Source organism: Perognathus longimembris, chromosome 28 (assembly GCF_023159225.1).
Source record: "Perognathus longimembris pacificus isolate PPM17 chromosome 28, ASM2315922v1, whole genome shotgun sequence".
Lineage (NCBI taxonomy): Eukaryota > Metazoa > Chordata > Mammalia > Rodentia > Heteromyidae > Perognathus > Perognathus longimembris.
Genome location: NC_063188.1, coordinates 102,462,975 through 102,751,332, shown reverse-complemented (window position 1 = coordinate 102,751,332; position 288,358 = coordinate 102,462,975). Strand labels below are relative to the sequence as shown.

At 38.9% G+C, this 288,358-nt stretch overlaps 3 protein-coding genes, 1 long non-coding RNA gene and 3 other non-coding genes across 8 annotated transcripts; 4 read left to right on the top strand and 3 right to left on the bottom strand.

Annotated features, from left to right (window-relative positions):
* Positions 1-50,055: 50,055 nt before the first annotated feature.
* Positions 50,056-50,162, top strand: LOC125344345. The gene has a single exon (XR_007209483.1). It is a non-coding gene; the product is annotated as a U6 spliceosomal RNA (small nuclear RNA).
* Positions 50,163-80,932: 30,770 nt separating this feature from the next.
* On the top strand, positions 80,933-184,061 carry Cdkl5 (cyclin dependent kinase like 5). 2 transcript variants are annotated; one of them, XM_048336330.1, is made up of 17 exons: positions 80,933-81,139; positions 84,967-85,001; positions 120,341-120,386; positions 129,093-129,229; positions 133,309-133,429; positions 134,609-134,668; positions 137,836-137,926; positions 141,818-142,007; positions 149,737-149,817; positions 155,196-155,347; positions 160,377-161,343; positions 163,987-164,088; positions 164,362-164,467; positions 168,148-168,271; positions 174,809-174,908; positions 180,440-180,559; positions 183,665-184,061. In XM_048336330.1, exons 1-17 carry the CDS (start codon positions 81,076-81,078, stop codon positions 184,049-184,051), a joined length of 2,883 nt encoding a protein of 960 aa, XP_048192287.1. In that variant the 5' UTR covers positions 80,933-81,075; the 3' UTR covers positions 184,052-184,061. The 2 variants fall into 2 exon arrangements, with proteins under 2 accessions (XP_048192287.1, XP_048192288.1); XM_048336331.1 differs by lacking the exons at positions 80,933-81,139; positions 84,967-85,001 and adding an exon at positions 99,859-100,186.
* Positions 114,542-114,648, top strand: LOC125344339. Its single transcript, XR_007209478.1, has one exon. It is a non-coding gene; the product is annotated as a U6 spliceosomal RNA (small nuclear RNA).
* LOC125343785 lies at positions 142,834-145,592 on the bottom strand. Its single transcript, XR_007209374.1, has 3 exons — positions 145,569-145,592; positions 144,023-144,029; positions 142,834-142,964 (listed from the first exon to the last, which is right to left on the bottom strand). It is a non-coding gene; the product is annotated as an uncharacterized LOC125343785 (long non-coding RNA).
* Positions 184,062-196,284: 12,223 nt separating the features above from the next.
* On the bottom strand, positions 196,285-211,665 carry Rs1 (retinoschisin 1). Its single transcript, XM_048336191.1, has 6 exons — positions 211,603-211,665; positions 206,683-206,708; positions 205,507-205,612; positions 200,605-200,746; positions 198,893-199,088; positions 196,285-196,437 (listed from the first exon to the last, which is right to left on the bottom strand). The coding sequence occupies exons 1-6, from the start codon at positions 211,652-211,654 to the stop codon at positions 196,285-196,287; spliced, it is 675 nt and encodes a 224-aa protein (XP_048192148.1). The 5' UTR covers positions 211,655-211,665.
* A 1,812-nt stretch (positions 211,666-213,477) lies between these two features.
* On the bottom strand, positions 213,478-213,550 carry Trnav-uac. Its single transcript has one exon. It is a non-coding gene; the product is annotated as a tRNA-Val (tRNA).
* A 24,894-nt stretch (positions 213,551-238,444) lies between these two features.
* On the top strand, positions 238,445-281,028 carry Ppef1 (protein phosphatase with EF-hand domain 1). The gene is made up of 16 exons (XM_048335493.1): positions 238,445-238,490; positions 242,609-242,736; positions 245,203-245,263; positions 252,162-252,325; positions 253,819-253,933; positions 256,714-256,760; positions 257,845-258,011; positions 260,920-260,956; positions 262,436-262,585; positions 264,527-264,655; positions 267,679-267,864; positions 269,310-269,452; positions 273,881-273,987; positions 277,102-277,265; positions 279,380-279,464; positions 280,808-281,028. Exons 1-16 carry the CDS (start codon positions 238,445-238,447, stop codon positions 281,026-281,028), a joined length of 1,950 nt encoding a protein of 649 aa, XP_048191450.1.
* Positions 281,029-288,358: the final 7,330 nt, after the last annotated feature.

Here is a 288,358-nt window from a genome sequence, read left to right as displayed (position 1 = left end):
AAGCCAGGGACAGTGCTCAGGCCCTGAGTTCAAGCCCCAGGACTGGCAAAAAAAAAAAAGAAATAGCATCAGTGAATCAGTGTCGGTGTTAATATGAAAATGAAACCCCACAATGCACAATAACTGTACTAATAAATATACTTCATACACAGATATATACACACATAAAGACATGACACACCAAGTTCTGTCACTAGTACAAGACAAACGGGAAAAGGGAAATATGAGTAACAGAAAAGGTGAATATTATTTTTAAAATAACAAATGTGTATGAAAAATCCCACAATAAACTCTCCATGCTACACAAATAATATACACTAATGGATAAATTATATATTTATATATGTAAAAGCTCAAGGCTCCAAGTTCAATCCCCACAACCACCAAAAATTGCTAGGCAGATAATAAAAGGGAGTGATATCAGAAAGAATTATAGAGAGGTTAAGTATAATAAAATATTGTATATGCATACATAGCAATAACAACATGAATCATCCACATTATACAATATACACTATATACTACAATATACAATATACACTAGATATGAATTAATTTAAACACATAAGTATGTTTAAACATGTTTAATGTACATACATGTGTACTATATATACAACCTCAGCACTCTCACAAAAAAAATAAAACAACACACAAAACAACTGCAAGATAGATTTTAAAAAGGAGAGGGAGAAGAGTTGAGAATTTAGCTTAGTGTGCAAGCACTTGTCTGGCAAGTGCAAGGCCCTGAATTCAGTCCTCAGCTCTAGGGGGGGGAAAAGGAGGGAAAAATAAGAAAGAACACAGGGAGTCAATAAGATAAAACAAAAATTACTTGTGCAGTCTGGGAATGTGGCTCATTTGTAGAGCACTTGCCTAGCAAGCACTAAGCCCTGGGTTCGGTTCCTCAGCACCCCATAAACAGAAAAGGCCAGAAGTGGGCTGGGGATATAGCCTAGTGGCAAGAGTGCCTGCCTCGGATACACAAGGCCCTAGGTTCGATTCCCCAGCACCACATATACAGAAAACGGCCAGAAGCGGCGCTGTGGCTCAAGTGGCGGAGTGCTAGCCTTGAGCGGGAAGAAGCCAGGGACAGTGCTCAGGCCCGGAGTCCAAGGCCCAGGACTGGCCAAAAAAAAAAAAAAAAAAAAAAGAAGAAAAGGCCAGAAGTGACATTGTGGCTCAAGAGGTAGAGTGCTAGCCTTGAGCAAAAAGAAGCCAACAACAGTGCTCAGGCCCCAGGACTGGCAAAAAAAAATTAAATGTGCAAAACAAATACCATAATAAAAACACCACTCTATAGCTGGGCACTAGTAATCCTGGCTACTCAGAAGGCTGAGATCTGATGATCAAGCCAGACAGGGAAGGAAAGTATGAGATTCTTAACTCCATTAAACTACCAAAAAGAGCCAGAAGTGGTGCTGTGCTAGTCTTGAGCAAAAGAACATTTCCCAAGCTGAGTTTAAGCAGCAAGAAAGATACCTACCCCCCACCCCCCCAAAAAAGAAAACCTCACTGTACAATTAATAAGCTTTAGTAAATAACTTTTTTTTTTGCCAGTCCTGGGGCTTAGACTCAGGGCCCGAGCACTGCCCCTGGCTTCTTTTTGCTCAAAATTAGCACTCTACCACTTGAGCCACAGCACCACTTCCAGCTTTTTCTGTTTATGTGGTGCTAAGGAGTCGAACCCAGGGCTTCCTGCATGCTAGGCAAGCACTTACCGCTAAGCCACAGTCCCAACCCAAATAATGTATTTTTTTGAGAGGCCCTGATCTCAAATTCCATTGTTTCCAAAAATAAATAGATAAGCTACCACAATAAAAACACCACACTAGGCCTGGCACTAGTGGCTTGCACCTGTAATCTTAACTACCCAAGAGGCTGAGATCAGAGGATCATAGCTCAAATCTAGTAAGCCAGTACAGGAAAGTAAAGTCTCTGTGAGACTCTTATCCCCAATTAACCACTCAAAAACCAGAAGTAGAGCTGTACCTTAAAGTGGCACAGCACTGGCCTTGAGCAAAAGAGCTCAGAGATAGTGCCCAGGCCTTGGGGGACAGTTCCCAGGTCCTGAGATCAATCCTCACAACCAACAACAACAACAGCTGGAAATGGAGCTGTGGCTCAAGTGGTAGAGTGGTATCCTTGGGCACAAAAGCTCAAGAAAAGCACTCACCCAAGCTCTGACTTCAAACCCCAGGAATGGCACCAAAAACAAAAACAATAAAACAATGTACAATGAGTGAACATTAATAAATAATATATACTTTTGAGAGGCCCTGTTTTCAAACCCAGTAACACCAAACATACATAAATACAATAAAAATGCCATACTGTACAATTAGTAAGCTTTTATATTTTTGAGAGGCCCTGATTTCAGATGCACGTATCACCAAAAATATACTTAGCATAATAAAAAGGTCACACTGCACAACTTGTAGGATTTAATAAATAAAATATTTTTGAGAAGCCCTGAGTTCAACTCGAGTCACCAAAAATAGATAAATATCACAATAATAACACCACATTGTACAATTAATAAGCTTTAATAAATCATACATGTATTTTTGAGAAGCCCTGATTTCAAATTCTAATGTCACATAAAGTAAACAAATCTATAAACAAATAAATATGACCAGGTGCAAATGGCTCACACCTAGAATCCTAGATCCAGGACTGAAAAACAAAACAAACAACAACACATCATATTGCACAATAAATGAGCTTTAATAAAAGAGAGATAGGTCCCGATTTCAAATCCCGATGTCACATAAAAATAAAGACAAATAAATATCCCAATGTCACCTACAATGAATAAAGACAAATAAATAAATAAGGTCCGGTGCAGGTTAGAGGCTCATGCCTCTAACCCTAACTACTCAGAAGTCAGAGATCCGAGGGTCACGGTTTGAAGTCAGTCCGGACAGTCCGTGACAGTCTTATCTCCAACTAATATAAGGAAAAAACCATATCGGAGGTGTGGCTGGGTGCTAGGCCTTATGCAGAAACAGCCAAGAGAGCCTCAAAGTCCTCCACAGCCCCCCATCCCCCACCCCTGCCCGCGCCACAGTTCATGCCAGCAATATGTACATTAATTAACTAAATGCAAATAACCAACTAAACGTAAACAAACGAATGCTTAAAGAATTATTTAGTAGCTAAAGGATAACTGAAACGCTTTGAGGACACTCAAATTCCTGCGTCAGACTGGCCGCCATTTTGACAGCTAAGACAATTGACGGCAAAGGTTCTCAAAGTTTCAAAAAGGCACCCTCCCTTATCTACAACTGTCAGATTCAGATTCCTGAGGAGAACTTTAGGAAACTTCATCTACCTCCATAGTGAGAAGAAAACCGCTCGAATCTATTCAACAGGACGGCACAACGGAAATTTGAGCATCGGAGCTCTCTAAGGAACGCCACTGCTATCCAGTCCCGGGTGGGAAATCAGAAGCGGAAATAGCAAACCGGAAGCCGCAGCCTTTGTATCAGCGCCTCCTATTGGCTGAGTGAGTAACCCAGATCCCCATTGGCTCAACATTACGTAGCGCCCACTGCTAACGGAGGAAATGTGATTTGCAGAATCCAGCTTTAGTACTATCCTACAGGATGATTTAAGTGTGAGTTTAAGCTGGCAGCCCAAGGCTGCCACAGTTCCAGGCCAACCCGGGTAGAAAAATCTCCATGAGACTCTTATTTACAATTAGCCACTCAAAAACTGGAAGTGGAGCTATGGCTCAAAGTGGTAGAATGGTAGCCTTGAGCAAAAGAGCTCAAAGACAGTGCCCAGACCTGACTTCAAGCCCCACGACTGACCCCTCCTCCCCCCCCCCCACAAAAAAAGTGTGAGTTTGGAGTCTAAACAGAAAATGTTGAGAACCACTGTACTAGAATAAACATTGGAATAATTACCTAATAATATATATGTTTTTGCCAGTCCTGGGGCATGGACTCAGGGCCTGAGCACTGTCCCTGGCTTCTTTTTGCTCAAGGCTAGCACTCTGCCACTTGAGCCACAGCGCCACTTCTGGTCGTTTTCTATATATGTGGTGCTGAGGAATCAAACCCAGGGCTTCATGTATACGAGGCAAGCACTCTACCACTAGGCCATATTCCCAGCCCCCCAATAATAATTTTACCTGATAACTTTAGCTAATAAGCACAGCAGGAATTATAGAACTAGAAAAACCAACATTTTGACAACCCTAATGAAACAGATGATGCAGCTAATAATAATTATCAAGGGATGCTGAAACCATTACAGGGAAGTTTACCATATAACTGGCCATCATTAGGGTACCAAAGTATCACCCCACTGATTACTCACTCTGTAAAGAGCAGACATCTTTACAATGAATGGATCAAACTGTCATCTTGTGAACCCACTGGATAATGTAAAAGATAACAGATATGTGCCTTTTGAAGTGAAACAATAAGTGAACAGGGCTGCCTATTAAATATTGTATTCTCCAAACTACTGAGTCTAACTTGGTGGGATCTAACTTATAGTCCAGAAGAAGTACATGATAGAAAAGAATGAATCAAACATCATGAAGATGATGCAGATGGCAGAATATTACAGATACAACTCACATAGTTTCTTTTATGTATCAATGGCATGAAACATAGGGAGAGAAGAAAGACTATTCAACTGAATACAAACCAAAAAAGCAGAGTAAGTCACAGAAAACAAATCGCATTTGGCCTGACATTCATTTGACCACAGATTAAGTCACACTAAAGCATCCATTCGATGAGTACATCAAGATTCAGGAACTCCAAAAGCTGAAAAAAATCATGTTGCACACTTAGATATCTTCAAAGCTCCCAACCAAATGTAGGTGGCTCCCACCTATCGTCCTAGCTATTTCAGAGGCAGAAATTGAGAGGGGAAATTTTCATGAGATGTTCTGAGAGACCTCATCTTAATTGATAGTGGTGTGCCTATGTGGAAAGTTTAAATAGAAGGATCACAGTCCAGGCCAGCCCCAACATAAACCAAAAAGTAAAGCCTAAAATGGCTGGGGGTGTGATTCAGGTGGTAGAGCACCTGCCTATAAGTGCAACACCCTGAGTTCAAACCTCAGTACTATCAAATGAAGAAGAAGAAAGAGAAGAAACAGAAGGAGGAGGAGGAGAAAGAGGAGGAGGAAAAGATCACACATCTTGATCTCAAGTGCACGTGGACCTTGGCTTATGTGTGTGCATATGACTCTGTTCTTTTCTTTTGTATACCATAGCTACTGCTAGGCTTAAGCTTCCTCCAGACACTTCCTTGTCATTTTGTCACATGGCCCTGCCAATTTTAAAGGAACTCAATTGCTGTGAAATCAGAACTTTAAAGCTCTAATTTTAGTATTTTTTCTCATTACTGTATCACTAGTAGAAAGTCACAACAGGAAAGGTATTTTTTTTGTATCAACGCACAACAACTAAGTATCATTGTGCAGCAGGAGTGGTTGTGTAAATGGTTTATCTGGATTGTTGTCTGTGACACTCCCAGGAGACTATACCTGCACTTCCATCAGCTTTTGCTGATGGGGTGCCACAATAGGGTGACTTGATGAGAACCAAGACATCAGAGCCGCAGATTCCTTGCAATGGGGCCAACATTGCAGGAAAGAGTCCTCCAGACTTTCTACACCAAAAGTATACAATGTACGTACTTTATAATTGCTGTCAAATCCACCTTCAACTATCAAGGTATGGAGAGTAGGAGACAGACGGAAGAATAGCAGTCATAATTAGATGGAACTGGTAATTAATATAAATTCAAATGAAATCCACTAAAGAGTTTAGCCTACAGAGATTATATCCAGTGAGACTTCAAGCTGCTGTGGCTGATTTTAATTACATTTCTGAAATAGAAACTTGCAAGTGGGATTTAAATAGATAGCTTAGATGAATTGTTCCACTGATAAATTTTACTAGCAATACTCTCAATCTATCAAAATTTGAAGGTGATAAATAAAGTTAGTAAAGGAGCATTGTGGAGAGGACTATCTGAAAAGGGAAAACATAGTGTGCTAATACAATTTAAATTTGTTATTAGGAGACTAGATGCCACAAAAGTGTATGTCATTGGTATTAAAGAAGCATGTTAAAGAAGCACCCCTTCCCTGCCCCCACCTATGGCATTCAACATCTTTCTTTTAAGATGTATTCATTAGGGGCTGGGAATATGGCCTAGTGTCAAGAGTGCTTGCCTCATATACATGAGGCCTTGGGTTCGATTCCTCAGCGCCGGAAGTGGCGCTGTGGCTCAGGTGGCAGAGTGCTAGCCTTGAGCAAAAAGAAGCCAGGGACAGTGCTCAGGCCCTGAGTTCACGGCCTAGGACTGGCAAAAAAAAAAAAAAAAAAAAAGATGTATTCATTATAGTGGGTATTTCATTGATACATTTCCACAAATGCTTAGAATGTATTCCCATCAGGCTCACATCCATGAATAACATTTTCAAATTTTACTTTTCCCTCTTTAGAATTGTCAGAAAATAACTTCTGACAAGTTCTCTTATTTTTTTTAGTTTGCAAAGTAAAATGAATATATGCATTCGTGTAATAGAAGATATTTCTATATATTTGGTAGGAAATGTCAGAACGAAGGAAAACATTTGATTTTTATATTGTTTCCTTTTTTTCTTTTCTTTTTGCCAGCCCTGGGGCTTGAACTCAGGGCCTGAGCACTGTTCCTGGCTGCTTTTTGCTCAAGACTGGTACACTGCCACTTGAGCTACAAGGCCACTTCTGGCCATTTTCTGTATATGTGGTGTTGGGGAATCAAACCCAGGGCTTCATGTATGCGAGGCAAGCACTCTACTACTAGGTCATATTTCCAGCCCTATTGTTCCTTTTAAAAAATGTCTTTTACGTGCTGGGAATATGGCCTAGTGGCAAGAGTGCTTGCCACGTATACATGAAGCCGGGGCTGGGAATATGGCCCCTCACCCAGCTCAAACCCTTCCAATGGCCTTTGTTCCTTTCAAGAGAAAGAACCAGGGGCTGGGGATATGGCCTAGTGGCAAGAGAGCTTGCCTCGTATACATGAGGCCCTGGGTTCGATTCCCCAGCACCACATATACAGAAAACGGCCAGAAGTGGCGCTGTGGCTCAAGTGGCAGAGTGCTAGCCTTGAGCAAAAGGAAGCCAGGGACAGTGCTCAGGCCCTGAGCCCAAGGCCCAGGACTGGCCGAAAAAAAAAAAAAAGAGAGAGAAAGAACCACTCAACCAGACCCAAAGAAACATGGACTCTATGGTCTCCCTTATTGGGAATAATTAGCACAGGATTAAGCAAGCCACAGCAGAGGATCACAAGAGCCCAATAGCTATACTATTGATGATCACATAAGATGATGCTAAGTGAAATGAACTCCATTTTATGGAAATGATTGTTATATCACAGTTGTAACTACTTTCAACATCCCATATGTATCTGTAGTTTATACTGTTGATGATGTTCTTGTATCACCTTCTTGGATTGTATCTACACTATCTCTGTAATCTTATCTGAGTATATTGGAAACCCTGTATACTGGTATTAGAAGTAGGAAATTGAGAGGGAATACCAAAATTGAGAGACAAAGGGTAAATTAAGAGAAACAACAACAAAAGCAATACTTGCAAAACTGTATGGTGTAAGCGAACTGAACACTTCAGGGGGAGAAAGGGGGAGGTGGGAGGGGGGTATGAGAGACAAGGTAACAAACAGTACAAGAAATGTATCCAATGCCTAAAGTATGAAACTGTAACCTCTCTGTACAGCAGTTTTATAATAAAAAATTAAAAAAATAAAATTAAAATATAAAAAAAAAGAACCACTCAAAAAAAATACTGCAGAGTAAAGCCATTTGTGGATTTCTACATCTACGACACTAGATGGCACTGTGGGACAACTGAAAAGAGGGTTGGGGGTTGTTTTTGTTTTTGCTTCTTTTGTTATTGTAGTTTGTTTTTAGTATGTGTGAGGGTGAGTTTTGATAGGGTCCTACATATTCCAGGCTGACCTTGAACTGGCAATCTTCCTGTCTCAGCCTATAAAGCACTGGGATTACAGGCATGTACCAACATACTACAAGAGAGATTGAAGATACCTTGAAGAAAGACGAGAGAAAACAAACTCAAACACAACACTTTTCTGCTTGATCTGGATCTACTTAAAATTCACATCTCTAAAAATCAGAAGACTAAAAAAATTTCTGAATAAGGAAATACAAAGTTACCTTGTTTGTAAAGGAAGAAAAAGAAGTTGTTTTTTGACATGTGCTAAATAAAAGGACCCTCATAGGATGAAGGAGGGACTGTGTCCAAGTACCTTAAACACATTCCTCAGACTTAGTCCACAGCCTATGAGAATTTTTTTGAAAGCATCCAGAAGGGTTATGCTATAAAGTTACACCTCCACTCTATCTATCCCCACCCTTGGATCAGCAGAATTTAAATCACCTGAGAGTTTGTTTAAAAAAAAAACCCATAGTCTCACCTCACTAGACAATGTGTCTTAGCTGACTTAAAGCTTTTAATAAGTTGTCAGTTGTATCCAATTTGGAACATTCTGTCAGTGTTTTGCAGCTAAGCAAAACAAACCTGATCTGTACTTAGCCAAACCAAGACAAAAAATGCTCTTTTAAAATTCTGTGTGCCACAGGCAGGAACTTCATGAACAGAGTCCCAGGGGCACAACAGATTGGAGAGACTAGACAAATGGGACCATATTAAAATAAAAAGTTTCTGCACAGATAAAGATATTGCTACTAAACTAGAAAGACAGCCAACCAAGTGGGAAAAGATATTTACCAGCAAGGCAACAGACAAAGGCCTAATATCTGTCATCTACAGAGAGCTCAAGAAATTAACCCCTCCCAAGCCTAACAAACCAATCACTAAATGGGCAAAGGAACTAAATAGACACTTCTCAGAAGAAGAAATAAAAATGGCAAAGAAACCCATGAAGAAATTCTCAACATCCCTGGCCGTAAGGAAATGCAAATAAAAACAACACTGAGATACTACCTTACCCCAGAAAGGATGGCCTATATTCTGAACTCAGGCAACAACAAATGGGGGATATGGAGAAAGAGGAATCCTATTACACTGCTGGTGGGAATGCAAACTAGTACAACCACTTTGGAAAGCAGTCTGGAGGTTGCTCAAAAACCTAAACATAGGGGGCTGGGGATATGGCCTAGTGGCGAGAGAGCTTGCCTCGTATACATGAGGCCCTGGGTTCAATTCCCCAGCACCACATATACAGAAAACGGCCAGAAGTGGCGCTGTGGCTCAAGTGGCAGAGTGCTAGCCTTGAGCGGGAAGAAGCCAGGGACAGTGCTCAGGCCCTGAGTCCAAGGCCCAGGACTGGCCAAAAAAAAAAAACAAAAAAAAACTAAACATTCCACTCCTAGGCATCTATCCTGAACAACAGGAGCCAGGATATTACAAAGACACCTCCACTCTATGTTCATTGCCGCACTACTCACACTAGCCAAGATATGGAAACAACCCAGAAGCCCCACTACAGATGAATGGAGTAAAAAACTGTGGTTACCTATATACAATGGAATTTTACACTGCCTTTAGAAAGGAAAAAATAATGGCATTCTCTGGAAAATGGATGGAACTAGAACAAATCATGCTGAGTGAGACAAGCCAAGAACAGAGAGACAAATGGCATATGCTCTCCCTGATATGCGGGTGTTAGAATTAAAATGCAAAGAGATAGAGCAAAGTAAACAGGTCTCAAGATACCAAAACACAGTAAAAAGCAAAGAGGACACAGAATGAGTGGAAAGTATGTGAGAATAGTAACAATAACAACAACAACAATAAAATATCAGAGGGAACCATCCCAACATCGGACACTGAGGAAAGGGAAGCAAGCATCTCATGGGTGGGACTGGGAAGGAAGGAATGAGTAGAGGAGGAACGGGTGTTGATAAACAAAAGAAATGGGGCTGGGGATGTGGCCTAGTGGTAGTGTGCTTGTCTAGCATGCATGAAGCCCTGGGTTCCATTCCTCAGTACCATATAAACAGGAAAGGCCCGGAAGTGACGCTGTGGCTCAAGAGGTAGAGTGCTAGCCTTGAGCAAAGAAGTTCAGGGACAGTGCTCAGGCCCTGAGACCAAGCCCCATGACCAGCCAAAAAGAACCCAAAAGAAACGTAAAGTATCTATCATGCCAAATGGAGAAAGTGTCTGTATGGTTAAAGATCATGGACTTCATAAGCTAAGTAGAGTAGAACAATTTTCATCATTGTGAAGGTCAAAATATATACTGTGAAATACATGTAATAACTTATCCTCCCCCAAAAAGAAATGTAAAAAAAAAGAAAGAAATGTACCTGCCTTACATATGAAACTATAACCCCTCTGTACTTCACTTTGACAATAAAGAAGAAAAAAAATTCTGTGTGCCAGGGGCCAGTGGCTCATGCCTGTAATCCTAGCTACTCAGGAGGCTGAGATCCAAGGATTGTATTTCAAAGCCAGCCCAGGCAGGAAAGTCCATGAGACTCTTATCTCCAATTAACCACCAAAAAAATGGAAGTGGTGCTGTGGCTCTAGTGGTAGAGGGCTAGCATTGACATTGACCTGAAGAGCTCAGGAACAGTGCCCAGGCCCAGAGTTCAAGCCCTCCCGTCCCCCCTCCGACCCATCCAAAAAACCCCCAAAAACACAATGTGAAGAAACTCCCTAGTGTCTGCTACTCTCAGCCAGAAGATGGCACTGTGGGACAAATAAAGGCAACTTCAGTGTTAAAATGCAGCTTGGAGGAGACAGGAAACAGCAATCATTTGCTTGATCTTTTTAAAACCCACATCTCCAAGAAATTCTTCAAGATAAAGAAAAATAATATAAACTTGTAGACAAAATGGTAGGGGAAAAAAGACAAGGACTTTCCTCTGGAAAGAGAGGAGGTTACTTTTACATTATTAAGTACTAGAAAGTCTTCTTGAAATAGTACTAAAAAATGGCCATATGGATTACTAAAATACAAATGCTCCTAGGAGGCAATCCATTTCACCACCACTAACACATTTCTGGGCATTAATCTTTGTAATCTTGCTTTGCAATCCCTTGGTAGGAAAGAAACTCCCACAGACAGGACTTGCCAAGGGAGACCAAATCTGATATTCATGGATATCTGCCTAAGATGCATCAGAATGAGGTCTCTCTGGGTGATGGGTCTCAGGGTGAGGGTAGTGAAGTAATGGAAAGACTAGGTCTAAGTAATTAATCTTGTTTTCACAGCCATTCTGGGTCCTAACCAGGTGATGGGGACTCTCCACCTAGCTTCCAAGGCCTAGAGATGAGACAAGTCATCTAAGGCCTAGAGGTGAGACAAGTCATCCTTTGAATTGCAGGTTCCTAGCTCAGTTGATAGAGCAGGAGGGGCTCTGTTCTAAAGGATTTGCAGATCAGAAGCTCCCACCATTTACCCCAGAACGAATATGCAAATTTATTGTGTTGTTTAGTCCCAGGAAGCCCTGCTGATGCCTTTGTTTATGTTGGGGCTTGGTCATCACCCCCAAACATGTAGTTTGGTGTATGCTCTGTTTGGGGCTGCTGATCTTTGAGACAAAGTCCACCAAGGAGTCACTGGCCAGATTCGATCTTTCACAATGTGGCTTCTCTATTTTCTCATGACTGGATTTGTATCTGATTTCCCCTACAACAGTAAGAGCCTAGTTCCAAAGGCAAATTTCTACTGTTTGACTAAAGAAGGGAGACTGAGTCCAGAGAGGCAGAATTTGAGGCAGGAGCAAGATCTCAGCCACCTTTAAGGATTCTTCACAGAAATTCTTAGTTTCCACCTTGTCAACTCACAACCATGATCCTCCCCCTTCCCCCACCCCCTTGTGGAGAGTTGTCCATATCTTCACCCAATACATGTCACAGATGACTGAAAACTAGACTGAGAGACATCTTAAGAACATGATGGAAACCAAACTATGCTGGAGATTTTATTTTAGGAAAAACAATGCCCACACAGATCCCTTTTCTAGGAGTCTCTCTAGGTTTAGCCAAGTAAAGCAAAACAAAACAAAACAAAAAAAGATACCCAATGCAATTTTATTTTCAGATAAACAATAAATAATGGTTTAGTATAAATGTGTCCCCAAGTAATATTTAGAACAAACCAAAGTTTTCTTAACAGATCTATGAGTTTGGGGGGGGGGTAGAAACTCTATGGTCCTTTAGTGATAGGATTATATCATCTGAAAAAGGAATAATTGTATTTCTTTCTCTATCTGGATCCCGTTTATCGCTTTCTCTTGCAAATCGAAACAACATTGAGATTTCATCTTACTCTAGTCAGATTTGCCATCATCAAGAACACAAACAACAAAAAATGCTGTGGAGGACACAGGGGAAAAGGAACCCTTCCTTATATACTTTATTGGCCGGACTGGGGAATGTAAACTACTTCAACCACATGAAAATCAGGATGGATATTCCTCAAAACTACTAAAACTAGAACTATTTATCCAATCTAAAGAGCACTGCTGAGCATATATCTGAAGGAATGTAAGTCAGGATACAATAGAAGCACTTTCACTTTGCAGTACTAGTCACCATAACCAAGCTATGAAAACAGCCACAATGCTCACAACTGGTGAATGGATCAAGATGTGATATGTGTGCTCATGCACACACGCACAGACAGACAGACAGACAGATGAGTATTGTTCAGCCATGAAAAAGTATGTCCTTTTCAGGGAAATAGATGTATCTAGAGTGAAGTATAGCACGTTCTGAAAGATGATGTGTTTCTGTCATATGGGGACATATGTTTATGCTAGACATAAAAGATAATCACATAAAGGATACATTAGCATATATACACAAACACATAAAGGATTGTATGTATACATCTACATATAAGATCAATCTGACTAGAGTACATTATGTACAGGTGTGAACTACCATGGTGAAGCCCTTTTGAACAATTAGCATGCACTTTAACAAAAATAAGTATTACGAAGGTGAAACTTGTCCTGACTACGGTTAACTAGTGAGAGGGGGAGAAAAATCAAAGAGAGAAAAGGAGTAAGAATATGGTCAAAATACCTCATGTATGAAGGAATTTATCCCAGCCATCCCAGGGGACCATGCGGAGATAGTCATCGACAGGAGAAGAAGGTTTATAAGGAGGTTTATTAGTGGGGCCATATCTCACGGGAGAGGGAGCAATATGGCATCAGCACCTTAATCCCGGTGGTCGCTTATATAACTCTGGGGCAAAAGGGGAAGTAGGTAGATCTGAGTGGTGAGTGGGAGTGGCCTATTATAGCTCATGGGCAGGAGTCGAGGTATGGGTGGAGCTAGGGGCTAGTAGGCTGGGCTGAGAACCTGAGGTGGGGGAAATACTAACAATGTATATGTGTGAAAATGGAAAAATGGAGCTTGTGATGATTGGTTTGGGAAGAAGGAAGTGGAAGAGGTCTGATCAAGTTATAGTAGTACATTGTATGCATGTCGGCACATGTCAAATGAAACCCCCTCTACAACTAATTGATATTAACAAACAAAATTCAATGACTATCTGAATTTCAGACTTAGTCAGGCAGCCTGTACTTCATCTGGCAACCCTACAGTGTGCAGGCACAGGGCAAAGTAGGGCTCTCTCATCTCCTGCTGGGTCTCCTAGAGGCACGACCCTTCTGAAAGCTAGCAGACAAAGAAGCCTGAAGGTTGCAGTCTTTAGCAGTAAGCCTTCTGTTTATGGTGTCCTAGGGGCCATATACCTGGGTGGGAACTCGGGGTGAGATTTAGTTGTTTTCTGTGATATTTTCATGTTCTTTATTTATAAGATCTTCCTTTTTGAAAAAAAAAATTTGTTAAATCTGGGAATGAATGTCACGGCTCTGTTCTATTGATGTCTTTTCTATATGCTTGAAATATGTGAAATATTTTAAAATGTGATAATGTTACATGCACCTACGTGTCAAATATAACTTTTTAATATTGTTGTGTGGTAAAAATACACTTTAAATCAAACATAAAATCAGTCATGAGAAAATAGAGAAGCCACATCTTCAAAGTCCAAATTTCTGGGGCTGGGAATATGGCCTAGTGGTAAAGTGCTCACCTTGTATACATGAAGCCCTGGGTTCGATTCCTCAGCACCACATATATGGAAAAAGCCAGAAGTATCGCTGTGGTTCAAGGGGTAGAGTGCTAACCTCCAGCAAAAAGAAGCCAAAGGTCACAGTTTGGGTGGAGACCAAGCCTCAGCAAAGCATTATTTGGAAACTCAAAGCCAGGAGCAGAGCTCCCCTGGGGCTAAACAACACAAAGTATCTACATATACCCCAAAACAGGGCCCTTCTGGCTCTATCCATTGAGGCAGGCATCTGCAATTCAAAGGATGGCTCCTCGCACCTCTGGGCCTAGGACCCAGGATGTCTGTGAAAACAACCCTCAGCATCAGGCCACGCAAGGGATGGCTGTGACTCAGATTGCTTGACACTAAAGATACAAAGCTGATGATTTGACATGGCTGTGTGCAATCTTATGGTGGCCCTACAGGATTGCTCCTTAAATAAATAAAAAGTACTATGGAGACATTCAGATCCTGGGAGCTTTGAAGAAAAGTTGGAATGGAATGAGGTCTTGGGAGGCTTGAGGTCTTGGGAGGCTTGCTAGAATTTGCATAGTGAATGTAGAAGAGGATTAAGCCCTATACATTGAAAAGAATTTTGTGAAATACAGTGGACCCAGAGTATATCAAGGACCCTAAATGGCAGCACAGTGTCTGGGAATCCACTGAAATGGCTCCAGATTGAGAATTGGTTTGAGCATGGATTCTGTTAAGCCCAGAGCTTCTACCTGTCAGGCTTATGCTACTCAGGTCTTGCTTTACAAGTCAAAGAATTGCCTTCAAAGGCCCCAAAGTCCCAGGAGGGGCTTGCATCTGTCTTTGAGAGTGGGCAGTCATAAGCTTTTCTTAGCTAAGCAGTGACACGATCCAAGCTGTGATTTAGGCAAATTCTCTTGGCAACTCCAGGCATGAGCCACTGTACCTAGCCCTGGGAACCCTCTTTAATTTCTCTTAGTCTTCTCTTAGTTAGATTAGCCTGGACAAAAGGTTACCAAAATCCCATTTTAACAAACAAGCTGAGCACAGTGATACATATCTGTAATCCCAGCTATGCAAAAGGAATTGGTAGGAAGACCACAATCTAGGGCAAAAATTAATTTAAAAAAAAGAGAGATAAAAAATGGAATAACAATGGCACCCCAAAGGATAGTTAGCGGTCTCCAAAGGGGTGGGCTTTGCTGGGAATGTGACTTAGTGGTAGAGTGCTTGCCTAGCATGCATAAAGCCCTGGGTTCTATTCCTAAGTTGTTGGGCATCAGCTTGACATTGAGGGGGCGGTCCCGAGAGGCCGCCCCTTCTCCTGCCCTGGGACTGTGTGGCTGTTATCCACTCCTACCACTTCCCCGGGTCCCGAACCGCAAAGGCGGCTCTAACTAGCCCCGCCTCCCATCTCGGAGCACAAGTATGTCAAAATGGCACCGGGTGGAACCCAGGGGGCGGTCCTGTGGGCTGTGATCTCCGCCTCTGGGGGAAGTTCCGTGATGTCACTGTGATGGACAGCTCATAATCAGCCTATCGCCATGCCTAGTTAGCCACTCCAAATTCCTACCCTTCCTGCCGCCATTACTGTCATATAATCCCCTCCCCTGATTAAATCGGCGGAATTCCAAGAAGCTTTCCCTAGAATGCCTACGTGTCCTGTAAGCGTAAGAGGGGGGAGGGGCGTCTTCGCGGCTATACACGGTCCAAGGCTTGCACGTGGGGGCTGGACAGGGTGGAACATGCTCGAGGGTGAAAATGTCTCACACTCAGTACCACATACACAGAAAAAACTGGAAGTGGCATTGTGGCTCAAGTGGTAGAGTGTAGCCATGAGCAGAAGAGGTTCAGGGACAGTGCCTAGGCCCTGAGTTCAAGCCCAGGACTGGCAGTAAAAAAAAACAGTGGAGGTATGCTCAAGGCTGGTGATCTACCACTTGAGACACAGCTCCACTTCCAGATTCTTGGTGGTTAATTGGAGATAGAAGCTCATGGACTCTCCTGCCCAGGCTGTCTTGGAACCACAATCCTCCGGTCTCCACCTTCTGAGTAGCTAGGATTACAGGGGAGATACACTCACATCTGGCTTGCACCAGGATGTTTTTAGGAGAACATTAGGTATATATTTATCACATGTTCAAGAAGTGGAGCAGTAAAGAACAGAGATTGAGGGAATAGGAGGGGTTGGGATAGATGGGGGAGGCGAAAATGATGGAAAAGACAACATTGATCAAGATTCATTGTATTCATAAATTGACATGTTGAATTAAAACCTTTGTACAGGGGCTGGGAACATGGCCTAGTGGCAAGAGTGCTTGACTCATATACATGAAGCCCTGGGTTCGATTACCCAGCACCACATATATAGAAAATGGCCAAAAGTGTTGCTGTGGCTCAAATGAGAGAGTGCTAGTAATGAGCAAAAAGAAGTCAGGTACAGTGCTCAGGTCCTGAGTTCAAGCCCCAGGTCTGACAAAAAAAAAGAGTTGATGTAGCTCCTAAAACTGGAAAGGTGCCAGGCACCAGTAGTATACACCTGTAATCCTAGCTATTTGGGAGGCTGAGACTTGGAGGATGTAGGTTCAAACCCAACCTGGGCAGAAAAGCCTGTGAGATTCCATCTCTAGTGAATCAGCAAAAGGCTGGAGATCCTGAAGAGGTAGTGCACCAGTGGTGACCAATCAAGCTAAGGGAGTATGATGCCATGTGTTAGAAAGAAAATGCTGGGAAGGAAAAGAACCTTGTAGGGCTGCTAGGGGATGAAGTGGCAGGAAGGACTTAAATCATGAGTACCAAGGCAAGAATTTGCCTTTCTTTTATTAAGATGTATTTTACTTCTTTTAAAGCAATAAAAAAAACTTCTTAAACAGCAATTAGCAGCAATTAGCTGAGAAAGCCATCATACCAAATATATCATTACTGCTCCTTCACTGAGCTCTTGCACTTTTTATGCATGAACTGAAAAATGTATATACATTAGTATGGTATATGTGCTTTAAAATATTTAATAATTTAAAAATCAATATGACATATTATTGGGTGAAAATGTAAACAATTTGTTATGGTGCTCAAAACAAAGGAATTCAAATCCTCATACTACATGATAGAAACTGAAAATTGAGCTAGGGCTAGGGATTAGTTCAGTGGGAGAACACTTTCATAGCATGTATGAAGCCCTGCATTTCATCTCCACTACTGATTTTTTTTGTCAGTCCTGGGGCTTGAACTCAGGGCCTGAGCACTGACCTTGGCTTCTTTTTGCTCAAGGCTAGCAGCACTCTGCACCTTGAGCCACAGCGCCACTTCTGGCCATTTTCTATATATGTGGTGCTGGGGAATCGAATCCAGGGCTTCATGTATAGGAGGCAAGCACTCTTGCCACTAAGCCATATCCCCAGCCCCACTACTGAATTTTTAAAAGTAAAATAAACTAGATTTGTCCCTCGGGCTCATTATAAGTTATATCATAGTCACTTAAAAAGCTGTTGGGGCCCCTCTACAGATGAATGGATCCAAAAAATGTGGTACCTATACACAATGAAATACTACATAGCAATTAGAAATGATGAAATATTGGTATTCGCAGGGAAATGGTCAGAATTTGAACAAATAATGTTGGAGACAAGCCTAGAACACAGAAAACAAAGGGGCATGATCTCTTTGATATATGACTGTTAAGGTGGGGGGGGGGGGGGGCGGGGAACGACACTAGAGACCAGGTCTGCGAAACCAAAAACTTCTTCTCAAATGGTATTTCCCACAGGTTTGGGTCAGTGACCTTGCATTATATAACTAAAACCAAACAACTACTAAACATAAAAAGGTCTAAGACCTCTCAGTGGTTCACAATAGCTCAAAAGCTATATATGTATGATCATACAAGACAAGGATAAGCAAACTCTATTGTTGACATTATATTTAAAGTTCTAGCTGAATTTCCTTTGGCGTATGCCACGTGGCTACTGTATGTTTTTGGTACACTGGGTATTATATATATGCCTACCTGATCTAGGGAAGGGAAAGAAAAACGAGTGTGTAAGATATCACAAGAAATGTACACACTGCCCTATTATGTAACAGTACCCCTTTTGCACAACACCTTGTCAACAAAATTTAATTAATAAATAATTTTTAAAGCTGTTTGGATCAGGTACTTATGCCTTATACCTATTATCCTAGGTGGTGAAGATAGGGGGATCACAGTTCAAGGCCAATCCAGGCAAAAAAATTCACAAGATCCAAATCTCAACCAAGAGTTGGGTATGGCCACATGCACTTGTCATCTCAGCATTCAAAACCAGCCCAGGAAAAATAAGGCTCATGAGATTCCATATGAACAGAAGAAACCGGGCATGATGGTGCAGGCCTCTCATCCCAGCTAGCCTTGAAAGTGTAAATAGGAGAATAGTGATCCAGACTTGTGGGGGGAGGGGGAATGCAAGACTATCTCAGAAATAACCAGAGCAAAAAGGACTGGAGGTATGGCTGAAGTGGTAGAATGCCTGTCTAGCAAGCATAAAGCCCCAACTGGAACTCCAAATACTACCAAGAAACCCCAAAACAAACAAAACAAAAACCTGCTTTGCTTCCCAATTTCCATGGTCCCCACACTGACCTTTCACTTCAGTCTTGCCAAATTTTCTAATAACCTATTCTCATATATGATTAGGGGGTGATTTGGAGACCTGGAGACTTGGTGTCCTGGCAGATGCAGGCTTTGTCTAAAATCAGGAAATGGAGATAGAAGAGAGCAAAGAATTAGATCTAGAATGCAGAACTGGCCCACAAGGAAGTAGAGACAGATCAGGCCCTAAAGGATAGCATGAAGGACAAAGGCTGAGTAGAAGTGGTGACAGCAAGAGGAGAAAGCCATGTCTGGAGTCTCAGGCCTCAGTCCACTATAGCATTACTCAGTAGCAAGAAGGACCTGGAGTTCACTGTTTGACCTCTTCTCCTGGACATAATATGCCTTTTAGTCCCCTTCCCCTCTTCACGAGTATTTTTTTTTGCATAAAGTAGACATTATGGATTGAATTATGCTGCTTGAAATACATATGTTGAAATCTTAACCCTCAGCCCGTCGGTATGTGACTTTATTTGGATAGATGGTCTTTGCAGATGTAATTAGTTAGGATGAAGTCCATTATGAAGTCATAATGGAGTAGGAAAGATCCCCTTCTCCCATATGATTAATGTCTTTTCAAAAAGGAGAAATTTGGACACAGATAGAACTCAGGGAGAACAGCATGTCAAGATGAAGGCAGAGACTGTATTGATGCATCTACATGCCAAGAAATACCAGATTGCCAAGAAAACACCAGAAGCCAGGAAACAGGCATGGAACAGATTTTCCCTCACTGCCCTTAGAAGGAACCCATTCTGCCCTCACCTTGATGCCAGATTTCTGGCCTTCAGAACCTCAAGACAATACATTTTGTTGCTTAGGGTATTCAGTGGGTGGTACCCTGTTGCAGCATCCTTGGCAGATATACACAGCAGGAGAACATCTTTCTCTCTCACTTGAGCACATCAACTACTAGTGTCTTACAGGGAAATGACGTTCATCATGAGTGTTTCTTTGATAGAGAGGAGACAAGAGGCAGTGACCTTAAAGTATATTTTGGACAGTCTTTAAGACAGCTGGCTGTAGCAAAGGGGGTTAGGAGGCAGGTTTGCTCAGTTTTATGTTGGAGAAGGCTTCAGAGTTGAAAAACAATGACAAATGAGGTCACAAAGTAGAATAGATACATAGCTCAAAGTAAAAGAGAGGGGGTTTAGATGGAATTTAATCATGGAAAAAAGAAACTGAGGGGGCTAGGAATATGGCCTACTGGTAAAGTGCTCACCTCGTATACATGAAGTCCTGGGTTCAATTCCTTGGCACCACATATATAGAAAAAGCCGGAAGTGGGGCTGTGGCTCAAGTGGTAGAGTGCTAGCCTTGAGCAAAAAGAAGCCAGGGACAGTGCTCTGGCCCTGAGTCCAAGCCCCAGGACTGGCAAAGAAAAAGAAGAAACTGAGGATGGGGGGGGAGTAAACCAAGAATAACCTCTTCAGCCCTCAACTTTGTGCAAACTACTACATGTGTGTAAATATATATATATGCATCTTAAGATATATATATAGATGTATGTATGTATATATATGCATATATATAAGATATATATATATATATCTTAAATAAAACCACTGTGTTGATATCAACATTCAGTCTTTAGGATAGGGTTTCTACACCAACTTGTTACCCTAAGTCCTTAAATATTGTTCTGTTAAGGCTGCTATCAAAAAAGTGTGATAGACTAAATGGTTTGAACAAGAAAAATTAGTTTTCTCCCAGTTCTGGAAGCCAACAGTTCACAAATCAAGGTGACAGAAAGTTTAATTTCTCTTGAAAGAAGATGGGAGGAGAGAAAGAAGGGGAGAAGAAGGAGAAGGAGGTGGACAAAGAGGAGGAAGAAAAGGACAAAGAGGTGGAGGAGCAGGAGGAAGAGAAGTTGGTGGAGGAAGAGGAGGTATTGTTCCAGAAGCTAGCTGTTAGTTTGCTTACTTATGTGCTTGTTTTGAATATACTGGAATTTGAACTCTGAAGTCAGGGCCTCAGATTTGTTAGGCAGATGCTATACCACTTGATCTGCTTCCTCTGCTCTCAGAAGTTTATATTTCAAATGACACTTTTGGCAAAGAGAATGTGACTAAATTTCTAGGTCACATAGAGCCCAGGAAGTTTATGACAGTAGTGCTCCTGTGGGAAAATGCATTGAAAGTTCTGACTTGGATTGTCCAAGATCTCTCTCTTCATGAACCTTCTATGCTTTAGGCCTAAGGGAAGTGAATAGTTTCCCTTGTCTAATAGTAGCAGAGGTGTGTAATATAGTAAACAGTCAGGGATGGGCCAGGAGCTTATGGGACCTGGGATTCTCCCCAGTTCCTTCTTGGCTCTTCAGCCACACACAGTTATGGCCCACCCGCTTCTTTCCCTCGTAATAGCCACAGATGTCTGATCTTTCATAGTATAAATGCATTTCTAGATAAAGTTTTCAAAGAAGTCTAAGATATGGAAGCCATTTGATTGTATTCCTCGTTAGATAGTCTTTGTTTGGAAATAAGTTTTTTTAAAAGAAAGAAATATTGAAATCTCCTGTCTACGAAGTCTTTAAATTATATAGTTTACAGCAGTGAAGTTCATTAATAAGAAAATAAATGTTTAGCCTGATGTGGTGGTTTAAGCTGGTAATTCCAACTATTTGGGGAAGTGGAGATAGGCTGATGGAGGTTCTAGACTAGCCTGAGCAGAAAGAAATGTGAGAGACTACACTACACATTTCAGCCCATTTCCATACACCTATTATGCAAGCCATTGGGAAACACAATAGTTGGGTTCAGGGGTGTGAATCTGTTGTCCCCAGAGATATAGGGAACACAAATGGAAGGATTGCAGCCCAGGCCCACCCAAGGGAAAAAATTGAGACCCTACCTCAAAAGTAACCAATGAAAAAAAGGAATTAGAGAGGTGGCTCAGGTGCTAGAGCATGTGCCTAGCTTACCTGATAATGAGAGGTCCTGAGTTCAATTCCCCAGTACTGTCAACAAGTAAAAAAGAAAAATAAACTTTGGTTTTTATTTGGTTAGTCTATGCAAAATGTTTTCACAAGCTGATTGCCCTGTTTATGAATCAGTAAAGCAATAGACTTTTCTTCCCTCAATTTTTCGTGATTACATTTTGATTATGTCTATGTTTATGAGCAATTTGGAAGAGAAATAATCAGGAAAATATAGCTTATGATGATTGACTGTTCCTTTTCTATGTCCCCACTGTTAGAAGTACAGTGTTTTCCATATAATAGGTGCTAATTATTCTTCATTGAATGGATGAACCCAAGTCAACCTGGCCATTTGTTAGCAGTTCTTGTGCGGAAAACTACCATATGTTTTATATGTGACAAACTAACAGATTTAGTTTGAGTGAAATAGTTGGATTATTGATATATGCCAATTGTTTTTCAAATCTCACTTACTAGGCCAGTGATATATATGGTTGCTCACTGACTTCTGGAAGCCAGTATGTGCAAATTCACATGGTTTTTGTCTTAGTCATTGCATCAGGTATCTGTCATGGTATCATAAACTGCCCCTAGAATTCAGTAGATTCCAGTTCCTTTGATTGCAAACCTACAGTTCATCCAGGGCTAGGTGCCACATAGCTTACACGTCTTGAAATGTAGGACTGGCTGTTATTTCCACTCTGTAAGGTTTTCCTTGCAACAACGTGAGGGTAAAAGCAATGAGAAAAAAGTGGAAGCTATGTTTTTTATTTTTGTTTTTGTTTTTTGTAATCTAGCCTTAGGCCTCACACAATGTCACTTTCACCACAGGCACAATCTTACCCAGAAGATTCAAGGGGAGGGAACATAGACACTATATCTTGATGGAAGTGAAGTCTGATTGGTGATGTTAAAATTTATTCTAAAAAGAATATGTGGGCCCTGTGTCGAATTAGCACAGCCTCTGAACAGATGTGAAAAGTAAAGAGAAAGGAATCACATATTGAAAACAAAATAAAAAGGACAAGTGGGTCGGGCAAGGTGGCTCACATCTGTAATCCCAGCTACATCACAGGGAGTGATCAGAACTGCAGTTCAAGGTCAGCACAGGCAAAAACTTACCAAGACTCCATCTCTGTCAATAACCTGATTGCCCAAATGGGGGTCCCAATGACATGAGAGGTGGTAGGTAGGAGGACTGTAATCTGAGCCTAGACAAGGAAAAAAATTATGAAATGGAGGCAAGTTTTAGAGTACCTGCCTACTAGCAAGTGGGAGACAATGAGTTCAAACCCCAGCCCAGTAGAGGGGGGCTAAGTGGAGGGAAAAAAAGTAAAAAACAATATGAGAGATGAGAGGTATTATTCTGGCCATTGTTTTTCTTTTTTGGAGAGAAGGAAAATACAATTTTCCATTGAGATCATTGATAATCTTTCCTCTAACTTCTATTTGTCTTGACATTTTTTTCAGCAGCTTCCTCTAAATTCAAAAATTACAATATTTAGAGCCTAACTTTTATTTATTTAATTATTTATTTTTTCAGTGCTGGAGATTGAATCTAGGGCATTACACATGTTAGACAGTTACTCTGCCACTGAGCTATACTCACAACTCTGAAGTTAATATTCTTTGAAATAATTTGTGGTAGATTGTCCTTATATGTACTAAAGTTATCAGCTAAGCATCTTTCTGGAAAGGAATCATGTCCTGCTAGTTTTATTTTTCCTGTAATCCCAAATCTGATCTGAGTATAATAAATAGAATAAATGAGAAAGCAAATTATATGTACGTATATTGTCTGTTGGCATCTTTAAGTCCATTTTCTGAAAGGTTCTAAAGAACAGGTGGTAGATACGTAGATATAGATAGATTCCAAGTAAGATCTAACAGATGTGTGAAATAGAGAGTGATCTCTACTTTGGGATTATCATGGCAAATTATCAAAAATTTCAAAATGCTAAAAGTAGAAAGAATTATGTAGTAGACACTCATGTACCTACCACCCAGATTCTACAAGTGAAATTCTATTCAATTTACTGCATCATGCATCTATTCATTTATCTAATTCTGTATCAATCAATCAATCAGTCTCTTAAACTACATTTCAAAGTAAGTTGTAGTCATTGGTAAAAGATGAATTTTTAGTCCTGTTTAAAAATATGAACAGTTTTTCTTTCTATTTCAATCTAGCTTGTAAAAGTTATATTTAACAAATATATAAAACCAGGTAGACTTATATTTTTTCATTATATTGAAATGAAATGTTTGAGAACTTAGTGGAGAAGTTGCTGGAGGAACACACTGTAAAGCTTATGCTCTGTGTTGCATGTTCTGATTTAATGTACTTCACATCATGTCTATTCCTTGGGAATATAATAAAAACTTGTATTTCGAACTAAAAAAGCAATCACGTTGTCCTATAATAGTAAAAAGCTGGCTAATGAATAAAAAACATTGTAGTTTTTCATTTTTTTAAAACATTTTGGAAGTCACATTAGCATTTTATCTGTAAAGTTGGTCAAGAATTTCTTATTAGACTAAGTGAAATCAAGACCCAAGTATATTAGTCAGGGCTCTCCAGAAACACAGAATATATATAGATATATGAGGAAATTTATTATAGGAATTGGCTCAGACAATTCTGCAGGCTGAGAATTCCTGTGATATACCATCTGCAAGCTGGAGAACCAGTAAATGTGGTAGTATAATTTAGTCAGAAACCACTGGTGAATGTCCCAACTCAGGAAAAGAGAGACAGTGCGTTCAACTTTCCTCTGCCTTTTTGCTCTGTTTGGGTCCTCAACAGATTGGTTGGTACACGTCCATATCAGTGAGGGTGGATCTTCTTCACTCAGTCTACTGATCTACTGATCTACTGATTCAAATGCTAATCTCTTCTGAAAACACTCCCACAGACATATGTCTAACTGTTTTATTAGCTATCTGGGCCTCCCTTAGTCCAACCAAGCTGACAAAATTAATCACCACCTTTTTGGTTTCTGGGGGTGGTACTGGTGTTTGAACACAGGACCTCATGCTTATTAGGCAGTGTGCTACCATTTGAGCCACATACTCAGGCCTTTTGGCCTTCTGTATTTTTCAGGTAGGGTCTCCTGTGTTGCCTGGGGGTGGCCTTCTAAACAGCCATCCTCCCACACAGCTGGGAAGCTGGGAGCTGGGAAGACAGATGTGCACCACTACACACTGCTGCTGCTTAGTAACTGAGATAGGACCTTGCTAATTTTTTGTTCAGGCTAGTTAGTCCCAAATTACTATTCTCCTGATCTCCACCACTTCAGTAGCTGGGATTACAGGTGTGAGTCTAGGTTCTCATCTAGTCATCACTTTAGATGACTTTAGGCAGCAGGTTTATCCCAAAACTCCTGTGCTTTTTTTTAAATGTAATTTTATTTATTTATTTATTTATCTATCTATTTATTTATTTATTTATTTTGGCCAGTCCTGGGCCTTGGACTCAGGGCCTGAGCACTGTCCATGGCTTCTTCCCGCTCAAGGCCAGCACTCTGCCACCTGAGCCACAGCGCCCCTTCTGGCCGTTTTCCATATATGTGGTGCTGGGGAATCGAGAGTTTCATGTGTTGGAGGCAAGCACTCTTGCCACTAGGCCATATTCCCAGCCCTAAATGTAATTTTATTGTTATTAGTAAGGTGTGCTTTTCCACCCAACATTTTCCCTCCAAATTGGTCATTTTTGTTTTCTTTTTTAAGATTATTGTCGGGCTGGGAATGCGGCCTGGGGGCTGGGATTGCGACTTAGTGTTAGAGTGCTTGTCTAGCATGCATGAAGCCCTGGGTTCAATTCCTCAGCACCACATACACAGAAAAAGCCAGAAGTGGCACTGTGGTTCAAGTGGTAGAGTGCTAGCCTTGAGCAGAAAGAAGCCAGGGGCAGTGCTCAGTCCCTGAGTTGAAGCCCCAGGACTGGCAAAAAAAAAAAAATATCATTGTCTGGATCCCTAATATTCCTCTACTGTGTCACCACAACAAGAAATGATGTGGGAACTCATTGATGAATTCATTCATTCATTCAACAAATACTTAGTGACTGTCATGCCCCAAGCTAGGCATTGAGAATAAAACATTTTAAAATGAGAGCAGCACAATTTTTATTTTTAATGCAAAGTTGATAATATTGTATATCCATCAACAGAGGGGGGAAAACTAAATCATTGAGATCTGTTAGTATGAAATGTCATGGAGAAACTCTCTTGAACAATTAACATACATTAAAAAATGAACAACAGGAATGTAAAACAGGTCTTGTATGGGGGGTATAGATACTAATTTTAGGACAAATGGAGAAGGTAAAGTAGGACGAATTTGGTTAAATTACTTTATGTACACATGTGAAAGTAGAACAATGAAGCTTGTTGAGATTGGTTTGGGAAAGGGGAAGAGGGATGAGGGAGAATGATAGAGGAGGTGAGTCTGGCCAAAGTACATTGTATTCATGTATAGCCATATAAAAATGAAACTTATTTGTGCAAGTAGTTTAAGTCAGTAAGAAAAGTAAAAGAATTCCCACTTTTCTAATGACAGTAACTTTTTTGTGGGGCTGGGGTTTGATCCCAGATTTGAACCCAGGGCCTCACATATGGTAAGCATGTGCTCTATTACTGAGCTACAATACCAATACCTACAGTCCCAAGAAAATAGCTTTTGATATTTATCAAAGCTTCCTTTTCATATTGTGTAGATATCTAAATAGTATCTATATATTATCCTTTATATACTAGCAGTGCACACAGAAGACCAATGTTACGCTAATGATTAATTACTACATGCAAAACTTTACAAAAGCAAGAATTGTTTCATAGATTTAAGAAGCAGCAAGATCAATGTTTTCCATTATATGTGTTTTCATATAACTTTCTAAGATGCTTTATTAAAAGCCTGTGAAATTGCATTGAATCAGGTCTGATATTAAAACCTGAAAATAAAAGGCACAGCCATTTTATTACTTTTTAGTACTTATACTAGGAATTCATTTGTTTCCTATGCAAATTAAATGCTGGTTTAAAATGGGTTTCTATTTTTAATTAAAATATTGGTAGAAGGTAAATATTGTATATTTCCTCTTAATCTATCTGTATATAGTGAAGGGAGAGGCATCACTAAGGATTATTTCAAATGATCAAAACCTATTAAGGGAGGGATATTATTAAGTGGTTTATTAATTGCTTCAAGTTTAATGGAATGGAATCAAGCTTATTAAATAATAATAATAATCCTTACAAATTCCCTATGATGATGGGCCAGGTACTTTTCTCTGTATTTCACAAGGTTTTTCACCTAAATGATGAGGTAAGCACTATTATTATCTTCATCTTCCACATTTTATAGAGGAAGAAACTGAGGCACAAAGAAATTAAGCAATGTATCCAAGGATGTAACTAGAGTTAGCACTTAAGCCATACATGCAGGCCTGCTTTTTTGCTAGTTGTTTTGTAGATAGAGTCTTACAGAATTTTCTGCCCAAGGTTGGCTTTCAACCATAGTCCTCCAAATCTTAGCCTCCTTACTAGCTAGGATGTAAGCCAAAGACACAAGGCACTTTGATTTTTGACCTTTTCTCCTTTACCCTGTGTGCATTAAGAGGTTTAGGTCCAGATGGGCATTTCATCAATACTTTTTTGACAATCAATGAATAAAAGGCTCATTTAGTCTTCTAGACTTGTTCCAAATGACCTAGATAAAAATGTCTTCCATCTTGATTACCACTTGCTTAGTTATTATTAAGAGCTATAATGAAAGCACTCAAGGGTTCTGACATCTGTAGCAAGACACTTCTTTTGCATCTACTAGACATTCTGACGCAAGCTGTCTTAAACATAAGGAAAAGGCAGATGTTTAATTAGGCAGCTCAATGGTGTCATCAAGAACCCACTTTTAGTTCAACTCTGCCTCACTTAGTATGTGGGCTTTGACCTAAAGCTGGTTTCTTATTAGTGACAAAATGGCTGCCATTGGCAACCAGGATACTTGCTTTCTTTTGCATCTAGCAGGACAAGCGGGGAAGAAAATCTTTCAAACCATGAGATTTTTTTTCCTTTAGTTTAAACAAACCACACATTGATTAACTGAGATGAATTGGGACTCAGCTCCTGGATATGTGGATATCTGAACACAGTAGGGGTTTATTAGGAGAGGAAACAGCTAGATACTGAGGAGGCTCTAAAGTTGGTTCTTCATCTGGAAAATGGTGAGAATCTTGCATAGAATTGTGAGGATTAAAGATAATGTGTGTAACATTAGCAAGCTGTCAGATTTTGCAAATAAAAATAGAGGCTGCACAGTTAAATTTGAATTTCAGATAAACAGCAAATCAGGGTTGGTTTTTTTTTAGCATAAGTATGCTTCTCTCTTTCTCCAAACACTACAAATTTATTCTTTTGTTTGGTCCTAAAGCTTCTCGCTTACAATCCTGATTGCATTGGGAGGTCCAAGCCCAAGAGGGAATTTCACAACTGCCTTTATTTTGACAATGATTAAAAAGTTTACTTAGTCTTCTAGCTTTGTCTTTCATGTATTTGGAATAAAATACATAGCTGTATTAAAATTACTCTTTGTTTATTTGAAATAGAAATTTATTGATTTGCTCTGTATTTCATCTGGCAGCCTAAAGTGTAAGTAGAGGTCTTAGCACATAGAAGACTAGTGTCACAGCATGATTTTTAAGAAATTGTTACTAACCTAAAATGGCTCAGAAGAGGAATTAATTAAACTGGATGTGGCTTCAGGAATCTCTTCACCAAAATTAAATAAAAGAAAATGTCCCTAAGAGGAAGGTCATATTTGTACATATGGGGTGGCATATTAGAAGACCATTTGATATTCCTTCTTGAAACTACAATACATTTACATATCAATAGATAGCCAGTTATTGGTTTTTCTTTATCTTGTTCTGAATCTGCACCGATGAAGCATCTTTCATTTGCTGCAAAGGCAATGCTGCTGAAATTTCTAATACAAAGATAGCGGCGGGTGAAAATGAAATGATTTTTCCCAGGGATTCTGTCTCCACATGAGTGAAGCTTGAGGTCACAGCACTGTTACTTTGCTTCTGGAGGGAGCAGGAGCCCCTATAAAGCCACCTGCTGTTAATACTGACTCCATTGTCCCTCACTGCTAATTCATTGCTCCTACCTGCAAAATTTTCTAATGTGCTTCCAGAAAAAAAAAAAGCTGAAGAGAAAGCAGGTTCCTGTCATTTCCTCATCACATATTCACCACGTTATGAATAGAAAACCTTATTGGCTTGGCATGGAGTGGCCAAACCTAGCATATAGCACTGCATTACCAGATTCAAGATAAGAATAGATTACATGGATTTTTATCCAAGATATCTATAAATTTATCTATAAATATTGCATATTTATTTCTAATTTGGTGGCGGCTAGGATCTCATACCTATCTTTTGTGATTTTCCTGAAAACCAGAAAACACAGCCTGGTTTTTGTTTCTGCTTTTTAAAAATGAAAATCATTACACGGTTTTATGTAGATTTATTTGCACTGTCTTTCAAAAATCATTGTTTCTTAATTTTCAAGAAGTGGCATTGGAAATTTATCTCCTATTTCATCACCTCTTCCTGCTCATTGGAAACCTGATTCAAAGTGGCTGTTAAAACCTTTACATTTCTACTGGCCAGGCGATGACTTCATTGCTTCCTCACCACTTAGGGAGCATCAGACAGAAGTAGAATTATGGGGGCTGCTGCATAGCAGCCCTTCGCACGCGCTCAGCTTCTGTGGAAGGAATCCTCAGGCTGCTAATTCTTTGCTCCTAAGTCACCTGGGGAATTGCAGGCTTCTGGGTGAGTGTTGTGTGTGTGTGTGTGTGTGCCCGCGCGCACGCGCATCTGTGTTTTTGTGCACGCGCGGCTACAACAGTTAAGACAGCAGCAACAATGGACTTCGATGATCATTTTTACCAACGGCAGAGATAAGCCATCCTCCATCCTTTATTTCCAAGCAGCTCTTGAGCTCCCGCCCGGAGTGTGCTCCCCCTCCCGTTGTATGGGTCCCCATGGAGGGAGGTCCGGATAGCTGCGCTGTAGGCAGGATTCCCCTTTTTTTTTCCGCAGTGACAAGCGGATTCCCGGGCCTCCTCGGCTCCCCAACCCCCGCAACCACCCCTTTCTCAGTCACGATCTCCTCTCTTCACCGCCCCTCTTCCCCCGCTACAGCTTGCAGCTCGGGCCCCGCCCCTCCCAGCTTCGCAGCCCAGGTTGCTAGGGCCTGGAGAGGCAACCAAACCTGGTGCGCTAGGAGGCGCGGCGCGCGCGTGCGCGAGTAGGCGAGCTTGTACCAGAAACCAACGTAGCAATACTTCGGCGACTCGGGAATGAGCAGCGCGGGCTGGGCGCGCGAGCCCGAGGCCCAGGCCGAGCGCTCTGTTTTCATTGGCTGCTACTCAAAGTGGGCGGGCTTGAGGCGGTCCCTGAAGGGTCCTGAGAAGCTTCTCTACTGGTCCGAATGGGCAGGCCGGGGCGGGGAAGTTAGCACATTAGGCTGCGCGTTCGTTTCTGCGAGAGGGCGGGGCTGGAGGAGTCGATTAGTTGTCGCTGCCGCTGGGGAAGGTAAAGCGGTGACGGCGGCCTCCGGAGCTGTGGGGTCCCGGGCTGGAGGTGGGGGACTCGCGGGGTGAGTAGTCGCGCCCGCTTCCCCCGCCCGCACATCGGGATGTATATCCTCTAGTTTCTTCTGAACGACAGGACGACCCCACTCGGTCCCCTTGGGTGGGCGAGAGAAGCAGCAGCACCTCCGGTCCCTCTAGAAGCGGGCGACGCGGCGAGGGCGTCCCAACCTGGAGTGGCCCCTTCCTTGGCGAGCCATTGCATCTTTGCAAGGGCTTCCCGAGGGTGTGAGGTTGTATTTTTGTGGTGCGGGGTGGTGAGAGGGTGTGAAAGAGCAGCAGTGGGTCGAGGCCGCCCCGCGGGGCTCCCCTCCGCGACGGGTCTGCGGCGTCCCCGCCCCGCCGCCCCCGCGGCGCGAGCTCCCGGGGACTTGCGGCGAGGAAAGCCCTGTTCCGGCGGCGCCGAGGGGCGGGGGGTTTGCTGAGCGTCAGAGCCCCCAGTCTAAGATCCAACATCTTGGGGCTCATTGGGGGCTGCGAGTTACGACCCCGACCCTGGGCCCTTCTGACCTTGGGTGCCCGCGAGGGTGGGCGAGAGACCTGCCTTCCAGCCCAGCGACTTAAGCAACCTCCCTCCCTCCCCAACAAGTTTCTGGCATTGCTGTGAAGTTCACGGCTGGCTTGGTGGGGGGAAAGCAAAAACTGGCCCTTTCTTGGACCTTTCAATCCCTTTGGACTCTCATCGAAATTGAATTCTGGGTTTGGAAAACCGTCTTCCAGAACGAACAGGTCCTTCTAGCATTGACACGTTTTGTGCCCACGTTGGGGTAAAAAATAACCTGAACATATTTCAGTGTAAAGGCAGATCTTCTTTGAGGGTTTTGTTTTTCGCTTCACTTTAGTGTTTCAGCACAGATGCTTGAATAAGAAAAGCCTGACCTTAGTATCTCTACTGAGATTAGACGGATGCTGTGATATTTAAGTAGTTGCAGCTCAGTCTTCTCTTAACACAATTTATTTTAATTGGCTGAGATTTAAGCTGATTTTAGAAAGTATTCTTGGCACAGAATAATTTCTGTGCATCTGAAATAGGTTTGTTTGAGCGTAATGATTATGTAGCTAATGTAAAAGATTGCACAAATTAATTTGAGAGCATTTGACTGAAACAGGAGACATAAATATGAACAGAATATAGGATTATGGTTTTAGGTAACATCTGCTAGAATATTTCCAGCCTGTTCCATTCTTGCTGTAGGATTACAAAAAGGACATCTTTACCAACACTGTCTGTAATTATGCATGAATAAATATTTAGGTGTAAATTTGCTTTTAATTCCTTTTAAGTGTTTTGGGATTTTTAAAAAATTGAGAAGAGGCTATTATTGCTTGTCTCTGTATGTTTCATGTTGAAGTGGGCAGTATAATCTTACATTCAGCAATCCAATTAAGGTCTATTAATAATAGAAAATTTAAGAAGAGTGCTTCTTTTTTTGAGAATGTGATATTTAAGTAGATAGCAAGCATTTTAATTTTGTTATTAAAAGTACTATTTTAAGGTTTGAGCATTTTTGGCGTTGACACTGGAACCAGAGTAAGGAAGCCTGCACCAGTATTCCCAGCTTGACACACTGTGGGTGTTTCTGTTGACAAATGCAGAGAAGAGAACATTTGGGAAGGAAATCTTATTTTTTTGGAGGAAGGGTATGACGGGTGGAAGGAGCCAGGAGAGGCTTTAGAATTGAAGCTGCCAGCACTGTGGATGCTGAGATTTCACAAGTACAAGGATCCCTAATTAGGAAAAAAATTCCGTTTGAGTGTATTAAATAATAGAACATCAAAAGAGGCATACTAAACAAAGTTAACCATTTAAAAATGTTAAATAATCTGCCATTTCAAATTAGAGGGTATCAAATCCTTTTCAATTGTCTTGCCTTTCTCACAATCATTGCAAAGGCTAATTTGACATACATATGTATATGTATGTATAAATATAAAGATATTAGTGCCCTATTTTTTTTAGTTAGCAAATTTCCTAAGCCTGTTTTTTTCGAAACTAAAACTTAATACATTGAAAGAAACCCTAGACATAGCATTCTTTCTCCAGAGAGCATTACTTTTTTCCTGCATAGTCTTAAAATCTATTCACACTTTAAGGAACATTTTAGTGTCTTAGCTTAGGTTCTTGATTGTTACTTGTGCTAGTTCCTTAATGGAATCTGCTATTGTTTTCATTGTATTGTTCTTGAAGTTGTTGAAATCAGAGTTACATCTACTGTGTTCCCTTGGGTTTTAAAAGGAGAGGTTCCCATTGAAAGAATATATAGGGCCATCTCACCATAGATAAGTAATGGAAGGTTGGCTGATTGCAAGTCAGTTGGATTCTGTTCCAAATTTGTTGCATGGGGATAAAGACAGATTCATTTAACAAGAACCAGATTTTACATTTTGAAGGTGCAGTATTATTACACTACAAATTGAAATACAAAGATGGAGGAGATTCCTCTAAGTATGCTTTTCTCGAACAGCCTTGTTTTGTGACTGTGGCCAAGAATCTATGAGAGACTGTCAACAATAGTTGCATTGTTGGGAATGACAGTGGCTTCTCTTGGAGAAAGTTAGCCTTTCATTATGATTTATGTTTTAGTTTACTTAGTAATAGAAAATTCAGTTATACCTGAGAAATTAATTTCACCTTTTCCCCCCTTTGACAGTTTTGGTGGTTATCTTTATTTCTTATAGATATTAGGAACTATGCTAATTTAGTACTTTTATTTTGTGAGTTACATGAGGATATGACTTTTTTTTTGCCAGTAGTAACAAAGCGTTTAAGAACAAATGAATCTGTCCACATGCATACAGCCAAAACGGGAGGGAAATCCTTTATATTAACATCAGTACAAAAATAGCAAAATTTGAAGTATCAAATTCTTTACTCAGAATGATAATTTTTTTAGGCTTTCAAGTTTTAATTTTTGCCACATCAAATTCCTTGATAAAGGAGAAGATCGAATCTCAAAAGTTCCTTATTATCTGATGATGGTATCAGTTGGATCATATATTTCAACTTAAAAGTACAATTAAAGTACTAAATCTAGGTTTGAGGATGTAGCTTCAGTGGTGAAGGGCAGGGCCCTGTAATTGATCTCTAGCACAGGAGTGGCAGGTCAGGGAAGGGACCAGGGTCTAGCGATTACCTTTAAGCTTTCTGCTTGAAGGCTTTTCAACTTGGCTTTCAGTCTTAAACTCAACATTATAAATATTTTGATGACTCACAATTTTCATATTTGTGTTTAAGTTTTTGATAGTTTTTATAATGTGTCCTTTATACAGAACAGGGAATAACTGACTGAATTACAGATCTGTCCTAATTTTTAAATTCCAGTTTGGATATTCATACTGAGATATAAGCTTAGGGCCAATTCTTCTCTTAGTGGGTGTTAAAAACAGAGCGAAGACCTTCTGTCTAGAGAGATAACATTTAAACATTTTAGATTTGGGAGTTATCAGAAAATTATTTATGGAGCTCCAGTGGCGCAATCGGTTAGCGCGCGGTACTTATACAGAAAATTATTTATTAAGTTAAAAAGACCTAGCTCATTCAGGTCTTCGGAATTGATTGTGAGCACTTTGAATTCAACTTTTACTTAGAAATATTTGTGTTTGAGACAGGTCTAATCAGAGTCAAGTTTTGGGTGTGGTCTCTTGAAGAGTCTTCTCTATAATCTTAGAAGGTTACATTTATTTAACCTTATTGAGTAAGTTATTGTGGAAAATTATTTATTTAGATGAATACATGTATTTCTTTGTTCTTCCAGCATCAGTGTGAAGGAGATGTTTTTCTTATTTCAAATATACATGTCAAATGGGCCCAGAGAAATTAGTCAGCTAGTCAGCAGAAGAGGAAAATTGCTATCTAAACCGGTCTGACTTGAAGTTGTACTCTCCAAAACTCTGCTTTCTGCTTCTCTTTAGGACCCTGATTCCCCAGGCATGTTTTCAGTTCTTGCTGTACATCTTTACTGAGGAGGTACTACAGGTGTAAATACGCTTCCTGGATCTGAAGGTCTACATTGGCAAGGTTGCCTGACCTTTTGTGACATTGGGGATGGGCTGGACTTTGGAAGTGCAGACTTCTAACCCAGGGTCATTAGTTCCATTTCTTCATAATTGAAGGTTGGGATATAATCATTTATGTCCAAAATGAGGTAACTCTTTCTAATTAGCCACTTAGTATTTCGTGTTTCTGCATGTTCCATTATACCTTTTGAATGTGACTAAATTTGCTACATTAATAAAGGCTATGAAGATACTCCTTAAATTGAACTTTGTAGTTTAGATGTACTCTTAAGTAAAATGGCAGCTATTGCAATTTGTAAATAGGCATCGACTTTTGTAATTATGATTTCAGTAAAATAAAATGTGAAGGTAAGTCTACAGAGATGTGGTATTCTCATTTCTTAGTACATGGAGGTTGGACACTAATGAAATTTTTTCTACTTGAAAGTACAATTTTCTATTTAAAGTCTCTTGCAAGAATATTTTAGAGTCTTAGGGCCAGAAATGTTCTTAGGCAAAGCCACATGGAGATTCTATGAAGATGTGGACCTATCCATAGGGTTTAAAAATTCTTACAAAGCATACATTTTCCAATGTGCATTTTAACAGCTTTATTGAGGTGTAACTTACATATAATAAAATTCACCCTTTTAATGTATACTTCTATAAATTTATGGCTTTATTTTTTAATTAAAATGGTCCTAGAGGATTTATTTATTTTTTTAGTATGATTTTTTTCTTTCTTTCTTTTTTTTTTTTTTTTTGCCAGTCCTGGGGCTTGGACTCAGGGCCTGAGCACTGTCCCTGGCTTCTTTTTGCTCAAGGCTAGCACTCTACCACTTGAGCCACAGCGCCACTTCTGGCCTTTTCTATATATGTGGTGCTGAGGAATCGAATCTAGGGATTCATGTATACCAGGCAAGCACTCTACCACTAGGCCATATTCCCAGCCCTGTTTTTTTTTTCTAAGTCTTTCCATTTTCTTTCTTTTTAATTTCTTTTTATTGTCAAAGTGAAGTACAGAGGGGTTGCAGTTTCATATGTAAGGCAGTGAGTACATTTCTTGTTCAACTTGTTACTTTATCCGCCCCCTTCCTGCTCCCCCCCCCATGAGTTGTACAGTTGGTTTACACCAAAGGGTTTTGTAAGTATTGCTTTTGGAATCATTTTTCTTTTTGTCCTTTGTCTCTTGATTTTGTTATTTGTGGTTTTATAATCACTATTACAATCCAGTTTTAAATTAATGTCACCTCTCCCCAAACCTTGTTCCTGATGACATTATTTTTTGGTAATTTTATTTACTTGTTTGCTTAGATCCTTTAATAATCTGACACTGTTAAACAAAATGTAAAATTTAAAAGATATCTTTAAAATGTGTTCTCATGTTTACCTTTTCAGGTTTGGCCAAAGTGTAACACATAGCAGACTATGAAGGACCACACTACAAATGATATAAATTACCTTGTATTTCTATTTTTATTTTTTCTTATAAGCAGTGGGGCTTGAATTCAGGGCCTTATACATAGCACTAGACAGGTACTTTGCCACTTGATTCATGCCCCGGCTCTTTTTTACTTTAATTATTTTCAAATAGTATCTCAATTTTTACTTTGGGCCAGCCTTGAATTGCAGCTCTTCCAGCCAATGTAGCTAGGATTACAGGTATGTGCTATCACAACCATCTTATTTGTTTAGAGTCTCACTAAGTTTTTGCACAGGCTGGCCTTGAACCTTCCTTCTGTTGATCTCTGCTTTACCAGTACCTGGCATTATAGGTGTGCACCACCATGCCTGGCTCAGTTTTCTTTTTTTGTTGGTCGTGGGGCTTGAACTCAGGGCCTAGGCGCTTTCCCTGAGCTTTTCTGCTCAAGGCTAGTGCTCTACCACTTAAGCTACAGCATCACTTCTGGTGTTTTGGTGGTTAATTGTAGACAAGAGTCTCATGGACTTTCCTGCCTGGGCTGGCTTTGAACTGTGATTCTTAGATCTCAGCCTCCTGAGTAGGTAGGATTACAGGCATGAGCCACTGGCACCTAGCTTATTTTGTTTTTCAAGAAAATAAAATAGTGAGGTTTCTGCTTATGTAGTGGAAATTCAGAGGAAAGACAGAATCCAGGTAAAACTACTGTAATTATTATGCAACAAAAATTTACTTTCAAATTTAATAATATGGGCAGGATCATTGGTTTTCTTGATTTTAAGGCAATGGCATTGTGCATTTTATTATTTGAGGTCTAATCTTCCTTGATAAATCATGTGTGCTGTGCATGCCCAGATCATTCCTGTATTTCATTTGCTTCCTCCACTTTCTGCATTGTTTCAGATTAGATTGTTATGAGATTTAGAAATAGTTTAGGAATGTCTTTCCTGCTTGCATCATTTTCTTATTATCTTTTAGGGCGTGCAGAGAACGTAGGATATGATAAAAATTGTTTTGTACAAACAAACTAATCTCTGCCATGTTTGAAGTTGTTTGTCTTTGCTCAGTGTATTGTTTATCTGGATGGGCATTGTTGTATACACACAGGCTAGCTAGCTCTTCTCTGCTATATTATGACATGTTTGTCTTTCTCACTGTATTGGCTTATATAGATAGCCACTATTTCCTAGGATAGTTTAGGGATCTTATTTTTGGAGAGGTCTGTAAAATAGAGGAATGGAATAGTTTGGTTAGAAGTAAAGTGCTTTGAAATTCTATCTAATTTTCATTACACCATGAAAGTTGCTCTTACAAGTGCCAGGAAGTTGGTAGGTTGTGTGTGGTAGCAAACAAATTAGACTGGACTAGTCTGACATGAATAGTTTACTGTGAATTCAGTCCAAACGGTTTTGAAATAGGCTTGCTTTTTATTTATTTGGCAGTTATAGCTGTGTGATTCTTTGTGGCCTAATGTGGAATAGTAAGATGTGAAGTACATTTGACAGTATAACTTTCTGGCAGTACTGGGGTTTGAACTCAAGACCTTGAGTTTGCTAGGCAAGAGCTTTACCACTTTAGCCATGCCTCTCATCCCTACAATGTAGTGTGTGTGTGTGTGTGTTTGTGTGTGTTTGTGTTTGTGTGTTCTAATATTAGAGCTTTAACTTAGGGACTGGTCGTAGTCTCTCAGCTTTTTCTACTCGAGGCTAGTGTTCTACCACTTGAACCATACCTCCATTTCAGCTTCTTTTTGCTGGTTTATTGGAGATAAAAAGTCTTGGCTTTGTCTCCCCGGGCTGGCTTAAACCCCGATCCTTAGATCTCAGCCTCCTGAGTAACTGCAGTTATAGGTAGAAGCCACTTGTGCCCTGCTCAATATAACTGATTTAGGGGAAGATAGTGATTTTGATATTAAGAACAACTTCGGTTTCTGGAAGTTAACCAAACATATGAAGGAACACTTTATGATTAAAAAAAAGATTGCCTTACATTAATTTAGTTAAGTTGGAATTTTAGAACTTAGTTTTAGATTTTGTATTATTCCTAAAGCTTAATTTCTTTCTTTCTTTTTTTTTTTTTTTGGCCAGTCCTGGGGCTTGGACTCAGGGCCTGAGCACTGTCCCTGGCTTCTTTTTGCTCAAGGCTAGCACTCTGCCACTTGAGCCACAGCGCCACCTCTGGCCATTTTCTGTATATGTGGTGCTGGGGAATTGAACCCAGGGCCTCATGTATACGAGGCAAGCATTCTTGCCACTAGGCCATATCCCCAGCCCAAAGCTTAATTTCTTGATAGTATGAGATCATATTATAATGATCAGATTAAATGTACACACTTAGATGAAGAAGATATGTCAGATACAAAATAACAATAGTTGAAAAACAAGCTACTGACTTGGATTTGACCAGTTTTCTCTGACATTGGCCAATTGGAAATTTTGTTTCCCAGTGAATAAAACCTTTCAGAGAATATCAGAGCAGGTGCAGATTTGATATATTCTATAATTTATCCACACACCCGGATAAATCATCCTGGTTTGTTAGCTGCTTGTGGAACATGTTAACTTCAATTGCAGGTAACTAATTATTGTTATTATTATTACCAATAAGTTCAATGCACACAAAAAGAAAAAGGTTGAACTTAATTGCAATTATTGAAAATGGTTGGAGGTAGACAAAAGCTAAGCTTATGCAAATTTATATTTCATGCTTTATCAGTTATTTCTTCCTAAAATAACTTGTGAGGATTTGCCTGTGTTCATTTAGCAAATATTTAATAGGTACTTACTATGTGCCAGACTTTACTGGAGTCTGCATTGAGTTGCTAGTGAAATGGAAGTAGGCCTGGCCTTCAAAGAATGTTTAGTTCCGAGATGAAGGCAGAGAGGACATACAAAGCCTTATGAGAGGAAATAACAACGTTAGACTGGAGATTCTGTCCTGGTGAAGGTGACAGGAAGGGCCACCCTGAGGAAGTAATGGTTAAAAAGTAGGACTTGAAGCCAGGCATCAGTGGCCTAGCTATTTAGGAAGTTAAAATCGTAGGATCCCAGTTAGAAGCCAGCCAAAGCAGGAAAGTCCATCAGACTCTTATTCCAATTAACCACCAAAAATCACACTCAAATCACACTCAAAATCACACTGTGGCTCAAATGGTAGAGTGCTAGCCTTGAGTAAAGAAGCTCAGGGACAGTGCCCAGACCTTAAGTTCAAGCCCCAGGACTGGCCAAAAACACACACACACACACACGCACGCACGCACGCACGCACACACACACACACGATCAACCAAACAAAAAAGTAAGACTTGAAGGATAGGAAGGATTTGATTGAATTGGGGAAATAAGTTTTTGATTGAAGGTACAAATACTCTGAAGCAAGAATAGAGACCTAGAGACTGGAAAAAACAGAACCTTTCAGAGAACTGGAAGAAATTCAAAATGGCTGGAAAGTAGGGAAGCAGATGATGAAGCAGAAGTAGGTAGAGACAGATCTTTAAAAAGGCTGAGTAGCATTGGGAATATGGCTAAGTAGTAGAGTGTTTGCCAGGGCATGAAGCTCTGGGTTCAGTTCCTCAGCACCACATAAACAGAAACGACTGGAAGTGGTGCTGTGGCTCAAGTGGCCGAGTGCTAGCCTTGAACAAAAAGAAGACAGGGACAGTGCTCAGGCCCTAAGTCCAAGCCCCAGGCCTGGCAAAAAAAGAAAAAAGAAAAGAAAAGAAGAAAAAAGGCTTAGTACATCCAGTGCTGGCTCTTTTTTTTGCTTGTCTCTTGAGAAACTATGTGAGGTTTTAAGCAGAGGCATAACATGAAATGAAATGTGACAGAAAGTCAAAGAGTTTTAGTTAAATAGAATTCTAATAATTTACCTGAAGGCCATAATCTCTGCAAGTTACAATATTCTCCCCTCAACTCATTAAAATTTTTGCAACTCTTTCCTTGATTGATTGTCATCTATGGTACTCTTTTCATTGTTTTTATAGAAATTAATTTTCTAAAGACTTCTTTTATCTTCTCTATTTTGTTAACCTTATATAGGAATGTCATTTCAATTTATAACTGAATTAAAATATTTCTAAGAATTTTAGGTTTCCTTGGTATTTAAACCCAAAACTCTTCCTTGATTCCCCCTTCCATTCCCTGACACCTTTAATCCACTAGATATTTAATATTTTAATGAAATGTTGCATTAAATATCAACATTAATTTGCTTTATTCTGTTGTTTAACAAATATAATATTAGATATATTTTCATAGTTTTACACATGCATGTATGCTATTTCAAGTTTTGTGAAATAACATCTGAATATGTACAATTTTTATGGTATTTTGATCATGTTTAGGAGCACCAAGATTCAGGGCAGATTTTTAACCTGCTTTATACTTTGTGATCTTGTCTTTTATATTAAATGGTTCTCCAGGGGGCTGGGAAAATGGCCTAGTGGTAAAGTGTTCACCTCGTATACATGAAGCCCTGGGTTCGATTACTCAGCACCATATACATACATAGAAAAAGCCAGAAGTGACACTGTGGCTCAAGTGGCAGAGTGCTAGCCTTGAGCAAAAAGAAGCCAGGGACAGTGCTCAGGCTCTGAGTTCAAGCCCCAAGACTGGCAAAAACAAAACAAAACAAAACAAAAAATGGTTGTCCATCATTTTGTTTGTGTTCAAACTAGCTTATAGGAATGAAAACTCTATAAAGGAATTGTTTCATATATCCTGATTTCTTTCTTCTGTAATAAGTCTCCTAATGTGTTCTATTTTGTTAATTTTTAAGGGAAAATTTCAGCAATGCTAAATTTGTATGTGCTTTGATTATTGAGCAGTTTTCGCCACCAAGGTCTTCCTTAATAAAAGTTGTTAATTCCTGGTGGTGTAGAGTACTTCTTCCCACTTTCCCGCTCTACATATGCAAAGAATAACCACAGCATCATGTCCTTCAACTGTTTTCATTGAAACTTACATTTTGGTGCACCTTTAACTTAACTCATATTCACAGAGTTCTTAGGCTTTTTCCAACTATTCCATACCTGCTCAGGTTTATTTTCTTTTCATTTGAATTTTCTCTGGTGTTAGTAACTTGGAGAGTTTAGAAATGGTTTGTGTTATTACTTTTGTTCACATTTATTTGAAAGTGTTCCTCAGATCAGATTTTAGAGTGTGGCACCACTTTTTTCTTCAGTCTTGGCCTTAAGGTTGTATTTCAAGTCTGTCCCTATGTCTAGGGTTGGTAAATGAGGTCTAGACTATTTTTTTTTGTCTAGCCTTATGTTTGAATAATGTTTTGAGTGTATAGTTCTGTTCCTAGTAGAAATGCATGATGCTGGTATCCTAGGTCAGAAGAAACAAACTTAACACAAGACATAGGGGACATGCAGTGATTTCTGAGTGTGTGTAGAGTCTCAAGGGAGGCCCAGAATGTCAAGAGAACTGAAAGGGTTTTCAAGCAGAAGGGATGTTAAATACATGGATCTAAAAATGAGCATAATGGTTGGGAGAATTGCAAAATATGATGTGAATATGTGTTATATGCTTTGCTTTAATGCTTGTTATTTCAGCTATATCCCAGGATCTTCATTCTATCTATTTAATTTATTTTTGCTAATCCTGGGGCTTGAACGAAGCTTGGGCTCTGTCCCTAAGCTTTTGTGCTCAAGGCTAGTGTCTTCCACTTGAGCCTCAGCTCCATTTCTGGCTTTTTGATGGTTAATTGGAGATAAGAGTCTCATGGACTTTCCTGCCTGGGCTAGTTTCAAACTGTGAGACTTAGAGGAGGCTTGTATACAGAAGTGACCTCTTTGTGAAGTGACCGTCATGGAGTTGAATTAATGACCTGGTAATTGTGTCACAAAGGAGTTTGGTTTTGAAGGAGTGGCAATGGAAAGGCTTATAAATTTAGTTCTTTTTTCCCCAGTCCTGGGGCTTGAACTTTGGGCCTGAATGTTGTCCCTGAGCTCTTTTGCTCAAGATTAGCCTGTCACTTTGAGCCACAGTGCCATTTCCAGTTTTCTGGTGGTTAATTGGAGGTAAGAATCTCACAGACTTTTCTGCCCAGGTTGGCTTAGAACTGTGATCCTCAGATCTCAGCCTCCTGAGTAGTTAGGATTACAGGTGCGAGCCACCTGTACTGTGCTAAATTTTGTTCTGAGTGTTGGTAAATGATGCTGGCAATGAATTATGTGTATAAATTTTGAATTTTTTTCCTTTTATCTGGTTATGACTCATAGTTAGATGTCGTGTAATTTAGGGATAATTTTAGCCATATCTCTTAAAGTATTTCTTCTGTTCCATTTTCTTTTCCTATGATTCTAATTATAGTACTTTTTGGACCTTGGTATTATCTTACAGATCTTGACAGTTCTGTCTCCCATTCTTGATTTTTTTTTTCCCCGCATTTTGGTTGGTATTATCTACTTTGAACCATGTTCAATCTCACTGATTCCTTCTTCAGCAGAGTTGTCTACTGATGAGCCCATTGAAGGCATTCTTGATCTCTTTAATGATTTCCATTTTGAGCAGTTTTATGTTATTCCTTCATACATTTTCCATTTCTCTGCTGAACTTAACCATCAATTTTTGTGTGTGTGTTTTAGTGTGTTAGAGCCCCCAACATATGGCTTAACAGTATGGTAAATTTCACATTAGATGTTTCCAATATCTATTTCTGTCTATTTCTGATATGTTCTTTATCTTTTCAGAGTGCTTTTTCTTTACCTCCTCTTATACTTTATGTTTTTTGAAAATTGTTATTGCAAGATTAACTTATGAGTTTGGATTTTTTTCTGTTGTGGTTACTGCCAGAGTACTTCAGTCTTCAAATTCGTGTTTTAAAAAAATTATCTTCAAGTAGTTGTACAAAGGGAGTTACCATTCAACATGTCAGTTTATAAGTACAGTGCTTTTTGATCAGTATTAGCTCTTTTATCATTCTCCCCTTTCCCTCCCAACCCCATTAGATTTTCTTATAGATACTTTGTGATTAGGGTGTAGCTTTCAGGTTTATCAAACATACCAAACCAACAGAAGGATGCACACTTCACCTGTATCATATAAAAGGAACATTGCCTAACATTAGAGTATGGCAGCACCCACTGACCTTTCATGACACCACCCAATGCATGGATCATGAATTGATAGGTAATGAACTCTCAATTCTGTCCCTAGGCCTTCATTTTAGCACAATCACTTTTCTTGAAATGATCCACTTGAACTGCCAAATTTCTCTGTGCCTTGAACCAGCATTAAGCCTTGTGCCAGCTCTGCATTTTGACATTGCTGCATCTCAACAGCTCTTTGAATGAGTTGTTATATTGATATAACTATCTGCATGATACTGCAACTATAGTAGCTTCTGCTCTTGTCTTCAGCAAGACTCCTCCTTTTAAATGCTATAGCCACTTGAACCTTTTCTTAGCCATTCTGTAATGAATGAATTGTACCAATGTGTTCTCAAAGAGTTAATATTAATTTAGATCAGAATAAAAGAACCTGTTTGCTAATGGCTCATGGCTTATGCTAATGGTCTTGTTTCACATTGTCTCTTCAGCAGTACCACTTATACATTTTGAGTTTCAGGCTTCCCTCTTTATTAGTGTCTTAATGGCTATCTTTTGACATGCCCTTGTTTTTTCTCTTGTTCCTTTTTCTATTTTGCTGTTATTTTTTCTTGAAAGTTTCTTAGCTTGAAGGTCAGTGATAAGTTGTGGCAGTTGTTATTCTGATTACACTTTGGTTTTAGGCCTTAGTTCCAGAGTCTTGCCACTCTCCTGTTGTAGTAAGCTGTTTGGATTTCTGCCTCTTTCCAGAAGCAGTCTTTGATTTTTGATGGAGATAGGGGGAATGAACTAGGTAAAGTGTCTTCTGCTTAACAGCAGCCAAGTCTGTATGACACTTAATCATACACTTGATCAGAATGGGTGCCCTCTGTGCACTCTCCTCTACCTGAGTGCTTGTGAGTTGGGAATAGGTGACCTGGTCAATGAAACTCTTACAGAAGCTTGCAAGCTCTTTAGTTTCTGCAACTTCTGGTGGTTTCATACTGTCCCTTTACCAAGTCACATTAGGTTTGTACTGCTTTGCCAACTATCTTTTTTTTTTGCTTGGTTTGGGTTTTTTTTTGCTTTTTTTTTTTTTTTTGAACTCCGGGCCTGAGCACTGTCCCTGGCTTCCTTTTGCCCAAGGCTAGCACTCTACCACTTGAGCCACAGCTCCACTTCCAGCTTTTTCTATATATGTGGTGCTGAGGAATCGAACCCAGGGCTTCATGTATATGAGGCAAGCACTTTGCCACTAGGCCATATTCCCAGCCCGCCAACTATCTTATCTTATACCTTTATGATGTTCAGTTGCAGTCTACCCCAAGTAAACACAGGTATAGCTAACTTGTTGCTCTCTGTTGAATTTAAGGAAAGTCCTGAGTTGGGTGCTGATGGCTCATGCCAGTAATCCTAGCCATTCAGGAGGCTAAGACTTAGAAGACCAAGGTTTGAAACAAGCCCAGGCAGAAAAGTCTGTAAGACTCCATCTCAAATTCACAGGCAAAATACTGGACAGAAAGTGTGACTCAATTGGTAGAGCTCCAGTCATGAGCAAGAAAGCCAAGAGAGAGTGTGAGGTCCTGAGTTTAAAGCCCTGGTACTGGCATATATACACACGTGTGTGCATATGCGCACACTTACACACACACACACTCATTCTTGAATTTGCAGTTAGCCAAGCTCTTTTTCATTTAAGGGGACAGCTTACTTCTTCCAGTCCTTTTATTTTATTATTGAAGCCAGAAATTTGGTTACCCTTAACATTTTAATATATACATTTGTTAAAGTGTAAGCTTACCTACCAAGATTTTTAGAATGGTTTCCTCCTAACCCTTTTTTCTCTTTCCTTGTTAGTGTTATTTATGTGTTAGTTTTGCTTTGTTTAAGTCACCTTAAGCCAATAAAAGGAATATTCACTAATGTGTTTTTTCAGTGTTTTTTTTTTGTCTCAACTTTCATCATTTACCCCACTTCTTTCTGGTCCAGTTTCCTTCTGTTGATATAAAATTCCAACTCGGCTTTAAAAGAAAATAGTTTATTATGAGCCAAATATGAGTGCCCATAGTCTCAAAATACAGCGATTTAAGTTATCCTAATGACATGTTCCACCACAGAAAGGGTAACATGAACTTTTATAATCAAAGAAAACAGTTATAAATCAGCGTACTTACAAAGTACATAAGTAGGGTGATCTGGTGGGCTACATAGCAAGGCTGGGAAATCTGTAGGCTTTGGATGTTGTCTTTAGTTTTAGCTTTAAAGTAGATGGAGGCTAGATGTCAAACTTACAGATACATTCCAAGAATTTTACCTAAAAGTAGGTTTTAGGTTATGTACAAACCTTGATAGTAAGTGGTTATTGAAAAGGGCTGTAAGTCTACTCAGGAGGCAGAATTGGGATGATTGTGGTTTGAGACCAGCACAGGCAAAAAATCGTGAGAATTCCATCTTAATAAAAGGTGAGCATGGTGGTATATGCTTGTCATCTCAGCTGTACAGGAAATAAACTGGAGATTCATGGTCCAGACTGGTGGGGGCATAAATGCACCCCCAAAATAACTAGAAGAAAAAGACCTGGGGGGCATAGCTCAAGTGGTACAGTGCCTGCCTAGTAAGCACAAAACAACTTAACCTCCCCCCCAGTAATAACAATAAGGATTAAAAAAGTAATTTTGGCTCTTGTTCTACAACATTCCATTTGTCCACAGTCACAATGTTCTACTTAGGTAAGGTCAAGCAGTCTGCAGGATGCTTAATACACATACAACTTCTTTAGAGAACGTCACTTTACATTCTTAATAAAGAATGTTCTTAAGTAGTTCTTTTCATAAGGTTCTGTTAATAGTAAACTTACTCCCTATGTTTTTGAACATGTCTTTGCTTCAGTTGTTCTCTTGAATGTTGGACAAGGTAGATCATGTTGGATTGGCAATAATTTTCACATTTTGCTAAGGTGATTCTCTTGTGTTTTGAAAAGTCTTATTTGTTAATGAGAAGTCTGTTGTTCTTCCCTTGTAAATTCTTTGTAGGAAGGTTGTGATCTTTTCTTTTGGGCTACCTTTTAATATATATATATATTTTCTTTTTTGTGGTATTAGGATTTGAACTCGAGTCTTTTGTACTTGCTACTGAGGAACACTACCACCTGAACTTCAGCTTCCACCTTCTATTGCTTTTGTTTTTGCCATGGCCAGCTTCAGACAACAGTCCTCTCAGCTCTCAGAGGCATGCACTACCATACCCAGCTTATTTGTTGAGATAGGGGTTTTACCTGAGCTGTCGTCCAGTTTTCCCAATCTCCACCTCCTGAGTAGCTGGCCTTATCTGCATGAACCACTCTGTCCAGCATTTCCTTTTCCTTTTGAAGTTTACTTGCAATATCTCTAGGAATGAATTTGCTTTCATAGCCTCTGCTTATTTGGTATATCCAATCAGTCTGAGGTCTTCTATTGTCTTCAGTTGTGAAAAGAAAATCTGTGTGTGTGTGTGTGTGTGTGTGCGTGTGCGTGCATGTGCAGACACAGGGGCTTGAACTCAGTTCCTCAGTGCTGTCTGTTTTTTCGCTCAAGGCTAGCACTCTGTCACTTAAGCCACAGCTCCACTTCCAGTTTTTTGGTGATTAGTCAGAGATAAGAGTCTGGAAGACTACTTGGGCTGACTTTGAATTGTGTTCTTCACAACTTAGCCTCCTGAGTAGCTGGGATTACAGGTGTGAGCCCTTGGCACTCTTCTTTAAAAAAATCTTTACAAATATTGTTTCTCTTCTGTTTTTCATTTCTGGAACCATTATTTTTAGATGTTATAATGTTGAAATGTCATGGTATGCTCCATGTTGCTTAAATGTCCTTTAATATTTACATTTTTACCTTTTGGATGATTTCTTGGCATCTAACTTATAATTCACTGATTTCCTCTTTAGCTATATCAAACTCTATTTGTTAATCCACTTATTAAGGTTTTCACTAAAAACATCAACTATACTTTTAAATTTAAAATGTTAGTAGTACAGATGTTTTGTAACCTTGTAGCATTCTTTCAATTCATTTTTGTCTTTTTTTCCTTTTTCTGGTTATTTCCTTCTTTCCTTCTTTCTTCCTTCCGTCTTTGCTTTTTTACCTGTTAGCATATATTAGTTGCACAAATGGGTGTTCATTGTAATGATTTCATACATTCATATGATATACCCTATCAGTCATTTCCCCTCTTCAGTTTCCTCTCCCTTCCTCTTTGTCCTCCCTTGTTTGTTTTCGACAGGCCTCCTCGTTCTGATTTCATATGGTCTGCCCATTTTCTTTCTTTATTTTTGTGCCTGATATGGCTTGGAGCTCTCCTCAGCTATCTTGATCACAGTTGATGCTCTACCACTTGAGCTATACCTCTAGTCCTACATTTTGCTATTTAATTGGAGATAGACTCTTGCAGACTTTTCTGTCTGGACTGGTGTAGAATTTTGATCCTCAGCTTAGCCTCCTGAGTAACTAGGATTATAATAAGTGTGAGAAACCAGCCCCAGGCTCTTTCTGTCCATTTTCTTTTTCTTAGGATTGTCATTCTATGGTGTTTAAACACCATAGTGTATAGATTACTGAATTTGACATTAATGAATAAAGGAATAAATGATTTTTTAAAAAAACATTGTCATTCTAGAAAACCTTCCCTCTCTTCTGAACTGCTTAAAAAGTGGTCTATATATAGTCTGTCCATTTCTCATTCACTTCTGAAACTTCAGCTGTTGCTTTCTGGCTTCCATTCCCATCACCCCTTAGATTGTTTTTGCTGAGTGATTTTGCTTGTGATGTGTAAGCTACATCTAATGTACTCATTTAGTCCTAATTTTACTTGGCATTTCTGTTGCACCTGACACGTTTAATCACTGTCTCCTGAAACAATATATATCCTTTTTGATCTCCATGTCCTCTTACGTTTCTTTTTCTGCCACCCCTATATACCCTTACTGATCCTCTTACTCCTAAAATATCATTTACTCAAATTTATTCCTGTTTATTTTAAGTAAATGTCTCTGTTAATGGTTCTGCATTCATCCCAGGCTTTCAAGGTAGATAGTTGAGTCTTGTCCAACTTGGATATATTATCTACACTTGCCAGTATGATACAAAAAGTGATTTTGGTCGTGTCACTGACCTGCTTGAAAGTGTACCAACACTGTCTTGCTAACAGGAGAAAAGAGAAAGGACAAAGAGTGAATTTCCTTATATGTCCCATCAGATTCGATGCATTTTCTGCCTTCTTGCCTTACATTTTTTCTCTGTCTACCTCAAACACTATGCTCCTGCAGATACAGTTCCATATAAAACTGTTTTAAACTTGATGCCTTTGCTTCATACTGTCTCCTTTGTTGGGAATACCATGTATTTTTAAAAATTGGCTTATATCAGTTATATGGGGGGGATGTTCATTATTACCTCTCCACACATGTTTATACTGTATTCCAATCAATTTCACCTCTATCACATTCCCTACACCCCTTCCCCCTAAAAATAGCATCCCCAGCAGGTTTCTTTGTTCTGTTTTCATAGTTACAAATAATCTATTTAGACTATATTCACCCTCCTGTATCATCTCCAACAGCACACTCTTTTTCTGTTTGTCTCCACCTATCTAGAGGGTCTGATTTTCTTCCTACCATCCCCCCTACTGATCATCAGCTTTTGTTCAGTTTTTCTATGCTGTACTCATATATACTAGCAGTGTGTTACACATTTATTCACCCTCTTTCTTTTTCCATTGTCCCCTTTTCCTTACGAATCTCATAGATCGATTCATCTTCTATGTTTAACTATCCAAGTGTTTATGTGTATGGATATTTATGCTTATGTGCATGTCCACGAATATGAATGTCTTTTAGGTCTATCATTCACATATAAGCGAAAACATAGTATATTTTGGTTTTGAAGCTTGGTTGGTCTCACTCCATATAATTGTCCTCTTAATTGCCTCCATTTTCCTGCAGCTGACATGATTTCATTTTCTTATGTCTATGTAATAGTTCATACTATGTGTGTGAATACATATTGTATGTGTATATATCATATCTTCTTTGTTCATTCACCTGTTACACCTTGGTTGATTCAATCATTTGGCTGTTGTCAACAGGATAAAAATGGATATAGACGTGTGTTTCTGGTGAATTCATTTACTCTCCTTGGGATATATGCCTAATAGTGGTCAGATAAGATCATAGGAACATCTATTTTTAGACTTTGAGGAATCTTCATACCGATTTTCACAGAGTTGTACTAGGTCCACCAGAGGTGGGACTTCTCTAGCATTTGCTATTTTCTTGATGGCTGCTACTCTGACTAGAGTAAGATGGAATCTTAGCGTGATTTTCATTTGGATTTCCTTTATAGCTTAGGATATTGAGTACTTCCTCATGTATATCTATCAGCAGTTTATATTTCTTCTTGTGAGAACTGTCTGTTCAGTTAGCTTGCCCACTTTTTGTGGGATGCCATATGTTTCTGTAGAGTATGTGGGTTGCTTTTGAGTGGGTGAACTCCCCATTCCTCATGGAAGCTATAGCTAATTGATACTTTGCTCTACTTCTATGGCCTTGCCATTATTAAGGAATATTGATTATCATTTTAGAGATCAGACACTGGGTAAATGCTGGCATTCTGCTGAAAGGGTAGGAAAGGTTACTGGAAATGGTGTTTTCTAGCTCTGCAATCATATAACTTATTACTCCTTTCTGTTTACTTAGTCCTCACTACTTCTTATTTTATTATCTTTCAAGGATTCTTCTGGAAAAACATAGTATATTGAAGCAAAGCCTCTCTGGCTACACAAAGTTTTGGATTCTTTAGCTCTGTTGAGTTTTACTGTCCATTTCATCTTAACTTGCTTTATGGCTCCTTGGGAATTAGTTCTTCCTCACTGGTCTGCTATGAGCACCTCTTAGGTTCTCAGGACTACTCTGAATTTCTTTCTTTCTTTTTTTTTGCTTATTTCATTGGGTTTCAGTGTGGGATGAAAGGTAACTTTGTGTGTTCTAGAATAGAACTTGAGAGTCCCATACTTAATGTGATTTCTCTTTTCTTTTTTTCTACCATAGACGTCATGGCACAGAATGTGTACGCCTTTGATCATTTTCTTAAAAAACTGACCTTATATCCCTTTTGAAAGTCACTGAAGGTTATGATTGGGATGATTGGGTAGATCATTGGTAGATGATTGGGATGAACACGTGCCACACTTGTAAAAGCTGGAGAGAAAATACTGCTGAGTCACTTGAAGGAAAAAAAATGGTATTGTGTTGGCCATTCTGATGAAGTGGTTTCTTATTACTATTCTTTGTTTTAAAATTACTTGTAGTGCTCGCTTTGGCAGCACATATACTAAAGTTGGAATGATACAGAGAAGATTAGCATGGCCCCTATGCAAGGATAACATGCAAATTCGTGAAGCATTCCATATTAAAAAAAATTACTTGTAAAGCAGGGCACTGGTGGCTCATGCCTGTAATCCTAGCTACTCAGGAGAGAGCTAAGGATCTCTCTTCAAAGCCAGCTCGAGCAGGAAAGTCTGTGAGACTCTTATCTCCTTCAATAAATTCCCCAAAAAGCTGGAAGTACAGCTGTGGCTCAAGTGGTAGAGCAAAAAGAAGCTTAGGGACAGCACCTAGGCCCCAAATTCAAGCCCCAGGACCATCAAAAAAAAGAAAGAAAAAAAAAGGAAAATGACTTTAAGACTGAACAATGATTCATGTGTTAGTCATTTGTATTTCTCTTTTGTCATTTTCTTTGCATGATAATAAAATTTTGTTTTTTTCCCCTTTAATAGCCTTATGTAAGGTTCTGTTATATGAAATAGTGCTACCAAATATAAGTTGTGCTGCTCAATTCTTTTAGTTTAGATTTATTATAATCTGATCTTTGGAAAATGAAAGTTCACTTATGTATTTTAGTTAGTATATAATACCTAAGAATGTGGCTACAAAATTAAATGGAATAACATAGGTGAAGTGCCCAGTACATACTTTTGTACATAATAGATAACAGTAAATATTAGTTCCTTTTGTTCATTCTTCTTTGCCAGATTATTAAAATAAATATAGACCTCATACCTGAGAGAGAAGAGAGAAAAAAAGAGGGAGAGGAGAGAGAGAGGGGGAGGGAGCAAGACAGAGAGAGAGAGAGAGAAAGAGAGAGATATTGGCTTTTTAAATTTCTACGTTCTTCACCCTTTGTATTGTGTTGTTACAAAAATATTTCACTCATTCAACTGTGTTATTTGAGCACAGAACACTTTACAGGTTGGTTTGCCACATCTAATCCATTTCATCTCTACAAGAGTATTTATTAGTTTCATTTTATACATGGGGTCCCCAAAGGCCCAGCTTCTTTTTTTTTTTTTTTCAAAAGCAAAGGTGCCGTTTATTAGCTAATGCACATTCGGGCCAACATGCTCACCAGATGCAGCTGAGAGACGAGGGCCTTGAGAAAGGGGATTGCATACTTTTTATACAAGTGAACAAACAACTTCAGGGGCTTCCCATGTTGGCAGCTATCCCATTAGTTGACCTGATATTACCTGATATGTCCAAACTTGACTGGGGCCATCTGCACATTTCAAAACAGCAACAGTTTATCCTTAGCTAGGCCAGCTTGCCCCCTGTTTCTTTTACTGAGAAGGCCCAGCTTCTTGACAAAGGTAAAATATAATACATAGGGATACAGAAGTATGTTAAACATTGTATTTCTGACCTCAGTAGGTGCTAAAGATATATTTGCTGAATGAATAAATAATCTATCATTAAGTATGTCCACTTCTAAATTATATCTTTGCAAATTGTATCTTGCTTTACAAAACCTCTTATATATTTTGTCTGGTTAACATGACATAGTAATTTGCTAGTTCATCCATCTAAAATGATTTGTCTTTACCTCCAAGCTTAATTATAAGTGGTATTTTTCCTTACTTCACCAGAGATTAAAATGAAAGCTCTACTAAGAGCACAGTTATCATTGAAGTGCAGCAAATTGAGATATTTACCCCGGCCCCAAACTTGGGAACCCACTGCAGCTGTTACAGAAAGCAGAAAAGATGTTTTGCAAAGAGTCAGTACCAGGGTAAAAAGTTAAACTGGCAAATACTGTTAGTATTAGCACACTTTTCATCAAAACATCTTATCATTATACTAAGACAATGTAAATGTTGCTCTCCCAACTTCCAATATTATCCTTGTTAACCACTATTTTTTTTGAGACAGAGTGTCACTGTGGAGCTCAGGCTGGCTTCTAACTTGAGATCCTCCAGATTCAACCTCTAGAAGACTGGAATTAAAGTATGTACAATCCCAACGGGCTCCAACCATTCAATTTTATTTTATTTTTATTTTTATTTTTTTTGGTTTTTGTTTTTTTGGCCAGTCCTGGACCTTGGACTCAGGGCCTGAGCACTGTCCCTGGCTTCCTTTTGCTCAAGGCTAGCACTCTGCCACTTGAGCCACAGCGCCACTTCTGGCCGTTTTCTGTATATGTGGTGCTGGGGAATCGAACCCAGGGCCTCATGTATACGAGGCAAGCTCTCTTGCCACTAGGCCATATCCCCAGCCCCAACCATTCAATTTTAATGTTTACTCTGTATTTAGCTTTTTGTAATTGATTATTTTCATAGTAAATAATGGCTCTTAGTAAAAATGGTCAGAATTATTGCAGGATTAGAGGTGGAACATTCATAAGTTTATTGCAGAGTTGCATATCTCACCTCTCCATATCTAGTCTGGAGTTTTATACATTTACCTTTTTTGATAGATTTTATCAATCAGTAGTACCCAGTTCACTTCATAGGATACATTTGGTGAGGCTTTTACCAAGCCCTTGGATAACAACTTTGTAATGTTGCAAAAATAATTTTAGGGCACATCTAGGTAAAGACCATGACAGTTTATTAGTAATGCACACCAAAGATAGAAAGATAGTCCCCACTCAAAAATCGGTGTGGGCACATGGGACCAACAGGTGCAGTGATTATTTTAACTTGAGAAGAATATGCAAAAAGGTAGGGGGTTTGGCTTAAAATAACTGAAGGATAAATGCTTCCCTTTGTTTTGGGAATTGGTACATTTAATCATATTTGCTATTACCTTGTTTTATCAGTTGGGCCCTGAAATACCAAGGATGGTCTGCTATTAAATTTGGGTCATTATGAGGTACATGTCTGAGCATCCCTTTAGACAGGATTAAGTGTCTGCCAGATGCTCCCTTCAAGACAGATGTCTATCGAGATAAATATTTTCCTTCACAAACACTTTTGTGATTAAAAAAGGAGTCAGTCTCCTTGTGGGTAACATGAATTTTTCTAGCCACAAATAATCTTAAAGTGTACCTGGGAGCATTAAATAAATTAATGTAAATAAGAACAATATTTATCACAGAATGCCATTGTGCTACTAAATTTTAAAAATTTTGAAATATTTTGCTCCACTGGAGTACTTTTGCATCATATATGATGGATTGTGTATGCTCCATGGGGGCAAGGTCTGACCTGTTTTCTGTTTACTATGTTATCTCTCACATCTGGTATAGTGACTAGCATAGAGTAATACTTATTCAATAAATATTTGTGGAATAAAGGAATGAATGATGAATATTTTGTTTTCCTTAAATTGTGTGCACAACATTTTAGTCCAAATGTTTTTTTGATTATGTCACTGAAAAAATTGTAACAAAACTTATACCAGCTTTCCAAGGTTTACAGTTGGAAATCCAAGTGTTTTAGTTTTGCATTCAACAACCTATAAAATTTTCAGGTTAGGAGAGTGGCTTGAGTGCTTTGCCTATCATGTGCAAGGCCTTGAGTTTAATCCTTATTACTACCCCCCCCCCCCTGCAATTGAACCTGGCATGTTGGTCCACACTTGTTAATCCGATTGCTAAACAAGCTAAGGCAGGAGGATCCCAAGTTCAAGACCAGTCTGGGCTACATAGTGAAAATCTGTTTGTTTGTTTTTTAAAAATCCATACAAAAGCCCTGTAGAATGTTCTTGTACTTAGGTTTTGGGAATCTCACGTTCAAGACCAGTTTGGGGTACACAGTGAGAACCTCTCTCTCTCTCTCTCTCTCTCTCTCTCTATATATATATATATATATATATATATATATAACACAAAAAGTTCTATGGTGCTGTCCTGTATTTACTTTCTTTTTTGTATATAAGGTTTGGTCCAGATATCCTTTTTCTGCCTTTTATCTCAAATGTATGGTTCTCTGGGTCATGAGTTCACTGGGTTGACATGATGTCCACTGTGTTGCTATGAAAGCACTTTGGAAATTAAAGTCATTCTCACCACTTTATAAATTCTCAATTTTTTGGTGTGTGTGTGCTGGTCTTGGGGCTTGAACACAAGTCCTGGATGCCTGAGTATCTTTTGCTCAAGGCTAGCACTCTACCACTTGAGCCACAGCACCACTTCTGGCTTTCCCTGAATAGTTTATTGGAGATAAGAATCTCATAAACTTTTCTGCCCGGGCTGGCTTTCAACCACAATCCTCAGATATCAGCCTCCTGAGTCACTAGGATTGTAAGTGGGAGCCACCAGTGCCTGTTTTATTCTCAATAATTTTTAATCAAAATTTTGGTCACACAATTTAACTCTACTCCTCCATCTATTCTCAGATGAATTCACATCCTATTTCTGGTATAAAACATGACTGTCACAGTATGAAATGAGTACTTTTTTCTTTTAACATTTGATAAAATTTGTATTTGTATAGCTCAGTTGTTAATTATGAGTCTGTAAATGGTCTCATTTTTCCTTGTTGTTTTATACTAATTAGATAAGATGTTGGGATGGTTAGTGCATAATGAAACCAGCAAAAATTTGTTGAGCACCTATATTATCCTTAATGAAAATCTGCTTTGTTCTCATAACTCAATATTGTTATCATGGCTTGGTCCACTGATTACCCTCCAGCCCAGTCTCCAGCGTAGAATCTTAATTTAAACATGAAAGCCCACTCTCCCACCCTCTGATAGGTGCCTGAGAGAGGGCGGGAGACTTGCTCAAACAATAGGTTCCCTATAAACTCTTTGAAACCTTGATCTACCTGTTAACCCTGCCCTCTAACCTTAACCCTGCTTTGTCTTCTGACTCTCCTGAGGTCACCGTGGAGTCTCTTTTCAACTTTCCATTAACTTTGATCTGGTCTGTTGAGGTGTTCTGTTCTTTCTTTATTCTAATATCCTTATGACTCAGTTTCCTAGTAGTCCTAATCTCTGAGTTAAGTTTTCATTTAATCCAGTTTTTTTTTTTTTTGCCAGTCCTGGGGCTTGGACTCAGGGCCTGAGCACTGTCCCTGGCTTCTTTTTGCTCAAGGCTAGCACTCTGCCACTTGAGCCACAGCGCCACTTCTGGCCATTTTCTGTATATGTGGTGCTGGGGAATCGAACCCAGGGCCTCATGTATATGAGGCAGGCACTCTTGCCACTAGGCCATATCCCCAGCCCCATTTCATCCAGTTTTTACAACTGGGTTACACACAAAAGACTGTATTTCTGGGTTTCATGAATAATTTTTTGTACACATTGTTGGGGAAATGGAGAACAGAAAAGGAATAGACTGGACAGTATCCTTAACAGGAGAGGACTGTTTATTGAGGAACAGCAAGGGGCACAGACCTTCCTGTGGGATTGGAGGTTGTGCCTGGAACTGGATTTTAGAGTGGGCTTATATAGGGCTTAACAAGGAAGCAGAAAACAGAAAATGAGTTATGGTCTTTTGGGGGCCCAGGGCGATGTCCTTGGCCATGCCCACAGTGGAATGCTCCACCTGGGGTGAGGGGCTATTGACCCCTGGGGGCCAAGGGTGGTGTCCTTGGCCCTGCCTAGATTGGAATAAATAACCTGCCTGCAGACAGGCATGTGGTCCAGCCTGTCCGCGTGCACCTGTTGTCTTGCTTGGCCTTGGGGAATAAGTCAAGAATCAATCCTTCACACATTAATATGTAACTGATTAGTTGATGTATCAACTAATGAAAATATTTCATTATGAAGACATTTCAAAATGAAAATAATTTCCTTGTGATAATCGGATATATTATTATTACTAGTTGTATAAAGAGATTACAATTCCCTTCCCTAAATTAGGTTATGAATGCAATGCTGCTTGGTCAATGTTAGGAAAATGGAGGAGGAAGGAAAAGGCCAGACTCAGTCTCAACAGGCTAGGAATGTTTATTGAGGCACAACAGCAAGGGGCAGCAATCTTCGCACAGGATCAAAGGTTTTGTGGGGAGGTGAGGCCTGAGCTAGTGTTACATTGGGTCAAGCCAGGATTAGTATGTGACTTAAGGGAACAGGTCATGACACAAGTGGGGCAGGTGGCTTATGGATGCTAGAACATGGTTTTTTTCTTAAAACCAGGGCATGTGGGGAACCTGTGGTTAGGCCGGGGATACTGAACCTCCAGAACAGAAAGCTTTTCCCAGAAGCAGATATTTCCTGATATACCTGGAATTATGAGGAGAGGATGAGTCCTTTAGTCAGTGTCACCCCTTACTTTGTCTCAAGTTACGTAGCTAATGTTTTACATAATATATTGAATATAATGAGTACATTTACTCCCCTTTCTTCCTGAATGCCCCCCCCCCATTTTACCCACCCCAAACATGTTTCCACTTCCTGGTATTCATTTTGATAAACAGTACATTAGCTGTTTAGAGGGTTATGCCTTTGAATTCCTCCCTTAAGTATACTCTCCTTTAGTTAGTTCGTATGTAAATGCATTGTACTTTGTATATATTATTAGGTATAGTTCTATTTTAGATCTAGCTTCCACATATGAGAGAAAACATGAATTTTTAAATCTTGGTCCGTATTTATTTTCTTTCTTTAGTTTGTTTTCTGGATTTCCTACTTACTTGCCCTCCATCTAGGTAGAAATGCTGTCTTTCTTAAATTGCTTTGTGTTTTCACAGATCCTTTAGGGGAAAAAGTATGTCATTATTGTAAGATCTGTCTTTGCACTGATTTATTGAGATGTTTTATGGAGATCCCTGTGCTAGGGCTCAAACCTAAGAACTTCTGTATACTAGGTAAGTGCTACACCAAGGTTTTTACTTTTTTGAGAGTTGAGATTATAGGAAGAAATTAATAGCATTTTCAGTGTCCTTAATGAATTTGGTTTTTAAAAATGGCTCAGAGTAAAAACTAGTAGCAGGGCCTGGGAATGTGGCTTAGTGGTAGAGTGCTTGCCTTAGCATGCATGAAGCCCTGGGTTCAGTTCTTCAGTACCACATAAACAGAAAAAGCCAGAAGTGGTGCTGTGGCTCAAAAGGTAGAGAGCTATCCTTGAGCAAAAAGAAGCCAGGGACACTGGTCAGGCCCCGAGTCCCAAGCTCTAGCCAGACTGGCAACCACCCCCTCCCCCCCCCAAAAAAAAACCAGTAGTAATCTAGCACCAGTGGAGGGTTCTTTGTTAGAAGGTAGATAGCTTTTGTGCTGAGACTTGAAGGAATGAGTGGAAAGGGAAGAATGTGAATGCTTCTCTTTTTATTTGAGGTTTGGAGTCAATAACTGAAATTTTAATTTTTTTGAGATGATCATCATATTGTTTTTGAGATAATCATATAGTTTGAAGCATAGACTTGTCACAGAATGCAGGTGAAGGTTTGTGAAGTTTCCCTTTAAAAGTAGGGACTCTTGGGACTGTGAATATGGCCTAGTGGTAGAGTGCTTGCCTTGTATACATGAAGCCCTGGGTTCGATTCCCCAGCACCACATATACAGAACAAGCCAGAAGTGGCGCTGTGGCTCAAGTGGCAGAGTGCTAGCCTTGAGCAAAAAGAAGCCAGGGACAACGCTCAGACCTGGAGTTCAAGCCTCAGGACTGGCAAAAAAAAGCTAGGGACTCTTCACTTAGGGTCCTTGACTTTGATCACACAGAGTAAGGATTTCTGGACAAGTCACGATGATAAGAATACTTGATGGAGCTTCACAGAATAAGAATTTCTGGACAAGTCACAGTGGTAGGAAAACTTTGTGGCCCTTTATTGAGTGAGTAAACAAGCAGGCAAGGAGACAAACAGACAAGCAGAATGGCAGGGGCACACTCTCAACAGAGTGGGTGCTCTCAGAGGGCCAAAGACTGGGTGAAACACAGCTCCTTATGGTAAAGGCAGGGGGGTCTGACTTTAAAGTTCTGCAAAGATTGTTTTGTCTTTGATGTAATCACTCCAAGTATAACACTTTCTGAATTCCTGGGTGTTTTTGGCATTTCTTCCAGGTAAGAATACATCCTGCCATAAAACAGATGCTTTCCCTTGAGACAAGGAAGGCTTTCTATTGTCTGCATTTTGGATAGGAGGAGATTGCTTATGTTTTGGGGGGAGTATTTCTCTCCGGAAGGAAGGCATCCTATTATCTCTCTTTGAAGAAGCAAAGACAGTGCTTTTGTGTTTCTAAATTCCATGTTTCTGAGTTGCTATGCCTCATTTCCTTCAATTTATCCTGCCTCATTTTCCCTAAATGACTTTGGTCCCTTAATCTTAAGGGAAGTAGATGAACGAATATCTCCCATTTTTCTGTAAGCTTACCGTACCTCAGTTTCCCCAGTCTATCTTGCCTCAGACTTGCTTGAAACTCTTTAATTCTCCTGCCTCAGCCTCCTGAGTTCTGGGATTTGAGGCTTATGCCACTATGCCTAGCTAAATAAATCTTAAAATTGTTAAAGTTCTAGATAATTAAATAAAAATACATGCCTAACTATTTTTTTTGTAAAACATAAGTTTCTTCACTAGTATTTGATGTAGATTCAAGGCTGTTTTAGCTGAACTAGGCTCCATGTTATCTTCATTGTATGAACCATATTCATTATGTCCTAATGCTGTAGTAAGTCCAGTTTTGATTTCCTGAAAGTGAAACAATAATTTAGACAACCCATGAAACTGTTAAGTACAGAACGATAGATTCTTTCTACAGCTCTCTGTTGTCTTTTAATTTAATTTGACAGCCACATTTTAAAAGTGACTCATCACCTTTGTTGAATCTTGCCAAAGAATCCAATGTAATTTGTACGGAAAGGACAACTCTCTTCTAGTTGGTTTGCATACTCTTTAATTGAAAAACATGTAATGATTATTAAAAGAGGAATTGACAGACAGTTTTAGGAAGCAATTAATAGACTTTTGCATGCTAAGCATACTGCTAAATTTTAGGGAGTAGCTTTGTGAAGTTGAACTAAGCAGTTATCTACTAGCATTCTGCATTGGTTCTTTTGGCGTTAGTGAGTCTGTAGTGAAGAGATGATTTAGTGGGCAGTGGTTGGTAGCAATTATGTCAGGTCTGTTAGTCCTGCTGGAGGCCAATATGGCTTGAGTGGCATTGCAAATGGACTTTTGTAATGCATTTTATACTTTTCAAAAAGTCTGTTTTCCCTGAATAACAGGCTTTTTGTCCCGTCTAATAGAAGATAACTATTGTTCATAATGCCTGGAGAAAATCACTTTGTTTACCTAAGAGCTCTGTGAATCCTTTTTCCCAAGAAGAGGTTTCCTCACTTACCAGTAGTGGTTTCTATCTCTTTTGGGTATGTGACACATTCTGCATATATCTTTATCTTAGCCCGTCTCATAGAGAGTTAATGAATTCCTTTCGCTTTTTCTTTTTCATTATTTTTAATATCTTTTTAAAATGCTACTAGTGTTTGAACTCTGGGCCTTGTGCTTGCTTGTTGTTATAGCAGTAAGTTACCTGAAATTAATATTTATGCATCATGTGATTTGGAGGTCATTTAATCTTTTTTTCCCTTACAGACATCCAGTTGACAGTATCATTTATTGAAAAGTATCTGCAGACCAAACTTGTGTACAGAAGCATCCATTTCATGCATGATGTATTTTTGGCCTTTTTGGTTTTTTCTTTAATTTGCTTGCCCAATGGACTGTTTTCATGAATGAGATTTCTAATACACCCTATAATCTAGAGAGGAAAGTTAGGATTGACTGAGATTGTATTGGTTTTCTGGAGCAACTTGAATATAGCTGACATCTTTACAGTGTTAAATGTTTACATGGAATATCTCTTCACATTTTAGATTTCCTATTGTTAATTTAGCAATCATTTTTGCATTCTTAGGATTGAACACAGGTGCTTGCTAGGCAAGTGTGCCACCATGGAGGTATACTCCCTCTCAGCCCCAGGTCTCATTTATTTTTAAATTTATTATTATTTTAATTTTAAGTAATTGTATAAAGGAGTTTCAATTCAAAAAGCCAGATCATGAGTACAGTGCATTTGGTCCATGTCTCCCTTTCCTTTAGCTTTAAAATGTGGTATTGTTGTAAGGTAAATCCAGAGAAGCCACATTTCTTTTCTTTTTTTATTAATTTATTTATTGTCAAAGTGATATACGTAAGGCATTAAGTACATCTCCTATCCAACTTGTTACCTCCTCCTTCATTTTTCTCCCACCTTCCTCCCTCTCCATTTCTCTCTCCCTTCCCCATGAGTTGTACAGTTAGTTTACAGCATATAGTTTTGTAAGTATTGCTGTTGCATTGGTTTGTCTTTTATCCATTATCTCTCTATTTTAATGTCCTCCTTCCTTTCCCTAGTTCCAATAAAATGTATATACAATACCCAGGGTACCAAGATCAGTAACAGTGACATCAGGGGTAAAACTCTGGGGAAGAAAGACAAAAGAAAATGGCATAATTTCACATGGTATGTTGAAGATAACAATGGCAATGATAAATCACTCATTTCCATAACTTGGAGTTCATTTCACTTAGCATCATCTTATGTGTTCATATGTACATAGCTATTGAGCTATTGTGATGAGAAACAAGCCACATTTTGAGAGGTGGAATTGTGAGTCTATTAGAGGGAGCATCTGCAAGGTGAACTATTGTCTCAAAGACCAGCAGTTTCCACCCCCACCCTCCAGCTTGCACTAAGCTTTTAAAGACCAAAAATGTACTTGGGTAGACACTAAGCCCCAATATAAATAAAAGCACTAGGAGCAGCTTCCCTGTAGCTAACATGATATCTGCATATCCTCTACAGGAGAGAGCTCTCTCTACTTACTGAGCTAGGTATCTGCATTTCAAAGGATGGCTTGTCTGACCTCTAGGCCTTTGGAGCTGGGTGGACCACCCCTATTACCTGGGTAGATGCCAGGATGGCTGTGAGAACAAGGTGACTTAGATGTAGTCTTTCCCTTACTTCACTATTTCTTTTTAAAGTAACTTTCTATGTCTAGATTTTCTATTTTTCTTTTTAATTAAAAGAATATGAGCTGATGGCTCACCCTGTAATCCTAGCTATTCAGGAGGCTGAGATCTGAGGATTTGGGTGGTCTCCAATTAACCACCAGAAAACCAGAATTGACGCTGTGGCTCAAAGTGGTAGAGTGCTAGCCTTAAGCAAAAAAACAAAAAAAAAACAAAAAAAAAACAAAAAAAACAACTCAGGTCTTACACCCAGGCCCTGAGCTCAAGACCCTCATGACTGGCTGGAAAAAAAATATTGCTGGCATATATTAGGTTTTATTTAGGTAACTGAGAAGAGAACACCATGTGATAGGAAGGGGAGAGAACTTTATTTCCTGAACTGCCTGCCCTACCATGTATGCATAGAAACACATGGCCTAAAGGGGAGGGCAGCTGTCTGGCTGAGGTTTAAATAGGGCAGAGAGGAGAGAAGGTGTGGCCAGGTGAGGGGAAGGTGTGGCCACACAGATGTGGATGTGACCTCAGAACGGGGAGGTCACTGCCTCCAGGTATGCGAGTTACCTAGGTACTGGCTGGAAACTTAGACAGGAGAAGGGAGGCACCTGCAAGGCCTTCCTGGGCAGACCTTACAGCATACAGAAATACTATTGAATTTTAAATATTAACCTTTGTGTTCCAGTTTGATAATGATTATTTTTTAATAGTTTATAGGTAGTTTTATTATTTGTATGTGTACAATTTGCAAGTAGTAGTTTTTTTTTGAGACAAGGTCATCATGTATGTAGTCTAATATGGCCTACCTGGAATTTGCTTTTAACCCAGGATGGCCTCTAATTTATCACTCTTCTGCCTCAGATTTCCAGGTGCTGGGATTTATATGACTGTACTGTCACACCTGGCTATGTTAGTTGTTTTTTTTTTTTTTTTCAGTTCTCAGCCCTCATGTTTTTGTCCACCTTTCTACTTGTTAAGAGTGGAAAGATTTGTCTGAATTAGTCAGCATTATTAGAAGATGAACTTGTTTCTGAAAGAAAAATGAAACATGCATCCCTATTTATTTCTGAATTATCTTAGAATTTAAACCCAGCAGTGATGAGGCCCAGTGAACATAGCTAATAGAGCTTTTGAGATAATCTCATAAATGTTCCTAAAGGCTATATCAACAAATCCTGTTAAATCTTTATTTTAGTATTTAAAACTTAATTTTGATTACACTTTGAAGATGTATCTCAAGAACTTGCATGTGAAAGCTAATCAGTTAAAAAAATTCTTCCAAGTAATGGCATAACTAGTGAAAGCACAAGGTATCTCTTTATGACATTGATTTTTCTTTTTTCCTTTTTTTGCTAGTCCTGAGCCTTGAACTCTGGGCCTGGGCGCTGTCTATAAGCTCATTTTGCTCAAGGTTAGCCCTCTACCACTGGAGCTTCAGCACCACTTCAGGCCTTTTCTATGATTAATTATAGATAACATCAAAATGGAGAGACAAAGAATAAAAGGTGAACCAATGCAATAGCAACACTTACAAAACATATTCCATAATCCAACTGTACAACTCTTGGGGGGGTATTGGGGAGGGGGGACGGAAGAAGGAAAATGAGAGTGGAGGTAACAAGTTTGATAAGAAATGTACTCTCTGCCTAACGTATGAAACTGCAACCCCTCTGTATATCACTTTGACAATAAATAAATTAAGGTAATATTTTAGAGAGGACAATTCCAGGTTGACTTCTAATTTGGTGAATTGTAGCTGAGGGGTCAGAGTATTATCATAGTTTGTCCTCTGGCAATGACATACATGCTGCTTTAGCTCGAGGAGTCTGTAGGACACTATAGCCTGCTGCAGTCAACAAGTCAATAGATGCTGGGCAGCTTCAGGAAAGAGGTTGGAATTTCAAACAGCGCATTTCAATGGGGTTCTGGCATCTTGGTGGTGGCCCTCCAACAAAAACATAATGGAACTATAGAAATGGACCAGTGAAAGGCGCTTTTAATGAGCAAGGGTTCCATTGACTATTTTGGGAGTTCATGAGTGGGCAAGCAAAAATAATTCTAATTAGTGTTGATAAAATAATCACTGTAACTGATTTTAGTACTCTGGATATTGTATATACATGTATTGGAACTAGGAAAGGGAAAGGGAATACCAAAATGGAGAGACAAAGGATAAAAAGACAAACCAATGCAACAGCTGGCAATAAAAGGAATACTTACAAAACTATATGGTGTAAACCAACTGTACAACTCATGGGGGGAGAGGAAAAGGGAGAGGGGGAAGGCAGGGGGGCGGAAATGGAGGAGGTAACAGGTTGGATAAGAAATGTATTCACTGCCTTACATATGAAACTGTAACCCCTCTGTACTTCACTTTTTAGAGCTTTTTACAGTTTTTTAGAGCATTTTATACATGATAGGTATTTGACTGATGTCAGTTGTATTCATGAATCATCATTGAGACCAATGTCTCAAACTAAAACTTTGAGAAACTATTAAGTAATAGCTCAAAAGAGGACAGATTAAAACAAAACTTACCTTTGACCAAGCTGGCTGGTGAAATAATTTTCTCCCTCCAGAAAAGAAAAATAAGATAAAATTTATGAGAAAATTTTATACTTTTTTTAGAGCATGACATATTTGAATTCCATTTGCAGTTTTCCAGCTTGAAAAAAATTGTTATAAACTGTAATTATAATCAGCAGATGAATGAGATGTGAGACTGATTTAAGTTAAAATGTGACCCTAATTTAATTAATTCAGAATGCTTTGGAATCTTTTCAGAATACACTGATATTGTAAGCAAAAATTTCTTTCATAATCAGTGTAAACTAAATGTATACTCTGTAGTTAACTAAAGGATTTTATAGGAAGTCTTATGGCTTTTGTTTTTCTAGTGATGTTTTGCTGAATCATGTTATTAGTTGTATGTACCCTTATGAGTTGGAAATTTAGACAGGAAGTTGAACAAAATCTTTCTATCCAAATGCAACTTTTTATACTGTATTGTGGGTAGGAATCTAGTAGTGTGACTTTAATAGCCCCAAATGTTGGCTTTTGTCTTTATACATGTTTTGGGGGTTTTTGGGTTTTTTTTGCCAGTCCTGGGGCTTGAACTCAGAGCCTGGGCACTGTCCCTGGCTTCTTTTTGCTCAAGGCTAGCACTCTACCACTTGAGCCACAGCGCCACTTCTGGCCTTTTCTATATATGTGGTGCTGGGGAATCAAACCCAGGGCTTCATGTATACGAGGCTAACACTCTTGCCACTAGGCCATATTCCCAGCCCCCAGCAAAATCTTTTAAAATGACTTTTTCCCAGAGTTTATCTAGATGAAATGGTTTCAGTATGTCCTATTTTGTAAAGAGCTCATTTATTAGCATGAACATCTCCCGATCTTCCCCTCCCCAACCACCAATACATATTCTAGTCCTTATAGAGTGGAATTTTCATATATAGTGAATGTTCTTAATCACAAGTAGTGCTTTAGAAATTCGTACTTGGATTTGACATTTTATTATGCTTCTTAAGGAAAGAATGTCTTTTTAAATTTTGAGTTGTTTTTTTGTCCTTGAATGTATCAGGCTAACTATAAGGTAACCGATGGCATTGTTATGAAGGATATAGTTGATAATTGATAAGAGCTGTATGAAAATATATTATTCTGTTACTGCTGTTAAGGCCCAAATAGAACCTGAGGAATATTTTTTTTGGTACTTAGGCAAAGCTGACCTTGATTTTTATTTTAAAATTTTTATTGTTATTATAAAGGTGATGTACAGTTAATGTAAGTCAGGTAAATGAGTATATTTCTGTTTTGGACAATGTCCCTTACTCTTTGCCAATTTTCTCCTTCAGTTCATACCCACAAGTTCATTCCAACATGGTGTCTAGTGATTACCACTGCTGCACTGAGGAATCTTTAGCAAAGATGACTTAAAAAGAGAAAAATCAGTGAATCAGACCTACTAATATATAGTTCAGGGTTTGAGTCAGTTACATTAATCTTACTGAGGATCTCTTCTATGATGCAAGATGTTTTTCCTCTTGCTGCTTTTCAAGATGATGATGATGATGATGATTGGCTGGTAGCTCATGCCTATAAGCCTAGCTACTCAGGAAGCTGAGATTTGAAGGGTCATGGTTTGAAACCATCTAGGACAGAAAAGACTCCATCTCCAAAATAAGCAGCAAAAAAGCTGGGCTTGAGGTCAGGTTGAGCTCAAGTACTGATAGCAGCAAAAAGAGAAATATTTATTCATTTTTATGTACATGCATACACAATATAAATACAAATGGCAAAAATTTCAAGTCCAGTGTTTTTTTTACAAAGGAGTTTCAATTCAACATGTCAGTTTATGAGTACAATATATCTTCAACCTTATCATCTCTCACATCATTCTCCCTCATCTATCTCAAACTTACCCATACCATCAGGTTGCCTAGTTCAAGTTTTGAATATATACATTGAGTATTATGACAATTTTTGCCCATTCTTGCTCTTTCCATTCATCTGTCCCCTGTCCTGGATCTCCTCCCCACACACACACACACAAGAAGAGGGCAGGAGACTGAGTTTAGTCACTAATGGTCAATGATTTTGTCAATCATAACTATTTCACCTACATTCCTAAGCAAGTGTTTGGGTGAGCTTTTTTTTTTTTTGCCAGTCCTAGGGCTTGGACTCAGGGCCTGAGCACTGTCCCTGGCTTCTTTTTGCTCAAGGCTAGCACTCTACCACTTGAGCCACAGCGCCACTTCTGGCTTTTTCTATCTATGTGGTGCTGAGGAATCAAACCCAGGGCTTCATGTATATGAGGCAAGCACTTTTTGCCACTAGGCCATATTCCCAGTCCCTTGGGTGAGCTTTGGGATTGATAATCCACACAGAGGTCCTGGGACAGTGTTGGGTCCTGAGACAGCACTGAAGCTCTGCAGTCACCTGACCAACATTCCTGTGAATCTTTCCTTTTTAATCTTTTCCCTCCCTCCTTTCCTCCCTCCATCCCTTTCTTTTCTTTTTTTCTTTCTTTCTTGGTTAGTTGCAGAGCTTGAACTCAGGGCCTGGGCACTATCCCTGAGCTTTTTTGCTCAAGGCTAGCTAGCTTTCTACCACTTGGAGCCACAGAGCCACTTCCAGTTTTCTGGTAGTTAACTGGAGGTAAGAGTCTCGAGGCCTTTCCTGCTTGGGCTGGCTTTTAACTGTGGTCCTCAGCTCTTAGCCTCTTGAGTACTAGGATTACAGGCATGAACATCAGCTCTTAAATTATATTTTATTTAAGTAGTTGTACAAAGGAGTTACCATTCAAGAGATCAGTTTATAAGTATAATGAATCGTGGTATTTGGCTATTCCTTTATAAGAAACTGATAAATGTAAGTAATATCTCCTTGAGTTCTTGAGTCATTCTAGGAAAGTTTTAAATCATGGGAGAAGTTGTTCCTCTTGAATTCAAGTAGGATAATAGTCCCTACCTGGAGATCAAGGTTTCCTGACTAGTGTAAATGGGCAGTCTTATTGAACTGAACACTTAAGCCTATGGATTAGATTGTAGAATCCTCACTTGATGTCATAATTAGACAGTCGATAACGGAAAAGGAGCCATATTTGCTATCAGGATGAAAATTAACCCTTTAGGTTGGCATAGATTTCTCCAGTTTACAAATGGAAACAAACCAAAGCTTCTAGATGGTTTAGGTCTGGGTAGTGCATGGGAGAGCTATAACTCAGTAGTCTCTAAGCCACATCTTTTTAAAGTTGTAATCTCTCTGAAGGAAAGAACTTGTTTAACTATTCTTTTTTTTTTTTTTTCTTGGCCAGTCCTGGGGCTTGGACTCAGGGCCTGAGCACTGTCCCTGGCTTCTTTTTGCTCAAGGCTAGCACTCTGCCACTTGAGCCACAGCGCCACTTCTGGCCATTTTCTGTATATGTGGTGCTGGGGAATCGAACCCAGGGCCTCATGTATATGAGGCAGGCACTCTTGCCACTAGGCCATATCCCCAGCCCTTAACTATTCTTTTAACATATTAAATCTTTATTATTTATTGCTCAGGTGCTTAGATCTCTTGAATTTAACTGAATGCTTTCATTAGTTAATAGTTTTCATAAAATTGCTTGCATTTTGACTATTTGTTCAAAGTCATTTTACCAAATCCTCCAAAGTTAGCAGCACGGACAGTTGAGGAAGTATAAGAGTTTCACTTAATTTTCTTCAGTATTTTAAATAGGACACAAATATCCTCATAAAAAAACTTCTAATCCATTTGGAAAACATTTCAGGCTTCTTGTCTATGCCCTGCAAAGTTGCTGCTGTTTAGTCATTATTAGTATTTGTTTTTTCTCTTTAACATAAGTGACCCTCACAGGAATAGCTTCAATCACCAGCTATTTAGCCAGAAGTACTCCATTTATTCTGGCTTTGATATTTTTCTTAATGTTAATAACTTCATGTCTTTCCTTGTTCTAAAATGATTATACTCAATTACTCTTGTAAATGATTTAGGACTACAATGAACAGAGAGGTGTGTGTGTGTGTGTGTGTGTGTGTGTGTGTGTGTGTGTGTGTGTAGCCTTACCTCTCTCTGTGCTGTTTGTGTGAATATGTCAAGTTATTTATTGACATGTATTACTTGGGAATTTTGGCATTCCCCCCCCCTTTTTTTGCCAGTCCTGGGGCTTGAACTCAGGGCCTGAGCACTGTCTCTGACTTCTTTTTGCTCAAGGCTAGCACTCTACCACTTGAGCCACAGTGCCACTTCTGGCCATTTTTTATATATGTGGTGCTGGGGAATCGAACCGAGGGCTTCATACATAGGAGGCAAGCACTCTTGCCACTAGGCCATATTCCCAGCCCTTTTTTCCCTAATTTTTATTATTTCTTTTTCTCTGCTAATTTGTGTTTGACTTGTGGCACATCATTAGCTATAAACTTTTTTTCTTAGTACTGTTTTAACTGTATACCAGAGGGTCTGGTAAGTTGTGTTTTCATTTTCGCTAGATTATAGGAATATTTTTATTCCCACTCCCCTTATTTATTCTGTGACCATCTGATCTCATTCAACAATGTATTACTCAAGTTTATGTGTTTGAATGTTTTCTAGTTCTTTTGTTGGTGACTCCTAATATAATTTTCTCTCTCTCTCGCTCTCACTCTCTCACGCTTAAACTCAGAACCTTAGCATTTTTTGCTCAAAGCTGCTGTTATTTCACTTGAGCCATACTTCCATATGTGGCTTTTTGGTGGTTAATAGGAGATAACAGTCTCAAAGACTTTTCTGCTTGGGCTAGCTTCTAACCTTGATCATCAGATTTCAGCCTCCTGAGTAGCTTGGATTACAAGTGTGGGCCACTGGCACCTGGGCAGAATTTTATTCTGTGTGGCCTGAGAGAATGCTAGGAGTTATTTCAATTTCAATTTTCTGATACTTGTTAAGACCTGCTTTGTGCCCTAAAATATGATCTATTTGGGGGAAAATTCAATGGGCTGCTGAGAAGAATGTATTGTACAGCTTTTGGGTGAAATATTCTGTAGAGGTCTGTTAAGTCCATTTGATCTATAGTATTAATTATTTCTGAAGTTTTGGGTGATTTTATTTTTAATTTTTGTCTAAATGGCCTATCGGTGAGAATGGAGTATTGAAGTTTCCTGCTATTATTATGTTGAATTCTATTTGTGCTTTTTTTTTTTTTTGGCCAGTCCTGGGCCTTGGACTCAGGGCCTGAGCACTGTCCCTGGCTTCTTCCCGCTCAAGGGCCACTTGAGCCACAGCGCCGCTTCTGGCCGTTTTCTGTATATGTGGTGCTGGGGAATCGAACCTAGGGCCTCGTGTATCCGAGGCAGGCACTCTTGCCACTAAGCTATATCCCCAGCCCCTCTATTTGTGCTTTTAAGTCCATTAGTGTTTGTTTAGTGAAATTGGGTGCACTTGTATTTGGTGTGTATAAGTTAACAATTGTTATCTCTCCTTGATGGATTGTTTTCTTCATCTTGTCATTTTTCTTTTAGCCTCATCTTATACTAGGTAATTCACCACCATATTTGTTCATTTCCTGCCACCTTTTGAGACTCTGTCTCTCATACTCCATTCCAACTTAAGCCTTAGCATAAATCATTTCTCCTGGAGCGTCATTTCTCCATTATTTTCTATCTAATTATGCTACAGATGTCAACTCACTCACTGCTTTCTCTGGCAATAGGCACTAATTAAATTGAAAACTCCAGTCACAAACTTTCCTATTATCTCTTATCTCTTTCATAGCATTTGTATTTGCTACTTTCCTGTGTGGTTCTTTGATTAAACGCTGAATCTTGTTTATTTCCTTACTGTTGCCTCTTGAGTCTGTCATAGTGCCTGGCATATTATTAGCTCTCAAGACATATTTATTGAATAATCTGATAGCCTTAAGTATAAGTTCTCTGGAGTAGGATTTATAGTATAGACTGTTCTTTCTTTTCTGAAAAGTATGAGTGCAAATATTTTCTTTTGACCAATCTTTATTTTAATTGTTCTTTTCCCTGTGACTTTTCCTGATAGATCATTTCGGCAATTTCATCTTTAAAGTCTTAAGTATTTCGGGCATAAAATATATCGGTGCCAGTGGTCTTGAATCCACTTAATGCCTGTAAGCTTTCTGCATCAAGATTTGATCTAAGTTCCTTCCATCCTTTATTATCTGAAGGTTTTTCTTGGAATAGAAGACAGTAATTTAGCCATGTTAAAGTTAATTCTTATATTTTCATGCAGGTGTCTTCAAAAGCTTAAATAGTATAATGTTAGCATGATTTCCAAATATCTCTTTTCGCACTTTGGCCCTCTTTTTAAAAACCTAAACTCAGGCTGGGAATATGGCCTAGTGGCAAGAGTGCTTGCCTCCTACACATGAAGCTCTTGGTTTGATTCCCCAGCACCACATATATGGAAAACGGCCAGAAGGGGCGCTGTGGCTCAGGTGGCAGAGCAGGAAGAAGCCAGGGACAGTGCTCAGGACCTGAGTCCAAGGCCCAGGACTGGCCAAAACAAAACAAAACAAAAAAAAAACCCCAAACAAATCTAAACTCAAAGGTCTTCAAAGTCTTACAAAGAGCTTGGAGTTTAGTAGGATTGGCAGTGCTGGGAAAGGACTATCAAACTGATATTGGTCCTTCTTTGCAGAAGGATTGTAAAGGTCGGGTACATGTTTGGTGGTTTGAAATAATGTATTCTAAGTATCTCTGGGTACATAGCTATCATGAGTAAATTGTCTATAATTCATGATTGCTAAGTACCTGTTTGATTTAATAACAAGCTGAATTACAGTGGATGGATTGATAAATCAAATTATTCTGTACTATTGAGTGAATAAAGCAAAAGGAAGATCCTATTAGTTATGGGTCAGGTGGTCCCATCTAGGAAGAAAACTAAGTAGAAGTTCATTAGAAGTCACCATAAGAGGATAACTAGGATGCTTTACAGAAGGCTGTGCTTTCTAAAAGAAATGATTTCCTTCCATACATGGATCCTGAGTTTTAAAATGCTTGCAAGCCATTTGAGCTCTTTATAAAAGAAATTAGTCACGTACTTAATTTATTCTTGTGCAGTTTTTGGTGACAAAATGGTTCTCTCATTTGTATGTGTAAAACAATGCAAGGAACAGAAACAAAACTCATGATTCAACTGATTTTATATTCTCTTTGAGGAGAAGAAAAGGCCTGTTGAGATGAAGATTATAATTTCAGCAACAAAGGAAATATTCAAGGAACAGGCAGCTCTTAAATTCAATGCTAATTTATGAAATAAATTATAAGCTTTATCTTAATGTCAGTTCTTCTATTTACCTGCTTCTTCACCAATGCAGAGACAGGGTTGTTTAATTCTAGGTGTATTTCTTAGTGTGCGACAAATCCACTTTAAGATGTATTCACTTACTTGTTTACAAGGTTAATGATTAGTAATCCAAAATCTTCACTTAGAAAGTTACCATAGAGGACATGTAGTTCAGTACAAGTCTCCTTTCTTTCAGAGACACACTGTTTACAGCCACCCCTTCCTGCCACCTGCTGGTCTCCTTCCCATCTGCTCTGCTTTAGATATACAAGCTTTCTTTCTTCAACTTGCAGATCTCTTTAAGACTCTCTGTACTGCCTTGAATGGTCTTCTTATGACCATGTTCTGCTTCTTTACATGAAACAGATTTCTGTGAAATACTGCCTCCTCACATAGGCCATTCCCAGATCACTTATCTAAAGAATCCTACCCTGGCATCTGCCATTACTTTCTGACTTCCCCTCCCTTCTCCTCCCCTTCCCTGTCTTCCCCTCCACATCTTTCCATTTCCTCCCCTCCCCAAACTTCCTCTTAACACTCAATGCCTCACAACTGCTAGATAGGTACTCTACCACTTTAGCCCCTCCACCAGCCCATTGGGCTAGTTATTTTTTAGATAGGCTGTTGTGCCTGGGTTGGCTTATTATTACTCCTGTTTGTGCTTCCCTGTGTCACTGGGATGACAGGTGCATGCTGTTGTGCCTAGCCATTGTGCTTCTTCCCCTATAGCTGGAGATGACCCAACCATTGATTGAAATGGAGTTTTACAACCCCCTCACCTTCTGGCTTTGTACTGCAGTCCTCTGATTTTTCCCTCCAAGTAGCTAGGATTACAGGTTTGAAGCACTTCAGGCCCTGCTTCTTTCTTCCTCTCCCCTCCCCTCCTCTCCCTTACTCTCACCTCCTCTCTTCTCTCTCTCTCTTTCTACAGCACTGGGTTTTAAACTCAGGGCTTTTTTGACAGGCACCTTACCACTTTAACCACGCCTCCAGCCCTTGCTTTTCTTAACATTACTTGTCACTGTGTGAAATGATTGTGTTTATTGTCTACCCTCTGCTTATCTGCTTGGGAACAAGAGCTAGTCCTGTGTTATTTACCATAGTATCCTGATGCATCTGACATAGTGACTGATCTGTCAGAGGCATGTGACAAATAGGAGAAGTAATAAGCATGAGTGAATGAATAACCATGGTTGATCATCCAGTCACCACTGAGTTAAAATCAATCTCCTTTTCACTTCTACCACTAATCTTAGTTCCTTCTCCTGAGATAAATTATGCCAGCCATCTCTCACTGAAGCCAAACACAGTTTTCTCATGAGCTTTCCCATCCCTGGGTTTTTAGGAGAGTGGTTATTGTTCAGGTTATCTGTCCCTGGGACATAGTACATTATTTGGAATCTGAGCCTCTGTGAGAAACAATGTGCTTTCATTTCTGTCATTTTAATGCTTATCTTTGATAAAACAATTGTCTTTTCCTCTGTATAAGTGACCAAGACTCTGTATATGATGTGATTTTCAGAATCATTATGAGTTCTTAAAATCTTGTTTTGGCCGAGAGCTGATGGCTCATGCCATCATGCCTCCTAGCTACTCAGGAGGCTGAGATCTGAGGATCATAGTTCAAAGCCAGACCTGGCAGGAAAGCCTGTGAGACTCTTATCATCAATTAGTGACCAGAAAACCAGAAGTGGCACTGTGGCTTAAAGTGATAGAGCGCTTTGAGCAAAAAGAGCTCAGGGACAGCACCCAGGCCCTGAGTTCAAGCCCCACGACCAAAACCAACCAATCAACAAAACAAGCTTGTTTTATTGTGATATATAACATAGGAATATATGAAATACATATATACATGCTAATAATCAGCTATCTTGTTTTTGATAATAATGTTGACTTCTAAGCTACAACTCTTTCTTATCTCTTTATATGAATTTCTATTCTATGTTGTCATGAATTTCTACTCTATTTCTATTTCTGAATTTTTCTTATATTTTATTATATGTATAATATATATTATTGTATTTTTCATTGATTTTTGTTTGTTTGTTTTAAACTGCTGAGATTGGAACTGGGAATGTGGCTTAGTGGTAGAGTGCTTGCCTAGCATGTATGAAGCCCTGGGTTTGATTCCTCAGCACCACTTAAACAGAAAAAGCTGAAAGTAGTGGTAGGGCTCAAGAGGTAGTGTGCTAACCTTGAGCAAAATGAAGCCAGGGACAGTGCTCAGGCCCTGAGCACAAGCCCCAGGACTGGCAAAAAATAAAAGCTCAGGGTCAGTGCCCAGGCCCTGAGTTCAAGCCCCAAGACTGGCAATAGCAAAACAAAAACTGTTGATTTTCATTTTTTTATATTTTCTGATACATACATAAAGGATTCTCAATTTATTCTCTATTGTTTGGTTCTTCCCATAAATTTGAATTTTTCTTTTTTTTGTTTTTTATTTATTTGTTTATTAATTGAACACAAATTTTTTGACAAGGTGTTGTGCAAAAAGGGTACAGTTACATAGTAGGGCAGTGTGTACATTTCTTGTGATATCTTACGCCCTGTTTTTCTATCCCTTCTCTAGGTCAGGTGGACATATATACAATATACAATGTATTAAGAACATATACAGTAGCCACGTGGCCACGCCCAAGAAAGTTCGCCTAGGGCTTTAAATGTAATGTCGATATTAGACCATATGTCGACAGTAGTCTTATGAACGTACATACCTAGCTTTTGAGCTATTGTATTCCCCTGAGAGGTCAATTTTTGACCTTTATATGTTGAGTAATTGTTTGGTTTTAGTTACATACTGTTGGGTCACTGCCCCAATCCTGTGGGGAATACTATTTGACAAGCAGTTTTTGGTTTCACAGACTTGGTCTCTACCATCTCTCCGTCTCCCTTTGTTAACAGTCATATATCAGGGAGATCATGCCCCTTTGTTTTCTGTGTTCTAGGCTTGTCTCGCTTAACATTATTTGTTCGAGTTCTGACCATTTCCCTGCGAATAACAATATTTCACCATTCCTAATCACTATGTAGTATTCCATTGTGTATAAGTACCATATTTTTTGGATCCATTCGTCTGTGGAGGGGCATCTGGGTTGTTTCCATATTTTGGCTATTGTGAATTGTGCCGCGATAAACATGGAAGTACAAATGTCTTTTTGATATCTTGGGGTTTGCTGTATTTAAGTGTCATAATTTCTTCTTTGACTCAGTAATAGATTATTTAGGGAATGTGTTTATTATTTCCAAACATGAGCATAACCTAATAGTTTCTTTTGTGAGTGATTGCCTATGTCTTTTCATGTGGAGAAAGACTATGCCCTGACTTCAATCCTTGTGATATTTTTGAATTTTATTACAGCCCTAGCATGTGATCATTCTTTTAGATCTGTTAGTACTTGGAGATAGAAAAAGATATTCTTACAGCTCTTTGCTTTAGCTTATATGTTCAATTGGCCATGTCCTAAAAATATGTTCAAAATCTTGTGAATGTTGATACTTTTCTCTTCTGTTGAATTGTCTTGTGTTACTCTGTCTTTCTAACATTCTAACTAGTTTATTTTTCACATTTTGTCTCTAACTCTTTGGACTGCTAACTTCTGTAAAATGCTTAGCCTTTTTATTTTATTATTTTAATTTTGTAATTGTTTTATTAAATATTTCTGACCTTTCTACACTACAAGTCTTTCTGCATAAATTTATGTTTCCATTATTTCTATTGTCTCCTGTTCATGGGATCACACTTTGTATATCTGGCCATCTTTGTATATGTTTACTGTACCCCATAAGTGAAAAATCTGTAACAGAATCATGAGATCTAAATTGATACTATCTTTGCATAAAAAAATTGCTTCTTTTTTTCCTTTGGTTCACTCAGGCAACTGGTCTGAATGTGGTACCACCTTAATTGAAGATACATTTAGAGTTTTTATCTGGGTCACTTAGTTGACATAAAGCCCCAATTCAAGTCTACCCAAAGGCTGATTTATTGCTGGCTTCCCTTATCCTGGGAGTATAGCTCTTTGAGGTTTCAGTTTCAATGAGTGGTGGCTTAAACTTTCTCCTTATGAAACACCTAGGCTTTGATTTTTGTACTCCTGGATCTGTAAAGGGTTTCAAGAGCAACCTGTTTTTCTTTTATTTATTTTTTTTCTGAATCTTCAGATACCTAAAGGGATAAAATAGTTTAGAGGTGGTTTGGATTACCTTTCTGGGTTCTGTTCTTTCCTCTTGATTTTAGCCAGGGTAATTCTTCACAGTCTTGTTAAATGTCTAGAGCTTTTATGCTATTTTAAAAAAAAGTATTTCCTTCAGCCATTTGTACTTATCCTCAAAGGGACATGTCATCCAAGTTATGTAATTTGTCATTACCAGAAGCTAAAGTATTTCAGTTTTCATAACATTTTTTTCTTTTAAAGATTAATCAGTGTTATTCATATAAAATTGCAGCTAAATCCAATTTGACATCATTTTTTTCTCTGTATGAATACTGGTAGTTAAAAGACTGTTTTTGACACTGATGTTATGAATTCACTTACATATTTTAATTCTGATTGTCCATTTACATTGCTCTGTTTTGATTGCCACAGAGACTAGGTGGGACCAAATGTTCTTTATATATACTTACATAAAGAATTTTTGGGGTTCTGGGTCTTAGTGGGAATGGATTTACTTTTTTATCTCATTTCCTTTGAAAAAAGCTATACAAATTGGCAAAGAATAGAATATTTAAGCCTTTTCTGGGTATTCTTCCAAGCCATCTTAGGAAATGAAAGGACGATTCATTCTCAGAAGCACTCTGAGCATCATGTACCTAGAATATGACACTTGGATCTTTATATGGCTAACTTGTCATTACAAGTAATCACCTTTTTAGAAAGGTGATTATTCCACATCTAAGTAATCAATCTCTTTCTTATTTATAAAGTAGATCAGTATCTGATAAAATTCATATTTTTTTCCTCTCCCACTAAGTATAAATTTTCGTGAGGGCAAGGGCTTTGTATATCTTGTTCACCACTTGTCTTACTTGTCTTATTTACCCATTACATGAAACACCAGAGGCAATCAAGGATTTATTTGTTTAATGACCAAATAGAATAGACATTTGTTTCTTCTCATTATAACATTTTTTCTCTAATTGGCTCAGTAATTCATAAAAATTATGGTTATATTAGACTAAAGTTAAGCTTTCTGAAATAAGTATATCAAAAGGAAATCTGGGGGCTGGGAATATGGCCTAGTGGTAAGAGTGCTTGCCTCATATACATGAAGCCCTAGGTTCCATTCCTCAGCACCACATATGTAGAAAAAGCCAGAAGTAGCGCTGTGGCTCAAGTGGTAGAGTGCTAGCCTTGAGCAAAAAGAAGCCAGGGACAGTGCTCAGGCTCTGAGTTCAAGGCCCAGGACTGGCCAAAAAAAATCAAAGAAAAGAAAAAGGAAAACTGTGTGGTTATAGTCAAGGCAGCTTAGGAAGAGACTAGTAGAAGTGAGAGGGTTTGGATGAGAAGTAACTTACTGTAAAATTATCCTGATTCCAATCAGCACTAAGAAACTGTAAGCATATTACAGTATGGCATCTTCTAGGCTCCCACATCAGCCAGTTCCACTGGCTGATTTATAAACCCTGGTGCCTAAATTACCATGTCTTAATTTCTAGTTTTATTGTAACTCTACATATACTCAAGGAGTATCCTGCCAGATCTTACTCTAAACACCATTCTTTTCCTACTCTTCTTACAGAAAGAGAATGTGGCTTGTACTTTCTGCTCTTCTGTATATATTTTAAAAATGACTTGTCATAATTTCTCAGAAAACCATGCTGGGGATTTTTATTAGAATTACACAGATTGTATGGATCAACATGAAAATAAATGATATATTTATAGTACTGAATTATTTTATTTTTTATTGTAAAGGTTATAGACAGTAGGTTACAGTTACATAAATAAGGAAGTTAGTACAATTCTTGCCGAACATTGTTACACGTTCCCTCATTTTCTTTCGCTATCCTTCCCCGCAACTTCCCTCCCCTCCCCAAGTTGTAATGTTCATTTCCAACATAGTGTCCTGTGAGTATTACTGTTGCATTGGTTCACCTTTTGTCCTTTGTCTCACCATTTCTGTGATTCAGTACTGAATTATTTTAGACTTAAAATTTGGATAATTTGCTGGCTGCCGGTAGCTCACACCTGTAATCCTAGTTACTCAGGAGGCTGAGAACTGAGGATCATGGTTCAAAGCTAGTCTGGGCAGGAAAGTCCACAAAACTCCTATCTACAGTTAACTCTCAGAAAACAGGAAGTGGGGCTGTGGCTCAAGTGGTAAAGTGCTAGCCTTGAGCTGAAGAGTTTGGGAATAGTGCCCATGACCAACCAAAAAAATAAATTGGTTAATTTGGTTTATGGGGAGTTTTATTTCCCCCCCTGCCACTTCTAGGGCTTGAACTCAGGCCCTGAGCACTGTCCCTGAGCTTCTTCTGCTCAAGACTAGCACTCTGTCACTTGAGCCACAACGCCACTTCTGGCTTTTTCTGTTTATGTGATACTGAGGAATTGAACCCAGGGCTTCATGCATGCTCGCAAGCACTCTGCCACTAAGCCACATTCCCAGCCCAGCCCAATAATTTGCTTTACTTAAATGTTTTTAATGGCCTTTGAATAAACTTTCACATATTAACTAGAGATTTTAAATATTTTGTCATCTTAAATCCTAAATGGGCTGGGGCCTAGTGGCAAGAGTGGTTGACTCGGTTAAATCCTAAATGACTTTGTTTTTATTGGAAATGTAATTTACAATAGAACAGAAATTATAATATATTTCTTAATAATATTTACAAATGTAATTGATATTCATGCATTAAGCCTGTATTCAACTACCCTGTTAAATATAGTTATAATGCATAAATTCCTTTGAATTTCTATGTACATAGTCACATCTGCAAATTTTGCTTTATATCCATGTTTTCAATTCTCTACATTATTTTCTTTACTGGGATGGTTTAGAACTTACCAGGATGCTTAGTAATAATGATAATAAATATTCATAGTAGAACTCCTTATTATGTTTTTAGTTTTTGGAGGGACTATGTGATATGTCACTTTTTTTGTGCTGGTACTGATGCTTGAACTTAGGGCTTGAGAACTCTCCCTGAGTTGTTTTGCTCAAGGCTAGTTTTCTACCACTTGAGCCACAGCTTCTCTTTAAGCCTTTTGGTGGCTAATTGGAAATAGCCATCAAGTTTTCCTCTTGAGGCTGGCTTCAAACTTTGATCCTCACACATTAAGCCTCCTGAATAGCTCGGGTTACAAGTGTGAGTCATCAGTGGCCAGCGGATATTTCGCTTTCAAGAATGTTTTTTTTTTTTTTTTTAAAAATTAATTAATTTATTGTCAAAGTGATGTACAGAGGGGTTACAGTTCCATATGTAAGGTCGTGAGTACATTTCTTTCTTTCTTTTTTGCCAGTCCGGGGCCTTGGGCTCAGGGCCTGAGCACTGTCCCTGGCTTCTTTTTGCTCAAGGCTAGCACTCTGCCACTTGAGCCACAGCGCCACTTCTGGCCATTTTCTATATATGTGGTGCTGGGGAATCGAACCCAGGGCTTCGTGTATATGAGTCAAGCACTCTTGCCACTAGGCCATATTCCCAGCCCTCAAGAATGTTTGTTGTAGGTTTTTATATCATATCTTTATCAGAACATGTAAAATCTAGTTGTGGACAAATTATTGTTTAGAAAGTGCATCCCAGTTTACATTCTCACTTGTATCCTTATATGAAAAGGCACTTCTTGTCAATCTATCTGTACTTCATGGGGTATCCTTTTTTTTAAGTTTTAAATTTCATAATTAGGAAATTTTTCTTTGTTTAAACTCATTACTTCGTTTAAATTTAGTATTTTGTTATTCTGCTCTTTGTAAACATAAAATAGATTTTTTTTCTGAAATAAAAACTTATTTTGAAAGCATTTCAGATCGCAAGAAAAATTGTGAAAGTAGTACAAAGAACTTATTATTATTTATTGTCTTGACCCAGGTTCTCTAAATGTTGACATGTTACTGTATTTGTTTTATTATCTCTATTTTCTCTTCCTTTTGCATATACATAATTATATTCTGAATGGTTTATGTTGTAAATGTGATGAACATTATCTCTTAAAAACTTTGATGCTATTTTTCAAAACAAGAACATTGTTTTCTATAATCACAGTATTATTATCAAAATAAGTATTATAACCTATAGATATTTCTATTTAATTTATTATCTGTTGTCGTTTAAAAATATCCCCTATTTTAATCCACCAAATGCTTTTTGAAAAATGGGGGCAAGTGGTAAGATAGGAAAGGGAATATAGTTGGGGTGAATTTGTTCAATGTATACTGTGTGCATATGTGGAAATATCAAAATGATACCCTCTGCTATTACAAATGTATGTTAACTCAAAAATAAAATGAAAAAGACACCAGAAAAATAAATTCTTTCCTTATGTAGAATCTGATCTAGGATCATCCCTATATGAGTACAGGGCAGCTATTTAGTAAAATGTTCCTCAATGTGGGCATGTCTGCTGCTTGTGCTTAGATTTAGATTTTACATTTCTGGTACAAATGCATAGAAGTAGTGCTATGTAATGCATCCAATCAGGAGGCATATAATACTGGTTTGTACCATTATTGATGCTGTTAATAACTTTGATGACTCAATTAAAGTTGTATTTGGCAGAATTCTTCATGAGAAAGTTACTACTTCTCTTTGGAATTAATAGGTATCTTATAGGGAGATACTTTGAGACTAGGTATCTTGTTTTTTCATCAAACTTTCAACTATTAGTTTTAGCATACATAGATAGTCCTTGCCTAAAATAATTATTACCAGAATGATTGTCAAGTGGTACTTTTTTTAATCCATTACTACATTTATTAGAGTTAGACTATGAAAGAGTTTCCCTGCCCCCATTTATTTATTTGTGTCAGTATTTTTTTCATTTTAAACATTATTCTACAGATTAATAATCTTATTATTTTGCTGCTGAAATATTACCCACTTGGCTAATGGGAATCACCTACAGTTGACTCCTGCAACCATTTCACATGACACATTCTTTGAAGGTTTCTTTATTTCTGGTATCACCAAAATAGATCCCAGGGTGATGCTGTATTAGAACCCTTGAACCAGGTATTTTTCTAGGGAATTCTAGGTTCTTTTGTTGGGCTTATGCTGATTACTATTGGGGTATCATTGCTCTGAGGTCCTCTTGGGTGACAGAGCTAGGTAATGTCTATGACGTGTGTGTATATATATATATATATATATATACACATATATATACACATATATATATCCATTCACTTCTGCAGATACTAAAAACTGAGTGTATTTTATTTACTTCACACTTTGTCCATTTTCACATTTGTAACTTGCTTGTAAGAATAAGAAACTATCCCAGGCACTTGTGGCTGAGGCTAAGATCTGAGGATTGTGGTTCTAAGCCAGGGCAGGAAAGTACATGAGACACTTAACCTCCAGTTAACCACCACAACAGCAGAAGTAGTGCTGTGGCTCAAAGTGGTAGAGTATTAGCCTTGAGCAAAAAAGCTCAGGAACAGCACCCAGGCCCCTGGACTGACAAGACAAAAAAGCCCCACAATTTATTTACTTACTTGTTCAATTCTAGAACACAGATAATCTACTTGAGAGTAGAGATAGGAAGATTGTGATTTTAGGCCAGCCCAGACAAAAAAGTGATTGACACTCTGTTTTAGAGTAAGCCAGGCATAGGCATGTTCATACCTTTAATTCCAGCTACTTGAGAGGAATAGTTGAGTCCAAGGTCAGCATGAGTAAAAGCAAGAGACCCTAATGTGCAAAAATAAATAAAGCAAAAAAAGACAAGGAACGGATGTAGTTCACAGTGATGTGGAAATATCTAAGTGGTTGAGTACAATATTTGATTTTATGTTTTCAATTTGAGGAAAATAGACAAAGTACAGTTTCCAAAAATTACCAGAGACTAATTCTTTGTCCTTGGTCTACTTCAGTGTGGTTATTTTATTCATTCTAAATATCATGAGGTTCATTGTATTTTAGATTCTTCCCTCTTATTCTTTCTTTTCTCTTTAGCACATGAAACATGGATTTAAAAAGTGTGAAAAGTAAGATAGATTATTAGAATATTCTAGTAAAAAAATAATGGACTTTTATTGTGTTTGTTTATTTCAGGGACTCACTAATAGAAGAATAATGTAAAAGTGCCATTCAACTACTGAGAATTTCTTTCTTCAGACATTTTTGGTTCTACTTACTGAGCTGTTGGAAGTTCTTTCTTTGAGGCCATGTTCTGTGGCTTACATCAAAAGAGGAGTTTGTCTTCATGAAGATTCCTAACATTGGTAATGTGATGAATAAATTTGAGATCCTTGGGGTTGTAGGTGAAGGTAAGTTAGGATTTTAATATTCTTTGAATTTTTGTGTAATGTACAGTTATACCTATCACCAAAAATTTTACTTATTCAGATTCTGTTAATTCAACTTATATTAATTTAGATGTGTACCTGAGTACAGTATTAAAAATAAAATTAAAACTATTTGGGTCATAACACTCTATTTGAAAGTTAATAGCATTTTAGAATTCTTTAAAGCTTCACAAATCAAGAATTTCTTAAGACCATCTTCATTTATTTCTTTTCATTAGTCATCATAGTTTCCTTAGTCCATATTTTTTGTTAAATTTTATATCTACTAAACTTATTTTGAATAACTTAAAATTTGTTTTAAATATTTTCATTTAACTTAATATATGAAAATAAATGGGTAAATAACTTCTGTTATCTTTGAGAATGATGAAACAGTTTGTACAGTTTCAGGAGCTCAGTTTGGTTATATTTTAATATTGACAGTGAGTTTTCTCTTAGTAGTACATACAATCTTATAACCGATGCTATTATTGATTTGATATGGTATGGAAATTTATTTTTCCTAAATTGACTCTTAGAAAAATTACCATTTGTTTCTGATTCTTCTTGCTTTGTAATTTACTCTTGATTTAAAGATAACTGTGGAAAATGTTGTAAATGATTTTGGTAACAGGAAATGAGTGATTATAATTATACTTCTTAACATTTATATCTTTAAAGCAAATGTTACAAAGACTTTATATACTTCAAATTTTGAACTTAAAAATTTGTAAAAATTTACATGACCATTAAAAGCACTTCGGGATTATAATATTAACTTAGCAAATCTTTTTCAAATAGAAATAATTGAATTAGATTCTAATCATTAGACACTTATTTTAAGGTCTGAAGTTGGAACCATATAGAAAATATAAAACAGTATGAAAAGAATTGGTCCTTCTTCCTTCACAAATCAACCTTTGCCATTTCATTGGTGCTAAATATATAAATAAAATTCATTTTATATCTTTCATCTACTGTCTGTTTTAGAACATTTGCATATATATATACACACATATAGATTCACATATATGTGTTTATTTTCTTGGTACTGGGATTTGAACACTGGACTGTGTACTTGCAAAGCAGGGGCTATACCTCATTAGTCATACCTCTAGTTCTCCCTTTTATTTTTATTTATTTTTTATTTTTTTATTTTTTATTTTTTTGGCCAGTCCTGGGCCTTGGACTCAGGGCCTGAGCACTGTCCCTGGCTTCTTCCCGCTCAAGGCTAGCAGTCTGCCACTTGAGCCACAGCGCCGCTTCTGGCCGTTTTCTGTATATGTGGTGCTGGGGAATCGAACCTAGGGCCTCGTGTATCCGAGGCAGGCACTCTTGCCACTAGGCTATATCCCCAGCCCCTAGTTCTCCCTTTTAAAATTTAAGTTTTCATAGGTATTGCAAAGATAGACTTAGGTAATAAGGCTTCTAGGACTGGAGAAGGATAGCATATAAAGCATAACAAGATTAGATTGTTCTAAATTCTGAGTCTAAATTTTTCAAGATAAGCTTATTTTTCTTTGTACACCCAATAGAGATGTTCTTCTCAGATCAACCAAAATTGCCAGACTTATATAAATTAGAATGTTAGTTTAAGCAATAACTACAACTATCTTTGCTATATTTTTCCTTTGCAAGCCACTTAAGGTTTGGGGGGGGGGGGGCGTTGTGGGGATTGAACTCAGGGCCTGGGCGCTGTTCCTGAGTTGTTTTGCTCAAGGCTAGCACTCTACCACATTGAGCCACAGCCCTTCCAGTTTTCTGGTGGTTAACTGGAGATAAGAGTCTCATGGACTTTACTGCCTGGGCTGTCTTTGATCTGTGATCCTGAGATCTCAGCCTCCTGAGCAGCTAGGATTACAGGTATGGGCCACCAGCACCCAGCCAAGATTATTTTGTTTTGTTTTGTTTTTTTTGCCAGTCCTGGGGCTTGAACTCGGGGCCTGAGCACTGTCCCTGGCTTCTTTTTGCTTAAGGCTCGTGCTCTACCACTTGAGCCACAGCGCCACTTCCGACTTTTTCTATATATGTGGTGCTGAAGAATTGAACCCAGGGCTTCATGTATGCAAGGCAAGCACTCTACCACTAGGCCATATTCCCAGCCCCCAGCCAAGATTATTTTTGGGGTAAGAAATAGATTTCTATAAAGTATATAAAAAACTGTTAGCTGGGCACTGATGGCTCACACTATAGTCCTAGTTACTCAGGAGGCTGAGATCTGAAGATTGAGGTTCGAACCCAGCCTGGACAGAATAGTCCCAGTGGGACTCTAATCTTCAATTAACCACACAAAAACTAAGTGGTGATGTGGCTCAAAGTGATGTAGTGTTAGCCTTGAGCAAGAGCTCAGAAAGAGCACCCAGGCTATTGGTTCAAGCCTCACTACTGACAGAAAAAAGAATCTGTCAACAAACTCTATACTCCTGTAGCATAGACAGTGAGTTTTCACCTTACAGAAAAAGAAAAAACCAACCCCAAACACGGGCAATTGTGTAGCAATTAGATGATGATTGCCTAGTGATTGTGGAATTAATTTGGATGGTTCTTTTTTTTTTTTTTTTTTTTTTGGCCAGTCCTGGGCCTTGGACTCAGGGCCTGAGCACTGTCCCTGGCTTCTTTTTGCTCAAGGCTAGCACTCTGCCACTTGAGCCACAGCGCCACTTCTGGCCATTTTCTGTATATGTGGTGCTGGGGAATCGAACCCAGGGCCTCATGTGTATGAGGCAGGCACTCTTGCCACTAGGCCATATCCCCAGCCCCTTGGATGGTTCTTATTGCTGGCTTCATCTTAACTATGATAATAGGATTTATCCATTTTTATCAAAGTAAGGGAGATTTTAGGTTCCTTAGACTCTGTTGAAGACACATTTCCCAATCTTGTCCCTCTAAAATCACCTTCTCATAGTTGGATGCAGGTGTTACCTGTCTAGTAAATGAAAATCTTGTTGTTTCTTCAAGGCTTTGTTATCAGATATTATGTTTTGATTCCTTAAATTCAATTTTTCCTATCATATCTTTAACTGCAATTTTGTTGTCAAGGGACTGTCTCTGTGTTCTGCCTCTAAGAAAGTCAGTTTGTTGCCAACACAGTAGAAAAAGTAACTCAAAAGATAGGAAAGGATCTTTTCAAGGTACAGAAAACCAAAAACCAAAACAAAACAAAAAAACAGTTGTGTTCTTGGCCTGTGCCTATAAATTCAGTCTTCATGACAAAAAGAAATAGCTCATCCTATTCACTAATTGGATTATTTTAGACCAGTGTGTGTGTGTTTGTGTGTTTGTATAAAAGCTCTACCCACTGATCTATGCTTCTAAACCCAACTTGTACTATTTTTCTAGTTAGGAAAGATATTCCAGTATACTAGATGAGAGTTAAATTAACTCCTAGGACAAATGGTATATTTGGGTTGTTTCTGTGCTTAAGCTTACTCTTGGGAAGTTATTGCCTTTTAAGTTTGAAGTTCCCTACAACCCTTTTGAGTTATTTTTTATTTACTCACAAAGTCTTGTGAGCCTTTGGTTGATAAAACATCTTAAGCATAAATTTTTAAATACCTTGTGAAATTTCCTTTAAAGAGAGAGACATTTAGAGCAACATTGGGAGAAATGAATTGCCTATATTTCTAATTTTAAAAAAATATGATCCATGCTATATTTGTGTGTGACTCATTATTGCATTATCATCTAAGAATATTTCCATTTTAGTATCATTCTAACACTCATAAGCAGTGTAAATATAACAGAACTTTGGCTTCTTCAAGAACTGTGGTTTGTATATACATCTCTGATTATTTCTATTTTATTTATAGGAGCCTATGGAGTTGTACTTAAATGCAGACACAAGGCAAGTACATGATTTTTACAAGGAAAATATCTGTATATATTTAAATTATTTTGAAACAAATTACGGTTTATATTGATAACTCTTAATGAAATAGAATTGATAGGCAAACCTATGTTAGTCAATAGCTGTTTTTTCAGCCAACCTATGTATAGGTCAAAAGCTACCTAATTGAAAGAGAGAAAAGGTAATAGAATGGGAAGAAGGAAGTAAGATAATGACATTCATTTTATGCCCTAGTACTTAGGAACTAGGAGAAGTTTTGTTCAGTATTTTACATATAGACTCTTAATTTAAATGGGTTTTAATCTGTGTTTTGAAAGGATAGTTAGATGTTTGATTATGAACTGGTACTTAGGATAATTGAGTATCGTTATGATTATCGGCTATAGCTGATGACTCTTGAACAGCCTAAAACAAATCTTTTTTTTTTTTTTTTTTTTTTTGCTAGTCTGGGCTTTGAGCTCAGAGCCTGAGCACTGTCCCTGGCTTCTTTTTGCCCAAGGCTAGCACTCTACCACTTGAGCCACAGAGCCACTTCCGGCTTTTTCTATATATGTGGTGCTGAGGAATCAAACCCAGGGCTTAATGTATGCGAGGCAAGCACTCTACCACTAGGCCACATTCCCAGCCCCACCCAAATGAATCTTATTATAGATTATCTGACTACAATTATAATCATAAGTTATTCAGGAAAGTTATTTGAAGTTTCCATAGCTGTTGCTCAGTTGTGAGTGTATTTTACTCATAGACTGACTTTGAAGATGGTGTGTGTTTAAACAGTATTAGTTTCAAACAGGTTAACTATTTTTGTATTATGACTACTATTTGACCTCATTTTATTTTTGTGTATAATTTTTTAAGATCACAGTTTTAAGATTTTTTGATTGTTATACTGACAGTTCATGTCTAAGAGGAAGTTAATAATATAACAAAACATTTAAACTCTTAAATTTATCATCTGCCAATAGTAATATATATGTATGTATATATGAATGACATAATTTTCATGTTTGCTTTTCCTTATAAATGCGACTTACTTTTGGATTTAAGAATTCATGACAGTTAATGTGTTTTCCTATCTTAGATAATAAATATACTTCAATGTAGTGACTTTGCTTTCTTCTTGGTAGTACTGAGCTTTGAACTCAGGGCCTTGTGTTTGTTGGGCAGGCACTCTGTGCACTGGTTATTTTTTGCACTATTTCTTTTGAGATAGAGTCTTGTTTTTTACCTGTGTGTACATCTGGACCATAGTCTTCCTATTTTATTCTTCTTGCCATAGGTAGGAATAGCAGGTATGTGCCACTGTGGTCAGCTTCTAGCATCAATAGGAAATCCTGTTCACATTTTGACCAAACTGGCTTAGAACCAAAATTCTCCCGTGTAGCTTGGGTGACAGGCGTCTACCACTGAGCTCAACTATTGGTTTAGAGACCTGGGTGGTCTCAAACTGCGATTCCCCTAATCTTAGGTTCTCTAGTAGCTATTCAGTGACGTTTCTTGAAATTAAATGTTTGAATTATTTTTACATTAATAAATTATCTTTATATCTCTTTGCCAGTAAACCCTCAAAAGTTGTTTGAATACTATTTGTTCTTGATTAAAGATGATTAAGAATTGAAAATAATGAATTTAATCAAAATGGTTTTAATACCACCTTGCATATCTCATTGAAAATTATTACTACATTTGAAGTTTAACAAATGAAAAGCTTTCTGATGAAATGTTGCTCTTTTAATGAGTTTATGTGAGTAACAGTAAATTTCTGAAGCTTAAAAAATAGAATTAATTTATCAGTATTAAGGGAAAATAGTTTCTAAGCTAAATTTGAATCTTCATTAACATAATTCCTCCTTTTTTTACTTTATCTCTTTTTGTACAACATTGCAGATGGAAACATTCTTAATGTTGACTTTTCTAAACATACGGATTTTTGCTATATATACATACCTTAATACATACACATATATGTAATGTATGTTATATATAATGCAAATACTCTGTTTTCTCCCACTCGCTTATTTCTTGACCTGTGAAACTTTTCTCTCTACTTTCTTTTGACCTCATCTAAGCTCTCCCACTTTTGTTGTAAAAATAAAACTTATTAGTTGAATGTGTTGTTTTTAATCTTTCCATTTACTTCTTTGTGAAGATATAGTTGTTTTATTATTCTCTGTGGTGCACCCTGTTAGTGCCTATAAGATGGACCTGAAGGAAAGTTGAAAACAGCCATTTGTATTCTTGAGAAACCAACTGACTTCTATTATCTGTATGTAGGGTGCTGTGAGTTACATGGATGAAAAATCCATGGCTTTCTTGCCCTTATTTGGCTTAAAGTCTATCTGAAGAGATAGAAGAATAGGTATTTAAAAAAAAAACCTATGAACTTGCATCTAAAAAACTTCCTTTTTTTCTTTTTACTGCCTTTCAGTAAATAAGTGGCTTATAGATCAACGTTCTAAGTTTTGTTGCTTTTTCCTTTCATGCATCTTAAGAGATACCACATGATAGAAAATTTAAAGCACAAACAAGTGCCTAACTCAAAATAATATAAAACTCTTTTTAGAATCTGCAGCTGTTTAGTCATTAGACTGGTTAGAGTATATCCTTTTCCCAGCTAAAATGAGGCTTTCAAATCTATATGCTGTTGGACGAAAACAGAAAATTTTATGTTCTGGTAAGATTTACATTTTAGGATGAAATGATCAGACCAGTAATGGAATTCATATATATTTAAAAATAAATGTAATACCCAGTTATATCGATTATATTTAAGATAACCATGCCAATATATTTTGAGTACAAAAATGTATAAACTAGGTCTGTATGATTACTTAGACAGAGTTCTGTTTAGTTACTTAAACATAGATTGGATATCTTTTTGAAAGGCAAATGTGCGTGTATATGTTATTGAATAATTCCTTGCTTATTGAGTATATAAATAAGTATGAAGGGAAGTCATTGTCTTAATCTGTGTACTGTTGTTAAGAGTTTAGGACTCAGATTTAGAAATGAGTATGCTGTGTCCTTTTCTGAACAAAATATGATGGGTTATTCTGACTAAAACCTGAAATACAGCTTATACTCTTTTTTTTGTTTGTTTGTTTTAGAGCTTGAATCCATAACTGACTTATTTTTTTTTTCTTTCTCAAATTTTTATTATCAAACTGACGTACAGAGTGGTTACAGTATCATACGTTGGGCACAGCTTATACTCTTAAAAACTTCTGCTTATTGTTAAATGTACATATTGACATGTATTTGAAAACTCTTGGTAATGATTATTAAGCTTCTATTTTTGACTCTATGACTACTAGAATTTGGAGAATATTCTACTTTGGACTATTACCTTACAGATGTACATGGTTGTTTTTCTTTTTATTTGCATGTGTATTTTGAAGTGCACATGAAAGGGATGGAATGTTTTATAGGACACTTTTTCTGAGCAGAAGCCCAAAAAGGTAATGCTTACACTGTAGGGAGAATTAAATGAGGCCAAAATGACGAGATTCAGGGCTACAAATGCAACTCAGTGGCCTAGTAAGCACCACTTAAAAAAAGTAAGATGGGAATCAGTTAGAACTTAAGGAAAGAGAGGTTTATACAGAGAGGTTGTAGGGCTCAACTCACAGAGTCTAGGATAGGGAAGTGCTGATTCACAAGGTTGCTTTCCTGTGGCTTGTCGTTGACCCTGTGAGAATTTTTGTTTTGAAGTAGTTGATAACATACTGTTAAGACAGCTAATTGTACAAATCCATAAAGAGCCCAGTTTGGCTGTGGATACATTCTATAATGTTCAAAAATAGTATCACTAACTTAGATTAGAGAACTGACAAACATAGGACATAATAGAGTAACAGGAACTTAATCCAAGGATTTGAATATGATAAAGTGGAAAAACATTGGCATTGTTTATCTTACTAGAAAACTTATAAAGGGTATTTAAGACTTGTGGGAGAAATAATGAGATTAACTTTTATAATAAAGAATAAAATGTCAAGAAAACAAAGATATGATACTAATAACACATATTGTTCACTAACCAAATAGTAGACACTCTTGCAGTTGGTTTAATTGTCTAATCAACCTTGCTCTTACCCTTATTTTGAGATGATTAGTGGAGGAGCTATATAACAAGGCCAATCCCATGTGGCTTCTAAGTGGTAGAACCAGGCATTGTTCTGCCTCCAGAAATAGCTAACTTGAGTGTGACATGGAGCTGTGAAGTGTTATGAACCTTGAAAGAAAGAGTACAGAGCAAAGTGAAAGATGTGTTTAAATTGATGAGACTAAGAGAGCTAGGCAGCCCTTTTGAGAGTAAGGAAGAAAGATTTTCAAAGATGGTATTCATCAGTAGTATAAAAAATCCATAGAAAGCTTCATGATGATGATGATGATTGAGAGGTGAGCAAGTCCATTTTCTATAATGGGGCCACTTATTAATGATCTCTTCAAGTGGAACAGTCTATTGAGTACCTGATCACATGAGGTTAAGAGAATACAAAGAGAACATCTGGAATTTGCCATCTTTTTCTTTTTCCTTTTCTTTTTTTTTTTTTTTTGATTTGTCAAACATTTATTGAGCACTATTTTCGGGCCAGGCACGGAGCCAGGTGCTGATATAACAATGATTGCAAACAAGTCTCTCAAGGAGCTCACAGTCTGATGGTAAACTACTGAATAAACTGAGGCACAGAGTGGTAAATGACTGACCCACTGAGGTAGAAAGAGCTAGGTGCTTGGAAAATTGGGTCTAGAACTAGACAGAGTTGCCATCTTTTTCTTTTGAATGTTGAGAAATTGAGATTGAGAACACTAGGCCATTAAAATATTTATCGTATTTCCTCTTAGATGAAGACTTTCTTGGTATCCATTACCCAGTTGTTTCAGTTTTATCTTTCACTATAAGTTTTAGTTTTAGCAAGCATTGTACAAGTACTGATACTGGTACTTGAACTCCGGGCCTAGTACTCTTGCTTGGTGTTTTCACTTATGGCTAGAATTCCAGGATTTTTCTGGTTCATTGGAGATAAAGAGTCTCACAGACTTTTCAGTCTGAGCTGGCTTCAAACAGTGATCCTCAGATCTCGGTCTCCTGAGTAACTAGAATTATAGCTGTGAGCCATCAGAGCCAGCTAAATGTGTATTTAATGTTGTGTTAGTACCTGTAGCAGAGTCCAGAGTGATAAAGCCTTCCTAGAGGATTTGTTGTCCTGGGCTGGCTCTGAACTAGGATCCTCAATAGTTTAGGATTATAGGTGTGAGACATTGGCACCCGGAATCCTTGTTGTAGTACTGATGGGCTATAAAACCTTTCCAAATGGCCAGAGTCTGTGGATCACAGAGCCTTGAAATGTGTCCATTTCCTTTAAGCCCATCATATTAGAATGGGCAAGAAAACCTTGTCTGAAAATATAGATCTGTAGTTTGGAAATGAGCTTCTGTCAGCCAACTGTGACCTGCAACGTATTCTATAAATACACTTCTATTGGAATACATCTATATTCATTAATGTACATATTTTCTGTAGATCTTTTTTTTATAGATTTGATACAATGAAAGAGGTGAATATTTACAACTGAGATTACATGACCCACAAAGTCTAAAATATTTATCTTTCCTTTTACAGAAAAAAAATTTGCTGATTGTTGATGTTGAGCAGATTTGTAAATAGGGGGATATGATGGAAAGAGCATAGAGGCCTTATTGAACTAATTTCTCCTGGAGTCTAAGGACTTGAAGTTAATAAGGTGGGGGGTTACACTGAAAATTACTATTTTTTTGTCTTGCCTAATTGCTCTAGCTAGAACTTAGGGTACAATGTTGAATAGAAGTGGAAAAAGTAGGTGTTCTTGTTTTGCTGCCAGTGTTTAGAAGAAGGCTTTCAGTTACCATGCATAATGTTAGATGTGGGTGTTCAAAAATGCCCTTAACTATGCATGGTGCATGTCTTTTAGTCATGCCTAACTCAAGAGACTGAGATGGAAGGATCACTTGAACCCAGGAGTGTGAAACCAGCCTGGTGAACATAGTGAGACTCTGATTTAAACAAACAAAAAAAACCCTCTTTCATCAGGTTGAGGAAATTGCCTTCTATTTCTTGTTTCTTCATCTGCCATGGATATAGTATGTAGGGGAAGGTAGGTGGGCAGTTTAAAATGCACCGTGCTTTCCTTATCATAAGCAGCTGCCTCCTTCGCCATACCTTTTCTAGGTTGTAAGCTTTTTAGTAGCAGAGTTCTGGAAAAGTTGATTTTTAGACTTTTGGGAAACTCACTTATTGTTTCTGTGAAGGGATGGAGTCCTAGATCTTCTTATTTTTACCATTTTCATGATAATTTTCTCCATAAATGTGTTTTGCACGTTTCATTCTTATAACAGTCTTCATTTTAATGATTTTTTTTCCTCTCATGGTAAATCATTTTGGTATTATATTTGAAAACTGATCACTAAATTCAAGGTTACCTAGATATCTTAGGTTATGTTCTGGAATTTTTGTAATTTTGCATTTTACTTTTAGGTCTGTAATACACTTTTTGTGTTAGTTTTCATGGACGTTGTAAGGTCTATATCTAGATTTGTTTTTACATATGCATAGTTAATACTGTCTGTAGAAAGACTGACATCTCTATTGGATTGTCTCTGGTCAGTTGACTGTGTGTGTTGTCTATTTTTGGTCTATTTTGTTCCATTGGTCTGTATAACTGTTTTTTTTCTCAAATACTATACTGCCTTAACTACTGTACCTTTATATTAAGTTTTGAAGTTGGGTAGTATCAGTCTTCTGACTTTGTTGTTTTTCAGTAATTGGTGGTTCTAGGTCTTTGGCTTTGCATATATATCTTTTAAATCAGTTGCTAGTACCTAGGATTTCTACTTATCTGGATCTTTATTTTATTTCAACAACATTATATAGTTGTCACCATAGAAGTCCTAAAAATACTATTTATACCTAAGAATTTTCAAATATTTCTTTGTCTCCTGTTTCTCCAGTCATGCATATGTTGAACTTCAGTAACATTTTAAAATAATTTCTTCCATAATTCTTGGATATTCTGGTTTTTGAAATTATATTCACATTTTAGTATTTTATTTTTTTCTTCACATTTTAGTTTGGGAGTTTTCTGTTGATATGTCTTTAAGCTTACTTATTCCTTCCTTCGCCATGTCCAATCCACTGATGAATCCATTAAGGAAATTCTTTATTTTTTCTATGGTGACACTGATTTCTAGCATTTTCTATTAATTCTGTCTTACAGTTGTGTATGATTATATTACCCATCTGTTGTTGAATGTTTTCTCCTTTCACAGCAGTCTTTTTTGTAGCTCTTAACATATTAATCATAGTTTTTGTTTGTAATCGGATCTAGTTGTATAGTCCAGGCGGGCCTCAAACTCATGACCTTCCCACCTCAGTCTTCTCACTGCTGGCATTATAACAATGTACCATCACGACTGACTTATTCATAGATATTCTGCATTCCCTATGTGATAATTCCCAAAACGGTACCATATTTGAGCACAGATAATTTCTTTGTATTTTCAGACTACATTTTTCTTTGCTTTTTCATAGGCCTTTTTTTTTTTTTTTTGGCCAGTCCTGGGCCTTGGACTCAGGGCCTGAGCACTGTCCCTGGCTTCTTCCCGCTCAAGGCCAGCACTCTGCCACCTGAGCCACAGCACCCCTTCTGGCCGTTTTCCATATATGAGGTGCTGGGGAATCGAACTGAGAGCTTCATGTGTAGGAGGCAAGCACTCTTGCCACTAGGCCTTATTCCCAGCCCCCATAGGCCTTTTTTTTGATGGGGAGAGCAGGGTTTGCTTGACTTGCTTGGTGGGTGCTCAACTACTTGAGTCAAATTTTCAAGTCTTTCTGCTTGTTAGTTTGGAGATGGAGATTTCTTCTTGGTCTGACTTCCAACAAAGATGCCCTGGATCTCAGCTCCCGAGAAGCTGCAATTACAAGCATGAGCCACTGGTGTCAGACTTGCATACCTTACATTTTTTCAAGCAGGGTATGATGTATTGGGCAATAGGAATTAAATTGGAATAAATAGCATGTTAGTATAAAATTAAGTCGAGTGAAAAGTTAAGATAGCCATGAGTTGAGTCATTTTTAATGTTTGGTATAGGTATAGTTTTAACAGGCATCTGAAACTGAAGTACCTTTGTTTTTTGTTTTGTTTCCTTTTTCTTACCTGTGTTGTTCTTGGGTTTTCCTTAGAACTTCTTTTCATCTTTTGTTTTGTTTTTGTGCTGGTCTGGGGTCTTGAACTCTCAGGGCCTGGGTTTTTTTCCCCTCAAAGATAGCACTCTACCACTTGAACCATAGCTCTCCTTCCAGCCTTTTGGTGGTTAATTGGAGATAAGAGTCTCACAGGGGGCTGGGGATATAGCCTAGTGGCAAGAGTGCTTGCCTCCTACACATGAAGCTCTCAGTTCGATTCCCCAGCACCTCATATATGGAAAACGGCCAGAAGGGGTGCTGTGGCTCAGGTGGCAGAATGCTAGCCTTGAGCGGGAAGAAGCCCGGGACAGTGCTCAGGCCCTGAGTCCAAGGCCCAGGACTGGCCAAAAAAAAAAAAAAAAAAAGTCTCACAGGCTTTCCTGACTGGCCTGACTTTGAACCATGATCCTCAGATCTCAGGTTCCTGAGTAGCTAAGATTATAGGTGTGAACCACTAGTATGTAGCTCCTAAGAGCTCCGAATCTATGTCTTACACTTCTTTCAGTTGTGAACTATTTTTACTGAACTAGAACCCTATTGTGATAGTGGCAGAGTATGAGGACAGGAAAGTGTTCTGCAGTCTCAGTCTTTCGTTGGCCCTGAGTCCTTAGCTTCATCCTTCAGAAGTATTTCTGAGGGCTTCTCTTTTCTTTCCTGCTTTTAGGTGAAACCAGGCTGAAGGGCATGTAGCTGATTAATTGGAACATACAAGGCTCTGATAAATCGTTTCTTAATGTGTTGGCCTTTGTTACAAAGAACATTCTAAACTTATTTCAAAATGTCAAGCTTCCTTTCGGTGCATTTCAAAAATGGTTAGTGTTTTTCTCCTATGCAGAAGGAGAAATTATTATTGTATCTTACCCCAGGCATATTTCAAAATGATTACTTTTCTTCTCTTCTTACCTAAAAGGGGAGAATGCTTTTTTTTTTTTTTTTTTTAGAATTTCACAATTAGAACCTAATGAAATTCCTGAATGGAAAGTTGCAAGAATGGGGAGGGCGGACATGGCGCTGTGGCTCAATCAGTGATAGAGTGCTAGCCTTGAGATGAAGAGTTCAGGGACAACACCCAGGCCCAGAGAGCAAGCCCCACAACCACAAAACAACAAGGACAAAAAAGAATGGGGAGGGCCACTTAAGGTTTAATTCCCAGACATTTTTATACCCCAAAGATTTCTTACTCTTGTATCATTCCAGTGCCTTCTCCTCCTGGTAAGCTGATCATAGATAAATGTTCTTTTCTGTATTTGTCCATCTTATAGATTTCTGGAGATATTTTACCCTGTGTCCTCAGTTCTTTAAGAACTGAGCTGATAAAAATGTAAGAAAAGTTGCTGATTTTTCAATTTGTTAGAGTTTTTCATGTTGTAAGGACAGAATGATAATATCTAAGCATCGCATGTGTTGAAGCTGAAACTGGAAGTCCTACGTTCATATTTTAAAATTAGAAATAACTTGTCCAGTTTAAAAATAATATTCTGCAAGAGGTTTTAAACTTTCCTGTGAACCATTTGCTTAGCTGAGATGACTCATCCTGTTATTTTCATCCCTTTGAATCTCTGTATTTTCATGTGCTTAGTAAGAACTTTTCAGGACAAAATATTTGAAAAGTTAAGAACTTCATTCAGTTCTTGCAAATTGCCAATAACTTTGACCTAAATAAACTGTCTACAAAACATATTGATAAACTACAACCTTGTGCTTGTGGTAACCCTGAGAAGACTATTCATCACTAGTTCTCTAATGTCTTTAGATGAAAACAGAAACAAAGATGTATTTTCACGAACTAGGAAGACGTTAGTTAACCAGAGAGACAATAGGAGGGAGTTAACACTAATGAATAATACTAGGCATTTGGTTATATAAAAAAGAAAGGATGGGGACTGGGAATGTGGTAGAGTGGTAGAGTGGTAAGAGTGCTTGCCCAGCATGCGTGAAGCCCTGGATTCCTTAGCACCACATAAACAGAAAAAGCCAGAAGTGATGCTGTGGTAGAGTGCTAGGCTTGAGCAAAAGAAGCCCAGAGACAGTTCCCAGGCCCTGAGTTCAAGCCCCAGGACTGGCAAGCAAAAGGAGAGATGCTGGAGGATCGCACTTAAAGCTAGTCAGGGCAGGAAAAGTCCTTGAGACCCTTATATCCAATTAACCACCAGAAAACTAGAAGTGGCGCTGTGGCTCAAGTGGTAGAGCGCTAACCTTGAGCTAAAGAGCTCAGGGACAGCACCCAGGCCCAGAGTTGGAGCCCTAAGAACAACAACAAATGGATGGGAACTAAATTTAATAGGAAAAGTTAATGAAAAGGTAGAAGTAAATAGAAAAGCTTTACTTAACCTTATGCTGGGGTAGGAAGAGGAAAAGGACAAATGAAGAGAATTGGATAACACACATACAGAAACAAAAAGCAAAGCAACAATAACAAAATTCAAAACACAAAACAAGTCAACAAAACAAGTGATGTTCAGGCAATTTAGGTATTAGGTAAAAGTGTAGGCAAGGAGGAAGGATCAGGGATGGAGTAACGTGGTAGAAGAAAATATGAGCAAGTAAACAGTTCTACTTGTGTATAGATGGAAAATATAAATGGGGAAAGGCAATAACTGATGGCTCATGCCTGTAATCCTAGCTACTGAGGAGACTGAGATCTGAGGATTACAGTTTAAAGCCAGCCAGAGCAGAAAAGTTCCCATGTGACTCTTATGTCACATAAACCCCCCAAAATCAGAAGTGGCGCTGTAGCTCCAGTGGTAGAGTGTTAGCCTTGAGCACAAAGATGCCCAGGGACAGTGCCCAGGCCCTGAGTTCAAGTCCCACAACTGACAAAAAAGTGAATAAGAGGAAGAAAAAAGCTTATATTAAAAGGTAAAACTAAAATTTAAATGGTCTATAGCAGATATACACAAAGAAAAGGTAGGCTGGGTACCAGTGACTCAAAACTTGTATTTCTAGCTACTGAGGAGACTAAGATTTGAGGCTGCCCCAGTAGAAAAGTCTGTGAGAGTCCATCTTCAATTAACCAGGAAAAGGTTGAAACTGGAAGCTTGGCTCAAGAGGTAGACTGCCAGCCATGAGCAAAATAGCAAAAATGCTATGTCCTGAGTTGAAGCCCCAGTACTGGCCGGCAGATAGACACACATGTGCGTGCATGCACACACACATCAGTATAGCCAAAAGAATAAAAAAAGACAAAATAGCAACAAAGACAGACTTTTTTTTTTGGCCAGTCCTGGGCCTTGAACTCAGGGCCTGAGCACTCTCCCTGACTTCTTTTTGCTCCAGGCTAGCACTCTGCCACTTGAGCCACAATGCCACTTCTGGCCGTTTTCTGTATATGTGGTGCTGAGGAATCGAACCCAGGGCTTCATGTACACGAGGCAAGCACTCTACCGCTAGGCCACATTCCCAACTCCAAAGACAGAAAATATGCATTTTTTGTTGTTACAGAACATATACACATATCTGTATAACTCATGTGGTTCAGATCTGGGTGGGAAGGCTCTGTTCCACTCAGCAATCAGTGCATGGACCTAGAGGGCAGGGCCTAGACTGTGAGAACTTGTCAACTGCACTTATCATTGTTTCATTGCTGCCCTGGCTTCAGGTGATGGGATTCACTCCTGGCAGGATTGGATGGAGCTATGTACAACTGCTAAGACTACTGCTTCAGTGTCCCAGATGCCTTTTATGGTATCTCTGCTACACCCTTGCCTCTGCTATGTTTAACTGTGCTCCAAAGCTCCTTCACTGCCAGGCATCTGGAGCAGTGCTGCCTCTAGTGGTACTTGTGCCCCAGCATAGCTGTACTCCTTTGTAGGTAAATGCAATGGTCACTGTGCCAGAGCCTCTGCTGTGTGATTTAGCAGGGAGTTCAAGCCTCTGACACCATCATTGTCAGGCATCTCAAGCTTCCACCTTTGTGTTCAAGCTCACAGTGTAGTTTCCTGTATTTTTTTTTTTTTTTTTTGCCAGTCCTGGGCCTTGGACTCAGGGCCCGAGCACCGTCCCTGGCTTCTTCCTGCTCAAGTCTAGCACTCTGCCACTTGAGCCACAGCGCCACTTCTGGCCATTTTCTGTATATGTGGTGCTGGGGAATTGAACCCAGGGCCTCATGTATACGAGGCAAACACTCTTGCCACTAGGCCATATCCCCAGCCCTGTCTTTTTTTTTTTTTTTTTGCCAGTCCTGGGCCTTGAACTCAGGGCCTGAGCACTGTCCCTGGCTTCTTTTTGCTCAAGGCTAGCACTCTACCTCTTGAGCCTCAGCACCACTTCTGGCCGTTTTCTGTATATGTGGTGCTGGGGAATTGAACCCAGGGCTTCATGTATACGAGGCAAGCATTTTTGCCACTAGGCCATATTCCCAGCAGTTTCCTGTATTTTGAACTTATCTATGGTGCCTTGTTGCACGGTCTTCCCTCTTCTCAACCACCTCCTAACCACCCCTGCTGAGTTTATTTCTGTAGTTCTCTGTCTCCTAGCTACTTCCTTTAGTGGTTTCTCATTCTCTTCCTTTTTTTTCCAAAATCTAGTCTCTTCTGTGTCATCTGATTCTTCTCATTCATGGAGTGAAAATGGAAGATGCTTCTAATCTACCATCTTATCCCTGTCCTCTCAATTTCTAAGGCACTTTGAAATCTCTAGAGACTAAGCACTATTTAAATGTGGAAAACTAGTGAAAATAAATGTGGAAGTCTTATGCTACCAAAATAGCTTATTTTCAATTAACCTTAAATGTATTAACTAGAAACAAAGATCTTGATTAGTATAGCTTAATGGGATTGCTTTAAGATTCTGTGAGATATAAGCCAGTTTAGCTGAAATGTGTTATTTAAGCAACTAAAAAGGTACAATATGTACTTTAAAACTTATTTTGATTTCTTGGTGCAATTTGCATTGGGGGAGGGGAGAGTCAGTTGTTATCTGTGGATAACAGTTGTAACCAGCTGCAGGAGATTGAGACATAAATTGTGTTAAACTTGCCTTTTCCCTAGGGTTCATTTTAAGCATTATTTTTCCTTACTGAATCTCCTGTGAGCAATAACCATTAAGCCAAAAAGCCAAAAATTAGACATATGATATTTAAGATTGCTTTTAGTTGGCAAAGTCTTACCATGTTTGTGCTAGATATTTTTTCTCTTAATATTTTCAGTTGTTTAAAATGTATACCTGTATTTGGAAATTAAATATTTTTGAAGGATAATTAAAATGTTAACTATTATGAATGGCTTGTTGTAGTGAAAGGATTTAGCTGAAAATGAGTATTTTGGGCCATGTAATAATAAGGTATCTGTGGCCCTTTTTACAGTGACATCTGAATTAAGAGAAAAAACTTTGCACTCTTCTTTTCCTTTGAGATCTTTTTAAACAAAAATCTAACTCTGTCTGTTGGGAGGAAAAGAATGAAGACTGGCAAATCCCCAGTGGTGACGTGATTATGAGTTGATGTATTATACTAGAATCTAGTCACTCTCAGCAGATTAGAGGATGGTATCAGTGTGCTTCTTCTGAAAATGTTTTTTAAGCCTTTTATATATCACAGAAGAAACCCACAGAAGTGAGCTGTGTCTCAGTAATTTAGTTTTAACAAAAAGGCTTCCATGTAGTAATGATTACACTGAGTGCTAATGGTCTATATTCAGTAAATATTTGATTTGGAACCTCTGTTGTGAGAGATCTGACCCCCTTGTCCCAGAAAATGAGGGGGCAGAAATTCCTCTTTTGTCCTGATCTTGCTACTTCATGGCTGGTAGGTACCCCTGAAAAATACCCCTCCATCCATCAAAGCATTTAGGACCATGCTGCCAGTATTTGATTGTCTGTTTCCCTCTCTAAAGACACTCAGGATCAACCCCATCTGTTTTGGGGGATGCCAGTACTGGGGCTTGAACTCAGGGCTTCACTCTTTCACTCAAGACTGGCACTCTACCATTTGAACCATACCTCCTTCGCTGGTTTTTTGTTGGTTAATGGGAATGCCTGAGGTAGATGCCATACAGCACTAATTTCAGAATGTGCTACTAATTTCTCTGTCTACTACTTCATAACTCTATTGCCTACCTTTGACTGCAGTTCTTTGACTACAGTAGTTCTTCACCCTTAAGTTCTTTGCATATGCTGCTTCCAATAACAAGACGTTTTGCCTGACTGACTAACCAGTCTGAACTTCCTCATTGTTTTCTTTTTGCAATTATGTAATTCCTATGCTCACTGAGCCTTTTCCTTTGGTTCTGAGATGTGCCTCCTCCCCATTTCTGAAATTGGGGTCTATATAACACTGGATGTCTTGATTCTTTTCCAAATGGTAATTAAAATTTTGATATTCTTTAGATCTAACAAAATGCAGAACTTTTATTTACTTAGTTGATTATGAGTTCTGCCAGTATAGGAATTGTGTCTGTTGTATTCACCAGAGGAACCAATACCTATTATAGTACCTGGCACCTAACAGGCACTGAATGAATGATTGTTGAATAAACATCATATTCTCTTTGGGATATGTTGGTCTAATTCTTTTGAAGATGAATCATCAGTGAGTGAATATGAATTAACATACATTGTTTTATTCTGGAATTGAAGGTGACCTTTAAATTTGTCTGTGTTGTTGCCTCCTATTTATGTAACTTTTTCCAGCTTTGTGTAGATATGAATCCATGTAAGCTTCTACTGGTGTAATTTTTTTAGTTAGTTTTATTGTCAAGGTGATGTACAGAGGGGTTGCAGTTACACAGGAGTGATTTTTTTCATTAGAAGAAGGACTGAGGAAAGTATCAAGAAGCAGTCACCTCTTAAACTTTAGACAGTGTGTCAAGATTCAAGTTAATCTTAAACTTACTCTTTCATTCTACTTCATCTTCTAAGGCATGCATGTTGGTGTGCCCATTTCTTTTTTCTAAGTGAACATACAGCAAACAGACAATAGCTCCTGGATAAGGCTCAAGCCTATTCCACAGCTGGAAAATAGGTAAAATAGGTAAAGCTTTTCGTTTTCGGAATTGTGCTCCTAGGGACTGTGGTTGAATCAGCCTGGAATCATGAGCACTTTGCCTTCGGTTCTAACACTGTATGGCCAAGTTGTAAAACTATCTACTGAATGCAGTCTTTTCCAGTTTTACCTGTGTGCTTCTTGGTCCTGCAGAGCATTTGGGTGTGTACCCACAATTTTGTATGTACCTGGCACATGTGTTATATGTGATACAAAAAGGAACAATTTGAATAAGCAAGACGAGGACCAACCCTTATTTAAACTAATGGTATCATTATGGAGCTATGCTCGCAAGAAATGGAAATAAGAAAAAAATTCGATTATGTTATTGAAGAACATGCTAAGGTTCAAATTTGAGTCATTCTCTTGGATTTTGTAATATGAAATAATTGTATGCTTATATCGTGTGATTCCAGCTCTAAAAAGTATCTTTCCCCTCTTAAAATATTCCTTGCTTATTATGTTGTGTATACTAGTTCTGTTAATTATCATTAGCTTTCTTTCTTCTCTTGTAGCCACGATCCTGTTACTGACAAATGATTACCTTTTATGAAATGTAATCATGCTTGAATTGGTAGAATTTTAGTACTGTCAACAGCACTTATTAGTATAAGAAACTTAAAAGAAATATTTAGAAATAGGCTATTAAATATGCTCACATGAATTAGGCAATTAAGTGCTATTTCTTGGCTATGTTCTACTTAATGCTCATTAGTTCAGATCTTGTATTCTGTATGAGTTTGGCAGTCTTTCTTTTAGGATGATTGTCATTTATTTCTTGGTGTTATGGAGACTTGGAATGCAGAACTTGGTACCTGCTAGGCATAAGGCCTTAGGCACTTGAGCTACATTCCTCACCATTTTTGCTTTTGTTGTTTTCCAGACAGGGTTTTGCCTTAAGCTTGGCTAGTAGGTGGGGTGATATACATGTACCACTACACTACAGCTTTTTCGTCGAGATGGGGTCTTGGTAACATTTTTCTGGAGCTCTCACTAGGCTTTTTTTACTCACAGCTGGCATTCTACCATGTGAGCCACACCCTTACTTACTGCTTTTTGCTGGTTAAGTGGAGGTAAGAGTCTCTAAGATTGGTCTACCCAATGTCACTTCAAATCTCAATCTTCATATCTTAGCCTCTTGACTAAGAGTATAGGTCTTAGCTGCCAGCACCCAGCTCTAGATTTAACTTCTTTATTGGATGTGTTTGGAGATATTTTCCTTCAGTTTATAGCTTGCCTTTTTATTTATATATTAGCATACATTAGTTGTACAGAACAGATGTCATTATGACATTGTGTTCCAATCAGTCTTACCCCCACTTTCACTCTCCTTTCTCCCTTAAGCTAATCTTTTTATCCTGTTTAACAAGGCTTTTCAAAGAACAAAACATTTGATAAACTCTTACCCAATTTTTTTTTTCTGTTCTGTGGATTGTGCTTTGGTGTCAAGTATAAAAACTACTTAGACTAGATCCTGAATATTTGCTCCTCTGAATATTCCTAAAAGTATTTTTAGGTTTGTATTTTTCAGTTAAGTATAGAATTGATTTGTATTTCATTTTTGTGAAAGGTAGGAGATACAAGCCAAAGATGCTTCACTACCATTTACTGAATTCCTTCTATTGATTCCTTTTGCAATAAAAAATCAGTTGGGTATACATATATTTGGTTCTTCTTATGAGTTCTCTTTTCCTCTTCTCATATCTGAAAGAGACCTTGAAAGATTACTGTTAATCCTTTGTTCAATAGAATACTCTAGTACCTGACCATGAAGATTTCTTTTGTTGGATATATAACTATAAATTTAATTTCTCCTACAATTATATGACTATTTCAGTTGTTTATTTTATCTTGGCTGAGTCTTACTGCTTTAGGTTTTGATAAATTGATCCATTTCTTCCAAGTTGACAAATTCATGAGTGAATGAAGTTTGTATGCTTCCTTTATTCCTTTTGGTGACTGAGGACCTGTAGAGATCTTCTGTTTCATTCCTGATTTTTGTCTTCTCTATTAGTCTTGCTGAAAGTTTCTTAGTTGAACTTGCTTCATCAATTTTCTGGTTTTTAATTTAATTGACTCCATAATTTACCTTTTAAATTTTCTTCTCCTTGCTTAGATTTATTTTTCTCTAGTCTTGACATAAAAATTAGTTTTTAAATTTCAGATCTTTTCTAATATCTTGTCATTTTAAACATTATAAACATAACCTCTCAGTACTGCTTTAGTTGTACCCCATATATTTTTGTGTATGTTTTCATTTAAAATTTCCTTTGAGACTACTTTGACTTGTAGATTGTTTAGTTGGAGATTTTATTCATCCTTTCTTATATTTATGTTTGATTTGATTCTGTTGTATCCATAGAAAATACACTGTGAAATCTGTCCTTAAAAATTTGTTAACATTTGCTTTGTGACCCAGGGTATTTTCTAGCTTGGTAAAAAATCTGTAATATGTTTTCAATGAGACTGTGTTAACATTTTTCCTAGTCTCCAGGGTTCCATCTTGTTTTTGAGTTTATCAGTTTGTATTTTGTCCTTTGGTAATTGATCAAGGTATACACATATATAACTTACTGAGTTTGATCACTCAAGTGAAATATAGAAAACTTGCTTTCATTTAGATCCCCCTTTACTCTAAATATATGTGTCAAATATTTCCTAAACATACTTTGAGCATATAACATTAGATACTATTGTATAACTTTAGCTTTGATCATCAAACGTGGTTTAAGAAATTCCTAAAGTAAACCAGTCTTTGTAATCCATTTGGTAACCCATTCTGCTAGTTGTTTTTTTGTAAGGTCCAAGTCTCTTTCACCTCGCAAAGCTTTTGTTATCAAAATAGATTTTGTACCACGCTTAGTTTTTCTTCTTCTGATAATGTGTTTATTTCTGCCTTTATTCCTGAAGAATCTATTTTTCTAATACAGATTTGTTTGTGGTCAATCATGGCGACTAAACCTGGGCCTGGGCACTGTCCCTGAGCTCTTCAGCTCAAGATTAGTGCTCTACCACTTGAGCCACAGCTCCACTTCTGGTTTTCTGGTGGTTAATTGGAGATAAGGGTCTCAAGGACTTTCCTGCTCCAGCTGGCTTTGAATTGTGATCCCTAGATCTCAGCCTCCTGAGTAGCTAGGATTACAGGTGTGAGGTACTGGCACCTAGCCATCCTTTTTGGTATAACCAAATATTATTCACTAGTATTATCTCTCTCTTATTGCCTCTCCGGTTAACTAAGGTCTTCTTCCTAGTTCGTGAAAATACATCTTTCAGTTTTCAGAAATTTAATTATTTGTGTGTACGTGTGTGTGTGTGTGTGTGTGTGTGTGTGTGTGCACGCATGTGTATGCATGCACTGCTACTGGGGCTTAAACTCAGAGCCGTGCCCGAGTGCTGTCCCTTAGCTTTTTGACTCAAGGCTGGCACTCAGCTGCTTCCAGTTTTTTGGTGGTTAATTGGAGTTAAGAGTCATACCCTCTTCTGCCTGGACTGCTTTCAAACCATGATCCTCAGGTCTCAGCCTCATGAGGAGCTAGGATTGCAGCCAGGAGCCATTGGCACCTGGCTGTGTTATGTTTTGAAAGGTTTTCCTTAGGTTCATTCTGTTTGGAGTTTGCCTAGTTTTTTGATCTGTTGGTTTGTCTCCTACTAGATTTGGAAATTTTTTCCGTCATAATTTCTTTGATTTTTTTTCCAGTGTTCTCTGTTTGTCCTTTCATTCTAAGAATCCAGTGACATGAATATTAGTTCCTTTGTTACATGTACCACATGTCCCTGAGGCTCTGTTCATTTCTTTCTTCTGTCTAATTTCCTTTTTTGTTAAGGTAGTTTCCATTCTCTCATTAAATTCACTAATTCTTTTCTCTGTCTTTTCCTCTTGGATTCATTCATGAAGGTTTTTTTGCTGTTCAGGATTGAACTCTGCATTGTCAAACACTCTGCTGTTCTCCCTTTGTTTTTATTTTGTTATTGAGAAAAAGTCATTCTCTACCTCTGTCTGGGCTGGTATCCAACTTGTGATTTTCCCGCCTCCACCTCCTGAATCCTGAATTTATAGATGTGCACCATGCTCGTTAAATTTTTTGTCATTATACTGTGCTTTTCATAAAGTTCTTTTTTGTGTCATCCGTGTCTTTGCTGAAAGTTCCTGTTTCTTTTTATTTGTTCCAAGTATGTTTGATAATTCCTCATTGAATTATTTGTATGCTGTCTAATTTGAGATCCTTGTTAGATAATTGAACATCTCTGAAAATGTCTGTTGACAATTCTCTTTTGTCTTATTTTATTTTTGCAGTATTGATGACCCAACTCAGGGTATCACCCATGCTATGCAAACACTACCTCTGAGCTACATCCCAGCAGTGTCCAACATCTCTTGATAGCCTTTTCTGAATGCTGAGGTTTTCTCAATATGATGAGTGATTTTCTATTATAACCTGGACATTTTGGAAATTACATAATTAGATTGTGGCTCTCATTCTGTCTGGATCTTATTTCTAACACTGTTCTGGCAAGAAGGAAGGTATGCTAGGTGAAGGTAGAATTTCAGCTTCTTTATTCTGCCTCCATTAACACCCAGTAGGGTGGGCTTGTTATTGCTTTTATGGGTGATAATTCTAGCTCCCTAATAGGCCTCTGTTGACTGTCTTGGCTGAGAGTAGCAGTACTGTCTTATTCCTGCTCCCCATGTGAATTGCACTAGTTCACTTTGGCAGGGGTGGGATGGACAGACTCTCAACAGTTGTTGGTACGGATGGGTCCAGTTTTTGCTGTTTCATTTGATTGGAGTAGAATGATTATTATCTTAAGGTTTTGATCTTTCTAGGCCAGTCATTTCCTAGTCCTTCAGCTAGACAGAGGAGGCTTTGATTGGGGGCTATTTCTGTATGTGTAGCCTGTTTTTGGTTACTTAGTCGTGTAGTCTCATTAGGGTTGTTTTAAAATCTTTGTCAGGCAATTCTAATATGTACTACATCTTGATCTTGGTGTTTATCATCTTTTCCCAGCCAAGTTCTTATTTTCATGATTGCTGATAATGATGGATGACTATTCTTGAGTATATCTGGGTGGTTTTGGATGAGACTCTGGATCCCATTCAAGTAGCTACAGTGTTAAGATACTGCATTAGAGGTGTGTGTGTGTGTGTGTGTGTGTGTGTGTGCATGTGTGTGTGTGTGTGTGTGTGTGTGTGTGTGTGTTCCTAATAGTCTTCACTGTTCCCAGTGTTTGTTTAGGAAGGTTAGGTAACGCCAAAGAGTTTGCATTGTTGGCCTATCAATTTTGGTCCTTTGGCTAGGTGTGTAGAGGCTTTCCTTGGAGGTTGTTTTGTTTGTATTTGCCTGTTGGTCACTCCAGGTTACAGGCTTCTGTAGCACTCCATTGGAGACAGTATGGAAACCTAGGAAACTCACTGTACTGTTGTTCTTCAAGCCCCCAAGTCCCCAGGCAGTCTGCACTTTCCTTCTTGTGTAGGATTCTTAGACATGTTTGTGTGTTGCAACCAAGGATTTTTAGTTTTAAGGAGGAGGACCAGAACCCAAACTACCACTGCAGTGCTATGTCCTCCTGCCCAGTCCTGGCACAGCTCTGACTCTGCATGATCTTTTGGAAGGGAAGTTTAGCTCTGCTGTCTTTTGTCAGGTTATATTCACAAATAACAGTAAGGACTAGCCATGTCCTCTAGGGAGGGAGAAGGTAGACTTGGAGACTTAACCGCATGTCCTTTGAGTTCTTTTGGCACTTGCTTTGTATGGTTTGGAAATAGCTAAAAGTAGAGCATAATGATAATAACATTTATTCAATTCAGGTTTGTTCTGAACATTTTATTTGTATCATCGCACTTAATCTGTAGGAATATGTAACATTAGACCCAACTTTCCCAATGAGAAACTTGAGAGGTCAAGTAACATTCCTGAGTTCACTCACTCAGGTAGTAGGTGATAGAGCCGGGATTTAAACCCAAGCAGTTTGACTCTGGAGCTGAAGCTCTTGCCCTACTTTTGGAAATGTAACAACTTCTGAGCTTTATTTTGTTTGATTACCATTTTCTTGAAATCAAGAGTGGTATATCTAAAAAAAGTGGTTCTGAGCTTCTAAAAGGTATCATACAATTAAATGTTACTAAAGAATGTTTCTAATTAGAAGCAGCTTTTTGCTTAGATCTTCTTTGAAATCAGAGTATGAAAAACAAGTGCATAGCTTAAACTTCTCAAATGTTTGGAGCATAGCCCTCTAATAATCAGATCTCTTTTGGTTTGTTCCTGTAAGTAGAAAACAATGATCTTGTTAGAAATCTATGTTTAGTTATTTGGAGCTCAATAGAAAACAGCATTTCTGATTATGTACATTACATAATCATATTTTTAAACACTTGAGATCATCTCTTTTGCTTTAGCTTTCCTTTTTGTTCAAATATAGCTAGTAGAAGAACTAGAAGATATGATTCACAAGCCATTATGTCATTATTATCCATGCCGGTAGATTTATATTTTACTTTAGGGATGTGATTGTAAAGCAGACTGTGGATGAATTCCTCTGGTAGAAAAGATTCATACTGCTTTTCACTTGCCTTTTTCAATGAAAATATTAAACTTTTTCATTCATTAGGAATGTGGGATCAAGGTCTATGTACAGGCACATCCTATATACTTGTTATTATAATTTGTTTTATTATATGTAAGTAATACTGAATAGAAACTTTTTGCTCTGTATTATTAGGAAATAATACATAATTTCTCCTAAAGTTACCCACTAATTTGCATTTTAATATCATTGGCTAGTTTCTTCAAGCACTTAGACACTGATTTATCTGAAGCAGTTTTTTTTTCAAAATCTGCTTGCTTTATTATCCATTCCTTTTAAATAAAATTTTGTTGATATAAAAAGATTTGCTAGGTCTAGCTCAAGAGAAAGCACAGGAGTGAACTTTAAAACTGCAAATTAATTTGCTAAACTAACATTTGTAAAAGCACCTGATATAGGAAGTCTTGCTGGATATTTTCAGCAAAGGAAAGGAGGCCTGGTCAATTCTAGGGAGCTTACTTTCTAGAAAGAAAAAGCCTATGACAGTGCTTTCTAACCCCGAGACTGTCACAGACAATCAGAGAATGACAATGTGAAAAAACCAAACAAAAACATTTCATTCATTTAAAATTGTAAATAGTCCTTTAACAAAATATTGTAGTCTTTATAGTAGTCTGTTGTTGTTGGTGGTTGTGGGCTTTAACTTGGGGCCTGGGCACTGTTTCTGAGCTCTTTTTTTTTTTTTTTTTTGCGAGTCCTGGGGCTTGAACTCAGGGCCTGAGCACTGTCCCTGGCTTTTTGCTCAAGGCTAGCACTCTACCACATGAGCCACAGCGCCACTTCCAGCTGTTTCTATATATGTGGTGCTGAGGACTCAAACCCAAGGCTTTGTGTATACAAGGCAAGCACTCTACCACTAGGCCATATTCCCAGCCCCTGAGCTCTTTTTTTTTACTCAGAGGTAATGCTCCACCACTTTGAGCCACAGCAGCACTTCCGGGTTTTGGTTGGTTAATTGGAAATACGAATCTTAGAGGTTTTCCTGCCTGGTCTAGCTTTGAACCACAATCCTCAGATCTCAGCCTCCTGAGTAGCTAGGATTACAGGTGTGAGCCACTGGTGTTCAGCTGCAATACTTTTTTTCTTACTTATTGTCAAAGTGATGTACAGAGAGGTTACAGTTTCATAGGTTAGGACTTGGGTACATTTCTTGTACTGTTTGTTACCTCCTCCCTCATTCCCCCCTCCCTCAGCTGCAATACTTTTAATTACAAAAATTTTCACATCTCATTTCTTTGCCCAATATTTTGTATGTTTTATTCCTTATTGGTCATTCTAGTATTCATCAGAGATACTTGGATACTTGAATGATCCAGCTCATTTATCCCATCCTTTTGGAGGATCTTTTTGTTAGATGTTAGAGGCACACATTTAAATGAGGCTCCTCTCACAGGAACTTACATATTGTACAGAAGTGTTCTACCACTGTGCCACACTCCTAGTCCCTGTATCTTCTTGTTCTGTTATTTATGACATGTCTTTTTCCTTCCATAATGTAACCTTCATGAGAAAAGAATCCCTTTGTTCTTTTCTGTATGTATTCACAGTGCTTAGCATAGTGCTGATCATCCAGTAGGAGCTTGAAAAAACTACTTGCTAATTTTTTTAAAGTACATAATGAATGAATAAATGATTAAGGCAAAGCATGATCAGATAGGAACAAGTATATGTAAAGGCTCAGTTGAGAAACTACAAATACTTAGATGTGACAGGATGAAGCGGGCTTTACTTTAGATGATAGGTGGTAAAGCATAGAATTAGAACTTCATCCTGAAAGTTTTGGGCTGCCAGCCTGTATGGTATGTAATACATCTTCCTTTCCCTGAATTCTTTTTTTTTTTTTTTTTTTTTTTTTGGCCAGTCCTGGGCCTTGGACTCAGGGTCTGAGCACTGTCCCTGGCTTCTTCCCGCTCAAGGCTAGCACTCTGCCACTTGAGCCACAGCGCCGCTTCTGGCCGTTTTCTGCATATGTGGTGCTGGGGAATCGAACCTAGGGCCTCGTGTATCCGAGGCAGGCACTCTTGCCACTAGGCTATATCCCCAGCCCCTTTCCCTGAATTCTTGACAGTGGAATGTATTTTAAATACCCATAATATACAAAACTGGTGACTTCACGGAAGTCTTCAGATATTATTTGAGAGGGTTTGAATATACTTAAGTGGAATTCTTATTGTTTCCTATGGGATCAACGTGTTTAGATTCTACAAATAACTGAAATTATGCACTATTGTCTTCTTGAACTTTGCTTATTTAACTTAACATTGTGACCTTCAGTTGTTTACAGGTTGTCTCAAATGGCAAGACTTCTTCTTTTTATGGCTGAATACTTACCCATTGTCTGTATGTGCCATACTTTTTTTTTGTCATTTTAGAAAGTCTTTATTGACCAAGTTCTGTTTAAAACTATTTCAGAAGAGGTTTGAGGGAGACAAACCAACATAGGAAGATGATGATGTTTCTGTAATTGATACCTCATTTTGATGAAACTCCTTGGTTTGTGGAAGACAATTTGGATCAGGTAGTAGGTAGTGGGATGTCATAAAGGCAGGTAACTATTGTTTTTTGTCCCCTCCATGAGTTAGAATTTCTGTATTCTTTCAGATAAGCAGATCATGATGAACTGGGATTTGGGAGTCTTTTTAAAATTATTGTTCGTTAATTATTGGGAGTCTTTTTCAATTACTATTCATTTAATTACTGTTCAATTAATGGGTGCTGAGTCCCTATAATATTCTAGTTACTGTGCTAGGATGAATGAGACACCATACTTGTTTTTAAGGGTGTGATCTGCAGACATCTGGTGCATCTTGGCCCTCTGCACAGTGACGGGAGATGCCAGAGCATCTGAGACTCTAAATTTCTGAGGTACTAGAACAGTTGCTACTGGTAGGAAGGATGAAGAAAAGTGAAAAGCCATCATCCTGCCCCCAGGGAGCTGCATCATTTAGCTGAGAGTAAAGACCCACCTAGAAAAACAAAGTGTATACTACAGGTTTTTTTTTTAACCCTTTCTGCTACTGATGGACACTTAGATTGTTTCCATATTTCTGCTGTTGTGAATAGGGCTGCAGTAAACCTCAAAAGGATTGAGATGTGATATATGTACAAAAATATACCCACTAGGTTTGGAGGTGTGGCTCAGGTGGTAAGAAGAGTTCTATGTTTAACCCTAGCACCACACAAAAAGCTAAACAAACACAAAAACTTTGTTCCAAGATTAGTCTGTTTTTTGGCTAGCTTTCTTGAAACATTGAACTGCTTGACATATACATACCATTGTTGTTTCAAGGACACTTGAAACTGCCACTTTGGGGAGTTTTTTTTTCCTCTTCCTCTTCCGCTTCCTTTTCCTCTTCCTCTTCCTCCTCTCATTTTGCTTTAGTGCTCAGAGTGGTATGTATAGATTGTCAAGCTTCCTATGTGGTGGATGTAAATAATTCCTTTTTCAGGCCTCTATGATATATGATCTAGTTCAACTCAGAAGACAATTTATTGTATACCTATCATAGGTAAGATAAAATGCTGGTACTTTACCATAAAGACAAACTACACTCGGGCTGTCTCTAAAATATTATGGTCTACTGATTTATATTTTATACTCTTTTTTTCCCTGTGGCAAGAGAAAGCAAGTTTGGCATATTCTAGTTTACTCCACAATGTATAATAAGATATAAAAGGTTTCCAACTCAATTAACTTTGAAAGTGAGTTTTTATGAAAAGCAAAATTATTACTACCTCTATTGAATGTATTTTTCAGTTTTCAATTTGGATGCAGCTATAGCAAAAAGAAGTAATGTGGACCTCTTTGCAGGTTCCAGTTGTCCCATTATGTTTCTTTCTCTGTATGTAAGCAGCTCATTTGTCAGAGGTGTAATCACACCGTTCCTGGAAGTAATTTCTTATGGTGGAGTTTCTGTTTCTCTTGCTGTACCAGTCTTTCTTGTCAGGTAGTTGTATACCTGAGGACCTTCTATCCAGGTAGCCTGAAGATATACAGAACATAATTTCTTTATTTTATTTTTTTTTTTTTGGCCAGTCCTGGGCCTTGGACTCAGGGCCTGCGCACTGTCCCTGGCTTCTTCCCGCTCAAGGCTAGCACTCTGCCACTTGAGCCACAGCGCCGCTTCTGGCCGTTTTCTGTATATGTGGTGCTGGGGAATCGAACCTAGGGCCTCGTGTATCCGAGGCAGGCACTCTTGCCACTAGGCTATATCCCCAGCCTCTTTATTTTGAACTTCAGAGTTTTATTAAACACATCTCATATAAAATCCAGTCATATTTCTAACAAATTGGAGAAAAAGCCTTGATGTGTTAGATTTCACTATTCATATCACATTTTTAAACAGAAAAACATAAAACGAGGGTGGGTAATATGGTATTTGCCAAAATATAAACGTAATAGATATTTTTTACGTGCATGCATAATTTATTAGCATCATGATGAGGACAGAATCAGACATTTTTTTGTGTGAAGCATTAATTTATAACCATTTAAACTCTACTCTTTCCAACTTCAGCAAAAAATAAACGTTTTTTCATGCTCATCAGCCTGGTTTTTTTGTTAGGGCTCTCCAGGAAATGGGGATCGATTGTTCTGTAGTAGCTATCTATGCTATTATTTGCTATCTGTACATTGCTTACCCTCAACTAACTGAAAAAATTAAGTATGCTGACTTCCATGACATCTGTACACTGGAAACATTGATCACAAGAAAGCAAAGAACACTATAATTCTTCCCTCACTTAATTATGGAATCTACATGAGGCTACCTATTATTAGTTCAACAAAACAATTTGTTCTCTTCATTTGGACAATGTTACTTTCATTTTTGTGTGCTGGTTCTGGGGCTTGAACTCTTGCCCTGAGCACTGTCCCTGAACTATTTTTTTGTTCTAGGCTAGTGGTCTTTCACTTCAGGCACATCTTCACTTTTGGTGGTTAATTGGAGATATGGCATTCATGGTGGTTCCACTGATTGTCCAGCCGGGGCTGGCTATGAACTGTGATCCTTGGCTCGCAGCCTCCTGAGTAGCTAGGAATATAGGCATGAGGCACTGGGCTGGACCATGGTGGGTTTTGTTTTGTCTTTTCTTTTTTTGGTACTGGGGATCAAACTCAGGATATGCACTTGCTAGGCAAGTCCTTTGACACTGAGCTACATCCCAGCCCATGGACCATGTATTTTTAAAATTATTATCAGTCCATAGTTTTAAGCCTATATTTGGTAGTACTTTTGTCACTGTACCTAAATGTGTATATATTTAATACAGATAGTAATTTTGGAATTGCTGGCAATATATCTTTGATGAATAAATTGATTTTTCTCTTCTGGTGTTTCTTCCATGCCCCTAGGAGAAAGAATAGCATGAATGCCACTTTGGTTGTTTTTTTTTTGTTGTTTTTTTTTTCCCACCAGAGCTGAGGTCTGAACTCGAACTCGGGCCTTGCACTTGCCAGGGAGGTGCTCTTCCGCTGAGCTAAATCCGCAGCCCCATGAATGCCATTTTGGAGGAGGATTTCCTTTGGAAATTAAAGGAAAAATGAAAGACAGACCTTTCAGGTTACAAAGCAGTATGGGAAAAAGGCAGTATTAGAACAAACAAGTTGTCAGTTATATGTTGAAATTTACTAACATTTCTACCTCATAAATATGATGGTTGGGGGATGGAGATTGGGAGAGTATGTTGATGTAAAACCAAAAGTAATGGAAGCTTATGCCACATTCTCCTCCTGGAAGTTGTGGAAGAAACTGCTTGCAAATTTGCTTTATTACAACTGGATTAGCATCAGTGGAAGGAAAAAAAATAGTGTGGGTTATGTAGAAAGTCCTCTTGGGCCTCCTTTAGCTTGTGAGTTGCTTCTAAGAATTCCAAAGGCACTACCCGCCCCAGGGAGAGCAAGGGAAGCTGTGTTGAGGAGCAAGCTGATACCAGCACTATAGATGGCTGCAAGGGATAGGTATAATGCCCTTACAGAGTGTAGATGTCTTTAACACCAGTAAAGCTCAAAAGGAGCTTATCCAAGTGGATAAGGCTTCTGAGCTTTGAGCCACTAGAGTATACCAGAATCCATAACCCCCAAAGGATCCAACCACTGCATCAGGCTACTGTACAGAGTCCAGGCCTAGACGTATATAACATTCTTGGAGACCTAATAGCCCTTGCTTTGCTACAGTGAAACTCTTACTGCTTTACTTACATCAGCTTCCATCTTGTTGAAGCAGGGAAAGGTCTGAAAAATCTGAGCATTTATTTACCTGAAAGAGAATATAAAGTAGGAAGGACTGAACTACAATAGAGTTCAGATTAAAATCAAGGTGAGTGATTTAAAAGCAAGGCTAAATCAGTTACAGAAAATTGAAAAGCTATAATTTCTTGGTATAGTTTATGTTTAGTGTGTTATAAATTACGGTCCTGATACAGCACAGTAATCTTTGAGGACATATTTTATGCATTTAAATAACAATTTTGTATTCTTCATTCACAATTGAATATAGCTTAAGTCCGATGATTGTTTGATTGAGGTTGTTGATTGCTGGTATTTGGCATACCAAATTATTGCTATCATGTTCTCAATTACTTGATCACTACAAGTAGAGCTTTCATTGTCTCATTATCTCCTTATTGTTATAAAATAAGGGCAAAATGAAATAGTACCACAATTGTACAGTAACTTCAGTACAGATGTGATAGTTAATATTACTGAAATGAAATGCATTCTGACAGGCATAATATGATACAGTCTTTGAAATTTTCACTGCATACCAAAGATTGAATCTCATGTATCCAAGATTTAAGGGCATCTTTATATAAAATGTGTGAACATATGAGTTATATTAAAATCAAGTATATCTCAAATTGTATGTGATCCATTTATATGGAGCTTGATTGTTTTAAAAAATTACCTGTGGGCTGGGAATATGGCCTAGTGGCAAGAGAGCTTGCCTCGTATACATGAAGCCCTGGGTTCGATTCCCAAGCACCACATATATAGAAAACAGCCAGAAGTGGCACTGTGGCTCAAGTGGCAGAGTGCTAGCCTTGAGCAAAAAGAAGCCAGGGACAGTGCTCAGGCCCTGAGTCCAAGCTCCAGGACTGGCAAAAAAATAAAAATTAAAAGATTACCTGTCGGGCTGGGGATATAGCCTAGTGGCAAGAGTGCCTGCCTCGGATACACGAGGCCCTAGGTTCGATTCCCCAGCACCACATATACAGAAAACGGCCAGAAGCGGCGCTGTGGCTCAAGTGGCAGAGTGCTAGCCTTGAGCGGGAAGAAGCCAGGGACACACAGTGCTCAGGCCCTGAGTCCAAGGCCCAGGACTGGCCAAAAAAAAAAAAAAAAAAAAAAAAAAAAAGATTACCTGTCATTCTCCCACATTTTCCATTTTTGTTTTGTTTTCCTTAGATAAGAGTCTTACTGTATTGTCCAGGCTGTCTTCAAATTCACAATCCTCCTGCCTCAGCCTCCTGAGGAGGTGGGATTACAGACCTGCAACACCATACCCAACTCCCACTTTCTATGAAAAAAGAGTTGCTTTTTTTCCCTCTGTCCAAAGAAGTTAGCAGAAATTGTCTGCATATCTCACTTTTCATGTTGGTAACTAGATTTTAGTTTTTGAATATTTCATGAATTACCTAATCTGTAATACCAACACAGGGTAGTAAATCTGTATTTGTTTGTAACCATGAAGTGAGTACTTTTAAGTGATTAATATTAAATCATTCTTATTACGGCATATAAAAATGTATCTAGTGCTCACTTTGGCAGCACATATACTAAAATTGGAATGATACTGAGAAGATTAGTATGGCCCCTGTGTAAGAATGACACACAAATTCGTGAAGCATTCCATATTTTGCTTCTTTTCCTAACTTCAAGATTCAGAAAAAAAATGTATCTAGGCTGGAGGTGTAGTGGTGGAACACATAGTTAGCATGAGCAAGGCCCTGGATTTAATTCTTTTGTGTGTGTGTGTGACAGAGCCTTTTATTATTTATTTATTTATTGCCAGTCCTGAGGCTTGAAATCAGGGCCTGAGCACTGTCCCTGGCTTCTTTTTGCTCAAGGCCTGCACTCTGCCACTTGAGCCACAGTGCCACCTCTGGCCTTTTTGTATATATGTGGTGCTGAGGAATTGAACCCAGGGTTTCATGCATACGAGGCGAGCACTTTACCACTAGTCCATATTCCCAGCCCCTGAATTTAATTCTAAGCCCTCAAAAACAAACCATAAAAGATGTACCTCCTTATGTGCAATAAGAAGTGTCATTTTCAACATATAGTTCAATGTGAGCTAGTTCCCTTACTCATCCTTTGACATTATCAGCCAGTGTCCTTTTTGTGTTGAAACTAATCCATTGTAACAGTTACTCTGAGCCATATTAGAAGTACTTTTTAAAAACGCTTACTTGGTGTGTGTGTGGGAGGGGCCTGTTTACTCAGCTATGGAGTCTGAAACTTGTATATATATATATTTTTTTAAACTCATCTTTTTTTTTTATGGTACTGGGGAACCTAGGATGCTGCACTTGCTAGGCAAGCGCTTTGCCACTGAGCTACATCCCAGCCCACTTGTATGTGTTTTTATTCTTAACATTTTTTGGCACACAAGTGCTGGGTTCAGAGCATTATGGAATACCTTAACTTTTAATATGGAATTAAAAGTAGTTTAAATCTTACTACTAAGTACTGTGTAAAGTCTTAAGGAGATGGAGATCAAGTTACTACACAGCATTGTAAGCATTTATTAGCCAATCTCCTGACTGTTTAGTCACTAGGAATGTCTCAGGTGGTGTAAATGTGAGATATTAGTGTTTTGTAAATCTTCTTCATTTTTATCAGTTTAGGGGAAATCTTACTAGTTTTGTCACAAAATTGAATAAAGGTGATAGTGAAGGAGAATTAGTCTTATTGTTTCAGGTAGAAAAATGCATTAGAGAATTATAATTTTTAAATTTAGTAAAGCTTTTGATATAACATGTATGTATTAGCAACATAATGAATTCACCTGTTTACTGGGTACTTGCAAAAAAGAAATTTTTGACATAAAGCAATGACAGTTTCATTTTGCATTGCTTCTTTAATGTCTACAGGAGGCCAGAGTAGCCAAGTTGCAGGAGGTTTCTGATTCAAAAAAATCAGAGTACTATAATTCTGAATCTCAGCACCCTCATTTCTAAAATGAGTATGATATGATCGTCCTCAGAACAGTGATTTGAGTATTAAATAAGATTATCCATGACAATCACTTAGCATGAGACACTAGTCAGATGTTATTAAATGGTAATAATAATACAAAATAAATTTAGGCTCTATATTCATTTATAAAGTCACAGTGTCCATGTTTGTAGGATTTTGCTCCATCATTGCATATAAAATATGGATTGACATTTAAAATACTGTAGTTAGTGAGTGGTATTTTGTGGTATTTAGATGAAGAAATACTTCCCTAGGAAGAATTTCCTCAGGCAGTAATTAGGGAGCTAATTGTAGAGTATAACCTCTGAAATGGCTTACTCTATGAACAGTAGAATATAATTCAATCAATATTTTCTGTTTCATGGTGCATAATGTACATCTTTACCTAGAGAGCAAAACATTTAAAACAACGACTTCTGGTACTTCCTTTACAACATATGATCAGTTTCAGAGTAGGATTATATAACTGCATTTTTAAAACGAGAGTATTTTTTTTTACTGCTAATATCAATTAGTTGCTTTGTTAAAATCTTAAGGGAAAATTTATATTGAGAATAAAGCATTGATTTGAGTGGTATAGACAGTAACAGTAGTGAGTTCATGTTACAAGTTTCTGTCCAGTATGGTTAGTTAGTTATTGAGACTTAATTTTTGTGGAGTAGAGATCTTGATACTGGAAGAACCACAGACCTATGGATATTTTCTTAGTTACTCATAACATTTATTTTTTCATTCTCTGATTTTTCTTTCAGCTAAAAAAAAACTTACCCTGGAAAATGTTAAATGCCTCTATATACTTGGTTAAATGCCTTGATATAGTTTTTTTCATTCATAGAGTAATAGAATCCAGGAACCATTTTCTAAAACTTATCTAGCATTTCTTGTTTTATTACAAAATAATGTAATTTCACTTTTGTGGTAGAATTAAGGATGAATTTGTTTGTTTGTTTTGCCAGTCCTGGGGCTTGAACTCAGGGCCTGAGCACTGTCCCTGGCTTCTTTTTGCTCAAGGCTGGCTGGCACTCTTCAGCCACAGCGCCACTTCTATATATATATTGCTGAGGAATTGAACCCAGGGCTTCATGTATACAAGGCAAGCACTCGTGTCACTAGGCCATATTCCCAGCCCCAGGATGAAGTTTGAATTGTCATTAATGGATTACAGATATATGTATTTTTATCGCATTCTTAGTTTATTGCTTAAAACGTTAAGATTTAACTACCTCATTATTTAAATAAAGCAAGTACCAAAGACTGAAACAAGAACCAAATTATGCCTATCTTGCTAACCACACCTGGTGACATTCTGTTGCAAACATTGTGGGGGCAATGGTATGCTTTTGTGAATAAATTGAATTTAAAACACAAGTTCTTCAGTTATTTTTCATGTATTTTTCTTCTTTGTCCATACCTATATTATGTATAATACCTCAGGATGGTGGTAGAACAAGTAATAAAGCTTGGCCTATCACTTCCTACCTCTTAATTAAATACCCATGAAGAAATTTGAAAAGAAAAATCAGAAGCAGTTCTATACATTAAAAATTTGAAAAGGTGGGGCACAGAGGGGGATTAAGGTACTAGAATAGAAGAGGTAAACTTTTCAAAGTACACTGTGTGTCTCTATGGAATTATCACAAAGAAACCTTCTTGTATTATTAATATATACTTTAAAAATCGAAGATTGTTGGCAAAGTCCAGGAAGAATATATTTCATTGACAGAATTTGACTTAAGATTCAGTTGGGTTCAAGATGAAAATCCTGTCATTTATCGCCCTTGGTGCACCCCAAAATACCTAAAGGAAGTAGGAAAAGACTTGAACCTCTCTCTCACAGAAACCGAATATCAGGCAACCATCTTACCAAAAGTAGTTGAATCGTTCCTTCCCTACTGATTTATATTAGCATCTGTATTCCCAAATCATTTCAGAGACTAAAATGTGCCAAATATGGTAAGGCAAGAAATAGGAAAAGTTTGAAAGAGGTATGTAGCATCCATGGACAAGTGTGTGTGGTACAAACAGGCTGTTCTAGGACATGTGATCTCTATAGTCTACACAGGAAACAGCAAGTGACATATACACCTCCAGCTTGGGCAGTCTAACCTCAGACCAGTCAACCCCAATGAACAGAGTTTTTCTAGGAATCCAGGTTTTGAAATCAGGCACATCAATCTATATTTGAAGTTTAAGTGGTAAAGGAAATCTAACTACCTTTCTTTGCTGCCAAATGCCAGCTCTGCTGGATGTCTTTACATCTTAGAATGGATGTGATTTAGAAAAAATGAAAGAAATAGTGAGATAGAAGTGGTACTGAAGGTTTAGAAGCAACACCTATTGCAGAAAATACTGTTTGGGTAACAACCAGATGAGGTTAAGTCCTAATGTTGTCTTGGCAGAAAAAGTTACCTGTATTGGAACAATGACTAAATTGATTACACAGTTCTTTTAAAATTATAGTACTAAATACACCAGATATCAGGGCATTGCTGTCCTTTTAGAGCCTTGTATGTTCTTATTATAATTTTATGTTAGAAATCCTCCATTCTTTTATAGCCTTTTCATTTACTTTCTTTTGGAAAAATAATATATGGATTTTTGCAAGACACTTTATTCCTATCCCCTTTAAAGTTGCTGTTGTAATAAACATGTAAATTTACAGTGGTGATTAAGTGGAAATTTCTAGGGCTTTTTGGTACCTAGAAGCTTACAGTGAATCTATAGGACTGTAAGATTCTTTCCCTAAAATTCTGTGCCTGCCACTTGCTATGCATGTTTGAGGACGTTAGATAGAAGGAAAATAGAGGTTCTTCCTTTGACAGTCATTTATTCTGATGAAGCAAAAATTAATACAACTCAAGCACTCAAATATGTGAAAACTGTTAGAGAAAAGGTGGTATTAGCTTACAGAAGCAAACTGAATATGTAGATAGAGATAAAATATAATAGTGCATGTGTATATAATCATTAATTACATTGAACAGCCAAAACTTAATCTCAAAATAAATATGTTTAATGAAGTTATGTAAGAAGATCAGGATCTATAAAACCATTAATTAAAAAGTTTAAGGTCCCAGTAATTTAAACTAGTTCTTCTATAAGAACAGACCAGTAGTCTTCACTAGACTAGAAAACTCTAAAAGCAAACCTAGAATATAGATGATAGATAGATAGATATGGATGCTAAGTAAGATATAACAGAAAACTAAAAATCCATGCCAAAAATTGGTCCAGTACTTAGTAATTGTATTAATTCTACATTCCCTTTTCATGTCATATATTAAATTACAAGCAGAATAACATTTAAGGAAATAACTCATTAAAATTTCGAAGTGCATGAAAATAAATAAAATGTCAACCATGTTTGGCACTGGTTGTAGGCTTGATGATATATACTGCTAAAGGTAATTGTAAAATGATGTATTTTGTGTTGTGTGCACTGGTACTGGGGCTTGAAAAATGGGCTTATGTGCTGTCCCTTAGCTTTTTTGCTCAAGGCTATTAAGCTTCCTACCCCTTCAGGCTGTTTTGGGGTTTGTTTTCTTGCCAGTTGTGGGGTCTAAACTCAGGGCCTGAGCACTGTCCCTGGCTTCTTTTTGCTTAAGGCTAGCACTCTGCCAACTTGAGCCACAGCGCCATTTCTGGCCTTCTCTATATAAGGGGTGCTGAGTAATTGAACCTAGGGCTTCATGTATACAAGGCAAGCACTCTTTCCACTAGGCCATGTTCCTAGCCCCTTGACAGTGTATATTAGGAGACTTTAGCATTCGTAACCTTAGAACCAATTTTATCACTACAGAATTTACTCAATGGAAATAAAAGTGTAGATGTTGAAGTATGTTCACTAACAGACTGGTTAAGTAACCAACCATTAAAAATAGTGCTTTTAAAGCTTATTTGCTGGCATGTCAAAATGTTACTTACATAATATCAAGTGAAATAAAAATACCATACAAGAAAATACATGATATTATTCATATTTTAGACAAATTTACTAGAAGAAAATATTCCAAAATGTTAACAAGGGTTATGTGAATATTTTTATGTCTTTTTTATACTCACTTTGTTCCTTTTTTTATCCTGCACTTTTGAGTAGCCTGAAGACATTGACACTTGCGGTGTATGATTCATGCATGTTCTGTTACCATCTGTGTTCTTTGCCCCCTTCCTTCTTTCCTTTCTCCTCTCTTTTTTGATAATGTCTGAAGAGTAGTAAAGAACAATTTTGGAACCAAAAAAAAGGCAGCTAGGAATGAAGATTTCTGCTACTCTGTCCTTTGTACAATTGGGATCCCTGGTTGGAAAAACATTGGAAAATGACTTTTCTTCTCCCTCTTTTTTTTCCTTTATAGGAGACACATGAAATTGTGGCAATCAAGAAATTCAAGGACTGTGAAGGTATATATATATTTTTTTCCCTTTTAAATTTTGTAAATAAAGCATAGACTTTCTGGGACTTCACTGTTTCTAAGGTTTTAAAGTCATAATTTCAGGAAGTAAACATAGCTTATTATTGGGCTTTGCTTTGAAGCATTTAGTTCCTTCTTTTTGAATCTTTTCATATGCCATGATTTGAGAACATTTAGCTTGTGTTTTAGGATACAATCAGCATTGACAGTCTTGCTCCAAAGGCTACATAGGAGTCATATTATCCGTGCTAGCTCCAAATAAATTAAAATGGAAAGAGTGGTTTCAAGTACATACTCTGCAGTACATAAATAATGAATACCGTGTGAAAGATTTCAGTATTTGTTATTAGCATTTCCTCATATTTCCTAGTCAGAAATATAAGGATTGGTGGAAAGCAGTATGGAGGGGTGATTTTATATTTAGAATCACTCATAGTATTTTTTTGAGGGAGCAGTACTAAGGTTTGAGCTCAGGGTCTCGTGCTTGCTAAATAAGTGTTCTGTTATTTAAATTATTCTTCTAGTCCCTTTTTACATAATTTCTTTTAAAGATAAAGGTCTTGCTTTATATCTAGACCAGCCTGGATTGTGATCCTCTGTGTTTTGTCACTTGGATGACAGGCATGTGCTACCTCCCCCAGTTTTGAAAGACTAAGATCTTCTGCTGTCTTATTAAAAGTAAAAAATATATCCACAAATCTGTATGAACCTTTTTTTTTTTTTTTTTTTTTTGGCCAGTCCTGGGCCTTGGACTCAGGGCCTGAGCACTGTCCCTGGCTTCTTTCCGCTCAAGGCTAGCACTCTGCCACTTGAGCCACAGCGCCGCTTCTGGCCGTTTTCTGTATATGTGGTGCTGGGGAATCGAACCTAGGGCCTCATGTATCCGAGGCAGGCACTCTTGCCACTAGGCTATATCCCCAGCCCTGTATGAAACTTTTTTGACTAGGTACTTAAGCTTGAACTGGGGACCTGGGCACTGTCCCTTAGATTTTCTTTTGCTCAAGGCTGGTGCTGTACCCCTTGAGCCACTGCTCTACTTGAGACTTTTCTGATGGTTAATTGGAGGTAGTAAGACTCTCACAGATTTTCCTGCCCTAGCTGGCTTTGAACTATGATCCTCAGATTTCTGCCTCCTGAGTAACAGTATTACAGGTGTGAGCCACGAGCACCCGGATTGTATAAAACATTTTTGAGACTACATTTTAAGGTAGATGTTAGCTAAATAGATTCTTTTTATTAAGGATAATTCATCATTATTTAAAACGAGAACCACAGTGTCTTAGAAAATAAAAGATTAATTATATTGGGACACCAAGCTAAACAAGTTATACTAAAATTGTAAATAAATATATAGTCAATATAATTTGGGTTATAATAGTAACTGTGTGGTAGTTAGGAAAAGCAAATGCTATTTTTGGGTTAAGAGATGCAGATCTTACAGTAAAATTGTACACTAGGCCAATGAATGATTTCTACAATAAAAAGTTATCAAAAGTATATTTCTGCTGGGCATCAGTGGTTCACACCTGTAATCCTAGCTACTCAAGAGGCTGAGATCTGAGGATCACAGCTGAAAGCTAGCTGGGAGAGGAAAGTTCACGAAATTCATATTTTCAATTATTTACTAAAAATCCAAAGAAGCCAGAAATGACACTGTGATAGATCACTAGCCTTCCGCACAAAAAAGCTCAGGAACAGTGTCCAGGCCCTGAGTTCAAGCCCTAAGACTGGAACACACACAAAAAGTATATTTAAGCTAGGCACCAGTGGCTCATGCCTGTAATCTTAGCTACTCTAGAGTCTTAGACTTGGAGGATCACAGTTCAAAGCCAAAGTGAGAAGAAAAGCCCCTGAGACACCCATCTTCACTTAGCCAGCAAAAATGCTGAACTAGAGAAGTAACTCGGATAGTACCAGCTGTGAGTGAGAAAGCCAAGTGACAGCACTAGGCCTTCAGTTTAAGTCCTACTACCAGCACACACAGAAAAGTATATGCAAAAGGCTTTATCAGTTTTTTTTCTTTATTTTTCTATCTCCATCTCTTTCAGGTCTTTATTCTCTAGTTGTTAGCTGATATAATTCTGTCAAATCATATTTATCAGTGTCTTTGTCTATAATTCTTTCAGAAAGAGTTTTTTACTCTCAGGATAGAAAGAGGGAAGAATACAAACTTGGGATAAAGCTCAGTGGTAGAGTGCATGTTTTACATGCAAAGGCCGCAAGTTTGGACTGGGAATGTGGCTTAGTGGAAGACTGCTTACCTAGCATGCATGAAGCCCTGGGTTCAATTCTTCAGTACCACATAAACAGAAAAAGCCAGAAGTGGTGCTGTGGCTCAAGTGGTAGAGTGCTAGCCTTGAGCAAAAGAAGCTCAGGGACAGTGCCTAGACCCTGAGTTCAAGCCCCAAGACTGGCAAAAAAAGCCATAAATTCAATCCAAAAAAATTTAGGACTGAGAAATTTAGTTTGTTTTTTCCCTCATTTTTAATGTTGTACTTCTGGCACCTCATCATAAATTTGGAGTCTCTAACACTGAATTGTTAGTGATTCTCTAAATGGCAGTATTATGAATTTACCCATTAAGATAAGTCACTACAAAGAAACATTAACTAGTAAATACTCTACCAACCAGATGTCTCTGTTGAATTAGGTTGCTCATGATTTAGATTTATGGAGAAAATAATGACCACAGACTATAAAATATTAGAGATTATCTGGTTAAAAGGTACATTACAGACTGTACAATTACTTATTTAGCTATAATTTCCTACCTTTTTGGCAACTCCAATCTTTGTCAGTGAGATTTGATAGTCAGTTAAAACCTATCACTATTGGCATATGTGTGTCTGCTCTCCCATATTTATTAACTAATCCAAGAGCACTGATTTTTTTTTAAACTGTATTTTTTTGGTCTTTTCTTTTTTGGTACTGGGGATCAAACCCAGGACGTTGCACTTGGTAGGCAAGCGCTTTGCCACTGAGCTACATCCCAGCCTAAGCACTGATTTTTAAAAATAAATCCACATGTCTATTTATGTACCCAATGCATGTTAAAAACTAAGGGGCTGAGCATAATTATATCAGCTAGCAAGAGAAAAAAGTGCTTGAGAAACTAAACTTCTAATTGATTTAAGTGAAATGGATTTAGAACAATAAGAATTAAAAATGTACCTTTACTTTAGGAAACATGGTGAGAATTTTTAGCCTTTTGACCCTTTTGTAGTTTTCATTCTTTCCTGAAAGTGTAGATAATGGGACAAGACGTGATCCTCCCCTCTCATTGGCCTTGGTACATGGCAAGGAAGCTCACTCTAGGGAGCTGTATAACAGTCCATATTTAATATGGAATGTAGGTTCTATCTGTGCTTTTATATCATATATTCTGGTGCTGCTTATGTTTCCTGTAGATTATTACTATTTTTCTTTATTCATGTCCCAAATGGGTCTCTTTCAAACCTCAGGGATTCTTAAAATTTGGTGACTGTTTTGCACTTTTTTTTGATTTCATAAATTTCTGCTGCACTTTCACTGGCCTTCACATCTCTGAAGGTTGGAGAGCTCTTATCTTTTTGGTATATAAAATAGTAGCACCAGCATTCAAACTTCCCTGGCCACATTAATGGCCCTGCTGCTGCTGCTGTTCCTTCTTCAATCAAAAGCCAGAATCACACATGGTTACCCCTATGGTTTTGTTCAAGGATGGACTGACTTTTCTTTTACAATGTATCTGTTTAAAAGTCTGTTTGGGGGGCCTCTGTTGCTGTATAGAATGCCAAGTTTGTGATTTCATAAAGTAGGTTACAGCTATTCCTGGATTCCTTTCCCAAGCCCACAGCTCTTTAAATATAGTTACAATAGAGTTTCTGCTAATCTTTAGAGTTTTCTTTCATCACTGAATCTTTGAATTTCCTTTGCTCCTATGAGCTAGCTTCTTAAAATTGTTACCTTTTATTTTGGTGAATTTCTCTTGATTTTTAGAGGTGTTAACTTGCCTCATCAGTCAACCTGTAAAAATAGGTCAGATTTTTTTGGTTTGTTCTTAATCCTTTTCTGTAGCATGTCACTTAGTCCTCACTCAGTGAAATCATAGATTTATCTGCCCCTAGCTTTGTCAGAGTTGTTCTTGCCTTCATTAAAGGCCCTCAGTGGAAGTGATGACAGGTCATCCAGCCGCACATTAGCAAGTATGGTGTACAAGTGCTTCTTAGCACTGGAAGAGACCTAGAGAAGAATCCAAAATGCCCTCAGCCCAATTAACAGGTGAGAAGATGGTATATGATTAAATGGGACTAAAATACAGACCCTGAAACAGGCCTGACGTTTACTTCCACCTATATTTTTCTGCTTAGACACTTGTCTTCAGCAACAAGTCTAGTGGCTACCTCTAGTAATACAGTCTGCACTTGAATTTGGGTGTTTGTGACACAGTCTGCAAAGCTCAGTGTTCCTGAATATTACCCAAATCCCCACATATGCCTCAGGCTATGAGATAGAATGTGACCCCCCCCCCCAGTATACTCACCCTGAGAAAGCTAGCTACACTTCTAGCCTTGTTTTTCTTTCCTTCTGAACTGGAGGAGCTAACCTACAAGAACCCACAAGGACTGTGTCAACTAGGAGACAGTGACTTTTTGCCCATTTCAGTAGGCCGTGCTACCTACCACCTCTTAAAACTACCTCATTGAAATGCTTTCCTACTTTCTAAGTGGAATGTGCATTTTTCCCGTTATCTGATCATTTATTACCATGATTTTTAAAATCATAAAGTGTAAAGCAGGGTGAGAACTTTAAAAGCCCTTAGAAAAAATATATATGCTGTTCCTAGTAATGATGAGTGCACATTTTGCTTGCACTTCACCAATTACTAACTTAATTTCCTGCCTATTTCCAGTCATTACAAACTAAATGTTGAAGCACTTACCACAACTTTAATACCTAAGACAAGCATTAAGAAGCCCCCAAAATGTTGCTCAGTCGAGGTTGTTTTGGTACTACAGGCTAAGTGATTTAGTGCACTTCATTTGGAAAATGCATTAATCATTTCTCTTTGTTATCATTGTTAAGTAAAGTCAGTCAATTGTCTATATGTAACAATTACCAAAATTCAGTGAGGCTTAGGCTTATAATCAGTAGGATTTTAATAAAGAAAATATATATAATTAGGTTTAGAAAGGTCATAGGGTTTGTGGACTGTACATTTGTTTTATTTGTTCTGGTATTAGGATTGAACTAAATCTTACTCTCACTCATCTTTCTTGCTAATGGCCAGCACTCCATCATTTGAGCCACACCTTGAAGATGGCATTTTTTACTGGTTAATTGGAGATGAAATCCCACAGACTTGTCTGCCCAAATTGACTTGAACCTCAGTCCTGCAGATCTCAGCCTCCCAAGTCACTAGGATTACAGGCATGAGCCACTGGTGCACGATTGAAGGACATTTATTTACTATTTTACTGATGAAAAATTAAGTGCCCTGCCCAAAGTTACATGTCACAGCACTAGTTACTTACAAGGCTAGGTCCAAAATCTAAATCACTTTTGTTTTATGCCAAATGTTCTTTCTACAAAGGCCTTTTTTGTGGCAGGTGGTGTTGAGGATAAATTGCAGAGCCTTGTGAACATTAGGCAAGCTAAGCTACATCCTCAGCTCTACTAAGGCCATTCTGATTTGGTCATTCTGAGGTTTGTTCATTAGCAAAAGTGAAACTGTCACTGATCGAAAATAATACAAAGCACTCTTTTTCATTAGATTTTCATGTGCCAAGCATTTGATTAGGGAAGGTTTATCAGCTAATTTTTGTAGAAATGTTGTACCTAGCTCCAACGTAGCTTGTGGATGTATTTAAGAGCGTTGTGCACACACACATAGGCATATGACCTAACTACTGTGTTTTCTGAATCCTCCCTTTTCCATAGTCACACACTATAGAAACAGTCAGGGTCAAAGGGAATTAAGCCATAGTAAATTCAAGTTTTCATATCACCTCATATACACCCCTTTCAAAATTCTCACATGTAAGTCAGTGTCCATTGTTTCCACCCCATTACCACTTCCTTCCACATTTAAAATGACAAGCTAGCTAATATACAAGCAAAAAATCTCCAGTCGTGTGGGAATTATTTTCTACTCATATCTTTGGGCTAGACACAGTTCCAGATGGTTGGGTATATATTGTCCAGAAGAACTCAAAAGTTGTTGATTTAACAGTATAGCTACACAGGTGATAAACCAGTCAGCCACAAATACATAAGTTGAGCATTCTCAATCCAAAAATTGAAATGCTCCAGAGTACATTTTTAAAATCTGACCTGATGCTACAAGTGGGAAATTCTATATTGTCACCATGTGACAGGTTTTAGTAATAACATGCATACTAAAAATATTGTATAAATTTGCCTTTGGGATGTGTTTATAAGGTATATATGAGACATAAATGAGTTTCATGTTTAAAATTGAGTCCTAATATTAAAATCACACTGTGTACATGCATATATTTCAAAAATCCAAAAACACTCCAAAATCTGAGCCATTTTTAGGGATACTTTGCCTGTATCAAGAAAAATGGTGAGCCATTCTATGGATGAAAAACTCAGAGCAGTATTGTAAGGAATAGAGGAAGGACTACTTGCTTTACAGTTTGTGAAATATCTTGAGGAGTGATACTTAATACAAAACCTGAAGGAGTCAGCCTTTCAAGGGCCCTAGGTAGAAGACTGAGGGTTCTGGGCACAGGAGACTAGTGCAAAGGTGCTATGGCTAACACAGTTTTGGGCTGACTAAGGAACTGAAAATATAAGATGAGGAAGTAGAAGAGGAGCATGAGATGGAAGATGGACAAACAGATACTTTTTGGGAATATTGGTAGAGGTACCCAGGCTGCAGCAGCTGGGGCTGCTATAGCATTCCAACAGTCATAGAACACCACCAACAGATGTCCCATCACAGTCCTTTAAGCCACTTCAAAACATCCCCTGCATCTCTTCCATTTTTCCTTCTGCCACATGAGCTCCCCTGTCATGTTCTTTCTCTAGATGAGGTAACAGTTTACTATATCTACTGTTACTGCCTTTCCTCCTACTAGTTCTTGTCTTCTTATATGCAATATCTGGGTCCCTTCCTAGTCAATGTTCCAGCAATCTCCAACAGTTTCTGGCTGAAGTAGAATACCTCCCTTATGTAACCTGTTCCCAAAGGTGTATTGACTTTTATATTCCATTTGTTATGGATATACCAGTGCTTTGAAACTTCTATTACAGTATCTTCTTTAAATTCAGTTTGAAAGGGCATTTACAGAGGGAACTGGAATAGAATATAAGCTGAGAAGTACTCCTTAATCTGCATTTAGAATTCTTCCTCTCCCTGCCCTTTCTGCATTGACTTCCCCTCCCCTCTTTTCTTGACCGTTTTTTTTAAAGCAGTACTAGGATTTAATCCCAGGGCTTTGCACATACTGGGCAAGTGCTCTATCACTTGAGCCACATTGCTAGCCCTGCATTCAACCTTTTCTGTCTAGTATACCTTGCTTAGTAAACATGTCTTCCTAAAAGGCATAGGCTTTCTAACCCCTATCACCAAACTATAGACTTGAAGACATGCCTGAAACTGAGAGTCACATGACTTACCTCTCAATCTAGGGTTCCCTAAACCTTGAGGCCAAATGTGCTTTAGAATTCATAATTTTGAGATTTTAGAATGGAAACATGGCATATTACATAGCACCTTATAATTAAGTAGTAATGACTATTCCTATTAAGTGCGTTAAACAAAGACCACACCTGGTCTTATGTCAATGCAGTTTTGCCTTTAAATGAATTTGTCACAAATTTAGGAAAGGTTTCAGTTTTTTAGACTCGTTTGGTGATTTGTACCTTCATCATACATATGAAAATGTCTACTGCTGTCATAAACACTCATATAAAATGAAATACTAGCTCCGCACTTCCCTACCCATTCGTCCATTGATGTTAATCTAACTTCTGTCCTTCCTCCATGTCTGTGGAGTTGTCACAAGTGAAGTTGATGGTATGGACGAGTAGATACTGGTTCAGCATCAGTTCTCCATCCCAGAACAGCTGCTATCCCATCTGGGATGGACAGATGGACATGCCACAGAAAGGCAACAGGAACATAACAGCAGCTGTTCAGGAAAAGGATCAGACACTCTCAGAATTCCCAGCAATTTGGCTGTCAGTTGCATTGTGAATGCTTGGTGCATGACCTTTGCTCACTGAGGTGAATAAAATGCTCCTTTAAGCCAACCTTTAGACACCAACTGCTAGAGACTCTAGCTGCAAAGAGGTTCTTCTGCACACTTACATGGGTTGATTCTTAGGGCCCTTTAACCACCTTCTTCCCCAGGATAGAGTATTAGAGTTAAAATGATAGCAAACACATATGTTGTGTCTATAAATCTGTGTTTTTATACACATGCTTTGTAACAAGGAATATAAGAAAATAAAAGCAGAAACTCAGGGTCATGCTGGTCAAATAAGCCTTTTCTTTCTTTAAGTTTCTTATTCTTGATCCTTTCAACAAGAAAAATGTGTAATTTAACATTCCACTCCTGGGCCTCTTAAGGAGAAGTACTCAAAGTGGGAGGTGAAATTGGGATGTTTTCAATGTTCTTAAAATTCTTTGAACAGTAGTTTGAAAGCTCTAATTTTTCTGTTTTCACCATTGTTTACATTCCAGAAAATGAAGAAGTCAAGGAAACGACTTTACGAGAGCTTAAAATGCTTCGCACTCTCAAGCAAGAAAACATTGTGGAGCTGAAGGAAGCCTTTCGTCGAAGAGGGAAATTATACCTGGTATTTGAATATGTTGAGAAAGTAAGTTATTAATTGCCATCCTTCTGGATCTTTTATTTAGGTCTATTCGTAACATTGCTAAACAAAGTATTATTAGTTAGTATGACTTGTCAATGAATGTATTCTTAATCTCAAGACTTTACAATTAAAACATTGCTCATAGTCATTAAAAAGTCCTGAAACAGATTTAGAGAGGCTTTACAATTTAACAGTACACAGATAATTGTACTCTTAACTGCATTGTGCTGTGGCTTCTGAAGTCTCAGAATCTATCTCTAACAAGTGATTTCTAGATTTGATTTATTTACATTAAACTTGGTGGTGTGGGATCATAGAGATTCAAGCCAGATCAAAGCCAGCACAGGCTAGGTGCTTATATCAGACCTAGGGTAGTGAGAGAGTCAGTCAGTGTTTTGTGAACTGCCTGTGCTTTGGCTTTCTTTGAGGGAAGCAGAAGATTATACCACTGGTAAGGGATTGGGAACCTAAGAGAAAAGAAGAAAACATGCATTTTTTTCCAGTTGTCTGCACACTTGTCTTAGCACTTAAAAAGAAACAACAAAAATCAACTTACTTTTTTTTTTTTTTGCCAGTCCTGGGGCTTGAGCTCAGGGGCCTGAGCACTGTCCCTGGCTTCTTTTTGCTCAAGACTAGCACTCTTACCACTTGAGCCACAGCGCCACTTCTGGCCTTTTCTATATATGTGGTGCTGAGGAATCGAACGCAGGGCTTCATGTATACGAGGCAAGCACTCTTGCCACTAGGCCATATTCCCAGCCCCCATAATCAACTTACTAATGACAATCTTAATGGAAATGTATGCTCCAGTTATCAGTGTTAGGTGTCAGAATGTCTTCGCAGCTGACTTGCAGCTGTTGGTTTTGACTGGTTAGGATAATAGAAGCTGGAGCAGAGGAGCCTTTTGAAGGTTTTGATGCAGAGTCTATTGGTGACTGCTGATTTTCTATGCTATTAAAGTTGAAACTGAAAAGATTAGGCTTGCTGCATATCAACTTTCAGATGCTTGCTATTCCTTGAATGACAAGGTATCGTTTTCATTGTCATCAAATGGAAACCAGTGTTGTCAAGGTGACCACTAATGCAACTTCAAATTCATTTAGCCATTACAGAGTATTTTTAATAAAAATAGTACTATCATTACTATTGAAACTGGAAAATATGAGAAGGCCCTTTGTCATTTTAAGCCACTGCTTTTACATTTCTTTTCCAACATTTGTTTTATTTTTTCTGTATTAAGTATTCCCCCAAGGTACTTTTGATATCAGAATGAAACTAAAGTTGTTGATATTTTTAAAGATGTAAGAAAAAATATTGTTACACTAGAATCCCAGAGATAATTTTTTACTTGTCACAAGTACATAGTTTGCCATTCTTACTGCCAAATAATAAAATGTGGAAAGTATTTTCAGTATCTCTCTTTTTTCATTTCTGTCCTAATGATGGTGATTGTTCTTGGTAAATAGCAATTTAGTGTAACAAATGGAGAGATACCTCTGTGTATTGTTTCCTCACTGGGAAAGGTAATTTCAGAGATATCTCTGGTAGGATGTGACAGAACTGCTACCATAACTTCAATCTTCTGGCCTTATTCCTGGGCTTCTTTCCCTGCCCCTGTGGTTCTTAGATGGAAGGTAACCATCACACCTGCACATCAGTGGCAGTGCCTACCAATCCACGGTGAGTCTTAAGAGGGCAAGGAGAAAGACTCTATAAAATGTAGAAGGTTGGTAACAGAGACCCATGACTGCAGTACCTTAAACAAAATGGGAGTTTGTTTCTCCTTCACATACAAATAAAAAGGTAGGCAGCACAGAACTGGATGGCAGCTGTGTTCCACAATCATGAGAGCAGTTCCTGCTGGCTGCTTCTGCCATTTTGCTCCACTACTCCTGAGATGTGCCCCTTGTCTTTCACAGTATGATCTTCAGATGTCACATCCCGTTGGGCAAGATGTAGTAGTTGCATGGTCACACTAGCTGCAAGGCAGAGCACAAATACACTATTCATTCTGGGCAGCTAGGTCTTCGATTGAAAACTGTATTTTCCTGTGGAGTTAAGAAAAGAATGACTATGGGAGGAGCAATATTTATACTGCTAAAGAACCTACAGTACATTAAGCGAGGGATACCATTTTTCAATATATTACAACGTCTTCTTGTTCTTCCTATGCATTTGGCACCTCATGTATTTGTTAATTTGGAAAAGATGATTCAAGTGGAAAAACACAAAAGATGATGCATACGTTCTTTAAACATTTTGCTTTACTACTCTATAGAGCTAAGTCAAAGTCTTTTGCATGTTGCCTTTCTAGTTGAAATTCTGATTGATCTTTCTTAACATGTTATAAATGCATATATTAATGCATCTTTAAAGTGAAGCCAAAGCTGAAAATCACAGAGCAGTCTTGCTAAAGAGTCTTTCAGTATTTATGCTTAGCACTGCTAACACCAGCCCCTTTCCAGTGCTTTATGTGTTTCTTACCCTTGATTAGACATTTGTGGCTTCCTTTATTAGGTATTTATTTCTAAGCAAACTTTATTTTCTTGTGAATGGTAACTCTTGTTTAAAAAACACAATTTCATTGGTTGATTTGTTTAGATATATTAAGGTAATAAGTACACCTGTTATAAATAGGTATGAAGATAAATACAGTTGATTTTTTTTTTGTTTACAACACTATGTGTTAGAACATTAGTATTCTGATTGTAGGAATCCTTTATGCTCTGAAAATTATTGAGAATCCCTACAACTTTTTGTGTGGCTTTTATCTATTAATGTTTCTTATTTAGAAGGCCATATTGAGCAGTATAAAATATTCATTTGAGAGGCTGGGTTGTGGCTTAGAGGTTGAGCACTTGTTTAGCATAAGCAAGGCCCGCCCTGGGTTCTATCTTCAGCACCCCTCCCCTCAAATCATTTAAAAATAGAAACAATAAGCCATTTAATGTTAACACAAATAAGTTTTGAGTCAGATATCCTTCTAAATTAAAAATAAGCACAAAAGCAGCTCATTCAGCCTGCATCTCCATCAACCAAGTGCTTTGCTTGGAACCACAACTAGGATTCAGATGGCACATGTGAAGCAGAAATGCTTTATGTGAATTTTATCATGCAGATTTTTTTAAATGAATACTCAAGAATTACAGTGTAGCAAAGTAATTCTTAAGAGTTTCATCAAGGGCTGGGAATATGGCCTAGTGGCAAGAGTGCTTGCCTCCTACACATGAAGCTCTCGGTTCGATTCCCCAGCATCACATATATGGAAAACGGCCAGAAGGGGCGCTGTGGCTCAGGTGGCAGAGTGCTAGCCTTGAGCGGGAAGAAGCCAGGGACGGTGCTCAGGCCCTGAGTCCAAGGCCCAGGACTGGCCAAAAAAAAAGAGTTTCATCAAGGACATCCTAAACTAAAATTGCTGTTTTTTTTCTTTTTTTAATGGAGAGAGCTAATTGATGATTTCATTGCCTTGAATCATGCTAATGTGTTAGGAGATCAGTCATTGCTGCTTTGTACCATCAGTACAAATGCCAACACAGAGGAAAAGGCAAATACCTGAGTGTTACAACTGATGTAGTTTGGCTTCAATGGTCCTTTGCAATCTCTAAGATCCGTGTAGATCTTCAGCCCACAGTTTGAGAACTGCTGTTCTGTGTAGTTACTTGAAAACAATAAGCTATTTTTCTTATTTAATTTTATTTATTGTCAAGGTGATGTACAGAGGGGTTACAGATACATACGTGAGGTAGTGAGTACATTTCTTGTCAAACTTGTTACCCTTTCCCTCATTTTTCCCCACTTCCTCCCCCCAACCCCCCTACCAAGTTGTACAGTTCATTTCCAACATATTGTCTTATATCACTGTAGGTAACAAAATCAAATACAGTGACAACAGGGGGTAAAACACAGGGAAAAAAACTAAAGAAAAAAGAAATAACTTCACATAGTACATTAAGAACAACAGCATGTCTTGGAATTCATTCACTTAGCATCATCTTATGTGTTCATATGTACGTAGCTATTGAATTGGCATTTAACATGTTTTCTAAAATATTAATATACAATGGGCCTGCTTAATTTTTTAGAATATGCTTGAATTACTTGAAGAAATGCCAAATGGAGTTCCACCTGAAAAAGTGAAAAGCTACATTTATCAACTAATCAAAGCTATTCACTGGTGCCATAAGAATGATATTGTCCATAGAGGTGAGTGTGGAATTTTTGAAATGTAAGATACAAAAGAAAAAAAAACACTTAAAAAGTTAAAATAGGCTAAGAATGTGGCATAGTGGTAGAATGCTTGCCTAGCATGCATGAAGCCCTGGGTCTGATTCCTTAGTACCACATAAACAGAAGTGATGCTGTGGTTCAAGTGGTAGAGCGCTATCCTTGAGCACAGAGAGGCTCAGGGACAGAGTCCAGACCCTGTTTTGAAGCCCTAGGACTGTCAAAAAAAGTTAAAATATTTATGATCTTGAGAAGATTTCTATTTAAATTAAATGTATCTTGCAATATAAGGTCTGAGACGTTATTTGCTGTCCAAATCTTCCTTTGTACACGGAAAGGATTGGTTACAAATTTATTTGGGTGTTGTGATGAGATCTCTGTATAGCCAATCCTCTCTGAACTGTTTAAACACCTAATATTTAAAAAAATTAAACAAAGTTTGCAATGTACTTGGGGCCAGGAGAAGTGGCAAAAGAACAATTTCCATAGCCTTTTGGCCCTGCAAGTATACCAGCTAATGTGAACCCACTCAGAATCAGGCTTTGTAGGTGGTCCCTAAGTCAGTATTGGAATTTGTCTTTCATTGTGTCTTAGATAAGCATTCTCCAATGTATATCTTCACCTACTAATTTTTCTACTGATTGTCTGTAGGTTATAGGCATGGCCAAGTTTGCATAAGGCCATGATTGTGTTTCCATAAACTGTCTCATTTTATCCTTTACTGCCACAGTTGGTGGTTTATAATAATAAAAGGAAATTATTTGTTCAGCATCATTTTGACTGTATGCCATTTATCTTCTGATATCTGTCTTTCATTTTGTTTTATACTAGCCAGACATGAATTGACACAGTGATGAAGATAAAACTTGTTTATCAGATGTTACAATATGTACTTCTTGTCTGAATTTTTTTTATTTTAAGTTTTTATTATCAAACTGAATCGTCTGAATTTTGGAAATTGTGGTCTGCATGCTTTTCAAAAAGAAAGAAATTGAAATTTTATGTACCAGCATGAAGTTTGTTGCTCTGCTTTTCACTACAGTTATCTATTGAAATTATGCTAGATATTTCTAATTAGATACATTACAGGGTTCTTATGTGTCAGTCAGCAGAACTTAAAACATTTTCACTAATTGTTTTCTAATCTTGATACTCTAGATATAAAGCCGGAAAATCTGCTAATCAGCCACAATGAGGTTCTAAAATTATGTGACTTTGGTAAGTTAAAAAGAAATTGAATCTCAGTACTTAAACAATTAATGTAATTCACAGGAAGCTTTTAAAAGCATATTAAAAGTAATTTTGGCCAAGTATGGTGACACACATTTGAGAGGAAAAGATTTAAAAGTTTGGCTGGGGATATAGCCTAGTGGCAAGAGTGCCTACCTCGGATACACAAGGCCCTAGGTTCGATTCCCCAGCACCACATATACAGAAAACGGCCAGAAGCGGCGCTGTGGCTCAAGTGGCAGAGTGCTAGCCTTGAGCGGGAAGAAGCCAGGGACAGTGCTCAGGCCCTGAGTCCAAGGCCCAGGACTGGCCAAAAAAAAAAAAGATTTAAAAGTTTGTGGTTCCAGGCCAGTCCAAGCAAAAAGTTGTTGAGACCACAGCTCAACCAAGAAACCAGGTGAAGTATAGAGGTATAGATAGGAAGATTATGATTCAAAGCCTGGTCAGGACTAAATCAGATTCTATCTGAAAAATGACTGGTGGCACAGCTCAAGTGATACAACGCCTAGCAAATGTGACTTAATGAGAATTTATTCAAAGTAAATATATGTATATGTATATGTGATTAAGCCCAGCAACTAATGACCCCAGAAAAGGGTTTGTTGGAACTCTCATTATGGGTTCCTAGTATGAATAAGATAAAATATTTTAGATCTTTTTTTTTTTTTTTTTTTTTTTTTTGCCAATCCTGGGCCTTGGACTCAGGGCCTGAGCACTGTCCCTGGCTTCTTTTTGCTCAAGGCTAGCACTCTACCTCTTGAGCCACAGTGCCACTTCTGGCCATTTTCTATATATGTGGTGCTGGGGAATCGAACCCAGGGCTTCATGTATACGAAGCAAGCTCTCTTGCCACTAGGCCATATTCCCTGCCCAATATTTTAGATCTTGATGGAAATTGTTCTTAAGTTCATTCCTAGCCCCTAAATATATATCTGTATACACACACACACACACACACACACACACACACACACACACGTGTGTTGCTTGCATATAGTGGTCAGAGGCATATCCAGAATACATCTACTTTTTCCTATTGTGTGTTCAATGAATAAAGCTGATAACAGGTGTATGATATTCCAGTTCTTGATTGAATGCATCCAGAAGTTTTTAAAGTTATTTTTAAATTACAAGTTAGGGTGTTTAAATTGAGTCACTTTATGAAATTATGATTTTAACTAATCTTAATACTGAAAAATAATAGTTGGGCTTTGTGTGTGCCAATCCTGGGGCTTGAACTCAGGGCCTGGGCACTGTTCCTGAGCTTTATTTGTTCAGGCTGGCATTTTGAGGTATATATAACTAATTCACCAATTTTACTCAGCATTTTCAAAGAATTTGGGTATTATGATATTGCTCTCCTGAGGAAAAAATGTTTTAAGTGTTCTTTGTAATTTTTTAAGAAGAGCCTTGAGATATCCTCAATTTTTATACAATGGTATAGAAAAATGAAAAGGAATATTGAATATTGTATCTGAAATATTTTGATTTTAGCATTTCCTTGACATTATGCTTTTAAGGAACAGTCTGCCAACAAAATTCCTGTTGATAATTGTAATTACTGCCCAACACTGAGACTGCACCTTATATACCATTTACTCTGCCTCTATGATTCTATGAACCACTGTTCTGCTTAAAGCTCTAAGGCTGCTGAAATGTATAAAGCAAGTTAGAAATACAAAAGAAATACCTGTAGAATGGCTAATAGTAGGAAAAGAACACTCTTGGGCTAACGTTATTTCTTCAAGAAAAGACTGTTTTAAATGCTCAGAAAGTTCCTCCTAGTGGCCCCATATGAGGTGATCTGTACCCTGTGCATCCCTAACAAGGACTTCCTAATTGCTTTCCCTCCCACAGCTGGCATCTCCTTTGGCTTGAAGAGCCCCATTCGTAATGACAAATGCTACTTCAAAGTATGCCTTACAAAGACCTATTGAGTAAATGAAGTTAGGGATTTTATTTTTGCTCTGGTTGTTTTTATTTTTTACTGTTTACTTTTTTTTTTTTTTTGGCCAGTCCTGGGCCTTGGACTCAGGGCCTGAGCACTGTACCTGGCTTCCTTTTGCTCAAGGCTAGCACTCTGCCACTTGAGCCACAGTGCCACTTCTGGCCGTTTTCTGTATATGTGGTGCTGGGGAATCGAACCCAGGGCCTCATGTATATGAGGCAGGCTCTCTTGCCACTAGGCCATATCCCCAGCCCCTACTGTTTACTTTTAAGAAACACTATTTTATACTTTTCAGATGTGACATACATCTAATTTTTACCCCTAATTGTAATGTTTTCTAACTGTTCATCATTAACCTATATTGCATTTAGTGAGTTAGCTAGGAATTAATTTATCCTGCTGCCTCAATTTTGTGGCTCCAAAACTTTTTGAAAGGAAGAGAGACAAGTAATGGTAGGGCCTGTAAAGTCATTAAAATAACCTTAACATGCTTTCTCAGGCATTAGGGAATGAAAGTAATTTTTGGCCTGCCTTGTTTCTAGTACTGCCATAACAGTTGATAGAAGTGCTCAGCAATCATAAATGTACAAATACTATACATGTCCCAGATAGCAGAATTAATAACTATCTACAAAATGTTATTTAACTTTGACTTCTGTTTCTAGTGGGTTCTTAATTTTGTTTGTAAGATTTACCTTTTTAGAAAATCTAATTTGAAATTAAGCTTTGAGGGGCTGGGGATGTGGCCTAGTGGCAAGAGTGCCTGCCTCATATACATGAGGCCTTGGGTTCGATTCCCCAGCACCACATATACAGAAAATGGCCAGAAGTGGCGCTGTGGCTCAAGTGGTAGAGTGCTAGCCTTGAGCAAAAAAGAAGCCAGGGACAGTGCTCAGGCCCTGAGTCCAAGCCCCAGGACTGGCAAAAAAAAAAAAGAAAGAAATTAAGCTTTGAATGCTTAGAAAACCATGCAGTGACTTGGATGGGGTGACTTTGGATGGAGTGACAAGGATTTCTCTAACATAGAGAAGAGAGTAGATTTGCAGTAAATACATCAAATTGACCTATGAAAACTAGTGACTTTTCAAAATAACAAGAATGTTAGTAATAAACAGCCCATTCATTATCAATCATTATGTTCTTTTGATATTCTTTTAAGTTACTATTAGCACTGAAATATTTTGCCAATATGAAATTATTATTTCAGGTTTTGCTCGGAATCTCTCAGAAGGCAATAATGCTAACTATACAGAGTATGTGGCCACCAGATGGTATCGATCCCCAGAACTTCTCCTTGGGTAAGTTACTTTCCCAAGGTGGAGTGGCCTTTACACATCTGTTAGTCTTTGACTTGCCAATTACATGTGGAAAATAAGAATTTTACTTAAATGTCAGTTACCTATTTACTGTAATAAACTACCTAAGAACTTAATGTTATGAAACAAGCACCATATTTACTCACGATTCTGAGTGACAGTAATTTGAGTTCAAGTGGATGATTGTCTTTCTTGGGGACACTCAGGTAGGTTGAGTCAACTGGCGCATTATCTAGGGACTGATTTGTATAGGGATCTTTCAGTAGGCTAGTTCAATTTTCTAAGTATTATAGCTGAAGAATTCTAGGCAGCAACAAGTTCAGCCCCAAAGCAAAGGTACTTTACAAGCCTCTATTTTGCTTTATTGGCTGAAGCATGTTTTATTGCCAAGTTCTTATTCCAAGTGTGGAGATATACCTACCCCTGGATGGGAATAATAACAGATCCAAATTAGAAAAGGTACATGTATACAGAAATGAAAGGAATTTTTATAGTCATGTTTGCTAAAAATATTCCACATTTAGAATGTGACTATCCATGTAATTTAACATTCTGGCTTATCTATTCTCGAATTCATTTTTTCATTTATTCAACAAATACTAAGTGTCTAGACACATGGAATAAATAGTGAACCAATTGCCATTTTTTTCTGAACAAAGTTAGCGGTAAATGGCTATTCAAATTGGCACTGAACTCATGACTATTTTTTGCAACATCTCCATTACCAGTCCACTTTATGTTTACCTTTGTACTTTCAGTGTTCAGTCACTCTTCTGTTAACACCAGTGGAGTCTTTTGATAGGTTCTTTTCTTTTAATGCATTTAACTTTAGAGCCTAAGAATTGGCCTATAATCATGTCTCTCCCAGATAATGTAATTATTTACCTCCCAAGTGCTGGTGGCTCATACTTGTAATACTAGCTACTCAGGAGGCCAAGATTTAGAGGATTTTAGTTCAAAACCAACCCAAACAGAAAAGTCAGAGGCTCTATCTTTAGAATAAACAGCAAAAAGCCAGACTGGCGACATGGCTCAAGTGTTAACACAACAGCTAAGCAAGTAAGCCACGCAGGTGTTAAGGCCAGAATTCAAACCCTAGTACTTGCAGAATAAATAACTACCTATTCAAGTTGTAGTGTTTTTTTTTTTAATTTCCATTAGATTGTATTTTTTTTTCAGACCACCCAACAATAGATTAATTTTCTTTGTGTCTATCTGTGTTTCTTTTAGGTACCTTTCTAGGCTCTGGAATGTGTAGTTCTTATTCTTTGGAGCAGGAGAGGTTGGGTTGTTTTGTTGTTGTTCATTAGTTACACAGGGGAGGATTTCATTATTACACCCTCACATGTGTTTACATTGTATTCCAATCAATCTTTATCCCACTACCTGTTCCCCCCCTCCAAAATGGTATCCCCAACAGGTTCTCTTGTTTCATTTGCATAGTTACAAATTATCTATTTTGACCATATTCAACCTCCTTTACCCCTCCCTGCCAGCCCAACCCCTATCACTAATCCCCACCCATCTACAGAGGCTATTTCTCTTCCTCCCTATCCCCCTTTTGAGATTTGGATTTGAATGTAGAAATGCTTATGGGCTAAGTGGTGGAACACACGCAAACATAATCTAGCTGCTCAGGAAATGGTCATAAGAAGATCACATTTAATGCCAGGCCCATAAAAGTTAATGAGAGACCTCATCTAAAGGACAAAAAAATCAAAAGAGATTTGAGAAATAGTTCATGTGGTTGAGTGCTTGCCAACCAAGCATAAAGCTCTGAGTTCAATCTCCCAGTATTGTAAGAGAGGGAAGGAGAAAGGAGTATGAAGTAGATCATTCTTAGAACTATAACCAAAGTCTCATGGAAGCTACATAAGACTCGTTACAATATGATTTTGTCTGTAGGATTGCACTGAGGAATGTATTTTCAGGACAGTCTTATTTTTGGAGCCTTCTAAGAGTATTTGCTACCTAATGAATACCCAGCAGGAAACTGGGGTTCTGCTTAGGGATGTTTAGTAGCTGCCCAAACCAGATGAGAACGGTGCATTCAACTTGAAAAAAGTGGAACATTGCTTATTAAAAGATTGTCAAGTACTAATTGAGGACCCACACTATTTGTGTACAGATTCCACTTAAAGTAATCAATATTTGGTTTTACATTAAGATCTACATGTTTCATAAACTCTCAGGACTTTGTTGATATTTAAGATGGTTTGAGCTGCATTAAAATATTAGAAGAGATGACTGATGAAAAATAGTTTGTTGTGGATATTTGAACATTTTTTTCACAGGTTTCTCCATCTAAATACCACAAAACATGTGTTTTTCTTTCTCTCAAATACATATGAAGGGAAGATCAGTATCATTCCTTTCTTAGCAAGCTACCAAAAAGGTCTGAACAAGGTTCCCTCATATAGGTTTTTGTGGGATGAAAATGAGGTTATGTTGTAACGATTTGTTATCTTAGAAACATTTAAAAATTATTTTATTTATTTTTTGTTTATGTGGTACCAAGGAATTGAACCCAGGGCCTCAAACATGCTAGGCAAGCCCTCTACCACTAAGCCATATTCCCAGCCCCTAGAAACATTTTGTATGTCAATAGTACTTTAGTTTAAAAGTTTTAATATTTCTAGTATAGTGTTATTCTAGACTTTCATTCCTTTTTTTCAGATATTCTATTTTTATTTTGGTTTCCTTTCTTAAAGCTTGGATTATTTATGTTTGAAACATATGTGTATATATATATATACATATACATATATGTGCCTTCTTAATCTACCAAATTAATTTTTATTTGACACCAGAGTATAGATTTAAAACTGTTTTAGAGAAACTTAAATTTTCATTTATAGCCTCAATTTGTAACAGCAACTCTCCTCCCCCTCTTCCCCTAAAGCCCTCTGGTAAGCTCAGGTCCCAAAAGATAGCTAGAAACCCCTAAGTAAACTTAAAATGTACTTTGAGGGAAATGGCTGTCAGAAGGCCCCTTATATGAAGAGGTCAATTATATTCAAGTAAATAATATAATCTTAGTTATTGGAAATTGTGACATAAGTAGTCAAAAGATTAAATGATATTCAATATTCATTTAAGATGATACATAAGAGTCATTGGGCATAGTTAATCAGCTACTTGAGAAGCAGAGATCAGGGCTTGCTGTTCAAGGCTAGCCCAGGAATAAAAGTTCTTGATACTGCATCTCAGCTAGTGACTGGGTACAGTAGAACGTGAGCATAATCCCCAGAGATAGGGAGAAACACAAGTCAGAGGATCACAACCTAGACCAGCCCAGGCATAATGCAAGACTCTACCTTGAAAATAATCAATGCAAAAAAGGAGCTGGAGGTGTGGTTCATCTGGTAGAGTGCCTCCCTAGCAAGTTTGACATCCTTAGTTCAATTCCCAGTACCACCAAAAAAAAAAAAAAAAGACACACGGTCATTAGTACATTTTGATAAAACAAATTTTAAAAATGAATAAAATGTCTCTAAATGAGATTGAAAGAGCTAAAGTATAAATTACTTAGAAAATACGTTTCTTGGGAACATTTCATTCACAAGTGAAATGTTATTCCTCAAACATGTGCACTCTGTTAGGATTTATTAAGCCAACCATGTTCAACGTATGCCCAGATTTCATATTAGTGTATATTAACTAAGTTGTTATTAAACTGCTACCTATATGAGTGTATGGATATTTACTTGGATAGCTTGTAGCTCCTTATTTTGGTGTCATGATTTTTAATGTCCTTTAATCCCTTAAATACACAATGTGCTTTAAATCATGAATTTAAGCAAAATAGCTTAAAACTTGTTAACCTATTGCATTTATTGAGTTGCCAAGGTTATCTCTCCCTTTGCTTTTCAGAGCTCCCTATGGGAAGTCTGTAGACATGTGGTCAGTGGGTTGTATTCTTGGTGAGCTTAGCGATGGACAGCCCTTATTTCCGGGAGAAAGTGAAATTGACCAACTTTTTACTATTCAGAAGGTGCTAGGACCACTTCCGTCTGAGCAGATGAAGCTTTTCTACAGTAACCCTCGCTTCCATGGGCTCCGGGTAAGAAGTTTTATTAAAACCCCAAATAGTATTAAGGTGGCAGTATTTAACTCATTGTTTACTGCAAACGAAATGTGAAGGTACTCTCTGAATTCCCTTTCCCATCACAATATTCATTATCTTCATTTTATTCCTGAGTCTTACATAGTATTTTTGAATAGTGGTCAAAATCTTTTTGCCATATACATTTTTTTGCCATATACATTTTAATATTCAAAATCTTGAGTATCTTAGACTGTCTATCCAAACTATTGTGTCCATGTAAAATATATTAATGTCTGCTGCTTACTTAAGCAAATGCATTTGTAGTACTTTGAGGGAAGGCCATGAATACCTGCATCCTGCAGATTCAAAAGTTCTTATTTCAGCAGATATTTTTTTTTATTTATTAATTAAATTTTGTTGACAAGGTGTTGTGCAAAACGGGTACAGTTACATAATAGGGCAGTGAGTACATTTCTTGTGATATCTTACACCCTCGTTTTTTTTTCCCCTTCCCTAGATCAGGTAGGCACATATACAATACACAGTGTACCAAAATCATATACAGTAGCCACATGGCATACGCCAAAGGAAATTCACCTAGAACTTTAAATATAACGTCAACAATAGAGTTTGCTTATCCTTGTCTTATATGATCATACATATATAGCTGTTGAGTTATTGTGATCCACTGAGAGGTCTATTTTAGACCTTTTTATGTTTAGTAGTTGTTTGGTTTTAGTTACATAATGCAAGGTCGCTGACCCAAACCTGTGGGAAATACCATTTGATAAGAAGTTTTTGGTTTCGCAGACCTGGTCTCTAGTGTCGTTCCCGGCCCCCGCCCCCCCACCTTAACAATCACATATCAAGGAAATCATGCCCCTTTGTTTTCTGTGTTCTAGGCTTGTCTCGTTCAACATTATTTGTTCAAGTTCTGACCATTTCCCTGCGAATACCAATATTTTATCATTTCTAATCGCTATGTAGTATTGCATTGTATATAGGTACCACATTTTTTTTGATCCATTCATCTGTAGGGGGGCATCTGGGTTGTTTCCATATTTTGGCTATTTTGAATTATGCAGCGATAAACATGGATGTGCAGATGTCTTTTTTATATCCTGAGACCTGTTGTTCAGGATAGATGCTAGGAGTGGTATGGCTGCGTCATAGGGTATGTCTACGTCATAGGGTATGTCTATGCTGAGCTTTTTGAGGAACCCCCATACTGTTCTCCAAAGTGGTTGTACTAATTTGCACTCCCACCAACAGTGGAGAAGGGTTCCTCTTTCCCCACATCCCCTCCAGCATTTGTTGTTGCCTGAGTTCAGAGTATAGGCCATTCTAACTGTTGTGAGGTGATATCTCAGGGTTGTTTTTATTTGCATTTCCTTTACTTCCAGGGATGTTGAACATTTCCTCATATGTTTCTTTGCCATTTTTATCTCTTCTGTGAAGTCTCTCTTTAGCTCCTTTGCCCATTTAATAATTGGTCAGCAGATATTTCTTATTACCTGACAATGAAACATTAAATCCTTTCAAGCCAGGATGTTGTGTTTGTCAGCCTTTCCTGGACTTGCTACCTTTGTATGAAACTTGTTTTCTGAGAAAATTATTTAAAGCATCTTAGAGCCTTGGGTCACGCCTATAATCCTAGCTACTCAGGAGACTGAGATCAGAGGATCAGGTTCTAAGTCAGCCTGCGCGGGAAAGTCCATGAGATACTTAATCTCCAATTAACCACCAAAAAGCCAGAAGTAGAGTTGTGTCTCAAGTGGTAGAGTGCTAGCTTTGAGCTTAAAAGTTCAGGAACAATGCTCTCTCTGAGTTCAAGCCCCAGGACTGGCACAAAAGAAAAAAAATGTATCTTGGCAAGTATAAGCTACAGACATCTCATTGGAGTGGCTAGTGAATTATAGGCTGCTTCTCTCTACCATGCACTCTAAAAGCAACTTTAAGAGATTTTAAACTCACTTTTGGACAAACGTCAATTTATAGATATTGTGGTAATTATAGAATATTAGTATCACTTGTTTTCTTTCTCTTAATACATAATTCTAAAACAATGTTATCTTGCCATCTGTAAAGAACTTTGACATTCTGGACCTCAATTTCCTTTTGGTGAATACTCTTGCTCACACAAAAGTACCCAATACAGCTCCTGTTGGGCTCAGTGGAAGTGTAAGAAGCGAATGAACAGAGGTACACATAGTTTCTCTTTCATCTTTTTCCTGCTTTTTCTCTCTATTCCAAATGTTTCATCTCAGATAAGTTTTCTTTTCCTTTAGTTTTTACTTTGTTAGCCAAAGTATGGCCACTAATTATGTTGCAAGTAGCACATGTGGTTCAGCAGATTAGCTTTATGGATTTTGAACATTTGTCATAGTAGATGCTGAAAATGTTACCAATAAATAGGACTTGCCAGTAGTATAGCAGAAAGGAAAATCTGTCATATTTACAACTAAAATAAAGTTAATCGTAATTCCTGAATTTCTGTTCTAGAGAATCCATCTAAAAACGCCATCCTACATTTTGTGATTCCTTACTTGGTCCAGACTCTGATTCACTAGTGACGTTTCGTAGTCCTCTTCTTCCAAATTCTCTTCACACTTGTCTGTTCTTTAGCCTCCATAAACATCTAAGGTTTTTCTGCTTCACAGATTTGAGATCTGTGGTTCCTTTCCTGGGAAAGTTCTTGCCTTGCATGGCCCTTTGTTATTTGGTAAATCGCATCTAAAGAATGCCTCCTCTTTCTAACTACAGCCCATACTTCCCTCTTCTTTCTCCCATAACTTTCCCCCTCCATTATACTACTTAGCACAGTATGGAATGATTTCATCTGTTTCCTTGTGGTTTGTTTTATTCTGTGCTGGTCCTGGGCCTTGAACTCGGTCGGGGCTTGGGCACCGTCCTTGAATGTCTTTTGTTCAAGGCTAGCACTGTACCACTTGAGCCACAGCTCCACTTCCAGATTTTCCTGTGCATAATTGGAGATAATAATCTCATGGACTTTCCTGCCAGGGCTGGCATTGAACCTCAATCCTCAGATCTCAGCCTCCTGAGTAGCTAGGACTACAGGTGTGAGCCACTGGCATCTGGCTTCCTTGCTATTTTTTAAATTCTTTTTTGAATTTTGTTAAATTTATGTTGGAATCTTTTATTTTTATTTTTGAAATTTTTATTGTAAAGGTGATATACAGAGACAGAAGGGTTGCAGTCATAAGGCAAGTAATGAGTACATTTATTTTTGAATACTGTGTCCTCTTCCCTCATTTTCTCCCAGTTTTTCCTTCCCTCCCTCCCTCCCCAACAATATAGTTCATTTTCAACATAGTGTCTAGTGGGTGTCATTGATGTTTTTTCACCCTATGTCCTACAATTTCTGTGTTCCCCCTTGCCCTTGCTAAAACACATAAGCCTACATACAAGACAAAAGGTTCAGAAATCAAAAACAGTGACAAAGGAGAGAAACAAACACATTTTATGCCAAAACTGGAGCTTAAACTCAAGGCCTGGAGCTTCCTCATTTTGCTTGCTCAACCAGCAATCTACAGTGAGCCCTGCCTCCAGCCCTACTTTTTTTTTGCCAGTCCTGGGCCTTGGACTCAGGGCCTGAGCACTGTCTACTGTCCCTAGCTTCTTTTTTGCTCAAGGCTAGCACTCTGCCACTTGAGTCACAGCGCCACTTCTGGCCATTTTCTGTATATGTGGTGCTGGGGAATCGAACCCAGGGCTTCAAGTATACGAGGCAAGCGCTCTTGCCACTAGACCATATCCCCAGCCCCACTAGCCCTACTTTTTGTTAGTTATTTCAGAGCTGGAGTCTTGTGTTCTGTTCTTCCCAGGCTGACTTCAAACCAAGATCCTCTAGATCTCAGCCTGCTTAGTAGCTAGGATTACAGGCATGAGCCAACCTATACCCGGCGCTTTTTAATTATTAGTGTCTAATTCTCCACCACTGGTATAAAAGTGCCCCAGGAACAGAAATCATCAACGTTATCATTATTAAACTTGCTGTGAGGAAAGAAAAAGAGCAGAAAGGCAAACGTCAGCAGTCCAACAAATGTTATTCAGGAGGAAAGCCTGATCTCAGTTGGGCTGAAGGGAATAGGGCACCCCCTTATAACTAGGGTCCCTTTAAGTATTAGGCAGAAAAAGTGAAGTCAGATGGGGCAGATGGAAGCTGGATGAGGTGGAGGTGTGGTGGGAGAACAATTTTATACTGAGTAGAGTTTCACCTTTTCAACAGCATCTGTGTCCACCAGGGGCATCAGCGTCAGGCATGGCCTCGATCTCAGGCTCTCTTCCCAAACCACTGGGTGTGTTTGCTCAGGAGGAATGAGAAGGGAAGATAATTCAGTGGGGTTGGCAGCAAAGAGGACAGTTCTTTTCCTTTTTTTGTTTCCATTTCCTGGAGTTCATTTTGATAAATATTATTTTATATAATCAGAGCCTCATAGGCAATTGTGCCTTTGTGTTCTGCCCCTGAGAGTATCCTCCTTTAGTCTCACTGTTTGTGAATGCCTAGAGTCTTGTATAATTTATCATGAAGGACAGTTCTAAGATATGGCTGTCAGGGGAAAAAGTGAGTGTTTTCAGTTTAAGTCATTTTTCCATCACTTGTGTTGAACAGAGAAACTAGCTCATTTAGCAGATACTCACTAAATATCTGAGTTATTGATTGAAGGCATCTATGATCCCAGGACTCAAACTCAGCTTATTTCCTTCCTCTCTATCCTTCATGTGTCTTTTGCCTTGTCACTTTTACTTGAAATACAGAAATGATATCTTGAACTTTCTCTCTTCACTTGTCTTAACATTTCTCAAATTACACATTTAATTTTAGCTCCCTTTTGCTTAAAAACGTCTACAGGATTGTTGGTAAAGTTTAAACTCCATAGGGTAAAATCAAAAATCCCTTACTCTTAGCCTTGCACCTCTCTTCTACTCTGCTATACCCTGCCTTCTGTTTTTGAGTGCCACCTTGAACCTCCAGCTATTTCTTTAACCTGTAGCTTCTGTAGTGCAGCATTTTCTATCTATAATGGTTCCAATGCTCACCCAGACTGAAACCAATCTTCCTCCATAAAACCCTTCCAGACAATTCCAGACTGCATAGGCAACTCCCTCTTCTGAGCAACTGTAACATTATGGTGACATCTGATCTGTAGTGCCCATTGTATTCTCTTTTCAGTAGCTGTTTGCAAACTTATACTGGGGTTTGAACTCAGAGCCTTGAATTTGCTCCACTGGAGCTCTACCACTTGAGATATGTCTCCAACCCAGCTTTTTTGCTAGTTCTTTTAGAGATGGACTCTAGTAGACTTTTCTGCCCAAGCTATCCTTGAACTTTGATCCTCCTATCTCAGTCAGAGTAGCTAGGTTTACAGACATGAGCCACTGGCACCTAGTGGTTATTTTGTAATGTAATATTTCTAAACATTTTAGCCTGGAAGTGATTGTAGTATTTTAACTAAATGTGTTAATTTTTTAAAAAATTAAATTAGCTTTACTTTTGACTTTCAGGATTTTCTTTTCAATTACATGTCATTTCTGGGGAAAGAAAAGGAAAGGATATCTACTGTATAAGTATTAATTAAAATGTACTGGTGTAGGGTCTTTTATCATAGCAGGGCAGGTGTCTTTCTTTCATTTTGAGCTCATATTTAATGTTCCAATCACATCAAAAGGAGCTTCTATACCTGCCTTAGGAGAAGTGGCTTCAGATTAGAAAGAGTATGGGTTGGGATAGTGGGCCTAGGTGTGAATCCTCTTCTGCTTGTTAGTTATGTAACTAATTATGTAACTTTCCTTGAACGGGTTATTTGAACTTTCTGATCATAATTTTCTTTATCTCTAAAGTAAGAATAATACCTAAAATGCCTCGAATAGCATCACTTCCCTCAGAAATAAGTTTTGGGGTTTTGACTGTGTGTCAGTGTTAAGTTCATGTTATTCCTCCTTCTTCCTCTATCTGGAAGATGCTGTCCTTCTTTTCGCATTTTTTCCAAATCTAGTTAAAATATTACCTACAACTTCTTCTTTAGATAGTCACAAACCACTTGGGTCTCTTTTTTCTTAGTAACTTGCTGTGTAGCTCAGGCTGACATCCTCCTGCTTCTCCTACCATACCTGTCTTTTGTTCACTTTGTTTTCTGAGCTTCCAATAGAATGTATGGCTGCTCAGTTCAGCACTGATTGCTTTCTTAGTTGGACAATAGATTCGCCAAGTTCAGGATTTAGGTTTTAACTATATCCTGTATCTTCTGCCTGATCAAGCACGTAAGGATAATGTTATAGTTACTCTTTAATTAAATACCTTGTTTGAATTCTACTACATAACCAGTCCTCCTATCCACTTTTTTCTCATGTTTAGGGATTTCTTTACTTTGAAATGCTTTTATGTTGGTATAAGGGAAATACATACTAATGCCAAAGTGGCCGTACATGGTAATAGACTGTGCCAACATCTTACCCAGTATCAATATCTTACATCGATATCTGTTCAGATACTTCCATTTGTAAATTGGCAGAGGAAAGGATAGAATGTCAAAATAAGCTTCACCCTTCCTCTTGTTTTGTTTTTTGTTTTTTTAAAAACTGTTCATGTTGACAGTTATATTTGCCCTCTTTTCCAACTTACAAAAAGGGAGAATTTGAAAATAGTTTGCTCAAAGAGCACATTAGGAGCAATAGAAAAATGTGTCTGAATATACTATTTGTACTTTTGTCATCTTTCAGGTTCTGGCTTCTTGCTGCCCTCTTCTTTGTTACTTCCTTATTTTCAGGAGTATATTATATGTTTTTATGTAAAAGGAATACAGATGTTACATGATACCATATTGTGTCCTTTTTGTTAGTCTCCCAATTACTGTTAGCAATTAAGAGTTGTCAGTATCGCTAGGTGCTGTTGGTTCATGCTGGTAATCCTAGCTACTCTGGAGGCTGAGATTTTAGGATCACAGTTCAAAGCCAGTCTGGGCTTTGAAAGGAAAGTCTGTGAGACTCTTGTATCCAAATAAACTACCAAAAAAAGCTAAAAGTAGAGCTGTGGCTCAACTGGTAGAGAGTTAGCCTTAAGTAAAAAAGCTCAGGGCAGTGCCCAAGCTCTGAATTCAAGCCTCAGTATTGACACACACACACACACACACACACACACACACACACACACACACACACACACACACACACACACACACACACACACACACACACACACACACACACACACACACACACACACACACACACACACACACACACACACACACACACACACACACACACACACACACACACACACACACACACACACACACACACACACACACACACACACACACACACACACACACACACACACACACACACACACACACACACACACCACCACCCCCCCCCCGTCAGTACAAGTAGATTCTGTCTAAATGGTTTTAGACCTAAATTGTATGGGCAGACAGTATTCTATAAAACTCTGTACATACAGAATCATATTTTATAATTTTGTTTATCTTATAAGCTTCAATATTACCTGCATAGATTAAGCTATTATATTTTACCTGCCAAATTTCTAGTTACTTAATATCCATTCCTACTAATTCAAACTTAAATACCTAGATACCAAAAGTAATATACAAATATGAATTTGATTTGGCTTGGCACTGGAGCAATAACTTTTGCAGTGCTCATGTGATCATGCATGTTCTTCCCAAATGCTAACATCCTATTAATATTGCCCTTACAGTTTCCTGCTGTTAACCATCCTCAGTCATTGGAAAGAAGATATCTTGGAATTTTAAATAGTGTATTACTTGACCTAATGAAGGTAAGAGATATTGATGATGTCTGTACAATAAATTATCCTTTAGTTTATGGATTTTCTTTGTCTACATGTGCCCATGGCATGTATTTATGAATTGGATGTTCTGCTTGTACACATAATGGTGGTGAATAATGGGGAAAGGTTTGTGATAATCTCTATACAGATTGACACAATGAAGCTAATTCTCTTTTTCTGACCTGTCTTTCCCAAATAGAAGAGTCTTTCTGACTCTTAAGATGTATCAGGGTCACTACCACTACTCTGGCCTCAGTGTTCCTCATGCTAGTCTTTCTGTCCAGATGATGTCCTACTCTGGACTATTAAAATCTTCTTTAGATTTCTTTATTCATGTTTATTTTCTAGTAGCTGATAGTTAGCTCTTTGAGAACTATTTTTCATCCTTCCCCAGCTTTCATTGCAGCCAGCAAGTGCTCAAACAGGTGCACCTGTTTGTTAATGGATCACTTTTGTTTTATGCTCATTCATTCAGCCATCACAATCTGTGGAGACTACACATTTAGCACAGTTGGAACTTGCTAAGCTGCATTCTTAGAACTTTGCTGTGCTTTTAACTACATTAATCTGTGTTCCAAAGAACACAGTGTAAACAGGTGTGGGGGCAGAGGTGGAGGAGGGAGGTGTGGCATTTAGGAAAGGCCACGTACCATATAACCTTTAGTAAAGATTCACAATATTAATTAACATACAGAGGCATTCAGAAATCTCACATTAAAGAAGTATTTCTGTCTCACTCAGCAGTTCCCAAATTCAATTACATACTGAATGCTGATTTTATAAAACTCTTAATAAAGCACCAATGTTCTGAACACACATTGAGAAATGCAATTTCAAAAAGGAACCTTCCAAGCTCTTTCAATTTAATTAGGCATAAATTTTAATTTAAATCACTTGGGTTTTGTCAATACATTCTTTCATACAGTCAATACTTATTGATCTGGGTCTTAGTTATTTGGTGACTTTTAAAATGTAAATAGAATAAGGTAGGAAAATGGAATTAAATATAATTTCATGTTTGTTACCTTTTGTCTTTTTTTAGTTAAAAATAATTTAACTTTAAAAATCATTATTAAATATAATTGCTAGTCATCATTGTAATGCTTGAATAAAATTGAATACTAATTATATGCTAGCACAGATAAAAGTTTTAAAAAAGTGTCCTGAATCTTTATTCACTGCTACCAGTTTGGAAATTATACATTCTAATTCCTATTTATTTAACATGTTTACAGTCAAATTTCTAATAGTAAATATTTTGTTGAAATGTATATTCAGAAAATACTCAGTATGTACATATCACATTTAGTTTTTACAATGTAAATATAGCCTTGTTACCTATTTTGAGACAAAATTATTAATACCCCACAAGCTTCTAAAGTTCAATACTTTTTAGCTAAAATAAAAAACACAAAAGGCAGGAAACATGAAATTATGATCCGGCTTAGGCTATAAACATCTGTTCTACTCTGCCTCAGAAACTATAGTACTGACATCTGTCAGAGATGAATATTGCCTTGTTATTGTTATAGAGTCATTCCTTTTGTCTCTCTTATCTGTTTTTGAAAATGAATTTTAATAACGAAAAATGCCAATTGTAAGGCTGTGTGTGATGGTTCACTCCTGTAATTCCAACTACTTGAAAGGCAGAGATGAGAGGATCTCCATTTGAGGCCAGAGGGCAAAAGTTAGCCAGAACCTAGCTCTAAAACAAACAAGCAAAACAGGCATAGTAGAGCATGTCTATAATCCCAGTTACTAAGGACTCAGTAGAAGAGTTGTAGTCTGAGGCTAGTCCAGGCAAACACATGATACCCCTTCAGTAACTCACACTGAAAGGCAAAAGGAATGGGGACATGGGTCAAGTAGTAGTAGAGCCCTAGCAAGTGTGAAGTTCTGAATTAAACACACACACACACACACACACACACACATACACACAAAATAATAGACATAGTGATACACATTATAACTGGACCTGGTGTCACACATCTGTAATGCCAGAACTTGAGAGGCTAAAGCAGGATGTTCTCCAGTTGGAAGCCAGTCTGAGCTACATAGTAGCAAGACTATCTCAAAACAAAAACAAATAAACCATAAGTGACAACATCAATTATTCTTTCATAAAGAAATAATCTCTTTGACATTCTATAAAGCAGTCTTGATAATTATGTCCACATATAATAAATAACTAAAATGTTCATCTCATGTTGAATCTGACTGTATTTGCCATTTTAGTGGGAATACAAATCATCAAAATTAATTCAAGTGCTTAGCAATATAGAGAATAGCTACAGTAATTATATTGGCTCTGATTTAGTTAAAATTTTTTGATGAGGAGGATGTTTCCCAGAATACTGAATTTGAATCTATTAAATGGATAGATTTCATACTTCCCTCATAAAGACCTCATCCTTTTAAGTAATTTGAAATTAACAGCTGTATTCATACATATAAATACAGTTTTGGGGATACAGTAATTTCTACTTGATATCAAATAATACTTAGTTTACTATTTTTATAGTACTGGCTATGAACTCTGGGTCTTGTACTTGCTAGGCAAGTGTTCTACCACTTGAGCCCCATCTCCAGCCCAAAATAATTCTAATGCTCATAGATCTTCGGCTTTGAAATGCCACGTGTAGGAAAAGAATTAAATCTTTGAATTTAAAAGATTGTTTAAAGGCTGGTTTTCCATTTTTAGTTTTTGTTTGCATGATTTTGGTTTTCTTTCTGAGATAGAGTCCCATATTGTTTCTCAATATACAGGGATCACAGCCATGCACCACCATGCCTGTCCCCCTTTGTCTTTACCTAGTAACTTACACTTGAAACCATTGTGATGGTAACTGTTTGAACTGCTGGTTCAAAATCATTTTATATGCCCCTAAAGTTTCAGTTCTATAATAAGGAAGAAGAAATGACTGAGATAATTTCAGAAATGTGCTTGAATCAATGTGGATGTAAATGCATTTGCATATAATTAGTGGTTTGGGTTTTAATAATCAATATCTTTCGACCAAAAGTATTTTAGTATTATAGTAGGATTAAAATTCAAATTTTCTGTGGTACTATGTTGAAGGTGGTTGTCTGAGCTTGAAGTCTGGCTAATTTGGGAGCAAATTTGCTCCTATTATTTTAATAGTCGCAAAGAGATTAATTATGCACAAAACCTTAAGTGAGCTAGAGATGGATTTGTGAATCCTGAGATTTCATGCACCTAGGGGAAAATGACAGTCATTTCAAGGGCAAATTGAGGTGCACACTAAATTTGCCCTTTAAGTTATATTAAGCTATGTAGCTATTGATGTGTTGGTTAGGCTACATAGATTTTGTTTATTTTGTTTTGTTTTTGTTGCCAGTCCTGGGGCATGGACTCAGGGCCTGAGCACTGTCCCTGGCTTCTTTTTGCTCAAGGCTAGCACTCTACCACTTGAGCCACAATGCCACTTCCGGCTTTTTTCTATATATGTGGTGCTGAGGAATTGAATCCAGGGCTTCATGTATATGAGGTGAGCACTTTACCACTAGGCCATATTCCCATCCCAAGCTACATAGATGTTGTTAGGTATTGCTTCATTTATGAATAAATCAGTCTCAATTATGATTCACCTATTAAAAGTAAAAGTCTGTCAACTTACTAAGATAAGTAATAATATTGGAAGATAACATCTTAGTTGTAAAGAATTTAATGAGTGCAACCTAAAACAAAGGGTTAGTGCTTTGATGAACAAAAAACATTTACAAATAACTAAATAGATACAGAAATAGAAAAATGAGAAAGCATAAGTAATCAATAAACATGGAAAAGTATTCATCTTACAACAACTAAAAAGAATGAGCAAAACTCTTGTTAGTGAAGTTACCAAGAAATTAATAAAAACATACAATTGCTTAGAGGAATATATTCTTCCTAGGGTGTCATTTGGCAACACAGAAAAGAATCATTAAGAGTTTCCATACGGAGAGGTTCCATCTTTAGGAATTTATCCTACGGAGGATTTCAGGTGTTTATCACAGCATTTTAATAGTGAACTGTGGCTGCCACCTAAATATTCAACAGTAAGATGCTGTCTAAACCAATCATGATATATCCATACCATAAACTTCTACATATATGTAAAAGCTGGAGATGTAGCATACTGTTAGACCACACCAGCTAGCATGCAGAAAGGCCCAGGGGTTCTCTGTATCACAAAATAAAATGAAAAACAAAGATGTTATGAGATTATCTGTTATCACATTGTTTGTTAAAGGGGAAACAACCTGAGTGTTTGTCATTTGGTAATTGCTAAAAACAAACTAAAGAACATCCAAGGAATTGATATGGAATGATCTCTTAAGATTGAATGTCAAGCCAGATGCCTGTGGCTCATGCCTGTAATACTAAATGCTTGAGAGGCTGACTCCGAGTTGCAGTTTGAAGTCAGCCTGGGTAAAAAAGTTTGCAAGACTTTGTCTCAAAATAACTAGCAACATACAATAATGTAGGCATGTCTCAAGTGAGCAAGAAAGCCAAGGGTTAGCTTGAGACCCTTAGTTTAAGACTTAGTACCAGCACAAAAAAAATTGTATGTCAATAAACAGGAAAAAACTGGAAGTGGTGCTGTGGCTCAAATGGTAGAGTGCTAGCCTTGAGCAAAAAGAAGCCAGGGATAGTGCTCAGGCCCTGAGTCCAAGCCCCAGGACCAGGAAAAAAAAAGAAAAATTGAATTATAGCATAGACATCAGGTAAAATTAAGAGATCAATTGGAGATATAAGGTATAGAATATACCTGCAGACCCAAACTGCCTTCAGAGAAAGTAACTGGTATCTAGGGGACAGAGGAAAGATGAAAAACGCATTTATTTATTTATACACATAATTAAAAGATATTTAAATTATTTTACAGGTTTTTGTTGTTGTTGTTGCCAGTCCTGGGATGTGAACGCACTCAGGTCCTAAGCTCCATCCCTGAGCTTCTTTTTCTCAAGGCTAGTGCTCCACCACTTGAGCTCCAGCACTACTTTTGGCTTTTTCTGAGTAGTGTATTGGAGATAAGAATCTAATGGACTTTCCTACCCAGGCTGGCTTCAAACCACCATCCTCAGATCTCACCTCCTGAGTAGTGAAGATTACAGGCATCAGCCATCAGTGTCCAACTATAAAAATGTTTTTGATAAGTGAAAAGTGTGGAATATGAAACTTACATGTATAATATTACCTAGATTTTATAGTAGAGGATGATTTAATCTTTTTTTCTACCTGAACCGTGTTGGCTAGATATTCTGCACTGACCATGTTTTTTTTTCCTATGAAACAAAAATAATTTTTTACCAGAGTTTAAATTTGACATTTTAATGTCCTTTCTATTTTATTTCCTAAGAATTTACTGAAGTTGGACCCAGCTGACAGATACTTGACAGAACAGTGTTTGAATCACCCAACATTTCAAACCCAGAGACTTTTGGATCGTTCTCCTTCAAGGTCAACAAAAAGGAAACCTTATCACGTGGAAAGCAGCACGTTGTCTAATAGGTAAATATTCCCTTTTAAGGAAATACAGATGTACTATTGGTCTTACAAGTAGGTGGCAGAGGCGGATGCTAAAATTATGCAATTAGGAAAAAAGAAGGGAAGCCCTCTTTAATTCAAAAATATCTTCCTTATGCTTATTACATGATTCAGAGCTATAATTAAAGAATTGTGTGGGTCTTAAAGACTTTCTTGTCTTTAACAAGCATATTATGGAAACCTATGTATTCCCTTGGAAAGGTAGCTTTGAATTAACGACTAAGGGGTTTTTAGCCTTGAGATCAAGCAGGTTCTGTGTAAATGTCTTACCCAGGAGTAATGCTTGGTGGAAGAGGGATAAATGGGGACAAAGGGGATCCTGAAAGAGAAAGATGACAAAAGTGTAGATGAGACAGTTTTTGCAACTGAACCAAGTGGGCTGTATCTTTAGAAAGGTCACTTTTTGTTTTGGAGGGGTTTGAATTCATGGCCTTAACAGTTGCTACGCAAGTGCTCTACCACTAGAGCCATGCCTTCGACCCCTTTTTGCTCTGGTTATTTTTGAGATAGTGTCTTGCTTTTTACCAGGGCTGGCCTAAGCTGTTACTCTCCTATTTGTATTTTCCCTCAATAGCTGAGGCACATACCACCACACCCCAATTTTTCTCCTTAGATGGAGTCTGGTGAGGGTTTTTTTGGCCCAGCATGGCCTCAAACTGCAGTCCTCCCAATCTCAGCCTCGTGAGTAGCTGGGATTATATATGTGAACCACTGTACCTGGCTTAGAGAAGGGCTTTGTGTGTTCATTGTTCTTGCCTTTTCATCATTCAGTTGAGAAATTAATTTTACATAAAAATAAGAATATGGAAATTGTCAAGTCAGTGCTTAAAATCAGTGCTTTTAAAATGATTATACATAGTGTTTTAAAATGTATTACACACACACACACACACACACACACACACACACACACACGTAACCAACGGGGACTCAGCTCTCCTTTGAGAAGTCTCTTTAGGCTAATCTTTGAAGGAGGAGGATATGTGGTGTTATTTTCAGGAGATACAAAAGACATGGTTTGTGTAGCTCTTTGAGCATTCCTCCAGCCTCTTTTGTAGTAGATGACAATAGAAATTATAAGTAAATAAAAACAAATCTCTGGAAGAGTTTATTTTCAGTTCTCAGCACTGTAATAAATACATTAAGGGAAAAGTCCTAAGTGGTTTCCCTTTTAGAAATCTTACCTCATCTTACATGAATTTGAGGGCTTTTCCTCCAACTCTTATCTATGGGCTTTACATACTCCATGGAAGCCCTTCTTGTCAGGGATACTAACTATAGTTTATAACAGAGACTGGGGCTCTCTTGGCCCTCCCAGGACCATTAAGATATGCTCACAGCATTATCTCCATTGTTGTCCATTATATATACCCCTTGCCCTATCCCTGGAGACACAATGTCACCCTGTCTTTCAAATTCTTTTCTCTGTAGGAGGCAGTGGACTTAGCCATTACTCACCCTCCTGCCAGTTGCTTTCAGGCTCTTCTGAAATCCCTGTCACTTTGGGCATGGCATGATGATGCTTCGGCTGCCCACACTGTACTCTCACCAGTCCTGCTTTACCAGCCTTTCCCTACAAATATAGTTTTGTGCCTCTGTTTACTTTTCAAATTTAAGTTTGTGCATTGACCATCTAACATCCATCTCTGTATCTTGCCAACGATGTAAGAGTAGTTTATGTGTAAAATCTTCTTCAATGGTTTTCAGTTTAACACAGCTTCTTTACAATTGTGTGTCAAAGAGACCTATAGGATTATCAAAGCTGTTCTGTATTGTTTTGCCTTGGGAGAGCTACAATTTAAAGATAATATAGTGCCCTTTCTTTATAGGAAGTATGATATGTACAAAGTTCAATGGCTTCCAATTAATCCTGAGGCAGAAATACTTAGAATAGTGACTTTGCCTCTTCACACATCCATGGAAAAAACTAAAATTCTGACAAATGTTTCTGCCTTAACTTTACAGTTTCTCTTTTCATATTTGAAATTGTAGTTTACATTCCCATGAATATGTATAGGCTTGTGCAAAACATCAATAGCACTGATTCTAAGAGTTCAGAAGCTATAGCAGCTGTCCTCACTGTTCTCTATCCCTTTCTGGTCCTCTTTTAAGCTTTAGGCATTTCCCAGTATCTGCATGTATTGCCTCTCTTCCATTACTATGTCTAGATCTAAAAGAGAAAGAGGAAAAGTAGCATTCAAAGAGAGAGCTGGAGCTAGACAGGAGGAGCCACCCCATGGAAGCTGTCATCTGAAGGATGCTAAGAAGGAGTAGGGATGACTTCCAGCTTTTGTCTCCTCTTATCTTGCAATGTCCTAATGGAATGAAACCAACACACTTAGTAAGCTCTATTTGTACATGAAACAGCCTATCATTGTTGAGTCTTTGAAACATTGTTCTGAGATAGATTAGTTTCAAAGATGCAAGTTGACAGTTTAAAAGGTTTTAAAGCCTGAGACTGTTCTTTATTAATCTGGAAATAGATTTAGTACATCATCTCCATAATTTGTAATGTTTTTCTAGGTCTGGGATCTACTAGTCTGTTAGCTCAAATTTAAGTTCATATTTAATGTTGTAATTCTTGTGACCTAACTGGGAGAGATGAGGAGTGCATTTAGGATAGGAAGCTTTCCACAGTGTTGCAGGCTTGCTTAATATCAGTTGGGTGTTGTGGGTATTTTTTTTTCAAATTTTTATTATCAAACTGATGTACAGAGAGGTTACAGTTTCATACTTTTTTTAATACTTTCTGGTAGATTTCTTGCAGAGATTACAGTATGAATGGTCCAATAGGAAAACATCTCTTACATTTGATGCCTGAGCAAACAGATTGTCACAGGGAAAATAAGAAGATATAGTTTATAGACTACGTTTATTCATGAAAAACAAGTGACTTTTCTTCCAAGTAGTGTATGATAGAATAAAACTTTTCAAAATCAAACCATCTTTTTACCAATAGTAATATTTACAACATTTTCTGAATACATAGTGTAAAGGGGATTATATAAATGTTAATAAATTTTCAATCATCCTAGCATATTCTAAGACACATTTGATTTTGTTTTGTTTTGTTTTGTTTTTTGCCAGTCCTGGGCTTGAACTCAGGGCCTGAGTACTGTCCTTGGCTTCTTTTTGCTCAAGGCTAGCACACTGTCACTTGAGCCACAGCGCCACTTCTGGCTGTTTTCTATATATGTGGTGCTGGGAAATCGAACCCAGGGTTTCATGTATACAAGGCAAGCACTTTGCCACTAGGCCATATTCCCAGCCCCGTCTAAGACACATTTGAGTCCTTCAACTAGTTAAGTTTTTTTTTGTTTGTTTTGTTTTTTGGCCAGTCCTGGGGCTTGGACTCAGGGCCTTAGCACTGTCCCTGGCTTCATTTTGCTCAAGGCTAGCACTCTGCCACTTGAGTCACAGCGCCACTTCTGGCCATTTTCTATATATGTGGTGCTGGGGAATTGAACCCAGGGCCTCATGTATACAGGGTAAGCACTCTTGCCATTAGGCCATTTCCCCAGCCCCTGAGTCCTTCAACTAGTTACAATAGAAAAACTGACTTTCCAATAAAGGACAAGATTTTCCTTCGGAAATTAAGCCAGGTAGGAAATGAAGCTTTGAGTCCTAAATAAGACTCAGTCCATTTGGAATAATAAAGTGTGAAATAAAGAAGAGAACAAATTGCGTCTTTTATCAAGTAATTATCACTTTTGTAACCCTGACATTTTTGTTTAGTATGCACAGAGGTATCTGAAAGTTAGTGACACATTTCTGATTAGTATATAAGTATATATTTGAAGATCCTCAAGTAATTGCCACTCCTCCAAAACAGAAACACAGATCATTATGTTTTCCAACAAATCTTACAAGGCAGTTTATATTTGTAAAGTATAAGGGTTTTTTTGTGTGTTTGCTTATTTGTTTGTTCTTTTGCCAGTCCTGGGGCTTGTCCTGAGCCTCTTTGTGCTCAAGGCTAATGCTCTACAACTTGAGCCACAGTACCACTTATGGCTTTTTCTGAGTAGTTTATTGAAGATAAGAGTCTCATGGACTTTTCTGCCCGGGCTGGCTTTGAACCACAATCCTCGTATCTCAGCCTTCTGAGTAGCTAGGATTATAGACATGAGCCACTGGCACCCAGCAATTGTCATATTTTTTAATGAATACATTACTAGAATTCTCATTTTTTGAGTACATAGGCTAAAGACAAAAGATTGATTGCTGTGTGTGTGTGCACGCGTGTGCATGTGCGCGCAATGTATACAACAGAAGCTCTTCTTTTTTGGTGATCCTTGGGTTTGAAATCAAGGCCTCACATTTGCTAGGCAAGTTCAATATCCTTTGAGCCCCATCTCCTCCCCATCAGCTCTCCTCTTTTTAGCAGGTATTCTGTGACGAAAGCTAAAACTTATTTTACTAGATTATCAGTTAGAAACGATGTTAATAGCAAGTTAAGCCATGAATTTAAGCACACCAGAATTATTTCATATGAACCATAGCAACTTAATCTGAGGAACTTAGAGTTATTGTGTATGTGTGTATGCACGCACGCATGCATCATGCATATGTTCCTGGGGCTTGAACTCAGGGCCTTGAGCTCTTGCTCAGCTTTTTCACTCATGGCTGGTGCTCTACCACTTGAGTTTTACCTCCAGCCCAATGTTTGTTGTTGTTGTTAATTATAGATCATCTCACGGACTTTTCTACCCAGTCTAGCTTCAAATCAAGATTCTTGGGTCTTAGCATCCTGAGTAATTTGGGCTAATATGTTCCTTGATATTGGCTGTCACACATTTAAGATAGTTAAATGCATTTAGTTCATTGAAGTGTGTTAAGTATATGTTCTGTTTTTCTTTGCATGTGCTTTGCTATTGAGGGAAACTTTTGTTTTCACTTTACTTTTTCTGTGAACTCTACACATGTTGTTTTTCTTTTCAGTCTGCATTCTTTAGTAATCTCATCTCCCCCTCCCCCCCGCTTTTTTTTAACATAGAACCCAAGCCAGCAAAGGTGCTGCTTTACAGACTCACCACAGATCCAACAGCAAGGACATTCAGAACCTAAGCGTGGGTCTGCCCCGGGCTGATGAAGGCCTTCCTGCGAGTGAAAGCTTCCTAAATGGAAACCTTGCTGGAGCTACACTTAGTCCAATGCATACCAAAACCTACCAAGCAGGCACCCAGCCTGGGTCTACCAGCAAAGATCTCACCAACAACAACATGCCTCACCTTCTCAGCCCAAAAGAAGCCAAGTCCAAAACAGAGTTTGATTTTAACATTGACCCTAAGCCCTCGGAAGGCCCAGGCACAAAGTACCTCAAGTCCAGCAGCAGATCTCAGCAGAATCGACACTCATTCATGGAAAGCTCTCAGAGCAAAGCTGGGACGCTACAGCCTAGTGAGAAGCAGACTCGGCACAGCTATATTGACACCATTCCCCAGTCGTCTCGGAGTCCCTCCTACAGGACCAAGGCCAAAAGTCATGGGGCATTGAGCGACTCTAAGTCTGTGAGCAACCTTTCTGAAACCAGGCCTCAAATCCCAGAGACTAATTCCAGTAGGTACTTCCCATCCAGCTGCTTGGACTTGAACTCTCCCACCAGCCCTACCCCCACCAGACATAGTGACTCTAGAACTTTGCTCAGCCCTTTGGGGAGAAATAATCGAAACGAAGGCACTCTGGACTCCCGCCGAACCACCACTAGGCACTCAAAAACCATGGAGGAGTTGAAGCTGCCAGAGCATATGGACAGCAGCCATTCCCATTCACTGTCCACACCTCATGAATCCTTTTCTTATGGGCTGGGCTACACCAGCCCCTTTTCCTCTCAGCAGCGTCCTCACAGGCATTCCATGTATGTGACCCGGGACAAAGTGAGAGCCAAAGGCTTGGATGGAAGCTTGAGCATAGGGCAAGGGATGGCAGCCAGAGCCAACAGCCTGCAACTTTTATCACCCCAGGTATAGCTTAGCCCTTAGACCCAATCTACTGGCTTGTCTTGGGAAGGTGGTGCAGGGGGGTGTTTATAGGGTCGTTGGAATTTCCCCTACAGCAAGAGGCCTTGCTTCCCTTGCTAGAGTGAATAGGAAGAAAGACTACTTGGACTTTTCTATTAAAAATAGTTTTATTATTTAAATTATTTGTTGAGCATTGAAGAGAACTCAAAAGTTTTCTGGGGTTTGCTAACTTTTTTGCTTGTCCTGCCCTCTAATCATAGCTGGTGTTATTGGCATGAGCCACTGTACTCAGCTGTTTCTTAAATGTTCCTTTTGGGCATATTTTGTTGAGAAAATTCTATTGATTTATTGTAGAAGTCATCCGCTACATGGTTTCTCAAGAATTAGTGTGAATTTATTGGTATTTTCTCTAATCACTCTGAACTACATTCCTCAGTATCTTAACTGAATTGAAAGGCCATATTCCTGCAGCTATGCAGAGCTGTGCCAAAGGGAGAAGGAACAGCATGCCAGTCCCGACTAGGCATTGTGAGAGGCACCCAGAGGAGGCAGCATCTAAGCAGGGACTTCCAAGTGCATGGGGATTCTACTTGGGGAGAAAAGTGACAGCACCAGTAGGAAAGTGAAAAGGAAAGACGGAAAGAACAGCCCAAGAAAAAGGAAAGTAATATAGACTTGACATAGCATAGTATCTTCCAGGATTGCAATAGGTTCCATGTTGCTGGAATGAAAGTTCCAAGAGTTGGGGTAACTTTTGCATTAATACATGCATGAGGTCAGGAGAATGTGTTGGAGATTGAGTACCAGTGGGAAAACGGTGATCTCAAGGACTGCGCAAAAGTAGAAGTAATAGAATTTGTGAACTACACTGTCCAGTGTAGGAAAAAGCCTTCAGTGTTTCTTTTCTTGGAGTTCCTTTTCCTGGGGGAGAAGGGATTTTTGAAGCCCCTGAATTTCATCTCACAGATGACCATGCTGAGGCTCAGAGAGGGAGGATGAGTTAGTTGTTCAAGTTTACCCAACTAGTTTAATGTGGAGGAAGCTGGGATTTTTTGAGGCAGTCTGTAGATCTACCCCAGTGTCCCTTAAGAGACTGGAAAAGTGGTGGCCTGGTAGTAAGGAGAGACACTAGGGAGTGCAAGAGGTGAGCATTTGCAGATGTCAGAAGTAGAGTCAGGAATGGTCAGAGGAGGCTCTGAAGACTCACTATACCGAGAAAAGAACTTCAGGAGCCTAGAAAGATCTCTAGGACAGCTGCTCATAGATGATATAGGGCAAAACTAAGTAAAGTGTGGCATTAATCATAGTGTGATAGAGAAAAGTAAAAATTCAAAAGGCAGTTTTACTTCAGTAAAGGAATTTTGAGAATTCAGAAAAAGGATGTGTATAGACAACGATGGTCTTAGCTAATTATAAGCAACTATTGAGGGCTAAGCACAGATCCAACTGTTAGTAAAGTCCAGTTCAAGAGGTGTAGTGATAGGCACACAAGGTCACATTTAAAGGTGCCAATGTAGTCAGAGACTTAAAAAGTAAAAGAAATGTGAGTGAATCATAGGACACATTCTCATATGTGGTATTATGCCCCCCCCCTTCAAAAATGTGAGGACTTTTACTGATCTTTGGTTAGATATAAGTGATTTGTTTTCTAAAAGACTTGTCTGGAGGTCTTTGTGAACAGTACAAGTAAGAAAAGTCAAATGAGACATTTCTACAAAATGGAAGAAAGTATCTCACTAGATGAATTCCTGCCCAGAATTCTCTAGATCATTGGGGAGTTAAGAGAGAAAGATTGGGTGGTATTTTAAATTTTAAGCAAAATGTTTTTTATGTATCATCTAGACTTGAGGTAATATTCTTTGTTGTCTAATGCATAGGTACTCAAAACAACGAACTCCTCCCAATGACTTGATAATTGTGTTCCTTCATGTTTTTTTTCCAAGAGTAGAAAAATGTGCCATCTCCCCCCCACCCCCATTCTTGGGCATCATTGTGGATTGAAAGTTGTTCTGGGGCTGTGACTCACTTCCTTGAGAGAGCTAGGTAGCTGTATCATCTCTGGAGATACACATCATCATAATTATAGCTAAGAAATACTTGGAACATAACTCTGCTACCCTGAAGAGTATTAAAAAGAGAATTTGAAGTACATAGACTGTAGGATTTACAAGTTTTAAGACAAAAATATTAGTCTATTCCTTGATGCATTCAAAAAACATTTATTTTCATCTAACTGTCATATAAATCCTCACAAGAATAATTTTGCTTCTTCACAGTTCTTTTTAGGGAATCTTATCTTAAAATTTGCTAGATAGAACCTCCAACCAGAATGCTGCTCAAAACCATGACTGTCTAGATATTAGAATTTTTTTGTTTTTAATAATTTACTTCACTATTTTCAGAGTAATTTATTCCTTACTTGCTTTAACTTTAATGAGAATTTCAGTCTCCATCTCTTGAAATATGTTTGACTTATATTACATTCATTAAGAAATTCACTTATTTATAGGACAAATTATGTTTTAGCCAACCAACTTTTTAAAATGTTGGCTGACTATTGTACTAGCTATATTAAGTAAAGACCATGAGGATTGTCAGTTCTGGAAATAGTATGCTCTCATAAATCCTTTTAAATTTGACTTCTAGCCTGGAGAACAGCTCCCACCAGAGATGACTGTGGCGAGACCTTCTGTTAAAGAACCCTCCAGAGAAGGCACTTCTTCATTCCACACTCGCCAGAAGTCTGAGGTCAGAATTCAGAATTGCTACATCTTATTATGTAATGGTCTGAAAGGATTACTTACTCAGTATTACCACAGCCTAGCTTTTTAACTTTATTCATACCCAATCTCCCACAAATAAGTCACTGTGGCTTCTAAAGTAAGTAGTCTTCCTCATGTACTAATCCAGAGTTTTCTTTTTAAGATATCGTTGAGTAAATAAGAGGCGCTGGTCAGACTTTGTAGGTAACATCACCATCAATCCATGGCTTAATTTTTATAAACTTGTTTCCTGCCTTAGGGTGGAGTGTATCATGACCCACACTCTGATGATGGCACAGCCCCCAAAGAAAACAGACATCTGTACAATGATCCTGTCCCAAGGAGAGTTGGTAGCTTTTATAGAGGTAAGCCACCCTCCAGCATTCACTAACATCCTCTCTTTTCTGCTGAGGACATCTACAGCCCATGCCTTGGACTATACTTTCACTCCCCTACTAATATCAGACCTATGGTGTTCTTGCCTGCATTGTCACCTTCTAGCATTTCCCTCTGCCACTGGTCCTATCACCTTCATCAGGCCCTCCTGGCTTCTGCCTGGGCTCTTTGGATTGCTTCCTAACTTGTCTCCCAAGGCATCCATTAAAACAGTCCCTGGGGGCTGGGGATATAGCCTAGTGGCAAGAGTGCCTGCCTCGGATACACGAGGCCCTAGGTTCGATTCCCCAGCACCACATATACAGAAAACGGCCAGAAGCGGCGCTGTGGCTCAAGTGGCAGAGTGCTAGCCTTGAGCAAGAAGAAGCCAGGGACAGTGCTCAGCCCTGAGTCCAAGGCCCAGGACTGGCCAAAACAAAAAAAAAACAGTCCCTGGTATGATTATTCTAAAGCTGCCCATTGATTTATGATTTTATTAAATCATAAAATATTTCCCAATGTCACATGTGTGCCTGATAATGATTGGCTTAGAACATCTTGGTGGACAGGCCTGTAAAAAAATCTCCAGTCATAGCCCTTACTTTCTCAGCGGCAGACATTACCAGTAAATATAATAGCTTTCTAGGGCAGCCAAAGGTAATAGTGTTACTAGGGGGGAAAAAAACAGAGCAAGGCAACCAACCCATTATCCCCTATCACCCCACCCCAGTATCCTTCCTTTCTTCTTGTTGAGAGGCCCTTGGTAGCTTTCCAATGACGTCAGGGCAAAACCTGAATTCCTTAAGATGGTATTCCAAACTGTCCATGGTCTGACCCTTGCTGTCCACTCCAGCTGCACCCTAGTCAACTCCCTGCCAAATCTTTCTGACGCCCAGCCAAACCAGCCCCTCCAAATGACCTGAAACACATTGCTTTCTTCCTGCTGGTACATCTTATTTGTGTCCTTTTCCTTATATCCTCTCCAGCATGAAGTCTTCCCTGCCCACCCCAGAAGAAATGAAGTATTTCCTTCTCTGTTTTTTTTTTTCCAGTACTGGGGCTTGAACTCAGGGCCTGAGTACTGTCCCTGGCTTCTTTTTGCTGAAGGCTAGCACTATACCACTTGAGCCACAGCGCCACTTCCGGCTTTTTCTATATATGTGGTGCTGAGGAATCGAACCCAGGGCTTCATGTATACGAACAAGGCGAGCACTTTACCACTAGGCCATATTCCCAGCCCATGTATTTCTTTCTCTGTTTCTCTCATAGTACCTTGTCAGTGCCTCTAAAACAACACAGACCATATTGAACTGGTTCTCAGTGTATATTTCTTCCACAAGTTTGTGAGTCCCTCCCAGATTCCCAGTTCTTAGGCTGCCAGTGTAGCTCAGTGTTAGAGAGCTTGCGTAGCACATGCACAGTCCTGAGTTCCATTCCCACTACTACTCCCCTGTGATAAAAGATTCCGAATTCTCTTTATCTTTTTCTCTCTTATCTAGAGCACTGAGTGGCACAGCTTCACATATATTTATTCATTAAATTTGCAAAAAGCCTTATAAATATATTTTGGCTAAGCACCAGTGGCTCACTCCTGTAATCCTAGCTATAGTTCCAAGCCAGCCTGGACAAGAAAGTTTGTGAGATTCTTATTTCCAATTGAAAACTAAAAAGCTACAAGTGGAATTGTGGCTCAAGTGGTAGAATGCTAGCGTTGAGTACAAAAAAGCTCAGGGACAGTGCCCAGGCCCTGAATTCAACCCCAAGACCAGCATAAAAACAAACAAAAAAGAAGGACATAGCAAGCAAGAAAAATAGAAAGCTTACAGAATGGAGAAGATTTTTACTAGCTATGCATCAGACAAGAGCCTCATATCTAAAATATACTTAGAGCTCAAAAAATCAAACCCTCAAAAAAAAAACAAAAACAACTACCCAATTAATACATGGGGTAAAGACTTAAAGAGAGACTTCTCAGAAGAAGTAAGAATGGTCAATAGATACATGAAGAAATGTTCGACATCTCTGATTATAAAAGAAATGCAAAACAACATTGATATTCTACCTCACAACAATTAGAATGTGCATTATCAAGAAAACTAACACTAACGAAAAGATCTTATAGGGCTAAATTTTTAGCTCAAAGTAAAGCTAATTAAAGTTTTATCTTGCACATTAGCAAAAGCCTTTTCTTCTCCTAATGATAATTTTACTTCCAAATGTACAATAGATGAGCTATTCCTATAATGTCCATACAAAATCCTGTAATATGAAATGTTAGTAGAGCTATAAATCAGTAAATTAGTATTTGCCTTTTGGGCACACAGTTTTATTTTGATTGTAAATACATTAAATTGGTTAACAACAGATAAATGCTTCCTTTACCTCATAATACATTTTATGATTTAGCTAGTAGAACGTTTTAATTTAAATGTTTCATTTTTAAAATTCAGAAAGGAGCTGGGCACCAGCGGCTCAGGAGGCTGAGATCTGAGGAATGGGGTCCCAAACAAGCCCAGGCAGGAAAATTGTAAGACTCTTTTCTCCAATTAACCATCAGGAAACTGAAGTAGCTCAAAGTGGTAGAGTGCTAGCTTTGAACAAAAAAGCTCAGGGACAGCATCTCCTGAGTTCAAGCCCTACGACCAACCAAAAAAAAAAAAAAAAGTTCAGAACTAGAAGGAAAAGGTTCAGCTAAATGAAACACCTGGAAACATCTCTCATTTCAATGTGGTATTATTGAAATGATATTTCCAAGATACTTTGTTTCTATTTATACACAGGGTAAAAAAAGAGAAATAACTACAAAAGCAATACTTGCAAAACTGTTTGGTGTAAGTGAACTGAACACCTGGGGGGGGAGGGAAAGGGGGGGAGGGAGGGGGGCATGAGGGACAAGGCAACAAACAGTACAAGAAATGTATCCAATGCCCAACGTATGATAATGTAACCTCTCTGTACGTCAGTTTGATAATAAAAATTTGAGAAAAAAAAAAGAATCAAGTGAATTGATGTCAGTTGATATATGATCTGTATATTACTTTTATGATGAAATTTATAGTATGTTTTGATTTATATCTGAGTTTGAAAATTGATGGAAAAAGTTAATAACCACCCTTTTTCCCAAAACAGAGAGTACTCATATACATTATAGTCTGTTTTTCTGTTCATTCTTGAAAATGTATAGAAAAATATTCTGTATAAATAACCAAATATCTTTGTAATTTAGTTGAAAAATACCTGAGTGACACTGCCTTCCAAGTGCCAAGATTTAAACAGTAGTGTGTCCCTTGTTAAGAATGATTTCAGACTAAGAATGGATATTACACAGTTGGATCTATGATAAGAAAGCCGTTAAGTTCAAAGAATGTCGAAGCACTTGGGAGAAGGCTGTGATATTCATACGGATAATATTCTACAGTGCTCTGCAATTTCTCAGCTTTCTTGCTTGCTGTTAACTGACCTTAGGTTCCTATTGTAAGCTTTCCAAAGTGAGAATGTTCCCCCAGAATGAGTCTACTCTTAGAAAACTCGAAAGTTATATGATAGGCAGATGAGGATTTTTTATGTTTGTTCTGTTGTGTTTGTTTTGTGTCCCAGGAAATGCAGTAGAGTAGTTTGATAACTATTTTGACCTAAGTGTACAACAGTAACTTACTTTTTCTTCATTCAGTGCCATCTCCACGACCAGACAATTCTTTCCATGAAAATAATGTGTCGACAAGAGTTTCTTCTCTACCATCTGAGAGCAGTTCTGGAACCAATCACTCAAAAAGACAACCAGGATTTGATCCCTGGTGAGTGATTTTGTTTTTACCCCTTTTTATTCTAATAGTGGATTTCGGAATCCAGAGAAATTCTATGTAACTTTTTCACATTGTTTCTCCCATTAGTGTTCTCTCAGGAAATTATGGAGATGGTTGTTGTCATTTTTTGTAAAGACATGTAGAGGATGCCAAGATTCATACCTAAGGAGTTTTTACTCCAGAGTTTGTGGTTTCTACCTTTAATCCACAGAAAAAGACAGAAGTAAGAGAATATCCCTTTATGCTATCATGGAAGCATAATGGTAGTCAGAGGTCAAGTGATATGGCAAGTTTCCTTACCCTTTTATCTTTTTGTATCATGTGTAATAAATTTTAAGGAAAGAATTACAATGAATATTGTTCCATTAGCAAATCTGTCTGGGGAATAAGGTCCATTTAAAAACATTTTTTATTTTCAACTGCCAAGTATAGACTGCTCAGAATGTAGATGTGAAGAGTATTTTTAGCAATGTGTCCGTAGAAATTTACTATGTTCTCCAACAAGAGAGTGAAAAGGGACATCACTATAATATACCAAATTTAGACAAAGACAAGGATGACATAGGGTCTATCTCTGATATGGCCGAGGACTTTGTATCAGTGCTCATAACCCCTATGACTTTACAATTTGGGCCCAATTGGCAACATTATAGCAAAGTTTCCATGTTGGAAGCTATAGTGAAAATTACTTATTCTTAAGGCAATAGTAAAATATGGTTATTTTATAACTATTTTTCTATATAAGTACACTTTGTATTAACATTAGTGTTAGAGTTTAGGTTCAAAATAATGTATCTTGATTGAAGTCAACTTCTAGCTGTGTGATTTTTTTTTTGTATGTACCTTGATTTCCTCATCTCTGAAATAGGTTTTAGAATAGCATTTCCCAGACTGGAATGTAGCTCAGTAGAAGAATGCCAGCTCAGCATTCATAAGGCCCTGGGTTTGATTCCTACCTATGTGAGCAGGGAGGGAGAAATAGCACTTCATTCATGGGGATAATCTGGTATTTGCATGAGCTAATACACAAAAAGAACCAGAACAGTGTCTAGGACTGTAAGGGCTTATTCATATTAGTTACTGTGGTTATCATCTTTAATACAGTTAACCTCACTCCAGTTTGTCCAGTGTCTCCGTTCCATCTATGCTGATATATTTCCTAAATTGATAATTCCTTGTAATAGATTTTTGTTCCCTAGTATATAGCAGAGATCTACTGTACATTTTTAGTTGCTGGTGCTGACTGTTTTCAGGTATAGCTTTGACAAGTCCTGAGAATAGTGTCTAATGTATATGAATATACATGTAAACCAGTCACCGGTGGCTCACACCTATAATCCTCCTCAGGCTGAGATTTGAGAATCGCAGTTTGAAGCCAGCCTGGGCAGGAAAGTACTGAGAATCTCCAAATAACCACCAGAAAACCAGAAGTAGAGCTGTGGCTCAAAGTAGTGAAGTGCTTGACTTGAGTGAAAAAGCTTAGGGACAGTGCCCAGGCCCTGAGTTCAAGCCCCACATCCAACAAAAAAATTTTTTAAAGGATATACAAGTAGGGAAGTAATTTGTGTTTCCTTCTGGTACTTGCATAATGAAATGGTGATGATTTAAAAGAGCATGAATTATAGAGTACCAAAGTCCTATGAAAATTAAGTAGATCAGATAAAAATTAAATGCAAATGTGGAGGGGCAGTGTAATCCCAACACTCAGGATGCTGAGGCAGAAAGATTGAGAGTTTGAAGTCAGCCTTGCCTACATAGTCAGACCCTGTCTCAAAAAAGAATAACAAAAATGTAGGATACACAGTAATGTATTGTTTTCATCTTTTTTTATTTTTAGAGGTTTGGTTTAGTTTGGTGCAAGGGATTGAACATAGGGTCTCCCATATGCTAATCATGTGTTCTGTTATGCTATAACCCTAGGACTGTGTTTACATCTTTTGGATTATCTCTATGTATGGAATTTTTATCTGCATCTGTGTGGAAAATGAAATTGGTTGTTTAAAAAAAATCATAGGCATAATCGAGACATTGGACTTCAGCTAATTCCTCATCAAGTCATCCCAACTTATTGCTGGTACTAGGCTTGAAAAGGTTCCAGAATTGTCAGCGGTGGACTGGCTCTCTTCTTTTGTTCCCTATCCCACTTGACAATACTTCTATAACATGTCTCCTTTCATGCCTCGAATGTGATCCAATCATTAATTAAACTTAATTCATATTGATTTTTTTCTTAGGCCCTATTTGCTTTTCATATTCTTTATATTTGAGAGAAGTGCACATTTGATAATTTAGAAAAACAAAGAGGCTTTGTTAGGAAATCTGATGAAATACTATTAAACTACGAAGTGGCTGAAGGGCAATCTGTGTCTCCTTAATAGTAGTGCTTTAAATTTCTTTTAGGAAGAAAATATTTGTACGATGTGTGTATTTCCTGCCATGGAAAAATCAGGGTATTATGTCATATTTTAAATCAGCAAACAGATACTGAAGTTTAATACCAAGAGCTGTTATTCTGGTCACTTCAGCTGTCTCAAACCCATTTAAAACTTGGGATCAAAGCCAAAATTGAGCTGAGTAAGAAAAATACTTAATGCAGCCAGATTCATCATCTCTTACTAATAGCATGACACCTGTACTCTCACTCAGAGCCTGATTCTTGCAGTGGGGCCTGAGGTCATCAGGACAAAAAATAGTCTCCAGTAACTATACAATGCACAGTGGGAGAAGGATCCCTAGCAATAGCAGTGGAGAAGAGCACATGTTTCTGTCTTTTTCACAGCCCCCTCATGGGAACTCATGCATACCATAAATACACATTTAGAGTATATGTTTATAAAATAGATGACACTGGCTTTCCTCAGACAGACAAAGAACTGAAATATGTTTAGAAAGAATGCCATAAAATTGAGTTTAAAGTTGACACTTAAACTATAAACTAAATTAATTTGAACTCCCACTAGTTCAGATAAGTGAAGAATTGTGTAATTCAGTGGCATAATCCCAGTCTAATTCTTCTTAACACAGTATGAATATATTGCATTCATTATAGCTTGTCACCCTGTCTCGCAGAATTTCTCTTGGAGAATCATTTGTTGAGTTTCTTATCTCATCTACCTATTAGCCGAGTCACACTGCCAGAGGAGGGATGTGGCAGGGAAAGTGGCACAGAGAAACGCCCCTCACCTCATCTCATTTTCCGTTCTACTCCCATAGAGAGTCTACTGAAGCCCACAAGTCTGATACTGCTGTCTCATCCCCATACCTGGTCCCCTGTGAGTCTGAGAGCACCTTAAGTAAAGTCAGGCTCCTTATTAATTCACCATTAATTCATCTCTGTATAGCCAGCATCTAACATAGGGCCTGTCACATATCAACTACTCAGTATATCTTGGTTTACTTGAAATCAATTTTAATTTTACTTTGTTTCTTGGAATTTCCTCTTTTCCCCCATATGGAAATAACTCTTGGGTTGAGTGACTTTGGAGTCACATGACTGTGTGGGGAAGTGCCCTGATTCTTATTGCCCCTCAACATATCCACATTATTTTGATCAGAGCTGTTGCCCTAGGTAAGATGCCAGTGACTGAATGGATAGTCTTTCTCAAAACTTTGCTCCTCCAAATTGATGTGAGGCCCTGCTTAGCCTTCTGTGTTGCTCCTTGCTGTCATACACAGCACAAAGCTAAGTACTGTACTAGGTGAAATCTCAGTAGCCACAGATTAAGAAGTCCCAGTAGCACAGATAAAGAAAATAATCAACCACGTTTTTATCCCTTTGGCTCAGTGATCTTTATCCATGTCCAAGGCCCTTTCTTCCTTCCTTTGTGCACTGAACAGCTTTTCATGGGCCTTGTTCCAAGCAGTGCTCTCTTTGTCCCTGGCTTTCTCTGTCTCAGTCTCTCCGGCTTTTTCCCAACTAGTATGTTTCTGAGTAACTGCTCCCTTGCTTTGTTTCTTCTCCTCTTCCCGGTCTTCCTTCCTTCTCTCAGTATTTCCTCTTTTAGGATCAAACACTCACATATCACGCTTAGCTTTCATCTAGTTCAAGGGTAACTTATTTCCATTTTGTTTGGGGCCTTGAGATCTCACTCAGCCTAGATCTGAGCCCCAGTACATGCTCAGCTTCAGCTTTAAAATATTTCCTCATATTTGGCCTGCTTTACCTGCACTGTAGTATAGCCAATGCCTCTGAAGACCCTAGTGCAGATTATCTTTGATTTATCTTCCCTGTGTTTCAGGGATCCAACAATAAAAGTTCCTATAATACCAATCTGTAACAACTCTTACCTATTTTTTTCCTTCTCATCTATTACCATCCCCTTCTCCAAACTCTCACTTTCATATCATTCTGTTTCATCTTGGATAAAACGCTCCTCTTCTCATCATGCTTCCTCTAGCACTGCTGTCACAGGATTTCTTTCCTCTTCTACCAGTGCTGAAATTCTGCTGGAGTTCTAGTTCCCCTTCTGAAATAGCATTCACCAGGAGAGTCATTTCTTCAACAGTACGACAGCACAGCTTCAGAATCTTTTAACTATGTACCACCTCATTTGCACCAATGCTAGCATGGAACTTTTCTAGCTCCCAGAATGATAAGTGGCATTGTTCTGAAACCCAAAGCTAGTTATGTTATGGCTGTGTTGAATTACAGATTTTTACTTTAGAACTGTGATCTCTCTCAGTGATATTTGAAATCTTAATAATAATAATAATTCTATCTAGATATGATAGCTATTGAAGGATTTTTTTAGGATAGCAGTCTCACTGTGTTGTATTAAATAGTCTCATCTCCTGAACTATTTATATTTCTTCCTGCATGTGTTATATACACCTATATATGCTTTATTAAGTACTATTGGATTTACTCTTTGTAGAAAGTTTTGAATCTGGGGCTGGGAATATGGTAAAGCGCTCGCCTCATTTACAATGAAGCCCTGGGTTCGATTCCTCAGAACCACATGTATAGATAAAAGCCAGAAGTGGCGCTGTGGCTCAAGTGGTTGAGTGCTAGCCTTGAGAAAAAAGAAGCCAGGGACAGTGCTCAGGCCCTCCACACCCCAGGACTGGCAACAAAAACAAATAAACAAAAGGTATACATGAGCCAGGTGGGGTGGCTCATGCTTAAAAAGAAAAAAAAAAAAGAAAGTTTTGAATCTTAGTGGTTTTACTTAATATTTTAGTAAATATTCTTGGAAATGTGATTTATTTTTAATATTCATGGTGTTTTCTGTCATTCAAATCTGTTTATTTAGATGCTTTATTCCTTCACAAACTTTAATACAATAAAAGCAGACTGTTAACTCTTCTCATGTTTTCTTATATGTTTTAATCACTTCATCACTGCTAGGTATTCTAAAGCAGTGAATATAAATCAACTATCACTTTTAATAATTCTTCCACTCTTGCTTTTAGGGAATAGCTTATAGATGAAATCCAATCATTTGAGGAAATAGCTTTCCACAATCATGCAGATAATTGGTACTTAAATGAAAGTCTATGGAATGAGTTTTTCAAGAATGCCAACTGAGTTGCTTTTTAAGGATTGTAAAATAATGTAAATCTTCTTTAAACATGCAAATACAAACATTTTGTTGTGCCCAGATGTTGGTTCCTATCTTTGAATATCTTTATTTTTATTAAAAACACGTAGTAGTAGCTTTGGTGCTAGTGGCTCACACTTAAAATTGTAGCTACTCAGGAAGCTGAGATCTGAGGATTACCATTCAAAGCCATTATGGGCAGGAAAGTCCATGAGACTCTTACCTCCAATTAACCACCAAAAAGCCTAAAGTAGAGGTGTAGCTCAAGGGATAGAGCATTAGGCTTGAGCAAAAATGTCTAAGGGACATTGCCTAGGCCCTAAGTTTAATTCATTTCATGAATTCAAAATTAATGAAGTGAATTAACTTGGTGGTACTAAGCTTAATGTCAGCATTTTTAGTTTGTTTTGTTGCATTTGTATTGCTTTGTATTTAAGAATTCATCCTACATCTTAAAGTATGTTTTATTTAGTTTTGGTAAATAGTTGAAAGATATAATTAAGAATTTTCCATTTTCTGGCAATTTTCATTATTTGATAATATTTCTATAATAGCATTGATTTTTTTATGCTCAATATCTTGGCTTACTAATAAAATTATAGAATTGGTTTTTAATAGGTAAATGGAAAAATGAAGGTATTGAAAATGCTTCTGATGTTACCGTTGGAGAGTTACAGAAAAGGCATCCTCTAGGCCATGTGCTTTTCAAAATCTCTAACTCTGAGGCTTTCCACAGCATGAAATGGTCTGTTAGCACAGTTACAGATCATGGATAATAGTGTTCAAATTGCTAGTGTGTGTGCCTGTGCTAAAGGATAGCCATTAACCGTGCTGATTAGATTCAGTTCCTCCTGTGATTTTAGAGAACTTTTACCTATGTGTTTGATTGTTCTTGGCTTTGAACCTGGTGTCATGAATTATGTTTGTCAGACAATGCCAAGAGAATAATTGAAAGACCAATATGAAAAAAAAATGTTTTCCCATTTAGGAAAAGTCCTGAAAATATCAGTCATTCTGATCCGCTCAAAGAAAAGGAGAAGCAAGGTTTTTTCAGGTCAATGAAAAAGAAAAAGAAGAAATCTCAAACGGTAAGTACATAGCCAGTTTCTACCTATATGGCATAGGTTTCTGCATTAGTCTACATTTTTTGCTCTGTGGCAGTGAAAATTAATTTCTTACTGAGAACTGACTTGCATATGCAGTGGATGTCTCTTTCAAAACTTCTATTCAACTATCCTCTCATAGTACCTTTTCTAGACTCAGTAAAATCTCCCAATTGTAGAAGATGTTGTAATGATGTTGTAATAAACTTCTCAATTATCTTCTTTTCCATGTGGACTTATACTCCTGTAAAAATTATAAAGATGTAGAATTTGTTTCTCTCTGGGGTCATAAAGATAGGCAAAAACTTTGGCAATGGTTTTGGTTTATGTTTAAATCTTGACATTTGTAAATAACCTTCATTCCTTATCTTCCCCTGACTAGTAGTAGAATTCTCATGTTGACAGTATGTTCATGGTTGTTATAGTTACAGAGAGATCCCACCTGACATTTTGGGGATTGGTTTTCCTTGCGATTGCACTGTGAGACAGACTGTGCCTTAGCTCCTGGAAACCCTTAGCTGGAACAAAGGGTTGGCCTCACAAGAGCAAGTGAATCACTTCACTGAAACACCCAATTGAGGATTCTGCTAACTAGTGACATGAGTAAATGTAAAGGAACCAAGCCTTCAGGATAGCATCAAGAGTGGTTCTTTACTCAAATGAGGCATGCCTTTTCCTTCTTCCTCATTATACCTTGACAACTAGATGATGTTGACTTAGCTATCTTGAACACTTTTGCTTCTAGTTGTACTTCATGCATGATATATTCTTCATTTATTTGAAGAGGACAAACTACTTAATTAAAATGGACTGTACAGATGGTCTTCATTAAATTCATATGTAAGATGAGTAGATTGGACTCAATGTTTCTAAGGCCCTTTCCATCATAAAATTTCTAGGTTTATGACTCAGTGGTAAGTTAAGACCGATAAAAGTAGCAAAGTACATAACCTGAAATAAGGATTTTTTATTTCAAGATGTTTAAGAAATGTTTAAAATATTTAACAAAAAAAATCTCTGTAGCTGGGCGCCAGAGGCTCACACCTATAATCCTCACTACTTAGGAGACTGAGATCTGAGGATCGTGGTTTGAAGCCAACCTGAGCAGGAAAGTCTGAGACTCTTTTACCTCCATTAAAACTACCAAAAAAGCCAGAAGCAGAGCTGTGGCTCAAGTGGTAGAGTTCTAGCCTTGAGCAAAAGAAGCTCAGGAACAGTGCCCAGGCCCTGAGTTCAAGCCCCAGGATCAACACTCCCCCTCCCCACAAGAAAGAGCATCTCTCCAGATCTCATCCTTTCTAGATTACTTTTTTCACTTTCTTAGTTGTTAAATTTGTGTATCTTATTATAAAATAAATGACCTCATTACAAAAAAATTGTGCAAAAAAGAAAAGATCATGCTTAATTTTGCCACCCTTCTACTTACAATACTAGGATTTTGGTACATTGACCCATGTCATTTTTATCCTGTGCATATTTTTGTGGGAGAAAGGGGTATGTGTGTGTGTGTGTGTGTGTGTGTGTGTGTGTGTGTGTGTGTGAGAGAGAGAGAGAGAGAGAGAGAGACATCTGTTTTAAATTGCAATCATTCTGGTGCAATTTAATATTCTGACTTTTAACAGTGTTTCTTTTTCTACATATACACACAATAATATGTCTCACTACACAAACTTTACTATCTTCATTCTAAGGCCCGCAAAATATTGCTGAAATTTTCTCTGGCCAGGAAAATCTACCTATTTTTGACAGAGTGTCAAATCAAATGAGTACTCTTTCGAATGTTACTACATCTACTACTAAGATTGGATGAACAGATACTCTGACATAGTCTAGGGATGCTTAAAATGTTTCCATTACTAAATAAAACTTACCATTGTCTATATAATATACTTATCTATTGAGAACATTAAACTTTTGCTACCTCTTTCTGACCACTTTTTTTTTTAATGTTGGGATTCTTATTATTAACTACAAGTCTACAGCTATTATGGATGATTAAATGGTAGAATATAATAAACACCAAGGTATTGAAGGTATTTGTGTATACATTTAGATTTTTATGTGTGTCGTCTTAAACTAACACTAAACCAAAAGCTCCTGGCTCATCATGAGTGAATGAATAGAGAATATGTATATTAATTGACTTTATTAGTCTGGATTCAGTTCAAATTTTAAGTACTTAAGTAGTATAGGTTGGCTGGGTACTAGTATCTCACATCTAGCTACTCAGGAGGCTGAGATCTGAGGGTTGCAGTTCAAAGCCAGCCCGGTGAGAAAAGTTCATGGCACTCTTCTCTCCAATAAACTATCCTCCCCCCAAAAAGCCAAAAATGGAGCTGTGGCTCAAGTAGTAGAGTGCTAGCCTTGAGAAAAAAATATACTCAGTACAGTGCCCAGGCCCTGATCAGGTTCAAGCTCCAGGAGCAGCGCGCGACACACACACACACACACACACACACACACACACACACACACACACACACACACACACACACTCTCGCATAGGTTAGGATAAATAGGAAAATTATTATTCTCTTCACTTAAAATTACTCTTTCAGATATTTGAACTAACTGCAAAGTATCTTTCCACAGGCTATATGCCTCAGCTTTCCAACACCCCCCCCCAAAAAAAATGTATGTCTGCATATTTTTAATTAAATGGAAACAAATAGGGGCTTTTGAATTGAGAATAATATCCACAGAGCACTCTTGAACCAGCCAGACCTCAGGCTTGTAGGTCTGGCTTTGTGTTAACGCAGCCTTTGAATAAGCAATCAAATATAATTCAAGAAAATTTGTTTTCACTTTCTAGAACTCAGAAAAAGGAAATTAGAAGAAACAAATTTTAAGGCATTGTGTTAAGCTTTTGCATAAGATTCAAAGAAATGGAAATCCGATGCCCGTTGCATAGATTTGTGGGACATTTTAAAGTTGAAGTAAATCCTAATTCTGGGTCACTTAGTATAGGAATTGAGTCCAAGCAAGTTGTGACCTGCCCAAAATCACACAACCAATTGGGAGAACAAGAAACTGGCTCTCCCCATGGACAGCCTCTGAGAGCTTTCTTCTTGCTTCCTTAGCAATACAAGTTTTTAACTCCTCCCTAGTGTTTCCTCAGTAGAACAGGGAAATTCATGGGATATGTTACACTAATTCTTCATACACATAAAAAGATGGTCTGAGGGCTAGGAATGTGGCTTAGTGGTAGAGTGCTTGCCTCGTATACATACATGAAGCCCTGGGTTTGATTCCCCAGCACCACATATATAGAAAATGGCCAGAAGTGGTACTGTGGCTCAAGTGGCAGAGTGCTAGCCTTGAGAAAAAAAAGAAGCCAGGGACAGTGCTCAGGCCCTGAGCTCATCAAGCCCCAGGACTGGTAAGAAAAAACAAAAAAAAGATGGTCTGAATACCTTTATATATACACACTCTAGTTCTCTGATAATTGAGATAACCAAAAGAGAAAAAAAAGTTTGCCATAAATAATTCTGTATTATAAATGTGTCTCAAGATAATCTGGAATCTGCCTTGGAATCTGGCTTCAGTTACATATCTGGGAAATTACATAAGCCCTCAAAGCATATGGTGACTTTGCCAACTTGGTAATTGTATCCTACTTAGGAACTCAATTTGCAGTGGTGCTTCAGTTTAAAGATGAAAGAGTGAGCTTCCTATTTCTTTGCTTAAAAACCAGCATTCTGAATTGCACCAGATATTTTTAGACAGGTACACATTTCTAGCAGCATAGGACAAGACTTCCTTATTATTTAACATTAATATTTCACAACAGTTCTAGTCCTCTTCAAGTTTTATTTTCTAGCTCAAAACTTGACCAAGTTCAAGAGAATTTGTAGTCTTTCCTTTACTAATAGACAATTCACATGGTACATTATCTTAGTTGCTGATGTCTCCTGTAGCAATCAGGAAGCAATTGAAGTTCATCAATAGCTCACTAAACGTAATTCTTCATAACAGTAATATTTATGATGATAGGTTCTTATATAAGCTGCTACTGAACGTTTGTAGGTCTTTAGGCATTCCTACTATAGTCATAACTATATTATATACGTAGAAGTTTGTGCTTATCTTGAATTTACCTTATTAACCTCATTGTGTGTAGGTAAGAAATGACACAGAACCTCTCGAGACACACAGCCCACATATTCTTTCCATGAATGTTAATATTTAATAATTTGAGGGCTGCCGATGGCTGGTGATTTCTATTAAAGCACCTTTTTTGCAATTAGTTTATTTGTATCTTATATTACAGACAGATTCCACCAACGGGGAGAATCCAAGCATCAAGAAATCCCTCTTTCCTCTTTTTAATTCAAAGAATCATTTAAAGCATAGTTCTTCTTTGAAAAAGCTTCCTGTAGTCACTCCACCCATGGTACCCATTTTTGTGTATGGTAGCCCTGAAAACTGATCCAGTAAACTTGTTTTACTGATGGCAACAGCATGTCTTATTTTCATGGGGTCATATTCTCTTTATGCTAGTTAAGTACCTGAGCCAGTTCCATAAATTTACTGGGATATAAATTCTTTTCCATTTTGGATTTTCTGAATCAGTTGAGGATGTTGAAGCATAAAGCCTATTATACTAGTGAAAAGCTAATTTGGATTGGCAGGAGGCATTCATAAATTCTCCTTTCCTATAAAGACTATGACTTAACATTTTCAGTTAACAAATATCTTTGCATTTGGCTCAAAAAGTTTGTAAACATTTGCTTGACCATTTGTTTCTTAAGTTTAAATTCGCCAAATTAAGTGAGCTAACAGGCTCCATGGGAAAAAAAAAAAAAAAGAAGCTTCAGTAGTTGGCGACTTGTTCTTCTTTGCCTGGCTTTAGCTTTTGCTGGTCACTTAGTTCAGAGCCACAGCTCTTGCTTGGCATTTGGCCTAACTCTGCTTAGTTCACCAAAATTGATGACTAGACAGACCAGTTGAGTTCATTTGAAACAGAAGTTTCCTTGTATATGTTGCTGGACCCAGTTTACTGGGCAGTGGTTTGGGAATATGATTCAAAACATACTTTCTCACGTCACTATCCTTGAAAGACAACTAGACTTCTTTGACATCATAAAATACAGCGTTTGGATCATTTCCCAGCAGTATTTTTTTATTTTATTGAACTGGTTCATAACCTAACTGCAATATGGAATGAGGATACGACAGCAGTTCCTGGTACAGCCCATTTAACTGCTCTTTCTTACAGCGACTAAAACTAACAGCATGGGAATGCTTTAAGGGTTGAAGTTTTAACCAAGCTGCATGACATCTGCCAATTTTTCCTAATGAAGGGAAAATTATTAAGAGGGCAGCAGAATTTTAACTAGCATCACATGCATTATGAACATTGGGAGAGTTTGGTTTCTTTCTGTATTGGGTCTTTGTTTTGAGTTTTGGTTTGTTTTGATTTGCTTTTTGGTTTGATTCTCCTCTTGGGTGTGGTTGCATATCTTAATTAGGTTTATTGATGTGCTCATTGAATTTGTGTTCATCTTTTGCTCTAGGTGCCCAATTCTGATGGCCCAGATCTGCTGACCTTACAGAAAGCCCTTCACTCTGGTAGCACTTCAATCAGCAGGCCAAAGGAATGGCGCCCTGAGAAACTTTCAGATCCACAGATCCATGTGAGTGGAGTTTATTGTACTCTTAAATTTTCTGTCTGCAGCAAATCCTGGGGGAACGAGCCTAGGGGACCAAACTTAGCCTTTCACTGTTACAACAAGGCTGAGAATGCCTCCAAATAGACCCTCACTAATAACCAGGTGCATCTTGGAAGTCAAACGAATCTTGCTCCAATGACTCATGTTCCATTAGGAAAAAAGTGAGCTTCTAAATAGCCTTTACCTAGCTGAGACAGGGCCAGGGATGTTAGGGGAAGTAGTCCTAGCCAGCAAGTCCTCTACATCCCAGGGGAGAAAAAGGTACATAAACATCTTAGTAAAAAGATCTTGGATCAGGGCACTGGTGGCTCACACCTCTAATCCTAGTTACTTTGGAGGCTTAGATCTGAGGATCGTAGTTCAAAGCCAGCCCAGACAGGAAAGGCCGTGAGACTTTTATCTTTGCTTAAGCAGCAGTAAACTGGAAGTGGTGTTGTTTCTCCAAGTGGTAGAATGCTAGCCTTGAGCAAAAGAGCTCAGGGACAGGCCCTGTTTTTAAGCCCCATGACCTACAAAAAAATATTTAATGATTTTGATTGGGAATGCTTCATTGTTACATCTTTTAAGTATCCCATAATTAGCATAATGACATTTATTTATCATATTGGCATTAACCGTATCAAAGATTTCTGGGCTTTAGAGGTAGCAGCTTGACTTTTTAATACATTTTCTATACAATTTCTTTAATTATAAGCTGTCAGTCAAAGCTGTAAACAAGAGTTTCCAAAACTATCGTTCTTTTTGCTCAAGGCTAGCACTCTGCCACTTGAGCCACAGCACCACTTCTGGCTTTTTCTGTTTATTTGGTGCTGAGGAATCAAACTCAGGGCTTTTGTGCATGCTAGGCAAGCACTCTACCACTAGGCCACATTCCCAGCCCTTGCTCAACCATTTATATTGTCTCTTTTAACATAATACAGGCTGTGGGCTAGTGGGGAGACATCTAAGGTTTATTTGATGCATCCAAACTAAGAATACAATAGACTGTGAGTGAGAGCCTGATGTTTAAAACCTCCTTGGTGAAACTTTTTTTTCCCACCAAGAAACTCCTTTCAAGTAACCACATATCTAGTTAATTCTGGATAATTGTACTTTCCCAGTAGTTCCATGTTATTAGGGTTATAAAAATGAACAGAAATGTCGCAGTGTTATCATACTAATTTGTGGTGTTTTTTTTTTTAACAAAGAAGACATTTTGAAGCACATATGGTAGGCACATTACTATGCTGCTTCCTGTGGGGGACCGGGGACCCCACAGCTTTCTTGGGAAGATTTTAGAATGTTGATGGAAGATCCCTCCCTGAAGCAATTTTCTTTGAGTTAATCCTCAAGCTTCCATTGCCCTGTTAGTACAAATCTTATAGTGTTCCTAGAGATTGTTATATTGCTCAACCTTTACTAAAACCTAAAATGTTGTCACTCCAAGGTTAGGGTTATTTTCTAAGTGACAAAGACAAACAGTAGTAATTGGCTATGCATTTCCAAGTGCTCTCTATACCTCTTCTTTTCTTTTTTTTTTTTTGTGGTACTAGGGGTTTCTAGGTCTCACAACAATAAACAAATAATCTGTCACTGGGGTATATCCCCAGCCTTTTTTCACTTTATTTCAGACAGGTTTTCACTAAGTTGCCTAGGCTGACCTGAAACTTGGGATCTTCCTTCTTCAGCCTGGCAAGTAGCTAGAATAACAGGTGTATACCTGCCCAGCTCCTCATGTACCCTATAGTAAAAGTGAAGAAAGAAGGAAGTGAGCTGCCTTTCACCATTGAGAAGCCTAAGGCTGAAGAATTGCCCAACAGACATTGGCCATTGAAGGACAGACTCCAACTAGGATGCTTCCTTCTGCGTTAATATCAGGCTCCCTCCCTACTGTAGCACTTTAGGCTAGCAATCATTCCATAAACAGGAACATAGGCAAGAAGGGTATTTGTGAGCCCATATCAAGAGTTGAAGGCCTTCTATGAGTAGATTCTATAGAAGTATTGGATTAGTATTATATTAGATTTTATAGGATTTTTGTGCATTTCCCAAACATTTGGGCATTTTAATGCCCAAACCTTAGCCCCTCATCCCATCTAAAAAAGCTAGGAATGCCTTTTTTCCCTCTTGTTTTCCCTTCCTGAGGTTTTACTCCTGCTATTACTGTAACTGATCTTAGTACCCCGGATACTGTATATACGTGTATTGGAACTAAGGAAAGGAAAGGGAATACCAAAGTCGGGAGACAAAGGATAAAAAGACAAACCATTGCAATAGCGATACTTATAAAACCAATTGGTGTAAACCAACTGTACAACTCATGGGAGGGGGAGGGAACTGGGGAAAAATGAGGGAGGAGGGAAGGAATTAGATAAGAAATGTACTTGCCTTACATATGAAACTGTAACCCCTCTGTACTTCACTTTGACAATAAAAAAGGGGGAAAAAAAGAAAAAGGAGGGCGGGGGAATGTAGCTTGGTGGTAGAATGTTTGCTCAGCATCTGCAAGGCCCTGGGTTCAATCCCCAGCAACATAAAGGGAAAAAAGAAGGAAAGGAGAGAGGTTAAAAAAAGAGAGGTATTATGAAAAGGGTTATACAGTTTTTAGTTCAACACATTGTTGCCTAACTAAAGCATTACATTTTTTAGCTTTTTTTACAACTGGATATAGCTGTGTGCCTAAGTTTTAGCTAGTGAAATAAGTAGAAGCATTACATGGAGCCTTGGGGAAGTCTTATTAGACAAGGAGAGGTATAATATTCCTCCTTTTGTTCTTTCTCTTTCCTGGGATTGAAGTATGAGAACCATAGTAAAGATAGGTGGCGTCCAGATTGAAGGAACTTAGGTCTTTGAGCAGCACCCCATCAACTCTAGCTATTTTCTGTAAATTTCTAGGCTGTCATATGCAAGGGACAGTAAATACAATCTTGTTTGAAGAAATCCAAAGAACAGATAAAGGTGGACTAGCCTCTCTAACCTCGTGATTTCGCTCTCTGGCTGCATCATAATCTCTCATTTGAGTTTCCTATCCTCTCAGATCCCTTGTGTAGTCTAAATTAAATCCTATATGTGTCCCATCCTTTCTTTCAGAGCCAGCCATTAAAATCCCTGCGCAAGCTGTTACATCTCTCTTCATCTTCAAATCACCCGGGTTCCTCAGATCCCCGCTTCCAGCCCTTAACAGCTCAACAAACCAAAAATTCCTTTGCGGAAATTCGGATTCACCCCTTGAGTCAGGCTTCTGGGGGGAGCAGCAACATCCGGCAAGAGCCCACGCCAAAGGGCAGGCCAGCTCTCCAGCTGCCAGGTCAGATGGATCCTGGTTGGCATGTGTCCTCTGTGACCAGGAGTGCCACAGAGGGGCCTTCCTATTCTGAACAGCTCGGTGCCAAGAGTGGGCCCAATGGGCACCCTTATAACCGAACAAATCGCTCCAGAATGCCAAATCTGAATGATTTAAAAGAGACAGCCTTGTAATTTGTGCTGGGGCGGGGGGGTATGTGCCAGGTGGGAGGGGAGGGTGTGGGGTGGGCTAGGGAATGGGCTGGGCCAGGGTAGTAAGCCAGTATTTTCAGCTTTATGAAGGTGTGTGCAATATTGTATGTGTGGGGCCATTTGGCTCCGCACAGCCACAAATGTTAGTCAGGGATCTTAGAGCCACGGGAGTTCCTTAGGGATTGCTACTCCCCACAGGTCTTGTGTGAGAATGGATGCAGTGTGCCATTGAGGAAGAAGAAATTCTTGCCAGTTTCTCCCCCTTACATTCCAGCTTTAGTGCAATCTCTGGTGAACTTGGGAAAGCCAGGAAGTATCCTGGCACTTCAAGGGATAGAAAAATTCGTGTTGACCGATGTCCTTACCACATCTTTTTTTCTGCCTAGGCTAAATGTGGGGTTTCTTGTGATCCAAGAGAATCCCTTTGAAGGGTTAGCAGATGAACTGTATGTCTTAAATTGTTTTCTAAGCTTCCATATTTGATAGGATTTGTAACATTTATTTATAATTAATATTGTACTGTTATAATCATACCTTTTATGTTATAATGTAAAGTTATTTTGAGCTGTTTGGAACATTGTGAAGCAGTGGGACAGCTACAGTAGTTTCTATAAAAACTAAACAGTAACATTTATATATTGCATCAGGAGTATTTTATTCTATATATATAAATATATATGGTAATTATCTGTCTGTTTTATAAATATATTCATTTAAAGAAAGTATCGTTATGACACTATCTGCCATATTTTTATACATTTGTGATATGAAGTGAGTATATACTTCTAATAAAGGGAGTTGAATCGTGGCTACAAGTGACTGTAACAGTATGAACCTTGCTCAACTTTCTGGCCCCAGCAGTAGCCTCTAGACATGATCCTTGGTAGCAGACAAAAATAGAACATCTCTTATAGACTCACAGGGGAAGATGGTTAAACAGGCCACTGAAGATTCCAGCAGGCCTCACTTCCCTCCTCATATACTAGGCTCCCAATTATGTCCAGATAATGTTAACGCTCATATGATGGGAGAAGATACAGAGGTGTTAGTCGTGGGTCTTTGCAGAGAGAACGTGCTCTTCACTTCACATTAGTGTAGAGTGTAGACCAAAGATTTGCCAATGAACATTCTTTGTTGTGAGGTTGCTATGAGGTACCTGTCTACAGATCTTACAAACCAGCTCTTTGCTCCTGAATACTGTCCACCCTCCTGGAGACTCTTGTATCCAGCTGGGGTGTGAGATTACACGTATGGCATTTCTACTTCTAAATGCTTTTTGTTATTGCTCTTTCTGACCTATGTAACAGGCTCCTGAAGCAATTCCAGATATAGAGAAAATTATAGACATAGAAAAGATTTTCTTCCTGGGACTGTCCATTCATTTAGCAAAGTCATCATGCACACCTGTATATACACACATCCCTACATCAGAACAGGATCTGTCTTTCTCTCATTTGATTGCTTTCAACTCCCAAGTTACTCCCCAATATCATTGAGACCTTTGGCCAGCAAGTGATATACCCCCTGTGTCTAGGCCATCCTTGACAGAAATCATCTCTACAGCGTTATCTATTAGTAGTCATAGATTTTTGAAAGTAGTCTCCTAGCAATAAGACTTTTAGAGATCCCTCCCACCCCTCAAAGGGGTAACTTCTCATTATTTATTACTTGTTCCAGAATTCTAAGAGGCTCAGCCCCTGAATCAAGTCAGCTATTATTAAAATACGCTGACTTACTATTAACCTTTCCCCAAGGTTTGGAGAATCTTAACTCTGATGATTGTGAAGATTATAAAGGAAAAGGTCTTAGATTCTGTGAAGCATAAATTGTACACATACTGCATTTTTATATAAATACTATACTGATGTGTATTGATTATATATAGAGGTCATTTAAGGTGCTTTTAATTTAATTTTAATAAATGTATTAGGCACTGAAATGAAACTCAACTGGGTACTATCGGGGAAACAGTTTAACTCAAATCAGTAGTTTTGCATGCTCTTGAGTTATTTTCCTGTCTTGTTTGTCACCAGTTCAGTACTGTTTGGGTAGCTCTGAATTCTGGCTTTTTCCAGGCAGTCACTTGGTTATTCAAGTGTTACAGACCTTCAGCAGGTTTTTGCCTGGATTCAGTGACTCTAAAACAAGTGTATATTTAACTCTTCTTTTTCATACTAGATCTATACCTTGTATCCTTCCCCTCACAAAGCAGAAATGACGTTTTTCCCCTCCGGAAAGACTTCTCACTGTGCTTTGCACTTAGGAACTGCGCAGCCCCATTGCCACTGCTGTTGTGGCACTCGAGGTTCGTGGTCCCCTAGGAGCTGTTTTTCCATGTTATCATTCTTGCTAACATTGAGATCTCAGATATTTGCAGAACACTTCTATTCAAGATGATTCTTCAAAGAAGGGCTACAATCTTTGCCTTCTACCTAGAACCAACTAAACCAAACTAATGAAGAGTCATTCCATACTTTTGCATACATTCCCAGATTTGAGCCAGCAAACAGCTACAATACTTACATCATCTAGTGTTTTTGAGATAGCTCCTTTTCCTCCTCCTATGCTTTTGTCCATTCTGAATTTTCCTTGATCCTCAAGAAGCCGTAAGTGAACATACAATTCTCATTTCTAGTATGTCGTTCACAAAGGGGGACAGTGACATTTTCTCTCAGTTCTAATGGTCCCTCTCTTAGCTTTGAGCTGTTCTTTTCCTCTTTAGTTGACCTCACAAAGATGCCATCCATGAAAGGAGGAACTTAACTTAAAGTCACAAAAGCTTACATTTTCTTTAGGAAGGGGAATGTATGACCTCTATGTTTTGTTATCTGCCCTATCTTCCTAAAGAACACCAAGGTTGAATGAAGGCTTATGAATTCATTTGTTTTCTGAAATTATCTCTATTCTCCCTTTTGAAAAGAAACAGCTTTACTGGTTTTCTACACTTCTCTGCTATCCTTCCTTTTTCTTCCCTAAAGTTCAAGTGAACTTTAACTGAGCTTTGTTAACTCTTAACTGAGGTTTATCCTCTTTCCAGAGCCCAAAGTCAAAAGAGAGGGCTCTGTGCCAAGAGGCTCAAATGAGTTGTCTCTACAATAGTGCTTCTCAATCATGGGGTGATGTTGCAATATATTTGGCAATGTCTAGGGACATTTGGTGGTCACCCTAGAGGGTGGAGTAGGGTATGCTACTGGCATCTAAAGGAATAGAGGCCAGGAATGTTGCTAAAATGTCCTACAATGCACAGGATAACCCCCAACAAAGAAGGATCCATCCCCAAATGTCGTCTCTGCTGAGGTTGAGAAACACTGTCCAAGACTATTTCAAGCTCATCACTTTGCAGAGCTTGGCTCTGGCCTTGTTCTTTCCCTGCTAAAAAAAAAAAAACTGCAAGAATGAATTTTCCAGCAGCACATTCTCTTTAAGAATCTTCTACCATAGTTCTTGAATCCTTGGAATCCTATTGTTCATTTGCATTGTCTTGGACCTGCTAAAAGGTGCATACTTTGGGAGGAGCCAGAGTTATTTTCCATGTGTTGGAGAATTAAATGCTAGGTTTGCATCCTTAGACGATCTTTCATAGAGCCATGAGGCTATATCTGCCAAGCAACAGCCTGGCAAATTGGCATGGTTTCTACCAACTGCTCAAAGGCGTCCATGGCTTTTAGCAGTGTCTACTGAAAGAAAATGTCTTTGTTTTTTTATTCAAGTCATTTAATAGCTCTTTACAAATATTAGCATATGGCAGACCGATTAGAAGCAAAAAACTTTTACGGTGGTTGTGATGTGGCTATTATAGAAGTATTTGTGCTGTATGCTTTGATTAAATCTGTTTTAAAACATGCTTAAAGACTCACATATACAGCTGTATACTTTAATTCTATGCTCAGAGCTACGCCGCTCAGTGTCTAGTCACACTGTGTATTATAAAGTATGTTGTGGTTGTAGAGTTAGCCAGTTAGCATGTTCCTAATCTGAAAATTAGTGGACTACACTAGGAAATGCTATCACGTTTTCCCTCCTCAACACCTCTTAGTTGATATCATAGTATCCTCACTTCTTAAACTAGTTTGTAGAATAAATAAGGAAAACAAAGCCATTTCTTTTCTTCTAGCCATGTATTGACAATGAATCATAAGTGTACAACTTTTTTTTCCAAAGGCCAGAGGATTGCTTTTCCAGTATGCAGAAGGCTCTGTCTGTTTCTGTTCGCCTAGGTCCTGGTGGTGAGCAAACACTTTGAACAAGGGGAATAAATAGTTCATTGGTCATAGCTGTACCTTAGCTGGGACTTGGGATATCTGATGTTCCCTCCTGCTCAGAACCTGTGTTCTAGAGAGCATTGCTTTTGTGTCTAGAAGTCTGTTGCCTCCTGCATTAAGTTGAACTGTTGAATTCCATGTGGTTACTAAGAATCAGAGACTCATGCTGGAATGTGGTATTACTGAAGCAAGTCAGAAAATAGTAGAATATTTCTTTGCCTTCTTTAGTTCATCACTAATAAAGTATGTAGACAGAGAAAACTTATTTATGGTCTAAAGAAGTAACAGTTGCAGTTTGTTTGGAAGGAACTGCAAGAAAGACAGTACAAATGTTCTAAATGTCCTGTCACTACTCCCTAGGACCAGAATCTTGCCTAGAAGGTCTTTGCAGAGTTTTCAAAGGCCAGCTTACTAAAAACAAAACAAAACAAGACAGACTTGTAAGCAGTTACGGTTTCCTCCAGATGAGATATAGAATATCTTGAGGTCTAGTTCAGGTGATTAAAACATGCTGTCTTGGAAATCACAAGTAAGAAGCCAAGCAGAAAAAGGAATCCCTCATTTGTTTCTGTATTAATGATGGGGGGGAGCCAGATGGGTAGGAAACTCTGGTCCTACTGCCCCCATGTGATTATTTTTTATTTGTTTTTTGAATTGAATGTACTGTATAAAAAAAATGTAGACTTTTGTAAGAGCCAGTTCCTTAAAGAGTCTTCGTTCCCTACAGTGCTTTGGTAATTCATCAGCCTTAGGCCTATTCCCCACTCTATCTTTCTCTTCTCTAGGCACTGACCCACCTTTCTTTGTATTTACTATAGAATGTTAAATATCCTGACCTACCTTGCATATTCATTCAATTGTTTACTCCCACCTTGAAGGGAGGCTTGTCTCTTGTTTTGCCAGAAAAAAAAAGTTTGTCACAGTCTGCACACTGGATTTGTAGGGCCAGCAGAACTGCCGCAATGAATCTGATTTCGCTTCTAAGGCCCTTCATTTCCACCAGGGTAAGCTCTCCACACCCCCTTTGGTCCCATTCGGTCCTTCTTGGGAATCTGAAATCGGTCTCCATGTTGTATGCAGTTTAGAAGTTGCCTTGTTCGCTGCTCTTCCAGGCAGAGTATCAGGGAGAAAGAGGCCTTATCTGTCCCTCAGTTCCCTCCGTTTTGGCAGACTGCTGATAATCCCTCAGGACTTCTTTGGTAGGGGATTTTACTTCCCAGAAAGTTGATGCGAGTCATTTCAGGCATAGACAAGCTTGTCCTAGTGCTCTGCTTCAGGTGTATTTAGAAGAAACCCAGGAAAAGAAAAGGTAAGATGCCTTGACTTTTGTCCCTGTTGAGGGATTAAAGTGTTTATTGCCAGAATTATCAAAGGCGCCAGTTAAACTCAGTACTGAGTTTCATGAGAAAAACGATGCTTTTGTTCTGCTGGAGAACGTGTCAGTTCTCCACAATGGCTTCAGTTTCCAAAATGGAAAGTAAAGCTTGAAGAAAATCCATTTTCCCTAGGGACAATCTAGTCACCAGTCTCCCTCTCCTTATTCACTCGTTGGTCATTGATTGAGTCAGGCTAGAAGGAAGGTGATGTGGTGATGGAAAGAAGTAAGTCTCACTGTAAACTTGCATTGATTAACAGATACAATTCAGCCAAACGAAATTGTTGCCCCAGATTCCTATCTCCAAGAATTGCTTTGTGCCATTTTGAATTCAGGTAGTTCTTCTGTATATACGTAGACAACTATTCCGAGCTTCTTCAATCTCTAGTAAGTTTGAAGGGAGTATCTGGGAAGACATAGGGCAGGGTAACATTGAGGCCCTGTTCATTCCTAAAAACAAAACTAGGGATAAAGCCAGAGGGATGTGACATCCAGTTTGTGGTAGATAAAGAATCAATGGAAATTCTTAATTGCACAGACTTTATAATCCATTATATAAAGTGTAATTCCATACTTTTTACTGTGGCAAGGGTGTGATGTGGTTGTTAATCTTTTTAATTTTTGAATCCAAACTGAATTTAAAGTGTTGATTACTTCAATTCCTCACAAGCTAACTACGAACCATTTGTAAAGTGTTTCTATAACTCTTTGTATCATGTGTTGGTACATCTTATCAAGTTTTTTCTGGCATGTATTCCATTCTAAACTTGTGTAAAATTTCTATTGTTGCTGTAAATAGTATTCAAATATTACTCTGTGGTAACCTTCATTATCAGCATGAAATCGTTAATTTTTACTGAGCACAATGTATTTTTGAATGGATCTTCCCAAATGTCTTTAATAAAATGCAAATTTTGCACTGACTGATGTGACTGCCAGGCCTTCCCAAACTTGAGCACTGTGGTCTTTCTTGCCTTTGAACCGCAAGCTCCGTTTTCTTTCTTTCTTTGTGGAAAAAGAATGCATTGGAATTCAGATGAAGGATAATGGCCCTTTGAAATTGTAATTGGTTTAAAAGAGAGACATTAATGTAAAGCAAAGCAAATCCTATGACTCAATGATGTTGTTTTCTTTTCTGTTTATAAAGTTCTTTCCTCATTATCACATTTTGAAAACTGTGGTTTCTTTTACACAACTACAAGTGTTTTACACAAGTATACCTTGTTAGAAATTCCCTTGATGGTATGAGGAAGATGGAAAGCGATTCCAAACTCATAAGCTCAATGCTACAGGGAGAAAGGGAGAGTAGACAGGTTCCTAAAGGTTTCTTCTTTTCCTAGAGTAAAGGGCCAGATAGTAAACATCAGGATCTCTGTGGGCTATAAGAGCTCTGTAATCTCTACAGAACTGAGCTTACAGTGCAAAAACAGCTATATAATAGGCAAATTTATGCCACTGGGTTTTTGTAAGAAGCAACTTAAATGATGGCTTTTCTGGGGCCTATAAATTAACTAAAAGCTGGACAGTCAGCCTCCCCTCTTTATTTGACATATACATGCTAGACCTAACATGAAACTCCGGCATTTGAGCTTGGAATCAAAATCTCAGTTTCTACATGAGAAAACTTTTTACAAAAACAAGCCAAAATTTAGTGATGCATGTAGTAGGCCCTGAATTTTGTCATTTAGGTAAGAAGACCAACAGGAATGCACAGTAAAGGGTCAAAAACTCCAATTTTGTGGTAACATTAGAAATATTCTCCAGGGCTCTTTATCTTTCTAAACAAATGGGAAGGAGTGAAAGCTTAGAGCATTGTATCCCTAAAAACCTTTTTGTTAAGCCTGGTGGCTCATGTCTGTAATCCTAGCAACTCAGAAAGCTGAGATCTAAGGATCACAGCCCAATTCCAGCCCAGGCTGGAAAGTCTGTGAGACTCTTACCTCCACTAAAACTACCAAAAAAAAAAAAAAAGAAGAAGAAGAAGCAGAGCTGTGGCTTAAGCAGTAGAACATTAGCCTTGAACAAAAGAAACCCAGGGACGGCACCCAGACCCTGAGTTCAAGCCCCAAGATCAGCACCAAAAAGAAAAAAAAAAACTTTCATCAGTCAGTCCTTCACTATGAGTGTATCTTTAAGTGGTGTGGAAACTAGCCTGTAATTGCAACTACACTTTTATTAAGAGTGAAGTAATATCTGGGCCCTTTGTTTTTTGTTTGCTTGCTTATTTGTTTATTTTGTTTTTAGAAGTCATTTTTCAAGGTATAGTCCCAAGTTGGCCTGAAACCCATAGTCTTCTTGTTTCCTCTTCCTAAGAGCCTGGATTACAGGCATGTATCCCCTTACCTAGCCTTGCAGAATTGTTTTTGTGTTCATAGCACATACTAGGACTGAGAAAATAATGCCAACTATCCTATTGTTATGTTTAAAGAACAACTCAATGACGCAGGTACTATTATTTTCCCTGTTTTGTAGATAACGAACAGGTTTACATACCTTACATTAACTTGCTTGGAGTCACCCAGTTTGGAAGTGGCATGGCTAGAATTTGAAGCTAAACTTGTTCACTGCAAAACCCATACCCTTAAAGACCATTAAACAGTGCAGCCACTTCCTCTCCACGTGTCAAAAGTGACATGGAGGGGCTGGGGATATGGCCTAGTGGCAAGAGCGATTGCCTCGTATACATGAAGCCCTGGGTTCGATTCCCCAGCACCACATATACAGAAAATGGCCAGAAGTGGCACTGTGGTTCAAGTGGCAGAGTGCTAGCCTTGAGCAAAAAGAAGCCAGGGACAGTGCTCAGGCCCTGAGTCCAAGCCCCAGGACTGGCAAAAACAAAACAAAAAACAAAAGTGACATGGAGTAGAATGTTGGTCGCATTGAGATACTGTTTTCAAGTTTATTCAATTAACTCCAAAGTCCAAATTTTTAATAGACAGTTTCCAACCTAGAATATATGAAAATATTTGCCTGAAGGTACTCTAGGCTTAGAAACAAAGACAACTTAGCCTAGTGAAAAATTGGATAACACCCATTTAGAGAAGGCTATGTGTATTACTGGATAAATGTACTGACTGGAACAGGTAGTAATGAGCCCTTATGATGTGGTACATGCTCAAAAGTTCACAACAATTCACGTACTACCGTTTGTCTCTTCTAGCAGGTGATAACGGATTTGATTGAGAATGGACCATTTCATTGAGCCACTGGAGATCGGGGAGGCTGGTGATGCACTTACATGACTAGGATCTGGTCACATGGCCTGACAGGAATCCTGACTATCACGTAAATCTCATGTGACTTGATGCATGATACTTAGCTTCTATGTGCCTCTGTTTCCTTGCCTGTAAACAGAGACTATTGTAGTACCTTCCCGTAGGGTTGTTGTAAAGATGTAATGAGGTGCTATGAAGCATTTGGAGTCTCGTGAGTATTAGCTATTAAAACATTATTGTTAATTGTGCCACAGTTGGCAGTTCTAAGACTAGGAAAAGTTTCATTGGATGAAATGCCAGTTACAGAGAACTCAGTAGTTGTATGCTAATCACTTGAGATACATGTATCTTTTCTGATCTTCCTGTCTATAGGGTAGTTGGTGGTCAAGAAAGGTCTAGCATGAGGCTGTACGAGAGAACACCAAGGAAGCAGTACCACTGTAAGCTGTTTTGTCAGTAGTTTTCAGCAACTATGCCTCAACTGTGTCTCAAGTGGCCTCTCAGTATCCTTCAAAGGCTCATTTTAGGACAATCTTCTTAGTTCTGAGAATATATTGCTAGAGTATCTCTGATTTGAAATACCTTTGCTTTGTCCAAGTAGCCTTCTACACCCAGTATTCTATCACTAAGTCACACCACTGAGTCTAGAGTCACTTGAGACATACCTCCAGCCCAACAATAGTCTTTTCAACAAATGATTAGAGGGAAAGTAGATAACTATATACAAAGAATAAGGTTGGACTCTTCATAACCACAAAAAGAAATTTCAAAGTTGGTTAAAGAGCTAAATGTAAAAGATAAAACTTGGAAAAAAAAAAAAGTCTACATGACAGCAGATAATGACACCAGAAAAAAAAGTAGGAATAAATAAATTAGATCTGATTAAAAGTTTAAAAGTTGTGCTTCAAAATACTTGATCAAGAGGTCTTTTAAAATGGATGAAAGTATTTTCAAGTCATATATCTGATTAAGAAATGATATCTACTATATACAAATAACGCTTAGAACTCAATAAATGATTTTAAAATAGACAAAGAATATGAAGATACTTCTCCAAAGGTATACAAATGACCATGTGGAAACATGAAATGATGTGCAATGTCATTAGGGAAATGCAAATCAAAATTACAATGGAATACTACTTTACACATACTAAGATGGCTATAATGAAAGACGGTTATTGAGGTTATAGAGAGATGGGAACCTTCATTCGTTGCTGTGTCATATGAATGGAAAATGGTGAGCCATTTGTCTAGTAGTTCCTTAAAAAGTTAAACATAGTCATGATATGACCCAGCAGTTCCACTCCTAGAGGTGTAACCAAGTAAATGAAAATATGTTCACATAAGATATATTTGCTAACAAATATTCATAGCAACCCAAATGCCCATCAAGGGATGCTAAGTAACAATAGTATATCCATCCAGTGGAATTATTCTCAGAAATAAAAAGGAATGAACAACATGGATGAGTTTTAAAAACACTGCTAAGTGATGAAATCAGTCACAAGCTACTACATACTGTGTGTGTATACATATACATATATTGGAAAATCTCAACAAATAGGGAAATTTACAGAGAAACAAAAAATGGGTTAGTAGTTGGCTGATGGGATTAAGCTTTCTCTTTAGGCAAGCAGAGATAGAGAACGGTTTTCTGCTAAGAGCCTTTTGGATATTACTAGTGCCATTTGCAAGCCATTCAAAGTTACTGATACAGGTACATGGCCTCCGGTAGCTGATGAGAAGCATACATGTCTGTCTTGTCGTGTACCAATGATTTGAGGGGGGTTATACAGCCCACCAGCCAGATATTCCCCTGCTTTAAGGTGATGAAATCTAAAGTTACTTATGATAAGGGTTTCACAGCTCCTAATATACTGTCATTGAACTGTATACATCACATAGGTGAGGATTGTATGACATATGAACTTAATCTTAAAGCTATTACAAGATATAGAGGTCCAATGATAACAACTATTTGAAGAACCTTTATTCATATATCTTTACGGATTGTATATTTGTTCTTTATGTTTCCTCTAATCTATACACTTAAACCAACTGCCATTTTCTCTGACAATCTATATTGTGAGATAAGTAATTTCAGTCTTCTACGTAGAGTGTGTTTAGGAATTCTGTCCAAAGTAGATTTGTGCAGTGTCCTAAAGCCAGGAGTGCCATGCTCCAGACTCATCTGCTGAGCCCTTAAACACCAGGGAGATTTGGGGCTTGTAGAAAGTTACCTATTGACTAAGTAGATGCATGTGATATCTAAGGTCACATTACTGTGAGTCCATTCACTGGCCTTGGCATTTGAAAATGGACAGTGACACAAGGAAAGATCTGCTAGCAAAGGCCTACAACTATGCGTGGTGCCAGGACAGTCTGTAAAATGCCGTTTCTGGAGACCCTTCTTCCTCTGATTCCATCCCTCTAGTTCCTATGCTCCCTATTCTCCTCTTTTCCCCATGTTAACAGTCTCTCCCAGGGAAAGGCCTGGAAGTCAGGCCTTTCTGCACTCCAGAAGACATTGCCTGTGGTTCCTATCTGCCAAATGAGCGCCACTGCTTCTCAAAGAAAGAGATTGCAAGTGTCTGGAACAGGTGTGATTGGGTGGGCAAGGCAGACATCGCTAGAGGAGAAGCTGCAGGTGCTTTGTCTGACCTTATTCCTGACCACTTCCTACAAAGCATGTGCTTGACTACTGCACCTCCACCAAGTGGATAGCTGACCTTGGACATTTGCTCTTTGTTGCACACACACCAGCAGGACAGCAGGACAGTGGCATGCTATATAGGTTCCTATGCACCTCAGTCATGTCTCCTGCCTGGTGACCCTCAAAACTCAACCGTCTACCTGACTTCTCTCTGTGTTCTTTTTGGACTAGGATTTAATGGAAACCTAAATGTAGGCCTGCTCCCTTTCAGTATTCAGGCAAGAATTTCTGAAACCATATGTCTCTGTTTTGAATGTGGTAAAGCAAAATAGAATTTCTCAAATTATCAGGGCTCCTTTGTGTTCCCCTGGGACTGCAGCTTTCAGTGTTACTGAGATTGAAAAAAAAAAAAAAGAAAAGAAAAGAAAAGAGAAAGCAGCACATGGCTCTAGCAAATGACTTAGGCTTTTGTAAGAAAATTCGTTGGGGCGATGTTTTCCTTGTTGTTATTATTTTGGGCCCTGGCAAGGAGAGGAGGGTGATCATTTTTCTTTTCCTTTCATTAAAATTGGAGTCTTATTTTGGATGTGTGTGGATGAACTCTTCTCTATCTCTGCCTTTCAACGTGCTTGGTAAGATGGAGGCTGATCCATCAGCGGGGCCACACACAGTCGTCCCCTGGCTGGGGGGGCTGCGCTGGGCTGGGCGTCAGGCACACTTGCTGACACACTCCAGCAGCTCCATCCTGATGGCAATGCGGACGTGCCAGCCCAGTGGGATCAATCGGATAAAGCGGGAAATGATGGGGGGTCGCAGCAGGTTCTGGACTGTGGAACTCCGGTCTGAGTTCCCATAGAAAACCTAAAGAGAGGGAGGAAATCCAGTCACCAAGGAGAAGAAAAGAATGACTCTTGTCTGGAGCTAGCCCCAAAGTACAAGTATGGAACATCTTAGAAAGTAGTTAAAATACAAAGGAGTTACAAGTACACTTTAAATTCCAACTGTGAATGTAGCCAGCATATGTGTTGGGGAACACCAGTTCTGGGGCTTAAACTCTGGTCTTCATGCTCTCAGCTTTTTTCTCAAGGCTGGCACTCTGCCACCTGAGTGACATCACCGTTTGGTACGTCTTTGGGGACTGCCCAACGTGGTAGCCACTGGCAACGTGTTTATTTCAATGTACATGAAGTAAAACCAGAAAAGATGAGTTTCTCACTTTTTTCTTCTTCAGTGCTAGGAGGAACACAGGGCATTGTGCAAACTGGGAAAGTACTAAACTATACCTCAGCCAACATTGCCCACATTTCAAATGCTCCATAGATACATGTGGCCAGTGGCCACCATATTGAGCAGTGAAGAGATGAATGTTTCTATCACAGGAAGTCCTATTGGATGATGCTGATAGAAAACGCATTGAGCCTTATCACAGTTGTCCTTTGCATTTTGATAAGAAGGTATAAACGGTTCTACATCACACAAGAGGAATGCATATTCCCATATTCTAAAGGTATCCAAACTATGCTCAGATATGCGTCTCTACTTTGGTACAAGTGACAAATACCTTTTAGACTTGGAAATGTGTTTTTATAAATGTAAAAAATAAACTAGAGAGAAACTGGGCTCTGGTGGCTCAAGCCTGTAATTCTAGCTGCTCTGGAGGATCATGGTTCAAAGCCAGCCTGGGCAGAAAAGTCTGAGACATATCTCCCAAAAAAGCCAGAAGCAAGGACAGTGCCCAGTTCCTGAGTTCAAGTACACACACACACACACACACACACACACACACACACACACACACACGGGAAAAAAAAATCTGGAAAGGGGAAAGTGGTGACACAGTAGAGAGAAAATGGGTTTACTTGGTGATTTTTAGGAATTAAGATGCTGTGGATATTGGACAGTACAGTACTTCCAGAGAAATCATCTTGGCACTCTTTCCCAAAATGATAGCTTTGTCCCATCACACAGAAATAGTTTATTTCCTTCCATTCATTTTCTCCTGAAAACATCTGGCTGTGACACTTGGCCTTTTCTGTGCACTTAACAGAATGTCTGGTCTGCCTCCCTTTCTGCCCTGGAGCCAGGCCCCATCTTGCTCACTGTCTAACACGTGAGTCTGTTCAAATTAGGAAGCAGATGAAGAGTCTGTGGGCAGGATCTGCCAGATTGTATGTACTGCCACTTTGAGAGTGCCATCAAGGTGTTCAGGAGCATGGGGCTTAAAAAATTGATATCTTTGGGAGAACTAATAAGACCAAAAATGAAATTAACGTGTCCAAGAATGAAAAGATGGGTTTCTTATTCTATCTATACTCCTTGAAACCTTAAGCTATGATGTCTTGCAGTGCAGATTGTCCTCAAGGACTAGAAAATCTGATTCTCAGCACACACTACATCTACATCTACTGAACCTGATTAAATGTCCAAAACAGTTGGGGAATTCCTTACATTTTGACATCTATTTCCAAACTGCTAGCCAGCTTTCATTTCCAATCATTACATTTGTGTGTGTATACACATATATATTACATATACATATATTACACACACACACATGTTAGGCATCTACTGTGTTTCGGCTATAATGAAGGTAACTTTGGCCACAGTTCTCAAAAAGTATGGAATATAGAGTTCCAAAAGGCCTAAGTATCTGTGTACAAACTGGTGGTGTTCTTTTAAGTGTGTGTATGTGCGCTCATGCACACACACCTCAGTGTTGTCCCTGAATTTTTGGCTCAAGACTAGCAGCTCCACTTCCAGCTTTTTCTGGTGGTTAATTGGAGATAGAATATCATAGACTTTCCTGCCCAGGCTGACTTTGAACCATGATCCTCAGATCTCAGCCTCCACAGTAGCTGGAATTACAGGTGTGAGCCACCAGTGCCCAGCTTGGTGGTGTCATTTTAATAAACATGTATGCAGTTAAATGGTTAGTTAACCAGCTAGATTGTCAAAAGCATCTAGCAGTCAGTCTCAGACAGTAGTAGTAAGGATAGGCCCTATCTATATCAATAGATATCTGACTTTCCACATCAGGAACACAAGCAGAATGTATTCAATGATCCAGTGAAACTTGAGAGTTCACATGGCAAATCTTGAGTCTTCAAGCAAGTACATAATGCTATGAGAACTCAAAGAGCTCAGCATTTATTTCCAAACAGCTGGGCACCAGGGCTACAAGCAGCCAATAGGGAAGAAGCACAGGTGAGCAACAAGTAGTGAAGCAGTGCTCTGACAGCAAGGGCGGGGCCCAGGGAGGAGGGAGGAGTCCCAGGGGAGGTGAGCCCAAAGGTGGTTTGGGCTGAGCCTCACTTACCCGGTTGTTGCCAGTCTGATCCTTATAGTAAATCCAGTTGAGGCGCTCATCGGTCCTGTACTGCACGCTATATTTGGTCATCCACTCATCAATATCACAGCGGCCCTGGGTGAGGATGCCTGAAATCACCTTGATCTCCTTCAGATCTATCTGGAGCCACTGATTACTGTCCTGGAACTTGGAGAGCCAGGCGCACCTGCGGAGAGCACACCGAGTCACCAGCAGTGACTCCCTGGGAAGCCCAGCAAAAAGCCTACACGACTGACTGGCCCTTGCAGGGCTGCCAAACACCACCCAGTCTTGTTCCCACCTTGGTGTATGACACTAGCTGTTTCCCAGTTGTGAGGTTTTTGTTGTTGTTGTTTTGTTTTTTTGCCAGTCCTGGGTCTTGAACTCAGGGCCTGAGCACTGTCCCTGGCTTCTTTTTGCTCAAGGCTAGCACTCTACCACTTGAGCCACAGCGCCACTTCTGGCTGTTTTCTATACATGTGGTGCTGGGGAATTGAACCCAGGGCTTCATGTATACAAGGCATGCACTCTTGCCACTAGGCCATATCCCCAGCCCATTGTGAGGTCTTTCCTTCAGAAAGCCTTCCCTGGCCCTTCTTTCTTCCTTTGCACATGGCATTCATCCCACACTCATCCCATTCACTGAATATTGAGTTGTGCAACAATGGGCTTATACCCCCGCCCCTGCTTTGAACTCACTACTTCTTGAAGCCAAATACCTCATCCATCCTTTCCACTGCTGTACCACAGTCCTTTGCACAAGCAAGGCATTCATTAAGTCAAGATTTGTTTTCTGTTGTGGAAATACTGGGATTTCCCCCCCCCCCCAGGGCCTTGTGCTTGGTGGCAGGCACTCTACCACTTGGGTAATACCCTAGCCTTTTGGCTTTTCGTGTGTGTGTGTGTGTGTGTGTGTGTGTGTGTGTGTGTGTGTGACTACAATCTGAACTCAGGGACTTGTGCTTGCTCAATGAGTGCTGACACCATCCAGCTGAGCCACACGTTCATCCCTGTTTTTCATTTTTCACTTTTAGGATAGCCTGGCTCCATAATCAGGTGTGAGCTTGACCCAAGATTGGGTCACTTTAGTCGTCCTATGGTGGCTGGGATCACAAGTGTGTCCCATAACATCATCCAGGTTGTCTCCCTGGATAATCTTGTAGACATTTTGTTGGTTTTTCTTTCGCAGACTTTCCTGGAAGTGCAGTCCTCCAGCTCTTAGCCTCCCAAGCAGCTTTGTATGACAGGCAGGTGCCCCTGGGCCCAGCTTTTCTGCTCTGGCTGGCCTGGACCCACACTTCGCCCATTTTCCGTTTCCCGAGTAACTAGCATTACAGGCCTCACTGCCTGCACTTGGATGCTGTCATTATTTTGGTTAGAGCATCTTGGATTTGGCCCAGGCAGGCCTAGCTAGTGATCCTGCTATTTCAACTTCCTTCATGGCTCAGATTCCTAAAAATTATTGGTTGAGATGGGGGGGAGGGCATGTGTCTTGTGAATTTTTGGCCTGAAATGATCTTGAACCATCAACTTCCCAATCTCTGTCTCCTAATTAGCTAGGATCATAGGCATAAGTCACTTCACCTGGGCAGGACTTGTTGACTACATTTATTCAAATACTGTCTTTAGTAGAGCTTGGAGTTCAAAACACATTATTGGATAAAAGAAACACAAATGTCACTTAGACTCCCTTCCCTACTTACCCAAATCCTTGACTGTTGAGCCGGGCCTTATTTGCTGTCCATGAGGAATACCAGCCCACATACTTCTCTGGGTTGGAGCAGGTGATCTGGTCTGGTGTGACCTTCCCTGACTCGAAACCCAGGGGTTTGTGATATGGGCATTCTGAGAAGAAAAAATGCACAAACACTCAAATCTTATCTTGTGTGGTAGTTAGTATATGAGTGCAATGCCAGCTACTCGCCCACCAATTGTGAGGGAGTAGGCAGAAAGGGAAGAAAACCTTGTCATCTCCTCTCCCTCCTGAACCCCTATTGTAGCATTTTGCTTTCTCTTTGGTGTTTCCTCATCACACTCTTGCCATATTTTCCCCAATCAGTCTGTAAAGGTTAGGAGTTGCTAGAGTCCCATAGGAATGTTGACCAATGGCACTATTCTTGGGGTCCTGGGACTATTTGTATAGTAGCTGAGAATCTCGGGGCTGGGAATATGGCCTAGTGGTAAAGTGCTTGCCTCGTATACATGAAGCCGTGGGTTTGATTCCTCAGCACCTCATATATAGAAAAGGCCGAAAGTGGCGCTGTGGCTCAAGTGGCAGAGTGCTAGCCTTGAGCAAAAAGAAGCCAGGGACAGTGCTCAGGCCCTGAGTCCAAGGCCCAGGACTGGCAAAACACAATAAAAGTAGCTGAAAATCTCATGTTCAGTTTGTAGTGGATCGTGCACACAATCTCCAGAGGGCAGATGACCATCTCTCTATCTTCTGGCCTCTTTGAGACTATGCCTGTCTCCCAGTCCCCAAGCTCCATCCCAGTGCCCCCAGAATAGTTTCCAGGTGAATATGTCCACCTGGGTGACTCAAAGGAGCTTCATGTCCCAAATGTCCACCCCTGAACTCTTTGTCATCCATCCTCCTGTCCAGAGCTCTGGGTCAAAGGCATTGATACCTCCCAGCCACAAAGTGCAGACTCCAGCTACTGAAAGCAGCTTATGCACTTGAATGATCTAGGCTTAAAGAGGTGTCCTGTCCAGGTGGCAGCTCTAGCTAAGTCAGCAGGCACTCTGGACACCCGCAGGAAACCATCTTGGGACTCTCCAGAAATACAGCTAGGAGGGTAGGCAGACTTACCCAGTGTGAGTCCAGGTCCCCCAAGTCACCCTTGTAAACTCTGGGCCTTTCCTGCCCCCCAAATCGAAGAGAAAGGAGCTTCCAAAGGCGTGCTTTTAGAGACCCCACAGGCCATAATGGCACAGCACTGAAACTAGGATTTATTTTAACTTGAAAGAATAGAAAATGTGCCATGAAATAAATAGCACTTAGAAAATAGGATAGAGACTACCACAGTAGAAAATGTGGCATTTCCTGGCTTTTCTTCCTCCTGTATCTTCCTGCCTAAGCTTCCTTCAGATCCAGCCCAGGGGCCTGTTTTGTGTCCCCTTCCTGCTTCTTCAACTGGCCAGCAGGACACTTCAGATCTCAACACTTCCCTTGCCTGTAGGGCATGTTGTGCACCTGTCCTCTATGACTTTTTCTTTAAAGGAAGTGTTTGTCAACTCCCTTAGCTGTCTTGCTCACGCCCTAGCCTCTGAGCTGCATACTAAGCACTCAACAGATACTGAATGGATAGATGGACAAATAGACAGTGCCACCACATTTTGGATCCCCTCAGGGAGAAAGTAGGGAAAATGGCAAAAGCAGCAAGTAGAAACCCCAATATGGGAGAAAAAATTCTCTGTATCCCTAAGTTCTCCCTTTGGCCTAATCTCAACACGACTATAAATTGAGAATAAGCCAGAGAGTGGCAGAAGAGTGTTTCCAAGGCATGAAGAAGATCCTCCTCAGACCCGGACGACCTTTCCCAAGTTTCTGCCTCGTGGACTTTGTTTTTGTACCCATTCAATTATTTCTCTATTCATTTCACTTTAAGGGAAATCAGTGTCTTTTGTGTCTCGCATGGCTCTTGCTTACTAAATGGATATTGGTAAATGCATAATGTCTTGCTAATTCAGGCTATCTTTACTTAATGTATTAGATTCTTTTATTCAGTCAGGACTTTCTGGGTTTGTTGGTATGGGAGACAAACATACTTACAAGGAGTATTAAAGTGTTGGGGTGCAACTCAGTGGTATAGCACTTGCCTAGCATGTGTGAAGCTGTGCATTTGGTATCCTGTACCACAAAAAGCTAACCTAAATACCCAAGGAGTATTCAAAGTCATTCTTAACAAGAGATTCCATAGAGTTATGAATATTACTATGCATAGCTGTTAGACTTGAATATATGACAATATAGAAAAATAAAGCATATAGAAGAATATCTACAGAAGAATAAACACTTGCATGCAAAACAATATAAAATCGAAATTAACGGAAGCATTAGCAAACCTTTGTATTTCTTATGCCTTTAAATTCCCTCCTACCCTATGACCTGCTGTCAGAGGGCCAGGCTAATCTTGGATCAATTGTGGAAATGGCAGTATTAGTATTTCTAATAGCTTTAGCCAAAGCTTAGGTAGCCATAATGCACCTCACCTTCTGTTGCGTGAGTGACCACTGGGCATTAACAACCAGTGTGTGCCTACAGGCTGTCCTGCCGGCTCTAGACGCCCGTCACCCCCTCCCCGCACTGTGCTGATTTTCTAGGGTCTCCTCAATTAAGGCAGACACTGATAGCATCATTCAATCTGAAGATCCAGAAAAGGCAAGCCGTGTGTTTGACATTCTGATGAAAATCTCAGTTCCTGAGCAGACAGGTAATTCTGGAAGCTTCTGGCTAGTCCTGCTGCCCTGAATCATCTCATAGATTAAAAAACCAAATAATACAATGAATCAATCATTTAACAGTGAGGTTGTCTTTTTTTATTCTGTCCAGATAATATTTGTGTTACTAGAAAAACCAAACAAAAAACAATGTAGCGAGATTACTTAAGGCTAAAATATTTTCGAATTCTAGAACATTAAGTTCATGGCAAGTATGGGAAGAGCGATTGCTTGGGAGACCAGAGTGGTCTTCACATCCCTCTAAGATGAAGGCCCTCTTGTCATCATAGCCGTTAATGTCAACAAAGCCAATGCACCTAAATAATCTCTGTTCCCTTTCTTCTTAGAACTTCCTTAGGGTGGCATCTCAGTATGCCTTAAGTCTCTTGTGTAAAAAAGCATGTTTCCACTAAGTGGTAAATCTCTCCAAGTTAGAGCTGAGGCCCTTATTTCTGTCTTGTCAGTGCCAAGCGCATGATAGGCACCTGAGGAAAGCAGTTTATATATACATTTCTAGGAAGAGTCTTTCAGGATTGATGAGGCCAATGATACTAACACTGGAATGGATGCCTGAGCCAATGTCAAGGAGCACAGTGAGATGGATATGAAAAAACCCTCCAAAGTTGACAGAGCCTTCCTGCTTTCCTTGTTCAGGCCCTACTGTTCCTTGCACACATTTGCCCATGCAGCCCATGCCTCTGAAACTCGACTTTGCCTCAAAGTCAGCTACTAGGAGGCAAAACCTATTGTGATGTCTCATTTCATTGATTCCTTCTAATAACCCCTTAGAGCACAACTCAGCAAACTACCTGGCTCACTGTCTGATTTTATTTTATTTTTTGCCAGGCCTGGGGCTTGAACTCAGGGCCTGAGCACTGTCCCTGGCTTCTTTTTGCTCAAGGCTAGCACTCTACCACTTGAGCCACAGCGCCACTTCCGGCTTTTTCTATATATGTGGTGCTGAGGAATCGAAACCAGGGCTTCATGTATATGAGGCGAGCACTCTTGCCACTAGGCCACATACCCAGCCCCCTCACTGTCTGATTTTATATGTTGTCCAAAAGTTTTTCAAAAATATTGATGCATTCACTTATTTACTGTTTTAGTTATTTATGGACCATAGTGGGTTTTGAACTCTATTACGTGACCCTCGGCCTATTTATTCATTGATTGATTGGTGGTCTTTGTGTAGTACCAGTTGGCCTCATCCATTAGATCTTTCACCTCGGCCTCCAGAGTGTAGAGATTACAATGACTGCAAGGAATGCATCACCATGCCTGGCTTCACCATCTGTTTTATGATAACGTTTTGTTGGAACACAGCCATATTTTTGTATTTACATACTGCCTAAGGCTGTTTCCAAACTACAGTGACAGAATTAAGGAGGTGGGACATAGATCACTTGATCCATAAAGTAAAAAAAAAAAAAATATTTACACTTTGGTTCTTTACAAACAAAGGTTTCTGGCCTCAGTCTTAGAGGAAGATATTCTTATTCATCAGGATAGACTGCATTTGCTGTAGACTAAGTTGTCCTGGAAATTTGGAAGCATTCACAAAGCTGAGATGTATTTTTCACCCAGGTAATTCTCTGCTGGCCTCGAGCAGGTAGCTGTCCTCCACTTAATCATTCAGCGACTAAGCTGAAGCAGAAGCCGCTGTGTCAGCACTGGGCTCTGTGTGGGGAAAGGGAGAGCCCAGAGCTGAGAGCTGGCCTTTCAGTGCTTCGCTTGGGCAGAGACCTGCTTGGCTTGGGCTGCTACGGTTGGTGTGGGAGAAGCACATGGCTGTGTGATGTGCACTGAGTATCTAGGCACAGTGCTATCCCTCTGCGGAGCAGAGAAAGAACTGGGTTTTCTGGCCCTGGAGCTCATGCTCTTCTCAAAGCTCCATACTGCCTATCATGGACTTCTTTTCAGTAATGGTACTCCTCCAGTTGCTTGACTGCTGAGTCCCATTTAGCCACGTCAACTAGGCCTGCTAGAGATCCAAGAAGCTGGTTTGGAATAATGGCATTGGTCCATTGGCTGGAGCAGTGGCCAGTGTGAGATTTGAGGCTCACGGTTGAAAGGCCAGAACCAATCATTCACAGCATGAATTCAGCCAGATTGGATTGGGTTCAGTAAAGGACACTTGATCTCATGACCCAAGGATGGGGGCCACTCACCTGGAATGCAATCTAAGGAGATGGCACCTGCAGACCACAGAGCATTGCCCCCTCCTTGGCAATCACACTTGCATGGTTTTTGATCCCAGGGGCCCTCACCTTCATCCTGCAGGCAACCAGAGACGGTAGAAAGCCAGAACAGTCAGTCACAGATAACTGGTCAACCCACTAGAAAGCTCGTTTGCAAAAGTTATACTCCCTACCCATCATGCACAGTTGGTTTGTTCTGATGGCAGAGTTGTTATGTGAGCCTGAATAAACACAAGTGCCACTCATCTTAGATTGGAAATAAGCAAATGTCTGCCACCAGGGGCAACCATTGATAACCCTCCAGGGCAGTATTCACACTCTTGGGTATTGGGGACACCCGGATGCAAGGCTGGACTCCTCACATACCTGGGAGTTTTTTGTATGTAGGGGTTCAATTTTAAAGGCAGTGGATTCAGAATTGCACCATCTGATTAAAAACATGGTTTTCCTTAGAACTCTAATGTAGTTCTTGGGTGTTGCTGTATACCCTTGGGCTATATAGTGACACGCTGCCTTAAACAATGAAAACAGTTAATATTGGACAAATACAGCATTATCCAAGCATATATGAAGCACTAGACACCCAAATTCTTATTAAATTTAAACCCATTTTAAAACCTCTTAAAGTTCAGAAAATAAATAAATAAAAGCAATTTAAATATTAAGAAATTAAATTAACTAAGTTTGGAGTGTGGCTAGATAAAACATGCCATTGCCAGAAGCAGGGGGAAAATGCCTTAAAAATACATTTGAGGGGCTGGGAATATAGCCTAGCAGTAAAGTGCTCGCCTTGTATACATGAAGCCCTGGGTTCGATTCCTCAGCACATATATAGGGGAAAAAAAAGCCAGAAGTGGTGCTGTGGCTCAAGTGGTAGAGCACTAACCTTGAGCAACAAAGTTCAGGGACCGTGCCCAGGCCCTGGGTTGAAGCATCAGGACTGGCACAATAAACATAAATAAAAGGGAATAGTCCCTTGTTAGGGTATTGCTCAATGGTTGATCATATGCTTCGAGTGGCAAGGACCTAGGTTCCAGCCTTAGGACAGCCAAAAATGAAAAAGTAATAGCTCAATATGTTCATTTGGGCTAAGAAAACTTCCAAAGTAGTATCCACATAAATTCTAGCCTTCTTCCTATAACGTACCTCTGTAGATGATAATCCCACTGTGGCTGAGCAAAAGAACAAGAGGGAAAATGCAATCAAGAAAAGAAAGCAAGGTAACAAACAGTACAAGAAATGTATCCAATGCCTAAAGTATGAAACTGTAACCTCTCTGTACATCAGTTTGACAATAAAAATTAAAAAAAAAAAAATAAAAGAAAGCAGTTGGACAAAATCATTTATTACATAGAACAGTGAAGTGATAATTTTGACATGAATGTTCACAGGCCCCTTCAGGAAGAAATCAAGCTAAACACATATCTGACAGAAAAAAATATACACAGATGCTAAGAACCTAGTAATAATAAAATGGAACAAACAACAATATAAAAACAATTATTTCATTCATTATAGAATGTCTGAATAGATATATTAATGTAGCAAAGTAGGAAGTGCAGCGTATATGAATCTTTCCGTCATTTCGTGTCTTGCTTTGCAATACTTCCATTGAACCTAGAGCCTACACCTAGCTACACCCCCACCAGCTAGGACTTCATTTCTAAATTGGTTAATGGATTTGAATGCTTTTCTCTCATTAATTTGTCTTTTGTCATCGGAGATTTCAACCGTGAACCTTATGCTACATGAGGAAAGAATTTTATTTTCTTCTCCTTAGCACCAAAGCTCCATTTCCTATTTTGAACAAAACACTTCTCCAAGTCCCTTGGTGGGCCCTGGAGTGATGGGGGTGAGGGGAACTCAGCCCCTGTGTACTTGTGAGGAGGAAGAGGCCCCCAGTGAAGGCTTGGATTCAGAGCCACCTCCTGTGCTATACACATTTGGGTGGATTTCTTGTAGTCTTATTTTCTTGGCAGTTTCTCCTCCCTAGGAAGCATTTGTCTGCAGGCAGCCTGCGAGCGTGAGGTGCCAGATCTTTATGGAAATGAGCAGAGACAGAAGGAACAACCAGCATTTTACAGGAGAGGCTGTCACCAAGGAAGCAGTGGCTACTGCAGATCCCAACATGATTTAATCATAAAAGCCAGAGAACAAAAGCAAGAGCATTTTTTGGACTACCACCTATTTATTGTCATAGCAGAGAAGAGCCTTGTTGGAAAGAGACAAAGAAGGAACAGTAGCTTTTCAAGGGAAAACAGTAAGAGATTTCAATCATGTGGTTGCATATACTTTCTGCCTAGATGACGTTCACGAGTCTTGCACGTTATGTGAGATGTCTACCAATTTCTTGTCTTAGGTTTGTGCACTATGAGCTCATTCTGTCCTGTTGCCCAAAAGGCCACCCTACTGGGACACTCCTATTACCACAGCAAGAAAATTCAAGGCTGGCTGATTCTCCAATGAGCCTGACAAGCCCAAGAGGAAAAGTGTGCATTAGAGACTGGAAAAAGCTATTTTAGTCTCTTTGATGGGATATCACTAGATATGGAGCCTTCCTTCCTGGGGAAATAGATGAGGCTAAGGAGAAAGGCATGAAAGATAAAAACAGTCACCAGTCTCTAATCGACTTGAGAAACATGGGGAAAGCACAGGAGAAAGCTAGCAGACTGTGAGGTTGTCCCTCCTGGAAAGAAGCGAGAAGATTGCTTCTGGTGTAAAAGTGTTACTATTTCAGGCAACAGGCATAGTCCTTCATGCTTCAACATAGATGAGCCACAAAGACATAGCTCGGCAAGAGACAAAAGACCACATGCCCTTCAATTCCATTTCAATGTAACATCCAGAAGAGGCAACTCGATAGAAGCAAGCAGATTTGTGCTTGCCAGGGGCTGGGGGGGGGGAGGTTCGGGGAGAATAGGGAGCCAGTGCCTAATGTTTCGGGTGAAGTAAAGGTTCTAAAATTAGACTATGTGGGCTCCAAATCTGGAAACATATTAATAACTATCGAATCATACATGTTAAATGAGTGAATTAATGGTATAGAAGTTACATCTCCATAATGCTTCCTTTTACGAAACTCTGCAGTTCTTGATGGCTGCACACTTCTCAAGGTGTCGCTAGAGAACCCTTTTTGCTTTTATATAATAAACCTGACTATGTAAGGGATAAATCATTATCAACATAGACTCTAAAATGTGAAACGTGAGATAAATAGAAGCCTGACTCTGTTCTGTGACATAGTCCCCATCTTACTGTGATGGTGTGTGGATTCCCATGTAAATTTTCATCCTGTATGGAAACAAAATCACTCCCTTTACCATAGCTCATGGAAGAGCCAATACTACCAAATAGCAGAAATAGCGCTGAAGAAAAGCAGATCAAGAACTTTGATTAGCTGGGCACCAGTGGCTCACACCTCTAATTCTAGCTGCTTGGAGCCTGAGATCTGAGGATTGTTGTTCAAAACCAGTCCAGGCAGGAAAGTCTATGAGACTCTTATCTTCAATTAACCACCAACGTAACACCCCCCCCCCCAAAAAAAAAAGCACCAAATAAACCAACCTGGAAGTTGATCTGTGGCTCAAGTGGTAGAGTGACGGCTTTGAGCAAAAATAGCTCATGGACAGTGCCCAGGATATGAGTTCAAGCTCCAGTAACAGCACAAAGTCAAAACAAGACAAAACCAAACAAACCAAAGAAGCTTGTTGTATAGGTTCCCAATTGTGTTACTGAATGCTTCTTTCCCTATGCGTGTCAACTTTTTGTCTCTATCTGGATTATAAACTGATTAAGTGCCAGCATACACAAAGACTTGTAAATTAAGAGTATCCGGTCCTCCATGCCTCTCAACAGGTGTCTTTTGTTACTGACAGCCGTGGAATGTCCAGATGTAGATTAGAAACACACTGAGACACTTTTAGGGGACTCTGTCCCATTTGGGGATCATGGATCTGTGTTGTTAAACTCAAAGATATGCCCTCGGTTCAAGTTCTTCCAAAATGTTCCTCTTGGTACTGGGGCTTGAAATCAGGGCCTAGGTACTGTCCCTTAGTTTTGTTGTTCAAGATTGGCACTTTATGACTTCAGGAGCCATAGTTCTATTTCTCATCAAGTGACATGTTGAATTGAAACACATTTGTACAACTGCTTCAAGATAATTTTAAAAATGTTTGTCCGATTGTGGATACTCAAGTATAGGTTCTTGAACCTAGGATCAAGGAGTAAGTGAACCTTTCTGTTCTGTATTTCGTGACAGGGTATCAAGATGTAGCCCAGGGTGCCGTCTTCTGCTCATGATCTTACTCCTGACCTTCCCTTTCCAAGTGCTGGGAATTTGTGCATGCAGTCACCCTGCCTGACAAGCAAGCGGATTCTGGAGACAGATCCTGGGCTTGAGGACAAGCAAGCACTCTATTGCTGAATTCCAGCCCAGCCAGCGCTGCAACCCATTTCCAATGTCTAAAAAGAGCCTGAGAAGGAATTCTGAGTGGATGAGTACTTGAGAATTGAAAGAGGCATAAAAAAACCTATTTTTTTTCTAAGGCTCAGAGCATTACAAAATCGATTTGGTCAACATTATAAAGATTTGAATTTAATGTTTCCTTATTTATACAGGTCTCTCCTACTAGGGCCATTCTTAGAAATTTTTAAATGGTGGAGTAAATTTACTCTTTAAGGTTCCTGATTCACTTGGATTATCCTTTTTTGTTGTTGTTTTTCAAGGTTTTTTAATCAGCAAACCTTAACAGTGTGAAGCGATTTCATTATAATAATTCCAAAGATGCGTACAGTGTGCTATGAACAAGTTGACTTACCTCCATTATATTCCGCTCCCCTTTCAAACAATGTTTGGTGGGTTTCACTGCACAATCTTCATATATATACACACACACATTTTATACATATATACATTTATACATTTTATGCATATATATATACATATATGTAACCTACTTTGATACTTTCACCCTACTTTAGGGTATATTACTGAAGGAATACAAATCATTATACAGGAGAATACCTGCATATTCATGTTTGTTACAACTCTGTTCACAATAGCCTAGCTGTGGAACCCCCTAGGGGGCCAACAAGTGACAAATGAATAAAGAGAATACCATATACACATATCATAAGAGTATTACTCAGCCTTAAAAGAAAATGAAATAATGGCTCTCTCAGGAAAATGGCATGAACTGGAAATCATGTTAAATGAGATAAGTCATGTTCAAAAAGCCAAGCATCTCAAGTTTTCACTCAGAGAACTTAGACCTAAAGTGATGATGATAACAGTAAAGGTAATGAGACATGAATGGAAAAACAGAAACTGTTGGGAGAGACAGTTGGTAGGAGAAAGGGAGAAAGGAAAGGTTTATGCTATTTCTTAGACTCCAGTGGCTAGTTACATTAATCCATATTTAAACTAGGATGACCTTTTGCCCTGCTATGCCTGGCATAGTCCTCATTTACACTTGTTGTCCCAACAGAATTATTTCTTGTGCCAGTCCTGGAGCTTGAACTCAGGGCCTGGATGTTGTCCTTGAGTGTATTTTGTTCAAGGCTAGTGCTCTACCACTTGAGCCACAGCTCCACTTCCAGCTGACACGCAGATCTCAGCCTCCTGAGTAGCTAGGACTACATGTGTGAGCCACAAACATTTATAGTCCAACAGAATTATTAATAGCAGTATCCTCCATCATCAGTGTTAGCTAATATTGGAAAATGAAATTCTCCAATCAGTTTTGATTTTGACTCTAATAGTGTTCAAGAGTGCTTCATGCTTTCTCACTAATCATTGCACTTATGAATTTTCCTCTTTCTGTTGGATTTTAAGCATAGTTTGAATTTTCAAACAGTCCGTATACAACCTGAAAGTTTCTGAGAAAGTAACAACAATTATATCTACTCAAATTAAACATTGGTCATAGGTAACACATATAAACTAAGTAACATGTATCATTAACAGTTGTTTTTTGTTTTGCAAGTTACTTTTTATTTATCAACAATATTATGACTCAAAGTGTGATATTAAGCATGCAAAAATAGCAATGGCTGAATTATACATACCTTCGTAGCCAAACAGAAGTAACAACAAGAAGCCTTGGATCTTGGGTGGCATTTTCCTCTTGTCCTTGGCTGCACCTCTGTCTTCCTTCAATGGAGAGCTGGCCCAGGAGCAGGGATTAACTCAAGCGCTGGACTCACTAAGCATCTTACTCCGTTTAGTTCTTAGGTCTCTGCCTGAGCCCCATCAAGTTAGCCCCCATAGTTATTGCAGCAACAAGGAAGTCTCAGACACACTAATAGCAGCTGAGTTGGCTTAGCAAGAGAGTTCGTGTTCTTGTACTATCTTTAAATGCAAGGTGACAATGGAGGGAAACAAATAGTATTGAAAGACTAAAGCCTGGCTTCCTTCTCTGCCATCCTTTTCTGGGTGGTCACTTTGAATGCTAACGTTCTAATTTGTATGGACATGCCCTAGTCTTCCTGCTGACATCATGTTCATTCCTTTCCACTGAGGAAAATACTGTGCAAAAAGATGTGCAATAGGAGTGGCTTGTACCTGTAATGCTAGCTACTCAGGCTGCTGAGATCTAAGGATGGAGGTTCAAAGCCATCCTGGGAAGACCAACCCTAGAGCCTCTTATTGCCAAATTATCACTAAAAGGCTAGAAGTGGTGCTGTGTCTCAAGTAGTAGAGTACTAGACTTGAGCAAAAAAGCTAAGGGACAGTGCCCAGGCCTTGAGTTTTAAGCCCAGTATTGGCATGTGCATGCACGGGAGGGGGAGAGAGAGAGAGAGAGAGAGAGAGAGAGAGAGAAGAGAGAGAGAGAGAGAGAGAGAGAGAGAGGAGAGAGGAGAGAGAGGGAGGGAGGGAGGGAGGGAGGGAGGGAGGGAGGGAGGGAGGGAGGGAGGGAGGGAGGGGGAGGGGAGGGAGAGGGAGGGGAGGGAGAGGGAGAGGGAGAGGGAGAGGGAGAGGGAGAGGGAGAGGGAGAGGGAGAGGGAGAGAGGGAGAGGGAGAGAGAATAGGAGGGAAAAGGGATTGGTAGATCGAAGGGTACATTTTCACTTTTGCAAGATGAAAATGTCCTGGAGATCTGTTCATATCAGTCATTGTGAATATATGTAGCCTTATTTACTAGTTAAGATGGTTTAAAAAGAATATACTTGATTGTTAATCTGAAAAATTATATGTTACACTGTTAGAAAAAGATGCAAATTTATACACAGTCTAATGAAAATTATATTGGAACTCTGGGCTCCAACAACTTCCCTTCATTCCTCATCTCAAATATGTGAAAGGCCAATGCTAAAAAAGAAAAGACCCCCTAAGCAATGCTGTAATGCAGTGCTGAAAAGCAAAACAAAAACCAAAACTAAAACACAAAACAAAACACCTCAAAAGAAGCAAACCATCCAACAACTTCAGACGTTTGGTCATGTAAACAGCATTTGTTGGATGTCTGTAAGCCTGACATTCTACTATATTAAAAAGGAAACGATTATATTTGCTTTCTGCTGTGTATTTTAGAGTTTAATGCAATATCAATCTTTAATCACAATCATAACTAGATCTGTAGTCAACTTTTAATAATTCAAAACCCGGTCAAAGTGCTGCTGTGGTCATACATTTTGGTTAAGGTTTGGAGCAAGCGCTGCCCAGGACCTACAGGATTCTCTGAGGCCACCGGCGGCTACTGGGCAGCGAGCAGGAACTGAGGTGGTCCCGCCTCCATCTTCAGTGATTTCTCGGATCACGGCAACCTGGGGGGTTAACGAAGTGTCATTTAGACCCTGTGCTAAGGAAAAAAAAAGAAAGAAAGAAAGAAAGGAATTCACATATGTTTAAATTAACGAAAAAAGAGGAACGAAGAAAAAGGTTTTTTTTCCAATCGGAAAGCTCTATGGGTATTTAGGATGAAAAATGACTACCGTAAGTCATGGTCCCACTGGGGCTCGAACCCAGGACCTTCTGCGTGTAAAGCAGACGTGATAACCACTACACTATGGAACCTTCTTGTAGAGCGGGCGCTCAGGCAGCATTCTTAAAGAGTTACCTCACATCCCGCGCTCCTTGAAACTGCCCCACCCTCTCGGCTTGCCTTAGCCCCGCCCCTCCCCGCCTCTTAGGCGCCAAATTCGCAGGAGGATTCGGATCCCAGGCTTTTGTCACCAAAGGGGGCGCGTCTTCCTGGCACCTCAAGAGTCCCCCACCGCCGCCGCCTGTGACCAGGGCCGGCTCTGCCCGTGGCTCTGCCCCGCCCCCCTGCCCTCCTGCTCTCCTCCCCAAACTTCCCCTCAGCCCAGTCGTCGGGAAGGGCTGAAGTGTGCCCGGCCAGGCCCGAACACAGCTCCTACTGCAAGCTTCGCCCCCTCCTGACCGACCCGCGCTTTTCGTGTTGCCCGGGAGCCAACTGAGCTGGGCCCGGACTCCACGCGCGTGGGGCGCCCGACGTGAGGAGGTCCCGGGGAAGACCCACTCCCCGCGGCCGTGGTTGGAGGGGTCAGTCCGGGGCGGGGAGGCCCCAAGCGCCTAAGGGTGTTTGTGTGTGTGTGGAAGGTTCCCGAAGCGGAGGGGGTGGGCGGCGTCGAGTTGGGGTAGGCGGCTGTGTTGCCCACGTGGGGAAAGGCCGCTGGGCGGGCCAGTCGGCCTCGGCTCAGGCCGCGGGTCCTCCTGCGACTTCCCCGGCTTCCCACCCCTCCGAGGCCGCGCGGGGCACGGGGGCGGGACAGGGGGCGGGGCAGGGGGCGGGGCAGGGGCGGGGCTTGAAGGCTGGGGCCGCGCAGTCTGGCCCGTGCTTGCCTAGGGCAAGAGTGAGATTGGGGTGGGCGTGGTGAGGACCCTTTCATCATGGTGGCCAATGGAGCAGCAGCACAGGCCACGTCACTCGAGGGTCCCTGGTCCTGTAACAGGCCCTGTGGTCACTCAACCCATCGCTGGCCCTGTGTGACTGCATAGATGGATATTTCTAACCCCGCCTGTGCTTCTGGGGCTCTGGTCTCAGAGGTTTTTTTGGACTCTCACCACAATGGTTTCCTAAGTGAGCTGCTGCTTACTTCTCATTTCAGTGTCATTTTGCTTTCTCCAGGGCTTCTGGATGGATCTTGGTCGCTATCCTAGGATTCATCATCATCCTTAATCTTGAAAACCTGGTAAAAACCATTTGGGTTTTGAGTACCCAGGCCGACTTGACCTCACTCAGAGAGCAATTTTCTGGCATCTCCCCAGTAGGACAATTGAGAAATGGCACTGATTGAAGAAAATGAACTCCTTTCAGCCAACTCCTGTTTTTCTGAGAAGGGCCCTGGAGGACACAGGTGGGTGGACTGAGCACTAATGTGGGAGGGGATAAGGGGGGAGATCCGGATCTGGATTTATTCCTGTTGTATCTACTCATTAGTGGTGTACTCTTTGGCTGGCCAGTTCACATTCCAACCCCTACCCCTCCACTGTGAAATACAAGGATTAGATTGATTGGACCCCACCTTTTTTTCTCTGTGGCTAAAAGTTATTCCTGTTTTCCAGGTAGAAAAAAATGGAGGTAGTTATCTGCTGTGTGACTTTTTCCACAAAACTAGTTAGAGGTAAACCAATTGCTGATGTCTGGATTTTTGAGTACTCAGTTTCCTATGTTCTCAGGTAGTTCCCTAAAATATTCATCTCAGGGCCTCTTTCAAGACAGAGGGTCCATGGGGCTGGGGATATAGCCTAGTGGCAAGAGTGCCTGCCTCGGATACACGAGGCCCTAGGTTCGATTCCTCAGCACCACATATACAGAAAACGGCCAGAAGCGGCGCTGTGGCTCAAGTGGCAGAGTGCTAGCCTTGAGCGGGAGGAGGCCAGGGACAGTGCTCAGGCCCTGAGTCCGGGGCCCAGGACTGGCCAAAAAAAAAAAAAAAAAGACAGAGGGTCCTGTTGGTCTAGGAAAGACAGATACAAAAATGGAGGCAGTTTTGCCAGTTTTTCTGAAGCCACCTGGAATGGATTTTCGGAAACTTGGAAGAGAAAGTGTCCAAATGATCTATGTCTAATATGACACAGTAACTGACAGCGGTTCTCTGGCTCAAACACTTGAAAGTTTTTTTTTTCTTTTCCCAGAAATGGGCATATGGTTAATGGTCATGGCCACTTGTGGTAGGATAGGATTTTAGTTTCACAGCAGTTCTCAGAACAGGGCATTTGCTCAAATGTGGCACAGTATCCAGGAAAAGTACAATTGTAAGACTGTGCAACACATTTGTGGCAGGTACTTACTGCTGGTTGTACAGCAATACCCATCTTTTCCTTGATAATAACCATAGAACAAACACATAGGTTTGCTATGTATTAGAGGCTGTAGTAAGCTCTTATAGTAACTCATTTAATCCTCACAAGCACCCTGTGGGAAAGGTAGTGTTATTATTCTTAGTTTATAGGTGGGAAAACTATAAAGTAAATTAATTATATCATAGAGCAAGCCTTTTAGCTTTTAAACTCAGACTTTAAGTCCAGACTATCTGGATGTGTTTAACATCTACACTATACTGCCTGACTTTGTTTGACTGCAATGAGTCTCACTAAAGCAGCTTGATTTCCTAGGCTCCTCATAGCTAGGAGCCAATTCTGGCCAGGAGTGTATGAACATGTGGGTTTCTAAAAGCACTTCTTTAAAAGGAGTGTTTGATTGCTCCATTTTGACTTTAGTCTTTCACCACCTTCTACCCATTTGCTACTAGAGGTAGAGGAAACATTTTGTGACCATTATGTAATATGTTTTGTGTGTGTGTGTGTGTGTGCGCGCGCGCGTGTGTGCCAGTGTGCCATTCCTGGGGGCTTGAACTCAGGGCCTGAGAACTGTCCCTGATCTTTTTTGATCAAGGCTAGCTCTCTGGTGGTTCATTGGAGATCAGAGTCTCATGGACTTTCCTGTCCGGGCTGGCTTCAAACTGCAATCCTCAGATCTCAGCCTCCTGAGTAGCTATGATTACAGGTGTCAGCTGTGGGCGCCTGGCCCATCATGTGATCTTGATGTGACAATTATGAAGAAGAAAACTATGCAGTTTGGTCAAAAGAAGGAGTTTTCCCCAATTCCTACTTCAGATTCTTGGTTACATGTGAAAAATAAAACCCTTGATTTTAACTTTCACTGTTAAGTAGGAGCTTCAGTTATGGGAGGGAAAATACAAACTACTGATTTGATGTTTTCACATTTCTCACCTATAGCTAGCTGTCCCCAGTATATTTTGACAGTATTTTAATCTGCTGACCAGCAGCTGAAGGATTGTTCTGTATCCCAGTTTATGTCATAATATATCTAGGATCACAGTGTTGTGATCCCACAGTGTGGGATTTTTTGTAAGTTCCTGATGTTCCATTTCAAGAAGTTTGAAGAACATTAAGGAATAATTTGTTCTAAGATGCTAATGGAAGATAATGGCTTGATGTACTTTTCCTAATGTAGGATTGTACTGGATTTTAATCAGGGCTCTGCTTCTCTATTAAGGAAGAAACTCAAAGAGAAGAAGGCAGATGGAAAAAGAGAGAGTGTGATTGATATACCAAAGCCTGAATAATAATAATGGAGAATGCCTCTGTGTGGTGCTCCTCTCGAGACCATCTGTCTATATAATCTTTGAAATCATCCACAGTTACATTGAATGAGATGGGATTTTATGCAAACAGCCATTCTAGAGAGAAATAGATTTGCCCAGAATACTTTGTCACTGTCTTGAGAGATTCCTAGTTTCTAGACACTCTTGAGCACAGAACAAATTGGCTACTGCTTAGGGTTTGTTGTTGTGGTTTGTTTGTTTTATGCCAGGACTGGGGCTTTAATTCAGGTCCTGGGTGCTATCCCTTCGCTTGTTTTGCTCAAGACTAGTGCTATATCACTTGGGCCACAGCTCCACTTCTAGCTTTTTAGTGGTTAATTGGAGATAAGGGTCTCATAGGATTTCTTGCCTTGGTTGGCTCCAACTTCAGTCCTCAAATCTCAGCCTTTCGAATAGCTAGGATTTACAGGCATCAGCCAACATGGCCTGTCTTACTCCTTAGTTCTATAGTGCATTACTTTGACAGCAACATTTTGAGAACAGCCAATGAAAAGGGGCTGCCTCTATGTCCATAACACTGTCTCATTTAGATGTCTTTATGGATCCAGCTATGTACACAGTCAATCCCGCCTCTAGACTGTTGTTTGTAGTTTGATGAAGAGAGTTTTAAAAATGGTATAGGTATTAAACTAAAGCCATGTGCATATTTTTATTAATAATTCTGAATATTTGGGATCTTTTTGTATAATTGGAGTATAGTTTGAAGAGATATGTACAATAATAAAATCAAAATCAATTAGTACTAGCAGTTTCCCTCTGCTAACTACTGTTAAAATACAGTGGATTGTATTTTGTGCAAAATGATCAGGCTACCATGACAACTGTCTGAATATTATTTCATTGTTAGTAATAGATTTCCATTATCTGCCTCTGGGCCCAGTATTCTAAAGCCTAGCTGCATGGTTGTCTTATATGGAGCTGTCATGCACATGTTTACAAAAACAAAAATAAAACACTTTGAACCAGCTGACTTTGTAAAAAGAAAGAGAAATTAGAATGAATTCACAGAATTTCAGGTTGATTGTGGTTTTTGCTATTTTTTCTTGTGGAAAAATGTTTTGGATAATGATTTATATTGTATTTTAACTGTAGATTTTTTTTTGACCAGTCCTAGGGCTTGCCCTCAGGGCTTGGACACTGTCCCTGAGCTTTGTTTGCTCAAGGCTAGTGCTCTACCATTTGAACCCCAGCTCCACTTACAGCTTTTTCTTTTGTAATTTGTTGGAGAGGAGTCTCATAGGTTTTCTTGCCCAGACTGGTTTTGAAGCACAATCGTCAGGTCTCAGCCTCCTGAGTAGGATTACAGGTCTGAGCCACCGGTGTCTAGCTTGACTCTAGATTTTGCTAAATAGATGTACCAGATCAGAGTTTGGAAATTTCCTCTTCATTTAGTTGTACATGATAGAAGATCCCATCCAGACTAGATCTGGCCTAGAGATTTATGGTTCAGCTCCATTTCTCTGACCTTCTTTTGGTCTACTCTTTTTCATGTATCAATTTTGGCCTCTAGACAGACTTCAGCATGGTGACGGCCTGACTCAGAAGACCATTCTTGGGGGAGATTAGTGAAGTCTGTGTAGCAACACTTTCTCCAGGAGCCCTCATATTGCTTGTTTTTATGTGCTCATACCTGAATACTGTTTTTCCAGGAGAAGAGGGTGTGCTGGTTAGTTAGCACTTAGGCTAAGTAAGGTACCTGCCTATTTGAGCAATCACTGTTGCTTGAGGAGAGGGCTGTGCTAGTTGATTTAAATTAATCAGGACTCATATTCAAAGTAGTGGTTAGTATCTGTCCCATCTAAAACACACCCTGAGAACTGACTTTGGGGAGGGTTCTTGGTACCAATGGCTTGAATTCAGGGCCTTGTACATGCTCAACCATTATACTTAGCCATGCTTCAGAGCGTGGTGATTCAATAAAGGAAAGTTGAGGTTCGATTACAAAGAAGTTAAGGGAATATTTGCTAGTCACCTGGTTAACTAACAGAATACTGGTTCCCCTCTCCCCCACATGCTCAACTATTTGTTGAATGAGTATACAAATGAAAACAAGACAAGAAGAGTACCCTAAACCAACATGCTACAAAAACTTCCCCTAAGACTTTCCTATGAGGCAGTAGTAGAACGTTGTTTTTTTTTTTTTTTTTGTCCAGTCCTGGGCCTTGGACTCAGGGCCTGAGCACTGTCCCTGGCTTCTTCCCGCTCAAGGCTAGCACTCTGCCACTTGAGCCACAGCGCCGCTTCTGGCCGTTTTCTGTATATGTGGTGCTGGGGAATCGAACCTAGGGCCTCATGTATCTGAGGCAGGCACTCTTGCCACTAGGCTATATCCCCAGCCCCAGAACGTTGTTTTTGTTTTGTTTTGTTTTAATGAAAGCTATGGATCTTTCCTAGGCCGTGTTTTTGTGGTTGGTTTTTTTCCCCCAGTCCTGGGGCTTGGACTCAGGGCCTGGGCACTGTCCCTGGGTCCTTAACACTCTACCTCTTGAGCCACAGCACCACTTCTGGCTTTTTCTGTTTATGTGGTGCCGAGGAATCGAACGCAGGGCTTCATGCATGCTAGGCAGGCACTCTACCATTAAGCCATATTCCCAGCCCCTAGGCCATGTTTTAACTAATAGTTTAGACATTTTTCTAAGAAAGAAACTGTATTTTATATGTTTATGAACACAAAAAATGATTGACAGAGAGTCAGTGGTGGCCAAAAGAAAAGGTGAATGTAGAATCTGCCTTTCAATAAGCAAGAGCTACTTCTCTCATCTAGATTGTGTTGTTCCCCATCCGTTGGCAGATGCTATCATGTCTACATCCTACATTGTTTGGTTGTCAAGGTAACTTATTAATGAATGGTTCTAGAATTCTTCTCTATAAGATTCCAGATGAGAATGAGGAAAGCCCTTTAAGTAAGACCTGTAAATATGGGGATATTTTGTATCCTGAGCCTGCGGGTCAGGCCTGAAAACTCATCAAACAGAAATGTGAAGATCTAGGAGTCCCTTTCCCCATTGAGCCTATGTGGAACTGGCAAAACCTACAGGAAAGGGTAAGAGCCTTTAAATGGACCAGTTGCAGTGAATGAGTTCTGTGTAGGCATGGGATCATATTGGTGAAAGTTAACCTGCTTCTCCTGTTTGCTTAGTTGGTTGGCCCAAATCTTGTGGAATTTTTTTTTTATGTATGCAGTATATAATACATTAATATATATTTACAAAGTAGAATAAAGCCCTTTGATGGAACAGAAAGTGTCCAGGACACAGAATACAATGACTGTAACCTTGGGAAGGCCACCTAACTTTTAAAAAATGGTTTTCATTGTATTATAAAGGTAATGTATAGAAGGGTTTCAGTTACAGAAGTCAGGTTAAGAATACATTTCTTTTTTTATTTATTGTCAAAGTGATGTACAGAGAGGTTGCAATTTCATATGTTAGGCCTTGGGTACATTTCTTGTACTGTTACCTCCTCCCTCATTCCCCCTTCCCCCCTCCCCCTTTTACATTTCTTTTTGAACAATGTCACCCTTCCCTTGTTTCCCTCCCAGTTTTTCCCTCCTGTCCCTATGCACAAGTTATATAGTTCATTTTCAACATAGTGTTCAGTGGGTACCACTGCTGCATTTGTTCATCCTTTGTCCCTCAGTATCTGTACCCCCTTACTCTCCCAAAGACATAAATGAACCAACACAACAAAAAGAAAGAAAAAATAGCAAAAAAGAAAATAAAACTCTTGTTTCCATTTCCTGGAGGTCATTTCAATAAATATTATTTTGTATGATTAGATGCACATAGACATTGTGCCTTTGTGTTCTTCTCCTAAAAGTGTTTGTCTCACTGTGTGTGAATGCCGAGAGACCTGTATAAAATTTATTATGTCCCCCTATATTTTAGATCTAGGTTCTGCATATGAAAGAAAACTTGCACCATATATCACCTTTGCAATAAAAATTTAAAAATAAAAACAAATTTTATCTCCGGCTTTACTCTGAGCTTGGCTTACGTCACTTAATATGAATTGTTTTGGGTCCATACATTTCCCTGGCACCTAACTTCTATAGTCTGTTTGTTCTCTCTTCTAACACAGAATCCTGAGGATATTTCTGACTAGACCGAAAGACCAGAGTATCCTAACACATCACAGGCTCACCTGTTGCAGGGCTTTGGGCCAAGAACCTTATAGTGACAATCTTGTAGTTTGACTCTTTCTTTTGCCCTTGATATCAGAGGGATTTACATCAACACATTTTCCTTTGATTTGCTTTTGTCTTGGAATGGCAGATCACTGCTCCTGCTGAAGGCAAGTAAGAAGAAATAAGGAATTACCATTCCCATGTCATTGATTCATATTATGCTCCATGTCAGAGTGAGATAGATCCATGTAAAAAATGCAAGTGCTTACAAGATAAAGGAACAGATGGTAGCAACCCTTAAGAATATCACAACTCTAAATATTTAAGGAAACAGTTCTGATGAACTCCTATTTGGAGTTCATACAAAATGACTGGGAAAATTTTGAATTGTACAGTGCCAAGGTAAATTATTTTTATTTATTTATTTGCCAGTCCTGGGCCTTGGACTCAGCGCCTGAGCACTGTCCATGGCTTCTCTTTGCTCAAGGCTAGCTAGCACTCTGCCACTTGAGCCACAGCGCCACTTCTAGCCACTTTTCTACGTATGTGTTGCTGGGGAATCGAACCCAGGGCTTCACGTATACGAAGCAAGCACTCTTGCCACTAGGCCATATTCCCAGCCCAAGGCAAATTATTTCTGTGTAGAAGGTAAAGCTAGATGTGGAGTACATGGAAATATGAGCTTCCTTTGATTTACAGATAGCTGCTTTCCTCAAATTCCTGTAGATTGCTCTTTTGGTAGCTTCCTTTGCTCCTTTTCATTAACTTTCTGTCTGTTCCCCAGAACTCTGCTCTTGCCCCATGTAGCTTTCTTAGTCTATAAGCTCAACTTGTTGTTTTTTTTTTAATCTTCCATAATCACTTCCGGTATTGTTACTAGCTAGATGACCTCCTTAATCTGACTCTTTGGAACTGGTCAATTTCCTAGACCTGAAGGCTTATACTATCTGTGGTATAGTTTAACAGTAAAGTCTCACAGGCACTCAAATGCATGTCTGTTCTGTCCACCACTGTACCCCCAGCATGGTGTAATGTACTTAGCACAGGGTAAACACCGAGTAAATAATGAACCTATTTAAAAAACAACTGGAAACCTTAGAATCCTCCATGAAGCCTCTGTCTCCATCACTCTCCGTTCTTACTCTGAGACTTGTAGGGTTTGTTATCTAAAGCTCATCTTCATCTCCTGTGTCTTGGCTTTATTTCAACCCTTCCCTTCTATTCTTAAATTATCGAAGGAACCTTTTCATTGGTCTTGCTATTGTTGTCTTTCCCCATTTCGTTACCAGCTGACACCTTGATTGAATTTAGTACAGCTTGAATCTAATCAGATTACCCTTGGCCTCCCCTTGACTTAAATAGTTTGCAATCTGGCAGCTTCAAACTGAATCCATTCAGTCTGTAGGGTATTTTAAGAAAATTAGAAGTTCTGTGTTTCATTAATTTCTGTGATGCATATTTTTTCACATTTTGGAATCTCCAATTTGGAAATTCGTCTAAAAATTGATAGTGCCATGATTTTCTCTCATATTCATACATAAAATAATGTTGTGCCCTGTAATTAACGATACCTTAATTTTGGTGAACTACACTCGTGCAAACATTTAGAGAATAAGAAGATCTTAGAAGAAAGTATGCTTAGCTTCCCTTGAAAATTTGTATCAGCCAACACTAGGCCAGGATCTCTAAGACTGATAGCCTGAGATGGAACTACCAGTGTGTAGCTGCTGCCTCATTTAGACAAAAAAATTCTCTGTAATACCCCCAAGTTTCTAACCAGACCCCTTTATCTGCCTCAAACCCATTAAACATTTAAATTTTTTTCCCTGATTGGCAGGCTAAATCCAAATTCTTTGTTATAATTTAAGAATACTCCCAGTTGGCACTCACTTAACCTCCGCAGGCCAGTGTCTCTACCCTCTGCTTTATACATACACCCTTTCTTTGTTAGTCTCTAGAAACAATATTCGGATATGAAATGTTCCCATGATCCCTGGGATGCATGTCTTGACCTTTTATCTTTGATGAAACATTCCTGGCTTTCTCAGGAAGAGTTCGTTTCTTTCTAGGCTCTAGTAGTAGCATATGTTTTTGCTGACATCTCTTGTCTCGAAATTGTTTATATACATGCCTGAGTCCTTCATCACACTGTGAACCAATAGGGGCCTGTACCTTAAATTTATTCATCATGGTCTACCTGCCCTGTAGCAGGAACATGTTCAGAAAGTATGTCTGTACCTTCTGAATGAAATCTCTGGTTTTGAGTTTTGCCTTTGGGTAGAAAGCTAAAATAGGAGTCAAGGGGAAGGGCAAGTGTTTTCCCTTAGTGCCGAGATTATAGCAGAAGATAGTATTTCTGACTGTGATTTACAAAGGTCTTTTCAAGTCGTACTTTAGACTAAAAATTTATAGACCCCAAAGCAAAAAAGCACTGCCAGCTCTATTAAGTTTTTAAAAGATACACATACACACACACACGTACAGACATATATAAAACCAGAACTTGTGGCTCACACCTATAATCCTAGCTACTCAAGAGGCTGAGATCTAAGGATCGAAATTCAAAGCCAGCCTGGGCAGGAAAGTCTGGGTGACTTACCTCCAATCAACCACCAAAAAACCAGAACTGGTACTGGGGCTCAAAGTGGGTAGAGTGCTAGCCTTGAGCAGAAAAGCTCAGGGGTAGTGTTCAGGCCCTCATTTCAAGCCCCACTGGAAGTAAAATGTTAAATCAGTGTACAATACATGACTTGTACAACTTAATGAATTTTGATATATGAAGGGATTAGGGTGACGACCATATATCAGTATATTGAATATAGTCTTTCAAAGTTCCCTCCTTCCAGTATTTTGTAATCACTTAGCACCCACAATCCTATAACCACTAATCTGTTCCCTACCAGTGTAGTTTTTATGTTTTCAGATTTCATATACATGTCCTTAACCTTAATGTCCTTATTAATAGCAACAATGCCTTTGAGATCCAAGTAGGTGTTTATATCAAAAGTTCATTTTTATTGCTTGGTAGTATTCCAGTTTTATAGATGTCAAATTTTAAGGATGTTCCATCCTTCAATGGAAGAATAGGTACATATTTTGGCTTTTTTCCATATTTACTATGTGAACCTATATCAAGGCTTTTGTGTGAATAGAGAATTTTATTCCTTGATAGCCACTCCTCAGGAGTTAGGAGTATATGGTAAGTATGTGTTCAGTTTTATAACAAATTACCAAACTTTTTTCATACAACTTTGCATCCCTACTAACAAGGTATAGGAGTTCTATTAGGTAACATTCTAGATAGCGTTGACTATGGCTGATATTTCAAAATTTTTGTGCTGGTTCTCGGGTTTGAACTCTGGGCTGGATGCTGTCCCTTAACTTTTTTTGCTCAAGGCTGACACTCGCATTTGAGCCACACCTCTGCTTGGTTAATTGGAGATAAGAGTCTCATGGACTTTACTGCCTGGGCTGGCATTGAACTGAGATCCTTAGATCTCAGCCTCTTAAGTAGCTTGGATTATAGCCACCTGAACCTAACAGTAATGAAGTACTTTTTTTTTTTTTTTGCCAGTCCTGGTGCTTGAACTCAGGGCCTCGTGAGCACGGTCCCTGGCTTCTTTTTGCTCAAGGCTAGCACTTTGCCACTTAAGCCACAGCGCCACTTCTGGCCTTTTCTATATATGTGGTGCTGAGGAATTGAACCCAGGGCTTCATGTATTCGAGGCAAGCACTCTTGCCACTAGGCCATATTCCCAGCCCTCAGTTACTTTTTTTTGCCAGTCCTGGGGCTTGAACTCAGGGCCTGAGCACTGTCCCTGGCTTCTTTTTGCTTAAGGCTAGCATTCTACCACTTGAGCCACAGTGCCACTTCCAGCTTTTTCTGTGAATGTGGTGCTGAGGAATCGAAGCCAGGGCTTCATGTATACGAGACAAGCACTTTACCACTAGGCCACATTCCCAGCCCCCCTCAATTACTTTTTAAAAATTGAAAGTAGATGAACAGTGGTATCTCAGTGTGGTTTCAGTTGAAATTTTGCTTCTTTGAATACAGTGTGAAGGGGTAAACTCATTGCCAGTTCAGAGGTGTTTCTAATCTCATTTTTAAAATCTGTTTTCTACCATTTTTCTACTTAGAGGCCTCATGTAGCTTATTTATTGCTATGTAACATTATCAATAATGGAAGCTTAAAATTTTGAACATGTTTGACAGCAGTTTCTGTTAGTTAGAAACTCAGGCATATCTTAACTAGGCCTTCTACTTTAGGATCTGTTGTGAACTCTTTGTTTTCAGGGAGTTGACTGGGCTGTAGTCTTCTGAAGGCTTCATTAGGGAGGACTCCACTTGTAATTTCATTGATTTTTGTCAGAATTCAGTCCTTCACAGGTGGACTGCAGCTCATAATCTACGAAAGATAGCCTTTCCTTGGTTGTTGGGGACAGCTACCAAAGCAGAGACCTCTTCCCAGTTCTATGCTTTGGTAGCTGTCCCCAACGTGGGATTTAGCTCAGTTGAAGAGTGCTTGCATGGCAAGTGCAGGGCCCTAAGTTCGGTCCTCAGCTCTGGAAAAAACAAAACGGTGGAACATACTTCAAACTATTACAGTTGTGTTAGCCAGTCGTGTTTCCTGACCACATGATTCCAACAGATAACTTCTGGTCTACACTGACCTTTGTGAATTTGTTCCAGATGATATTGTGTCATAACTCATCTCTGAGTTCTTTCTTTTTCTTTCCTTTTCTCTTTTTTTCAGTATTGATATTTGAAGTCAAGGCTTTGCACTTATTAGGCAAGCCTTCTCCCACCTGAGCCATGCCTTCAGCACTTTTTGTTTTATTTATTTTTAAAGTAGAATCTCACATTTATGTCCATGTTCCCTGTTTATGATTTGTATTTAGCTGGGATGACAGAAGTATGCCTCGGTTTTTCTCGGTTGAGATGGCAGTCTGGAATTTTTTTTCCTATGGTGGCTTTTACTTCTGATCCTCATAATGAGGCGTCTCCACACCCAGCCCTTTGTGTTCTTTTAGTGACTTCTATACGACCTCATCAAATCTGGCTCATCTCTTCTCTTAACATAGTTTTTCACACCCAGAACTCACCCTTGGAGATATGCTTATTTTCCCCCCTTACATATATATATACTAGGTGTTCCTTTTCTTACAAAGGAGCAAGCAAGCCAGGGGCTGGGAATATGGCCTAGTGGTAAAGTGCTCACCTCGTATACATGAAGCCCTGGGTTTGATTCCTCAGCACCACATATATAGAAAAAGCCAGAAGTGGCGCTGTGGCTCAAGTGCTACAGTGCTAGCCTTGAACAAAAAGAAGCCAGGGACAGTGCTCAGGCCCTGAGTTGAAGCCCCAGGACTGGCAAAAAACAAAACAAAACAAAAAGGAGCAAGCCCTTTAGATCAGGGTTCTTTGAGATTTTTGGATCAAGACAACTGAAATAAAAGATTTTTAGAATGGACCTTTGATACTGGCATATTCACTTATTTATAGCAAATACTAATGAGCACATATTGTATCCATGATCAAACACATGGAAGTGGGAAACTTAAGAAAATAGATAAAATATAAGTTCTAATGTTTTATTTTCTGCTTTGACAGGTTTTTGTGCTTCTTCTCAGGTACAGGTACCACAATTTGAGAGAATACTAGAAGTTGGGAAATGGTATGTGTGTTTGATGGCTTATTTTGGCCCCAGCACCATAAGGGAAGTTAAGAGTTGCTAGCACTGGAGGCCTGCTTGTGCTATTAGACTATGAGGTGCCGGAGGCCATGAATGGACAGACCTCTTAAGTACTTCCCATCAAGCATTTTAATGCACATTGCTGTCTTCTCATTCTGTTCTTTGATCCAGCTGCTCTGCGTATGTTATATTCATTGGCTGTGTCATGATCAATAATTGCAGTTGACTATTAGAAGTACCTTGCCTTGGCAGCCATTAGAGCCATGGCTAGTTCCAGGAAGTATGTGAAATAGAGTTTGTCTGCAATGGCCGCTTGCCCTCTTTGTGAGGTAGCCAGCCTTTTCCATTTGTATTTTTCCATAGTTTGTTGCTCCAAGAGATTAACCAAATGCCCTGGGTTGGGTTTCCTCTGGAGCAGAGCCTGTAATGAGAGTTTTAGGATGAGTTTATTTGGAAGGTGAAGGCAGAGCCACTAGAGGTTTAGGAAAGTGAGGGAAGGGAGCAAGTGTAAGAAGCAGCACTTCAGTCTTCAGAAGCAGCCAATGCAGCCAGTTTTCAATCTTAATGGGTACCTTCCTCCACCAGCTTTTAGTCTGATTTCAGCATTACCATTAGGGCACTTCATTCTGCTTTTAAATTCTTCTCTCCCTTTCTACATCCTTGTTAAGTTCTGGAATGTGAGTGCTCATGAAAACAACCTCTTTTTTCACCTCACCTCTTTGCTTTTGGCTTAGGTCTGCTCAATTGTAAGGTTTCTTTGCCACTTCTAGAAAGCTTTCTCTTATCCTTTCTAGGTTAGGACTCTTTCTCTGTATCCCCATAGTGTCTCCTACCTATCCCATTAGAGGTTACTTTGTATGGTATTTTCATTTATTCATGTAGTTCATATTACTTATGTCACTGGCACTGTTATAGTTACCTGGAGGTCTAATAGAGGAGACATTGACATTTATAATTTTACTGCCATTTCTAATTTACTGTGTATCCAGGGAGAGATAATTTGACCCACCTTGACTGTTAGGGCAACAAATCTGTTAATATATGGTTTTAGAACTTTTTAAAATTAAGTAGCTGTACAAAGGAGTTGCCATTTAACAAAGCAGATTTTTTTCATCCATTGAGGGGCTTCTGGGCTGATTCCATACCTTGGCCATGCTGAATAGGGCTGCAGTGAACATGGTTGTGCTGGTGGCTTTATTATAACCTTGTTTATATTCTATTGAATAAATGCCCAGGAATGGAATTGCTGAGTCATAGGGTAGTTATATGTTCAATTTTGTTTTTGAGGAGCCTCCATTCTGCTTTCCAGAGTGGTTGATCAAGTTTACATTCCCACCAACATTGTATCAGGGGTCTCTTTTGTTTACATCTTCACCAGCATCAGTTATTGTTTGTTTTCTTGGTTTTAGAACTGTTAACATGATATTACTGATTAAAGTTTTCCTTTTCAGACTGGAAAACACATCCATGCTCAAGTGCAATAAAGCCAGCGAGAATCTGCAAAGAGGCAAAATTCTGAAAACCCACAAGGTGCTGACCTATGCAATATAATGCAATGGTTATAAGGAGAGATTGCTGGCGTCAAAGTGTCCAGGGCCAAATCCCAGTTCTGCCCTTCGTCTTTTGTCTCACTTCACGCTATCATTGCTAGTGTGTAAGTAGGGATAATATTACTATATACCTCATAGGATGGTGTTTGAATTAAAGAAAATTAACACTTGTAAAATTAGTGGGTATGTAGAAGATAAGTGTTCAATAATTTTTATTACTATCATTGTGATTTGTTTACCTATATTAAATATTGGCTCATTTAGCAATTGGAAGTTGTCCATAGGACTTGTGCTCAAAGTAACATTGCTCTTTGTGCAATAAAAAAGTGAAGTTTTTCATTTAAAGCAAATTTTAAGTTATAAACAAATTATGTGAAGGGCATAACCAATCGGATTCATGGTCCAGAACCTGGCCCTTGAAGTAACTACCTAAATTCTGACTTCTTTCCCTCATTTCCTTTGTGAGTAAATCTCTTATGTTTGTGGTGGTAGGAGTGTCAAGAGAAATGGAGTGGGTCCTTTCCTTTTAAGGATTCTGTTGTAAAAGGGTAAATTATAGAACATTATAGGAAGCTCAATAACTGGACATGCACATGGCTTTGAGAGCCAGGAGACAGAATGACTAATTCCTATTTGGTGATTTGTGAAAGGAGTCACACAGAGAAAGTGACATTTGAATGACTGTATCTTGACATAGCAATCATTTAATCATTATGGGTTGTAGAGGCATTTGGCTGGAGATCTGGCCTTATAGCTACATTGTCCATTTTTTCAGGAACCTGGGTCATTATGCTATTATTTACAATGTGTCAGCCTCATCATATCATAGATAATAGCGACCTCACAATGGAAACCTCTGTGGTTGTATTGTCTCATAATGAGATCCTCTGGTAATACTTACTATGTTAATAAAGTACTAAAGCCCCAAACTTTTTTCTAGTTATTTTTAGGGACTCTACTAGGTTAAATAGCAAACAATAACTTTTACTACATCTCCTGTGGCTCTGAGTTGTTGAAAAACATTGTGATAAAGAGCAGCTTGGATGGGGTTATACAGTAGTAATAAGTAGCTGATCAACAGTGCCTCAGACCTGCAATCCTAGCTACATAGGAAAGTAAGATTGGGAAGATGACATTTGGAGGCAATTCCAGGAAGAAAGATTCATGAGTACTCCTCAGTGAAGAGCTGGATTTAGTAGTGTATCTATTATACACATGTGCCTGCCCAGGCAAGAAGCAAGACTATCTCAAAAATAACCAGCTAAAATCAGGGCTGGACACTTGGCTCAGTGGTAAGAGTGCATGCCTATCAAGTACAGAGCCCTTAGTTCAAACCACAGTACTACCAATAAAAAGAAAGAAAAATTAGAAATGTTTATTGCTAGTGTCCTGTAAATCCAGGTTGGCAAAACTTAGGGATAAGTAAGCATGAAAACATATATACTGTGTAACTAGCTGGGAAAATATTGGGAGAAAAAGTGCTAATAAATCTCTGGGAACAAGATTGCTTCCAAAGTAGTAGAACTCTGGGCATTGACATCCATTACTGATAATGGCATTTTGAGTTTTCAAGTGTATCTTCCTCTCGAAACCCAGAAAAACTATAGACTAACTTTTCCTTTTCTTTATTGATGATGAAGAGAAGCAAATCTTTTCATAGGTAGGTTCTCTAACAAGGAGCTAGTTAAATGGGTTGGACAATACAAAGGTTACACAAACTAGTTTGTATCACCCAGATCTTTTAAACCCAGATCCAAGAAGTCCTAAGGAAAAAAAATTCACTTTCTTAATTATACTCAAGTTACCGCAGTGTTGTCTAAAAATCATTTCACTTGCCACAGAGTGATTTTCTGTCTTTATTTGCTGAATTTCTCTTCTACTTTGTATTGATGATTATTTTTGTTTTGAAATCGTAATGAGGTTCTGCCTGCACAGAGTGTGGTCCCCTTGGAAGCAGTCATGTGACCACTAGCATTACAGCCCATTACTTGAGCACATCCCTTTATTTCCTAGCCAGGAACAGAGCAGAGCTGGGGCAGACAGTTGGCTCAGGGACCAGCTCAGTCTCACTTGGATGTATGGCTCTGGATTTGCCTTCCAGACTGAAATCCAAAGCAATCTGGCATTGTTGTAATTATTTCTTTGTGTATGTATGTGTGTATATAAGTGCTCTCCATGCAGAAATGTGAAGTGTGTGTGGGGGGGGGGGTGGGTATGGGGTGTGCGGCTGCATAAAGCCAAGACTATACTTTTTTTTCCTTCAGGCTTCTGTATTCTCAGACAAGGCCTTTTCTCACATTTGTCTCTCCTGAAACACCTGGAGTGAGGAAAATCTCTGTGTTGGCCAAGCAGAAGACACAGGTAATGTTTGTTTGTTTTGGGGCATTATAGGGCAAGCTGAATTCTATACTATAAACAGATTGTGTGGCAACAGAAGAAGAAGCATGTACTCACTAGATTGTCTTTTATGGCTCTGTAATTTCTTAGAATGATTTTTCTCAGAGCTGCTGGTTGTAAACCAGTTGTTATTTAAAAAAGAAATAGAGATGACTGCAATGTGGAGGGTTATAGCCTATTTGAAATGAACTTGATATTGGAAAAACTATGCTCATTTGGCAAGAGCTAGGAAATGAGAGAAGGAATACTTTGGGAAATCCTTCTGGTAAGTCCTTTATGAGGGTATTCCCTAACTTCCACTGTGTAACTTCATCTTAAGAAATCCTCCTTTTGCTCCTTTGGCCTTTTGTAATCTTCAAAAAATGCAGTGTTTTCATCTGTGTATAAGGAATGAAACTAATACCATGTAGTGTACATGAATTACTTTTCATAATTGCGCTCTTTCACAGGTGATCAGAATGGATCCTGAAATTAAGGCATAGTTTTTCGGTGGACAGACATTTTTGTTTTTCAGTGATTAGGCAAAATACTGTTTCACCTCTACCACTGATGGACTATGCTAGGGAATATGATATTTAATTTAAGCCTCAATTTGTTCATTTGTAATATGGGAGTGACGATATTGTATTGATGGATGGCTAATGAAGATGTAATGAAATAATAGACTTATAAGCAACTACTGTGCTGGGTGCATATTAGTCCTTTAATAAGGAGACTATAAGTGCTGATTGTAGCTATTTATTATTAATGACATAGCATTCTTTTAAATATTAGAAATATAGTGGGGAGGAGGGAGCCCTTTTTTGTGTGAATCTTTCATTATCCCAGAACCAATAAATATCCATGTGGTTTGGTCTCTGGGAAGCCCCAAACCAAGCATCCTGAAGGAAGTGATTTGAGTAAACACAGTAGATAGGTATCATACCTAGCCCTTCTAACTCATCCATTAAGAAGAGCTGCTCTTTGTTCAAGCCAGTGTTTTTAAACACCACTGAGCTTCTCACTATGTTAGCAAGTTATGTGCTATTAGCCGTTTTCTTATAAGGAAACTGTGGTACAGAGGAATTAAATACAAACTGAGAATTCAAACTCTGGTTTGTCTGATTTCAAAACTAAGGCCCCTCTGAGCCAGCATAAAGCAGTTAGAAACAGTAGTTTCTTGAGATGCTACATCCTTAAAAGAGTCTTTTGATAGGCTCTTTGGAAAATTATTGGCAACTCTTTCTTAGAGATTCATGATGCCCATTACTTGTAGAAGGCTTTGCAAAGTCCTACAGTAAAGAAAGCTGTTTACCTCTCCCAAACTTCCCTGATGGTGAGGCCTTTTTTGCCTTATTCCTAGAACCATAAACTTCATAGGCAGACATACTTTGGAAAACCTGACATCATTTCAAGCTGCTTCCTAATTACAATAATTTCTGACATGCCAATAGATATCCCTAGGTACCTTGCAGTAGTCAGTAGACTTTTCTCCCCATTCCTATCCTTTTCATATGTTGCAACTCAGAATCACCAGCTCACTTTTACACACCTGCCTTTATTCATTTAAGTCCCAACATTCTGTATAGGTAGAAGGGAGTTGTAAAAGGGACCTTTCTGGTGATGTCTACTACAGATTTCTTTGCCTCACTTTATGCCTCTCATTTTATTTAATATACAGACAGCAGGCCTCTGTTTCAATAAGTACCACTGGAAATGTAGAAGGGTGAGCCTGACAAAGGTGTCTGTTCTTGTTACTGTCAGCACAGTCCAAGGTGGAAGAATTACACCTACTGGACTCTTACTGTAGTAATAGAGATATGTGGGCTGGGGGTGACAAATGAATGGCCATGGGGTCTGGATTTGAGTTTCTCAGGATTAGGTCTTGGGTAGGAATTTCTCACAAAACCAATATCTCTAGGAAGAGCTGGGTTTTTGACATGGAGATCTGCACAATTGACATCTACAGTATTTGCAGAAATAGGTTTATGGTGAGGTAACTAAGCCAGGGTGTGGGAGTGGGATAGGCATGCACTCTGATACCAAATAAGGCTAAGAATGAATACAAAAAACTTGATGAGGCTGAGGTAGCTGTTGAGAACTTCAATTCCCAAGGTTAGACAGGCTCCAGGATCATATTTCTTCTTTCTTTGTGTTTTCAGCTTTGGAAATGGAAGTGGTTAAGATGGAAAGAACCAAGCAGCATTAACAGTTCCATCCTCTCTACTCTTCTCCCCCTTCCCACTGTCTTGAATATAATAACCTTTTAGTGGAAGGCATTTCCTTTGTGGATTCTGAATGAGAACCTCTGATGAGTCACTGTTTGATGCACAGTCTTAAAACCATTGTTGGTATGGACCTAAAGGAACTTGCACAGTGCAAGTTTCAAGCTGTCTCTTTTTCTTTTGCCAACCTCCATCCCATTGGTTTGTATATGTGTGTGTGACCAATGCATCCATGAGTCTTTGGAGACCCTAACCTCAGACCCGAGATCCCCTTTCAGCATTAGCAAACACCTTTTCCGAGACTTTGTTAGTGGACTAACTACTCTCCTAATACTGACAGATGGTGGGAATGGAAGATGCTTAGGTTTTCCCAAGGATTAGAAAATTCATGAATTGTTTTTATTAAGCTTTAGTCAGTTGGAGGTGTCCTTAGAGTCACCACACAAGCTGCTTACAAACCTACTTGTCTTGTCTTTGAGGTCCTGGTTGGGCAGTGAGAGGGAATGGTAAGTAGCACCTTACCCATGCTAATAAAATAATACATATAATAATAATATATGTCATAATATAAAAGTTCTAAGAGTCAAATATTTTTTTCTAGGACAACCATAGGGTTCTTTAGAATAATTATTTCTTCCCACTCTGAGTTTAAAATGTGCTTTAGCAAAGTGAATATAAGCACTGCTAATTTATGCTTTAATAAAAGGTATTTGTATAATCAAATAACATGTATTTGTGCATGGAGTGATACATTAATAATTTCAGTACTTTATTTTAAAGGACCCTGACTTAGAAATGTGCATTCCTTTGTTTATTAATCTATTCAGCATTAATCAAACATGCTCCATAAAAAGACACTATGTAGGTGCCATAAATTCAAAGGATATTTAGGAAGAGTGTTATACATGGAGCTCACAGTCTAATAGTCCTCAAATTTGATGCTTTTAAATTTTCTAGTGATCCCTTTGTTGTTGTTTCTTTGAGCTCATGATCCTTATCTTGTTACTTCATGAGTGCTGGAATTGCAGGTGTGTTCAACCATACCTAATATCCTAGTAAATCTTCATTTGGAATATTGTCTGCTAAATGATGAATTAACTGAGAGGTGGCATAGAGCCAAATTTCTTTAAGGAAACATTGCTTTCTTTTATTGGAAAAAGAAAATCAAGATTAAAATGCATTATTTCCTATTGTCCAGTTAGTTTTTGCTACTTACTAAATGCTAAACTTTTATGAGTTATACATAGTGGTATGAAAATAGCTTAAGGATGTCACACAGCTCAAGGAAGGCTGGGAGAGCAGTCTTCCAAATGGGAATACAGGTACTGGTTATATATCAAAGTCTCCTGATGGGTATACTTCATTTATTAATTTTTAAAAAATACTTTGGATAGTACTAGGATTTGAAGTCAGAGCTTCATTCTTTCCAAAAACTTCCTACATATGCCTTCTCATATGGCTAGGGTGGTATTTGCATGCCACCATGTCCAGCTTGTTTTGTCGAGCTAGAGACTGTCTTACTAACTCTTAGCCTGGGTTTGCCTTCAGCCTTGCTCTTCCCCGTCTCTGCCTCCTGAGTAATTGGGATTACAGGCACACCTGGCCAGCTTGGCTATCTATTTAGACTGAGAGCTTGGCATATTTTAGGCAAGTGCTTTACAACTCATCAAGATCTCCAACTTAATGCAAATTTCCAGATTAAAAGCAATAATATCAGTAAGTCCTAGAAGTCTCAACCTCCCTATGGCTGGAGAACTCTTATCTAGGCACTTGGAAAATGTAGCTCGGTTGAGATAAATTGGAAGAACAGCTCTTTTCCTTTTTGAAATATTTTTATTTTCTGAAAGTAGTTGTACAGGGGAGTTCCATTCACCAAAGCAGTTTATGAACACAGTGCATCTTAATCAATGTCACCCCTTTCAGCATTCTCACCCACCCCTCTCATCCCATTCCTTCCCTTACTTATCTTAATTTTAGGTTATGTATTTAATTTTTTCACCTTTTAACAAAGCAGTTAATGTGTACAGTGCATCCTGACCTGTGTCCTAACTTTCAAATCTCCCCCTTCCCTTAATCTGGTGAAATCTTGCTGCATTCTTCTCACTTCCCAGATTCTTGTATCCCTCTCCCTTTGGCTCCACCCTCCCCTCTTGCAGGTACACATTTCCTGGTACTTATTTTGTTGAACTTTGACTTAGTTGTTTGGCTGTGTGTGTGTTGTGGTGTGTGTGTGTGTGTGTGTGTGTGTGTGTGTGTGTGTGTGTGTGTGTGTGTGTGTGTTGTTTTATGCCAATCCTGGGGCTTGAACTCTGGGCTTGGGCACTGTCTCTGAACCTCTTTTGCTTAAGCCTAGTACTCTACCACTTGAGCCACAGAGCCCCTTCGGGCTTCTTCTGAGTAGTTCTCACAGACTTTCCTGCCTGGACTGGCTTTGAACCTTGGTCCTTAGATCTTAGCCTCCTGACTAGCTAGGATTATAGGCATGAGCCACCAGTCGGCAGCCAGTTGTTCTTGTTGGGGGAGCGGGACTAAAGAATTATACTGTTTGCACTGGTAGTCACTGAAGATGATCTTTGAGAAATTTCCTGAGTTAGAGATGGTCAGTAGTTCCCAAATTTTATTAGAAAATGGAAGAAGCCAGAAGCTACAGGCTTTTAAGTCTAACTCTGGAAATTTTCAACTTCAAATGGATGGATTCAAGCATTTTTGGAAAAATTATATCTAGGCAGCATCATAGGTTTGCTAATACATCATCTCTATTAGACATTGTCAAACCTGGCTGTATGTTAAGATCAGCTGGGAAACTTTAACATTATCATGATGTTTAATCCCCATCCAATACCAACTACATCAGAATCTGGGCATCAGTAGTTTTTAAAATTTTACTCTAAAGGTGAAGTACAGAGAGGTTACAATTACTTAAGTCGGGTAATGAGTACATTTCCTTTTGAATGGTGTTACCCCCTCCTGCATTTTCTTCCAATTTTTCCTCTCCCGGCATCAGTATTTTTTATACCCTCAGATAATCTGAATTAATGGTGCAGGCTGAGCATCGGGAGTTTAAAAAGCTCCTTGATGATTGTAATAGGCATATGACAACCATAGGACTGTATGGCATTAGGCAAGTTTCTTAGCTTTCTCCCACATTGTATAATATTAGGGAATTTTACTGGTCTCTTCACCATTAAATATCTAAAATCTTTTTTATTAAATATCATGCCAAAATTATCCATTTCCTTCCTCTCTACTCTTCTTCCTTCCCTTCTTTGTCTTCTTCCTGAACAAATATGCTCCAGAATGTATATAGGCATATTTGTAGTGACACTGCGTGATCTAAAATGGACTGTCACAGGCTTCTTTGCCTTTGGACTTAACCTTGTTAACATTTTTATATGTGATATAGAGAAGAAAGACATGATAGAAATACCTATCAAATTTAAACATAATCCAAAGTATAACAGGGTCACTTGATTCAATGCATAAAGGAATCAGGCCAGGTTCTGATCAGAAAAATTGGTTAATGAGGTTTATTGTTTTAACTTTTTTCCAATAGTGTGTATATACACACATATACAGACCACATGCATACATATATTTGGTCCTAGGGACTGAATTTAGGATATCAGACATGCTAAGTACATGCTGTACTAAACTATGCCTTTAGGCTTATTTTTGCTCATTTTGTTTCCTTTCCTAGAGCTTTTAATATAGTAGTAATAGAAAAACAGACATCTGGTGGTCTCTAGAGTCAGTTGTTCCCTGACTTTGTTTATATTAAGATATTCTAAAACTATATGCTTTGTTTATATATATAATACATGTGATATGTACTATATATAAATAAAAATATATAATATATTATAATATATTAAGTTAAAGTACTTTGGAACATCCCTAAATAAATAAAATATCACTCTTAAAAAGGCATGGAGTGGGCTGGGAATATGGCCTAGTGGTAGAGTGCTTGCCTTGCATACATGAAGCCCTGGGTTAGATTCCTCAGCACCACATATATGGAGAAAGCCAGAAGTAGCACTGTGGCTCAAGTGGTAGAGTGCTAGCCTTGAGCAAAAAGAGGCCAGGGACAATGCTCAGGTCTTGAGCCCAAGCCCCAGCTGCAAAAAAAGCAAGGAGACAGTCAATATTCTAGAGAAATTTTGATGAAAACCCCTATCAAATGGTTATGACAGCTTCCAGTTCAGAAGACTAGGCCTATTGTGTATGAAGGGAAACTTTCAGAATTTGGAGAAGCTTTATAATGCCTGTAGGAGCTTCACAATATTTGCTTTAGAAGGACAATCTCATATGATAACATTTCTAAATTTAGAGTGAAGTTCTTTTTTTTTTTGCCAGTCCTGGGGCTTGGACTCGCTGTCCAAGCACTGTTCCTGGCTTCCTTTTTGCTCAAAGTTAGCACTCTACCACTTGAGCCACAGAGCCACTTCCGGCTTCTTCTGTTTATGTGGTGCTGAGGAAATGAACCCAGGGCTTCATGCATGCAAGGCGAACAATCTACCGCTAAGGCCTATTCCCAGCCCTGTAGAGGGAAGTTCTTGAGCCATCCTTTTCTTTTAAAGAAACACCCTGAACTTATTCTGTCAAATATTATTAGATAACTCACTTTGATTTGAATTTTTGTCGTAGTTGTTTAAATATGTTATTTTGACTCATAGCCTTCAATTTGTATTCTTAAAAACCTAGATTATGTTGAATTCAAAGCCAGACAACTGAATTATGTCAGCTCCCTCATGAGCCATTCCCTGTGTTTCAATTAGAAAATTGTACATCCCTTCTTCCCTCCTTGCTTCCCGCCTCCCTTCCTACTTGCCTTCCTTTTCTCCTTCACTTCCTCCCCCTCTCTCCCTCCCTCCTTTTCTCTTTTGAGAGAATGCCTCTATGCAATCCCAAGTGAGCTTGCAATCCCCCTTGTTCTACTTCCTGAGTAAAAGGATCAAAGGCATGTTCTACCATGTCCAGCTTCTTAACTAACCCAGACTTGGGAAAATAATTTATGTGCAGCAGAAAAACAATTTATAGCTACTCTTGTAAGCTGCTGCTATGGTTTAGAAAATACCAAGGGTCAGATTGTGTTTGATCACTTCCCATATCACATGATGAACAGGGATTCAGAAGAAGCATAAATGAATCCTGCCCAGCAGTCCCTTAGCTACTATGTTGTTAACTGGTGCTTTTCTCTCTCCCTCCCTCCTCTGTTTTCCTCATTAGTGTCTAAGACTGAAGGAATCAGCTAAGAGTAGCTCCTTGCAACATAAAGGGAGGGGAGTTTTCACCCTCTTGTCTTGGGATCTGAAGTCAAATTCATGAACATAATATGATTTAGAAGTCATGGGCTGTGGCACTTCTTCATTGGGAACCAGGCAACCTGAGAATGGTGAGTGCTGGGAACAAGCCTGTGTTTATGAATGAGAAGGAGGGAGTGTACTGGACTCACACACTGCTTTCTCATTTACTCCCATAGTTCTCAAGCTGTGTGGTGTGATTTTGTATAAGGCACCATCAGTTGGTAATGGCTAAATACTGGGGGAACATGAGAAAATACCTGTAGAAAACATAAAGTACTATGTAAGAGATAGGTTCTATTTGATTTCAGTTGAAAATGTACCAATATAAAATCTCAGTGTCAGAGAGCAAGAAAAACACTGTAGTTGCTATCTATTTCTTCAATACTCTTATAAATAGATATATGATACAGTGTCATACCTATATCCATACTTAGGTGACACTTAACATCATTGTTGCAATTTATTAGATTTTATACCTCAGTGATCACTCTTTATATTTATTCAACACAGAACTTCATGAGATTTGCTTCATGTTTTTAAAATATCTTTGGGACAATTGGGAGAACACTAGATTATCTGTTTCTCAAAGTAGTATTTTGTTTTTGTATACATGATATGCTCTTCTCTATCCCCATATAATTAGAGGCTTAAATGTTTCCCTTTATTTGTGCTGGGGTGCTTTTCCATGGTTACTGAAATCTGGTTGAAATTCACTGGAATGTTTAATGGATGTAGTCTGTACAATTTTTTTTTTTTTTTTGCCAGTCCTAGGCCGTGAACTCAGGGCCTGAACACTGTCCCTGGCTTCTTTTTTGCTCAAGGCTAGCACTCTGCCACTTGAGCCACAGCGCCACTTCTGGCCATTTTCTGTATATGTGGTGCTGAGGGATCGAACCCAGGGCCTCATGTATACGAGGCAAGCACTCTTGCCACTAGGCCATATCCCCAGCCCACTGTACAATTTTTTTTAAGCTGGGACAATTATATGAATCCTTTTCTCTTGTATTCCTTTGTTATGTATGATATGGATCGATTCCCAGTTTTGGTTCTACATCTTGGTTTTGGACATTTACTCAGTCTTCTGAATAAGATAGAGAATGTAGCATTCAAGTTATTCTAGCCTCATCTATGTGAAATGTTTTCCTTTGTGGTGCTATGTTAGCAAGCTAGTCTCTGAAAGTAGGAAGGAACTCTTTCAAACCTTTAGGCATACCATGAAAATAGATCTTTAAAAAACACTTAACTTTTGGGCTGAGAATGTGGCTTATTGGTAGAGTGCTTGCCCAGCATGCATGAAACCCTGGGTCCAACTCCTCAGTACCACATAAACAGAAAAAGCCAGAAGTGGCGGTGTGGTTCAAGTGACAAAGCACTAGCATTGAGCAAAAAAAAATCTCAGGAACAGTGCTCAGGCCCTGTGTTCAAGCCCCAGGGCTGGCAAAAAAAACTAACTGAATTAGCACAGAGTGAAGAGAGTAATTATCTTTTTATATTTCTAGAATTAGACGCAGTTCTTTAAAAGTATCCAAATTTCTTAGGTTAAAGGAAAAAAAGACTAAATCCAACCTAAAATGCAAGTTCTATCTATTTTTAAAGTGTTTTTTACCTTTTAAAATATTATACATGGGCTGGGAATGTGGTCTATTGGTAGAGTGCTTGACTAGCATGCATGAAGCCCTGGGTTCAATTCCTCAGCACCACATATACAGAAAAAGCCAGAAGTGGCACTGTGGCTCAATTGGTAGAGTGCTAGCCTGGAACAAAAAGAAGACAGGGACAGTGCTCAGGCCCTGAGTTCAAGCCCCAGTATTGGCAAAAAAAATTATACATAAAAATTATACATAAATGTATAATTAGGTTAGATTTTTTTAGATTACTGTTCTTTTAAGTTAATTTTTTAAGATGAAATTTACATAATGAAAGTAACCACCATAAAGATGAACAATGCTGTGGCATTTGGTACATTCATTCATAACCTTGGGCATTAACCACCTGTCTAATTCCAGAAGATTTGAATATTTCAGTTATTATAAAGTAAAACTTTGTCTCCACTAAGCAGTTTATTTCCCTTTTCTCTCAGTTCCTGACTACATTCTATCTAAATTTATCTATTTTGGACAATTCATGTACATGGAATCATATATAGTGTGGTCTTTTCTGAATGGCTGCATCCAAGTTGTAGCATGTAACTGTATTTCTTTCCTTTAGATTGTTGAATACCCCATTGTAGAAACATGTCATATTATGATATCCATTCATTAACTGATGGACATTAGGTTTTACACTTTTTTGCTTTTTTACTATTATAGACAATGCTACTGTGTACATTTATATGCAAGGTACTGTGTGAAAATAGGTTTTTAGTTTTTTTTTTTGCTTTTTCAAGTATTTTATTAATTTATTTTTAAATTTATTTTTATTGTTATTATAGAGTTGATATACAGAGGGGTTACACGTACGTGAATCAGGTAATGGGTATAATTCTTTTTTTTTCAAGTTTTTATTATCAAACTGATAGGTTTTTAGTTTTCTTGTACATATATGAGTAGTATTGCTGGATCCTATGATAGCTCTATGCTTAACATTTAGAGGAACTTCCAAAGAAGTTGGACTTGAACTTATAAGTAACCTGAAGAAACATCTTTGCTGTCCTGTTTCCTTATATGAATATTGGTGATAATACTTTCAAACAGTTAATATTTTCCAGTAGGTCCTTAATACATGGTAGTTTGAATAAAAGGAGGCAGCTATTGTTGATGGTTCTTTACTCTAAAACTTGACATTTTTGTATAAGAGAGTATAATTTAAATCTCATCTCTCATTTGATTGCTTTTTTTCAGTACTGTGAAACTATAGCATGTCTCAAAAGCTACCAGCCCACTGGGGAATCTGCATGGATAGTCCACAGGCAAAATACAGAGTTTTGGTTTATTAGTATGTGTTATACACCGGACTAAACATTTAGTGTCTCATTGTAACTTCCTTAGGGAGACAGGTGTGTTTATTCATCTGTCTTTTGTCAAATGAATTTCAGATGCAGAAAATGTGGTGTATCAAAATTCTCAGTTCATTGTATATTGACATCATTAGTACATTCAAGATTCTTATTTGATACCATGTCCTCTTTTATCTGTTTACCCCATGTTAATTCTAGTCATCTAGAAACAACTAATCTCTTATGTACAGTATGCATCATTTCCTTTGTATTTGTGCTTATAAGAGGTATAGTGTGTGTTTTTGTGTATATATGCACATATATGTGTATATATTTTTTGTGCCAGTCCTGGGGCTTGAATTCAGGGCCTGGGTGCTGTCCCTGAGCTTTTGTGCTCAAGCCTAGTGCTCTAACACTTGAGCCACAGCTCCAGTTCCAGCTCTTTGGTTGTTAATTGGAGATGAGTCTTACAGACTTTCCTGCCCAGGCTAGCTGTGAAGCAATCCTCAGATTGTAGCCTCCTGAGTAGCTACGATTACCAGTTCCTGGCGTATGTGTATGTCTATTATTTTCTTTATTGTCAAAGTGTGATACAGAGGGGTTACAGATTCATATGAAAGGCAGTGAGTACATATGTGTATTTTTAATTGATGTGAAATGGTATTGTGTTCTATTCAATTTAGTCTCTGACTTTTTAGTAAGTGTTCTAATGAAAGCACTGCATTTTTAAGACTTAGCATATTACTGTGGGTTTGTTTATTTTACCACTTCCAGGGTGTGTTAGCATAAAATTTTCTACAGCCACAAAGAAGCAGTTATATCGCCTATACACCCTTTGTGAACTGTATGGAAATTACTTGGGAGTATATAGTGAATAGAATAGAATCTTGCTAAGTGATGTAGAGGTAGGTGCTGTTATTAAACCCATTCTGATGGGGAAACTGAGGCTTTGAATATTTTAATATCTTTACCAGGTCACTTAGTAATTAATTAGCAGGGCTAGAGTTCAAATTTAGGTAGTCCTTTTACACCACACTTCCACCCCTTAAAGGCTGTGCCATCATTATTTTTTTGAGTGTTTGAGACTTGAGTAAATTCTATGAAAAGACATCAAGAGCAACTCATTGTTTATAGATTTTTTAAAAATCCGTATACTTAGGATATGGAATCTAGGTGGACTGATTATATTTTTTGCTGAAGTACTTGTCTGTACCTGGAGCTACATAGTAACTGTATTTTTCTGACTTTCATACATATCCTGTGGATCTGCAGTGGTGAAAGCTGCATTGGTCATCCAAAACTGGTATCGAGGTTACAGAGCTCGATTGAAGGCCAGACAGCATTATGCCCTTACTATCTTCCAGTCCGTCGAATATGCTGATGAACAAAGCCAAATGCAGGTCTGTTTTACAAGACTGTCTCTCTCCTTGTCCCCTACTGCTAAAATGCTTCTCTTTACCTCCTGTTGTTGAAAGAATGGAAACTTGGGTTCATTTTAAGCTGAGGAAGCTTGGTCACAGTCTAGCAGCAACATTGTCTTGAAACTAGGTGTTAAGGGACTGTCATTTGGGAAGAAAGTGGTGGTTTTCAATTTTTAAGTTTACATTTTTCAAAGGGCTGCAAAGTAGCTAAGTAATAAAGATAACTTTATTCTGTTTGGAGGTATGTGCCCTAGTGGGAACTAAAGTTGCTATTTTATGAAGGGAAAGAGTACTTTAGGAGTTAAAAGAATTTCCTGAGAATAAACTTAAGCAAGTTCTGTAAGGAAAAAAATATATATACATATATATATAGAGAGAGAGGGGAATGGCCTTTAAAAAATTTATTATTATAAAGGTGATTTGTAGAGGGGTTGCAGGAATGGTGTCTTTAAAGCTTGAAACATGAATTCAAAATTTCCTCTTTAATGCCCACTGATAAAAATGGTCAGGCTGGGAATATGGCCTATTGGCAAGAGTGTGTTTGCCTCGTATACATGAAGCCCTAGGTTCGATTCCTCAGCATCACATATATAGAAAACAGCCAGAAGTGGCGCTGTGGCTCAAGTGGCAGAGTGCTAGCCTTGAGCAAAAAGGAAGCCAGGGACAGTGCTCAGGCCCTGAGTGCTCAGGCCCAGGACTGGCAAAAAAAAAAAAAAAAAAAAGAGATCACTTTTTAACAAAAAACGGTCTACGAAAGGTCTTCAGTACAGTCATTAATGAGAAATCAAGTTGTAGACTAATACATAGTTTATCCTACACATATGAAAAAACAGCAAAAGTCTGGAAAGAGATATATACTAAATGTGTTTACTATGGTTAGTTATGGGGATAGGAATATTGATGGGTGGACATGGATGTCAGGAGGAATTTATCACTTATTTGGTGTAGTTGGTAGTTTTTTTTTTTTTTTTTTTTGGCCAGTCCTGGGCCTTGGACTCAGGGCCTGAGCACTGTCCCTGGCTTCTTCCCGCTCAAGGCTAGCACTCTGCCACTTGAGCCACAGCGCCGCTTCTGGCCGTTTTCTGTATATGTGGTGCTGGGGAATCGAACCTAGGGCCTCGTGTATCCGAGGCAGGCACTCTTGCCACTAGGCTATATCCCCAGCCCCTGTAGTTGGTAGTTTTAAGCAATCATACTTAAGTATCAGATTCTAATCTTTAAAAATAATTAATGACATTTTATTTTTTTTTCAAATTTTTATTATCAAACTGATGTACAGAGAGGTTACAGTTTCATACGTTAGGCATTGGATACATTTCTTGTACTGTTTGTTACCTGGTCCCTCATACCCCCTCCCTCTTCCCCCTTTCCCTTTCTCCCCCTGAGGTGTTCAGTTCACTTACACCAAACAGTTTTGCAAGTATTGCTTTTGTAGTTGTCTTTTTTTTTGTAAAACAGATTCCCAGTTTTATTTTAAATATATGATTACATTTCATAAATGTTATTTATAAACAGCTCTCCTCTGTTGTTTGTCTTTTTTTTTACCCTGTGTCTCTCAATTTTGGTATTCCCTTTCAATTTCCTACTTCTAATACCAGTATACACGGTTTCCAATATACTCAGATAAGATTACAGAGCTAGTGTAGGTACAACCACAGGAAGGTGATACAAGAACATCATCAATAGTAGAAGCTACAGATACAGATGGGACGTTGAAAGTAGTTACAACTGTGATATAACAATCGTTTCCATAACATGGAGTTCATTTCACTTAGCATCATCTTATGTGTTCATAAGGGTATTAATGACATTTTAAAAGAGTTAAATGGGTTATTTTCTTCTTGTCTGCTCTTAAAAAGATTGGATCCAGTCCTATGGTCCCCTTTCCCTGATTAGGAGCTCACAGTGTTGGCTGTCTTTTTAAATACTACATAATCTCACCACCAAAGAGAAAAGAAGCACAACTAAATAATTATCTTAGGTTAGATCTCCAAGAGACAAAGTGTCTTAGGTGAGAGACTGAGTGTGAGACAGGGATTCTGATATAAGAGACTTACTGAGACTGAAGGAATGTTCTCAGGAAAAACCTTTAAGGGAGTGAGGAAACCAAGATAGAATAGCAGAAGAAGCTTTCTGGAGAAGTATGACCTCAGCCTGATCCAATGAGGAGACCTCAAGTGTGAAATGAATCACAGTTTGTCTGTGGGGGAAATGGCTGCCATGCTCTTACCCCACTCACTTATTGTGTCTGGCCATTCTGCCAGCAGAGATGAACATGCAATACCCTATGCTGCCCATCTGCAAGGGCAGAGGTAAATGTGACACCCGAGCCCCTGTAGTAGCAGGTAGGCAAATGCCTCAGAGTAGAAAACTTGCATGGAACTGGCAGCATTTATCACAGTAGATGTTTGGGCTTTATTAATATGCTGTTTTTATTTTATCCAGCTATCCAACTTCTTTTCCTTCATGTTGGAACATTACAAACATATACATAAGGAAGATACAGGTAAGCAAAAATTTTATGTTTTGAAGTAACGATTAGATACGGAATTATTCTCATTGAGAAATGCAAATAGACATCTTTTTAATTTCTCAACTTGGATTGGATTTCTCAACTTGTTGGATGTCTTTGTGACATCCAACAAGTGGTAAAATTACTTTGACTGGATTTTTTTTCTCTTTGCATGTGAACTGCTTTGATATTTTCACTTTTCCAAAAGAACAGATTTCATTCAGCATTCATTAATTGAATACCACTCTTGACCCACCACAGTCTGTGAATGCACAACAGTAGCTTAGTAAAGGTGATCTCATTTTTCCCTCAGAAATCTTGTGCTAGGAAATGAAAATATTTTGAATATATCATACGGTGGGTCATGTTAAGAAACTGGCAGATTAAATGCAATTGGCCTCAACAGGCTTCTGTTTTCTTTTCTCTTTCCTATGTGCATCTGTCTGTCTTGTGTAGTTTGAATATATTCCTCCCTCCCAGAGTTCATGTGCTGCAACAGTATAGAAAAGTTGTACCTTTAGAAGATAATTAAGGTATTAAGGGACCCTGTCCTCATGAATAGATTCATGCCATTACCATGAGAGTATATTTGTTACCTTGGGAGTGGTGTCCTTATGAAATAGGAATTGAACTACCATCTCTCTTTCTTATATATGCTGCTGGCCATGTTCTGGCTTATTACATAGAAAGAAGGCCTTCACCAGGCATTGCTCCCTTTGCCAAAACCCATAGCTAAATCAATTTATGTACATTGTAAATGATCTAATCTATAATATCTGTAATTTCATCATAAACCAACTAAAACACTATTATAATCTGTTTTTTTTTTCCTTTTGGTGCCTATCCTAGGGCTTGAACTCAGAGTGTGGGCATTGCCCCTGAGCTCCTTTGCTCGACTAGTGCACTCCCACTTGAGCCAAAGCTCCACTTTGACTCTTTTTTTTTTTTTTTGGTCTTTTGTAGTTTTTTTTTTTTTTCCAGAGCTGAGGACTGAACTCGGGGCCTTGCGCTCGCCAGGCAGGCGCTCTTCCACTGAGCTAAATCCCCAGCCCTTGACTCTTATTTTTTAATTGGTGATAAGAATCTCAGGGGGGGGCTGGGGATATGGCCTAGTGGCAAGAGAGCTTGCCTCGTATACATGAGGCCCTGGGTTCGATTCCCCAGCACCACATATACAGAAAACGGCCAGAAGTGGCGCTGTGGCTCAAGTGGCAGAGTGCTAGCCTTGAGCAAAAAGGAAGCCAGGGACAGTGCTCAGGCCCTGAGTCCATGGCCCAGGACTGGCAAAAAAAAAAAAAAAAAAATCTCAGGGACTTTCCTGCCCGGGGCTGACTTTGAACCCTGATCCTTAGATCTCAACCTCCTGAGTAACTAGGATTACAGGCTTGAGCCTGGATCTAATCTTTTTTTTTTTTTTTAATAAATCATCTACCTAGTCATTCTGAAGGAAAGACTGACAATATTGATATAGTTCAAATACAATTTTAAAATTATAACTTCAAAAGGCATGCATTTTTCCTGCAAATTAAGATCCATTATCTCAGAAGTGGATATCAGACCTTACAGCTCATTTTACTTCAATCTGAACTAATGATTTTTCTCTAAATGGTAGTGTATCTAGGTTTATCTTTTAAGTAATCTTGTACATACCCTTCAGCTGCAAAAGAATGACATTCTAATGGCATAATTTAAGCTAAGTAAATATGTACAGAGCTAAATGAAGAATATAATGACCTATAGATGCATTCTGAATAGTGAACTAGCCAAATATTACGGAAAAGTAGGTAGAAGTGGCAGCTTAGCCGTTTTCATTCTTGTAGGTGATTGCAACTTAAAGAAAGTTGTTTGTTCTTTGGCAGAACTATTTTAGAGAGGAAATACAGGATGATGAAATGAAATTATACTTTCTGTTAATGATCTAATATTTCAGTGAAGCCCTACTCCATCAGAGTCACTAATGGAGTTTCAGAGCCATAGAAGGCTGAGTTTTAGCCCAGAGATCTTCTCATGGGGGAGGGAAAGTGGAAGAAAAATGAGAGAAGGGTAACAGTGTTCGACAAGAAATGTACTCATTACCTTACTTATGTAACTATAATCCCTCTGTACATCACCTTTTCAGTAGAATAAAATAAAACTCTTCAGGTGATTTTGAAATGTAACAATATTTTTAATTTGGAAACTAATTTTTTTTTTTTTTTTTTTTGGCCAGTCCTCGGCCTTGGACTCAGGGCCTGAGCACTGTCCCTGGCTTCTTCCCGCTCAAGGCTAGCACTCTGCCACTTGAGCCACAGCGCCCCTTCTGGCCGTTTTCTGTATATGTGGTGCTGGGGAATCAAACCTAGGGCCTCGTGTATCCGAGGCAGGCACTCTTGCCACTAGGCTATATCCCCAGCCCCCGTGGAAACTAATTTTTTGAAGTATAACATACTTTACAGGAATGTCCAACAATTGTATGACATATTATTGCTTATTATTCTATGGGTAAGGCAATTGAACAAGGCCCTTTGGGGATAGTTTGTCTCTGTTCTATGGGTCATTGGTTGGACTCAACTCATCTAGCTTAGATGAGCAAGGAAGTCCAAATGGTTTTACTCATATGTCTCGGTTCTTAATTTGGTTAAATGTATCCTTGTCATGTAGCCTCTCTGTTCAGGAAGATTTCTAGAATTCTTTACCTGGTGGCTGGTTCCAAGAGGGCACAGGCAGAAACTGCAAGGTCTCTTAAGGCCTTAGTACTGGAACTCTGAAAATCAGTTCTGACAAAGGGTATTGGTCAAAGCAAGTCAAAGGCCAGACACAGACTCTTAAGTCTAAATACTTCTTTCTGTGTGTTCCTTCTTGTAAATTTAAAAGGCCCTGAAAATGTTGACTATTACAACTGTATTGCCAGATGTTTTTATGATTTAACTTTATAAAATTGAACAGTTCTGTTACATTTGGATTTTTCATATTAACTGAACAAGAAAAATAGAATAGAATATCCAATGCTTCTGAATAGTTTGAAAACACAGCTACATATTTCCAAGTAGTTATCCAATTTTGCTATAAAATTTATTCAATGATAGATATATTCACTACTGATCTGTGATGCCTCCCTTCTAACATACTCAATTAAAATTTGTAATTGGGTATATTTCTGGTTGGTCTGTTCCTTTATATATCTCTTTCCTACAGAGTCCTAATTACTGTAGTGTAGCAGCAAATGTGACTTACAGATTATTATTTATTTCTAATACCCTCTTTGGTGTAAGTACTTCAAACAACCTCCATCTAGGCCTGTTTATTTGAAGTGCTGAAATCTCTTAAGTAGGATATTTTTAGTGGCCAGGAAGTTATTTGACATTGCCAGATAGTCAGGCCAGATTGGTTAATGGGTTAAATTCTGAGGCACAGAGCATTTCAAGACTTTTAGCGTTTGAACATGAGAAGTGACCTAGAGGCAGTTTTTTTCTGTACATAAGAATCTCACCACCTCTTTTGAAACTCATTTATGCTGGTGCATACCTCTGTTAAGTTACTTTCAAAGCTCAAAGCGAACTCATAGGATTTGGTGGGGACAGAGACTCCTCATGAAAGTTTCCAATCTTCCTTTCCTGTCAACCTCTTCCATAGCCAAAACTACAATACCTAGCAATAGGTTTAAACCGAGAATGGTGGGAGTAAGATGGTGTATGTTGTATGCAAGTTTTGATTTCTTTCTGTTTCCTAGAGCAACCACAATGTCTTTTTAGACAGATATGTTACATATATTCATTATCGTAGGTTTTTAATGATGTTGGCCACTATGTGCTTTAAAAATTGTTTTTGTTTTGCCAGTCCTAAGGCTTGAACTTAGGGCCTTAGCACTGTCCCTGGCTTCTTTTTGCTCAAGGCTAGCACTCTACCACTTCAGCCACAGTGCCACTTTGTGCTTTTTCTATATATGTGGTGCTGAGAAATCAAACCCAAGGCTTCATGTATGCAAGGCAAGCAATCTACCTGCTTTTTCTAAGTAGTTTATTGAAGGTAAAAGTCTCATGGACTTTTCTTCCCAGGCTGTCTTCAAACCATGATCCTCAGATCTCAGCTTCCTGAGTAGCTAGGATTAAAGACGTGAGCCACTGTGCCCAGTCCAGGTTTAAATCAAGGACAGTCCTGAATTTTATGAAGTGACATCATTTTGGCATCTGTTAAATGTATTATATAGATGCCAGTGGTTTTAATCCAAATTTATAATTGGGAAGTTAAATAACTACAAATGTAGTTCAAATTTTACTTAAAATTTTTTGTACTTGTGACCTATGGGTTGTAGAGGCAGAAATTGTTTGCTTGTTTTTACTTTTTTACTTCCTTTTTTCCCCTTGTGTTCAATGCTAGGGATTGAACCAGGGTCTTTTCATGCTAGGCAACTATAGCGATAATATGCTGTATCCCAAACCCACAGAAATTATATTTTTAAAAAATCATGGGCTTTAATTTTTTTCATCGTCCAGATTTTGAGTCTCTACTGATTAAATGAAAAGATTGTGTGTAGGAGTATTTTTGGGGTATTTTGTTTAGAACAACTTGGAAAGGTATCATTTGGTTGTAATTCAAGATTTTGTTATACTTAATTTGTTTAGATTTATTCCAAAAATAAGTCTATAGCTATGGATTAATTAAATGTTGCATGAATTTTCATATACATTTTTCATGTGTTAAATTATTGTTGTTAATAGTAATAGCATAGAAATGTCAACACTTTGGATTGTTTTTATACATAAAACAATTAAGCTATTAAGGCAATATATATATATATAGTATTTTTTATACTGCTAGAAACTACCAAAAAGATAAATTATTTGATGCAAATTAATATTTCATAGTAAGTTAACTGAGAATTGTTTAGGAGAATGATACTTTTTCATGTTTTAAAAATACATTTAGGCTGGGAATGTGGCTTAATGATAGAGTGCTTGCCTAGCAGGCATGAAGCCCTCAGCACCATATAAACAGAAAAAGCCAGAAGTGGCACTATGGCTCAAGTGGCAGAGTGCTAGCCTTGAGCAAAAAGAAGCCATGATCATTAAATATTTAAATAGAATATTTACATCACTACCTACATAATGAATCTGAAACAAAAGTCATCAGGATGCTTTGCATTTTTAGGTTCTAACAACTTGAAATAATTTATAGATTTCAAACAAAACTTAAATGAGGAAAATTATCTCTGACAAGGTTGAAGATAGACATTTTTTAATCCTAATGTCTGCATCTTATAAAATATGAACTATCACCAAAAATATATTTTGCTATGCAACAATTTAGAAAGCATTTTAAATGTTCATGTATGACTTAACTTTAGAAAAAGTTTTCCAGGGCCTAGGAATGTGGCTTAGTGGTAGAGTGCTTGCCTAGCATGCATGAAGCCCTGGGTTCCATTCCTCAGTACCACATAAACTGAAAAGGAGTGCTAGCCTTGAGCAAAAGAAGCTCACACAGTGCTCAGGCTCTGAGTTCAAGCCCCAGGACTGGAAAAAAAAAAAGAGTTTTCCAGTTTTTTTTTCTTAACGGATCTCTGTCTGCATAGCTGGATAATGAAGAAAAATGTATGCTGTCTAATTTGCTAACATCCTATGTTACAAACATGACTTCTTTAAGTTTTCAACAAGATAGAAACTTTTCAAGGGATGTCTTAATAAGAAGTTAGTGTTAAAAAGTGTCATCATCCTTTGATTCAATTATTTCTTGCTGTAGTAATATTGTGTATTAACTACAATGCTTCAGTGACACATAATAAATATAAATAAATATAGCCATTAAATATATTAGCTAAACAATTCTGTTGATCGTGGCAGACTTGATTTGGCAGCTTGGGAGTTCCTGGCTAGGGTGCACTCATGATCTGAGGTTTTCTGGCCAGGTTAATGTAGGATGGACTCAGCTAGAATGATTCATCTCTGCTCCACAGGGTCTTGACCTTTTAGTAGGCTAACATAGGCCTAGAGGCAAGATTCCAAAAGAGCAAACAAGGAACCATACATGGATTCCTGAGACCTGGGCTCAGGTCTTAGAGCTGGTAGCTTTTACTTCTTCCACATTCCTCAGGCACAGGCAAGTCATGAGTCCAGCCTATTTTGAGGGATGAGCAAATAGACTCTTGATAGGAATTTTTTAAATAAGTTCAAGTTGGAATAGAGAATTGGAGCTAATTTTGCAGCCAGTCAGTCACTTCCCTTTCATCTTTCTCTGCCTAAATTTTCTCAATTTTTGTTCCTGGGCTGTTTCATGGAATCTGTCAAGAAATGACTATAGGTCTCAGCATTTACTAAATTGGGCAATGCAATGATCTGTTACTCTAGAGAAATTTCTGAGAGAGAGAGGTTTTTGGGGGGGTATTTTCTGCCTATACTTTTGTCACATTATCTGCTTTATTGCCAAGAAAAAAAAAGAAAATTATGTAAGATGATTTTTATCTAAAAAGACAAATCAATACCAACTAATAAGAAAAATCCTTTATAGTTTAATTTTCTGTAGAGTTTGAGTAGCAGCCGATGTTTGAGCTAAGTACAGTGCACCATTATGTTTTTAGCATTATTTGCTTAAAAAGGAGGGATGGGAGAGAGAGATGTAACTGATGGCTAAAAAAATGAGACCTCCGGTATCAGAGCTTCAGTTATTTTAATTGATGAGGTTTCACTGTGCTTCTTAGACTCTTTTCCACTATATGATCTCACTGCTCTGGCAAAACATCAATCTGGGAAGGAATGGTGATGATCTATGTGAATGTTCCCACCGGTCTCAGAATCAGTGGTTCCTCAGATGGGGTATCTTGATATTCATAACATTTAGCACAGTGCCTTACATGGCTTAGGTATTTAAGGATGACTTTGTTAAATTGAAGTACGGGAATAATTATTCTTTCCTTTTCCAGTATTAGTGAATCGACTTCTTGAAACCAACTTGCAGGACCTCCAGGATAAACAGAACTATCTGGAGTTGGTAGAAGTCCCCAAGTCCTATGATGGTCCTCAACTACAATTTCCTCTCACTTTTACTGATATTGAGATGCTTATTGAGGCCTTCAAGCAACAAAAGGCAAGTTGAACAGAAGCTGTCCTGATTCTTGTGCATTGTAGGTCTTCAACAACATTCCAGTGAGTGAATGAATGAAAATACTGTAGCAGAAATGTATTTCCATGGAGAAGTGCTTCACATTCTGTGAGAGTTGCCTTCTGTTTTATTGAACCTATTAAATAGAAGTTTCCTCAGGCACATAGCAGCCTCTCAGTTTGTAGGCCTAAAGCCTTTCCTTTTTCATTTTGTTAGCTGTAAAAACTTTCTTTTTACAACACTTGTAACATAGAACAGAAACTTTCAATAAAATGGTAAATTTCCAGTGCATGGAAGCATAATCCATTAGTCACCATACATATATCACCCAGAAAGAAAAGCAAAATGGCAAATTTACATAATTCCTGTAACAAAAATGGTCTGATTCTCAGATGCTTATTTCATGTGCCAGTGTGTTCAACTGGATCCAGAGCACACCATGGCTTCTGAGGTCCTATTCAGCAGAAGCTATAGCCCACAGAGCACTCAGCTAGTAGGACTGTTGCAGTGGCATCTCTGCTCAAGAAGCAATGCAGTTACCAGTACATTACAAGAGTATAGTGGACATTCTTTAAATACCAAAGGGAGTAACAAGGAAAAGCAACACAATCATGCTATCAGAAGAATGTTAGCTACTGAGGACAGCAGTATAAAAAGCTTGAGGCCTCTTCAGTTTCATTTCTTTGTATTCTTGCTGAGTGGCTCTGGAACATCAAGTTATGAGCCTGTGGTTCTTTGTTGATTTGTTTGGAGTTTAGTTATTTGAGCTCTCTACATATTCTGGTTATTAATCCTTTGTCAAATGTACACCTGTTAAAGATTTTTCTCCTATAGGCTCTCATCAGCCTAGTGGCTATTTCCTTTGCTGTTAACTTTCTGTACCCATGTCTTTGCTAGCGTTTGTACTTGTCTGTGCTCTTGATGTTAGCTAGCTATTCTGACTAAAGAAAAGACAACCTCTTCAACAAATGGTGCTGAGAAAACTGAGTCTCCATATCTAGAATCCTGAAACTAGATGCCTGCCTCTTACCCTGTGCTAATATCAATGCAAAATGGGTCATAGATCTTAATGGAAGACCTGAGACTTTGGATCTACAACAGAAAAACATGAAAGAAAACCATGAAACATTTAGGCCTCGGGGTTAAATTCCTCTATGGAATTCTTTATTTTATTTTATTTTTTGCCAGTCCTGAGGCTTGAACTTGGGGCCTAAGCACTGTTCCTGGTTTCTTTTTGCTCAAGGCTAGCACCCTACCACTTGAGCCACAGCGCCACTTCTGGCCTTTTCTATATATGTGCTGCTGAGGAATCGAACCCAGGGCTTCATGTATAGGAGGCAAGCACTCTGCTACTGGGGCATATTCCCAGCCCCTGGATCCACTTCCCTAAATGTCTTCTTATGCTTCATTTTTAGAATTTTCTGTGTACTCATGTCTATGTACTCATTATATCTATTTCGTCTGGCTTCCCCTCCTAGATAATTCATGCTCACTATGTCATAGAGGTGCTATTTGAAACCAAGAAAATCCTGAAGAGAATGCCAAATTTCACACATATATGGACTTCCCCCTCCAAGGAGATAACAGTTTGTGGTAAGTTTTAGAGGAAAGTTATCAGATTCATATTTAGAAGCTTTTAATATATCTGACTTGAAAAGTACATCATTTGAACTGGGTTAGGGAAAATGCTAGTTTAGAATTATCTATCAGGGTACTATTGTTACCTATCTTGTCTTTGTTTTGTATTTATTTCACCAGCTGGTAGGAATTAATTATGTGAGAAATGAAAGGATGGATAGCTTTTTATAAAGGCAAATAACATTTAATATGGAAAATAATTCATGAGTGGAATAAGCCTCTTTTCCCGTGAGTAGCTCTCACGTTCATTCCATGTCACTTTGTGGGGTAGAGATGAAGTTCTTCTCTGCCCTTGACTACTGTTTTATATTTTTTTTCTCACTAGTCTCTGTAGCTTTTGAAAGAGTGGGAATATCTCAGAAATCTATTTCTTGTTCTTCTACATAACAAGATTTATCACATAGTCCAGCCTGGCAGGATATTGCTTGAAGAAACAGTACACATTGAAATTCCTCACAGTTGGTACACATTGTGCTTGCAACTGTTTAGGAGTGGGGTGTGTACAAGGAACAATTCCCTCAACTTCTAATTAAACCTTTAAGTTACTAAACAGTTGTTGTTATTTTCCAAATTAATTTGACTTCCTCCTTTACTCTGGCAGGTAAAAGTGAATTTGATCATCTAATTAAGCCATTTCCATGTCTAGCATCTGATAATGGTGATAGTAGCAGTACATCTTTATGACATGTCAAGACTCAGATTTTTGAAGTGTCTCAAGGTTCAGCTCCAAGCTAATGGGGCCACGACACCTCTCTAGTATATGGTACATCTCAACCTGATGGCCTAGGCTTCTGCAAGCCTTCTTTTCATAGGAATAAAAAAATTGGATGCCATAAGGCTTAAAGAAACCATTCCATTTTGTGATGCCTCTGAAGCCAGTTATCCAAGTATGTACATAACAGCCACAACACAGTAGGATCTGCTCCCATATGCTTCTATTATACCTTTAGTTGACATCACAGACCCAGAAGGAGACATATTTTTTAGAAATATTCATCACAAGTCATATAGTCACTCTTATTATTTTTTTAGTTTTTAAATTTTTTTTTCCAGTTCAAACATGTCCAGAAAGCTTGCTCCTGGCAGACTAACCTCCAGTGCTAATGAAAGGGCCCCAGAATGCCACAGGTTGGTGCTGGGAAGAGGCGAGCTGCATTCCCTTCCATATAGTCTGACAGGGTCCCAACTCTTCTCGTTCACTTCTTCCTGACAGCATCTAAACTAGATAGTGCCCCCCCCCCCCGCAAGAGCCCTGAGCCTTCTGAACCATCATCCCTTTCAAGAGACGCTGAAAGCACCTGGCAGGAACTGCCTTCCTTGCTGCCTCTAACTCATTGTTTATATGCATCCTGGAAAGAGAGAGAGAGAGAGAATTATAATGTAGATAGTGTATTGTAAATTGACCTAGGATTTGGGTTTGTTGGTCTTGGGAGGTTTTCTGGTGGTTCTAGGACCTAATCTCAGGATCTTATGCTTGATTGCAAGGCCTCCACTACTTGAGCCAGCCATTCCCCATTCTTTTTGCTTTAGTTCTTTTTCAGATAAGGTCTCATGTTTTTGCACAAGTACTCTCAGATCCTACCTTTGCTTCCATATACCGGGGATTTCAAGTGTGTGGCACCATAGCAGGTTTTTTGTTTTTCTAGTCCTGGGGCTTAAACTCAGGGCCTGGGCTCTGTCCCAGGCTATCACTCTACCACTTGAGCCATAGCACCACTTCTGGCCTTTTCTGAGTAGTTTATTGGAGATAAGAGTCTCTCAGACTTTCCTGCCTGGGGTTTGCTTTGACCTGTGATCCTCAGATCTCAGCCTCCTGTGTAGCTAGGATTATAGGCATGGACACCAGAGCCCGGCTTCATTACTGGCATGTTTTATTTCAATGAAGTCTTGCTAACTTTTTTCCTAGGCTACCTTTGAGCTTCAGTCCTCCTGAACTCCACATCACAAGTAGCTGGGAATACACACATGCATTCCACACCCAGCCTGTGTTTGGTTTTTTTCTGTGAGTCAGTGTCCTATTATGTACCTCAGCTTCACCTTGAACTTGTCATGTTTGTTTCAACCTCCCAACAGGTTATATAGATGTGCCACTGTTTCCAACTTCTAAGTGCTTGGATTTTCAAGTGAAATAATGTTGGGTTTGAATTCCAGCTCTGATATGTTTTGGCTTGGTAGCTTCATACTTTACTTAGCTAATCTGAGCCTCATTTGGAAAATGAAAATGAAAATGAAAATAGTGGTCATCTTATAAGTATTGATCATGACCATTGTTAGCATAGTGCTTAACTCAGTGTAAGTGAAACCTGGCATAAATGACTGGAGTGAATAGCATCATAAATTGCCCCACTTATGTAGGAGCGGAAGAAAATAGTACTGTGAAAACAAATTTCCTTCTGAATTAATATAGTGTAAACCCCAATGCCCTGGGAACACTTGGAGTATTTAAGGTTTAAAATTCTATAACAAAATAAACATTGCATCTTGTTTCCTACCGAATGGTGACTTGATTTTTTAACCAATCCTAGGGCTTAAACTCTGGGCCTGAGCACTGTCCCTTGCTTCTTTTTGGCTCAAGGGTAGCATTCTACCACTTGAGTCACAGTGCCACTTCCAGCTTTTCTGTTTGTGTGGTGCTGAGGAATCGAATCCAGGGCTTCATGTATGCTAGGCTAGCAGTCTTACTGCTAAGCCACATTCCCAACCCCAAATAGTGACTTTTTTCATTGTCATTTCAGGTGATTTGCATGGGAACCTGGAAGATCTTTTGTTGATCTTCCATAAGGTAAATGATTATCTTGCTAAGTGTTTGTGCTTCTGTTGAGGGAGGGCAGTCTTAAGGAAAATGGCAATATTGGTTTTAATGGTATATAAAAATACAGGTATGATAAACAGATACTATTCTTTATCTTAGAAAAGATTTGTTGAGGCATGTCTTGATTTTTTTTTTGCCAGTCCCTGGCCTTGAACTCAGGGCCTGAGCACTGTCCCTGGCTTCTTTTTGCTGAAGGCTACCACTCTACTACTTGAGCCACAGCACCCCTTCTGGCCGTTTTCTATATATGGTGCTGAGGAATTGAACCCAGGGCTTCATGTATATGAGGCAAGCACCCTTGCCACTGGGCCATATTCCCAGCCTGCGTGTCTTGATTTTTATGTGGTTCAAAATTTGTTTAAAATTTAATTAGCCAGTGCTGGTAGCTCATACCTGTAATCCTAGCTACTCAAAAGGCTAGAACCTGAGGATAGCAATTTGAAGCCAGCTACAGGTCTGTGAGACTCTTATTTCCAGTAAACTACCAAAAGAGCTGGAAGTAGAAATATGGCTCAAGTGGTAGAGTGCTAGCCTTAAGCAAAAAGGCTCAGGGACAGCACCCAGGCCCTGAGTTCAAGCCCCAGACTAACACAAAAAATTACTTAGATTGCATTAATCAACCTGTTTTGCTGTTTATACATACAATATACAATGCACCATTAGCAATTTGTATCTGATTGTCTTTATTGTCTTTAGTATGTCATAAATAGGTTCTGTAAAATGAAGAGAGAATTTTTTTTATTAATTGTACTCAAATAAAAAAATAAAATGATGTTTGAACTTAGGGCCTTGCACTTTCTAGTCAACATCTTTCTACTTGAGGCATACATCTAGGCCTTTTTAAATTTTAGTTATTTTTCAGATAGGATATTGCACTTCTTCCTTCAAGTCAGTAATTCATCAAGAGGATATAAAAATTGTCAAAATATATGCAATGAACATTGGCTAATCCAATTTCATAAAACAAATACTACCAAATATAAAAGCACAGCTACAACTCAACAGAAAAATAACATTCTTTTAACCGCTTGGTTTTCTCCCTCTCCTTCCACAGAATGGTCTCCCTTCAGAGAAGAACCCATATATTTTTAATGGTGATTTTGTAGATCGAGGCAGAAATTCCATAGAAATCCTAATGCTCCTGTTTGTGAGTTTTCTTGTCTACCCCAATGACATACACTTGAACAGAGGGAACCATGAAGATTTTATGATGAATCTCAGGTAACATTGGCCTTTAGATTTGCCTCTTTTATTTTCCACTCTAGAAAATACCACAATGCTTAGTTCCCAGCAGAGTCCTAGGGGGAAGAGTAAAGATAAAGAGGCAAGGGAAATCTTAAGGAAGGCTTCAGTTCTTACCCCCATTTACCACCCCAGTCTTCAGTGAGGTGCATATAAATTACTCTGAAGTCTCCATCCTATCTTTTCTTCCAGTCCTGTTCTTATATCTTCCTTTTATTCTGTTCTTTATCTGCTGGCATGCCCACCTTTCAGAGTCTAAATGGTTGTTTGGGGTATTTATGTTATGCCAGGTTTGCAAGTGTGGCAGATTCTATGAGCAGACCTAGATGGAATCATTCTGTTTTTTGGGTTTTTTTTTTTTTTTGCCAGTCCTGGGGCTTGAACTCAGAGCCTGAGCACTGTCCCTGGCTTCTCTTTGCTCAAGGCTAGCACTCTACCACTTGAGCCACAGTGCCACTTCTGGCTTTTTCTATATACGTGGTGCTGAGGAATCAAACCCAGGGCTTCATTGTATATGATGCGAGCACTTTACCACTAGTCCATATTCCCAGCCCTGATGGAATCATTCTGTTGCTATCTGTTCTCTTGGTTTGCTTTAAATGTTATCCTAGAAATTGATACCATTTTGCACTGATGTGTGTGCTTTTAGAAATGATCATTACTTATAGCGTAACAGTTTATAAACATTTTCAAGGTTAGCTTTTTTTTTTAATTTTAAGGAACCACTCAAGAGATTAGGGAACCAAAGATTAGCTTTCATATAGCATTCTGGAGGTTTGAGGGATAAAGATTCACTAAAAGTTTTACTATTGTTTCTGATAGGCATAGGAGGTGACAGATGTTCCTTTAACATTTGTTTTTTTTTCCTTTTTGTCATTTTGTTGAAAACAGAAAATAGTTTGTTCTACTGCAATAGTAGAAGGTGTGATAAGTCTCATGCTTTTGCTACTGGGCTTTTGAATATCTTGATCAAAGCTTAGTAGTTAATTTTTAAGGTGATTTTTGCATTTTAATGCTATTGTAAAGGTGATGTACAGAGGGGTTACAGTTATATAAGTCAGATAAAGAGCACATTTCTTTTTGAACAATGTTACCTCTTCCCTTGTTCTTTTACCAGATTTCCCTTCTGTCCCTACCCTTTTGTTTAGTGCATTTGCAACAGAGTATCTAGGAAGTATCACTGCTGCATTTTTTTTTCACCCTGTGTCCCAACATTTCTTTTTTTGCCAGTCCTGGGTCTTGAACTCAGGGCCTGGGCCCTGTCCCTGAGCTTCTTTTTGTTCAAGGCTAGCACTCTACCACTTGAGCCACAGCACTACTTCCAGCTTTTTCTGTTCATGTGGTACTGAGGAATCGGACCCAGGGCTTCAAGCATGCAAGGCAAGCACTCTCCCTCTAAGCCACATTTTTTATTATAAAGGTGATAAGCAGAGGGGTTCCAGTTACAGAAGTCAAGTATTAAGTACATTTCTTCTTCAACAGTGTCATGTCTTCCCTCAGTTTTCCCTAGTTATTTTCCCTCCTGACCCTCCTTCCCCACAAGTTTTATAGTTCATTTTCAATATAGTGTCTAGTGAGTATCACAGACTTCATTAGTTCATCCTTGTCCCATCATTTCTGTGCTCCCCTCCCCAAACCAGATAAACTTACATACAAGACAAAAGGTACAGAAATAAAAAAGTGACAAGTAGGGGGTGGAAAACAAACAAAGATAAATAAAACCACAAAAAGTAAAATAAGAAAAACTTTTTTTCTTCTTTATTGTCAAAGTAAAGTACGGAGAGGTTACAGTTTCATAGATAAGGCAGTGAGTACATTTCTTATCTAACTTGTTACCTCCTCCCTCATTTTCCCCCCATCCCCTTCCTCCCTGTTTCCCTCTCCCCACCATGAGTTGTACAGTTGGTTTACACCAAATGGTTTTGTAAGTATTGCTTTTGGAATGGTTTGTTTTTCCTTTGTCTCTCGATTTTGGTATTCCCTTTCCTTTCCCTAATTCTAATACACGTATATACAGTATCTAGGGTACTAAGTTCCAATGCAGTGATAGCAGGGGTAAAACTACAGGAAAGGAACATGAGAGAAATAAAAGGGTACAGTTGCACATGGCATGATGAAAATAATTGCAACAATGATATACCACTTGTTTCCATAATGTGGAGTTCATTTTGCTTAGCATCATCTTATGTGGTCATACGGGCATAGCTATTGGGCTATTGTGATCTTCTGCTATGACTAACCTAAACATGTACTAATTATTCCCTATGAGAGAAACCATAGACTCCATGTTTCTTTGGGTCTGGCTCACTTCACTTAGTATGATTTTTTCCAAATCCTTCCATTTCCTTACGAATGGGGCAGTGTCATTCTTTCTGTTAGAGGCAGAGAATTCCGTTGTTTATATGTACCACATTTTCCTGATCCACTCATCTACTGAGGGGCATCTGGGTTGGTTCCATATTTTAGCAATGACAAATTATGCTTCAGTGAACATAGTTGTGCTGGTGGCTTTAGTGTGGCCTTGCTTGTATTCTTTTGGGTAGATGCCCAAAAGTGGGGCTGCTGGGTTGTAGGGGAGCTCTATGTTTAGCCTTCTGAGGAACCTCCATACCGTTTTCCAGGGTGCTGTACAGAGGGATTCCAGTACTACATATTTCTTAAGTTGCCTTATGATTGTTTCATGAAAATCTGTTTTCTTTTCTCAACTATCCTATAAGCTGATTGTAAGTAGGGACATGCCAGGTAAAGATTCTGGTAAGTAATAGTTCCAACTCAAGTCTAGTTGCTTATGTTCCTAGTGCTGGTGATAGTCAATGGCTCCCCTTTTTATAAAGTTAGTAAGAGTTATTAACAGTAAACAGTTTAAAGTTCTCATTGCTTTCCTTAGGTATGGCTTCACACAAGAAGTTTTATATAAATACAAGGTAAGACTCACTTTTTTGCATTGTTTTTTGCTGTTTATACATAGACTATGAAAAGAGAGCCAGTAGTGATGTGCTAACTGTTCAGAATCTTTTTTTTTTTTTTTTTTGGCCAGTCCTGGGCCTTGGACTCAGGGCCTGAGCACTGTCCCTGGCTTCTTCCCGCTCAAGGCTAGCACTCTGCCACTTGAGCCACAGCGCCGCTTCTGGCCGTTTTCTGTATATGTGGTGCTGGGGAATCGAACCTAGGGCCTCGTGTATCCGAGGCAGGTACTCTTGCCACTAGGCTATATCCCCAGCCCTGTCTTTTTTTTTTTTTTGGCCAGTCCTGGGCCTTGGACTCAGGGCCTGAGCACTGTCCCTGGCTTCTTATTGCTCAAGGCTAGCACTCTGCCACTTGAGCCACAGCGCCCCTTGTGGCCGTTTTCTGTATATGTGGTGCTGGGGAATTGAACCCAGGGCCTCATGTATACTAGGCAAGCACTCTTGCCACTAGGCCATATCCCAGCCCCTCAGAATCTTTTAATAAAATAGGAACACAGCAAGAAGCCCTGGTCATGGTAAAGTCTTATATTTTCTTTTTCATTGTGACTTTTGTGTTGGCTTCAGCAAAGCTGAACGTATTTCATTGCTTTGAAGGTTCCAACCTAGAATTTGTCTTATTCAGCTGGATTCCTAGCTGGCATGATTATTGACAGTAAAATCCTGGTAAAGCCAGCAGACAAAGAAATGACTGTCATAAAGAAAGAAACACTGCTATATGGCACCAGGGAGAATGACCTGAGAAAGTACCAGAATCAGTTAGAAGGCAGATGGAACTAGGTGGCATGGTTCAATTTGTAGAGTGATTGCCTCACAAACAGAAGACTCTGAAGGAGGGAGGGAGGGAGGGAGGGAAGGAGTGAGAGAAAAAGAGAGACACAAAGAGGGGAGAGAGAGAGAGAGAGAGAGAGAGAGAGAGAGAGAGAGAGAGAGAGAGAGAGAGAGAGAATAGGAAGACAGGGAAAACATGGACCAGAACAGAGCATATTTATTTATTTAGATTTTATTATGATTTTCCTTAGAAGTTAAGGGCAAGTTGCCTCAGACTCATCAGGCCTAAGATTAAAAAGTTTGAATAATGTCAGCTTGCTCAGACTACAAGAGTTGCCTCTAGTGATCTGGTACCTCGTCCTTGGTAAATGGAGGAAAAGAACAGTGGCTGTGAGTGGAGAGTCCTTGGAGGTGTGGACTCTGAACTGATTGGTGTGCATATTCCTATCAGTAGGTATTAGCCAGTTCCTTCAGAGTGGTTAAGACAACAAGAGGTCAAAATATTACAAGCACAGAATTAAAAAAATTATTACGTGTTAGCTGGTTAGTGACTCCTTGGTTACCTCATTCGGTTGGCATGAAAACTCGTGATTTTTGTTCATATATTGCAACTATTCAGTAAGTGAGATATATCAGGAAATCAAAACTTACTAAAGCTCTTGCTTAAAGCTACATGGGAAACAAATATTGAAAGTCTTGGAAGATGTTTACACCTGGCTCCCAATTGGTACAATTATTGATGATGAAATTCTCATCATACATGGCGGGATATCAGAGTCTACAGACTTGAGTTTACTCCACCGAATAGAAAGAAACAAAGTAAGTAGTAATATTTGCATGAATATTATCTCAGAGATTTTAAATAGAATATGTGCATTCCTTTTTTTCATTCTGAATTGATTTGTTGTAATGATTGTTATAAGTGAAAATATTACTAAAAATTTAAAATCTTTGCATGATACAGAATGAAGTAGGTAATTTCTATATCGAGAAAAGGTTTCTTTAAAATATTCATGTTGAAAGTGGGAAAATGAAGAAGACTTGGTATTTCATACTGTTTCTAAAAGTGAAAAATCTTGACTGTTAAAACTAAAATCACTATTTACAGTACATTGTGGTAAAATACATATAACAAAACTGACCACTGCAAACTTTTTTAAGTGTATATATAGTTCAGCTATGTTAGGTGCATTCACATTGCTGTGAAGGTACAGAAATTTTAATCTCCTTAGATTGAAACTGTACCCAGTAACAGTGGTCCTCCATTCTCCCTTTAGCCACAGCAACCAATAATCTCTGTATTTATGAATTTGATTCCACTAGAAGCCTCATCTACACATAATTACCCAACAATTTATAACTAAATTGTATGTGTACACACATATGTGTGTGCATGCATGTGTGTGCCAGTTCTGGGGCTTGAACCCAGGACCTGAGTGCTGTCCCTGAGCTTTTTGCTCAAAGATAGCACTCTACCACTTGAGTCACAGCTCCACTTCTGGCTTTTCAGTGGTTGATTGGGGATATAGTATCACGGACTTTCCTCCCTGGGCTGGCTTTGAATCACAATCCTCAGATCTCAGCCTTCTGAGTAGCTAGGATTATAGGTAAGAGCCACCGGTGCCCAGCTTATGTCTGAGTTTTTATGATTTTCCTTATATTTCACATAGATTGGAATAATTGTTTTTGGACTATTTTAATTCTAAATAATCATATTAAGTACAGCAGAACCGGTGCCTTATAAACTCTCTGGAATGCATCTGCATGGTATGTGTAAAGATTCTACATATAGTGGGTGGGCCTTACATGGTATGGGGATTTATGTTTCTCCTTTGCCAGTCAGACTGAAGCCTCTAGGCTAGGGCCAAAGGAGAATGCCAATAGAAGCTGTGGAGCTAATGATGATATATGGTCTTAGTGAGAAACCTGAACCATGACCACTCACAGTCACCTTCCTACCAAAATGGGAGGTGTACTCTAGAGCTGAAACTGAATCTGAGAGACAGTTGAATCTGAGATACCTATCATACCTTGACGTTTCACAGCCTCTATATTTTAACACATGTGTGAATCATACTATTGTTGCTATTATCTTTGCATCCTTTGAATTAATACAACCTCTAGACCATATCTTCAGCTGTTAAGGAGTTCTCAATCCCATTAAATAAAGAATCTTGGTATTACTTTTTTTTTTTTTTTGGCCAGTCCTGGGCCTTGGACTCAGGGCCTGAGCACTGTCCCTGGCTTCTTCCCGCTCAAGGCTAGCACTCTGCCACTTGAGCCACAGCGCCGCTTCTGGCCGTTTTCTGTATATGTGGTGCTGGGGAATCGAACCTAGGGCCTCGTGTATCCAAGGCAGGCACTCTTGCCACTAGGCTATATCCCCAGCCCCATTGGTATTACTTTTAATATATTTTCTTCTTTAATTCACTGATAAACCCCCAGCACCTGGTATGTAGTGTTTCATACTTGTTGAACTACTCCTAAGAAGTTTAACATCAAAGCATAAAAAACTTTAAATTGATTGGAACTTTTAACTGGATAGACTATAAACTGGATAGAAACTTTCTTACAACCCTTTTCTGAATTCAAATCTGTCATCTTAACCAGCTCACCAAGGAATGACTGCACTTTCTGGTTTTACTTGTTCTTATGTAATTGTTAACAGTATTGCCTCCTACCATAAAAGAATGTCCCAGTTGCAACCTTTTTAAGGCACAATAGCAGATGCTTTGATTATAGTACATTTTTTCTTTGTAGATGAAAACGGTGTTGATGCCCCCGGTGTCAGTGAATAAAGACCAACCTACTGACTTGAAAGGTAAAGCAAAGAAAACCACTTCAGACAATTCCTCATCTGAACAGTTATCAAAGCAGGAATGGGAACAGGTAGGTAATCAGTGTGTTTACCAGAGCAGCAATGAAATCACCAACTTACACGATGTTGTACCTTGCAATATATAATTTAAAATGACTTTACCTTTGTTATCAGATCTTGCTGTTATCTTCTCAGTAGCTCTATTGCTTGAATCACACTTCAGGACCTTTTTCCTCCAGATTTTTTTCTGATGTGGACTGTTGTTTTTCCTCAGGATTGGATTTGGACCTCAGTATTCCTTACTTATGCCTTCTACAAGCTGTGATTATTGACATGAACTACCATCCTGGCCCTCATCACTATATTTTTACTACCTTTATTGAGATGTAACACACATATCATGTAATTCACGCATTTGAAATCAGTAATCCACTAGTTCACAACTGTCACTATAATCTAATATTAAAACAATTTTATCACCCCAAAACAAATTCAAAATATTTGAACAGTCATTCAACTCCATCCACAGTGCTCTCACCATCCTTAGGCAACCATTATGTAATTTCTATCTTTACACATTTACCTATTCTATACAAAATGGATTCAGAAAATATGTAGTCTAGAGGCAGGGTGACAGTGGCTCATGCCTGTAATCCTAGCTACTCAGGACGCTGTGATCTGAGAATTGCTGTTCAAACCCGGCCTGAGCAGGAAAGTCCACAAGACTCTTACTTCTAATTAACTGCCAAAAAGCCAGAAATGGTGCTGAGTCTCAACAGTAGATCACTAGCCTTGATCACAAAAGCTCAGGGACAATGTCCAGGCTCTGACCTCAAACCCAGCCCTAGAACTAGCTCAAAGAAATGTAGTCATTTTTCTCTTGTGTGTTTTACTTAGCACGATGTTCTTTAGGTTCTATCATTTGATAGAAATTTGGGTTGCATCCATTTTGGGGGGGATATAACAAGCAATACTTATCCGAACATTCACATACAGGTTTTTCTATATATCCAGTTTGGTATTACTGAGTGGAAAGACAATTACATATAAAGATAAACATTTTGCGGGGTGCTGGTGGCTCACATCTGTAATCCTAGCTACTCAGGAGGCTGAGATCTGAAGATCATGGTTCAGAGCCAGCCTGGGCAGGAAGACCTGTGAAACTCTTATCTCCAATGAACCACCAGAAAACTGGAAGTGGTGCTGTGGCTCAAGTGGTAGAGCTCTAGCCTTGAGCTGAAGAGCTCAGCAACAGCACTCAGGCCTAGAGTTCAAGTCCCGTAACTACCACCAACAACCAAAAAAAAAAAAAAAAACATTTTGTGAAATCTCTAACCCATTTTCCCAAGCACTATATAATTTACATTCCTACCAGCAAAGTATGAAGTGTTGAGTTTCTCCATTTCTTCACTAGCACTTTTAATCTGTGTGCATGTGCATTTTTGCACATGTATATGTGTATGTGTGCTGGGGATTAAACCTAGGAATTCACACATTCTAATCACTTAACCATGGAGTTCTACCACTAAACACAAGCAAACTAAGAGGGTTACATATATCCATTTGTAGGGAAAAATGTACAGTATTGGAACTCAGTGGGAGACAAGATTCTAGGCTGACTTTTGTTTGGGTACCTTTTATTCTCACATCAATCACTCATCAGAAACTGAAAGTGTATTTTCAGAAAGTGTGCCTTTTACAAGGTTTGTCTAGTGATGACCAGGTGCTGATGCTTCCTTAGTGGTTCTCTTACTAGTTCTGCTTTTCCCACCATACTGTCCTTTCTCTCACTTAACCTGTCGATGGATACACAATCAATTTACTGGAACCACCATTTCAGGTCCTCTTGTTTGGACCCCATAGAATAACAACATTTCAATTGCAAGCTATTTCATGGCCCTAAAATGGACATGTTGGGGCAAAGGGTCTAGAGGTTTATTAGCTCAGTGGAATAGCATTTTCCTGGCATGTGTGAGGCACTGGGTCCATTCTGCAGCACATACTGTCTGTCTTACAAAACACAATGACAACAAGAACAAACTGCAAAATACAGACTTTTAGAACCATAGTTGATTTGAACTCTGAGGTACTTTACAAGCCAGCTGGCCTAGATGAACAATCTTTAAAGTGAGAGGCATATCATTTTCTTGAGGTTGTCACTATCTTTCATCACAAAGATAGTTTCCCCATAGTTCTTTAAGCTCTTACAGGAGATGTGGAAATAAAGAAAAGCTATTTAAATCAGAGCCACAAAGAGCCTGCAGAGCCACTGATTTTCTATGAAAAATATTCTTAGAAACTTGAGACTTCATTTCTTACCATATGTGACCTGCATTTGCCTCTTTCAGCCCCCATAAGAAATGTGCTAATAAAATGCTTGCAGATTTAGACAAAGATCTGGTAGAACCTACTCAGTGGTCAAATGTATTACTGAAATTGAGAATGAAGGGGGCAGACAATGAAGAGATGTGAACTCTGTGCCTGATGCTCATGCCTGAGATTTTAGGATTGAAGTTCAAAGCAAGCAGGGGCTGAAAAGTCCATGAGATTCTTACCTTCAATTTACTACAAAAAGCTAGAAGTGAAGATGTAGCTGAAATGGTAGTTATGAGTCTTAAGTGAAAAACTACAGGAGAATGCCTCATCCCTCAGTTCAAGCACTAGTCCTAACATTTAAAAAGAAAGAGAATGCATGTGTTCATTGTGGGAAGTTACTTTCTCCTCTGAGTATGACAGTGACTCACTTAAGAGGAAAAAAATTGTGGATTCAACAATTGTGAAACAAGTGAAATTTTTCAGGACAAAGAAACAGTACTCAAGCACTGATTCTTTACAATTACCAAATATTTCTACCTTGCACATGGTGGTTTCTGAACTGGTTATTGGGGATGAGCAGAAAAATGAGATATTAATGGGCATTATAACTATGCTGGAAAAGAGTGTACATGAAAGAAATGTGTCTGAAACAATTTTGAGGGAAGAATGATGAATATTCTTTGGGAACCTTGGGTTAAACTTCTAGCAAATAAGTTAGAATATGGAAAGAGATTCTTATTTGTACGTAGTAGCTTAATTTGCTTTTATTGTCCCCAAGGTTATTGACCTTCTGTGGAGTGATCCCAGAAGCAAGAAAGGCTGTTATCCAAACACAAGTCGAGGAGGAGGCTGCTATTTTGGACCAGATGTTACCTCCGCAATTCTCAGTAAATACCACTTAAAGATGATCATTAGATCTCATGAGTGCAAGCCTGATGGGTATGATGTCTGCCATGATGGAAAGGTGAGCTGCCCTCGTTGGTGATACCCTCAGGTTACCTGGTAGTTCCCTCTGCACAGTTGCTTCAGTCTGACCTAGAAGCCCAGGAGCAGATGCTTCCTTAGTGATAAACAGAAACTAAAGCCTGCAGGTTTCACATAGATTACTTGAAGGAGCCTCACTTTGACTCAATTCCTGATGTTCCCTAATCCCAGAAACAAAGTCTGCTACATGATACTATGTACATGTACAGAATGGCTTCATTCTCTACCAACTTCCCACTGCTTTTCCTCAGCAAGCATATAAAAGGCAGCAGTGAAGCCCTCTTTGCATGTTCCCTGTGCAGAACAGAAGACATAAAGCACAGTTCCTTTCCACTGGCTCATGAGGCAGTTTCCATCAAGTTGCTCCTCAATGTCAGTTGAGAGATGGTCACTGAAATGGAGACTGTTATCCTCCTTCAGTGGTTTCAGTGAGGCTGGAAGTGGTGTCCTGGGCTCTCTGTTTCCATAGTAAACAGTAACAGTAAATAAGAATGAGTTCCAAATTGGGTGGCATTTCTTTCCATACAATGCTTTCCTTAATTCTATTGATTTATTTTAGGCTAACACTAACATTGCAAGTTGATTTTAAGATTCCTTCACTATGAGAAAATCACTGGTGGCTTATCTGAAATGATATGCTCAGTAGGACAGAACTGGGTCAGGTTCCCTGTTGTCAACAAGTACTCTGCATTTCTACCATGTTCACAGGGAGTTCTCTCTGAAGATAGTGCCTGGTCCCTTCCTTAGTCTATTCGTTATTTCTCTGCTCTTGAAGTGCTCTAGTCTTGTGGGGCTCCAAACTCAATTGTTCGTACACTGGGGATTTAGATGAGTAGTTAGGAGTTGTATACTCCTGGAGATGTGAGTGACAAGCTTTGCTTTTACAGCTTTTCTGGGCTTAGGACTTGAATTGATAGCCTGAGTGCTGTTCCTCTGAATTTCTTTTTTGGAAGGCTAGTGCTCTGCCACTTGAGCCACAGCTCTACTTCTGTCTTCTTTTGTAGTTTATTGGAGATATGAGTCTCACAGACTTTCCTGCCTAGGCTGGCTTTGAACTACGATCCTCATATCTCGCCTCCCATGAGTAGCTAGGATTATAGACATGAGCCACTAGTGTCCAGCTGCTTTGTGTGCTTTTTAAAAATTGAACTTGGGGCTGGGAATATGGCCTAGTGGTAGAATGCTTGCCTCATAAATGAAGCCTTGTGTTCGATTCCTCAGCACCACATATATGGAAAAAGCCAGAAGTGGTGCTGTGGCTCAAGTGGTAGAGTGCTAGCCTTGATCAAAAAGAAGCCAGGGACAGTGCTCAGGCCCAGAGTTCAAGCCCCAGGACTGGCAAAAAAGAATTTAACTATTTATGAATTTTTGAATGACTTTTTAAGAACTAATTTTATGAAGCTTACCCTCTTTTTCTTTACTCAGGTCATTACTGTCTTTTCTGCTTCTAATTATTATGAAGAAGGCAGTAATCGAGGAGCTTACATCAGACTGGCTCATGGCATGGCCCCACGTTTTTTCCAGTACCGAGCAACTAGTGCATCATTCTTGAACCCTCTTTTCCAAAGGTGTGTATTTCTGAGAATGCCAAAGATTAGATATTGGTGATTTCTTAAAGCACTGCCAAATAACTAAGAGCAGCCATACAAATCAAGGCATAAACAAAAGTGGAAACTGTTCCAGGTATGAGCAAATGGTGATTGTACCTATATTTGATAGCAAAAGGAACAATTTTCAATTCTTAAGCAATCATTACTTACACAACCAAGTTAACCAAAAAGGCCTTCACTCAGTCTCTTTACTTAAAACCTTCTCTGCCAAATAAACATCCCCATCTGGTCTTGCCCCTTTTTTTCTACCCAAAAATGCATGTGACTGAAATATTTATATGTCTCCATGTGGTAATATTCATTGCTTATCCTTTTTCCACAGCAGCATTCTTTTTTTGCCAGTCTTGGGCCTTGAACTCGGCCTGAGCACTGTCTCTGGCTTCTTTTTGCTCAAGGCTAGCATTCTACCACTTGAGCCACAGTGTCATTTCTGTCCATTTTCTATATATGTGGTGCTGAAGAATCGAACCTAGGGCTTCATGGATACGAGGCAAGCACTCTTGCCACTAGGCCATATTCCCAGCTCCTTCCAGCAGCATTCTTTTTTTAAAATAGTTTTATATATTTCAAACTCATGAAATTATTACCAAATGAGAAAAAGAAATGTAAGTAAAATGTTAATTGCCTATTTATTTCTTTTCCAGTCTTTTCCCCACAAGTAATTAAAATTAATACAAAGGATTTCTTCTACCCTTTAAATTTTGCTCCTATAGATAATAATAATCAATATGTTGTTTTAAATAACATGTGAGGGGCTAACAAGTATGACAAGAAATGTACTGACTACCTTACATATCTAACTGCAACTCCTCTGTGTATCACCTTAACAATAAAATAAAATAAATAACATGTGAGCATCTATTAAATGTCTGGTACTGTCCTAGGTGCAGATTTAGGCACAGCAATAGACAAAAAAATGCAAAAGTGGGCTGGGGATATAGCCTAGTGGCAAGAGTGCCTGCCTCGGATACACGAGGCTCTAGGTTCGATTCCCCAGCACCACATATACAGAAAACGGCCAGAAGCGGCGCTGTGGCTCAAGTGGCAGAGTGCTAGCCTTGAGCGGGAAGAAGCCAGGGACAGTGCTCAGGCCCTGAGTCCAAGGCCCAGGACTGGCCAAAAAAAAAAAAAAAAATGCAAAAGTCCCCTCATCAAATAAATATCCTAGTGTGAAGACAAAAATAGTAAACAACATACATGCTATGTGTTGTTTTGTCACAATGCTAGAATTAGTTTTGCCCTGTTGTTTCACCCTACAGGGCATTTGGGTAGCTTATGCCTGTAATTCTAGCTACACAGAGCTAATAATCATAGGTTTGAACCAGCTCAGGAAGCAAATCCAAGAGACTCTTAGCTCAAACACATCAGCAATAAGCTGGAAGTTGAGGCATAACTCAAGTAGTAGAGAGCCAGCTTTGAGCACGAGAGCCAAGTAAGGTGGCAGGGCCTCAGTACCAGCATAAACACACACAAAATTAATTTGTTGTACTCTTTATTTGAAAATTGACTTTCCCCTTAAGTATTATATAATGAATATCACTTCAAGATAGGTTATCTAAACCTTTTAAATAATTTTAGCAGATTCCTAATATTCCATTGTACATATGTGCCATACAGTTATAGAGTTACTAAATCTTCAACTGATGGTATCCAGGTTTTTTCCAACATTTTGCTTTAGAAATAGTGCTATAAACTGGATGCTGTTGGCTCACGCCTGTAATCTTAGCTACTCAGAAAGCTGATATCTGAGGATTATAATTCAAAGTCAGCCCAGGCAAGAAAGTCTGTGAGACTCTTATTACCACTAAACTACAAAAAAAAGCCTGAAGTAGAGTTGTAACTCAAGTGGTAGAGTGCTGTTCATGCACAAAATAACTCAGGGACAGTGACAAAGCCCTGAGTTCAAGCCTAGGACCAGCAGCAAATAACAAAAAAGAAAGAGAGAGGAAAGAGAGAGAGGGAGAGGGAGAGGGAGGAAGAAGAACGAGGAAGGAAGGGAGGGAGGGAGGAAGATAGGAAAGAAAAGTAAAGAAAGAAAGAAATCAAAGAAAAGGAAGAAAGTGCTGTTAAATTATGCCTACCTCTAAAGAAACTTATACAGGTCAAAATGAAAAACCAAAAAAATGTGAATTTACTGGGCGCCAGTAGATCATGCCTATAATGCTAGCCACTCAAGAGGCTCAAGATTATGAGGATCATGGTTCAAAGCCAGCCCAGGCAGGAAATCCCCTGAGGCTCTTATCTCCCTTAAACTACTTAGAAAAAGCCAGAAGTGGTGCTGTGGCTCAAGTGGTAGAGTCCTAGCCTTGAGCACAGAGAGGCTCAGGGACAGAGCCTAGGCCCTGAGTTCAAGCTCTGAGACCAGCAAAAAAAGAAAAATAATAAATATATAAAAATTTTTAAATGTACATATTCTATGAAATACTCCAGAACCTATGACTCTCACATCTGAAATGCTGCTATTCTCATATATTTTGAGTAATGCCTACTCGGTCTGTAGTATGTTTTAAAACTAAGAATTGTGAATTGAACTTCTTTTAAAATTCCTTAGGATTATCCTCTATCTTTTGATTTACATATGAATTTTAGAATCATCTTCTCAACTTGCCAGAAAAGTGTCAAATGGGTATTTATCAGGGTATATCTTTTTGTTGTTGTTGTTGCCAGTCCAGGGGCTTGGACTCAGGGCCTGAGCACTGTCCCTGGCTGCTTTTTGCTCAAGGCTAGCACTCTACCACTTGAGCCACAGCGCCACTTCTGGCTTTTTCTATATATGTGGTGCTAAGGAATTGAACCCAGGGCGTCATGTATGTGAGGCAAGCACTCTTGCCACTAGGCCATATTCCCAGCCCCTCAGGGTATATCTTGAGTCTGTAGATTTATTTGTGTGCATTTTCATTTTATAATATAAAACCAAGCTTAATAATCTGTGGATATGGAATATTGTTTTACTTAGTTAGATCTTGTATAATTATCTTCAATGGTATCTCATACTTTTCAATGTATAAGTCTTGAACTTAAATTTGTTAAATTTATTTCTATGAGTTCTTTTTGGTCCTATAGTGGAGCTACTTTCTTAATTCTTTTCATGTGTGAATCTCATATTATGCAATATTATTGGACATGTTGATTTAGTCTATCCATTTTTAGTGAATTCCTTGGGATTTTCTATCCAGTAGACCTTTGATATCCCTAGTACTATCTATCTAGGAAACCACCATTAGGAAACACTGAATGTTCAGGGAGTTATGGGCTTCAGTACTCTACTGTGGATGCTTGATTCACATTTTCTATATGCTGCCTTTCAAGAAATCTGTCACTTAAATTAAGCGCATTGTAAGCCCTTTTTTGGCCTGGGAGGATTACCATAACTTTGAGTTGTTTTTTTTGGCACCATTTGTTGTTCGGGTGGCTTATTTCATAATTTCAGGGCAGGGAAACACTCAACAGATCACATAATCATTCAAGTACAACTGATGATAGTGAAGGTCTATAACTGACTACTGAGAGCTTCTCCATGAGATAACACATAAAGTTTTACATTTAAAAGTTCATTAATCAGAGCTGTTTTCTCCTTGATTCAAACTGTTTTCCCCTATAACAGAATCCCCAGGAGCCCATAGGATATGTGCATTATTAATTGGATATATATCTAGCTGCCTTTTCTAAACTAGAATCTGATTACTAAGGGACTGGACTCAGAGCTGCTCCAAGGGATGGGAAGCAAATAACAGTGTTCTCAGGGAGAGTGGATGCTGTTGATGCCACCAGGCAGAATTGAATGCTGTACATTGGTCCAGCATGAGTGATTCACCCTGTTCTCTGAGCAAGTTCTGCCCACCACAGATAGTAGAATCCTGGAACACCAGTCTTACTCAATACTACATGTCTATGCTTACATTAATAGTAAATATTATTCTCATACCAGAATGGATAAAGATGAAATTGAAGATGGATTGTGAGTTCCAGGCTTGCCTGAGATACTTAGATCTTCTCTCAAAAAGAAAAAATTCAGGGGCTGGGAATATGGCCTAGTGGTAGAGCGCTTGTCTAGCATGCATGAAGCCCTGAGTTTGATTCTCAGCACCACAAATACAGAAAAGGCTGGAAGTGGCGCTATGACTCAAGTGGTAAAGTGCTAGCCTTGAGCAAAAAAAGAAGCCAAGGACAATACTCAGGCTCTGAGTTCAAGCCCCAGGACTGGCAAAAGAAAAAAGAAAAAACAATTCAGAAAATGCACACATACATATGTATGCATACACTGACAAGTTACATATCTATAAATTGAAATGATTTGTCAGAAACTGCTAAGTGGTAACAGTACAGTAAAACAAAAGACACCAGGATAATTTATATAACTTCTACCTAATTGTGGTATTCTCACAGGGTGGAAATTATGGAAAGCAGTGCCATCAGAATGTTAAAAGAGAGAATACTTGCACGAAAAACTGACCTCATACGTGCTTTCCAGCTTCGAGACCACAGTAGATCAGGTAGAAAAATTGTAAAATGCTTCCATTTGTTAGCATATCAGGTTATGTACCAGATTAGCTTGTTTGCTTGTTGCTTCCTTTCTTCTTTTCCTTTCCTTCCCTTTCCTCCCTTCCCCTCCCCTCCCCTCCCCGCCCTACCTCTTCTTTCCCTTCCCCTCCTTCCCTTCTGTTTTGCTTCTTTGGAATTCCATGTCTCTCTTTCTCCTAGAAAACAAAGTTTCTGAATGAGAGCATGACTCCAAGAGTCCATGCTCCATTTGTGGCATACACACACACACACACACACACACACACGTGCGCACATATACACACGTTTTTAATCTGTTCATTCAAAAGAAGCATATATCTCTTTTTTCTCAGTAAGGTTTTTTTTTTCTTAAATTCAGAAAGCTAATAACCCTGAGTTGGACTTCTTTTCTACAAGAATATTAATAACCAGCTCAATTCTAAAGGATACAGAATTGTAATATATTTATCAGTTTCATAGTATGGTAAATATCCTGGTTGCATCTGTACTTCTGTGAGAGATTATTTGAATCAAGAATGGTGATACAAATCTATAATCCTAACAGTAGAACTAAGGCACTAGGATTACAAGTTGAGGCCAGCCTTGGCTAAATAATGAGACCTAGTATTAATAAAAGAAGACATATTTTTGCCACATGAGAAAGCATAGAGCAACAAACAAGCACAAAAGTCTGAATTGTCCTGTGACAATTGTTCATAGTACTATAGTAGCAACGTGAGCAATAGTAGCAATAAGAGGCTATACTTCAGTATAGTAGAAAGATGTCAGAGCTCTGTTGGGACATCCACATTTTCTCTCTACTCAGAATGTTACTAAATCTCTTGAGTCTTTAATGTTCCTGACTCCTGGCAAGCAAATCTGTCTTTGAGGGGAATATGTCTAATTTTTGGCATTGGTATATCCAGAGTTTGAGATGAACCATTATGTACTGTTCACCCAAAGATTACCAAACAATAACATGAGTGGGAAACAATAACATGAGTGGGAGTCAGAATTAAACACTGTATTTGGTTCCCTGTAGACATCAGATATCAGAGTTATCGAACAAAATATAAATGTCTAGAGAAATAAAAATTACAAAGATGAAGCATTATGGACAGTGAGAGCAAGGCATAGCGACAGATACCTGTAATACCAACTACTTGGGAAGTGGAGGTAAAAGGATTGTGAGTGGAGATCATGTCTCAAAAATAAAAACTATGTGCGCACTGCCTTATGTATGAAACTGTAACCCCTCTACATCACTTTGACAATAAATAAATAAATTTTAAAAATGCAAAAAAATACTTAGAACTAGGGGGCTGGGAATGTGGCTTAGTGGTAGAGTACATGCCTAGCATGCATGAAGCCTGTTCCGTTCTTGAAAAAGCCAGATGTGGTGCTGTGACTCAAGAAATGAGTTCTAGCTTTGAGCAAAAGAAGCTCAGGGACAGTGCCCAGGCCCTGAGTTCAAGCCCCAGGACTGACATACATACATACATACATACATACATACATACATACATACATACCAATAAATAAATAAATTTAATATAGAGGTTCTTCAAAAAAAGTTTAAAAACTAGGCTGGACATCCGTGGCTCATGCCTGTAATCTTAGCTACTCAGGAGACAGATTTAAAGATAATGTGATTAAAAAACCAGCCCAGGCAGGAAAGTCTGTGACACTCTTATCTTCAATTAACTACCAAAAAGCTAGAAGTGGCTCTGTGTCTCAAAGTGGTAGATTGCTAGCCTTGAACACAAAAGCTCAGGGACAGTGCCTAGGCACTGAGTTAAAGCCCCAGGACTGGCAAAAGTAAATAAATACATTTTAAAAAGAGCCAAAGGGCTGGGTGTGTAGCTCAAGTAGTAGACCGCCTTCCTCCCATGTACAAAGGAAGACCCTAAGTTCAATCCCTACCAGTTCTCACACACAAAAAGAGCCTTGAGGGGCTGGGAATATGGCCTAGTGGCAAGAGTGCTTGCTTTGTATACATGAAGCCCTGGGTTCGATTCCCGAGCAACACATATATAGAAAATGGCCAGAAGTGGCACTGTGGCTCAAGTGGCAGAGGTCTAGCCTTGAGCAAAAAGAAGCCAGGGACAGTGCTCAGGATCTGAGTCCAAGGCCCAGGACTGGCCAAAAAAAAAAAAAAGAGCCTTGAACAGTCAGGCCAGACTGAGCTACATAGCCAGACCCTTCCTCAAAGCAAAAATGAAAAACAAGCCAAGAGAAAGCAACAGAACCAAACATCTGTGATGATCCAAAGGATAAGATATAAACAACAAATTTAGCCAAAATCTAAACAGGGCAAAGGTTTACCAAACCTAATCAGAGTGTCAGGGAGAGAATAGAATGTAAGAAGGAATGTATTTAAACTGATGGTGTTTAAGAATATCCAAAAATTGATTTTAAAAAATTCAGAGTAATAGGTAAAGAGAAGTGATGGTATTCAAGAAGGTTAAATAAAATTAAGTCCACATCTATGTGTACTTGGACTAAAGCTACAATAGCAAAAATGAATTCTTAAAAGCAGGCTGATAGCAAACATATTGCTAAAATGACCAATCCCAAAAGAATCCAGGAGACAGTGAATCATACACACACACACACACACACACACACACACACACACACACACACACACTTGGAAGTTGATATAGAAAAACACTATGAGAACTCTAACAAAACTGGAACAACTCCATTAACTCCATGAAAAATAAACTAAGCAAATATATATTACTAGAAATAAAAAGGGATGCTACATGATTTACATATGTCTGTATGTGTCTACACATATGCATATTTATTCTGCTTTGATTTCAAATCTTTTATACTCATAACTTTTTTGTTAAGCACAAAAATGAAAAATATAATAGCCAAAATGAGATTTCTTACATATGATAGGAGGGGTAAGATTTGTAGAATAGGAAAGGCTGTCTCTAGTTATTTCTCCCCTTGGAGCTAGTAGGTAGCACAGATCATGGAGAACACCAGGTTCCCAAGCATCAAAACTTCAGGGTGCACTATGTCTGTGCCTGGCAGCTTAATTGTTTTGGTCAAATTCTACAAAAATAATACATGCTTTTTTGTGCTGTTGTCAGGAAAAATTTCAGTAGCCCAGTGGGCTTTTTCTATGGAAAACATTTTGGAGCTGAATTTACCTTGGAGAACTCTGAGTTCACATCTGGTAAACATAGACAGTGATGGAAATGTTGACTACATGTCCATCTTCCAGGATGTCCACATTGTAAAGTCTGTGGAAACGGTAAGTGTCACTTAGTCCCGATAAAATCTGGCTGGAGGAAAAAAGAAAACACCCTTTGGACAAACTCTAAGCAACTTAGCTCTTTGAAAGTTGAGAGTGGCATCTAGTAATGGATGGGAATCACAGCCTAAGAAAAAACCAAATGGTGTCACCATGGTGCTCTGTTTAGGAAATGTGTGTATTTTCTTTAGAATGAGCAACATGAAAATTAAAGCAAACCCATGTCCAACACATGATACTTATTTTAACTACTGTCCAGCATGAGATCAGATATGGCATTTATTCTTTTATGCCGCACACATTTGAAATATATCACATAATTCCTAACCATATAATAGTCTTTTTTTTCTTTTTCAAATTTTTATTATCAAACTGATGTACAGAGAGGTTACAGTTTCATACGTTAGGCATTGGATACATTTCTTGTACTGTTTGTTACCTTGTCCCTCATACCCCCCACCCTCCTCCCCCTTTCCTTCCCCCCCCCCCCCGGAGGTGTTCAGTTCACTTACACCAAACAGTTTTGCAAGTATTGCTTTTGTAGTTGTTTGTCTTTTTTTACCCTGTGTCTCTCAATTTTGGTATTCCCTTTCAATTTCCTGCATCCAATACCAGTATACACGGTTTCAAATATACTCAGATAAGATTACAGAGATAGTGTAGGTACAACCACAGGAAGGTGATACAAGAACATCATCAATAATGGAAACTACATATACACATAGGACATTGTAAGTAGTTACAACTGTGATATAACAATTGTTTCCATAACATGGAGTTCATTTCACTTAGCATCATCTTATGTGTTCATCCATATAATAGTCTTGAACACATGACCCAGTATATGCCTTAAAGAATTTTAAAATGTATGGTACCTTATTAAAATGACAACATCCCAGGGTGGGTGAGCAGATTCCAGTCCCTGTTAGTGAGCATCTCATCAGCAATTAATTGTAACATTAAGCTTGTTTGAGCTGGACTTGTGAGCATTTGCAGGGAAGATGGGAAAAACCAAGGGAAGGGAAATAAAACGGTGGGGTTGGAAACTAAAATATCCCCCAAGGAAGAAGGTCTTTAACTTCAGTAGCATCTTGACATAGTGATTCAGCTCATAGGGATTGGTTTGATAAAGCTGAGATGTAAATCTCATGTAATAGCTACATGATGTTTGGTAAAGTTATTTTGCCTCTCTTGTTTTGTCTGTAGGATGGACACACAATTCTGTTCTATTCCTTAGGGTTGTAAAGAACCAAATGAAATAGTCCACACAAAGCTTTCTGTAAATGTTGGCAGTAGTTATTGATTGCTGTCTTACTTTGTTCTCCTAAGGAGCATAACAGCAAGGTCTTCAATGGGATTATCAATCATTGGGCCAAAGGAAAGCTTGCTCTCTCTAATTTTATTTAAATCCCCTGCTTGATATTGGTGGACTTGTATATAGCTCCATGCTAGAGCACTTGCCTAGCAGGAACATGGACAGATCTTGGGTTCCATTCTTAGCAGAACCCCCCCCACACACACACACACGAGAGAGAGAGAGAGAGAGACAGAGACAGAGACAGAGACAGAGACAGAGACAGACAGACAGACAGAGAGAGACAGAGCGAAGAATGGATGGGGAGGAGAGATGGAGGAATATAGGTTGGTGGGGATGGTTTGTGTTTTTTACAGTTGTTAAAATTGCTCTGTGGGCTGGAATGTGGCTTAGTGGTAGAGTGCTTGCCTAGCATGCATAATGCCCTGGGTTCAATTCCTCAGTGCCACATACTCAGAAAAAGCCAGAAGTGATAGAGTGCTAGCCTTCAGCAAAAGAAGCTGGGGGACAGTGCCCAAGCCCTGAGTTCAAGCCCCAGGACTGGCAAAAAAAATTGTTCTGGGCTAGGAATATGGCCTAGTGGCAAGAGTGCTTGCTTCGTATACATGAAGCCCTAGGTTCAATTCCTCAGCACCACATATATAGAAAATGGCCAGAAGTGGCACTGTGGCTCAAGTGGCAGAGTGCTAGCCTTGAGCAAAACGGAAGCCAAGGACAGTGCTCAGGCCCTGAGTTCAAGGCCCAGGACTGGCAAAAAAAAATTGTTCTGTGTTGTTACTTCTTAATATTTTATTTTTAGGTGAAATCTGCTGTAATTGAAACTCTGTACAGGTACCAATCTGATTTGAAAATCATATTCAATCTCATTGACTCTGATCATTCAGGTAAGTATGCTTTCACTAGTTCAGTAGTAGTAAATAAAACAAATGCCAGTCTATTTTTTTCTATTTCATTCTTCATCCAGACTTGATGAAATTTGAAAGGAAATGATGAACTTGTGTTTAACATTATTTACATTTCAGTTTGGCCACAAATTCAAGAATATAAAGTTCTACTTGCCTATGTAGCCACTGGTCTCACTGGGACAGATCTTTTTATAAATTACCAGCAGGGATCTTAGAATCTTAGTTACTCCTGAAATAAAAAACATTCCTAGAATAGTATTTCTATTTAGGGGAATGAAAACTGTTTTTGTATTTAGTTCTGATGCACATTTAGTTATTCTCAAACTTTACAAAGCCATCTAAATTAGGAATCAAGTTCAGCGGTAGGGTACTTGCCCGGCCTACATGAGGCCCTGGGTTCCATCCCCAGTACTGTGTATGAAAGTATCCATGCACACACAGATCCTACATTCCTATACTACAGAGATGTTTGGACATCAAAAAACATCAAACAATGAGTAATTAAATTTTCTGCCTTCAAAAAGACCAATTAACTATTGTTTGGAATCTTCTTACTGACTCTCAATATACCTTCTCTCTGTGTTTTGATGTTTTTCTCTGATCTGCTGTCCCTTCTATCACCTTGTGTTTAGTTCTTAGAATTTCTATACCACAGTCTTCATCCCCTGTTTCTTCTCTGTTTTCTCATGGTGGCATTAGAATAATCTTAGGATTCTTCATAGTTAAAAATAAGACCTTGTGGCTGAGAATGTGGCTCAGTGGTAAGAGTGCTTGCCTAGCATGCATGAAGCCCTGTATTACATTCCTTAGTACCACATAAGCAGAAAAAGCCAGAAGTGGTGCTGTGGCTCAATTGGTAGAATGCTAGCCTTGAACACAGAGAAGCTCAGGGACAGTGCCCTAGCTGAGTTCAATCCCAGGACTGGGGAAAATGACATTGTTTCTTCTACTTATGATCTTATTCTCTTCCTTTCAGTATCTTTTTTTTTTTTTTGGCCAGTCCTGGGGCTTGGACTCAGGGCCTGAGCACTGTCCCTGGCTTCTTTTTGCTCAAGGCTAGCACTCTGCCACTTGAGCCACAGCGCTACTTCTGACCATTTTCTGTATATGTGGTGCTGGGGAATTGAACCCAGGGCCTCATGTATAGGAGGCAAGCACTCTTGCCACTAGGCCATATCCCCAGCCCCTCCTTTCAGTATCTTGATGGTCAGTATCTTGATGTTAGAGAACTTCTAATTGGTGCTATTCAGTGTGGCTTCCCTACCTCTCGCTTATTAGGTGGATCTTCAAATAAACATTCAACATCTTTTCCTCTTTTTTAGGCCTGATCTCCATTGAAGAATTTCGGGCCATGTGGAAACTTTTCAGTGCTCACTACAATGTTCGTGTTGATAACACCCAGGTTGATGAGCTCGCCCGTACAATGGACTTAAACCAAGATGGAAGCATTGACTTCAATGAATTTTTAAAGACTTTTTATATAGTACACAAATATGACAAGTTGAAGAAGACACCACACACCAAGTTTGCTAACCTTAAATGAAGGCTCCTCTCAGGCTCTTTGAAAACAGCTGAATCCAAATTACAGTCTTTTCCAGGACATTTGAAATCCATAGTTAATGATAGCAAACAGTAGACCCCAGTTCATACCTCAAACAGATGTATAGTAAATGAGTATTGGAAGTCCTTTACCAACTGTTCTTGTCAATAAGTTAAATATCAGCTGGTAGAATTTGCCCCCAGTGTTAGGGCCCACTCACTGCCAGTAAGAAATGGCTGTTGGGGCTTAATATTGGTTCCTTGGAGGTCTCTTTAAGTAGGAGACAGAGCAGATTTGAAACACTGCAAAAGATCCCACAGAACCTTAGAGGAAACTATTGAGTGCAACATCTGTGATGGACTGAGGGGTGGTAGGAGGAATACCAAGATTAATGGAATAAACTGTTTCCATCTTTAAAGTGTAATCATTCTTGGAGATTCCACAACCCAGTGATCCTCCATTGTGGAGAAACTACAATATGGTGGTGGGCATATCAAATCTTTTGGGGGAAACTGTAGAATCAGCCCTGTTTTTGCTTGTATGTTGAAGATACAAAGTTAGTACATTCAGATTGATCCCTATGATGAATATGGTCTGACAACTTTGTTGATAAGATAGGATCTTGATTATCCACATATCATGTAATTTATTCTGCTATTCTGATCATATATCAAGCAAATGTTTTTGTGTAAAGGGGAGCATAGATATCATTTTTTTAAGTTCTAAATGTCATGCCTGGGAAGGTGGCTTAGCGGTAGAGTGCTTGCCTAGCATGCATGAAGCCCTGGGTTCGATTCCTCAGCGCCACATAAACAGAAAAAGCCAGAAGTGGCGCTGTGGCTCAAGTGGCAGAGTGCTAGCCTTGAGCAAAAAGAAGCCAGGAACAGTGCTCAGGCCCTGAGTCCCAAGCCCAAGGACTGGCAAAAAGAAAAAAAATGTTCTGTCCACATTGTAGACACAGGCCAGATCCTATAATCCTGCCTCTTACACATACTAGAAATCATGGGTAAAGTATTTTAAAAATATATTTTGTCCTTGCACTGGTGGTTCACTCCTGCAATCCTAGCTACTCAGGAGGCTGAGATCTGAGAATTGTGGTTCAAAGCCAGCCTGGGCAGAAAAGTCCCCATGAGCCTCTTATCTTCAATTAACCACTCAAAAACTGGAAAGTAGTACTGTAGCACAGTGTTAGAATACTAGCCTCCAGCAAAAAGAGCTCAGAGACATTGTTCATTTCAGTTGCCTGAGTTCAAGCCCCACGACCACCACCACCACCACCAACAAATACATACAGCATTTAAAAAGCTGTTATTGTATGGATAAACCTATAGGAAGTAAGATATACATAAATTGTGTTAAATATGTCATGCATCTTTCACCTGCATAAAATATAGTCAGCTCATACAGTTCAGAAAATTGTACAGAAGTCATATTAATAGCTATGGAATATTTCATTGAGAACAGATTGCATACATCTTTAACAGTATCTGAAAAGGTTTTTAACTTAGATATTTGATTGAGGGGCCATAATTTTTAGCTAAACTATTATAAAGATGTCCTAGAAACATTTTGTGGAAAGAAGCTACTATTAAGTTCTTCAGCTTCTGCAAGCTGAATAAAAATAAAAAGTACTTTTTAAAATAATAGCAGTTATTGGTAGGGAAAAAGAATAAAAATATTATATATGTATATACATCATTTTATACACATATATATAAGCAGGATAGGCTTTAGGAAGGAATGTAATTGAAGATAAGAAAGATTATTTGTGATGCTACAATAATTCATCAATATAACAAAACTGAATATATATATGTATATATAATAAGATTCTAGGGCTGGGATGTAGCCCTTTGGCAAAGCTCTTGCTTAGCAAGTGCAGTGTCCTGGGGTTGATCCCCAGTACCAAAAAAAGACAAAAAATGCAGTTAAAAAAAACCCAACCAGGGCTGGGAATATGGCCTAGTGGCAAGAGTGCTTGCCTTGTATACATGAAGCCCTGGGTTCAATTCCCCAGCACCACATATGTAGAAAACGGCCAGAAGTGGCGCTGTGGCTCAAGTGGTAGAGTGCTAGCCTTGAGCAAAAAGAAGTCAGGGACAGTGCTCAGGCCCTGAGTCCAAGGCCCAGGACTGGCAAAAAAAAAAAAAAAATACTTTTGAACTCTTTAGAACAACTTTAAGGCTTGTAAATACATAGAACAAATATTTAAAACAAAAAAAAGGAAGAAAGAAATTGACTCAATACTATTTCTTTTCACTTTCAAAATATAAAGAACAAAATAAAGGCAAACATTGCAAGTTTAAAAAAAAAAACAACCAAAAGATTCTAAAATACATAATGCAAAATTCAGTATAACTACCAAGTTCAATACCTACATCTGTAATGTAGACTAAAATTAGTGTACAAACCTATTAATATACCTGATCTGATACTATTTATAAGTATGCACAAATGTGTGTGTACATTTTAAAGAAATTATTTTTAATCCCAAAGACACAAAACATAAATATACCAAGCAATAATAAAGGTAGTACATTCTCCATTTATAATGTAATTAAATTAAAATATTAGAAGATAACTATATTAACAAATGGTAGATACATAACTGTAGATCTACCAGAGAATGAAAGATAAAAATCACAAGAATTTAGTTAGTAAATATATACAAACATTTTTTTGTGTGAGCGTTGCAGTACTGGGACTTCAACTCTAGCCTGAATGCTGTCCCGTAACTTTTATTTTGTTCAATGCTGATATGCTTCTACTTGAGCTACAGTTCCACTTCCAGCTTTTTGATGAATATTCAGAGGTAAGAGTGTCAAATTTTTCTGCTGGTTGTGAATCAAGATCCTCAGATTTCAACCTCTTGAGTAGCTAGGATTGTAGGAATAAGCCCACTGATGCCTGGTTTATTCCAAATTTAAATTTTTATTATTTTCTTTTTAGGTACCAGATTGGGACTTCAACTGGTCACCTGCCATTTTCTCTTATTGGCTAGTGCTCTACCAACTGAGCTGTGCCTCCAAAACCCTAAATTTTAATTTAAGCAATTTAACTTTGGGCTCTGGTGGTTTTTGCTTATAATCCTGGCAACTTGAGGCTGAGAACTGAGCATCATTGTTCAAATCCAGCCTTGGCAGGAAAGTCCATGATATTCTTTTTTTTTTTTTTTTTTTTGGCCAGTCTTGGGGCTTGGACTCAGGGCCTGAGCACCCTGGCTTCTTTTTGCTCAAGGCTAGCACTCTGCCACTTGAGCCACAGCGCCGCTTCTGGCCGTTTTCTGTATATGTGGTGCTGGGGAATTGAACCCAGGGCCTCATGTATATGAGGCAAGCACTCTTGCCACTAGGCCATATCCCCAGCCCAAGTCCATGATATTCGTATCTCCAGTTACGTACCAAAAAGCCAAAAATAAGAGCTATGGTTCAAGTGGTAAGAGCAGTAGCCTTGAGCAAAAAAGTTTAGGGACAGAGCCCAGGCCCTGAGTTCAAGCCCCAGGACTAGTGCAAAAAAAAAATTTCAACTTTGAAAGAAATGTAAAAATTGTATACAATGCCAATATTGTGTGTGTGTGTGTGTGTGTGTGTGTGTGTGTGTGTGTATACGCACCCGTGTGTGTGTGCATCCTGGTCCTGAAGCTTGAACTCAGGGCCAGAGCTTTTTTGCTCAGGGCTAGCTCCCTACCATTGCAAATCCTCAGATCTCAGCCTCCTGAATAGCTAAGACTAAAGGTGTGAGCCACTGGAGCCCAGCAATGCCCATTTTTTAAAATGTAGGTGAATGGACTATTTCCTTGAGAGAAGAATAACTTACTAAAGTGAACTCAAGAACCACGGAAGAATGAAGAGACATTAAGACCATTCATGAATAGGATGGCTTTATAATAGATGTCAGTACGGCCAGAACAAACTTGGTCAGAATTTCCCTTTCTTGCATGTTTCTAATTAGGGTGTCAATGACAGGATACATTCTGAAAAATAGATCATTAGATGATTTCATCATTCTGTGAACCTCACTGTTCTTACACAAACTAAGAGCTGTAATGCCACTATAGTGGCAATATAATCTGGGACCAACATCATATGTGCAATCTGTCATTGACTGAATGTAGTTATGTGCCACATGATTATTGCCTACTGAAAGGATCTGTCCCGGCCATCCCAGAGGACCATGCGGAGATAATCACAGGCAGGAGAAGAAGGTTCATAAGGAGGTTTATTAGTGGGGCCATCGTTCCCATGGGAGAGGGAGCTACCTGGCGTCTGCACCTTATCCAGATGGCAGCTTCTCTCTAGGGAGGTAAAGGGGAAGTAGGCAGGTAGTGAGTAGGAGTGGCTCATTAGGTATGGGTGGATCTGGGGGCTAGTGGGAGGAGCTGAGAACCTGAGGCTAGGGAAATGCTAACACCTACTGGTCTGATGTAGTTGGACCATAACAAATGCAGAATTTAGTACTGGGAATGGGTTCAGAACAACAAACCCTAAGGATGAGTGCTCTGTCTATTTGTCCTGGGTTTTCTGGAGTGAGTTCCCAATAATCATTTGATTTAAAAGCATTTTCCACAAGTAAAGAGTTTTCCACAAGAGCATGTTTGTAGTCCTTGACAGGAAGTAGCAAAATATTTACTCAAATGATCACCTTTAATAATTCACAGAAGGAAAGACACTGAGCTGCCAATTATTTGGTACTTTAGAGCATTTTAGTGAAAATACATTTGGTTGAGTTGATTGATTGTTGCTGCAGAAATTGGGGAAAGAAAATGGTCAGTACAAGGCTTTAAATTCCCAGCTGAATGTCTTCACCCTGAGATTAAACCCTGATTCCTATAGCCAGAGGGCTGAGGTTTCTGAAAGGCAAATCCAAAATCTAAGCCTGTGAATGGTTGAATGATAATACAAATTGCATTCCCAACCCCACCGGGTCTCTGCTGTGATCTGACTGTCCCCTCCAATTGTGTGGAAATGTGATTGCCACCAGAAGAGTCAGGCAGTGGGGCCTTTAAGAGGCGATTGAAAGTTAAAGCCTTCAAGCTTTGCCTGTGTGAGTGTCGGTTAGTGCTATTATGGAGGTTCCTGATTAAAAGGATGCATTTTGCCTGATTGTCTTCTCTATTTCACCGGTGCTTGCTTGCTTGTTCTGCCAGGTTTAGTGCAATACAAAGGTACTCACCAGATGTCAGTGCCACGTTCCTGAACTTACCACTGCTGAAATGATGAGCCTAATATATTTCTATTGTTTATTAGTTATTCAGTCCAGTTTGCTTTTATACCAGCTGAAAGAAGATGAAGTCTCTTTTGTTGACGTGAAGGATCATTCATGGGAAATGAATGAAATGAGGACCTATGGGGAGACTCATGATTCACATCTTTCCTCTGCTCTACCTGTGCCTGAAGAACTTCTCTTTCCCCTTATCAAAGGATCTTAACTCACAGGAAGTCACCTTGCAAGGTATCAGTAAATCCTTCTTGGGACCTATCCTCACCACCTCTCTATTTGGTTATACCATTAAGAGTTAAAGTTTCCAAAGACTAGTAGTTACTAGCGATATATAAATGGGAGAAAAACGAAGGTCAAGTATTCTCAAAACTTTTATAGGCTATAGGTGTGGTGATACATGCAAATAATCACAGCTCCTCAGGAATATAATGTTGACATTTATTTGCATCATAGCATATATTGATAGTAAGTATTCCATTACATATGTACATATGTTTGCCTCTACATCTGCTCACTGTTGGGACAATGGAGGAGAACAAAAAAGGAATAGGCCGGACTCAATCATTAACAAGCGAGGACTGTTTATTGAGGAACAGCGAGGGGCACAGACCTTCCTGCGGGATTGGAGGTTGTGTGAGGGGGTGAATTTGGGACCAGGCTTATATGGAGTCTAAGCAAGGAAGGTTATTGAAAGCGCCACTAGGTCTAGGAAGTTGGGGCCCACAAAGGGTTGTGTACAGCTGGGCCTAGGTGATGCCTGCCCACATAGCAAAGCAGGTTCACAGTTGAGGTTCCGCCTGGTGTTTATATGGGCCTGAGACCATAGGGTGGGGGTCAATCCTTCACTCATGAACCTTTATTTTGTTTGTAGTTATTTTGCTGTTATGAGTAACCTGCTAAGAAGACTCATAGGCCTATCTTTCTTTTTTGGAATTTAAAAATATGGTATTTATTGGGTATTAAATATAAAAATAAAACCACTTAAACAGGAGCCTAGAAAACTTCTTTTCTCCCTCCTCAGACCCTCTCACCCTAACCCCAATTAAAAAACAACATCATTTTGCATACACAATGACTTGTGAAGGATTGACTCCCCTGTTTTCCCAGGTGCGCACAGATGCCAGGCAAGCCATCAGTACAGACTGCCTGACTCCAGCACAGCAATCTAAGCCTGGCTGTAAACATTCCATCCTGTGCCCAACCGCAAAGCCCCCCACGTCCCTGGACCTAGTGGCTTTTTCCTTAACCTCTGTCTCCTTGCTCAGACCTCCTAAAAATCCAGCTCCTGCCCCAGCTCTTACAGTCTCCAAGCCTGCAGGAAGGCTGTGGCCCTCGCTGCTCAATAAATAAACAGTCCTTGCCTGTGGAAGATGGAGTCCAACCTGTTCCCTTCCTTTCGCTGCCATTTTCCTAACAGCTAGCAAAGACTAAAACAATGCAAAGCTTCCAAAGATGGCAAATGCTTAGCTTCAGAGGTTGATGAGTAGAGCAGATGAGACCATTGCTAGAGGAGTCACTGTTCAACCACAGCCTTCTGAGCTAGAAGCTGCTTTCTGGGACCCCTGAGCATGTGGCTGGCCTGACTGAAGCTGCTGGTGGAGAGGGAGATAACCTGGACCCTCATGCCATCCTCCAGTAGTTTCTCCATGCTATCTTCCTTCTGTTCCTCCAGCACCTAATGAAACTGACACTTGGCCTGTTTTAGTTGGTTGTGTTTATCTGCAAAGACAAGGCAGGACCAGCCAGGTTCCTTACACTTGAAGGATTTCCCATGGGATAATATTAGCTTGCTCTCCAGGAAGTAGTGAAAGAGGAGGGGCTCTTCTTCAAATGTACTTGGGTAAAGGTAATCTTTCAGGTTGATCCACACATAGAGGCCAGAGCCACAGGGGAGAAAGGTGATCTTCAGTGCCTCTGGCTTGCTAGTGATGTACTTGTGAGCGTCCAAGAGCTGGGAGTGGTTAGTGAGCAGGTATACCTTATCAATCCATCCTCTGTCCTAGAGCAGTTGACATAGCTTATACTGGGTGATGCAGGCATTCTGTTCTAGATCAGAGCGTAGAACAAAATTAGTAAGAACTAGGAAGTGGACTTCAGTGGCTTAAGGGTTAGC

Bases quoted from the DNA above. Each gene is read 5' to 3' on its own strand.
- Cdkl5 (XM_048336330.1), top strand. From the start codon at position 81,076: ATGAAGATTCCTAACATTGGTAATGTGATGAATAAATTTGAGATCCTT. The intron at 137,927-141,817 runs GTAAGTTACTTT...TTTGCTTTTCAG, and splicing joins TCCCCAGAACTTCTCCTTGG to AGCTCCCTATGGGAAGTCTG. The intron at 155,348-160,376 runs GTAAATATTCCC...TTTTTAACATAG, and splicing joins AGCAGCACGTTGTCTAATAG to AACCCAAGCCAGCAAAGGTG.
- Rs1 (XM_048336191.1), bottom strand. From the start codon at position 211,654: ATGCCACCCAAGATCCAAGGCTTCTTGTTGTTACTTCTGTTTGGCTAC. The intron at 206,709-211,602 runs GTATGTATAATT...TCTTTTGCTCAG, and splicing joins ACTTCTGTTTGGCTACGAAG to CCACAGTGGGATTATCATCT. The intron at 199,089-200,604 runs GTAAGTAGGGAA...TGCTCTCCGCAG, and splicing joins CTCAACAGTCAAGGATTTGG to GTGCGCCTGGCTCTCCAAGT.
- Ppef1 (XM_048335493.1), top strand. From the start codon at position 238,445: ATGGGCTGTGGCACTTCTTCATTGGGAACCAGGCAACCTGAGAATG. The intron at 242,737-245,202 runs GTCTGTTTTACA...TATTTTATCCAG, and splicing joins ATGAACAAAGCCAAATGCAG to CTATCCAACTTCTTTTCCTT. The intron at 277,266-279,379 runs GTAAGTGTCACT...TTTTATTTTTAG, and splicing joins TTGTAAAGTCTGTGGAAACG to GTGAAATCTGCTGTAATTGA.